The sequence below is a fragment of the Carassius gibelio genome, chromosome B18 (assembly GCF_023724105.1).
Source record: "Carassius gibelio isolate Cgi1373 ecotype wild population from Czech Republic chromosome B18, carGib1.2-hapl.c, whole genome shotgun sequence".
NCBI classification, from domain to species: domain Eukaryota; kingdom Metazoa; phylum Chordata; class Actinopteri; order Cypriniformes; family Cyprinidae; genus Carassius; species Carassius gibelio.
The window spans coordinates 3,037,741-3,290,209 of NC_068413.1; the positions used below are offsets into that span (position 1 = coordinate 3,037,741).

Below are 252,469 nucleotides of genomic sequence, written 5' to 3' on the forward strand. Positions count from 1 at the left end.
AGAGACAAAGACTGCAGATAAAAGATACAATTCTGTGTTTTTGGAGGAGATGATGAGATGGGATTTGCCTCAGGAAATAGCACCATCCCGTGTGTGTGTGTGTGAGTGAGAGAGAGAGAGAGAGAGAGAGAGAGAGAGAGAGAGAGAGAGAGAGAGAGAGAGAGAGAGGCAAAAGACAAGCCCAAACAAATATTTTCCCTCTCACCGTGGTCTCTGCTGCTCTACCTGTTCTTCTCCCCACAACCCACCGCGCTAACAGTGTCTCGACAATAAAAGTGATTTAACCAACAACAAACGACTTTGTTCCATCAGTATGAGAGGAAAAACTGACAGATGAAGCTGCTGTCAGACACTGACACACAGAAAACAAATGCTCAAAGAACCAAAGAAAAAACTGAACAAACACAGTCTTTTTCAGATTATATGATGCCGACTTCCTGCTCACAGCCTGCAATTAGCAAACCAAACACTGTTTAAATGGCTTATATATATTCAATCGTTTTACAGAATTAAATAGTATAAAATAGTTTTAGCATGTGACACTGCAGAACATTTCACCTAGCCATGTATGATTGACCTCTGACCTCTTGCGTCCGCCTATCATCCAGCGCTGTGGTTGAAATCTCAGAGCTGCCATGACAACGGGTAAATTGGCTGACCTTTTGACCCACATCCATCAGCCAACACGTCACTGGAAACCCCACGAATGACCTGAGAAGCAGGACGAGAGCATCATGGATTACACAATACTGCGGTGTTTCAGTCAAGTATTCAATTAGTCTACAGAACTGACAAGTTACTGTCCTCTGGTTTTCTCTCATATTCCCAGAGGAAAATTATGAAACTCTCCTGTTTCATTTAGGTACCAGCTTTTTAGGATGTTCCACCTATAATTAATTATAAAAACTGATGCAAATAAGACAATTGTTGTCATACAATGAGGAAGCTATAAAGTTGATTTATGCCATAACGTTTTCAAAGGTAACTTGACGAGTGAGCCGTGGGTTGGGTTACTGTTCTGGGCACTCGCAGTGCAAAAATGCTTCCTCGTGAGTTTGGTTTTCCATGCATGGATATGTTCTGTGCACCTGCCTTTTTTTGTGTGCGCGATATTTGACACTTTTTAAATGCCATAATATGGCATTATGAAACCCTACGACAACCAGTGTGTAATTGAATATATTTTAACAACTAGCCTAAAAATTTTATTCATATGTTAATTAAAAAACTGCATTACAGGTACATCTAAAAAAATTAGAATATAATAATAATAATAATTCCTTACATTAATATAGCGCTTTTCTAAGCACCCAAAGCGCTTATTGCAATATCATGGAAAATGTCTTTATTTTGGGGAATTTAATTAAAAAAAGCAAACTTTCTTATATTGTAGATTCATTGCACACAAACTGAAATATTTAAAGAGTTTTCTTCTTCTTCTTCTTATTATTATTATTCTAATGGTTACTAGTTACATCTTAGAAAAATAAAATTCAGTTTCTCAAAAAAAATTTATATTCAATTTTGAGCTTGATTAGTTAGATTAATTTTGAGTATAAATACCGAGTACCTCTTGGGCTAGTTTAGAACCACAATTATGGGAAAACTATTGACTTGACAGATGTCCAGAAGACATCTGTAAGAGATGTAAGAGAGAAGAGAGTAAGCCACAGAAGGTCATTGCTGAAAGGGCTGACTGTTCACAGAGTGCTGTATCAAAATATATTCATAGAAAGTTGACTGGGAGGAAAAAGTGTGGTAGGAAAAGGTGCACAAGCAACAGGGATGATCACAGCCTTGGGAAGATTATCAGGAAAAGCCGGTTAAAGAATTTGGAAGAGCTTCACAAGGAGTGGAGTGAAGCTGGAGTCAGTGCATCAAGAGTCACCACAGTCAGACGTTTTCAGGAAAAGAGCTACAGCTTTCACATTCCTAGAACCAAGGCACTTCTGAACCAGAAAAAAACATCAGAAGCATTTCACCTGGAGTAAGAATAAAAAGAACTGTTGCTCAGTGGCCCAAAAACATTCTTTTCAGATGAAAGAAAATTTTACATTTCACTTGGAAATCAAGGTCTGGATCCTGTAGGAAGACTGGCACAGAATCCACGCTGCTTGAAGTCCAGTGTGAAGTTTCTGAAGTCTTTTCCTAAGACAAGAAAAGTGTATTGTTCAAAATTCATGTATAACATGTAAGTCTGCTATTAATCAGTGTTGCCATAAAAGGAATTTCATGCCTCATCACTTTTGATGGTGCCCAGACATGATTGTTTGTCACAAGGTGTGAAGTGGCTTGTCACACATTCATGTAGACAAGAGAACCTAAAAAAAAAGTACTTTTGTGATTCACCTCAAGTCACAATGGATTAGAAATGCCTCTTAAACATTATTGCCTGCAGCACAGCAGTGTAGTGCCTTTGGAGTGCCTCAAGGAGCTAGCACAATGGACATAATGGTGATGCACTGGATACTGTACTATACTGTACTCACTTTGTGTGAAGTGTCAGAGCTGGTAGCAGGACCCAAAACAGTAAAGAAAGCTTTTTTAGTTCAACAAAACAAGATGTTATTGCACGTTACAGCAGATCAAAAATCTGAGTTCGTGGTGTAAAACAAACATGAATTGCACAGTTTAAACAAATGCGACAAACAGATCATGAACAAGAAACAAGAAACGTTATGTCTGTAGTCTGTGTTCCCACCTCCGACAGTGATCACAGCCTCACATCGCCCGTGCATGTTTAAGATGAGGTTTTGGATATTCTGTTGAGGGATGGCTTGCCATTTATCCAGCAATGCTGTTTGCAACTCCACACGGGTTCCTGGAGGGACCTGGCATGCTTACACTCTTGACTGTAGTGGTTCTCAATGGGGTTCAAGTCGAGTGACCGGACTTGCCATTTCATTCTTGAGATGCCCTCCTAGTATTCAGTCACCAGCGTTGCTCGATGTGGGCTGGCGTTGTCATCCAGAAGCATGAAATCTGGCCACACTGCACCAGCATACGGTCGCAAACCTGGTCTCAGGATTTCATCCCTATACCTTTGGTCTGTCAGGCTCCCATTTTCGACGATGACAAGCTCTGTCCTTCCACCCATGGAGATGCCCAAACCATGACTGATGATCCTGCAATACTGTCATGCTGTACAACAATCTGTGGGAAATGTCTCTCCCTAGGACAATGCCAGACCCTCCTACACCTGTCTAGGAAGTTCTTGCAGAACTGGAACTCATCTGTGAAGAGCACTGTACCCCTCTGATTCATGTCCACCTGCGATGTTCTTTGAACCACTGCAGACATGCCAGTTTGTGTGCTCTGGAAAGAGGCACCTTCACAGCTGGTCTCCTGGCTCTCAAGCCAACTTAATGAAGTCAGCTCCTCACAGTCTGAGTGACCACTCACACCTCTGTTACATCCTGAAGATCATTTTGCATGCATGAAATGATTTCTGGAGGCATGCAGGGTCAAGTATCGGTCTTGATTTGGTGCTGTGACCAATTGTCTGCCTTCACCATGCTTTCTACTCACACTACCAGGCCTATATAAACTATAAGCCTATATATATATAATACTATAATAACACTGCTGCTGAAATGTGTGTCTTGGCAAGTCTGAAATCTATTCTGAGACTCTGAAGTGAGATGACTAGGATATATATTTTTATGCCTTAACAGACTTGAATAAAATCCTACAGCTGATCTCTCTTTAATCTCAGAATAAACAAGTGTTGGCTATATTAAAGAAATCTCATTTGCAATTTTACAACTTAGATCCTTTTTTAAATAGCATTTTACTGAAAAGTTATAGTGACGCTTAAACACTCTTAATCATTATGTAAATATTTCATTGATGCAACGCAATGCAGTGAAATCCACTCGAACGTCACAAAGATGTGGAATATGATGCGCGGCTCCACACTGCCCCCTCCCGTCCGAGCACGACACCGCTGTCGAGAGATTACAGCGACATGCTGAATGCATAACTAACGTTCTTTTTTTCCAGCTGATAATGGGCAAAAATAGCTCTAGCGGCACTGGAGAACAGGTAAGAGAGAACTCCTCTAACAATATCACACCGTAAAACAGTGAAAATCACCTGCTGATGATGTTAAAAATAAAACCTGAGTAAATTCTCTCGAGCGCAGCCCAAACCTTTCTTTCCTCCACAATCTCATCTTCTAACTTCTCTGCACTTCTGTTTGACGCCTCCTCTGTTCTTTGTCACCTCGACAGTCTCATTCCCTCCTTCAGCATCTCTCGGTTCTGTCATCTTCCTCTTTGTTTTTTCTTCTTTGGAGAAACGGAACCACATTTTTTCCCCTTGATGAAGATTCTTCACTTGCTGTTTATAAATGTAACATACATGCATTCATGCGTATTAAATAAGACTGGCCGCCACTGCATCTTCTCTCTCAAGGAAAGGTAAAGCAGCAGGTAGTTCAGTAAACAAGAAGAGGAGGAAGAAAATGACCAAGTGGACAGGAAGTAGGAGGAAGCAGCAGGTGTAGAGTGATCCAGTGAGTGGAGGAGACAAACAAACTCACTACACAGGTAAAGATGATGGGGGTGACTCCAGAGACTTACCTTCAAAAAACTGAAACCCTAAATCACCTAGAACTAATGAGACAGGAGAGGGAAAAACAGCAGAGAAAATAATGCAAAATTCAAATAATAAACTGCATTTAAATATGTAATGGTGCATGGATATTAAAAAGAACCTTGTAGTGATCAGTTCTTAAAATAACTATTTTTTAATCATCTAAAATAATCATTTTCCACTGTAAATAATCTTTTGTGATTTGTGGATCCATAAATGTTAAAGATTTTTCATTAAACCTGCCAATAAAGAACCTTCCCATATCACGTCAGTCACGTCACGTCAAATTACGTCTTGACGTGCACTCCCTTATTAATTATATGAATATTAATTAAAATAAATGTTGTTTTATTGGTAACAATTCACAATGCTGTTCAATTTGTTAGCATGTGTTAAAGAAGAGTTTAATTTCAGCATTCATGAATCTTGATTTCTATATATACACTGAAACATTTTTAACATTTCAAGTTATATAAACTGACATTGTTTCCCACTGTATTGGATATCCGATGTAAAATCTGCTTCCTGACCTAGAGCTCAGAGATGCACTGGCTCTTGATGAGTATCAGACTGGTGTTATATAGTGAAATTAGGACGTGCACATAACAAACAAAACACTCCAAACTGAAGAAAATCAAACGCTGACGCCGTATACTTAAGAGGGATTATGGGAAATCTATCAGGCCAGAGTGCCAACAGGATTGGGACTGCACACACACAGAGACACACTGAGACGTGCCGCGTGTCTAATCCCGAACACTAGACGATTCCCCAAGGAGGTGCGACTTCAAAAAGGATCCCGCCCACAGCTACAGAGATAAAGCACCCCACAATTTTCAATTAACCAGTCTTTTTCATGTTCCGTTGCGTTCTCTCGGTTTGTTTGTCTTGTTTGCTTCAAATTCCATTCTTTCCGTCATTCCTCTCGCTATCTACCAGGGCAAAGGTATCCAAACACTGAGAAATGAACGCACATTGCCTTCTTCATGCTGTGAGGTGCATATCAAGCGCCGAGTTACAGCCCCTTACCGTAACGATGACAAATAACAATAACGGCCTGCATCAGAGCCTTTGCATCCTGGCTTCAGGCCCAAAATACTCACGTCGACTTCTAGTTGTGCGTGTCTGTCAATAAAATCTTCAGAAAACCCCCAGAAAATGCTTCTCCCTGGCAAGTTGCACAAGTATTTGCCTCAGGCCATGATTTCCGTGGAGTGGGAAAATATGAAACAAAATTTTACAAAGAAAGAAAAAAGGAGTCAACAACTCATCTACATGTTGGCTGAAGATTGGAGGCGATATCCCACGCGCACATTTGATGACAAGGCCCAATCGAGAGGCAAAAAGAAGTGCTGACGGCTACCGACACACTGAAGTGAGCAATCGCTCGAGGGCCTTCATCACCGCACCGGATGAGTGACATGGTGGAAGCCTGCTGGAAAAACGAGCGCTTCTTATAGAATTCAACAGGAGGGCATGCACTTATACGAGAGCAAGAGCTAGAATATGATCTTTCATATTAGTGAGGCGTTAAAACTTCTAATTGCCCTGTTGAAACTCATTGGGTGTGACATCAAAAAGACATTAAAGAAAAAAAATACTAATTTGCATATTAATTGATATGCAGGAAGTGGAGAACAGCGGCGGTGCGAGATGCAGCGTCCTTCAAACACCCATCTGCACAAACGGGAGTCGGCACAACATGTTTCACAGACAGTGATGTGTTAATTACCTGCATTACCTCTGTGTGAAAGAAAACGGGAACTTCTCAAAGTGATATGCGGGAAGTTGAAATGCATTGGAATACAGTCAAACTCCAAATGACCATCAAGCTCCACTGTGGAGGAGCAGTATTTGTTACATATTGCATGTAATAAAATGAGTTAGTACCATATTAGTGAATTTACTCATTTTTAAATACTTGCTAAGCCATTCAAATCATAATGTTTGATTATTACTGGTGCATAATATAAATCAAACTTTAACTGGAATTTTGTTTAGGTTGAAGTTAACTTATTTTAAATGCATTTTAATAATAAGTATTTCATGTGTTAAATTTTAATGCATATTTTTCTCACAAAATTCAGTTTGAGACTGAACAAGGTACATTGTGCAAAACTATTGCCTTATTCAAAATATATTACTGATAAATTTGACTTCTATGAAAACAAAAAAAGATATAATTGAATTAATAAAAAAATCCCTAAAAGCCAGTTAATACACTTTTGTTTACTAGTAAATATATACATTTTATGATGCTTGCAAAGCCATTAAAACAATAGCTTTGATTATTATTCATATATATTATTTATTATGAAACTTTTCATGAACTTCAGCTTATTATTTTTACACTGTACAAAAACATGGCCTTGATGAAAATGTATCACTATTTAATATTATTATTATGAATAAAAATAAAAAAATAAATAAAGACTGAAAGAATTTTGTCCAAAAGTCAATCAGGAATCTTTTTCTAACTCAGTCTTTTTTTATGCAATTTATGCAAATCTACTTTACGTCCTCGAGTTATTTATTTAGAGACTGGTGGAAACTCAATCTCTTCAATGGTTTTTATCAAAAATGATATTCGACACTTCAGTGCCAAAACAAGTTTAATGTTTCACACACCACGGCAGAAACGAGACTCAGTAAACACCGAGATCAGACGTCACCTATAAAAGCCACCTAATGCATTCTGAGCTGGAATAGAGAGCTTTAAAACTCAAACATGCTCTATCAAAGTGGACTTCAAAAGCCTTGCTGCTCACGTAAAAATATTCCCTCTCACGAGAAAAGCCTTTGTATGATCACAAGGTCCTCTGCAGTCAGCAGACATCCCAAACACTCACGGTCTCCATGGTTTCACTCCGTAACAGCTGTCAATCAAAGTGCACTGGAGAAGGCCTCGAGTTCATACGGGGGAACATGCATAATGCATTACAGCAATAGGGAGAACACCTGAGGAGAAGCAGTAGGACATGATGTGAATAAGGCATGATCCTGATGCACTGCCGTCTGGCTACAGAGGAAAGAACCTCAAGAGGAACGACAAAACTGCTCCACTCCAGGAGACTAAAAGAATATAATGGGTACATCTATAGTATATTCACACAGATGTCTACAGACGTTCATATTTTCAGAACTGTGCAAGTATCGGAGAATCTCTAAGTGGCTTTTAAAAAGTCAAAAGTTCTCAAGGTGTTGAGATCCTAAAGGAAAAGAAAAAAAGATAAACATAAAAACTAATTGAAGTTTTTCTCTTTTTTATAGTGGAAAAGGTTCCTTTAGATTATTAAAATGGTTTCTTTAAGAACTGTTCACTGAAAGGTTCTCTGGTGAACCAAGAATGATCCTTCGATTACACTGCTAAGAGAACCTTCTTTTGGAAACTTTATGGACATCCAGGCATGCTATTAAATGATGCTGTTTTCTGAATAACTTACAAAAAAGGAACTCATAATTTCCTAATAAATTCCCAAATGAGTTCCTCAGTAATCCAATCATAAGTAAACTGGTTTGTGGCAGTTGTAAAATATATTGTAAACAGCATTTGAAGGACCTTCTTATGTGCTCATGTAATTAAAACAGTAACGTCTAAGGTCATAGGTTCAGTTCCAAAGCTGAATGCAATGAAAAAATACTTGGATAAAACCATTCATCCAATGCATTAATGAAAATGTAAATGAAAGGTATTTTTTCTCCAGTTCAACAGAAAATATAATAATAATAATAATAACTAATAAAACAGAGGGAATGCAACATGTTGGGTGGCAAGAAAAAACTTTACTACCTAACCATGTACAAATTAAGTGGCTGTATGCATATAAATGTTGAAAAATACTGATTTCTGCATTGCTGCGAATCTCAACTTCATGCACCTGGAGTAAGAAGAGCACTTCCATGAGCTGGACAAAGTAAGCCAGGCATGAGTAGACGTAAGTCCAGAAAGTAAGAAGGAACTGTCAGCAATGTCAAAGCCCACACATATCACCAGTAATCCTTCATGTCTCATGGCAACCAGGAGGACTGTGTATGGCCAGAGTCCAGACATTCCTCCCTTCACACTAACGCTGGAGAAAAGCATGTTAGAGATGAGCACAGTACTCCCCACACACAAAGTATTTTACAGTTCCAGGTAAAGCAAAAGTTCCAAATCCCTAGAAGCAGCTTCACACACTTCAGACAATATGTGATTGTTAAAGTGAAGCTTGGATCTTATTCAAGTTTAAATTGGTTTACAGAAAACACACAAGACTATGAATCCTTGATTAACTCGATCATGAAATGATAGATTTAGTCTTCAAATGAATTGCCTTATATCTTTACTTAGAAAGCCATAAATCATATAAAATAAAACGGATCAAAACATTACAGGCACTCCAGATGCAAAATTAATTGTGGGAAAGGCAATCCCAAAATGCATTGTGACAAATACAGCAATTATCAACTTATCCAAAATTAGCAGCCAAAAATATCAATGCTTTCCTTGGCTTTTTTTCAATGTGAGCAACAACTTAAAAACAACTTTTAGAGTTTGCTTTAGGTAAAATATCTAAAATGGCTTAAGGTTTAATTTCAGTAAATGACAAAAACATAACTCATTTTTGTGCATGCATGTGTCTCTTCTTCAAAGTCAGTCTATGTTTTTTTTTTTTTCTTCCATCTGAAATATAATGCCACCAGACAAAAACCCCAACCGAAGTATCAATTACTTCCAAAGTGCAACCAAGGGTTAATTCTTGAGGTAAGGGATTAAAAAAAAAACTTAACCCTAATTATGAACAACAGTAATAGTGAAGCTGAAATAGGGGATAAAAAAAAAATTAAGTAAAAACTCCCAAAACTTGAGTTTGACATGTGCGGTGTTTATTTGAACAATTCTGTTACCAAATCTCTATTAAATATACATCTCTCATTCAAGTTTGAAGCATCAGAGGAGACAGCTAAACCCCAGCATTTAACAAGCACGTCTGGACGCCCCGTGTCCCGTCCCGTTAAGGTCCCCAAGCATTTGGCTTTCTCTTGGACAGAATGAAAATATATCGGAAGCGAGACAGATGGAGAAAGCAAGTGAGATAGAGTGACTGTAAAGCGCAGGATATGAGAAACGCTAGACGGTCGCTCCAGCTCATGAAGAAGATTAGATTTAGATGGGGTTAGAAACCATAATAGAAGCCATCCAGCCTAAAGTGTTACCGCCAGGAGACAAGAATCATAAATTACTGTCCAAAGGATTTTTTTTTTTTTTACATTGTTCATATAAAGGTTATTTAAAAAAAAAAAGAAAACACACTTCTATGACTCCTACGCAACAGTTTTGAAGGTCTGCAGTATCAAGTTGGTTTGGTGGATGAGCCGGTTGGCACTGGCAAACACGTTTATTGCCCTGGAACAAAGGCAGAGAGGGGAGGAATACAAATTAGATCAGAAGACAAATGAAAGTACAAATGTTATGCCGTGAAATTTCAGGGTTCTTCAGGCAAAGAGTTGGTTTAGAGGTTAGCACTAAATTTTGTTGCACTTCTGATTTGAACAGTGATAATTATAAGAAATGTTTCTTGAGCAGCAAATCAGCATATTAGATTGATGAGCTGAAAATGGCCAGAAAAGTTCTGTTTGTGGGTGAAATGCTCATTTCCAAAAGATGGAACGACTGAAAGTACATAAATTATGAGTTCATAGACTATTATCATTTTTGCCTCTGCTCTAAAATGATTCTAACTTTTAAAGTCATGTAACGACAATAAGCACCATAGTTCAAAAGTTTGTGGTCAGTAAGATTTAAAGATGCATTAAATTGTGACATTTATTTTATTTTATAAATGCAGTTCTACTGTATCTGTTCATCAAATAATCCTGGAAAAAACTGTGATAATTATAAGAAATGCTTCTTGAGCAGCAAATCAGCATATTAGATTGATTTCTGAAGGATCATGTTACACTGAAGTCTGGAGTAATGATGCTGAAAATTCAGCTTTGAATAAAATCACAGGAATAAATTACATAAAAAAATAAATGCAGCCTTCATGTGCATAAGATACCTCTTTCAAAAAAAAGTAAATGTTACAGAGCCCAAATTTTCTATTCTATTATTTGTTAACAAATGCATATCACTTATAAGTTATATTTTTTACTTTAAAATTTAGCATTTGTCCATGCTTTTATGCAGTATAATGTTAAAATGTTAAATGCAAGAAAATAAACAATTCTTTTAAGGCAGGTTGTCAATAATATATGTTTTTTGTTTTATATTTATTTATTTATTTGTTGAAAACTTTCTACCAAGAACTTTTCATCAGAAATGTATATGAAAAAGGCAAATAATAAAGGTGAAGACAATGAGGTTGTTCTTAAAATGTCCATACTTTCCGTCTTTGAAGTATGTTTTGAGAGTGTCGCTGAAGCTTTTTGAGTGTTTCACAAACTCTTTCTTCTGATGCTCAAGTGCCTGGAAAACACAAAGACATTTTCATTTCTTCCTTCAGCAAGTGAGGGATAGAGATGATGATATACAGTACACTCACTGCATCCATCTCATAATGACAGTGTGTGTGTGTGTGTGTGTGTGTGTTTGGTCACTCACTCTTCTGTTCTGGTACTGGTATTTCTTAAAGACGTTGTTCACCGTGTCCAGTAGTTCTTTTATGGCACTGGCTATATCTCTGTAAATGTCAATTAAACAAATGTTTAAAAATACTGTATGAATGTCTCAGTCCTGTGACTTTATATGCTTTTATCAACCATATTTATGACCTGGAGAATGAAAAAGTAATAGTGGTGAATGCACACTTACTGTGTTTACATATAACAGATACAATTCTTAGTTTTTAGAAGAAAAATTAATACAAAAACCTACTGCAAGGCTTCATTACCTATCTTTCTTTTAGTTTGGGGTGAAATAAGAACCAGACGTTTCTTCAAATATTAAATATAAATACTTCAAAAAGAAACTCTGTCGGGGCAAGCGCACACGAAAAAACTGACGTAATGAAACGCAAGCCATGATGCAAAAGGGGAATTTTTTGTTAGTATGTGTGTGTGATTGTGGGCATAATAACGCTCTCACTTGATTGTCTGCAGGAAACGGACTCGGTCGTTGATTTCGTCAGGGATTTTGCTGAGGATCTGTTTCAGAGCGCGAGCTCTTTCATTCAGGTCCTGGAACTCCCGCTCAGGCCTGTCAATCATGTACTCTGCACACAAAGAACACGCCCACAGGAAACACTCAGTCATTATAGCAACAACAGATGACTTGCCTCTAATAACCTGTCATTAAAATCTGATGCACTTAATGACTTCTTTTAATGGCCAATCTTGATTGACAACCATATGAAAAAACACAATAAAAGTCCAGAAACATCTGTATTATTCTGTAAAACGCAGTCAAGCACCTCAGCGTACATGAGGATAGATTACAAAAGGAAGAGCAAAACAAGGATTTTACTATGGGCTTGGATTCAATTTGGAAGATAATTTATTTATTATTCTTTACATTTCAAATAAACACAAACGAGCATTACCCGGAAAACCCTGTGTGTGTGTCTGCGCATTCATTAGCAGTATAAATCTGAACATGTCAAAAACACTTGCAAAAAGCACAGAATTAAATTATGAGGAAAAAAATACATTCCAGTTATTACTGGGTTTTAATTCATGGGGAAACAGCTCCCCCTAGAGGCTCGAGGCTGCATGGTTAACAACACTTTGCATTGCAAACCATATACAATGTTCCTCTGCTCTTCAAAGTTATGGAAGATCATACACACCCTCAACATCATCGGCAGCCATGCGTAATAAGGACTCAGTGAAGTTGATCTCCACGTTCTTCTTCTCCAGAATTTTCATGATAATATCCTGAGTCAGTCCTGGGTTCTCCTTCTCTGCCTGACATCAACAAACAGAGAGCACATGTCAGTCCAACTCAACCACAAATAAAGCTTACAGCATTTCTGAGATCTAAAAAATGTATCAAATGTATGTGCTGAAAACAATGAATATATAAAAACTTCTCATATCTTCAAGCTTGAGACGTCATTTCATTTTATTAAATATTGACATTTAATCAATATTTTATGTATATTACTACTAACATAAGTAAAAAAAAAAAAAAAAAAAGAAAATGTGTGCTTTCGTGATTCTAACATTATGGTTTATATGACTGTTACACAACAGTATTACAAAGCCCCAAATGGGGCAGCAGAGACAGCAAAAGCAGAAAAACTATGATTTTCTTGCTGAAATCTCATGGTAAGCGAGATATTTCAGGAGAGATGAAGAAAAGTAAAACCCAGAAGACTCAAATCAAAACTGAAAGTGCACTTTTGTAGCATCCTTTTTCTCCCCTGTGATCCACTTGTAAAGTTAGTCAAGGTTTTCACGATCAACCAAAAAATGGTCCTTATAATTAAAATGGTTGTTTTTGTTACAGTGGTCCCCATTTTAACGATATTTATATTTTACAAATGGCGCAGGTCCACTCAGGGCGTGTCCAAATCCACTACTTGTTTAACGGGTCTAAACGGGTTGTCCCTATTCTCTTAATTTTCAATAAACTAATCAGAGGGTCATTTCCCATTCCCTTTAAGAGCCAGCTGCGCTCGCGCCATGGCAAATTTGCTATTTACGAAGCAGAATTTGCAAGCGCAAACATCTTGTGTTGTTTTATCTCTGTTAATTGTCCTTCACTGAATGATGCAGCCGAGATTTTCTCGACGTGCATGTGATATCTAGATCAAAATAACGGTTCATGTTCAACAGAAGAAGAGACTCATTCAGGTTTAAAACAACTTGAGTCAGTAAATGATGACACAATTAAAATTTTTGGCTGAACGATTCCTTTAAATGTTAATAAAATAAAACTCAAGAAAAAATAACTCACTGCTCTTGAATGAAGAACATTAATGCTGCTAAAGTTCAGCAATTCTAAAATAACTTGAAATTTTCAACAACTTTTCACTTCATATCTTTTTGCACCAAATAGTATCGAAAATCGTATCGATATCGATAAAGAGTAAATGATACACATCCCTAAATCATCATTTACTATGTATGATAAGGTACAATATGTTTAAAATGTAATCTTTATATACAAATGCCCTGTTATGATCAAGTGAATCAGGATAGGCCAAGTTACTGAATAAGAAATGTAAAATTAGCCGTCATATGAGAATGCTTTAAAAAATATTTCCTTCACAGTTTAGATTCCAGCTTTAGTTTTTGCCTTTAGAACTCTTCCAAGAGGGCAAAGAAAACAAAAACCACTATCTACATAGCCATTTAAGTCCTGACTAATATTATTTTTGAGGCCCTGGTGATGTGCAGAAAAGCAAAGTCGTTTTAGAGGTGGAGAATGTTCCTACATTATGATTAAAGATTATGAATACATGTTATTTCTTTGGAATAACATGCACTGAAGAATCAAGCACAAGTAAATGGGATCTTTTTCGATTTCTACCTGATGTAGATGAAATTCTGATGGACTGAAGGGGATTTTCTGACACATTAAAATGAAGAAATGATAATGACTGAATCCCGTCATATTTCCTCACCTTTATGAAAGCTGCTCTCAGAGTCTGTGCCGCAGACAGATTTACTCTCTCCAGCTGTGACACACACAAAAGCCATTTTAATTTACCGCAAGATAAAGCAGGCTGTTTGGTTTTAGTGTCGCACACATTATACACAGTCATTATCACCACTTTAAAATTAAAATATAGTCGGTTGTAGGTGTAGATTTTGCCTCTAATTAAACATAAATGAATCCACAGAAGCACGTGTAGGCTGTGTCAACTGTGCACATATGCGAGTATGAAGATTAGTAATATTACAAAAGATCTCTATTTTAATATAAAATGTTTCAGAAAATCGGCATATTAGAATGGTTTCTAAAAGATCATGTGACACTGAAGACTGGAGTAATGATGCTGAAAAATTACCTATACATCATAGGAATACATTTTTATAGAAAATGTATTACAATTGGAAAAAAGTTATTTCACATTGTAATAATATTTCTAAATATTACTGTTTTTACTTTATTTTTAACACAACCATAACTGAACACTCTCCTACCAGAGACTGACCACCGTACCTCATTGAAGACAGGGTACATCACAGCGTAGAGCGTCATGGATACCATTGAGGTCGTGTCTGCTTCATTCTTCATCTCTTCCATTGTCATCTTTGTCAGGGTGCGGGAAGGGATGGGGGGAGCGTCGTCCACTCCTGGGGGCTCGCGATGAGGGGGGCCCAGACGATTGCTGAAAGGGAAACCAATGAGGAAGAGATTATAAAAGGGTAGCGGGATTTCATTTCACAGGTAAGGAAATGACATTTTCAACTTGCGTTCAAAAGGTAGACGTGATAGCCATGGGAAAGCGCCAAGTTTTCGGTGAGATTTAGGCGATTCAGGCCCCTCAAGATTAAAGGAATGAGACACGTGGCCAGCGCTTGCCTTATGGTTAGATTCTGAATTAGTCTTTTTCGATTGTACAGACCAAAAGACAACACTGAGAGACATAACTCAATTCAACTGTAAATAAAGGCCCATTCACACAAAGAACGTTAAAAATCTTCTGTTTATTATAAGTACGGGCTGCACAGTTTTGTACATGGATTCTTAATCTCTCATTCCTCTCACTATCATTACTGTCTCGTATCATTATCATTATAATCTTGACAAAATCTAAGTCTCAAAGTTCCATACTTGGTGGCTATTTTTGTGATAGATGAAATACTGTGACAAGAATTTATAAATTTGTGAAAATTAAATATTTAGTATAACATTTCAAAAGTCACAGGAACCTCAATATTTGTAATACCAACTTCAAATTTGAAATATATTGATTTTAGATTCCAAAATATTGTTGAACCGCATCTTTTGTAACATCAACATTTTTAACAAAGAATTTTATAGAAATTTTAAATTGCTAAATATTTTGGAAAATCTCATATAAAATAAAAAATTGTACAGTCCATTTTTTACAATATAATAAATAAAATTCAACAAAAAAAAGGCTTGTTTCACCAAGAAGCATCCCAATGAATAATAAGGTAAGTTATTTTGCCGCTTTAAAGGCATGATGGATTCTGATTGGCTTTTGTTGTTTTTATCATTCATCAGCTCTGAAAAAAAATAAAAATTAAATTATGATTCCAATATTTCCTCTAATTGTATTCTAGGTTTCCTTGTTTGCATAGGATTAGAATTATTTCAAACCTTCATAGTTACGATACTCTCGATAGTTTCTTATTTCTTCTCAACATCCACAACAACATGCCAAAGTGTTTATTCCTTCACCCAACACGTGTGGAACAATAGCGCTTGTTGTTATCTGCAGAAGGTCACGGTTCCTCTCAAGCTACAAGGAACATTACAAACCATTGAAAGTGAAGCACGCTTATCTCAATGCCGTCGATTCAGACTAATGGACAGGAGGCCGTGAGTCATTCCCACCTGATCGGAAGGCCATTGGCCCCGCGGTGGGAGGCAGCCTTATCTGGGTGACATTCAGAGGGATTGCTGTGACGTCGTCACATAGAGCAGGACTATGGTTGGAAATACCAGCACTCCTCTTATAAAACACGGCTGCCAGGTTACATATGCATTATAATGACTCACATCTTTCCTCCTGACAAAGGCCAACCAACACCTGATTCCTTAGTGTCTCTAGTCAGAGTCTGACCTTGGCACTGAAACGGGTAACGCCCTAATGCAAGTGAATCCTAAACTATGTTTATACCTTATAATGCATAAAAGATTCAGTAAGTTAGAGAGAGTGAATCAACATGTTTAGTGTCAACTGAGGGAAAGTTCTGCCAATTATTAAACCACATCATCGTAAAATAATGCAGCTATGCATTACAATGGTATACTTTGGTTATTGCAGTGTTGTTGTGTTTCGGTTTCAGTAAATCATTATTTTTAATCAAATTACTGTAAACAACACACCAGCTCACCACTAAAATCAGCCTTCATGAATAAATATGAGGTGAACATGATAGTTTTTGAATCTGATCTTGACTGGCTCGATACATATTACAGTTGAGAATCAGCACAGTTATTCAGTAGTCATTCAACATAATTCTCCTGCTCTATTTTTCAGTAAAGACACACAAAAAAACTTTAAAATTTCAAGCATTTCTTCCACTCAAGATTCCAATTAAAGAATATAATTTGTGTTATACATTGAATTTTTTATTTTATTTTCCTTATATATATCTTCTACAAGCAACTCTCCTTCCATTTTCCAAACTCGATTTAACATCATTCTGCCACACAATATAAACATTGAACTTTATCTGCCTCTTACACAACTGGATTAGACCATTTTGAGGGTTATAAAAACATTTGAAAAAAAAATCAGCCCAATTTCATTCACTTGAAAGATCTGAAGATCGACTGAAGAACAAGCTCAGTGACAGCTTTACTAAATAGTTCAATCAAACATAAATACATTAATCAAATAACGTCGTGAACGACTGCCAGACTGATTCAAGCTGTCGAGATGTTTCAGGTTTACACCCAACTGTGACGTCATCATATTTATTAAAACCGCAGTTCAGCCTGATCCTAACGTCTGGGTTGAAATGTATCTATGATATCAACATTTGTAATGATATAACAGCCATCTAATCGGATTCTGGTGGATTACTGGTATAAGATCAAGAGCTAATTCACAGTAAATGTTGTCATTCCAAACCTGATTGTTGACTAATTATATTTTGTCTTAGTCTTCAGCAGGCCTACGTTTGCTGTCTTTAAAACGAATTTACTCTCCGATACAACTTGAGGCCTCGAAAATACTAACCTAAGATGGGCTACCTGGCATTGAATAAAACATCAAATCAAACAAATGTAAACGCTATTACTTTTCTTAGTTTCTGATCTATTGTGAAGATCTGATTAGCTGGATGGCTAAACTCTCTGTTAGCTAGGTGACTGCTAGTCCCAAGCGAATTATTTTTTATAGAAATCCCAGCGAAATGAAGACCGTTAATTACAAGTTATAGTTCAAAAGTGCGTTTTCAGCCTCTCTTACCTGTGTTAAGCTCGTGTATATGTGTTTATTTGACTGCTGATTAGCTAGGTAACTCTTTTGAATATTTTCCTTTCTGTGTGGAATCGCTCGCCAAAGACGGAAGTTTTCTGCATGACCAATCTAAAGAACGAGGGGCGGGGCTACGAGTCGGTTAGACCCAATCAGCGAATAGCGAGGCGATAGAACGAAGCGACGTCTGACGTTTTGTAGTCCTCAAAACGACCTCAAACGGTGCAAGACTGTACGCAGAGGCTATAAAAAAAACTACAACTACCAAAAACCTCACGATGTGCCTAAAAAAGACTGGCGTCTGTTTCGCCATATCGCAGTATTCATATACATTTTTGGTTAATATTGATTTATATATTTAAAACGTTACATTTAATGCAACCATATAAGTTTCATACAAAGAATCACGCGTAATATAACAAACAAAAGACAAAATAATGTCGATTTAAAGCCTGACCAATCAGAAGAAAAAAGGGGCTGGACTGCTTCTCATAATAAAGGTGTGTGAGGGTGCAGAGACGAGCAGGATTTAACATCAGCATCCCAGAGCATCAGCATTTCTCTCTTGACTTCTCACGGTAAGAGAAATCCACGCATCGTCTATTCATGTTATCCAAATGACATCTATACGTAATGAATTCTGCAAGTTTTATAATTCATGTTATATCTGGTATGATGCTACAAGAGAGGTTCTGCATATGTGAATGTCCTTTAAAAACAAGTGATGGTTCTATAAATCTTCCATTTAAACCTCCCTGTTATGTTTCTCTGCTCAGATTCATAAAAACATTTATTTAATTCATTAGAGGCTTTTGCAGTTTTACATGAAATATATTCCGCACAAAAACAATCTCAATTGGTAGAAATAACCAAAAACATCAACATAAAACCATCACAATGCTTGCTGGAGATAATTCAGGATAATTATTATTTTTAATATTATTCATCAATTAGTTTTCCTCGTTGTCTTGATAAGTCTTGTTAGTCATTCTTGGCTCTTTTCTTCATTTTCTATTTTTAAACCCTGGATTCAATAATTAACATGTCTGTACTTAATGTGGATACTGCAGACAGCATTGCATGCCCACATCAGGGGATGCGTAAATCATGTCCTGCAAGAAAATCCTATTTCATGTTTCTGTAAATGAGACATGCGGGGAGAGCAGAATGGAGGACGCACCTCCTTTCCAAACCCCCCTCGCTCCTGCTGGTGTAAAATAGTCGGTTTGTTCTGTGGTACTCATTCACGTGGAGATTAGGTGTGCTGGAGAGCGTGTAATGTAGACTATATGAGACAGAGAGAGACAGAGGAGGAGGCAAAATGAGGTGTTAAAGTGCAATCGGTTTGAGTAGGGAGGCAATGAAAGCAAGCGATCGATTGGAGAAGGATGAAGAAAGAGAAAAGACTTAAAAGCAACGGTGAAAAAACAAACTGCATGACGTTGCGAGGAGTTGTAATGGAATTGCAGCATGTTTCAGGTCTAGAGCACACACATACATGTGAACTCCTTGGTGGTCACATTCAATCAGTGCATATTGATTCCCAGATTGATTGCTGGTTTGCAGGCGTGCATGAGCCATTCATTTGAAAGCATGAATAACAGTGACATTTCAAGTGCTTTCTCAAATGTATCGACACAGTTAGCAACACAAGACATGAAATATTGCACAAAGTTTTCTAAAAAATGATGTGAATAACACAAGCATCAGTTATCATTGCTTATACTCATAGTTAAAAATAAATCAGTAAGCCAACAGATTGTAACTCTACCTGCAACTTTCACTTGACAATACAATATAGCCAAATATAGCTTAAATGAGATGGCTCATTGTCAGGTTTTAGCATTAGCAAGGCCTACATAAACCCAGGGATTTTTTCCCAGGTCTGATGTAGTTGTGTCTTCACACTAAAACTGATCTTTTGGACTCAAGACTGCACAGATTGCATAAAGAGTATTAAAAACATCTGCGTTCTCTCAGAGGCTGTGTCACTAAGCGTGCAGAATATATTGAACTTTACTGTTGCTCTCTGAACATGTTCCTTGAGCATCTGCGATGGCCTTTCTAAACGTATTGATCGCTGTTCAGTTATGTGCATAGCAATTAATTCTCTGCTTCTGAGAAGATCATCAGAATCCATCCATAATAATCAGTCGATTCGTGCAATAATAAAGAGATTCACAGTTTGATGGGAAGCAGGATGGACAAAAATCACACTCCACTGTGTAGATGAATTGCAGAAGAGAAGATCACACTAATTTAATACGTATGCTTTTGAGGGTGTGTGTGTGTGTGTGTGTGTAAACACAAGGTAGTTTTGCTTGAATTGAATATATTTATTAAAATTAATTGCTATAATATCCTTGCATAAATTGTCTAAAAGTGATCAGGTTTTTAAGGTTGGCATGCGATTGTATCATACACTCTCAGAAAAAAAGGTATAAAAGCTGTCATTTGGTCAGTACTAATATGTACTAATATGGACCGTTTAAGTACAAAAGTGTACCTTTTGAAAAGGCACATGCCCCAGTGACCGCTTTTGTGCCTTTATTTCTGAGTGTAGTCTTATGTGCATATACTAACTGCAGTAAAAATTATTTAAATAAGGTTATTTTTAAAATAACCCATTCTTTTTAAAATAAGGTTATAATTAGGCTAAATTGTATATATGTTTTATATGTTTATATTTTTCATTTAATTATTTCTATAAAATTATTTTTAATTATGTTGCATAAACTGAAGTGAACCCATACATTTGAGGTAGTTTATGTTTATTTAAAATATATTTGAAATCTAAATATTTTATATATTTTAATATAATTTTAATAAATAGCTGTTATGAACCTAATATCTGATTTTTTATTTCATTAGATTAAAAAATAAGCTGTAGTGAATCCAGACAATTTTTATTTTATTATTAAGCAGTTAAAATTACAGGACTTTTCAGTTAATTAATATGGAAGCATTGCTGATTGTAGGCTGCTTCTGTTGCTGATAAACCTCACTAAATTTGTGCGAGTTGATGAGGAGATTTGAAGCATTGGCAGTGCCTGAGCGATTGGGTTTGTCAGTGTTTGGCCCTCTCGGGGGGTGATTTTGAAGGACGTCTGTATTTCTGAGTCACGTCTTCTCTCGTCAGCACATGGAGAGAAGGGACTCTGCCTTTGAACCTGGGATAAATGGTTTTTAACTCTGGGTTGCTGGCAGAGAGAGGTAAAGCCAAAAGAAGCAATTCTGTATTCACCTCTTTCCAATCCTCTCTTCATGTGGAACCAAAAATATGCATGTTAATGAACAGGTATTATTAAGTCAAGATGTGGAATATAGCAATTATAACAACTTTTATGGTGCTTTTTTACCACTATGTAGTCATAGTTATAAATTGCAGTATGGTATGCGAACGAATTGCTTGATTTTTGCTGGAAAGCATTAAATCATGACAGAAATGATATTTTTGGGTGAACTGTTTCTTTAAGGAAGTGCAAGCATAGGTCAGATGGAAATGACTTTCAAATGACTTAGACAGATGGGAAGAGAGATGTGTGGCTAGCATAAGAAAGCGAAGATGATCGTTTAGGACAGAGCGACGTGCATCTGTCTGGTGGTCTATGTGGTGGCAGTGAATTCTGGCCTGGCTTTGTTTATTTTCCAGCTGTGCCAGTGCAGACTGAAGGAGATCACATCACACACATACTGCGGTTAAAGCCTCTTACACTGACGCTGTCAGGACGAGCCAGATGCTAACCCTCTAATGAGAGATGCATGCCGTCATGTGTTGACCTGCAGGGTGGTACAGGACTGCTGGAGGATGAGAGCTTGCCTAAACCCATGCAATCTGTGTATGTGTTCGGTTAGGTGAACTTTTTTCGATTGGACTGAGACGGGAACCATAAAGAATTAAGTTCAGATTTCTCTTAACGTTTATGCATCCTTAATGGGCTCATTAACAATCCTGTAAATACTTGAATGTTTGGATAGTTGAAATGCTGTTTCATTGTTCTTTTTAATAATGAAATCAATTATAAACAGTTCTTGCAAAACACAGACTTTTTACAATCTTTTTACTGGTGGCAACTGGCAAGGAAGCAAACAACTAAACAAACAGAAATGCAGCGACATATTTTATTTGCGTGTTATAAAATGCTACTGATGCATCTCTTTAACTCCATGTTGTCATATAAACAGCCAGTCAGTCAGCAAATATACTGATTTGAGTCTCGCAGTTAAGTGTTTGATTCACTTGGAAGAATTGATTATTTCTGTAATCAGACAACAAACACAAAGTCTTTTTTACAGTCTCTTCAAAGGTGGCAATGCAACAAACTACTAAACCAAGAGTCAGGAAACTTTTTGGACCAGAGGCTTTTTTTGTCCCCTATTTTTTTAGGTAATGGATTCTTCCAAAAGAGCCAGAGTAAAAATTACGTATCATTATGAAAAACATTTCCCCCCCTCTCAGTATATATAAATAAATTATCAATTTATTGGTCTGCTTTAATATAGATACTCATCTATATCAGTTATAATGCAGGTTTTTTATTGTTTTGGTGAATGTCTGTTTGTCATGTGTGAAAACCAATCATAAATAGCACACGTAAATTTGTAGCAAGAGCCAACAAAACATTGTATGGGTCAAAATTATCAATTTTTATGTTATACCAGAAATCATTAAGTAAAGATTATGTTCCATTAAGATATTTTATACATTTAATACCGTAAATATATTATTTTTAGATTAGTAAAATGCCTTCATTTGGATCACTTTAAAGGCAATTTTCTCAATATTTAGATTTATTTGGCACCCTCAGATTCCATATTCTCAAGTTGTATCCCAGATATTGTACAGTAAATTAGCCTAAATATTGTCCTGTCCTAATAAACCATATGTGTACATCAGTTATTTATTCAGTTATCAGATGTATAAATCTCAATTTAAAAAAATGTACCCTTATGACTGGTTTTGTGGCCCAGGTCATATTATAAAAAGTCTTTAGTGTCCTTGTGACGTCACTGACACTAGCTGTTTTTATTTGTCATTTAGACGCACTTTTAAAGAAGTTGCATATAAAGATATTTATTTGATATACCCAGTAAGACTATATATCAGTAGCTGTCTTAAGTAAATGTTTTAGAGACATTGAGATTGCATGCATTTTTTGTTCTTGTTTTGCAATAATAATAAAAAAGTTTAGGCATGCTATTTATTTATGAGATAATACTTGTATAGATGCATCTGTTCTCTATCTGAGGATGAAGAACAGTGTTTTGTCTTGTCCAGCAGTGCTCAGCAGGTTCCTGTGGGTGTTGATCGCTTTAATAGAGTGTAATTAAAGCTGACCCGTGTCTTGCTCTTCTCTGGTCTCCAGTGGAGTTCCCAGGCCTCAGCGCTGTCACTTCATGGCTCTTTAACTCCTCAACTAGTGTGTCTTCTCCTCTGCATCTAAATATTTGGTCTCATTCCGATTCCTCAATGTATGCTCGACATTTCACCTGCAGTCAAATCCTTCTCCGCTCCGTCCTCTTTTTCCATGTCCCCTTCTAAACAGCAATGCACCACTGGGTCTGTCCTCTGGAGGCTTTTGGAGCCAGGAGAGGAGAGAGATGGCAGTTTACCCAGCATGCTCTGCTCTATCTGGGCCATCCTGTCAGGAGAAAGGAGGCTGATGGATGTGGATGGAGTGTTTTGGTGCCACCAACCGTGTTTCTTGTTCTGATGATGACAGATCCATCTGTAGGAATGAACGATCATCTTTGGGACATAAGAGCTCCATTCCGAACTTGATGGAAAACAATGTTTGTTTGCTTAGATTTGCCTACCTTGTTAAAAATGACAAATATAATATATTGTTTTGCTTAGAAAAGAAAAATCAACATGGAAATCTCTGTAATACATTAGTTGTTTCGTCTAGAAGGCAATGAGATTACAAGGAGAACAAATGGAGATGTCTGCTTCTCACACTTTTGTCCATACCACCTTTGATTTATCAAATTTTATAAATGTACATATATATATGTATGTATATGTATATGTATACACACACACATACACACACACACAAACACACACACACACACACACACACACATTTTCTCATTCCTATTTATCCAAAGGGTTTCTTAACAAAATTGAGTTGATATTAAGTAATATTATAATTTTTAATTTAATACATCTCTCCCCGAGAAATATTCACACTGTAAATAAATAAACAAAAAAGTCATAATTTTCTGCCAGAACATTATCCATTATTTTATACTGATATTTCCATTAACCCTTAACACAATGCAATGCATTGCACAATTCAAAATACAGGTAAAACATCTGTATGCATACATCAAATGCATATGGACAATACCTTAATATTAATACATTAATGTAGCTTAAGACCTGAACAAACTAAGTATATAGTCAAAATCAATCTCATTTCTCGGTGCTGAACTTTTTGATCACTGTTTTTTTTTTTTTTTCCACTTGGCCTTTTATTTACTTTACCAGCAAGACATACTTGCTCAACATCACTAAAAAACACAATGCATCAGTTAAATTACAATGGCATGGGTATTCATGGTGCTCTTAGCTGGTCAAACAAACTATGTTCTCTCTCTATCCTTCTACTCTCTACTGTTTCAGCTCCGGCTCAAAATGAAAAGCATGAAAAAGTAAGAGCTAGAAAAGGTCGCCTACACTGCCCCATTTTCAGAAGCGTCTTGACTATGCGCTTGTTAGTACAGTTTGAAGGCGGTTTGGTGGATATACGACATATTAAGAACAATCTCTGTGTGTGTGCGAAAGGAATAGAAAGAGTTTTGTGGCACTTGATTTCACTTGAGCAGATTCTAACAAGCTTGACTCGACTTTGCTCTATATGAGTGCCAGATTTTAAGCAGGCTGCCACATACAATAACAGCACAGAGACTCTCAATGCCACCACCAAATGTATGTGAAGATGTAACGATCACAAAGACATCACTATCCGGGACAACCAGAAGCCGTGGCTGACAGGAGAGGTCTACAGACTCCTGAAGGCTGGAGATAAGGTGGGCTTACAGACAGCCAGGGCCAATCTGTCCTGCGGCATCAGAGAGGCTAAGACAGTTCTCCATCGTTTCAGCAACAGCAGAGACACTCGGAGCCTGTGGCAGGGAATACAGACCATTAAGGACTAGTACAAGACCCCACCACAGACCTGTGACAGCACCATCTCCCTGCTGAAAAACTTCTTCGCTCGCTTTTAGGCACAAAACAGCACAACTGCACAGTAGACCCCGCCTCCTCCGGTGACCAGGTGATGAAGCTGTCCCCGGACAGATTGAGGAGATCCCACAGCAGGATTAACGACGAAAAGCTGTCGGTCCTGACAACATTCCTGGGCGTGTATCATTCCAGTCCCGAAGAAGCCGTCTCCATCCTGCTTCAATGACTACCATCCAGTTATGATGCTTTGAACGGCTAGTCATGCACAACATCAAGTGTTGTATTTATTTGCATTTTTACGTTCTACTGTTAGTGTTTAGTGTTAACTCTATGCACCAAGGGTCTGAGAATTATGCAATTTTAATTCTCTTGTATGAATGTGATGTACATGTGGCAGAAGGTAATAAAAACACTAGACAGCCGTCTAACTCATTCCTCACTTTTTATGCTAACATAAATAATGGCATCTCAAATTGTGCCACATATTATTTTTTTATAATTTTCCCCTGACAGACCAGAAAGTACAGTTTAGGATTTTATTTTTAAGCTAATTTCTTTCTGGTTGGGCACATTAGTGTGATCGGTGGTCTCGTTGACTTCTCCCAGGTGGCCATCAGACCTTTGTCCAGAATCCTGCAGGGGTTAGCGAAAGGCCAGGCAGGTCTGGTGCTGTTTTCACGTGTGCCTTCTCTTGTCCCCAGCGTTCACAAGCGGTCATCTGTTTTTCAGCCCAGACCTCGGTCACCAGGGTCAGGTCCGGTTACACAAGCCTGCGCGCATAGGTCTGAAACCAAGAGAATCCGAGCTGATGGAATGAGAACAGATGAATCTTATGTGGGGTTTTTTAATCGGTTGCTTGTTTTGCGTGAATTCCATGTGCTGAAAAGATGTATGTGAAATAGTTTTGAAATCAATGACTGGAGTGCATTAAAATGTTTTTAAGATAAAAATAACATACCAAATCAGCCTAGCACATTTCAACTTACTGTATGTCCCTTTGAATAAAAGAAAATGTAAATGCATTGCATTGGACTAAAATCACTGCCCTGCTATATTTTGTGTAAACTGTCCCTTAAACTGCTGGCTATTATAGCCTAAATATCAAGAAGCATATGGCGCACACATCAAATTCTACAACATACATACTGTACTGTAGTTTTACGCAGTGCATGCTTGTTACCTACACACACACTTGATCCCAATCTGTACACACACACTCTCTCTGTCTCTCTCTCTCTTTTTTTCTCTACATCACACAATGGCACAAGGCCACATTCTCCCCTGCATTCTTAGTTTGTGTGGAAAACACTGTTGCCAGGCAACGACTGAAGCAGGGAGACTGTGACACGCGAGGATGAAGGTGCATATGTGGGTTTGTTCGCTTGCATGAGCAGGTATATGCTGGTGTATTGAACGGTAGCTGCACAGTCAGAGGGAGAAGCAGAGGCATTAACCCCGTGTTAAAGCAAGACTGTTTACCTTTTTTTTCTTCCATTATGCAGAGTGAAACAAGTTATTCACAAATTCCATGCATTTGTAATTTAAAACTGCAGCAGTATCTGTAAGAATTTACTTCCCTCTTGTACTCACATGGCTGAATAACATGATTTGATGTAATACAGCAGATTCATTACTAGTGGATTCAGTAAAAGTCACTTTTTTCACTGTACACTGATAAATTGAAAGCACACATTTTTCTACATAAAACTTTAATTTAACTTCTTAGGTAATATCAATGGCATGACGTTTCAGATGAGTCCAAAATTACAAAAACATATATATATATAAATATATATGTTTGATCAAAATTATTGCTAGGGACAGTTTGGCACTCACTGGATATTGGTAGAGACACGTCCCTGGCATCTCCCCCTGTTGAACACAAAAGACAACATTTGGAAGAATGTTTGTAACCAAACCATTGATGGTAGCCATTGCCTTCCACAATATTTTTTTCTTTCCATAATAGGGTAATCAATGGCTACAGTCAACTGTTGGGTTCTTTAAGCCTCTAATCATTAAGGCTGAAAAAACACAACACGACTTTTAAAATCTGAACAGACTGCAGTAAAGATGAAAACAATATGTGTTCTAAAAGTGGCTCAAACCCGTTTAATATCCTCTGTCTGAACTGAATCAATGTCTGATGCTGAGTTTGTGGCCATCATGCACTATTACATTTATTGTGAAATCTGAAAATCTGCACACTGGCTCTCACTTTAGGCAACTATTGCCAGCTCTTCCAAACTGCAAAAATTGGTGAAAAGGTCATATGGAATATTCCAGCCTTTAGTTTCTGTAATGTTCTGGCTAAACAATCAAGTTTTGGAATGTGAACATTAGCATATTCTAGAACTTAGAATATATTTCCATGATATAGATTCCTCTTATTCGCGTGGGGTTGTATTTACCATGTCCTTCACTCTGACTCACTCTTTCTCTCTTCAGCTTGTCCCTCGTTTACCATGTTGCTGCTCGGACTCTTGCCTCTGATGTTGCTACGGGGGTGCGGTTGCCAGGCAGCAGACGTTCCCGAGGATGTGACGGCAGAGTTCTCGGTCAGACTGTACCACCAGCTCCGGATCACGGGGGGAGAGGAGAACATCATCTTCTCGCCCCTGAGCGTGGCTCTGGCTCTGGGCATGGTGGAGCTGGGCGCCCGCGGCGCTTCTTTAGACGAGATCAGACAGGCTGTGGGCTACAGTCAATTCAGAGAAGGTAGTGTTATCTGCAAAACAACATGAGGGGTTAACTGTTCTCTTTCTTCTTTAACTTTTGAGTCTTTCTTCCAATTAGCCGAAACGGTGATTTCCTATTATTTTTTTCCATGGCATGTAAAAAATAAATTAAAAAAAAACAGTTCCGAGAGAAATCATAACAGGACAACATTTGAGTTAAAGTATGTTGTGGGTATCATTCCAAAGAAATCTAGAGAAAGACAAAGAAAAGAAAATTAATACATGAACATTTTGCATAAAACAAAAATGAAGCCTATTTTGAAACAACTAAGATTTTTTTAATACACATATAAAAATATGTTATTACAATTAAGCTCATTTTCCACACAAATTTTCTACATCAAAGACAATACAATAAATGTTCTAAAGTAAAACATTTTATTTACATTGACCAGGTGTTTATTTTTTTATTTGCATTACATTCATGAGAAATTTGGCTGAAATGAAAATTAGGCTGAAAGTTCACAAACATTTTAAAACCTTGTTTTGAGGTTATAAAGGCATTAATCAAACCAAAATTAATCAAATTAGTCCCAGTTGTAAAAACAGACTATTTGGTATACAAATACTGTAGTTTAAAGTATATATATATATATATATATATATATATATATATATATATATATATATATATATATATTTGCATTACAAAAATTTGAAATTTTGAATTTTGAAAATGAGATTTGACTTGACTTGAAATTTAGTCTGAAAATTTAAAATCATTTTAAAACCTTGTTTTTACATGCATAAATATATATAGAGAGAGAGAGAGAGAGAGAGAGAGAGAGAGAGCGAGAGAGAGAGTGAATTATGACCCAGACTCATTCTTGACAATGAGATTCTGAGTTTTGAATGGCATTATTAGTTCCACGACTGTAATATTGCAGCACATTATACAGAAGTGTTGTCTTCTCGTCTGCACCTCCTCAGATGAGGAGTTCTCTCTGTTGAGTAACCTGACCCAGGCCCTGTCCACGGATGAAGAGCAGTACGTGGTTCGGCTGGCCAACTCCCTCTTTCTGCAGACGGGGGTTCACTTCAACGAGGACTTCCTGCAGCTCATGAAGAAGTTCTTCAAAGCAGAGGTGGAGACGGTGGACTTCAGCCAATCAGCAGCTGTGGCTGAACGCATCAACTCTTGGGTGCTGAACCACACGGAGAGTAAGTCATCTGTCATCACTGAGGAAAGAATATATTCAAAGATATGTATTTGAAACCGTATCCTTGTTATTTACCAAGACCTGACTGAAATGACTTGACAAAAAAAGGTTTTATTCTTGTATTGATGTGCAAAGATGGCCTCAAAGCTAACAGGGAGTAGAAGGAAAGAAAAACGTACAGTTTTAAACTTTGAATATACATTTGGGGTCTGTACGATTTTTTATTGTTTTTGAAAAAGTCTCTTGTGCTCACAAAGGGTGCATTTTTTGTTTAAAAGATACAATAAAATCACAAAAATTGTAAGAATATTTCACATTTAAAATACTGTTTTCTTTGATGAATAGAAAGTTCAAAAGAGCAGTATCTATTTTAAATAGAAATATGTTATAATGTTATATATGTATTTACTGTCACTTAAGGATGCTGGAAATATATATACTGTATATATAAAACGAGTCTCCATGTTTACCTTTAAGATTATATGCCATTTAACCACTGGATATCGTAATAGTTTATAATCCCATTTAGAATGATTTTACTTTCAACTAAAACTCTCTTCAAAATGAATAGATGGTGTTAAGAGGAATTACTCTGACTTTAGTGAAGGAGGACAGTAAAGTAGATAATGGCAGCTCAATCATATTCTGCATGATAATGACATTCCCGAGCCATTTCCAGGCAGATCCATTTTCTCACAGTCAGCTTTGGCGTTTGCAGGAGGACTGTTATAGAGCAGCACAAATCCCAGAGCTTTGGAAGAGAGATGATTTTATGCCACTGAAGAGAATCCTGTTCGGAGACCGAGAGGATTGTGAAGTGCAGCATTTATTTCGATCTGGGTTTTTGTTGTTGTTGCAGGCAAAATCCAGAACCTGGTGTCTGCGGACGACTTCAGCAGCTCCACCATGATCATGCTAGCGAATGCAGTGTACTTCAGAGGCAGCTGGAAGAACCAGTTCAGACCAGAAAACACCAGAACCTTCTCCTTCACCAAGGATGACGGCAGCGAAGTTCAGACCCTGATGATGTACCAGCAGGGAGATTTCTACTACGGTACGAACAGGCTTGAATAGGTTAAGAATAGATTTATTTGTTTTGTTATTCGCCGTACAAGTTTCCTACAGAATGATTGCAGAGGTTTAAGCAGACAAGCTAAGTTTAAAATCAATTACAAAAGTTATTATACAGGCCTGATCAATGCTCCCTCTATCCATAACAAATAATTCTTTAAATATTTTATTCTATTTAACTATACAAACACAACCATCCAAAAATTTTGGCGGGCAGTAAATATTTGTAATTTTAATATTTTTTTTTTTTTTTTTTTGGCAAGGATGCATTAAATTGATCATAAGTAAGAGTAAAGGCAATTTTAATGTTTTAATTAAGTCAAATAAATGCTGTCCTTTTAAACTTTTTATTATCAAAGAATTCTGAAAAAATGAACATATCATGGTTTTCACAAAAATATAAGGCAGCAAAAATGTTTTTACCATTGAAATGTTTCTTGTGCTGCAAATCTGCATATTAGAATAATTTCTGAAAGATCATGTGACACTGAAGACTAGAGTAATGATGCTAAAAATACAGCTTTGATCACAGGAACAAATTACATATTAAAATATATTATAATAGAAAACTTATTTTAATATTTCACAATATTACTGTATTTACTGTGTTTTTGATCAAATAAATGATTTAGTCTTGGTGAGCATAAGATACTTCTTTCACAAACAGTACTGTGTACAGTATATATAGCTTCTGCATGGCTCACTGCTGATTGGTTGAGTCGAGTCTTACAGATCCTGCAGAATAACTGCAGTGCGCTTGTCTCATCCATCTTTCTGACAAAACAGAGAAAGAGAAAGAGAGATGAAGGTAAATGTGGAGCAGGGAGACACTGAAAGAGTAAACAGAGCAACAGCACAAACTGAGAGGGAAAACGCAAGAGTAGCGTCTGTGAAAGTGAGAAGATAGAGATACAGTACAGAGTCGCATTACTCCGAGACACAGAGCGGTCTTTAAAACTTGCATCAGTAGCTCTTCAAAACAGGAAAACATGCATTACATAAATGGTATAGAATCATAACTTTAAAACTTATGGCTAAATGTCATAATATGATAAGATAAGATCTTTCAGAACCACATCCAGGGTTATTAGAGCTAACTAAAACTAAACAAACTAATAAATAAAAACAAAAAGAAACTAATAAAACAAATAAATGTTCAATATAAAATAAGAAAAATCGTTTCCAATGCAATATTTTTCAACTTGATGTGCTAAAGGAACTTAACAACATTTAAATATAAGAAAAATGACAAAAACACAAAACAAAATGACCAAAAATTAAAATGAAAGCAGATATAATATAAAAAGAAAATCTAATTAAAAAATATTATCAGAAAAACAACAACAACAGTAATATAATAAGTCACACTAATTGTGTTGTGCATTTCAGGTTTATTATTTTTAACTTAAACTAAAACCAGAAAAAAAAGAAATAAAATGAATGTTAACTGAAATAAAATATTATAAGATTTAAAACTATTTAATTTCAACTAGTTGACGGCAACATTCCATTTTTGTTTTTTTTTTTGTTTTTTTTTTTACTAAAAGCACTAAGACTAAATAACCTAAAAATAAGAAATAATAAAAAAAAAACTATATAAACAAATTTAAATAAAGTAAAAATGACAAAAACACAAAAACATAGAAGTACTTTAAAATCAAAGTGAAAACAGAAAATGTACAAATAATCGAATTGAAAAAAATAAACAAAAACTCTGAGAATACACAACATTAATGAAACTAAAATAACACTGATCCTCCTTCATCTTACTGAAGCCCTTTCCATCCTCTCAAAACACACAGTATAAAGTAATGGCTAACCTCGTCATGTTCTCCATCCTCAGGAGAGTTCAGTGATGGCACCACAGAAGCAGGTGGAGTGTACCAGGTGCTGGAGATGCTCTATGAAGGTGAAGACATGAGTATGATGATGGTTCTGCCCCGTCAGGAGGTTCCTCTGGCCTCCCTGGAGCCCATCATCAAAGCCCAGCTGCTGGAGGAGTGGGCCAACAACGTCAAGAGGCAGAAGGTGGAGGTCTACCTGCCCAGGTGAGACACACAGTGATGATTTTGATTTTAGATTTGATTCCTGTAAACCTGTATTCTTGTTTCTGGATCACACTGACCTGATCATTTGGATATATTTAGGTTCAAGGTGGAACAAAAGATTGATCTTAGAGACACACTGCAGCAGCTGGGTATCAAGAACATCTTCACTAAAGATGCCGATCTGTCAGCAATGACAGCCGAGATGACAGGTAATCGATAAAACACACGCACTGACTTATGGGAGCGATCCATTATTCCACACACGCACACAGATGCTCAAGGACGGGATGTAACACACTTGTTCTGCCGGAAACCAGCCAGCATTGATCTGGTGATTCACTCACATATTCTCCAGCATATTTACTAGTTACCATATACCATATAATAATAATAATACTAATAATAAAAGATGTTTCTATGTTGTGTGTGGTGAAAATGACAGTTGTTTTGTTTTTATTTTTTAACAATCAAAAAAAATATATATATCTACTGTCAGTTTTGAGAGTCTGTGTAGAAATGTGATAGCATTTCCTATATATTTTTTTTATATTAGTATTTTAAACCAAAAGGTCATATAAAACAAGGATTTACTGTGACTTCAACACCACCTAGATATTTTAAACACACCAAATATAGTAATATTAATTTAAAAAAAAAACATTTAAAAGACTTTAAAACACTGAAATACCTTTCTGACAAGTTTTCAATATTATTTTATTGATTTTTCTTGTTCTATTTATTGTTTTATTTGACACCTTTCAATGTTTAATGTTATTATTTATTATTTTATTATTGATTAATTTTTTTTCTATTCTTGTATTAAATATGCCTATTAGGGCTGCACAACTAGTACAATTTCTAATTACAATTATGGATGCCAGAATTACGTAATCGTTCAAATTGCATATTAATCATTCAAAGTCCACTTATGTTATTCTGCATGCTGAAGATGCGTTGTTGTTTTTTTTCTACATGTTATCTTAAGTGTTTTTCCCATTAATTTAATTTATTTTTAGTATAATATTAAAATACCATTCATATTTTTACTTTTTTATCATTTTAAAAAAACTATTTGATGTATATATTTGATATTTGAGGCTTAATACTATAGAAAAGCATTGTTTATTTTCATTCAAAAATACTGCATGCAACTGCATCAAACTATGATGTATTCATCATTCAGTGTAAATTGTGATAATCGTAATTAATACTCACAGTACAGTTTCAAGGGAATAATCGACTATCATGATTTTGTCATGATCGTGCAGCCCTAATGCCTATAAAACTATACTCTGTGAATGAGCTCAGCTGTATGTTCATTATACCCTGCTCTGCATCCCTGATTACACCAGCTCATGAATAAATGGAAATAACTTGTTAAGCATATTCAGTCTTGTTTTCATTTACATTTTCTGCTTGTCTACAGACGGACAGGATCTGTTTATCGGGAAGGCTGTGCAGAAGGCTTACCTGGAGGTGACGGAGGAAGGGGCCGAGGGGGCAGCAGGATCAGGTGACCTTTATCTCTATTTTACTTTAATAACATTGTGGATTTAATATTCTCACTCTGTCCGCCTCCACACTTCAATCAGCGTTTGCATTTCTAATTAAAATGTAGTCTTTCCAAGCCCTGTTTATCAGTTACACAGTTTTACCATTTGTGGTCCTTTGCTTTTCTCCCTGTCCTTCTTTTTTCTGTTTTTGAAGCGCCTTCACTGCAGTAAATTGCTTTACATACTAAAGCGCCCCCTCCTGCTCAACATGTGTTTTTTTTAATTAAGGTTTATGAAAGGCTGACTTGAGTCATCACATAGTGTTGGTTAAATCCTTTTAATATTAGTTTTCAGCTCTGCATTGACATCAAAACGAATAAAAAGGTGCCAGATTATGAAAAGAAATTAAAATATCGCAAGCCAATTTCCCTAGAGGTGTAAAATTCACGCTGGATACATGCTACGTTTGGATCATTTTCAGATCAAATTAATTACTTAATTAGTGTACCTATTTATATATTCTATATTATAAATAGTATCATTATTAAGCGTCGTTTTGAAGATCATATAAATGAATACAGAATGCTTTTAGTAGCTGAAATTCTCATGTGCTCTGTTGGCTGTGGAGAAATTTCTGATTTTTAATTAAATAATAAACATTTACAATTATCTTAAGCCTAACAAAAACAGCACAATTCATTTTAATTAAAAAATGTAAAACTTTTTTATTATAAAATAGCAAAAAAGGAAAAAGTACATTGACATACATGTCTTTTGGCACTGCATTTCTCACTATTGTTTGCCCTTCTACAGGTATGATTGCATTGACGAGGACGCTGGTGCTGTACCCACAGGTCATGGCTGACCACCCCTTCTTCTTCGTCATCAGAAACAGAAAAACAGGTACACGCCATCTTCACAAACCTATATATACTCTAGTGTTCAAACCAAAGGTTTGGGGTCGGTAAGATAAGTCTCTTATGCTCACCAAACCTGCAATTATTTAATCAAAAGTATTGTAAGAACAGTAATATTGTGACATAATATTTAAAAAAACATAAAATATTTTTTATTTTAATATATATTTTAAAATGTAATTTATTTCTGGAATGCAAAGCTGATGTTGAATACAGTCGTGCTGCTTAATATTTTTTGTTGAAAACTTTCAAAATTACTCCGTTTATTAAACATTATGAATGTTGTTACTGTCACTTTTGATCATTTTAATGCTTCCCTGCTGAATTAAATAAATATAAATAAAAGCAAAGTAATTTATTTGAAAAAATTATTACAAATCTTACTGACCTCACATAATTACAAACATGTTTTACACAAAACATATTTTAGTAATGTCTATTATCTTGATATTTGTTCTGGGAATGTATCAGATTGGATGTTAATATAAATATAAATACATATAAATAAATAAATATATATATATATATATATATATATATATATATATATATATATATATATATATATATATATATATATATATATATATATATATATTTATATTTATATTTATATTTATATTAACATCCAATCTGATACATTCCATAATCTTTTTTATTTTATTTTATTATTATTATTATTATTTTTTTACATCCAATCTGATACATTCAAATTTTTCCAATACAATTTTTTTTTTTCATAGGATCCATCCTCTTCATGGGCAGAGTTATGAATCCTGAAGTCATCGAGCCCTTCGACAGCAACTTTGACATGTAAACGCCCAGCATTCACAATGTGACACTCAACCGAGTTAACGCTTATTTTCAACATCATCACGGAAAGCAAGCTCATTACGTCGCCATGGTTTTCTAAACACACGAGAAAATATTATATAAACGGGATATTTATATGATAAAAGTGATTGTGTTTTGATACTCGTAAGCTTTAACTGCACCAGGAAGTACAGAGCTGTAAATATGAAAAGTCTCTGCAACCCCTTCATTCACGTTCGATCGCGTCTTATTCCACACCAGCATCATTCGTTCCTGTATTCCTTCTCTTGTATATTTGCTATTGTGTTCTGTAGAAAAAACATTGATATTTATTGCAAGAATGTGAGCACTTCTCTATATCACTTAATGTGTTTTGATTTCTTTTCCCTCTGTTTTTTTGGTTTGGAACATGGCTGAAGTACTGCTGACATACTAATATGCCTTATTATATAAATATGAGTTTTTGATTTAATGAAAGGTTGCGAATGTACAGGTAGTGAAGAGCTGTTGCCATGGAGACTCAGGCGAACCGGTGGAGACTGCTTTTGAGAATAAGTGATGAAAAAAAATACCAGCTGTATTCTCTATTTCAGAATTAAAGATGAATGTCTTCAACTTGTCGCCTTGTGCTTAATTTTAGAGTTGATGCAAAATATAGATACAGAGAAAGCCTCTGTGCTGTTTACACACTGTCAGCACACAGTTTTGATGTGCAAAATAACCTCTATTAAAAACTATAACTATCCACCTCAAAGACGGAGAATAATGTATTAGTTTACTGATGCACTTGATTATAACAGTTTTATTATTGTTAAAGGAAAAATGCACATCGAGTCAGGTTGGTAATATTCATAACATGTCAGGTGTGCTGTTTTGCATGGTAAATGTCAGTCAGATTATATTTGTCCTTTGCCTAAGCATGAGAAGATGCTCAAAGCAGTGTTCAAACTGAGCAGAATGCCTATGATAAGACCAGCTGGGTTTCATCTCTACTGAAACTAGTTCAGTGCTTTAAGTGGCCCAAAAGAGGTGCCGGTACTCTATTATAGCCAAATATATATATATATATATATATATATATATATATATATATATATATATATATATATATATATATATATATATATATATAATCTTTTTCTTTTTTTTTTATGACTCCCCTCATCCCCTGAGGTAACAACAACTATATTGAAGGGGTTTTATATACAGCAGTCAACAGGCGACCTTAATAATAAATCCTTTTATTAGTTTGTGGATTTGCTTGAGCTAGAAAGAACTACTGAACATAAATAAAATGTGCAAAAGGATTTTGAAAAAATACCATTAGAGGGAGCTACTGCATTCAAACTGACTCAAATGATTTGCGAACCCGCTACGAACTCTCGAATTGATTCAAATGATCCGCGAAGCCGCTCCGAACTCCCGAACTGATTCAAATGATCTGCGATGCCCAAATTGACTCAATGTTTCGCAAACCCGCTGTCTATAGGCTACTCCGAACTCCCGAACTGATTCAAATGATCTGCGATGCCCAAATTGACTCAAATGATTCGCGATCCCGCTCCGAACTCCCAAACTGAGTCAAATGATTCGTGATCCCCAAACTGACTCAAATGATTCGCGAACCCGCTACGAATTCCCGAACTGATCCAAATGATTCGCGAACCCGCAAATTGACTCAATGATTCGCGAACCCGCTGTCTATGCTACGAACTCCCGAACTGACTCAAATGATTCGCGATCCCGCTCCGAACTCCCAAACTGACTCAAATGATTCGCGATCCCCAAACTGACTCAAATGATTCGCGAACCCGACACGAACTTCCGAACTGACTCAAATGATTCGCGGACCCGCTCCGAACTCCCGATCTGACTCAAATGATTCGCGAACCCGCTCCGAACTCCCGAACTGGTTCAAATGATTCACGCTCCATACTCCGAACTAGGAAGAATTAGGAAGCGTGCATTGTGAAGGGCGTTCTGAAGAGCGGTAGCGCAGGCAAATGTACTGGTACGTTAAAAGCACGTTCTGAAGAGCGGTAGCGCAGGCAAATGTACTGGTACGTTAAAAGCACGTTCTGGGCGCACAGAGAGGTGACAGTACGCTCAAGAGCTATATTTGGAAGTGCTGGTACTGAGTACCTGTGCATACAGGCCCACTTAAAGCACTGATAATAGTTGATGTTTTATCAAAATGAGAGATGCTTGCAGTGAAATGCTTACATCATAACTATAAGTGTGCTGCTGCAGGAGATAAGACTCAAAGCATGATGAAGACCATCTGTTTTTGTGAAGTCAAAGCACAATCTGCTGTGATTGATCTTAACCTGTGGAGACAGATGGGCTACAGTAAACTTAGGCAAATAAATTAATTTAAAAAAAAAGTTGGTTTGGCACTTTCTGCATATATGATTCTTACATAATACGCTCAATGTTGTAAACGAATCGGTTTATTGAACAAATAAATGATTCACACAAAAAGGTAAATTCGCCACCGACTGGCGCATCCATGTTATTTGCAAATAGAGTCGATGTTTTTTTTTGTTTTTTTTTTTTGGTTTGACTGATTGTAATAGCAATTCAAGTTTTGAGTTTTGCTTTTACTGAAAGAGTAATGTACATTCTTATTAATTATTTATTCATCCGTTCATTCATTTCAGATCATTTAAAATGTCCTGGCGTGACATTCCGTTTCAAAAGTAGCCTACAAAATGGTCTATCACATAAAACCTGCATGTAGCCTACAATTACTATAAGCTATACAGCATAAAATGAGTTAAGATGTATATTAACATTTCACAGCTGTATTGCATTTTCCAAAAGTCAGTGAAGTGCAACCTTAGCCACACTGATGCCCTGACTGACCTACGTGCGCAGATCCTCGCGCATGCGCAGAGCTCACACGCACTCACCTGTCGCACTTCAGCACACTGTTCATCCAGCATCAATGGGAAACCGCACTGCATTCCTTGTAAATAACTCACTTCTCTGCGTATCAAATGCCAAAGGGATCTGTCAGAACCAACGGATATGTCCGAAAGGTAGGAACAGTTTTGAAAAATATCTCCTAATATGGAGCACATTTGCTGTTTTATTTCTGAACACTTGTCTGGGACCGATAAGAAACGCGTAGCCGACTCATATGGCTTTTAATTTCAATTTCTCTGCTTTAATACTTTTTAGAAGACTGCTGATATACATTTCTGCATAATTTATGGGAATTGCCACTGGCACATGCCAGGGGCGGAGCGGGGGGCTGGCTAATGGGGCTTAAGCCCCGAATGTTTTGTCAAAAGCCCCGAATCTTTTAGCTTTTTTAAAATAACTTCAACTTTGTTTCATTTCCTCTCAGTCTCTCAGACTGGAGCGGCAAAAAAAAGAAACAAAAGCTCTATTACTGTGCCTTGTGGCGGACGGTAAAGCATCACGCATCACTTCGCTTGTTTGCCAACTGCCGATAAAAACTAACGAAGAAGAATATAAATCATCTTCTTTGTCGTTGTCATTAGGGGCTGGTGGGCTTTTTATTTCACCGCCGTCGTAGCGAGCTCACTGACTAACCGCCTGAAATTAACATTATGGACATAACAAATTTTTTTTAAAAGGAACTCGTAACAGCAAACCTCACCGGCCAGAGAGAGATTCAAAAGCAATATATCCCAATGTATCAAATGCTAAGTTATTTCAGGGCATGTTTTACAACTGTTCTCGGCACATTAGTGGGATAAGAAGATAGATTAATTGAGAAATATAGCTGGAGAACAATTAAATACAAAATAGTTTGTAGTCTCTACTGGGTGAATATTTTTTTTTTCTGAGTAACCATCATTTTCCCAGATAGTGTATAGATTTTTAGGCATTCTGTTATCTCAAACAGCCTGAAAAATAGTGCATTTAGCTGACATAAATGGGGGAAAAAAAATCTCCCCTGCGGAGTACACCCCTGCAGCCCCCTAGGTTTGGGCTAAGCCCCGAATGTTTACATCTTCTGGCTCCGCCCCTGGCACATGCAGATCGACCTTTACGTCTAATTAATTAATGGATTAAAAATCAATTATTATGATATTGCCACAATTATAAACACATTATATAAACGATTGCCGTGTTACAAGTGTTATAGGCTATGTTATTGTAAATACTTTGTAAAATAGTGTGCATTTACAGGCAGCAGTTTCACATGACTACTAGATCATCAATAGCCATTAACAGCGTTAAAATGTGAGCTGAAACTCTAAAATGTTCTGATATATTGTTCTCGGGTGTCGTGGGTGGCTTTAATCTGGATCAGGGTGCATAGTTCACGGTAATCTACACCAGAACCTCAGCCCAGCGGATGTAAGGACGCACAGGCTCTGGTTACACACAGGTTGTGTCTCAAAACCTGCTGAGCGCCCTACATAGGCAGCACACCGGGGCAGCCTATGTGCGTGCAACATATGATTAATATCTTGAATTTCATGTAGCCTAATATGTTACACTTTCCCCTTCTAGATAGTCGGCTCACTAGGCTTTGAGATACAAACAAGCACTTGTCTCTATTTGTGCACATTTTTTGTATTTAAATATTTGTATTTAGACTTTGGTTGCACTCCATTATAAATGAACATTCACTTATAGCTAGAAATATACTGAAACTGTGATTAAAATTTTTATTTTAGACTGTGATCTCCGTTAAAGTGATAGTTCACCCAATAATGAAAATAAGCCCATGATTTACTAGCCGTGTCTGACATTCCTCTTTCAGACGAACACAATCGCAGTTATATTAAAAACTGTCCTGGCTCTTCTGAGCTGTATAATCGCAGTGAATAGTGCCCCTGTTTTTGTAGCTGTTTTTTATTAGCACACCAGAGGCGTTTGGGGTAGTTTTATTATGAATGGATGCCCTTTTTTCAGCTTCAAAAACAGAAGCAACATTCACTGCAATGATACAGCTTGGAAGAGCAGGGACAATTTTTAATACAACTATGATTGTCTTCATCTGAATGAGGAATTTTAGACATGCCTAGGATACCCTGAATGTAAGTAAATCATGGGCTATTTTTCATTTTTGGGTGGAGTTTCCCTTTAAGCATTAGACCTGTGTAATATTTGTTAATGGCTCTCGCTCTAGTTCCTCTGGAGTGAACACCAGCAGTGAAAGTTTTCCCAAGTCTCACTCGCACTACTCTGAGTTAAGCGACACACACACTCCTTTCTCTGTGGAACTGACTCCAGACTCTGGCATCGTTGCCACTCCAGTAAGTCAATTCAAAGTCATTCATGAATTGTCAAGTGTGGTTTGATTGACAGCTCACTTGTCTATATGAACACTGAATGCTGTCATTGTGTTTGTTCCATGCAGTTGCCATCCAGCCGCTTCAGGTTTGCCTCGTGGCACTTGCTAGAGGAGCATGATGTGCGTGGAGACCAGCTCGCCTGCCCCAGGGTCAGAGAGGGTAAGAGGTCATTCAGGGTCACCCTTCTTTTAGATCTTTTTTCAGTGTTACCATAATAGAATCAAAGAACACACATCAACCGTCAAACAGGGCCTGCTGAAGACCAGCTGTCCCTTAACAGTGAAGACATATTTCTCAGAGGAGGCAGGAGGAAGAGGAGGGAGGATGAAGGACAGAAATGGGAAGAGAGACTCCAGGAGAACTGGGAGAACTGTGTGGTGAGACATCTATCTATCTATCTATCTATCTATCTATCTATCTATCTATCTATCTATCTATCTATCTATCTTTAAAGTAATTCATACTTTTTATTCAGCAAGGGTCAAACTGATCAAGTGTGACAGTAAAGGCATTTAAAATCTTGCAAAAGAGTCAAATGCTGTACTTTTTATTCTTTAAAATTCCTGTTTTTATTGTATTATTTAACAAATAAATGAAGACTTGGTGAGCTTGAAATCTCGAAATCAGTCTAGCGTTCAGCTGGTTATCTTCGTATTGCGTTTACGGTTCCCTCTCTGTGACCCCAGGTGCTGAACTTGTCTTATCAGGACTTAGGAGATCCGTACCAGCTGGAGAACTTCATCCGCATCCTGAGGAGACTGATCCGGGTGGAGCGTCTGCAGCTGGTGGATAACGCACTGAGAGATCTCAGCTCTGTCAGACTGCCAAGGTACCAAACTAACCTCTACACTACAACAACTGAACGTTTGAGTGCACGTGAACATCATTCTGAATGCTGCTGACACTTTAAGTGAGTTTAGATGGAGATCTGTGGTCTGTGTGGACCATATAACACACACTCCCTCTTGATCTTTCCATGGAGGCTGGCCTATTATATTGCATTGGTTGTTTTGTAACAGTATGTGTATGGCTGTGTAAAAATACATGTAGTGCAACTTTAGCTGCGTGCTGTAATCTCATATGACATGTTTATTTTACAGTAAGAAGGAAGCTGTTAATAATGTATTAGCATCAACACTCAGCATTAAAAAAAAACTTTTTATTTGGATATGGGTCTTACTTATTAATGGTTCAATTTGCATTGCAATTTTTCTAATAATATGTAAATGTAATTCTGAAAAAAAAAAGTTTATTTAATTGTTTAATTATATAATTGTCCTTCAGATATTCTGTAATGTTGTGCTTTTTTCTTGCGAAAGTTAAAGAAAAACTTTTTTTTTTCTTAGTAAATTGCAGTGGCTATTTGGACACTAGATAACTAGACATTAATCCTGCTTGCTTTACTGTTTTGTCATCTCTAGTGCAATGACAATGATACAATCTGTGTATATGAGATAGAGCATTGTGACATATTACTAGCAAAACTTGATTGAGAATGTGCATTTGCTATAGATGTAAAATCCTGAATCTTCACCGGAACAACTTGACGTCCATTCGTCAGCTGCCAAAGGTTCCTGAGATCCAGCACTTGTGCCTGTCTGAAAACAGTATTTCCTCTCTGGGCGAACTGTCCCTGCTCAGGAGCACACCGCTCCGATCTCTGACCCTCAAACGCAACCCCTGCCAGTTTCTGGAGGACTACCGCTCACGGTGAGAGGAATACACAGCTAAAAGATGTTTCTTCGAGTTATACCCAGAAGTATGTGTCAGCTTGCTTTTGAAAAGTCTACCTTTTATTATATATTTTTTTTAAATAACAAACTTAAGAGTGAACTGAATGTGATGCTTTTAGACACTTGACTGCTTGTTATTAGCAATTAAAATAAAATAACAATTAACATTTATATTAAATGTACAAAATAGAGGAACTAAAGAGTGTTTTGACTCCTTTAAGTACATCATTCTGTGTAATTTGTTTTTTTATGTTTGTAAAGAAATATAGCCATGGAAATCTTCAAGTACACTTAAGTTGCCTTTTATTGAATTCATATTATATTATCTGCTAGTAGATTTTTTTACATATACCTTTAAGATTTGAAGTGCACTACATGTGCACAATCAAAGCAGTTGAGTGCATTTTTTCACCAGAGTATATAGAAGACCACCACTGAGCTTTTAATAACTTGCTGTCAAAAAGCAGACTGACTAAAACTATTGAGCTAATTACAGCTGTTAATTAATCTAAAAAGCCATACAGTGTCTGTCTCCAAAATCACATTATGTCCCAAGTTAATAGCTATGGCAGAAGATAATATCATAATTTACTAAAAAAGAGCTGACCAAAAATGTAATAGATCTTTTCAAGGGTTCAGAGAGAGCCAAGCGAATAATTTCTAAGTCTGTCTAATCTAACCTTGAGATTCGTTTCCTCTGCAGTGTGTTCTCTTGTTTGCCAAAACTCCAAGTTCTGGATGGCATCCCAAAGCTACTGGAAGATTCCGTGCCTCCCTCTTCACCGGCAGCGTCCAGATTTTGTACCATTCTCTGATGTTGAAACAGCTGAACCTGAAGCCAAGATCCAGTGTGCTGTACTGTCAGAGTGAACCGAAAGCTCCATAAATGCACTTGTATAAAAGTTGTGTTAAAAATATATTTATATGACTTATTAAAGCGGTTTTTGTACCTTTCCTTCACATTTCATGTATTCAAAATAAACCTGCATTGACTTCAGACAGCAGCAGCCAAGATTAATTTACCAAGATTAGACTATCTATCAAACATTTGAACAGCTACTCACAGAACGGATCATAGGCATCTGTTCGTGCTGCGTGTAATTCAGACTATTTGGTTGCTCAATGACCAGCCAACCCTTTATTCGGTTCACACTTTGTCCTGAGGACTGTTTTGACAGACAAGTCTGTTCTTGGGTGGTATCAGCTGATGCCCGCCTGACAGTGTGTGAAGAAGAAGAAGCAGCACAGAGATTAAATCAGATACAGTCATGTGACACTGTTAGCAGCAGATAACTGATGATGTCACAGCACCTGTTGGCTAAGCATTTCATGTTCTCGTGCACTGAACAGTAGAAACAATATCTTAGATTGAAATTAAAACTGTAACATTGGTTGGGTTTGGAAAAAACTGGCCTTGTTTTGTATATCATTGTGGGTCATTCTAAAATGCTTAGCGTGAAAAATGCATTAAAACAGTGTTTTTAAAAGGCCAAACTCAGTAAACATTATTAATAAAACATACTATGTACAGATGAGAATGCAAAGGATATATGTGTAATTAAGGAAAACACTTAACATGGCTTAATTATTAATTATGGTTTATTAATAATGCTTAAGTTTGGTATTTTAAAAACACTGTTTTAATGCTATAAGCCACGTTAAGCATTAGACATCTTGAGGCCTACTTGTGCTATCTGGGACGCAATGAGTGCGTCTTAAACCTTGATCGACTGCAGTCACAAGGCAATGCAAGGCAAAAAAAAAAAACTCCTTTAAGAAAAGGACTCTTGGAAGACTCTTTATAATTGACGCACTGACTGTAACCACCGCATATGTTCACGGCTTTATACACATTCAGTAGCCGACCCGCCATCTTCCAGTGAAGTTCAGCTCATCCTTTCAGTGGTGATCACTAATTCATATGCGCTTCAGTGTTTTGTTTTAATTTTGGTGTCAATATCAGCGCCGCTGAAACCCGAGCTGAGGAGAAGGAGAAGAAAGAAACAAGAGAGAAGAGAAAATTATAGTTTATTAAATCTGTGAAGCGGCTTCGTTTGTCAGCAACAGAACCACGCTTCCCTACAGAGTGCATTTTTCACAGCTGCGCGCGCATTGTATATATATATATATATTTTTTTTTTTTTTTTTTTTTTACGTGTGCACTGTGTGTACTTCTCTATAAATAAACACACACAGGCATATACATATAATAAAAAAAAGTATAATTCTATAAAAAATAATTATATAGATTATAAATTATATAAATGTAAACATTTTAATACATCTAAATATTTTCAAAATATATAGTTATATATGCATTTCTATACACACAATAAATATACACAGTACACACATATATTATATAAACTTATTTTGGATACATATATATATGTGTGTGTATGTATATATATAATCAAGAATAGCAGAAGATACAGAGAGGAATTGGTACATAAAATATATAACCTATTATAACATATAACCAGTTTTTGTACTTTTATGATTGATGGGAGGCAGAAAACCATGTTTGGGATGATCTCAGTTGATCTTGTTGGACCATTTCATCTTAAGCTCTCATTCCTCTGACTGAAGAACTGCAGAGCTGCGGCCTGAATCTAAACGGTCCCTGTGTGTCACTTACTTCAGCTTCTCATCAGTCTTCAGTAACTGCAGGATGAAAGCAGTGTTATTTTGCTTTGGGTTCATTTTTAAATTTATGTCAGACTAAGAGATTTTTCCTCTCTGCTCAAGGTCACCACACATCAAAACATCAGTGTGCCCGCCAGCCTTTAGGCAAGATTAAAAGAGGATGAGCATTAAGTCCTTCAAATAACATTTTATTCCGCTCACATTACCATTATCAACAAAACCACACACAAAGTTACATTTGACTTTCTTTTACCTAACTTGAAAAAAAAATCTATACACATACAGATATTTGTTTTAAATATAAAATATTAAAGCTGAACACCTAACAGGAGAGCTTTGTTTATTACCAATATTAATAAATCTAAAAATCCTATGCATCCCGGAAAATAAAATAAATACAAATTCTCAATATTGTAGTGATTTAGCATACATTCAGAACAAATCATTTTGATTAAGCTAATCCAGCATTTTTTTTACTCTTCACATATTAAATATTAAAAATCTACATCTGAATAGTGTCGTCTTAATTCTCATTTCAATGTGGCATTCATTTCTCTGCTGTCTGACGTCATGTTAAAGTCTAACCATGACAATAAGACGTCGAGGACCAGATCCAGTAGCACTAGTACTAGTTTATACTAGAATAGTAGTTGACCGATCAAAAACAAACAAAACAAAAAATATATATAAAAATGTGTTTCCATAACAGAGACATTTGAGAAAGTTTTCAGCAACTGATTCATCCTGGCAATATATATGGGCAAAACAAAAATGTTCTTCTACTCTACAAGGCACTTAGTGAAAAGCAGATGTATATCAGTATTTAACTGAATGATTTTGGTTCACATCTAGGCAGCATATAATTCAACTATGGTAAATAAACATATACAGTAACTTTTAAAAACTTGAGCTTTGGACAGCTACAGTTATCTGCTTGAATTACATGTAAACATTCATGTAGTGACATCTTTTGACCCAAGCTCCCTGCCAAAGCCATCCTGAATTATTCATCAAAAAGATGGATGAATTAACACCATAAGTTTGGGCGGGGCCAGATGAGGATTCAATGCTGATTGGTGACTGCTGCCTGTCCATCAAACTCAGTCTTAACTACCAAAACAAGGCTGTTTCACTTCAAAGATGGAATATATCTTGCATGTGGAGCACAAGTAACCAAAAAATGGCACTTGGCAAAACTTACAGTGCAAGAGTTTCTGGTGGTTCAAATCTGTGCTTTCAGATTCATCATCCAGCCGAAGAAATCCAAGGCAAGATAGAAGAGCATTTAAATGAGACTTATTCACGAGAATCGATAGAAAGATGTACAGTAAATGTGGACAGCAGGGCGTTTGGTCTGTAAGTGGTTGAGCGTTTCAGAGCCACACAGTCCAGGATTGAAACTGGTTTACTATTCATCAGGACCCAACAGAGGCGTTTCTGGCACAATGTTTAAGAATATTGGGTGGGAAACCCAATCCAAACAGCTGGCAGCGATTGGCTGTCCTTCTTTTCAAATCACCTCACATTTCTGCCCTGCGATCGGGCAGTTTATCTCCGTTGCCGCCTTCTTCCTCCTCATCTTCTTCGTAGTTCTCGTCATTGGGATGCAGGGCGGGCTGATTATCCTGCTTCATTGCTACATCCTGATTTCTGGCCTCATCCTGGACAGACACACAAAGAAACGGAAAATATTCACATATTGTAGCTTGTTTCTATCCACTTCGAATTTCTGTTTAACTGAAAAAAATAAAGTGATGGGTTTGGACCAACATATTTTATGACACATTTGAATATTGGGTGACCTTTCTATTTAAAAGTGCACAGATGTGAAGAAACATTCCCTGAATCTAAGAGATGAGGTGAAAATGGAGGATGGACTCATGGTAGTAACTGGACACCGATGAGGACGCTGAAATCGATCTGACTCACCCAACTGTGGCGCTGCCACCAGTCTACAGTTACAGCGGCAGCTTTACAAAAGAAGAAGTGAAAACGTACACATGTGAGCACTACATAACTCTCTGTGTGATACACTGCAGCGACAGACTCCATGAAGCGTTTGAACAGTCTTGGAGCAAACAAGAAACTTTTTTGACAAGAAACTAAATTATTGCCTATTTTTGATACTCTACAATTAGTTGGTAATTTTTGTCATTAACAATTATATAGACTGGTTGAAAGATAGTTATGTATGGGATGTATTTAAATATAAATTTGCCACCGGTTAAAATGTTTTTGAATGAAGTCTCTTATGCTATTCAAGGCTGCATTTATATGCTCAAATACAGCAGAAGCGTTAATGCTGTGAATTTTTATAAATGTTTTCAATTTTAATATATTTGCATACTTTGGAATTTATTCCTGTGATGCGCAGCTGAATTTTCAGCATCATTCCTCCAGTCTTCAGTGTCACATGATCCTTCACAAATCATTCTAATATACTGCTTTGCTGCTCAAGAAATATTTATTATTATTATCAGTGTTGAAAATCTTGTAATGCTGTGTGAAAACATATTTATTCAAGGATTTTAGGATAACCAAATTTTCAACATTTTAAACTGGTTACCATTGTGAATATTTTTATTGTCACTTTAATGCTTTAATTTTTTATAATCTTACTGACCCCACATTTTTTTATATTAGCATACACAGCTTGGAAAATGACACAATCAAACAAACATTTTACATATCAAAAGATCCTCAAACATACATAAACATTACTGGCAAACTTTCAGACCTATACTGTCAAAGTGGGACATCTAGTACTCAGTATAAATAAAATATTTATCCAGTTAAAAATATGTTTCATGTAATCATGCATAATGTATATAATATATAACACAAGCATAGTTGGTTGTTATGGTGTGCTTTTATGATGCAGTTGCCTTGCATTGTTTCAAGGTGTAAATCTGATGACTTTACAGCACACCTGTACTCAACAAGCCTCAAAATATAAATCATTTGTACCTGTTCTCCATTCTCCTCATTATACGGGTCTCCCTCTTCCTCCTGCACCGCCTTACGCTTCTGATTATCTACCAGCTCATCCTGAGCCTAGAGAGAGAGAAATACATTAAAGTTCCAGAACAAATAACAATTCTTATATGTTTTAGGACTGTGTGTGCATTTGCATTTGTTATCCGACCTCATCATCCCCATCCTCCTGGTACTGCTCATCCAGAGCATCTTCCTGTTGGTCTGGGTTTCCAGCCATCTGCACAAAATGCACAAAACTCAGTTGAGACCACCTAAGCTGCGTAATAAATAATGTCAACAACAGTGAAACTCAAACTAAATCAATGTATACTTTTCTTTTATACAAAAGTGTGGAACTACATGCACAGACAAACATTAAAACATGGTCACTTACCACCAGCTGCTCATCGGCGGGCGGCTGGTGCTGATTCTCTACGGCCAGGTGCATGTCAGGGTGGCCAACAGGTGCTGCCTCTTCCTCCTCTTCCTCGTGGGGCTGCTGATGCTCCGCCTCCTCAAACTCATCCTCCCCCTGGTTGTTGGGGTCATCCTCAGGATCCACATCTGCTTCTATAGGATGCTGTAAAATTAACATATTGATCATCAGCACACACATTCACACACACATGGTTATTAGTAATATTTAAAAAACTAAAAATTTTAGCAGTGCCCAAATTAAGGACCTAATCAAACCTAGTCTTATTTTTGAACACCCGTGCATGTATATGTGATACCAATAACATAAGGTAACACACCTCATCTTCCTGATGAACATGCTCTGCTTCATCTTGCCTTGGCTCCTCATGGTGCACATTCTCTTCTACAAATCACAGAGAAAAATTTAAAATACAATGCAGAGATAGTGAAATTGCATCAGACATTGAAGAAGTCCCTTTTCTGAGTAAAGTAGCAGTGCTATGACATCATCAGAGCACATGAATTGTCACCTTTCTCCTCAGCTATCTGTGGATCTTCTTCTCCCTGGACTATATCAGCATCCATGTTTACATACTGTGCCTTTTTCCTGATTAATACAAAAAAATAAAAGAACTTATCAAATGAACCATTGCAGATTCCTGGCTTGGATATCTGTGAAATGAACTGTAAAAAGGCCAGTGAACATGCATTATTGATTAATGCAGAAAAATGCTTACCGGAACAGTTTTTTGCCATTTTTGTTTAAAATTAAATGTAATTGATCACAGATTAAAGAAATTTTTTATTATTAATTTGGATCAAAAAGAAAAGGGGGTTTTCAGGCATCAAATTTTTTTATTTTTTATGTTTTTATGTAATTATATAATTACTTTTGTAAATTTGATTTGATGTGGCTACTGAAATGGAACGTCTTGTCTTCGCCCCATTAATGTATATTATTTAAACAATATATTGCTGTTGCAACCATTTCAGTGATTTGTTGCCTAAAAATCCTTGGTGAAATCACTGCAACAAACAATCTCTCATAGTGTTTTTGCTTCTTTTAAATATTCATTATACTGTTTTTTTTTTAAATAAATTCATAACTGCATAACTGAAGGGAGGGTGTCTGACCGGAGCACTTCTTGGTGGAGTTGTTGCTCTTTGAGATCAGCTTCTCTGTTCTGCTGGTCCTCTCTCTCTCTCTGCAGACGCAGTCTCTCCTCTCTCTCCTTCTGCTGCTCTAGCTGCTGTTTCTGCAGGGTCTCCTGACGCAGGTGCAGCTGTCTGCGTTCCTCCGCCAGCTGTGCAGCCAGACGCTGCTGCTCCTTCTGCTGTTCGTAGGCTGACTTCACCCGCTCCACCTGCGCGTGAGCCTCAGCTGGCGCCACCTGGGGGAAGAACAGAGGAGTGAAGGCCTTATGTAATGATGCTGAAAAATCAGCTTTGCATAACAGGAATAAATTCCATTGTAATAGATTTTCAGATAGAAAACAGATCAAATTACTGTATAAACTTCTTTCAAAACCCCAAGCTTCTGAACAGTAATGTACTAGGCTTGCCATTTAATTGGTAACTTGTCGAATGCACTGGTGCCCATATGTTTGACTATTTTTACTATGAAGAGCTAAAAAGCAAACATGATTGAGGATTGTGGGCCAAAAGTGAATATTGTATTAAATTAAATGTTACATTATAGTGAAATCCACTTACATTCTGTACATTTCAATATAAAAATTATATTACAGCAAAAAGACAAATTAGAACCATAAATAGGAAATGCATCAAGGTTATGTTCTTCCTGAAACTGAAAAAAAAAAAAAAAAAAAAAAAGTTATAAAATAACTAGTTTGAGTACTTGCTTATTTAATGCCATGTCAGCATCTGAGGATATTTCCATGGCAAAATAAAAAAAATGTAAATCTAAATTTCAAACGAACTCAAAGTGGAAATAAAAGGAAATCAAAGCTTAACAGAAATAGTAAAAAACTAATAACAAATAAAAATTTCAAAAATACAATCAAACAAAATTACTAAAACCTAAATTTGAAACTAAAAATATATATAAAAAAACAAACAAATAAAAAGCCAAACAATGGACTGTTTACCAACTCATTATTACAAATTATCAGGTTATATATCCAAAGATTTACAAATGCATTCACACATGTCAGTTAATTGTTTGTTTGGTTTTTTCCTATAGAAATTTAGTCAAATCAAAGGTCATTGTGGGCATCCCTGCTCTAACGTTTGATTTCGGAGTGCTGACCTGACGAGCGTGATGTTGCTCCCTCTCCAGGGCGTTTTCATCTGGTTGGTTGGCCTGTGGCTCCTCCTCCTCCACTTCATTATGTGCCACATCAAACTCCTCCTCCTCCAGTTTCTGTGGCTGCCCAGCCTGCTCCATCTCCTCCTCTGCCAGCTCTCTCCTCCTCTCCTCAGCTCCTCCCATTTCTCCATCCTCCTCCCCGTGGTGTGACTGAGGCTTCTCAACTTCATCATGTCTCTCCGCCTGACGAGATCCACATGAGACAGACCATTCAAACCAGTGACATGAGCGGGAAAAACCTCCGTTTTGAATGCATGATGTGTTAACACCTTTAATACCTCTGGCTGATGGTCCTGGCGCTGATGGAGCTCCTCTGCGTTCCCGTTCTGGATGTGCTTAGCATCTACATGCGGCTCAGGCTTCCCTGCAGCATGTCTCAGACTGGGCATCTTATTGAGCGTTTCCTTCAGCTTTTTAAATTCATCCACCTGAACCTGTAATCCATCCAGACCAACCACATTTAGTACAACATCACACATTAGAATGAAGGCCTCATATACACTGTTGAAATATTTGGAGGTTAACTGAAACAGGCAACAAACACAGCAAGCTGAAATCAAGAACCTGACACAAGGCAGAAGAGTGAAATGAGTGAAACGAGTGAAAGACACCAAGAACAGAAAGAAAACCAAAGCAATCTATAGAAATAATGATCTAAATACTTTAAGAACTTAAAGTGAACTGTACACTAGAAAGCTAGATTCCAGGATTTTGTGATTAAATATGTGATGCATATTTAATCATTTAATAAATATATTACGATTTAAAAATAAAACCTTTAAAAAAAAAGTATATTTTAGCATGTTTTCAACTACTTATAAAACCCTGTGTAACACATCTACTAATTTAATAAATATTTAATGTAATATTTATACTTTTTAAAATGAAAAGGTGTGTTCAAAAACCTATTATTTAGATTTTTTAATTTAGAAAATTACAAAAACTTAATTTGACTTCTTAATTTAGTTTAAAAAAGCATATTTAGAAAGCAGCAATTATTTAATTGCAAAAAAATAATATATATATTATAGAGAGAGAGAGAGAGAGAGAGAGAGAGAGAGATTAAATCAAAGTATTCAATAGCATATTTTTTTTGCACTGGTTTTAAAATTAATATTAATTTAAATTGAATGTAAAAGTCTGAAAAGATTCAGGCTTGCACATATTAAACAAGAAAAAATGCAATGCTGCATCTTGTTCTGGTGCATCAAATAAACAATCATGACATGCAAAAGCTTGAATAGATGCAAAAACAAATTAGAGGGAAGAAGAGCTAAAATCAGTGTTAGTCGCACAATGCTAATGTATGATGTCAAAATGACATTCTTTTAAACCACACTAATGTTTTATCACCCTCAATTCTTACCCAAACACTCGCAATCCTAATCTAACCTTTCTTTCACCCAGTTCACCTTTACTTGGGTACCTGTTTCTCCTTTTCTGGTTAAATGCCAAGTGTTGGCAGCATATGGAAGGGAAATAACACGCTGGATGTGTGGGAACAAGTGCAAAAACACACACACGTTAGACCCACTGCCTCCCAGCATCCTTCCCTATCATCCTGAGAAAGCAGATAGTGACAGTCCTAATTAACAAGCATCTGTACATCTGCTTTCACAAAGCCGCAGAGACGAGAGCGAGTAAACAGGAAGTACAGCATGTTTGCTTATCAGAGTCATGCACATTTTACCATACTAAACCAGGGCAAGAAGTTCTGTAGAACGAGTGAAAGAAAGAGAGTGTGTGCGAGAGATCACAATGGCCTTGTGGAATGCGACCGGACTTGAAATGCAGGCTAAGGCCTGTTTGACACAGCTCAAGCAAGCAGCGCTGCAGTCTAACTGCATCCGCAGGATAAGGTGCTGCTTTCACACTCAAAGCATTTTCTCTGCAGAATTGATATGCGGCACTATGCAGAAAACAAAATGATTTCTGGGTTAACATATTAGCTCTGATTCAAACCCTAGTGAGTTGATTTGCTGCCTACATTGGCAGCATCCTAACCTCATGGGCCACTGATTTTGCTACGAAGACCCAGAAATAAAATTTCTCATGCAAATTGCACAGGAAATGCAACTTAATTGTTGCAGCCTACAGTAAATGTAAATAGAGTTTGCTATATGTTGTTAAGTATGAAAATACATAGCACATACAGTTTTTGCATTATATATATTTATATATGTGTGTGTAATTTAACTATTTTGATAGGGACCAAGATCTTGATTAGTCAAAACAAAACAAGGCTGAAAAATATGCAGTGGAGAAATATTTTAGCTTAAAATATAATTTGCATCTCATTTATTACAATAATATAATCAGTTTCTTGTAAAGAAAACAACTTCTTCTATAAAAAAAAAAAATCTAATGGATAATAAACCGTTATTATAGTCAACTAAAACTATCCAGAAAAAGCATTTTACTTAATACTAACATAAAACAAAAATCTGATAAAAAAAAAAAAGAAAACTGAAATAAAATATAAAATTTTATTCAATTTGATGTACTAAAATAACAAAAACCGAAATAAAAATGTAAAAGAATACAATGATATAACTCAAATGAACAAAATGAATAAAACATTAAAATCACTAAAATCAAATAACATTATAATAAAACTTAATTTAAAATTTCAATTCAATTTTATAAAATTATTATGTGTATGTTTGTACAAAAAAAATAACATTTTACATTTTTTGAGCTTCAATGACAATTAAATTACACTATACAAAGCGTGCAAATAATTGTACTTTTAGTAAACATATTGTGTATAGACTTATGTTATGGAAGTGGCAACTAGTTATGGCAGTAAGGCTAATTATTCAAGTGCAAAACATTGGAAATAATCGCATTGATAAGTAGGTTTACGGCTCATGTTCACCATATTTTCTGCTAAGTTTAGCAAATAATTTTCTCTGTGCAGCAAAAACAGGTTCAGTCCTGAAATGCTACTTTCAGCTATGAATCTGATTAATACGGGTGCAGAGATAAATATACACCATTTGCAAGGTGCTTACATGAGCTGTGTGAAATTGCACTTGTATTTCCCTCAGAATGTGCTCTGCACAGTGTTTGATCGGTCAGCAGCATGCATGCACAGGAAACACATACTCCACCTGATTAAAGCACATTTCCACACACACGCACCCTAACCTGGGCCGCAGCTAGCGCACTCTTGTGGTCCTCCAGGGTCAACACAAGCTGGTCATGGGCAGATTTTAAGATCTTGTGCTGTTGCTACAAGAAGGACCATCACAGGCAACGCTCAGATACAAGCATTCAGGACAACCACACTGAATATTTGTATGAATAGTGTGTACAAATACAACTGAATGATGTGCAAAAATACTGATCAGGGAAACATATATATATAAATTATAATCAGGTGAATTTCATGAAAACGGCTATATTTTTACCTCACAAGCCAAAAGAAAATATTGCACAAAGAATTTTTTTTTTTTTTTGAAAAACCGTCATATTTTTTGCAATGTGAAATTAATTCTAAATCATAACAATTAAGCACAATTCTTCCCTACTTTGTAATATATTAAAATAATCAAATATTATTTAAATTGGTAATTGTAGTTTTTTTTTATTGATAAGCATAGTAAAATGTTTTAAACAAATATAATAATTTTTTTATATTATATTATTTAAATATTTTTTACTACATTTTAATTAAATATACAGGAATAAAGAAATAAACCGAACTATGATTTTTTTATACTGAAGTGCTTTAAACATGCAACAAATTAAAAATTCCTAATGGTCCTTAAAAAAATATTCAGCTTCTCCATACTACTCTTCATACTTCATACATACATATTTTATTTATTTTTAGTTATTTGTTTGTATGCATTTATTTTTGGAGACAAATTTTCACAAGATTCACCCATTCATTTGAATCATACCAATAACCGTAACAAATAATTATGTGCTATTCCTGAAGGATTGTGCTGAAATAAAGCAAAACCCATAGTGCTTTTCGGCATTACCCTGGTGTCCTGAAGCTGCACATAGACTTCCTGATGTGCTTTTCTCAGCTGCTTGTTCTCCTCACGTAGGTTATATATATTGTCTGCAGAAGAAAAGAGAAAAAGAGACACACCACCGTGATTCTTTTAGGATCCGAGGGTGTTGCTGTGTGATTGCTAAGAGTAAGATGGTTGAGAACAGAATACCTTTGAGCTTAGAAATCTCCGACTCTTTATTCTGATGAAGCTGGTCGAGTCTCTGTTTATGTTCATCTATTGCCTTGTTGTGTTCATCTTCTTTTAGCTGATGTTGCTCTTGTAGTTCATAATACTGCTTTTTTAGATCATCATGCTGGTTCTGGATGATAAACACAAACACACACACACACAACAGTGAATCATCTGTGTTTTTTGTGGGACGAAAGGCATGCATATTTCACAATACATCAACAAACCATCATTTTTGTGTAGATGTGTTTTCCCCACTGACCTTCAAAATCTGATGCTGGGAATGCAGAGAATTAAACCTGACGCTGGCATCTTGCTGTAAGAAACAAATACGAAGAAACCTGGTCATTTTGTAAGCCATCGGGGCACATCTAAGAGTCATACCAGAGAGCCACAGGCTGTTATATCCAAGAAACATATGAGCTATTCACATACAAATTACCAGATGAGTATTTGACTGCAGGGCATGAGCATGAGCTCTTGAAAAACTTCTCCTGCATTTCACAACTTCTACTCTATGAAAACCATCCCTTATGCTGTAGCTCACAAAACAACATACCTTTTCTTTGTTGAGAGACTGCTGAGCCTCTAGTTTATACATGAGATGATCTGTGAGGAAAAGGCAAAAACAAGTGTTACAGGTATTAAGTATTGCATGCTACTATTTCATTCTCACTGCAATGACAGTCATGCATTAAACGCTTGGCTTAAAGGCGTCCAAAAACTCTTTGGATCTTATTAACTTGACACTTGGCATAACATAGTGGCTTTGGGCTGCACCAGTTTATCCATCATGCAAGCTACAGGATGTCATTACACTTCAGAATTTCCTCTTCATCTATTAGTCATGGATGCGGTCATGTATTATTAAAAAAAATAACTTGCCGTCTTTGGCTTTTTTATGATCCAGCCGCTCCTTCTGAAGAGACTTCTCCAACCTGGAGCGATGCTCGTACACAACTGAGACGAAGCAAGAGAGAGAATAAGATTTGGTAGTAGTGTGCTGTCATACAGCTATACTCAAACTTCAGTGTAAAAGGCAACTTTTTAACAAACTGTTCTGTGCTTTACTGTGCTCTAATTCATTGTAACCAGAGAAGTTGCATCTCTAAATTCATCCTCTCTAATGGCAACAAAGCACTGCTTATGTAACAATCATTCACCACCTTCAACAATACAATCTTTCACATTTCTTATCACAAGGTGTGGATACTAGCATTCATGTTTAAATGCATCAACCTTTTATTGCACAAAACTGGTGATTTAGATATTTTTTGGTTATCTTTTGCTACAGCTGATGTTTTTATTTTTACTTGCTGGTCTATGCAAAACTGCAAACAAATATGTTTGACTGTCGTGTCATATCATGTGTCTTTTTTATATATATATAGCACTATGAATGTTGTGTTTTTGCCTCTTGAAACCATTGTGTTGTGCACTGTGTGCTATTTATGAACGCAATAATGTGTCCTGTGTGAATACAACACTAAATCAGTTTAATTATGCCACTTAAAACTTTGAAAAACAAACTTTCAACTACTCCTTTCATTATACACGAAAAAAAAACTATTTTGCAAAAACCAACATTAACACCAAAACATAGTAGTGGCTATGTTATAAAAATATATATCCGCTTTAATTTATTTTAAATTTAGCTATGCAAATAATGATTTTACTGCGCAAACTATAAAGTACAGCATCTATTCACATGCAAATAACATGCTAAAAATAACACGATTTAAAAAAAGAATATGAAAAAAGAAAATCTAGATACACCACAACTACCAGCTTTTACAGAATCATCACAATCTAAACGTAAAGTGAGCTGAGCTATTTTTGAAGACTTTCTCTGCACTATGTGATCCACCGACCCGTTGAGTGCCACATTCGACCCTCTTAATTTCTCTCTAATGGCATCAGAATGAAAGGTTCCCAGAGTGCACTGACTTTTTATATGTAACATGAGCTGTGTATGTGCACAGCAGCCTTCCTCTAAAATCTGAAATGCCACAGGAAATGAAGTCTGACTGAGCCTTCCCTCCCCATTTTTGTGTTTGTCCAGAACTGTAGGTTGCTTCTTAAAAGTGATGTCATGGTCTGCACCCTCGGACCCCTTGCGCCTGGTCTTGTATCCTCCCATTACAATTATCATTACATTACTGACACATCAAGTACTGATTCATTATCCTGATTAAAGAGGTTGTGCAGTGATTATGACTTGAAGGCAGTAATCACAGCTGACTCACAAACACAGTCTCAACATTAGACCTCCTAGTGGTACAATAAAAATAAAACTGTTTGTAAAATGGATGTAAAAGACCCACGAGGTTAAAGATCTCACATTCCAAAGCCCATAATAAAAATCTATAATATCTTTACTATATATATTTTTTTAAATATATAAGAATTAAAAATTTATGTTATAAATTATGCATAATTTAAATTTAGCATAATGAATTGTATCATAATTGCACATCTAAATTATAAAAAAGTATTTACAGCAGGAAAATAAAAAATAATAAATTATTTATATAAATTATATAAGTTAAATTGTATTTAATATTTAAAATTTTAACAAATAATATTTATATGTTGTTGACATGACAATTATGAGCTATATAAACAGAATAAATACGAAAATTTATTAAAAATCACTTTTAAATTATAATTATTTATAAAAATAATTATAAAATTAAAAACTAAATGTGTGTGTGTGTGTGTGCTTGTTCTTTGGGTAAAAGAATAAAAAATTTAACAGATTAAAAATATATATAAATATATATTACCTGTTAAAATCTTATTATTGAGCCCTAAGTATTTACGGCAAAGCAATAAAACTATAGGTTACGCTCTCTAGATCTGCTTGTGATCTAAGGCCATTTCTTTATGCCCTTTCAGCAGCAAGCATACTGAGCTTGGACAGGCACACAAACAGAGAAGCCCATCTCTGTGGGACAATAAAATGAAAGCCTGTGATTTTAGGCACAGGTTGAAACAAGCTAGCTGCCAACAAAATGTTCTGCATAAAAATGAGCATCTTCAGCGGCTGCTGCCTGCAGGGAATCACTGCAGTAGCAACACACACACACACACACACACAAAACAAGCAAACATTTCTAACTTTTTTTTTTTCTTGATCAGTTTCAAATACAGCTCACTGTGTGTGAACTGCAACAGGGATGAATTTGCAGCAAAATATGATTTGGATGAACAGGGGTTTGCAAACTGCAGGAATGCATTTCTTTAATATACATCAGTGCCAGGCAAAACATTAAATTTGTGCATGGCCATATGGAATCATTTTATATGGCTTGATCTCACAATCCTTTGGTTATATTTTAAAAGTGTGTAACATCCACCCCCCACCCACTCCATTCTAAAGATAAATGTGCAAAATATACAACACCACCCACCCATTCCATGAACAGGTTTTAAAACGTGAGAGAAGTCAGTCAGTATGCACTCAAAAATGTCATCTATCGTGTCATGTGACATTCCATTCTTTTACGTGATTTACACCCAAAATTTGATGAACTCTCTAGAGCTTTAACCACTAAACCACAACACCACAATCAAAGAACCAACAGCAAGGTCGCTCACAGTAAATAAAGTTCCAGAGCTTGCTGGCCAAAAACTTGCCAAAGTTCCAAAGTTTTTAGAATGTTTACAGCGCCGTGACGTCATGGCGACGACGTGGGTTTTATTTTACCTTGAAGCTGAGCTGAAAGAGACTCCTGGTGCTGCTGGTATTTCACAGCCATCTCTTCTGTCCTCTTCAGCTGTTTGTGCATCTCGTAAGAAAACATCCCGCCGTAAATCATCCCAAACACCACCGTGACCATCAGCAGAGACTGGAAAATCTTCTTCTGCTTCCTGGAGCACACCCCGTTGCCCATGTTCCCTGCTCTCCTGGATTCCAAAGAAACTTTCCCGGGAATGATTTTCTCTTCACTCTTCAGTATAGAAACAACTCCGTCTTCTCCGAGACTCCTCATGAAACATTATATACGTGAACGTTTGCTCGTGCGACTTGTGTATCTGAAATGTTTACAAAAGTCTCACGCTTCGTCAAGTTTTCCAAAGACATTCAGCAGATTAAAAAAGTGACGAATACGGTTGTAGTCAGTCCTCGTGCTTAGACGAAGCTCTGGTGAGTTTTCTACATAAAGAAAAGCAGACTTTTTTACTAATTATCTGAAGTTTAAAGCGGCCTAATCGCACCTTTAGTTACGTGTCACCTAGAGCTGCAGCAGATCATCTAGCGATGAAGCTGAAGGAAATCCCGCCCCTTTCAAACATTCGGTTACTGTGATTGGTCAATATTCATGTCAATCAAAATAGATTCGCTCTGATGGGAGGGGCGTGTGCCTGAGAATGTTTCCAAGAATGTCTAGAAGGCGAGGAAATTCGCAGTGTGGGTCATTTCTTCAAATGCAAATGGAAATACTTTTTTTTCTTTCTTTTTTTTTTGTTACTGTAAAAATATGGCATTATGTTTTGAACACCGTTTATTTTGTTAAAAATAAATTAATACTTTTATTTAGCAAGAAAGCATTCATTTGACAATAAAGACATTTATCACACACTTCTATGTTATTTGATAAATTTATTTATTGTCAAAAAATGAAATTATTTAATTGCATAAATATTCTTAAATAATCCTGAAATTTAAGTAAGGAGCATTCATATTGCTTGAAGATGTTACTACACTTCAAGTGGCAAGTTAATTTTAATGATTTGAAAAGGCACACGTCTTAATAAAAGGTCTAACAGCTGAAAATGCATATCAGAGCAAAAAACAAGTCATGAGATCCAAAAAGCTGCCTGTACAGATCAGAGACAGGATCACATCAAGCCACACATGTGAGAAAGATTTCAGAAAAAATCTGCTGCATCGAAGGTTCACAGAATCATGTAGTCTCCATTATGCTTAATGGAAGAAGTGGAAGAAGAAGTTGCCAAACTGAGCAACAAGGCCCCTGGAGAAGGGCCTTGGTTAGACAGAAGCTGATGATCACTGATGGTCTGTTGAGCTATATGCATATAGGAGAAACGTACAAAAGGACAAACATCACTACAATACTCCACCGATCCAGTCTTTATGGAGGTGTGGCCAAACTCAATCTTCTCCTTGGTAAAGACACATGTGAGTGGGGCGGGGCCGGGGGCCGTGGGAACGAGGAGCAAGGCCGGGGGAGTGATTGGAGACGAGCGACACCTGCTCGACCCACCGGTCTCGAGTCCCACGGAGGAGATGGAAGGATATAAAACTGGAGCGACGACAGTGAATGACGAGAGAGCACCAGGCCTGGGCTTTATTTTATGTTTTGGCTTTTATTTGTGCGCATCAGTCGTCCGTGAGGGGCTGATGCGCTGTTTTGTGTTTATTTTGTAATTAAAGTTTCATTTTGATTGTCCGCTGGTTCCCGCCTCCTTCTTCACGATGATTATGGAGTTTTTATCATTACAACACATAAAAACCAACTTGGAATTTGCAACAGAACACCTAAAGGACCCTCAGAGTGTAAGAAAGAAGATTCTCTGGTCTGATGAACCTCAACTCCTAGCATCATGTTTAAAGGAAACCAGCTCTGCTCATCAACTGCAGAGACAACATGATAATGACCCAACAGGACAATATTTCTGGTGAAACCTGAAAATGTGCATCTGCCCCCATCCAACCTGACAGAGCTTGAGAGGTGAAGAGGTGAGAAGAAGAACAATGGCAGATAATTGCCAAATGCTGATGTGCAAAACTTCACCCAAAAAGACTTGAGGCTGTAAAGGTGCTTCAGCTAATTACTGTGTTTAAGGATATGAATACTTATGTACTTCTTTCAGTGTTTTATTTGTAATAAATTTGCAAAGTTGATCCAAATCTATTTTGTGTTTCGTCATTATGTTATATGGAGTGTAAATTAAAAAGCAGTTTATTATAAGGCTGCAACATAAAACAAAAATACAAAGGGTTATGAATACTTTTACAAGGCATTGTATATAATCGTATACAAAAATGAAATAATATTCAGTCATTTCTTATTACATTCACAGACATACGTACTTATTATAAAGTCAAGTGGATAGTAATGATAATGTTTTTACAACAGGTTTTTGATCATGTAAATGCATAGCATTTGTCTATTCTAACCCTTTAATCATATACAGTCACAGAAGATGCTGAAAGTGTCTCCAGGAATGTTATTCACACTGAATAAAACAACGCTTTGACTGTTTAGACAAACGCAGCAGGAGGTAAATTTGCTGGTGATGTTCTGCATTACACAAAACCCTTTTGTTCACTTCAACTGTTTCTTATTACTCAATTTGAAAACAAAAATTACTAGCTATTTGTTATATTCTCTCACACTCTTTTCCTCTCCACTTTTTCATATGAGGTGTGATAAAAAGTGTCCAAAGCTATTGTTTCTGAGTAAACAAGTCTATTAAAAGGCAGTTGGCTCTGTTTAATTCAAAGGCAACTTAACACCGTCACCTTATTAGGAGTCCAAGCACCGAAGGAGCCGGAACCCTACTGTTTTCATACTGATTTTCTTCTTTTTCTTCCCTAAAAGTGTCTGGCCAGCCAAAACTGTAAGTCGTGGAAACAACAAATTTGGCAGGATGGTCCCAGATCTCCCCTTCTACTCAGGTGCACACACAACCCAATCAGACCATAGGTGGTGCTATAATAACTTACAATAGATTGAATGTTTGAAATTTAATATACAATAAACGTTGAACTTTTCTCTACCGCAACACAAGGCCTTTACTGCAACACATAACTTTGATGCAGTAAAGACATGTTGCGGAAATGACATTTTTGCTAATATCGAGGCTCTATGGCAGCTAGCAAGGTCTACTACATTAGTTTTAACTCTTAGCATCTTAATTGACATAAACTAAATATTAAATTACATGTTTTTAAAATGTAGTTCACAGTACAGAATTACTAAGCTGCATGAATACTGGCACAGAAAATATCTTGTGAGTGAGGTTGTGAGGTGGCCTGTCAGCGATGTGCTCACGTGCTCATTTCTGTTTTTAGAGAAACTAGACTTGTTTGTCTTTGATATAGTGTGATAATAAAAGCCAGTTTTCATTATTGCTGTAAGGTCTCAAAAGTGTGGGACAGGCACATATGGTTAAAAAAAAAAAGCTAAAAATGATCAGTAAATAGGTAAAAAAAAAAATAATAATAATTAAGATGCTGTAAATGAATATGTATATTAAACAATTCCATTTGAAATAATGTTACATTTTAATTAAATAGCTTATTTTATGTACAGTATCTCAACATTGAGATCAGAGTTGTATGTATATATATATATATATTATAATTATTATTTCTTTTTTTTTTTTTTTTTGTCAAGGTGTGTAATGACACTGTGAATATGTTAACAAAGCATAATTTAATTTTAAACTTAAGTACATTTCTTCCAGTGGGTGAAAAATAAGAAGTTAATCCCACACTGAAATTGGTTGAATGTATGTAATGTAAAGTAAAAGTTTTTGAGGTCAGTTGGACTTGAATATTTGACCTGTTTTTTGATGTCAACTTTGATGTCTTCTCAACATCAATTGCTCAATGGGCCGTGCTTGGACCTTGATAATCGCCACTTGCGGCGGTTTGTAGGCTACATTAGGATAAATGAACGCTGTCTCATGAGACGACGAGAAGTCAACATTCGTCTTCAATTTTCTAAACCATGCTCTTCAAAAGTCACAACCTGCCCTAAAGGAAAGGCTGATCTAAAAGTGTTTTTACAAACCTATGACTTCTTTCTTCCTTTGATCACAAAAAGGAGATTTTGGGGAATGTTATGGTCTGACTGTATCAGTGTCTGTTTCTTTTTGTGGAAATGTTCACACATGAAATGCAAGGCGATTAAGACTTGAATCATTCTGCTTAACATCTTTTGTATTACATGCAAAAAAAGAATCAGTTTCAAATGACATAAAATTAAGTAAACAATGGCCTAATATTCTGTTTTATTAGATGGTAATGATTTTCTGAAAATCCTTTTAAATATCTGGTATCATGTTTGAGGAATGTGAATGAGTTTGGAATGCAGACTGCAAAAAATAGTATAATAAAAATAATATTTGTATAAAAAGAATATTTTCTAAACTGTATTTTAACCTTCTTGAACAGTAAGAAAAATAATTCAACATGCATACATTTGTAAAAAAAAATAAAAATAATAAAAATAAAAAAATTATCCATGTGTACGTAACTTTTTAAGGAAGGTGATTCCTGTCATTTATCACATGCTTGTCTTCAGCTGGTAGAACAACTCAAACAAATAGAAAGTATCCACCCATTTCTCAGTATATAGCATTGTTCACTGTGTGATTCCGACAGACACAATGGCACACGGCACAGCGCTGCAGCTCCTGAGCTTGGCTCTCGCTCTGGGACCAGCTCTAGGTTTCTATGGGGGTTCCCTGACATTCACCCCTGGAAACAGATTTCCAGATGGATCAGTGGAGGTAAATCCAGTTTTGAAATGTTACAACTAAATGAATCTCACTTTAATTTGTTTAAATGTATTTTGTATTTTATGTGTGTTACTGTCATTCATTTTATTTTATTATTAATAATAATTATATTATAATGTTTTTATAATATAAATGTTTATTGATAGTTTACATTTGTGTTGATCTTTTATATTTACAGTTTTCACATTTAAAATTTTTATAATAATTTTGTTATGTGCTTTCATCATTTTTTTGTTTTTACACACTTCTGTATCGCTTTAATTTATTTTCAGTTTTAGTATTCTTAATTCTTTAACTTAAACTTATTTATTTCAATTACAGTAAATGCCAAATGAACTAATTTTAATTTCTTTTTTAATTTCTTTTTTAAGTCCAAGATGTAACAAAAATAAACCTTTCATTATAAAAAAAAAAATACTAATGTAAAGATATAATGTCTTATATAAATCATGTGACAACTAGGCCCCGGTCTATTCTATGTGTTTTTGGCAGATGCACTTTTACTACAGAGAGTCCAGTAGGGGTCCCTGTGGTTCTCAGGTTGACTGGATCTGTGAGAGTGGATCATGTGGCATCCTCACTAACACTGGGCCTGTGGTGACAGACAGTGCAGTTGAAAATCTGTGGTGCCAATCAGAGGTTCACATGGCCACCAATGTCACTAATAGTGGTCCATTCATTCTGAGGTAATTCTGATGAATTTTTATATAACAGATCTATGCTCTGCTTTAAGTTATTGATAGTCTTACACTGTAATCACGAAATACACATAATACATACAAAAACATAAATACAAAAATAAAACAAATCCCAAATGATCTGAAAAATGTGTACGTTAAAGGATAAGTTTTGTAGTTAGTGCATAAATTATATGTTCTCATGTACTTAAACACATAAAAATAAATGATGTATTAACAAAATGCACATGCATATTAATAAATATCTCTACCAGTTCCTCTGGTTGCTGCTGGGAGGATAATGTTCATGGTGTCGGTGGATGGACGCTGCGCACTCATGTTGATGCTGGACGTCGATCTGACACTCAGTCTCCGAACAGATCCCCTGTTTCAGCAGTAATTCCAAACATAAGGTGTCTGCTTTTTAAAATGACATCGTGAAAATGTGTGTATATATATATATATATATATATATATATATATATATATATTTTACATTTGCATTTTCATTTACAGACACATTCATTTCCGTAAATAAATAATCTTGCTCCATCGTCTTAATAATACACAGGATTCCTCAGAACTGCTTCCAGAGCATTAAGTTGCTGGCACATGATCCAGATGACGATGTAGTGAGATGCAGGTTTAATGACGCCAACTGCACAGTTTGCCATCAACATCAAAACATTCATCTTCAAGAGGTGATGCTTTCTAATGCCAAACTCTTCAACTTAAAGAAAGGAAAATTAAGTTCCTTGACCCTTTTCACATTTTGACCTTTTAATGTATAATTTTGGAATGTGCATGGTTTATTCTTTTTTGTAGGAATCGTGCACTTTGCACAGAGAAAATGCTCTGGACGTAGGTGTGCATGTGTTTGAGCTCATGCTGGAGGATTATGCCGTTTCAAACATAACTGTGACTGACGCTAGCGGGGTCTCCTCAGTCAATAATGCACTCAGTGATAGTAACCCAACAGCACTCAGTCAAGTGCCTCTGCAGTTTGCAGTTGAAAGTGAGTGAGAATCACATTATCTGCTATGGGCCAAACAAACACTCTCCCTCAAGCAATAAAATAAGTTTGGAAGCTTCTATATAGCTTTTCAGAAAAAAATTGAAGAAATCACAAAAATGGATTCAAATTAAGTAGAAAAGTGGAAAACATTAAGAACAAAATCTTTTTTTTTTTTTACATACAAAGTCTCGCAAATGAATTGAAAGAATATCAGATAAATTAATTTGTCAAAGTACAGTAAAGATTTGTTTTAGAAACAAATTAAAAAAATTTAACAAACATTTACAAAGAAACAGCAAGTTACATTGATTCACATGTAAAAAAAAATTAAGTAGAAAAACTAAAATAAAATGTTCTGGTAAAATGTACTGTAATAATCAGTTTTATTTCCAGTTTTGATAAATAACTTTACAGCGTAAGGAATCCTTATGCAGTAATCCCAACTGACTGCAAGTCATGGAAATATTTTGCTAGTATATAAAAGTCTAAAGTCTGTGCAGAATTTATTTTTGTTTATTTTATTTATACATGTATGTATTTATTTATTGATAGAAGGTATAAAATGTTTAATCTGTTGATGAATGTATTTTTAAACCCAAAGAAAGAAAAATTGGAAGTCAAAAGTACATGTGAAAGAATATAAACTAGATATACAGTATAGAGCTACAGTATTATTTTACCAATATTCGAGACATTGATCACCTCCACAACAACATTCATCTGTGTTCAATTGACCTGAACAACTGGTTTCTGTCATTTGAGAGAGTGCATGTCAGTAGGAGAAGCTAAAACAATGCAAGACATGTCAAAAGAAAAATTGTGGATGAACAGGTTAATGGTGAATTTTATCAGAAAGTAGAAGTGAACACCTATGCTCCACTTACATTAAATGTTCAGTGGACAGTGGTGCCACAGATTTCAAAAAACATTTTTCTTGTGAAGAACAATCAATCTAAAGAGCTTTTGTTCTACTATAAAAAAAAAACGTAAACGCTTTAGTGGATGTTAAATGTCTGCCGCGGATTGCAGTTAAGAACATTTAATTTTATGAGTGTATAGGATGCTTTTATTTCAGGTCTGCTGTGAATTGTGTAGCACTGATACATTTCTGTGTATTTAAACACAATCTACATCATCTTGCAGTTCTTCCACCATCTCAGGGTTGTGTACCAGGTGTGAACAAACCAAGTTTCTTGACACCAACTCCTTTACATGGAGATGTGCATCATGCCGCTGTGGGAGAGGTGCATGAGATCACCCTCAGAGCACAGATCTCGGACAGCAGGTCTGAAGAATGTTTTGTGTTCATCACACAAAGAATCACAATATTCATCTTAGATATTTATTAAGCCAACTTTTCATTACTGCAACCTCCAGATTCGATTGCATTTAGTTTTTGGTGACAGTCATAGATTTGTAATAAATTATTGCATTTCATTTCTAAGAAGCATGATTTTGCTGAGTAGATGAATTGAACTGAATTCCTTTTTTATCAGTAGATCCAGCTGGAAAAATACTTTGACATGCTTGAATGTCAGTGTTTGCCAAATCAGGTTTTTCATGTGTCTGCTGATTGAGTTACAGTAATGTTATCTGATCTTTCTTTTGCTCCTGTCTGTGTAGCATCTATGACTTCCAGGTCAGCGGCCCCTCTAATATGTCTAAGACTCTGACAAGTGAGAATAATGGGGTTTTGGTGGCAACACTGACCTGGACTCCACAGGAGACGGATCTGTACCGTCGTGTACCTGTGTGTTTCGCAGCAGACACACTTCACAGGTAAAATGGGCTCTATATTTAAATTGATTATTCATGGTCTCTGCATAGTTTCTTATCAGTTCTTGTCTGTGTTTTCTTTATCAGTCAGTCAGAAATGAGGTGCATCGTTGTGGCTGTGGCAAAAGCAAGGGTTCTTTCAGGTAAATAAAATAGCAGGAACCTGTATTTAAATTTAAATACAGTATTTAAATACAGAGAAAAATTGTTTGCGAATGAATGTTTTTCGAATTGAATGAATCATTCGCGCATCTGCACCTAATGATTCGTTTCATTCAATGACGTTTTGTCCTTTTGAAGCATATGACTTCTGAATGTTCGAAGGTTTCCCTTATGAAAAAAAAGTTTATTCATGTGTGCTATTAGTTTACTTCCTTTAAACAAAAAATTAGGAAAGAATACTTTCAGTATACTTTTTAAGTACTTCTCAGAAATGTGTTTTAAGTACTGCTCAGTTAAAATAACATTTATGCATACTTGACTTACACTTAAAAAAAAAACTCTAAATATATTTGAGCTATACTCCGGGAATCCATGTTTTTATTGTTATACTGTAGGGCGCGCTATTACACATCCTCTGTACATAATTTTCAAAACACAAGTGAAGAAGAAACCGAAACAACAGATGCTTCCACATGTAATCTAAAATAGGGGTGCATGATATATATCGGTATGTATATATAAGTATGATGTAAAGTTCACTTAAAGCTGCAGTTGGTAACTTTTGATGCTCTAGCGGTTAATAAACAGAACTCCTTGCTGTCTTGCGGAAGAACATCATAGCCGGATCTACTTCTTTCTGTTTATGTCTATGAAGAATCACGAAGGTACTGGGTTACTCCGCCGCGGTACCCCCGAAGCAATCTAAAATAGTCCGAATATAAACACTTATTATAGGTGCACCCTAGTGATTCAGGACAAGCTAAAAACACGGTTTGGAAAATGGAGTCATGGTGCACTCGCTTATTATATACCTTTTTCTACATTTTGAACACAAACAAAGTTAAGGACCGCAGCTCTGATTGGTTGATTTCTTACCGGGAGCGGTCAGTAACCGCAAATGGCAATAGGAGCACTGGGAGGAGCCAGAGGAGCTTGATTTTTTCACAGATTAGTCAGGACATAATGACAGGTTTAACAAATATGTAAAAAATATATTTTTACAAAAGTTACCTACTGCAGCTTTAAAGAAAACTTACAAGTATACTTGCAGTATAAAACTACTAGTTTACTGAGACTATACTTCAAAGTGTACTAAAAATGCTACAAGTATTTAATTAGTAAACTATCAGTATACCTATAAGTTCACCTTTTTTTGCAGTACAAACTAAAAACATAGTAAACTAGTTGTGCACTCAAAGTTTACCACTGTTATTCTTATAAAGTCTATAGAGTCGTATAAAGTCTATACGTTTATATTCTAGAAAGTGGGCCAATTTAGTCCCAAGGAGTATTGAAATAGTACACTTTCAAGTATACTACTAGAACACTGATATTTGTATATTTGCTACATAAAGTGTACTTAAAACTATACGTGTATTTTACTTAAGTATACTTAATAAAATAAACTTGAAGTATGCAAAGAGTTCACAACTAGTGCTAATGTTAAAGCTATAATTTATTTAGGCTGCTTTGTTATAATTTGTGGAGAAAAGGGTGCTTTAATATTCTTTCTAGAGTGCTTTACTTTAATGTGTTTTTTTTTTTTTACATGAATATGCAGCCTAATAAAATTCTAAATTACTGGTCGTCAACATCTCAACAACTCAAAATTGTTTTTAATGAATCGGTTTGACTAAATGATTCACTCATGAAACACAAATATTTTCACTTATCAACACTTACTGACATAACAATGTAACTTACAACAAAAAAAAGCCACTGAATGTTTCAATGAACAAATCTTTTTGGTGAGTCACTGACTGCACATCACTACCACTAAAAACAACTTTAGCTTGTACATTGTGTTGTTGTGGCTGTACCTAACAAACCTTGAGCCAGTTATTCAGGTAGTTAGATAAACTGTCAAGTTAAATGCTAATGTCCACTAGAATGCAGTGAGTCAGTCAGTCATTGTACAAGTCCTGCGTAACTAGAAGCATTTGCATTCACATAATTGTGTTAAATTTAATCCCTGGATGTTTTTGATGATTTAAATGCAAGTCACATAAAAAATACCCCAGTGACTTAATGCTGTATCATATCTTTCAAGGTGAAGCAAAAGTCATCTGTGAAGATAACAGCATCAGCATTGTTGTCAGTAAAGCAACAATGGATGGTATTGACCAGAACTGGCTCCAACTGCGAGACCCCACCTGTTCCCTTACCTCCAATGAGACCCACATCATGGGCACGATGTCTCTCAACACCTGTGGCACTACCATTGATGTATGCCAACTAATATGTAAAATATTTGTGTTGCATTGAAGGCCCTTACATTCTCTTTACTTTTCCCTCTTTTGTCTTTGTTTTCAACACCAACCAGGACACTGGAGATTTCATCGTCTTCAAAAACGAGATCAACTCCTTCGAGAACCAGAATGCTGTTATCACCAGACGCAATCAAGTTAAAATCGGCTTCTCCTGCCAGTATCCTAAAATGGCCAGTGTCTCCAACCGCTACGTCAACCATAAATCTGACTACATCTTCACTGAATCCAGCTTTGGCACGTTTGGTTACGCGTTTGAAGTTTTCACCGACAGTAGCTTCAGCAGTCAGGTGGATCCCAGCCTGTATCCGGTGCAGGTTCAGCTGATGGACCAGATCTACATGGGCATTGAAGCTCGTACTGCTCTACCAGAGGTCACTCTCTTCGTTGAGTCCTGCAGAGCCACTCCTGAAGACAATCCATTCAGTGCTGTCTTTTATGACATCATCAAAGACGGGTAAGACTTTATAATGAACCAGATTTGATCATTTTTAGAAGAAAAAATAGGATGTTGCCCATTTTATGGTCTTCCAGCCATACGCATGAGCAATAACATGAACTAATGATAGAGTAAGTAGGCCTATAATTAGTCCAAGAAGTCTATTCATTGTATTCCAAGCTTATCATTGGTAATGCTTAAAACACTGAAGGAACTTTGCAAAAAATTTTTTTGCTTGATTAAGCTTTTTGGGCTGCTAACGAAAAGGTTTCAGGTTCAAGCCCTTGTACAAAGTAGGTGGTCTCCTTTAAATACACGGTTGGCCTTCAAAGCTTTATTGAACCTCACAATGGCTTTTCTCAGAACCATTTATAATTACCGTGGCTGCATGTGTGGTTTAGTAATGCGGAAAAAACAAGTGTGAAGCTAAAGATTGATGTTTGTATTAGTGCACGTGATGTGTTTTTCAGTGCTAAACACACTTGTTTACAACGTATTAGTGAGAGAAAACAATTTGTAATTTATTTATAAGTTGGAGTTACTCATTGCATTTAATCTGCTAAAAATTTAATCTGCTGAGAGATCTCAAAATAGCATAATTAATACTTGTATTCAGCAAGGACACATTATATTGCTCAAAAATGTCACTTAGAGACATTCAAAATGTAATTCAAATAAATGCAGTTTTTTTAACTTTCCATTCATCAACAAATCCTGAAAAAATATTATTTTTCTACAAAATGAGCAGCACAACAGTTTTCAACATTGATAATAATAATGTTTCTTCAGCATCAAATCAGTATATTAGAATGACTTCTGAAGGATCATGTGACACTGAAGACTGGAGTAATAATGCTGAAAAATTTAGCTTTGCATAACAGGAATAAATTATGTTTTAAAATATTTCCAAATAGATAACAGTTCTTTTAAATTGTAAAAATATTGCACAATATTACTGCTTTTATTGTATTTTTGAGCAAATAATTGCAGCCTTGAAGAGCAAAGACTATTCAGTTCATCAAGAAACAACGAGTGTATTATATTGCATTTTCTTTTTACCTTCAAATCAGTCATGCACAATACCAAATTTCCTGAAATAGGCAATAATAATGTAATTCAGTTCCTTGATTGTGTTTTTTCAGGTGTGTTGTGGATGATACACTCATGGTTTACCCAAGTGCCTCCACAAAGTATGAATTTCAGATCCAAGCCTTCAAGTTCACAGGAGGCTTCGATGAGGTACAACACATCTGCGTAACAACTGTGTTTGTGTTTAGCAGGAACATTTCACTAGAATACTCTAAAATCATGTTGACAGGTGTACATCAGCTGCTCCGTGATCCTGTGTGCAAGAGACAGCTTAAACTCCAGATGTGCCCAAGGTTGCCTGGGCCAAGCTGCACGCAGACGTAGACGAGATGTGAGCCAAGAAACTGCCAGGCACTACATCACCCAGGGTCCCTTGCAAGTGGCGAGACAGGCTCGTAATGCTGGTATATGAATATGGTTTAACAGAATAGTTGATTGAAAGTATGAATCATTCCTTTAAACAATGACTGTGATATGATTTCGGTAACACTTTGATTGTATTAGTTAACATTGGTTACATTAACCATTAACATTAACTAATGTTAACTAACAATAAGTAATATATTTCTTGTGGTATATTTTCATCTCTGATAATGTTTGTTAAAGGAACAGTCCACCCAAAACATAGTGAGGATGAGTACATTTTTAGCTAAATTAAATTTTTGGGTGAACTATTCCTTTAACTAATGTTCATGAATGAAACCTTATTGTAAAGTGTTTGCCATGATTTCTATGTCATGGTCTTTGATGTTGCTCTTTCATTTTGCAGCCTCAAATGATGGTGGATTTCTTCACATGAGCACAAGCACTGGGGTCTTTGCAGGACTCTTTGTTGTCTCCATTGCGGTGTTGGTGGGAATACTGGTATATAATGCCAGAAGAACAAGATCTATTGACCGCATGCGTCTACTGTCCACTTTCTGAGATACTGTAGTGACCAGTTTGAGAACTACATCCTTCCAGATTATAAATTGTAAAAGTCTTTCCAGTTTCCCATACATGAGCAGTAAATGAACAGTTATTGAAGTAAATGGTATAAACGCACAACAATGACTATTGGTGTGGCTGGTATTATCCCAATTCTTTCATCCTCTTTTTTTGCCACTTATTTCCTTCCTTTACTTTCACACATCATTCGTCAATGAAACATAACGTTTATTGGGGTGTAATTATAGAAAACATGAAACTTCACAAATCTTACTGAGAATGAGATGGCATTCCAGGGCTATTGTATTAACAAACATTTATTAATGAATTTTGGTTTTAAAATAAACTGTACATTCAAGCATTTATTGTGTCGGTGTGTGGTTATTTGCAAAAATACCCTCCTTGGTCAATTTGATGTGCAGAAAGTGTTTATTCAAGCATTATTGTACGTACTGCTTCACATTAGTCATTATAAGAAATAAAGTATTGGTTTCAGTAGAGAAGCAGCCCACATATAAAACTAAAATATTTAGAATGAGATTAAAGCATTTTTGTCACTCACACACTTCCCCTCTTGATATAAATCACACGCAAATCGTAAATTAGATGATTTTAATATTATTGCATAACATTAAAATATTAAATTTCATGGGACTTGCTAGCCTATACAAAAGTACATAATCTTCATGAATTCAGCCCTTTTATATTCTCACACTTATGGAAAATTTTTTTTTTTACTGAAATCATATAATAACTCTTCACTAAAATCTTAATGAAAAGAAAGAATATACAAATAAAAATTATTCCATTCTTTCAGATGACAAAAACAATATCATTTAATGTAGGTCAAAGTAATTTAGGAAAAAGTCTACATTTTAATTATATGAATAACGATTATGGATAAAATGCATCTAAAATCAACTTAATCAAGTTAATCTACATGATAATGATCAATGATCGTCACTCACGATCTCTAAAATACTGGAGCATTTCCAATTAGTCATCATGACTGTGTTTTATTTAATGTGGAAGTTTATAAAAGAAAAATCTAAACTAGGCCTAATGTTGTTAGGCCAGAATCTTAGCAGCAACCCTTCTTATAAGCTTAGTGCTGAAATGCTCTTATAATAATAATAATAATAATAATAAGTAATCTCAAAAATGATCTTACTTTCATGTCACCTACATCAGATGAGCTATGGGAAAGCAAAACTTCCTGATGATAAATGAAGTGGGGGGAAAAGCTGCAGGGCAGGAAGTACATGAATATTCTTGTATGTAAGATTTCAGAAAGATTATACATGTCTTTAAAATGCATCCAGTTTCCTTTTTCTTTTTTTTCTACAGATCCACTTTATCTCAGCAGATTAGAGAACACAATTTTAAATGTCATATAAAGTCATATGCATAAAATGATTGACTGCAATATGCAAAAATACACGGGCATTATAATGAGCTGCTAGTGAAAGTAGAAGGGAAACATAATACGTTTTAAAATAAATTAAAGGATTAGTTCAATTTCAAATTTACAGTTCCTGATAAATTACTCACCCCCATGTCATCTAAGGTGTTTACACCATTCATTCTTCAGTCAAAAAGAAATTAAGATTTTTGATGAAAACATTCCAGGATTATTCTCCTTACAGTGGACTTCAGCGGCTACCTAATGGTCAAAATTAGTTTCAGTGCAGCCTCAAAGGGCTCTACACAACACCAGACGAGGAATAAGGGTCTTTATAGTGAAACAATTGGTAATTTTCTAAAAAATAAAATAAAATAAAAAAGTATATGCTTTATAAGCAAAATGCGTGACTTCACGTAATAAGTTATGTTGAAAAGGCCATGCTTGACGTAGGCCTGTTTTTTCAATAAAACTATAATACTTGAAACATGAAACTAGTGAAAAGCTAAATTAAATGAAAAGATTTGATTGCTGTATTGCATTTAGACCTGCTCATGTGACATCGTATTTTATTTTTTTACGTGTTTTACAGCGTTGCTCACTATAACAATCACATACGATTATGTTGAGCTTAGGAATTCAGTGGCCAATCAGAAACGGTCAGATAAGTCATCACAAAATTTAGTTTAGACTGAAACTTGCAAATTAAAGTTGTCATATTTTATTTATTTTATTTAAAACTTTATCAAAAAATTTAGATTTAAATTTTATTTCAGTATATAAACATTTTAGGGCTAACTGTCATTACACTAAATTAAAATAAGACATTTTCAACTTTTCACCGGTACTTTGTTTGTGTGTGTGTGTGTGTGTGTGTGTGTGTGTGTGTGTGTGTGTATACAGTATGTATGTATGTGTGTGTGTATGTATTTCTGTCATGACAACTCTCAGAGGGATTGGCATGGTAATGTACGTGAGAATGTTCATGTATTTTGTCTTGGCAGAATAGATCTGCTACGCTGCTGCGGCTGCTAAACCCAAGCCTTGCTACTGCCAATACATCCATAACAGGTTGCTGTGAGCATGTAAGAAATATTGCTGCTGCAAATATAACACACATAAAATAACCACCCATAAAGCAGGAGACATAAAAGGGACAATACCAGCCAAAACAAGAACAAAACACCCCCCAACAAGCAAATCTATGACAAAGACATATGTACTGCTGCGGCTCCGAAGAGCCATGTGAACCGGATGAATTACTATTTATGTGTGCCTTGACTACCACGCCAACTGGCTTAACACTAGTGGCCTATGGCTATGTGAGCCTTGATAACCATACTGACCGGTTTAATAATAGTGGCTTATGACTACTGTATGTGAACCTTGGCTACCAAGCCGACCAGGGGTGCGTTTCCTGTACAACTCGCAGATTAACCATAGTACGATGCATCATTATGGAACTAGCTAGTCACGACTGTTTCCCGAAACCATGGTACCTGTGTCACAGATCCATCATTCAAACTACTTTGGATTGAGCCGTCGTTCTTCTTCTTCTTCGATCTAATGGCTGACTGGAGCCATGAGCACATACCACCACCTACAGTAATATGGTTTTATTTTCTCTTTTCTTCAACTGGAATTACCCTTTTGAAATGATGTCACGTAGGAGTCAGTGATGCACGGGTCAATGTATAAACAACCCGCACCCGAACAATGTTTTCAACTAACCCGCACACAACTCGGACCGCAAAAAAAGAAAAAGAAAATATTGTACCCAATCCGCTTCCTGACCCACATTTTTTAAAAGTAGTAAATGCGTCGCCCCTTTATATTAATTTAATTATTAAATAGACTATAGCCTATAATAAGCGTTATGACCACACACATAAGGCTTGCCACAAAGAACCGGTTAAAGTAATGATTATGAATGTGTTTAAATTAGCAAGGACTCATTTAATTGTTTAGTAATAAACTGGTGTTTGCTGTGTGACTGCAAAGATGAAGTTGACGATGCGGACTCACCATGAACACCAGAGAAATGCACATTTCATATGGATTACATAATCAGAGAGTATCCTTTTTATTTTGGTTTGAATATGTTCATTTAAAAGTAGACATTTCAAGCTTTCTGTAATATATTGCCTATATTTCTTTTTAAACCCACAGACGAAATAATTAAGACACTACCTGTCCCAAAATATCACCCAAAGTTTCTACAGCTTTTTCTTAGCTATTTCAGAATCTGGAAAAATGACTGGGGCTAACTTGTTACTGCAGTCGAGCGATATGAATGTGTGTGATGTACGGCATGATAAATGCTCATCACTTCTGCTGTCCAAACTATGTCAGACTGTGGGTCATTTGGTTTATTGTAAAACGATTGCACTGATTTGCATGTATCTTGATGATGTGCTTTTTTCTGTGGTACTTACATGCACAATGTCGCTCACGTCGTATTCTCCACCATGTCCCACAGAAAAACTGCTTTGCATAAAATGCAAGAGTAGGCTATGTAGCGGTGCATTCGCTATTAAAAGTGCATCTTCTCTTTTTCGTGGCCACACTGGCCATGGCTGCTTAACCTGACCGAACAGTGCGCATGCTCTCCAATTTGAGATTGTTGAGGCGTTCGTGCACCAGTCAACAGTTTGATTGACGTAAGACTCAGCCTATCGACTAACGCTTTTATTGCTCTCCTCTGAACTATTGGACCTAGTTAACAGTACGCCCATGGACGTGTCCGTGTATTTATTAGGGTCGAATGAAAAGCGGGACAGATGCTCAATTTGAATGAGGTGGGACAAAGGGTAAAATTGCTGTGGACACCTGTTGATTATTTTGGTCAATTTTTCCTATTTAAGTCTCCTTGTCTTAAAGTCCACCAAAGGACTTTCACATTTGGCTCTCAAACTCTGGAATAGACTTCCTGATCATTTTCGGGGTTCACACACACTCTCTCTATTTAAATCTAGATTAAAAACGCATCTCTTTCACCAAGCATTCAAATAATATCTCTTAAATTGTGACTGCAGTTGCATCTGATCAAATGTGCATTCTTATTCTTTAGCGTGGGCTAATTAATTTTACTTTGTTGGAACTTCGCTATGCTAATGATGTCTCTATTTGTTTCTCTGTTTTACATCCCGTGGTAGGATTTACACAAGCTCCAGTCTGGATCCAGAACACCTGAGAAGAGATGATGCTGACCCCTCAGAGGACCCCAGATGATGCTAACCCTGAATCAACAAACAGAACTAACAAATATTGCTACAAGTGTGACTGCATCATATAATAATTACTGTTAATAATGTTTATCGTCTGGCTGACTACGTCTTGCATTAATTTTTCTGAAAAATCCTTTCATATGCGCACAAACTGACAGTCACCACTTATAAGCTACTACTAAAAATTGTAGAAACATAATTTTCTGTGAAGTTGCCTTGAAATGATTTATATTGTAAAAAGCGCTATACAGATAAACTTGAACTGAATTGAATTGAATCGCCATTCAGCCATGTGTTACACAAATTTTCAAAGCATGAAATTGCAGTTCTTTTGGAGGAAGTGGAAAATAAAGTGTTTGCAAACCAAATGTTATCAAACTTTTGTTTATATAGCAGTAGGCCTACTTTTAAATGAAAAAAGTGCACAATACACATTCTTTTGGTTGCATTATCAGTTTAGTGCATAACAATGTGATTAATTGCGATTAATCTCAGACAATGATGTGATTAATTGTGATAAAATGAATCATTGCCCAGCACTTACATATATATAATCTTATTTTATTTCAGTTCATGTTTATTTTATTTCATGTAACAAATTTTTTATGGTTTTAATTTTAGTTAACTATAATAACCCTACTGTGCACTACAATTACAAGTTCAGTAACAATATATCTCACTTGCATCATAAGAAAATCTACAAACAATTTAAAATGTGCAAACGATTCATTTTGGGGTTAACTACACGGTTAAACAAGCATTATATTTAGCCTTCTTTATTCAAAAATATTTGACAGCTAGAATGAGACAACTAACTAAATAGAGCCAAATATTTCAGAGTTTAAATAGTGATATTGTTCAGAAATGTAACTAACAATTTCAGGTCATTTTCCCTTGATTTCCTCTTTGATATTGCTTTTATCTGATTTCTGATACTTACACCGAACCAAACTCTGCCACTGCTTCCAAACCATGTTTTACATATAGATTTTCATATATTTTTAAAAGCACAATGCTCCTTATTTAACTTAACAATTGTTTTTTAATAGAGAAACAAAAATAAGATCTTAAAATAAGATCTGAACATGTTTTATTCACCCTCATGTACAGCTGATGATTGACATTAGTGGCCCAGTCCAGATTCCACAAAGATGAGCTGCAGATTAGAAGGAAGTTCAGCATCACTTACAGTCTGTATGGGAATTCATTTGCTCATCTAGCTCAACTGGTTTATTTTTCTTTCTTTCCAGGTTGTCATATGTAAACCTTACCAGTAAGAACAGAAAAAGAAAAAAAAAAAAACATTTAAAAGACAATGCCACCAACAATTGAGTCAGCTGCGAGATTGTGGTTGAATTCTTTTGCATATGCAATTCAAATGTTTGTGCAAATTATTAAAAAAAAAAAATGTATTATTCATTTTATGATATGCAAGTCCAAGAATATGTTTGTATATTGAATATTAAAATAAATATATTTAATTATATAATTTTATTTTTAATGAAAAAAAGGAACAAAGGGCATTACAACCTCAAGACAATACATTTTTCATACATTCTTTGGAGTATAGCATCAAACTTATCCTCAATGATATGTGTACACAATCCATTTTTCCCACTGCTACATTTTTCCAAATTAAGTCAGTAACAGTAAATGCAAGTTTCTCCATACAGTATATTTAGTTTACAATTCCCAACCACTGATCCATTGTTGGAGGGTCAACCTGGAACCATTTCGACTGCTTGCTAAGAGTATTTTATCACTGTCTAGAACTAGCAGGTGTGTCCCTCTCGGACATATGCAACGCTGTGGGGTGGTCCACGCCCTCTACATTTGTCAGATTTTATGATCTAGATATGCGAGCCACTCCTGGCTCTTCTGTTCTCTCGCCTTAGCTGTGATACGGACACACACTAGGTAGGGATTTGGAATTCTGGCAGCGTGGGCACATCGTTCCCCAAAGTGTTCGACGCAGCTCGAGTTCCTGAAGACGAATGTCCCAAGATAACATATGTAACCCTATTTCCTCGAGGGAATGAGATGCTGCCTCGCATCGCCATACTTCTGGCACCCCTGCTGGTGCTTGCTTCCCTACTCGAAGCTGAAGCCAGCACGTGCTTTTATAGCTTCCTGGTTGCTACAACACCACGCCCATGATGCCACGCCCTTCCATTGTACAGACTGCATATGATATTCAGAGTCGGTCTCGCCAAAGGCATTTCCCCAAAGCGTTCGATGCAGCATCTCGTTCCCTCGAGGAACTAGGGTTACATACGTAACCTTGGGATATTTTATGTATTTTTCTCTGGTACAGTGTCATGAATGAAAAATCCAACTCCTCCCCTAATATTTTTCCAGTTTATGCTTCCACGTCATGCCAGTAACGTTGTATTTTTGAATATGTCCAAAAAAATCTGGAAATGATTAGCCATTTAGGTTCCACACTGCCGCCAACAAAGGCCCAGACTCTGTTAGCCTCTGAGTGTTGCTGTTAATTTAGGAGTTAAAGAAACTTATTAAATTCCTTCCATTTCCAAACTCTTGCCAGGATCTGAAGTTTGTTGTGTTTGCCTGTGTAACACATACAGTATATCTATCCAGACTTCTTCTGTTAATTGAGAGTCTGATTCCCATTTTTGTTTAACATAGTTTATATTTCAGTCTTGTGGTCACAGTACTGTGCAGTGTGTCCAACTTCAAAGATGAAAGATTTAAAAAAATGCCAATCATTCTTTAGCAGTGTTTTCCTTTACTGGTAATCATGCCAGATTATAGACTTTCATTTCCTCCAGCAGATACAATAAAACATAAAGTTGTTCCCAGATGCAGTACACTTCACTTCTGATCAGCATGCATCTAACCTCTCTGCTCTTGGCTGAGCTTCTGCTGGTCACTACAGCAACAGCATCACACTTTTATGGAGGCTCAATGACCTTCAACCCAAGAAGGAATCATGATGGATCATACAAGGTGAGAATTCCTGAATTATAACTGTATCAATAGCAGCCATAGTCATTGTTGGGTGAATTATAATAAAGTGTAAAACAAAATATTAGATTTATTTGCATTTCATTTTAAAGCATTTAGCAAAAATATATGATTTTTATAATTTTCATTTCATTTTTGAAAGTTAGATTAATGTGACAACAATGTTGCTTTTAAAATGTGTTTTGTTGAAAATACATGCTTTAAAAATATTTTGTAACTTATTTCATTAGATTACTTAATTTGAGTATTTTAATCTAAATACTTTGGAATACTTTGGAACACTTAAGGTAAGGGGCATATTAACTTTGATGTCTTGTTTTTTATGTCAACCTCATCTAAATAAAAATGGGTTGCATGAATGCATTTAAAATGGTTATAAATGCATTAATATTGCTATGAGATTAATGTTTTAAATATAAAATTTTGAATATACAAAAAAAAATGATGGGAGGAAAGTATTTTTTAAATATTAATAACTAAAACTGCCAATAGGTAGTGGCAAAGCACTGTCTTAAAGACAGTCATGGAATCATTTGATTCATTCAAAAGGACAGATTAATTCAGGAATCAAGCAAGTGATTTCATTTAAATTTCGTTCAAAATGCGTCTTCATTAAAATAAATAACTGACATTTAAAATCAAAGTAATCACTTTGGTTATCTAAAATTCTATTTGAATGTAACTGTAATTTGATTGTCACCCATTTATAATGTAACTATAACATTGTTCAGATTTTGTATTGTAAATATGTAACGGTGTTACATGTATTTCATTACTCCCACACCCTGTTTAACAACCAAGCTACTATTTTAACCTTTGTAAGCTTATTAAAAGTTGAATTAACCACTTTAAGAAATTACATATATGTACATCTTTGTGTTGCAACAAATTATGTGAATCTGTATTTTTTATTTTTATATTCAATAATTCAATAAACCTGCATTTTGAAGTTTGGCTACACATATGCTTGATAAACATTATTTCTTCAAAGCCATGTGTCAACCTCTATCAAGTAGCTATTTGGTTAAACTTGAATATAACTGATTTTTTTATAAATGCAATCAACAAAACTGAAGAAACTTATCTTTAAGAAACACTAATCACCATACTGGTGACATAAGATGTGTTCAAACAAAACATCTCTTTAAACACTTGTATTAATCCTCAAATGTCACCAGGAATTGACAAAATATAATTATTATTACACATACATTATTCAAGTGCTAAGAATAAGGAATTATTTCCCCCATTACAATGCTTCAGTGGTCCAATTCTGCAGCTTGCTAAATTTAATGTTGTCAATTAATAAAAATATAGCAAACGCATATATAACATCCGTCAGTAAATATTACTTAGGGTAGATAAGTAAAAAAAAAACATTGATAAATAATAAATAAAATAAATAAATGAGAACACAGTTCTATCTTCACTTAAAAGATCACACTATTTATTATGGGTTTATAATTTAGATTTTTTTTAACAGTATAGCAGGTAGTAGTTCTCTTACATGCATCTTTTCTGCACTTTGTTGTTTTCGATGAGAAAATTTGTGAATGTAGATTTAGAATTCTACCAGTGAGCACATCAGGAATCCAGTGTTCTCTGCAGTGATGAATAAAAAATCCCTCTGATTTGACACTGCATCCATAAGCTCAAAAGAAATGTGTGTGATTGATTATAATGCTCAATGCTGAAAAAAAAAGTGCATAAAAAGAAGGCTGATGCAACTTAAGCAAATCTACTGTAAATTGCCATAATAATAAATCCCTCATTAATTTCTGCCCCTAGAGTGTAGTGTTTTATAGTACAAAGCCGCGTTTCCACCGCAGGAACTTTACCCAGGAACTAGGTACTTTGGGCCGGTACTCTTTGTGATTCCACCACAGGAACCAGGAACTTAATAAAGTTCTGGGTAAACAAATGCACATCAGAAAGTACCTGCCCCTACTTTTTTCAGTGTTCTGGAACTTTTGGGGCGGGACTTGGGTGCTAAACATGCTGATTGGTTGAGTTCATGCAGCATTGTGATTTCAGCCACCATTTCTTCTGATCATTTTCAAAATATTACTATTATTGTGTCATGAAATATAATTTTACAAGTATTTCAGGCAATACTTCTAAAATGTTTCACCGATTTCGGAGACGTGAGCTCCATGCGATCAGCGGGAGCTCAGAGCTCATGTATCTGTATAGAGCAGCCTCACCTCGGCTAGACCTTCTGATATGTGCCTCTGGCTCTGATGTCTCTTTAGTGCTTAAACATAAAATGTCGTTCGTTTTGGGTAAATCTAACAGGTAATCTTTGGTCTGTATTCAATTTATCTATATATTAAAATGAAAATAAAAAAGGCAAATTTAAATAATATTTTGCTTTATTGTAATGACTGTATATATACACATTTCCCTGAACTAAGTAAATTTCTGCTGCTATTATCATGTTCATATGAAAACGAAAGGAGGTAGTGGTATTTGATATCCTATTTCGTTTTATTGTATATGTACAATGAAGAAAATTGCAGTAGCCAAGACGGGCAGACTGATGTTGTCAAGTACGCTGCTGTTTGCAGAATTACTGGATTTGCGTCATCGAGGACATCACACTACCGAGTCGAATGCGCAAAGTCCAAACTACTGAGGATGCATGTTCAAAATCAGTGTACTTTGTATTGAGAAACACGGGCAGACCTACGTCACCAGTCTATTTGCCTAATCTCAATCCCTGGCTCCACCTAACCAAGTGTCGAGGTGTCCTTGAGCAAGACACCTAACCCCAGCCGCTCCTGACGAGCTGGATGGTACCTTGAATAGCTGACACCGCAGTCGGTGTATGAATGAGTGAGTGAGTGAGTGAGTGATGGATGAAAGTGCTATATAAATGCAGTCCATTTACCATTTCTGTAAATAGATTGTTGTAAATATTACACACTGCATAGTCAAACTATAATTAAAATATTTCAGGTTGAGCTTCGCTTCAAGACAACCTACCATTCCTGTAATGGATATGATCACTGGCAATGCAGCTCTGGAGACTGTGGAAATGATGTCAGTACTGTGATTGGTAAAGTAGATTCAAGTCCAAATGGCGGCAGCTGGTGTCAGTCTGAGGGAGTGATAACAAAGATGGTTTCCACCAACAGCCCATTCCAGATCCTGTAAGTAAATATATTTACAACAACCGAATCATTCTCTAACAATGCAGATCTGAAAAAAGTGCAAATATTAAATGTTTATATGTTACAATAGCAAAAGCAGTTGCTGCTGGATTTACAACACAGTCACAAATAATGGAGACTGGAGTCTTCTCACTTACATTGACCTTGGTGTGAGATCGGACACTTCAGAGCCCAACCGATCGCCAATATCCACCACCCTACCATTTCTGAGGTAAACCAACTGTTTAACAGAATTAATGAAAGCTTATAGTGTGCATTTATCTAATTTTCATGATTTGCATTCAACACGATAAAGTCACGCAGTTCTACGCTACAGTAATGATGCCATATTGTTTTGTGTTGCAGGGTTCCTCAGAACTGTCCCAGGAGGTACAATCTTTTAGCGTTTGATCCTGATGGTGACCATGTCACATGCCGATTTGGACTCAGACAAAACCAGGAGTGTGGAATCTGCAACCAACCTGCTGGTTTTACACTGAATGAGGTAATAAAAATATTAGGAATACTAAACCATGGACATAAAATTTATTTTAAGATATGAGGAAGGCAGTTTGGTCAGTGTAAGAACCATATGTATACATAAACTTACATATATGCAGTAAACTATCAAATCCTTTGAAAAACCTAATTTGGATAAAACACTGCAAGTATATTAACACCTTTGAGCAGCTATTTCAACCCTTGACCTGTGTTCTTATGTCTGGGTTTAAACATGTACATATTTGCTGGATGACCAAACTACACACAAGTATTTTACTTAAGTATTTCAGTTACAGCTTTCATTTTTCATTCACACTTTTTTTTATTTTCTTCAAAATGTAGCATAACTGTTCTCTGTCATATTTGCACACATCGGTCCGTGGAGTTTATTCTTTTGAGCTGGTGCTAGAGGATTTCCCCATTCGCAAGATTACTCTGTCCTACACCAACCAGCCTTCAAATGAAAAATTTCCAATCAGTTTCATCAGAAACCGACGTGATGCTTATTATCATGGAACCACTATGGCACCTATGACAACTTTACAAACCACAATAACAACTGATCCAACCACAATAACAACTTATCCAACCACAATAACAACTGAGTCAACTACAACAACTGATCCAACCACAACAATAACTGATTTAACCAAAACAACAACTGATCCAACCACAACAACAACTGATCCAACCACAACAATAACTGATTTAACCACAACAACAACTGATCCAACCACAACAACAACTGATCCAACCACAACAATAACTGATTTAACCACAACAACAACTGATCCAACCACAACAACAACTGATTTAACCACAACAACAACTGATTTAACCACAACAATAACTGATTTAACCACAACAACAACTGATCCAACCACAACAACAACTGATTTAACCACAACAACAACTGATTTAACCACAACAACAACTGATCCAACCACAACAACAACTGATTTAACCACAACAACAACTGATCCAACCACAACAACAACTGATCCAACCACAACAACAACTGATCCAACCACAACAATAACTGATTTAACCACAACAACAACTGATCCAACCACAACAATAACTGATTTAACCACAACAACAACTGATCCAACCACAACAATAACTGATTTCACCACAACGACACCTACATCCACAACAACAGATTTAACTACAACAACTGAGTCAACAATTATGTCACCAACAACGACTGATTTAACCACAACAACTGATTCAACCACAATGACCACATCTGAACTTACTACAACAACAATAGCCACTACTACACAAACAACAACCACATTTCCAATGACAACCACTGCAACAAAAACAACTTTGGCATTGAGTAAAATACCTCTTCAGTTTTCGCTTCAAGGTATGTTTGTTGGGAAGTTTAGTGTAAAGTATGCTTCAGAATGATCCTACTCCTATGTTTGATTAAATATATACTGTGCATATGTTTCAGTTGATGGTCCGGCACCATCTTGTACTGAGGGTGAATATCTACCAAGGTTTCTCCACCCAACTCCACATCATGGAGAACAACTGAATGCTCGTGTAAATCAAGGGCTTGAGATCAGAGTGAAAGCATCTGCATCTTTTTCAAGGTATTAAGAAAAACTTTTTATTAAAAAAAAATAGTTTAAAGCTTATACTTGAATTTTGAATATCATATAAGCATACTACTACATATGTCTGCCATGCTTACTACTTATATTATTTCTTACAGATATAAAGCTATGAAAGTAAGAGCAGTAGAATAGTATGTTATTCTAAATTTGGCCATTGAATTGGTGTGCAGTGCTCTGTAGTGCCTTCCAGAGTGCAGGAGTTTAAAGAGGTTTTGATGTCTATGATGGTTTTGCCCAAATTCAGAAGTCCACACCAGTAGTTTGTTGTAGCCTATTCATGGTTGTGCACTACTACTATTACTTACTAAACTTTTTGTTTTGTTATTGTGGTTTCTGTCATCTAGAATCATTGATGTCATCATTAGTGGACCTCTAAACAGCACAAAGTACAAAACCACCACTGGGGAATATGTGATCAACTGGACACCAACTGCAGAAAACTATGGCCAACATTTTCCATTTTGCTTCATCGCAGAAGGACAACATGGGTATATTTTACTAAGTGAATGTATTTTTTTTTACCACTTTATAATCACATTATGATTGCTGATAAAAAAAAACCTTTCTATTTAAGATCTAATATTTACCACTCTGAGATGAGGTGCGTTGTTGCAAAGGTGAATGGTAAAGGTGGGTAAATCCATTAATTTAATTCAATTTTATGATAATGCAGACCCAAATAAATATGGCTAATGAATGATAATGGTATTCATGAGTGAAAAATGACATTAACTTACTTAAATGAAATAAAAATTGACTATGGGTCCATGTCTATTATCTAAATTTTCAGGACCTGAGGCAAATGTAACCTGCTCTCAAAACTCAATGTCAGTGACAATTAAGAGATCCTCCATCAAAAACCTCCATGGTGACCACTTGAGACTGATAAATCCGTCTTGTCGGGTTTACACTAACAGTACCCACCTGTTCACCAACACACTTCTAAATGACTGTGGCACCCAGATTGAGGTGAGCAGTTTTATCATCAACATTTACAATCAGATCTTATGAATTACAGAGCTTAACTATTTAACAACATCTGTTTCTTTGTAGGAGAACAATGATGAACTCATCTTCAAGAATAAAATCATTACAGTTGATGATCCCAGGGACATTATAACCAGAAAGGATAACCTAGAAATTGAAATCCAGTGCAAGTACCAGAAAAGAAGCAATATTACTCTGGAGTTCGATACTCACAGACCACCAATCAGTATCTCAGAAAAAGGTTTTGGCACATTCAACTATCAGTTTGAGTTTTTTGCTTCAGCAAATTTCCAGAACAGCAGGCATCCAGAATCTTACCCACTTGAGTATGATGTGGGCGACAAGATCTTCATGAAGATTGAGCCCGTCACTCCAGTCCTAAACACAGAGATCTTCCTCGAGTCATGTATGGCTATTCCTTACGATAATCCCAATTACCCAGTCTCCTATCCCATCATCAAGAATGGGTGAGATTCCACAAACATTATTGATCATTTGCACTTTTTACTCATGCCAATGCTAAATGATAAACTTGTCTAATCAGTTTGTCGCACAAATTAATAAAGTGCTTTTTAATTTCAGATGCATTGTGGATGAAACAGTTAAATTTTTCTCAAGTCACCAACCATATATCCAGTTTGAAATGGAGGCTTTCAAATTTATTGGGTTCCATGACCAGGTTAGAGTTGCACACACTCACAAACAAAACACAAACTAAAATTTGGGATCAGTAGGGTTTTTGGAAGAAACCTCTTATTAATGCTCATGAAACAGCAAATGGGTTAGCAACATTGTTGTGCTGTCATGCAATTGCATTATGGGCCATTTCAGTTGCTGTGCCCCACTGACTTCCAATAGTAATGTTTTTTTTCCGAAAGCAGGGTTTTCTCTTATATACTCTGATAGACTCCATAAGAGAATACCGAAATAGAAATATTCCTGTTTAACCCTGCCTTCTGTCACTGTCCCTTATCTTATCCCCTTTAGGTGTTCATCAGCTGCTCAATCATCATATGCCAGGCCAACAATCCCAACACCCGCTGCGCTCAGGGCTGCATCAACAGCACAGTCGCTCCACCGGCCCACCACCAACACAAAAGAGAGGCTCCCATCCAGACCGGCAGTCACTTCATCTCCCAGGGTCCCCTGCGGCTGAAGAGGAGCGCATCTCGTAAGCCAAATCCTTCATTCACCTTATCTAACTGATGATTGTGTACACTAAATGTTGTTAACCGTTTCAAACTTTACTCACATTTCAGAGGTCGCCGTAAGCCCTGGACTAAATCTAAACCTTGTTGTCATCGCTGTTTGTCTTGTGGCAACAGTAGCCATGGTGTGTGGAGTGATCGTCAGCAGAGCCAGAGAGAAAAAAATCAGATACAAACCTGTGTCATCACACGACTTTTAGTTATGTCAGATCTGTTTTTTTTATTTTTCAAAGCATAACGCTGTATTTGCCTTTGAAAACAGAATTAGCAGATTCAAACAGCTCTGATGATGGGAGTCTCTGGTCAAAGTGTGTTTTTCTTTCTTTTTGTACCCATTTTTAGTAATGTGAGTTTAAAACAGATTGGGAATATATCAGCAGTCAAACTTTAGTTTGGGGCTCAATTTTCACCATTAACTGACCACTAACTATGAATTTAATAAGCTTCTAATTCAATACGCTTCTAATTTGCTGCTTATTAATAATTAGTAATTAGTTGTTAAGTTTAGGTAGGTAGGGATAGGGGATTTAAAATACTGTCATGCATAATATGTGCTTTAAAAAAACAATATGCTAGTAATATGCATGTTAATAAGCATCTAGTGTATAGTTGTAATTGGTCCCGCTACTAAAGTGTGACCATATCAGATAACATAACATAACATAACAGATATCAGTCATCAATTTACAACCAATTCAATCAGTTAATTTGTGTAATTACTAAAAAAATCTGCACAAAAATCTCTGTGAGATAGTTTTTTTATATATTAAGATGTTTTTGCAATTTTATACGTTGAAACTTTTTTTCTATGTGTTTTGTTGGTATTATTCTTCATGAAAAAATAACTGGAAGCATGCCTCATTTCTTTTAAACGAGTGTTATTTTATACTTTCTGCATTAAACATTTTGATTCATCATGGCTACAATTGTTGTTTTGTTCAAATTATGTTATTCTGATTCAGTTTTTAAAGTTATTTCAGAGCAATTGCTAGGTTGTTTCAACCCAACTTTGGGTAAAATATGGATTAAGCCATTTTATTTATTTATTTTACAATAACACAAAACAATGGCACTGGATGAAGCCATTTTTAGGTTAAAAAAAAAAGTATTTTAAAAATTTAACCCGACAGTTAGGTTAGTTCATTTTTTTACAGTATGCATGCTGTAAACTGTGAGATATTATTTGGCTATATTACTCAGCTACTGTGTAATAATATAGGCAAGCACCAAGACAAGATCTAGTCTCACATAACCATACTTGTAATAAAATTCAGTTCATTCAAATAATAGTGCAAATGTCTCCATGAAAGGTTTAAGAGATGACACCAAACAAATGTAAGCAAGCCACTGTTTTCACATTGAAACATGTTTACAAAATGAAGCATTTGTGATTAACAGAAATTGAAAGAGAAGCTAAAAGAGTTGTTAGGTAGCACACCCTTGTGCTAAAAATCAACAGCATTCAGTTGAGCCAAAGAAATGTGACATGCAGCTGGTATCAGACAACACACCTGTTGAATGACAGTGGTTACCAGTACATTTCTGCAGCCTGCGTGAAAAACAAAGTTGCTTTGTTTTCACTTTAAGACAACAAATCAAGCAACTGAGCCCAACTTTTATGCATTGGTATTTGTCACATTCTGTTCTGTTCCAGTTTCCTGTGATTGTTGACCTAGTGTTTGCCTGTTAGTCAATTAAGTTCACCTGTTCTTGTTCATTGTTATTTTACGGGGTTATGTTTTACTATTGTTTCTGTTGTTCTGGCTGTTTCTATTTCTAGAGATAAGATAATTTCTGTTTTGTTCTGCACATCATGCATTTACTACCTGTCTGTCCTGCATTTACTATGTGCCTATTCTGACCAACTTTTCAATAAGGTTTGACTTTATTTACAATACACAATAATACAAAATTATTTTATGTAAATTTGACTTGTAACTATAGCATGTATTTGCTAATATACATTTAATTTATTTATTTAAAGGTCATAAGGAAAAATATTTTAAATTATACAGGCAAAAATTGATAAAAAATAATTTTATTATAATTGAACTATTTAAAAAAAAATTATTTCTTACAAGTTAAATTATGTCACATACAGTATATTGTTGGTTCAAATTGATTTCTGCATGGTTTTAAACAATATTTTGAGTTGCGAATTTAAATAAGTGAAAATGAATATATATTATTATGAATAGCATTATGAATGAACAGGAATTAACAATTAGCACAATAATATTTTAAGTATAAATTGTGATGTGAGGGAAAAAGGTGATTAGTGTCAAAATAACATCAAACATAGATTATAACCTAACTCAAACAAATAAAGCAAAATTAAACTGCTCTGCTCACGTTCATCTAAGGCTACATACGATTACAATAATTGCTTCAGGCAAATGTGGGAGGGTTGGATTTTATTAAATATTGCATCTGTGTGCAGTTATTCAGAATTAATCACACCCCATCAGAAATCTAGTTTAACTAGGTGCTATTCACTGGTAATCAGCCCTCAGCAAGCCTTTTTTTATTATGAAATTATAATCATTCATTTTTTTTCAAATTTTCCACACAAACACACTTCCAGTCTATGTATGTAAAAAAAGATATTAAATATCTATATATGTTATAGTTTTTGTTTTAGAATATTATAACTTGTGTTCTAACTATACTGTAAAAAGTGCTACACCCACACAGTAGGTTTTATATATTTTAAATAGTTGTAATCTAGTTTATTTTATTTGTTTTATACTAAAAAGTATAAATATACTTCCTCTTTACTTAAAATATATCACTTTTTACATAACAATATATTTTAAGTAAAACAATAGCAATTTATTTGGGTAGCTTTTTGTATGAGTTTATTGTGTACAAGAAATGTTATAAAAATGAGTTGACATACACAATTTATTTGAGCAGCTGTCGATGTGGCATGTGTGTTCATCAAACTTAAATATTTGAAATAAAAAACACATAAAAATTAAGTTGGATTTATCCCTTTTTCACTGGCGGGGACTTTCCAAGGCAGATGCTTCCTCGGCACTTCAACTGTCTGAAAGCTGCAGCGGATCTAAATTTCACAGACTGATTAACACGGTAAGATGTGCAATTTTTGGCAGATTATTGGTGATGTAAAGTCACGCAAAATCGTTCACTCAACTAGGAAGCTAAAGTAAGGTTTGCAAATTGTACTGTATAGCTAGCTATCCTGCACACATGGCAAGCTAAGTTGGCTACACAGTGCTAAGCAGTGAAGTCTTGTATGCAACGATCAGAAGACAACAGCAGTTAAGACCGTGTTGTTAATATGAAATTAAACAAGTGCTTTAGTAATGCCTATTATGTTTTAAGACTACTTTGGCTTTAATTTTACCAATAATATCATTTTTAATCGTTAGTTAGCGTTAACTGACAATATAATTCACGACTGAAAACATTTTGTAACATGATTTTGATGTACAATTTTCATGGTAGATGAATTTAAAATGGGTTTCAAAAGATGCATTTTGAGATTTTATGTTTTCAAGTGATATATAATGTTTTTTAAAGTGTGATGGAGAAAAAGGCAACAAAGAAGACTTTTTATATATGTATATATATATATATATATATATATATATATATATATATATATATATATTTCAAAGTGCTGTGTACTGTAAATAAAGGTGACTTGACTTATTTAATTTCATCTTAATAACAAAAGTTTCCGGTGGGGCATGCAGCTATCGTGGGGTCCTTGTGTTATCAGCAGCAGAGTTGTAAGTGCATTTGATAGCACTGGCTCAAAACCATAAAACTATTTTTAACCTGTTACTTAAATATTTTACATTTACCACTGGTTTTTAAACTTATTCTAACATGCATATTTTTTCTGTCTTTAGGTAACCAAGCGTTTTTGTTACCTGGGGTCTTCAGATACAGGTAAGAAAAACTTCAGAATAGATACAGTTAAAGCTATAATTATTCCCAGGTAAGTAAAACATAGGTAAAATTGCAAACAATAGTGTTGGCTCCATACAATTACATTTCTGAATTAGGTTTTATGTACCAACCACCAATAGAAGGCAGATATGATCACCTTTCTGCCTCCTACTACTGCACTAATAGAAGCTTGATTCATATTAATAAATACAGCCTACATGGTCAGTTAAATCTCAATTTTGTGAGATGCTGGTGATAGTGTGAGATCTTGTACAGTACAGTGGTAGTGGTGTATGTATAGTACAACCTTTTACATCAATTGCATGGTTGAAATACAGAGGTTCTCTAATTTGTGATACTGTCATCAGGCAGTGAATTTTGATCAGATTTTACTTGTTGACAGGATCCGTCTGGCTATGTGGAGAAAAGGAGAGAAGTGGTACTGAGATGCCTGATTGAGTACATATGGGAGGGAAAGGAAGACCTCATCAGTGTCCACCATGTATGTACTGGGCTTAAAGCTACTTATCTAATTTCTGTCTGTATGTTATTACTATTGTGATGATATGGGGTAATTACTTTGTTCTTGAAATATATTTAATACAGTAATGTGATGACCAATAAGGTACAGGCAAGGAAAATTGCATTGTTTTATTGTAATGTATCCTTTGAACCAGAAAAGACAACACTCATGCTACAGTAGATCGTGATAGTATAGTACCAACACTCTATGACATTGTCATGGTTGACTTCACTCTGGTCACATGCTCTAGTCAAAGTATCCATCTAGTATCCATCACCTTAAGCAACTAAAAAGTACAACTTTGACTTTGTGTCGTATCTGTCTTCTACCAGTCTGCTATATTCATCTCAATACCTGTTTGTCTGACCAAACTCTTGATTCTTTTTTGTCTCCCCAATAGAGTCATGATGAAACACAGGTGTACGCTGAGCTTGGCAGTTCCCCACTGAAAATATACATGCGCCATCAGCCAAACACGATTGGGATTATCACAGTAGAAGGACAGCCCATGGTCAGAGGTGTGCCAAACCTGTAGAAAACCTCCTGTTTGGACTTGTCTATGCCCACAACCTCTAATATCACTCAAATCTGGTGTATACTTCTGAGATATATCACAGGCTCTTTGTGGGATTGGACCCTATGCATACTTTTGTATGTTTTGTAGGCACTGTTAAAAGTGACACTAGTTGACATTGAATAAATGTTATTGTCTTTAATCTGTCTTCCCATCTTTTTCTTCTTCAATTGAATTTGTAATTGTTATTGACAAAGTCTGTTTATGTAAAGTGATTTACTGTACTGCTTAGAATATAGACATTTAGATGTATTTTCTGAGGTAATAGCCAGGACTTAATTAAAATGTTTATTCTCATTTGATTAGGTTAAATTTACTATGAGCATAAAGTTCATAAAACCTAACTAAAATGAGTACAGCTTACTTGTAGCAGCACATAAATACGTTACATCTACCAAGAAAATTAGGTTTATCTAACTGACTAATATAGCACTTATTAGTTAACTCAACTTGATTTTGTTGTGTTTGAATTAAGTAATTTTACTGAGTTTATTATACTTGAAAAAGGCTGCAAGTTGACTCAACTTAAAACATCCAATGCAGTCACTTGCCTCACTTTTTATAAGTTTGATCTAGGTATTACTTTTTACAGTGAAATTCCACTTTATAAGAGTGAAAGTAACAATGAAAATGTTTAAAACTGTCACATAAAAATATCTTTATGATTTATAATGCTGCTGTTATGTTGTCATGGCTTGGTGCAAGCTGTAGCAATAGACTTATTATTGTTATGTCAATCAAAATACATTGAAAAGGCTTCATTGTTAATCATAAAGAAACGCCTTTGTTGATGTGTTGGCAGTAAGCTAGTGCATTATCATAAACTAACAATAAACATTGTTTTTACAACATTTAAAAATACAATTTCTGATATGAACGATGAATAAAGATTATGATTATGTCAATCCAGTAAATAAAAATAATAATTGTTTATCGTTAGATAATGAAAGATAATGCATCAACTAATGTTAACAAACTGCACTGGCATGTTTTAGAGATTGAATGCAAATCAATTAAATTATATATAAATTAATAAATAAAACTAATTGGACATGTACAGTGTATATTTGCTGTGACTCTATGATGCTAACATTGTGCCTGAACAGGTTATTTACTGAAGTGAAACTAAAGTAAAAATAACTAAACACAATACACCTGTGGCTTGAAAGATTGGGTAGGACAAAGGACTATTCTTGTTATGATATATAAGATTTCTCCATGTCTTGGGAATTAGTCATTAATCATATGGCATTCATCAGATCTCATTAATATACGGATCAGACGGTAACCTGAATTCTCAAAACTACAATTCTGCATTCTACATGAACACAGAGTTTGCAAGATCTTTGTAATTAAATGTAATTAAATATAGATTGGAAGGATTTGGGACGTCCTGTGTAGCCAGATCAGCCTAAATCTGGTCCACTTTGCAACCAATTTTGACCCACATAAAACTGCGTGCATAGATAAAATGTAATAAAATAAATTTTACATTTCAAGAAATGTGTGTACACTTTTTGAGCATTTGATTTCATCCAAAAAGTACAAAATACCAATTATTTTACTCCAATACATAAAACACTGAAAATAGAGCTGGATAGATAAGAATTAAAATACATTATAAAATGTTATAAAACAAATGTTAATGGAAAATACATTTTGTTGGAAATTGTGTATGTTAGAGTGCACTTGACAGTCTTAAAATTTATTTATTTTTTCCAAATAACAACATAAAGGTTTTGTTGTTGTTGTTGCTGTTTGTTTGTTTTTTGTTTTTGTTTTTTCATGTTCCCTTGAACCTATAGTACTTTGAATAAATTCTTAGTAATCGATAGTGAAAGACTCTTTGACCAGCCTGGAATGCTCAGATTACATCTTTTTTTCCTTCTTTTTCAGATGACAGATTACAGGTTATTTCAAATAATATTTTTGAATATAAAATCTACACTTGATTTGGTCCTATACACATGAATGTAAAATAAAATATAATAAAATAACTCAAATGCTGCACTGCACTGTATTCATAAATTAATGTCAACAATAGGGAGAAGCAATCATGGAAATAAATCAGACAGAGAACGTAACATGCCATATTTAAAATAGGATAAGAATAGATTAAAATAAAGTAACTGTTATTATTTTTGAAGAGTATTTCTCTCTGACCTTTGAGATTAATTGGCTAATCAGATATATCTGGGATAACAATTACTCTTAAAAATGAATGAAAACAATTTCAACAGTTTAATTAGTAAATTATATTATATTATGAATTATATATTATGAGGATTTTTAAGATTATAATGCTGTTTGTTGTCACTGAATTTCATTTTTAATGATTGATCTATAACACCAAAATGTAAAAAGAGAAAGGAAAATACATTCTACCCACAAATATTCTGACTCTCCCAGTGTTTGATGAACAGGTTGAGTTTCAATTCAAGCTATTCTTTAAATGCATCAGGAAACACTCGTCTATGTCTGAAATCCATTTCAGATCGTTGTATGTTTGAGATTTGATCTTTCACTGCGCTGTGGTTAAGTCGGTTGGCATTTGAGAACGCAAACATCTATTGTTTAAATAGATTTATATCTTATGTCAGGTCATTGTTATGTAGGAGTGCTATCATTAAGAGGGAAAAAAAAGATAATAGAGCTAAAAAATATTCAAAAGGATACTCAGATGTGTACTTGAAAATGGAGTGTTATCCATTTTTTGGCAATGAGATTTTATTTTTTAACTCAATGGAAATTATACAGTATTTAACATTGAAGCTGTGCAATAAAAAAAGTATTTTCACATAGCATCTTGCCCTTAGTGGACACACAATGTAATAATTTGCATGTGATTGAAGAGGTGTGTGCTGTAAGTAAGTTCCGATCAATGGCTAGTTTCAGAATTGATCATGTGACTTCTCAGAAGAAGCAATTAACTACCCTCAAATTGTTTTGTGTGTGTGTGTGTGTGTGTGTGTGTTTCACTGCATCGCACGAGAATGCTTTTGAACCCATCCCTGAATTCCTGCTCACCTGAGATGTATAAAAGCTGCTGCTCAGGTGCGTCTCACAGGTGAAGTGAGCTCAGGGGCTCAGGTACCATGATGTCCTCAGCTGTGGTGTTGAATCTTCTGCTTCTGGTGTCCATTGCTTCAGCAGGACACCACTATGGAGGCTCAGTCACCTTCAGCCCTAAAGGAGCCAATGCAGATGGGAGCATGAGGGTGAGAGTTTATTTTTTATTTGTATTTAAAAAGTGCGGAATTATGCAACACTGCCCTTTCTTTACATTAATACAGAAAAAATGTAAAATGATGAACTTAATTGAAATAATTTTTTTCATTATTTATGCATACAGAATAAAATAACAAAAGAATACATTTGAAATAATATTAGATGTTGGTTGATTCATTCAAGTCAATAAGCTAAAATAATATTTATGAAAATTATTATTCTACACTTGATTTGGTCCTCTGCACATAAATGTAAAAAATAAAATATAACTCTAATGCAATGTAATAATATATCAATGACAGAAATGGGGAGAAGCAACCATGGAAATAAATCAGATGGAGAAAGTAACGTCAATTTTAAAGAATAAATTAAAATAAAGTAACAATTTTTATTGATGAAGAGTATTTCTCTCTGAACTTTGACATTAATTGGCTAAACAGAGATATCTGGGTCTATTACTCTTAAAATTTGAACAGTTTAATTAGTAAATCATATTATGATTTGTTACGATATAATGCGGTGTTTGTTGTCGCTGATTTGCATTTTTAATGATCTATAACATCAAAATGTGAAAATTGAAATAAAAATGTATTCTACCCACAAGTATTCTGACTCTACCGGTGTTCTGTCAACAGGTTGAGTTTCGATTCAAGCGAACCTATGACTGGTGTTCGTCTAGTTGGTGGTCCTGCGCCTCTGGAGATTGTGGCTATGAATCCAGCAGTGTAGAAGGTCAAATCGACAGAAGCTCTAACGGCAGAAGTGGTTACACCAACAGCTGGTGCCAATCAGAAAATGTTGTCACAAGAAACATCCATGGAAACACACCCTTTGATCTGCAGTGAGTAACTGAATTTGTTTCAAATGAATATTGAAATGTACATTCAACATTATCTAAAATACACCGTTGTACCACAGGGACTCCTCGTGCTGCTGGGTGCCTACAGTCAATGGTGTTGGTTCGTGGTTCTTCAAAGCACATGTAGATCTAGGCATAAGAGCTGATACCAATCAACCCAACCGCTCACCTGTCACCACTACTTTACAGCTTCTACGGTTAGTCTTAAATTTACTGAACACAATTGAGAATGCATGTTAAAACTTAAATTTGAAAATGTGATAAAAATATGATTTATATATTTATATATTTGTTTATTTACATTTGTATCCTTTAGTGTACCCCAAAACTGTCCTCGTAAATATCATCTGATAGCCTATGACCCAGATGGTGACCAGGTCAGATGTAGATATGGAGCTCAGCAGTATTCTGAATGTGCCACATGTGACCAACCTAGTGGTTTCCAACTAGATCAAGTAAGAAATGCAAAATATTACCAGAATAATGTAATTTATACAGCTATGAACCAGTGGGAAGGCCAGAGATCTGTGGGTGAATCTTTGTGAAATATGGTTGCAGCCTATTAGTGTGTTTCTGAATGACAATCCAAATCAGAATGAAAAACTTTAAACTTGAAACATTATACATTTATAGCCTACTAAATAAAACAAAATTGAATTAAATAAAAACTAGAATAGGCTAAACCCTATTAGACCAAGGTATTATACCTACAGAGAAGAATGTAAGAATATATTATTTATTATGAATGAAATGCTGAATTTTTTAAAAGCTGTTCATTTAGAACGGTCAGAATGAATCAGTTTATCAGAATGATTCCGTCTTTCACACTATTTAGTTTGAAAAGATTCACTGGAATGAATCAAACTTTCTAAAGCTACAAACGAAATAAGGAGAAGCGTTTAAAACGAACTAATTCACTAGAATGCATCGGACAAGACAAAAAGGAGAGAGAGCAAGAGCGGTTATTTACCTCCACGTGCTCAGCAGTAAAGTAAAACAAATACGGCATTAAAACAGCAAACGTTGTGTTCGTGGTGTTGCATTCGTGAAATAAAATGATTACTCATTACAAAATATGTTTACACAACAGATGTGATTATTTTAGTAATTTCATTTTATCTCCACACAGTAAGAAACCTGTATTCTGGCAGCTTCTATCAATCACCTAATAAAAGCTACCAGAACCGTTTTTGAAAAAAATAAGGAAAAACATATTAATTTGAACATCTCAATTCTTCATTAGCGTGCCTGCACACTGGACTACAGCTATGCCTCCACAACAGGCGTCTACGGATTTGAGCTGATTGTGGAGGATTTCCCCAGGAAGCACACCACTCTGGCTTACACTGATGGCTCCAGCTCTTACAGATGCTCTCTGAGTGGTGGAAGACACCGAAGGTCAATTACTTCGACACCGTACCCCTGGTATTACCAAAGTTACACAACTGTCCCATGGTGGCAACAAACTACTCCCTCACAATGGTGGTTGTGGTGGCAAAACCAACAGTCGACCACCGCTCCACCTACAACTACTCCATGGTGGTGGTGGCAACAGCAATACACAACGGCTGCTCCACCTACATCGGCCCAATGGTGGTGGTGGCTGCAGACCACAACCACAACTACAACAACAGGACCACCTCAAGAATACACAACTTCCATGACTTCACATCAGCGGTCGTACGAACCTTTCAGCAAGCTCCCTCTGCAATTCAGTCTTCTCGGTAAGGCTTTCTCAACAATCACCTGAACATATTAGTAGTATCAGTGTGGCTAATGTGTGTCTTTCTCATTTGTATCACTGCAGTTGATTCAGCTGCTCCTTCCTGCACTGAGGGACATTACATACCTCACTTTGTGTCACCAACGCCACGCAATGGAGATGAAATCCAAGCTACGCCACTCCGTGAAGTGGAAATCCGGGTTAAGGCTGCAGCAGCTTATGCAACGTAATACACATGTGAATGCAATCAATGCATCAAGTTATTTCAATTTTTAGATGGGTGTATAACATGGGTTTATTTTTCATTCTCAGGGTTACTGATGTCATTATCAGCGGTCCTTTGAACATAACTAAGCACGCTTTGAGCACTGGAGAGTATGCAATCAGATGGACACCAATGAGGAACGACCTCGGCGATCATTTTCCCGTGTGTTTCATTGCTGAGAGCATGAGCGGGTGGGTAAACTATTCATATTTAAAATCTAGCAGAACTGAATTTCATACATTCCATAAATATTACTATTTATTATTGATTTACAGAAGCAGCGTTTATCAGTCTGAAATGAGATGTGTCATCATCACCGTTGGACGCCAGACTGGTTAGTAATTCACTTTTACTTGGACAACTATGTTCTGCCTGCACAATTTTGTTATCAGTTCTAATGACTGAACACATTTACAGTGAAAGCAAATGTGATTTGCACTGCAAACAACATGGTCGTTGAAATTGAGCAGCTGCACTCCGTCGGGCTCCACAAGGACTATCTGCGACTCAATGATCCCGCCTGCACTTTGGACTCAAATGGCACTCATGTGTTGGCAAACTTCTCCCTCAATGCTTGTGGTACCATGATTGAGGTAAAACTCTTCTCATAGGCTCAAAAGAAAGGAAGAAATTATCAAAAATTAAATGTTCCTCATGTACTTTCGAACCAATTTAGTTTCCCATCATCCCTTAAACACACAAGTCAGAATTCTTTTTGAACATTGAAAGCTGAGAAATCTCCATCATTTGTGGTGTTTTTTGGTGCTTTTGGTAATAAGTTCCATCCACTTTTGCTGTATGGAAAACAGAAGCTTGGACATTCATGTTTGATGTTTCATTGGTGTGTTTAAAAGTTTTTAATTCTCCATTCGCTTCTACAGGAGGATGAAGAGTTCATCATTTTCAAGAATGAAATTTTCTCAACTGATGACCCGAACAGCATCATTACCAGAAAGCACGAGGTGGAGATTGAGTTCTCCTGTCGTTACGAGAAGAAAAACAACATCTCACTGCAGTTCACCGCACGCAGACACATAACCACCATCACAGAGAAAGGCTTTGGTACCCTCACCTACAGCTTCGGACTCTTCAAAACAGAAAACTACTACACAGAAATCGACGTGACTGCATATCCGGCAGAGTATGAGCTTGGGGAGATGATTTACATGCAGATTGAATCCCAGTCTGCAATCAACAACACCGAGCTTTTTGTCGAATCCTGTGTCGCGACACCATACAATGACCCCAACTACCAAACACCCTACACAATTATCCAAAACGGGTAAGAACAATCAACCATGAGCTGCAGATGCATTAGCATTATCAGATTAATTCTATATCGATTATGTTCTTCAGGTGTATATTGGATGAAACGGTTGAGTTCTACACAAGCCACGAGCCAACGGTTCGCTTCGGCCTGCAAGCCTTCCAGTTCATCGGAATGCACGAGCAGGTAAAAACCTGCTGATTGATTGACTGGATTATGATGAAAGTCGTTTAGCAGCCAACATACTGTACAAAAACATAACGCTGCTACTGACCAATCGGAATTGAGTATTCCAGACAGCCATGACTTCATCTCTCTTTTCCTCCCTAGGTGTTCCTCAGCTGTTCGGTGATTCTGTGCGAGGCCAACAATCCCAACACCCGCTGCTCTCAGGGTTGCGTCAGCAGCACAGTCGCTCCACCGGCCCACCACCATCACAGAAGAGAGGCTCCCATCCAGACCGGCAGTCACTTAGTCTCCCAGGGTCCCCTGCGGCTGAAGAGGAGCGTAGAGGAGCATGAAGGTAAAACTTCAGAAACAAGAAACCATATTCGATTAGAATGATTATTTATGGCATACTATTTTAAAGGGGCATTCAATGAAATATATATATATATATATATATATATATATATAAAATATTACTATTTATGATGTATTGACTGAGATATTTTTTTCCACAGTGTCCTCCACAGTCTTGAACCTGAATCTGGTTTTCATTGTGGGATGTCTCCTTGCAGCTGTTGGCATGGTGTGTGGTGTTCTCATCTACAGAACCAGGAGATCAGACGTCAAATATCAGGCTCTTAAATCAGATGACATTTAATGGATCTTCTCAAAGAATACAAAAAATGTGTCCTCTTTTCTCACTGATAGAAGATTCTGGCTTCAAAAGACTTGGTTGGTCTTTTTTTCTTTTCTTTTCTTTCTTTTTTTATTGTTTTATAATCCATAAATGGTTGTTAGAGTTATTTTTCCTAAATGTCACTGTTTCTGTCTATTAGTGTGTATCTCTGTTATTGCACTTTTTTAATTGCTGATGACAATAAAATATATAAAGAAAAGACAATGCGTATCAGATTGATTTAAAAATAATTTAGATAATGCATATTCACAAAGATAATTAAATGAATAGCTTCTACAGTATATTGTTGTTTTCATCTGTTTTTATTTTCACCAAAGGCATAAGAAATAAGAGCATAAGAAATGCGTTCATGCCAAATTGGCTCAATAAATAAAATAACCATGAAAATATTTAACATATAGCATGATTTGGCTGTATTTTAAAGTGTTATGCTGACTGAAATGACAGTGTTGTGTTGTACTGATATTTCTGGAGTCAGGATATAATAAAATAAAATAAATATAAAATATATTTAAAATAAATGTAATGAAAATATTTATGAGACTGATCCATTGAAACCCACCTGTTCAACGGTAAACACCTTTCACACCAAACAAATCAAAATCAATGAAATGTACTCACCATGAAAATATAGAAAAATATCCAGAAGAAAACTAAATAATATAGTATGAAATATATGTATGTACATATTTGTAACCATAATAATTTTTCACAAAACCTTTTTTTAATTCAGTTGGGCTTTAAAAAAAAAACATCTCAACATGTGACTCAGATGAAATCATATAAACTGTCCAGTTCAGTTCCAGTTTACACACACATACAAAGCAAGCTGTAATTAGTTCTGGGGCAGATCTTCATCAGGTTGCGGAGTTACACTGAGGCTACACATCAATTGTCAAAGCAGCTTCTAATGTGATGGCGTGACTCTGAAACTCAAGCTTGTCAGCACAACACTGCATTGTAAGGAACTGATCAATTAACAATTGTTCCAGTATATGTTTACGTACCATGTCTCCTTGACGAAACGATCGCACCTGATCATACGAGTCCTCAAAATGAAAGCAAAAATAACCAACGCCAAATATTTTTGTCTGTTTTTGTTTTACTTTTAAATGCATGGGTGGAAAGCACAGTCCACTGACAGGCGTTCAACTCATTAGCATTCAGGCGCAAAACACTATCAACACAAAGAATCTGTGCACTCTATTGAACAATAGTCACAGATAGTATGACAAAAATAAGATACTATCAGCACAAGAACTGTTCAGTAAACTTACACTCGGCTGATAGCAAGTTCTGATGCAGACGGGTGATCATTGGAATTTTTAATTGGAGCTATTGTATCACTTTCTGTTCTGTTATTGCTCATGAAAGAGAATTGGAGAACATTTATAAAGCTGTCAGTTAATGTCAGACACTGATATCATTTGTCACAATGTCATTCAGCTTGTGAAACTTACTTGTAATGTATAGAAATATAAACTAAATGTTCTGAGATTGTGTAAAGCAGAAAGTCGTTTTATCTTATTTTGGATTCATTTCAAACCCAATACATATCTCAATGTACAATGTAAAAGAATATCAAAATAAAATACAGAGCTTTTTGAAACATAATATAACTACGGGATTTCTACAGGTTTAATTGAAGTAAATTAAAAACTTCTAAAAGAGTTTTTTAGAAATTTTTTTTTTTTAATTAGATAATGAATTGAAGGGAACACAATACGTCATTATGGACAACATGAATTTTTCACATTTCAAGATTGAAAATACAACTTACAACCAATCTTAATTACTATTTGTTTCATTTTATACAAAAAAAAATAGGTTAACTAGAAAATGGAAATAACTTTTACTGTGCCTGATTTGATCACACTGCACAAACATGATATTATTCCTCAATATATTTGTCTTGTTTTCCAGTGCAAATGTCTAAAAATTCTTAAATCAATGTAGACGCAAAAATTACGCATAAAAGAAGTCTTGTTTTCTGAGAAATGTATCAAAATGAAGTGAGTTTATGATAACAAAATGACAAATATCTGCCAAAATAATTCATTTAAAAACTTAATTCAAAGGGGAAACAAGTTTTCCTACCCCATCTTGTTTTAAGCATAAACTTTGTTCATAAACAAAAAAAAAATCTGTTTTTCACAAAAAAGAAAATAAAAAACTTTTATCTTCATTTTGCATCTGAATTAAATCTATTTTGATTTATGGAAGTTTAGACATTTGTACTGGAAAATATTGACAAAGATATAAACTTTTACAGTGCATGCAACATTTCATTTGTGGAAGTGTAAATTAAGACTTTAAGGCTCTCAGAAACCCTGCAAGTATAAGGTTATTCAGGCTAAAATGACTATTAATTGTAGTAAAATCATGTTTGACTTGTTCTAAAAAAAAAAAAAGTGATCTCAATCTAATCCATGTGCCATCGATCATAAAAGAATTTTTCCACCCATCCAGTCTGAAATTCTCGGTTTTCAGGCTTTTCTGGATGTTTTCGATGATCTTTCATTTCATCACACAGTTCCATCACTGTCATGCTGCATCCTTCATGCAAAGGAAAAAAAAATGAAAGTGTTAGCTTCATCTTGTCACATGATTTCAAGCCTAATGCAGTTCTATGCTTCCAACTCTTATTTGTAAATGCATCAGCAAGTCTTTCAAAGTCTGCAGTCCAGAAATAATTTCTGTTCAAGTCTTGAACTCTTGGTAAACCTGGTGGTATTTCAGAAAGCAAACAGGCATTGTCTAAGTGCACTTATATCTTATTTCAGATAATATAGTTTCTCACGCAAGAAACTGGAAAAGAGCAAAGAAAGCAGGAAATGTTCTCATATACAGCAGCCTATAATCTGCTAATCCAGAGATATTCATTATTTGCATCAAGATTTTCCAACCCACAGTGAACTTTGCTGTCAGACACAGGACATTTGGCACTGGACTGCAAATCTCTGAACCTGTAAACCTCTACTGGAGACAATAACATGATCTGCAAGTGTGTGAGAAGCTTTGCTTTGACGAGTGTGAGTTTCACATTTAAACCATGATTTCTCAGAATAGGGTTTAAGTTTTAACATCCAATTCAAAAGACAGGTGTATACTATCATTCAAACATTTAAGGATGAATAAAAAAAACTTTTTTTTAAGTATGTCTTTTATAATGTTATTTATATTTCAAATAAATGCTTTTCTTTTAAAATGTTATATTCCCCTGAATCCTAAAAAGTATATGGTTTCCCTGAAAATATTAAGCAACACAGCTGTTTTGAATATTGATCATAATAAATATTTCTTAGGCAGCTAATCAGCATTTAAGAATGATTTCTAAAGGCTCATGTGTTTTAAACGTATAAATTGTGTATTATTTAATCAGATCATTGTGCTAAAATTGCTGGTTTAATCCCTAAAAGAAGCAAACATGATATCTCTATTATACCCAAACTTTTTGCTAACAACCTGAAGTCTGATCCACACCACAGTTTATTACCGTAAAGAACTGCCCACTTACACAAGAAAAGAATGCATGACAAACAACTGAAATGAACTACTTGTTCTTTTTGTTTTCACATGCCACTTAAGGACAAGTAAACTGCTGTACTACAATAATAGACTGGTATGAGGAAACCACATCAAAAATGCAACGTGGAATATGTGATTTGAACATCAGTCTTGATTTCATAGAAAAAACTGAAAGATTCAAACATGAACATATCATCATCAATACAAAGACTGCTAAAAACTTTACTATAGAAAAAAACATTTTCCTCTTAGCTCTGTAAAATCATTTTTGATTAAAATATTGATTAATGTTTCAACTTCAAATTTTCACCTTCAGTGGACCTGTTCAGTTTTCAGTCAAATAAAGCCCTTGTATAAGAAGAGGCTACAATTCACTGTAGTTCACCGTCACTAGCACCCATTTTTCAACAGGTCAAAACTGAATAAGACAGCTGAATAAACACTGTCCTATCAAAACAACTAAGGGTTAGCATGGACTGTGTAAGATATACTGCAGTACTGCAGTGAATTCTGAAGTATCAAGTTTGATAAAAAGTTAAAAAAGTATTAAAAAGGTGCAAGTTTTCTATTTTGTATTTGTCCACTAGGTGGCAGGCCAGCATTTTAATGCTTTTAAGACTAACGTGCAGCAACAACAAAATCTAAAATAAAACGTTGTCAGAAAAGGCCCTGAGCAGCAATCAGTACTTTCTGTTCATATTTTATCATTTGAAGTAACTCTCTACAGGTTTGTAGACAGAGTTACCACATCTGACCAGTGCATATCAATCTATGACCTTTCTTGACACACACACAGTTTCCAAATTAATTTGTTTAGAGAGAGAGAGAGAGAGAGAGAGAGAGAGAGAGCATATAATCTAAAAAGTGCATGGTTTTTCCAGGTCTGACAATCAAATTATTACAGCCTTCCAGGATATCCTGATTTTTCCATATGCATATGACCCTAAATTTAAACTTCTATCCAACCTACAATTAGAATGATAAGGTAACAAAGTCATCTTTAAGAGTTATGACATTTAATGAATCTGAAAGCATGTAAATATTCTGTCCACCTGTTTCAAAAACAATTGATATAAATTCATATTATCTTTCTGTGTAGTTACAAACTAACCTTATTTGGTATTTCCGCATTGTAAGAGAAATATTGTTCATCCATACTGGAAACAATAAATTGGCAATATCAAACCAGCAAAAGAAATAAAGAGCAAAAGTAAAATTTCACGTGATTATCAATTATCATTCTTATTACATGTGAGTACCCCTCATTAATACAAAGTAAACAAAACCCATGTAATAAATACTTGAATACCTAAACATAAACTGATGCATCCATGCGATCTATCCCCAAACTTCCCCAAAAGCACTAGAAGCTTCAACTTATATCACTACTTTGATGTTCACTAGCTAAATATGAATTAGTTGTTTTAATGCTCAATGCTCACTAACAAGAAAACTGCAAAAATTGCTATTTTGCTTTCTATTTGATTACTGAACACAAAGACAAATAAAGAAATGATTGTATATAGGTTATATCCCATATGTTTACGAGCACTGCTGCAGTTTCAGTTCTCTCTCAGCCTTTCCTAATGAATGTTTGATACCTGCCTTGGCCTTTAAATGGCATCGATTTTCTTACCTGACGCTCCATTCCAGGGCGCCACTCAACAAGTGTTTGTTCCAATCATTATGGACTCCTGAGTCGCACGGCACGGCGGGAGACTAATTAATCAATCAAACTTGAGTAAAAGCTGGTTACACTGTAGAAGGAGATGCTTATGATGAAATTAACAGACTGTGAGTGGAAAAGTTTTAGACAAAGTTTTTCATGCCCTTAACAGACATATAATTTAATTTACATGAGGAATGAGGTTTATGAACAGAAAACACACAATATTAGCATTAGGCAGTAAAGGATGCTTTGTGCACAGCGCAGTACAAATCTTCCTTTGGTTTAAAGAGGACTAACAGCTAATCACATTAAAGTCAAAAATACAACGTATGGCCTGTGGCGCAGAAACACTGTAAGACTACACAAGTAAATTGTTAACACCTTTTTAATTAGTTCAGCAAGAATTATCTGCCAACTTAATCCTGAAGACTAAAAAAAATAAACTAAGTGGATCAGAATTTAAAAATAACAATGACTATATAAGCTTCACTCAAGATCTGATTGTGTAAGATAAATCAGCACTAATATGGTTTTCTAAAGTGCCTCCGAGACACCAGAGAGATCAGACTATATGGCTAAATAAGGTTAAAGAAAAGATAGAAGGCAGTGTGGAATGAGACACCACCCATTGAGTGCTTGCTGAAGAGAACAGCCTTGAAACCCAAACAAAACACAAGCATCATTTACTTCATTTATTATAATAAATATATTGTATATACACTCATTTAACATAAGTACAATTCATATATACAAATAAACTATAATAGACCGTTTTTCAGAACACACCTAAGAGCACAAGCAGTCAAAGATGGGCTATCTTCAGAAACATAAACCGACAGCTTGCAGAAGGACTAACAAGAATATCTTGGCGTGAATCCTCAGGAGGTCTGCAGAAACATGATGAGCAACCTTAAATATATGTCACCTTCCTATATAAACTGTGAAAGAAATACCTGTGTAATGTGCACAGCCCTCCGATGCTCTAACAGAGGGTCACAAAAGTTGTAGTATTCGTTTACCGAGTGGTGAAACTGCCAGATAGTGAGAGGGACAGTTATTTTAGGATACTAATTTGCTAAAATAAAAGCTTTTATGAGACAATCCTACTTCTGGTTGTGATCTGTCCAGTTTTTACATTCATGAGTTGAGGAACCGTTCATGATAGACCACCACTAGAGTTTTTATTCCTTTTGGGTATTCCCTTTAAAGTAAACACTGATGCATTTTACTAATACCCATTGAGGTGATCTGCTTATCTCCACACCAAGAGCTTCATAAATCAACCCCACAATTTCACAGACCAACCGTAGCAACGTGTTGCTTCCTCCATAAGAAAATCTAAAGCCCTGAGCCACTGTCATCCAGATAGATTCTTTTCATCCATTATAGATTAATCACCAGATACCCCAGAATTCCAGCTATGAGCAAAACCGCGGTGAAAATGATCACTGCAAATACTTTCATCAGCCCAGTTTCTCCTTCCACTGTTTCTTTGGGTTCCTCCTCACAGATGGAGATGACACCAACCGATGAATTACCAATGCTGACGGTGGATTTCAACTCGGCTCCTGCCTCTTGCTTCGCCTCGACTGCCCACGGGGCCACCTGGACCTTCATCTCCATCTCCTCCATCATCTGGTCCACCTGAGCGATCTCGGTCTCCAGCTCTTTGAGGTCCACTGTGTCGATGTTCGCGTCTGCTTCGTACTTCATGTTTTGGACGCTCATGGCTCGAGCCGCCACGGTGGTGGTGCTGCCCGTCATTCCCGTCTGGATGAGGTGTCTCGTTGGCACTTTAAGAGGAAAATCCTGTCCGATCTCCAAGGACCGTTTCATGTCCACCTCCAGGAGCTCCACGCTGCTGGTGAAGAGCACCCAGAGGCGTTCGTATTCAGCTCGATCATCTTTGCTGATGTTTTTATCTTTCAGAAGAGCCGTGAGTTTAGTCCTGTTGGCCACGGCAAGCTCCTGGGCTTTGTTTCGGGTCTTTTTGAGTTCCTCTCTGAGGTTTTGGGAATCAGATGTGCTCCCCAAAGCGATGACCAGATGCCTGTAGCAAGCTGTGACTTTGTTGAGTGCGTCCAACATGGTCTTGCATTCGTCCTTGCCCATGTTTGCGCGGTGATACGGATAGGTTTTTCACCGAAAATCCACAAAACTAGTGAAAAACGCGCTGGATGATAGTTTCTTTTAGTTTCCACGGGAGCAGAGCAGTCATACGAGTGCACTCATCATCATCATCATCGCTCTCGTCATTGCAAATTCCTCACCATCCATGTTCCCTGTTGATGCAGACAGACAGCAGCAGTCGGGCTTATCACTAAATGGATCCCTAAACGGCTTTAGTTGCGCTGCCGGAGATTAGAAGGCTTCAGCAGGCTATGTCCGCATGAATTTAAAACGTTGCCTCTCTTCTTTTTGCACAACGTGCAATGCCATTTGAAACATAACAGGTGGTCATTTTAAAACTCCAAACAGAACGTCTACCTCCATGACGTCACAAAGGCATTCCGAGAGAGAGCAATGTAAACGGATTCTCCGAAGGCTGAATGTAAACAAACGCCCGAACGTTCTAATCGCGCCGGAGCTGTTCTCGTGTAATGTTCGTCGCTGTCGGTGATGATGCTGATAGTGATGGTGATGGAGATGCCGAGATTTTCCGAAGGCAGCAGCGATCCGTTATTCGCCCGTCATCCGTGATACGAGCTTAAATAGGAGTAAATGCTTGCCAGTGAAATTATCAGTCTAGCACTCACATCCTGGAAGATCAGCCAAACCTGTCGTGATTGGTTGGCAGATACCATTTGATACCCTTTTTTATAGGTCTCTTAAAAGTAGGTTGTTTTTAATAGCTATACCAATAACTTTGTTATAAAATGTATAATATTAGGCTATTTTTTAAATGTTTTTCATATAATATAGAATTATAATAAATCGTTTAAGCTTCTATTTTGTGCTATGCTTGATGCCTCTCCACAGTAGGCTAAATGTTTTGTAATAGTGAACAGGTGGCAGTGCTACCTTTAAAAAAAGAACATGCAGTCCAATATTTAATCAGAGCTGATATTCCAAAATCATTACACTGATGGCATGGCTGAAAAGATCTGCATCAAATATAGTTGTTCCTTTACTAATCTGAATACCTCTCAACTAGTTGTGGAGCACCTTATAACATTAACCCTGCTTGGAAGTGTTGATGCTGAGTGGCTTATAAGGTTTATTTTGTTAACAAGCAAAGCTTACAAGAGCTTAAAATTGGGCTGAACTTGTTCTTGTTATTTTAGATGCTTTAAACATAATTAGCGCTTTGAGCTGTGTGCATCACATCAAATAGACCCTAAAAAAATCATTATTCAATGTTTTAGAAGAGATGCAAAATATTTTTTTACAAAGTTCCCCTGTGAAAGAGCTGTCCCATGAGGACTACACAGATGGAATAGAATACCAGTACAACAACCAAAGCATTTAAACAAGTCTAAATTCATCTTTTACTGTATTTTAAAATTAAAGTATTTGCAGGCCTAATTCTAGTCCTTTCTAGATTCTTTCTTTATCTCAAGGTTTTAGAAGCACTGATTTTGTTTTAAACTTAGTTTCCCAAAAAAATTATTTTTGTCATCATTTACTCTCCCTCCAAATCTGTATGAGTTTCTTGCTTTTGTTGAACACCGAATGAAGGTATTTTAATTAATCATGTAAAAAAAAAATTCAATACTATGAAAGTAATTTATTTTTTTTTATTTTATTTTTTTTACATTTGCAATGTTAATTTAGATCTCTCACACAAAAATATGATGTAGGTTTCATTACCATTTCTTTCTGACCCTATAAATGTATTAATGTTATAACTTAACTGTGTGAGTCAGTTATTCCCATAAAATTATTTGTCATATTCATTTATAGGGTTCTTTAAAATGGGAAAACTTAATTAGACCAATTCTAAGTTTACTACAACTAGGAATATGATTTTAGATGATCATATGTGTTTTATGTGCTGTGTCTACCATTAGTATTGCAGTTAAAGAACTAGGCTTTGTTTTCTATATGGGTCACTTTCACTTAATCACCGTTGGCAACCACTCAGCCATGTGCTACTTTCAAAAGCATCTCATTTCAAAACATCTTATGTCAGATTGGGTCTCGCATTAACTGACAGAGACTTTTTTTACATAATGAAAGCAGAGCCATGAGAACTTGTCCATTGACAAATCTATCTATCTATCTATCTATCTATCTGTCTATCTATCTATCTATCTATCTATCTATCTATCTATCTATCTATCTATCTATCCATCCATCCATCCATCCATCCATCCATCCATCCATCCATCCATCCATCCATCCATCCATCTATCTATCTATCTATCTATCTATCTATCTATCTATCTATCTATCCATCTATCTATCTATCTATCTATCGCACATTATTGTTCATTTATCCCCATATTCAAAAATATTATAAGTATTCACAGACAGAAATAATTGGGGTGAGTATTTCCTCTAAACTGAATGAGAGAGCATGTGGAGTTGAGAATGCCAAATATATTTGAATGAAGGATTAGTCATGCATTAATAAGAGGGAAATATTGATTTTTGTTCTCGGTTTACCTTTTCCTCAGAGCATATGCAGATACAGACCCACACAGGCTGTGTAATGGGTAAGAATCTGTGCTGCTAGCACAAACGTCGTGAGCAGGGTCCCAGCCTGGGGCAGCCCTCAGCTGTGGCTTTGCTTCTGTTATGTCACTGTTGTCCCTGTGAGAAAGACGCATTACTCCAGGTCTGCTGTCTCTGCAATTATAATCTGAATAAAAAACACTGCCAAATAACAATTAATTTACAGACGACCTCTGCCTCGTTTTAATTGATAATCATAGTGTCTTTAACATGTTTGTAAAATGAATATAATATGAATATAATTCCCTTGCAATTGAATTGCATATTGTTTTACTGTAAGTTAAGAGGCATGACGATACTTCACCTGCTGGGAGACCCGAAGGAAAAACCTCCATGTTACCCTGGAGTGTAAATGCAGAACAGGCCATGCCATTACAACTGCTGCCCCATAAGGTGAAAACAGCACGTCCCTGCAGGCCACTGGCTGAGTTGACCTCCCATCACATCTGCAGCTGTGCCGGTATAATATGCCCAGCCCATGAGACTTCATATAGACTACATATACAGGCCTAATGCATCATGGTATTCATTGAAATGCCATGCAACTACCATCATTCAGTATTTTACCTGATGTAGAACAATATAGAGGAACCACACATATGAATTCAGTAGTTTGGTAACCTCGTAGTGCAATTAAAATGTAATCTTATCTGGTAATCTGCTTAGTATTTATTTCAATTTAGATGTAATTTGTTAGAGAATATATATATGCATGCACCATCCTGCAGTGCAATTCATATTTCATTTGGGAACAAGTCTGTTTCATTTAATGGTACCTCATTTGTTACCATCTGTTCAAAACCTAATCATGACATCTGGTGCTGGCAGCTTATTGTTGTTTTCATGAGTACCTTTACAAATTCCATATTCATTTCTGCTTTGAGCTGAATTGATCTGCCACTGAGAAAATCTTGTAGAGCACTGACACATGACCAGCCATGCTCAGGGAAACTGTTGCTTGATGTTTAATAGCTCTTCTCCAGTGGATGGAGAGGTGACCTGAAATACACCCACGGCAGGAAGCTCTTAGCCTTGGAGAGGGCAAATAAGCCCACAAGCTTCCAGCTGCTTTCCTCTCACAAGCAGCGGTTCGTATTGGCAGGTTCTATACTCTCCCTGGATATATTGAACTTAAAATGTACTCTTTAATGGGATAGTCCAGCCAAAAAAATGGTTTATGTTATTCCCGTGTTATTCCAAACTTGTGTTACAGTTTTTCTCAGTCGCTTTGGTACATTTCTCTAATCATTCTTGAGATTTGCAAAACAGTAAGTGCATTTCTCAAAACAACTCGTACAAATATCAAAACACAATGGATGACCTGCAAAAGCCAGTCTCTTGCTCAAAATCCTTAGTTCATCTCTCAAAAATAAATATCTGTGTCAATGAACATGTCAGTGCCATCAGAATGACAAGTCCTTGTGTCATAGTTTACGGATAAGACAGTCAAATTGCTTAGTCATGTTGTCAATTTAACAGTGGAGGGATGTTCTGATGTAAACTACTGTATTGAACAGTATGCCATATGCTTATGTATGCCATATATCCATTTCAAACGTACACATTTACACATTACTGTTTGTGGGATGTTGATTGAAAGAGACTGGATAGAATTCCCAGTTACACTTTTACTAGTGGTCTGACCAAAAAAATAAAAAAATAAAAAATACTTTTACAATGCCATTGTGATGTAGAAAAGGAAATATGGGAACAAAGATGAAAATAATTCCATTTTCAGAATTTGTAACTCTTGTGTTGTCCTTTGTCTATACAGTATAAGCTTTCCTACTGAAGATTCATGAGATGAACCTTTGAGCTATTTCAGAGAAATGGTTTATCATTGGTTTATCATCTACATTCTCTTCATTAGTAAAGATTCACTTGCACAATTCATGCCAAATTGACAAAACATCTAATAATAGTGTGTAAAAATACAAATAAAAAGTGTGCTTGGCAGTTTATGACAACTAGATTAACCATTTTGCATTTAATGACTTATACTATGAACTAAAGACTAGATGTTTTGAGTGGTAAGACTATTGCACAGAAAACTGTATAATACATTTTGAGCAACATGACATGAGCAACTGATAATGTAGGAAACCGCAGATAAATGTGCGTAATCAATTGCATGAATGTACAATAGCAATCGCAACTTGTTCAAAAGAATGAGAAACTGGTTTTATGATGTGTATTAATGACTAGATGATGTGGAGGTTGTACAAGTAGTTTTGAAAATTGCATTTCTGTTTTGAAAAATGCACCAAAGTGACTGAGAAAAACTGTAATAACTTATGTTATTCCCGTTTAATTCCAACTTGTTTTGATGGACTTAACTGTATGCATTTCTTTGTTCTGTGGAATTAAAAAGTAGATATTTAGAAAAATGTTGCTAACAAAACTGAAAAATGTTTTTTAGTTTTCTTTGACTTCCACCGCATGAAGAAAAAATAAAAGTAGGACGGAAAACACAATGAAAGTCAACAGAAATAGATTTTTTTTTTCATGTTCCGCAGAGGAAAAAAACACATTAAAACACGAGGGCGAGTAAATGATGATGGAATATCTTTTGTGTGTGTGTGTGTGTGTGTGTGTGGACTATCTCTTGAAGTTTTTTTGACCTGATCAGCAACCCTGTAAAAAACTTCCAGTAAATTAACTATGGAAAGGATGGCACATTTCTCTATGCAAGCGAAATAAGTGTGTTTACTGGCCCCTTGGGGCACTTAAACATTTGCAAAAGATTACATATTAATGAGAAACTCAGAGCAGAGGAAGGCATACGGCATACGAGTGTTTACTCAAGCAGCTTCACAGTAGATTAAATATTAAAATGGTACAGAAAACATGCTAATGCACTATGAAGATGGTCTTGGACTGAAGGGTCACCAGCCCAAACCACAGGATGATCTGCACATGCTGTAATCCAGATTACCAGGTTACTGAAGGTCCCTGGATTAACACTATAATGCTCACTAATACCTCTTTTAATGGAAGTAGCCTTTTCCTCACTCATCTTCTGACCATGTGAAATGGCTTCTTCAGATCAAAGTTTTGATCAAAGTGCTTAATCTGAGGAAGGAGGATATCAGCAACCAGCAAATACATTTACATGACAGTACATTCTGTACTTTTAGAAATACAAAGATTTGTATTTAGAATTGCAAGAAAATGCTATTTCCAGTCTTCTAGTATCTTATAGTTTGGTTATGGTTTTAAATGTGTTATATTTTATGTGTTAAAAACAAGTGTTATATGTACATATAGATAGATAAAGTTGTTTCTTAAAATGTGACATTTAGGGATGTATTGTTTTTGGACTGAAATGAGGGCAAATTAACTGTTTTATGTTTTATATATATATGGCATCAAGGTCAATATATATATGTGTGTGTGTGTGTGTGTGTGTGTTGACCAAGAAAAAAAAAAGTCTATATATAAATATTTCAAACTGTTTTGTTTTTTGTTTGTTTGTTTGTTTGTTTGTTTTTTTTATATTTTAAAATATATTTAAAGATGTATTTTAATACATTATATATTGCTGGGCACAAAAATTGCATCCAAGTATTATAAAAAAACAACAACATTTTTTATCATCATAAGCATCTTAAGTAAAAATAAAAATGGAAATAGATACATACATTTTTATCAGTTTGGTGTGAACTCCATGCACTCCACTGAGGGGATATTAAAAATAATGGCTGATATGAAGTCTAATTCTTTTGGTACATGGAGATAACAGTTTGATTGCATTGTAGGAAATGGAAATGAAAAGTCAATCTCCAGTGCAGTAGTTCTTCCGTTCTTTCATGCATACAAAAAAGTCACATACGATGCACAGAACTTTATGTTAAACATATCCATAAAGTGCTTAAATATTCTGTTCCGTGTTTCTTCCTTTAGATATCCACATAGGCTGCATGGAATATTTAGAGTTCCTTTTGGAGTTTTTGGGTGTGCATTAAAAAGAGATGAGTGTTTTATAGGCTGCATATGAAGAAAAAATAAAACAGCGCACTAGCCAGACAAAAAGAACGGTAAAAGGAGTGCTCTTCTTCTTCATTGAATTATTGATGGCACACTCCAGAGGTTCACAGACTTGTGTAGTTCCTGGCAGAGTCCTACACGCAATATCTGACCTTGTGTAACCGGAGCTTCACATCACAATAGTGCCATGTCTGGATGTCTTAATGACAAGCCTCATCATCTCGTTTGCTGTCGTTTGCTATCGTTTCTTGTCTGTTTGCACATACCCTTTATTATACATACCCCATTATATTCATACTCTAACTTATGCCTTAACATAAATCTGCCGAGCCTTTCACAGATGACCTTGATGCCACCTGCAGTTGGATTATGAACCATGACTTCTCTCCACTTAAAGGGATCATCGGGACGGGAGACGAAGCATCTGTCAGTGCCAGTTTTAGCACTAATCTGATCTCATCTTCACCCGCAGATAGCTGAGAACTCGAGGTGAGAGTGAAAAGCCTCCTCTTGCCACATTCAATACTGTCCGATGTTCCTCTTCCAACAAATGGATATGGTTTTATGCTGTGTCATTCCAGTGACATGACAAAAGATTTCAAGAACAAACTGTACTTACACTCATAAAAGATGGGGCATATTAGTACCTGAATGTTTTTTTTTTTTCATGATTCTGAAAAAAGGTCAGAATTGCGACAGAAATCAGACTTTCTTTCTCACATCTACAAGTTTACGTCTTGCAATTTTAACTTTTCCTCTCTGTTTTCTGAGTTTACATCCTAATTGTTTCTCCATTTCAGAATAAAAAAGAAAAATAATGTATTAACTGTGAGATAAATACATTGTTCTATTTTTTTATTATTTTATACAAAATAAGCTACAAAATCATTCAAAAATTACAGCCAATCAGAACAGCGTGTGGGCGGAGTCTCTTTGCAAGCACACTGCACTCGCAACACAATGGCAGAAGCTTAACCGTTGTAAATGTTTACGCTTCCAGAAAAAGTGTGTATCTTATATTCTTCAAGTCAGCAAGAGCAATGATATCTTCCATTTCCACATCAGAAAGTATTCATTCAGTCATGACCGATAGATTTTCCACAGTGTTTCCTCATGTTTTAATGTTGTTGTTTGAAGACTTTGCATTATGGGGAATATAGGCCTCTGCCATGTGGTCCATAAAATGAAGCAATATAAATGATACAAAATACATACAAATTTATAAAGCATGTAATGTTTGATATGATAAGTATAAACTGTGTTTGTTCAATAGTCAGTTAACTTAATTTCGGTTTGAAGCACATTACCTTTGTCATTCTCAATCTAGTAGTTTGAGAGTCCATAACAAAAACTGAAATATGAATTCAGAGGGAAACATGATGTAAGTGTCATATTACTCAAGAACTGTCACTCAAATTATTCACAGCAAAAATGACAAGCATCTCATTACATGAGAGAAAAAAACTGCTGGCCCTGAATCTTGTGCTCTTTTGTTTCTTCATGCACTTTCAGTTCTGTGCACAGAGAACTAGCTTTGTCCACAGAGGCCGTTTTTGAGAGGTTTATAAAGGCTTTTAAAAAGTTATTAGCTCTGACTCGTTCTTCTAAACACCCAGGTTTTTCATGCAGAGATGCTTGTGGCATTAGTGGGATGTTTAATAGTTCAGGTTTAGTCAAAGATGTTTTGTGCAGACCTGCTGTATCCCAGTCTTTATGAGCCCAAGCACTCGCTGCTCACTGCTGCTTCAGTTTGGCCAGCTGACAAAATCATCACTTCAATGCACTCTGCATATTACAAACAGCATGAAGCAAAAGAACTGGATGAAGACAATTATGACTTGCCGTTAATTTCACACTTCACAAGATTTTAACATAGTAAATTAAATCTTTTAAAACTGAATTTACCTTTGATTGGATCCAAATACACACACAAACACATAAATTCTGTAATTTCTTTAAATTCTAATAAGAATGTTTTATTTGAGAGTTTTATAGCTTCAGTATGAATTAAAGCCACAACCATGCATAAATATAGCCTATCAAAACATAGAAGTATTGTTTATTCACTAATAAAATGTTCTTTACATTAGACTTACAATATTGTGTAATATAATATAATATCATATCATATAATAAAAATTATTTTGATTTTATTCTGAATTATTATTTGGACTGGACTTGTTTTTAGGTTGAATAATGTTCTGGTCAGGTTTCATAAGATTATTGATCGAGAACCATGATAAACTTACAATTACATAAATCCCAGAGTGATATTGCTAATATATGGGGTGTGTTTTAGTAGGTGCATGTCTGTGAGCTAGATGAGCTGTGCTCTGATTTGAAATGCACTGAGGATGATGTTGTGTTAAGCCCAGCTGTTGCTCATACAGACCCTGTCAGACACAGCCTGAGTGTTCCTGAGAAGAGGTGCAGTCTGGGAAACGGAGAGTGCTCCTGTCCTGCTGGCACGCTTCAGCCTTTAATCTGCTTTAGCTTCTGCAGCGCGGGGCTTTGTCTTTTATTTATTTATATAACTGTTGGGCCACACAGTTTAGGGGAGGAAGAGGAAATGGTTTACCAGGAAGCGGTTTAAGGGAAGTATTCTTAGAAGGACACTAGTGATAAGCTTGATGAAGCATTAAAAGCACCAAGAGGCTATGAAGGACATGAAGAGGAAAGATCACGAAGCATCATAATCATAATCATGCCCATCACTATAACATGATATCTCAATGAGGTTATGATTCACTACAATTTAAGATTATCTTTGATACTCGAATGAATCTGAGAAGTCATTGTTTAAATTCAACATGGGTTGCGCTTGGCTACATTTCTGTCAATGCAAGATCAATCAAATCAGCTCACCCACAGTTATTTTGAGTAACCTGTTACCAAGTGTTATTAGTACAGAGGAATCAGAGGTGAAATGTGAATGCTATGTCAAAAGTTTATTTAATTTACGGTGAAGTAAATATCCAAAAACATGCTTTAAAAAGTAAAAAAAAAGGAACCAAAGAAAACAAAAACTTACATTTGTGATAATATTTGCATATTATCAATAATTCTGGCTGTAAATTGCTCACATTTCTGCATAAATATATATTTGCATTTCAAATGCACTTTTTTAAATAATATTTTACAATTGAGCTTTGATCACTGTGAAGCATTTTGATAACTGTAAAACTGTAAATCACCCAATTTGCACGATTGTCTCTTTAAACTTATTTATTTGACATTTCAGTGACATGTCAGTTAAGTTCAACAGTGTTGCATTTGAAATGGATATATAAAGTGTAATTTGGCTTTGTTACTGCTATATTTGTGGATTTTAAAAAAAAAGGTCAGATTTATATACTGGTCAAACAATATTATATTGCTAAATTAGGTCAAACAATATTATATTGCTGCTCATTTGGACCAATTTGGTCCCATGAAAAACAATCTGAAATAATAATTAGCCTTTTACTATTTGTTAACCAGTGGCATACTATGGTATAAAATGTATTAGATTAGATTCAACTTTATTGTCATTGCAAGGTACAGGGCCACGAAATGCAGTTAGCGTCTAACCAGAAGTGCAATAAGTACAGAATATAGGTCTTCAATATGTTACAAATGTACAATAAATCTAAAAATAAGGAAGTATTATGGACATAATTACTGATACTGATAGGTGTACTATGAATATACTATACAGATGGATTATGTAAAAGTGTATGTACACTATAGGCAGAAACTATGAACATATGAACATCATTTGCACTAGTGCAATGGACAGTAAAGTTCATAGAAAATATTTCATCGTGCAAATTGATTACTCAGTATTCTGGATGAATAGACAGTAGTGCAAGTAATAACAAGTTTTAAATTTTTTGCTTGATTGTAAATAGATCAGATGTATTACAGAATTTAATATAGTTTCAAATAACACAGAAATTAACTTATATGAAGTGTTGAATCCACTTTACAACATAACACTGTATTGATTTGGCACATTTGTCCCCTTTGAGGCCCCTCTGTTTATTTCCCTGGAGGTCCTTATTGAATTATGAGGCTCCCTACGCGCTGCAGCGCTCTGGATCCGCCGGTAGGGGTCAGCAGCGAGGCAGAGTGTGTTCGGGCCTGTCACTCATCAGACAGCAGAAGCAGCAGAAATGCTCGCACTGGACCCCGGAAGTGTGTGGCCCTCATCATTATTATTTCTTAGCTATAAAACCCTTTAAACAGCTCGAGAAATGAAACGATCTCTTTATATCTGCCCGTCACTAATCTGAGAATCACTACTGGTGGCTCAAATCTGTTTTCGGAGGCGGTAAGCGGAAGAAAAAGCTCAGTATTTCGATAAAGAGAGTGAATCGTGATGATGTTTGTATGGCTGCGATTTATCAGCCGATTTAAGTGCAATTTTACTGCTTTATAATGAAATTCTCAGAATAATTAAAGAGCTTATTGGTAATACTTTAGTTATAATTAAGCGAGGTTTAAAATATTATAACCAAACGACGAATTAGATAAAGGGTGTGACGGGAGATTCATCGTAAAGAGAAATAAACAAAGATATAGGTGTGTTGTTATGATGGTTGCTATTATTACCTTTATATTCCCTTTAATTATTTGCCATTATTTTATTATTATTAATAGAAGTTACGTAATCAATTTACTTTTTTCAAGTAACTAGTAAAGTAACGCATTACGTTTTAATTTACAAGAAAATATCTGAGTTACACATTTCCTCGTAACAGGCCTGTCACTTTCAGTTGCTATTGTAACGTTCACACATGTTTTGGGCTTTCAAACACAAATCTTTTAAGATCAAGGCAGATTTTTTATTTAGTTAGTTAGTTAGTTAGATCTGACTGAGGGAAGCTTGGGTTTTTTAAGCACTTTTAAATCAACCACAGAGTTATCTGATCTGTCAAACGAGGTGACAAGTGAAACTGAGGTTTATTTATCAGATGATAGGCTCTTAAATAAGCACTTTTCAAAGTAGCTTTACTTATGAAGGACTTAAAAGGAGAGTTTATCTGAAAATGAATATTACAGTTTTTCTCAGTCACTTTGGTGCATTTTTCAAAACAGAAATGAAATTTTCAAAACTACTTGTACAACCTCCACATCATCTAGTCATTAATACACATCATAAAACCAGTTTCTCATTCTTTTGAACAAGTTGCGATTGCTATTGTACATTCATGCAATTGATTACGCACATTTATCTGCGGTTTCCTACATTATCAGTTGCTAATGTCATGTTGCTCAAAATGTATTATACAGTTTTCTGTGCAATAGTCTTACCCCCCAAAACATCTAGTCTTTAGTTCATAGTATAAGTCATTAAATGCAAAATGGTTAATCTAGTTGTCATAAACTGCCAAGCACACTTTTTATTTGTATTTTTACACACTATTATTAGATGTTTTGTCAATTTGGCATGAATTGTGCAAGTGAATCTTTACTAATGAAGAGAATGTAGATGATAAACCAATGATAAACCATTTCTCTGAAATAGCTCAAAGGTTCATCTCATGAATCTTCAGTAGGAAAGCTTATACTGTATAGACAAAGGACAACCCAAGAGTTACAAATTCTGAAAATGGAATTATTTTCATCTTTGTTCCCATATTTCCTTTTCTATATCACAATGGCATTGTAAAAGTATTTTTTATTTTTTTATTTTTTTGGTCAGACCACTAGTAAAAGTGTAACTGGGAATTCTATCCAGTCTCTTTCAGTCAATATCCCACATACAGTAATGTGTAAATGTGTAGTTTTGAAATGGATATATGGCATACATAAGCATATGGCATACTGTTCAATACAGTAGTTTACATCAGAACATCCCTCCACTGTTAAATTGACAACATGACTAAGCAATTTGACTGTCTTATCCGTAAACTATGACACAAGGACTTGACATTCTGATGGCACTGACATGTTCATTGACACAGATATTTATTTTTGAGAGATGAACTAAGGATTTTGAGCAAGAGACTGGCTTTTGCAGGTAATCCATGGTGTTTTGATATTTGTACGAGTTGTTTTGAGAAATGCACTTACTGTTTTGCAAATCTCAAGAATGATTAGAGAAATGTACCAAAGCGACTGAGAAAAACTGTATGTCATGATTTGCTCACCCTTGTATATTCCTTGGAACAGAAAAGCTGAGATGAATGTCAATAACAAGTTTGTTCTTATACAAACCTTCATTTCCTATTTACTTAATCATTGGTGTTTTCTATATTCATTTTAACACAGAAGGATTCAGAATAAGCTCAACATATATTTTATGACCCTTGCTGAAATGCAGTATTTTTAAAGTTGCATGTGTGAGACATTGTGTAAACTAGTGTTAAAAGTCACCAATTTTTTTTTAATTATGTTTGACTTCACCAAGACAATATTCAATATGGCCATAGAAAGTTATTTGCAAGAAATGATCAGAATTAGTTTGGGACATTATTAGAAATGATTAAAAATAGACTGTTTTTCTATTAAACCATGACATATAGTCTCATATAGGCTCACCTGTGTGTTATTTTAGGTTGCAGATTTTACTTTTGTAAAATACAGGGGTTGTTCACAAATGTATATATATTTAAATGATTATTAGAGATGAATGGTAGTTATGCGTAAGGCTGAAAATAAGGCACTGTCTGCATCGTCCCGCTTTCTGACACACTTTCATTTCTTGCCGTAGGAAGTGTCACTTATCCCATGATTCTCTGTATATGTGTGTCCTCTACAGGCTCCAGACTGTGTCTGCCTTTGAGTTCAAACCCAACAGGGTTCGAGAGGATGTCACTGTGAGAGACGCTCTGTGTGGTGAGTCACTTGCATTGCTTGAACAAACCCCTCACACTAAGTAACACACTTCAGTTTGTCCGAAAAGCAAATATGTGCAGGTGAGCGTCTACTGTAGAGAAGTCTGTTTTCGGCTTTGGAATGAGTTTACATGCTCATTTTTGGCTCTGACCATTTACTTCTTACTTTGAGGCTGTTTGGCCTTTTGGTTTTGTAAGCGATTTGCATCTCCAAAGTATTTACGTAAATTCGATGCTGAATATCAGCCCAGGCCGAAGATAGAAACTTCTTCCTTGTTGTTTGTGAAGTTTCAGTGCTACCAAGATAATAAATGGTTACCACCACGGCATTATAAGAGAGCTTTGTTTTGTAGCTTTTACACATACAAATTTTAATTACAAAAATATTAGGCTTCTTAGATTTTTTTCTAATGGTTGGGTATGGGAATTGAAAATATTTAGTGGGATATTGCATGCTTGATTCAGATTTTTTAACCCATTTTTAATTTGTCACAAAAATTTACATTCAATCGTTTGGAAAAGTAATAACTCATGTTTCCTGAGGTATTTGAGGTCAAAGTAAACTCTCAAAATGAGCTGTAGTAAATGTGATACTCACCGTAGTAAGTAGTGACATTTATGTTAATGCATTTAGCAGATGCTTTTATCAAAAGTGACTTAAATGGCATTGAAGGATATCAATTATATCAGTTCATCCATTCTCTGGGAATCAAACCAATTGCCTTGGTGTTGTTACATTGTAAAAAAAATAAATAAATACATATATTATTTCTGTTCTTCCACTTACAAATGATTTAATATGCTACTTGGCTATTTTTTATAATTGTGAGATTTAATACCTATGTCAAAATAGTTTCTACTACCTTCATTTCACTGTAGTGCCGTCTTTGCACATGTTGTATTGGTTTCCAATGCATCTTCTCTATCTATACAGTAACATTATTAATAAGCATGTGAATCAGTGTAGTGTAATGTCTGTCTCTCTCTCTGCAGGTGAGAATGCAGTCTTCAGGACACCGGTTGAGGGATGTGGAGCAGCACCAGCCGCTGCTCAGCGCAGGAGAGGAAGAGGTGGTGGCCAGCCGCGTCTGGTTCATCCAGGACAGCTGCGGGATGGTGTGTGCCTTCATAACCTGGTTTCTGGTTATGTACGCAGAATTCGTGGTGAACTTTGTCATGCTGCTCCCTTCCAAAAGCTTCTGGTACACTCTCATCAACGGTGTGGTGTTTAACTTTCTGGCTGTGCTGGCGCTGACGTCACACCTGCGAACCATGCTGACGGATCCGGTAGGAAAGGACTGCTGTTTTGATTAAACGCTGTAATGAACATTTTATGATGGGTGTTATTGATGTGAGGTGTGCTGTGTTTATCAGGGAGCTGTTCCCAAAGGTAACGCCACTAAAGAATACATGGAGAGTCTGCAGCTGAAGCCAGGAGAAGTCATCTACAAGTGTCCCAAATGCTGCAGCATTAAACCAGAGAGGGCACACCATTGCAGGTATGAGCAACATTTGATAAATGACTCATTTCTTGTATCTGTACGTGGTCACATTCTAGACTTTTGTAGCATTTACACTGACACTTCAAATGTCAGGCCAGGTTTCTAGCACCAAAAACAATCCATTTATGTCAGTTTTCCACCCTCTTTTTGACGCTTTTTAAAAGATTATGTTATGACTGGATGATATTTTTGTATTTGGAAAGGATCAAATCCTTCCTTTCAAGTTGCATTGCTAGGTAAACATAATTTTTCATATTTTAATGTGTTCATGGTTGTGACATCATATAACTTACACTGGAGAAGCCATTTTTGCAGTTTAGTTTTAATATTTACACTACCATTCCAAAATTCTTTTATGCTCATCAAGCATTTATTGATTAAAAATACATTATAATTATGAAATATTATTGCAGTTTAAAGTAACTTTTTTTCTATTGAAATGTATTTTTAAATAGAATTTATTCCTGTGATACAAAGCTGAATTTTCAGCAACATTACTCCAGTTTTAAATGTCACATGATCCTCCAGAAATCAGTCTAATACCCTGTTTGCTACTAAAAAACATTTCCTATTATTATCAGTGTTGAAAACAGTTGGGGAAGCTGATCTTTTTTTATTGTTTATTTTTTATTGTTTGATGAATAGAAAGTTCAAAAGAACAGCATTTAATTCAAATAGAAGTCTTTTTGAAACATTGTAAATATCTGTACTGTCACTTCTGATTAATTGAATGCTTCATTGATGAACAAAAAGATTCAGTTTAAAAAGATGCAGTAGTGTATTGTTGACTTTTTTTTCATCTTTCATATCCCCTTTAAATCAAGTCCCTTGTATTTAAAGGCCTAGTATCAGTGACTTCGTCTTGTTTTCTAACTGCTACGGTCTCTTCTCCTGTTTTGTTTGTTGTAGTATCTGTAAGAGATGCATCAGGAAGATGGATCACCACTGTCCTTGGGTCAACAACTGTGTGGGCGAGAACAATCAGCGATTCTTTGTCCTCTTCACCGTGAGTGTGAGACTGCTGTCTCTTCTTTTACAATATTTTCACGTTGGAATTTGCTGACCATCCTTTGCCTTCATTTTAGAGCAAATATAATTATGAAATTGGTGATTTCGGCTCTAACATCTGTTTGCATGAGCTGCGACCTCATAATCAGTTCTGAGTCTCCACAGCAGTTATTTGTTTATATTGTAATCTTTAGTTGTTACTACTTTCACAATTGTAGAAAAAGAAATTCTGTGGATAAGCTAATGTACTGTATTTCTTGGCAGAAACAAATGTTTATTGTATATGTTACTAATAAAAAAAAATATTGAATTAGTTTTTTATTATTGTAAGGTTTCCATTTATACTCTGTATTGCTTTATTGTCCTTAATCAGTGACCTTTGCTCTGATAAACATCTCAGGCATCAGTGTACAACAATATTTAGAGGTCTTTATCAGAAGGTGTCAGCATGACAAAAGCATTTTTCATTGAAAGTGTTGAATCTTTAATAGTATTTGACTTTTTTTTGTCTCTCTCTCAGATGTACATAGCCTCCATTTCTTTGCATGCGCTGTGTCTCAGCGGTTTCCACTTCTTCACCTGTGTCAGAGTCCAGTGGAGCGGTGGGTAATAGACATTTGAGATTGTCAATCTATTACTGGAGGACAGATGATGTCATGTCATAAGAAGTCAAGACTTTGACATTTAGTGTGCTGTGTCATTGTAGGCTTCTTTTGCTCTGATAAACCACTTTAAGCTTAAGAAAACACTTTGTCCTAATTTTGGCTCAATCAAAGCACTTGGGAATTTGATGTCAGCATTGGTTTTGACAGCATCATCTTCTCTGTTCTGTAGAGTGTAGTGATTTCTCTCCACCTGTGGCGGTCTTGCTGCTGATTTTCCTGTGTCTGGAAGCACTGCTGTTTCTCACCTTCACTGCTGTCATGTTCGGCACTCAGATTCACTCCATCTGTAATGATGAGACCGTAAGTTGACTTCCTCTGAGCTGCTTACTTCTGACGGAACTGAACTTTTCAGCCATGCTTGTTTTATTATGTATTACAGTGTACCGTATTTTCCGGACTATAAGTCACACTTGTTTTCATACTTTGGCTGGTCCTGTGACTTATAGTTAGGTGCGACTTATTTATCAAAATTAATTTGACATGAACCGAGAGACATGAACCAAGAGAAAACATTACCGTCTCCAGCCGCGAGAGGGCGCTCTGTGCTGCTCAGTTCTCCTGTAGTCTACACTGAGGCGCCCTCTAGCGGCTGTAGACGGTAATGTTTTCTCTTGGTTCTAAATAAATGTGACTTATAGTCCAGTGCGACTTGTGTTTTTTCCCTCATCATGATGTATTTTTGAACTAATGCGACTTATACTCAGGTGCGACATATAGTCCGAAAAATACGGTATTATAATTATTGAAAAAAGACCCTGCAGAATTATTTATATTAATATATTAAATAGGTATATTTGAGTTATTTTGTATTAATCATAAAAATATAAATTACTAATATTTTATTATGTATAGTAAGGCAGTACAAAGAAGATATTTTCATTGAATGCAACAGTATTTCTCAGATATACAGTTCAAATTCACTGCATTTGAGTTGTAATGTATTTATATTAATATATTATATATGTAATGAAATAATTTTAATATGTTAATCATACAAATACTTTTCTTTATTTTATTTTAAAGCCATAAAAAATATATTTTCAATTTATACTACATTATTTCTCAGATCTACAGTTCAAATTCACTGCATTTGAGTTAATTATTTATTGTCTCTCTCTCTCTATATATATGTGTGTGTTTTATTCAATTAATCAGAAATAAAAATTACAAATATTTGTTGTATAATAAAGCAGTTAATTTGTTTTTTATTTTTATTTTGTGCTTCATTATTTCTACATTTATTACAGTTCAAATGTATTTATACTAATGTAAATACTAACATGAATCATTATATGGCAGTAAAAATAAGATTGTTTTAATTTTATGCTATATTATTTAGTTCAAATTCACTGCATCTGTACTAGCCTTAAAGGGGTCATATGATGCTTTTTTAAAGATCATTACTTTGTGTATTTGGTGTAACAGAATATGTTGACATGCTTTAATGCTTAAATACTGGACTTTATTGTAGGTCCTCTATGCCCCGCCTCTCTCAAAGGCATCATTTTCTACAAAGTCCCTCCTTCTAATATATGCATCTAATATATAAGGATGGCATCTTATATATTAAATATGAATATTTTAGTTGTTTTGTATTTTGTATTGTATCTAAGCCCAATTCTCTCAAATGCGTCATTTTCTACAAAGTCCCTCCTTCCACAAGCGCAGTCTGCTCTGATTGGCCAACCGACCCAGTGCACTGTGATTTGCCCAACACCGCAAGCACTCATTGGAAATCAAAAAACCCTTTCCATAATCGCACGCAAAATAAATGACAGTTAATAATATCCTTAGTTTTACCATCAGTTCAAGCCTGAATGGAGAACAGAGTCGCGTTACAGACAGTGATGAAGCTCGTATGTGTTTGCAGTACACAAGCCACTGACAGTTAACACAGGTGACTCTCTCTCTCTCTCTCTCTCTCTCTCTCTCTCTCACTCACACACACACAATGAGCAAAACTCCGCATTTGAACAGTCAATAGCAAATACTTAATTTAATAACTTTTTAGATTCAGAAGTGGCAGATTGTCGTAGCAAAGTCAGAATTACCTCTTCTTCTAAGTTCACGACACAGTTGTACATAAAATGTGCTGCTGTTCTGTTGTAAGTAATCTTAAAGATCCCTTAATGCATCTACTTTCGGAAGAACAAATAAGGTGCTTTTGCTTTCTCCTAGATACACACAGCATCTCCCCGACATGACTGCTTCAACACTAACTGTGTTACTGAAACCATGCCTTCTTTCTTTGCGTAAACATTTGGACGGCATTACGCAAATATTTCCACATAGTGATGTAGACATGTGGGGGTGTGTTTGAACGAGAAGTTTTAGGGGGCGTGGCAGAGTCTTAACTTTTATAAAGAATATCTCTTTGGATTTGAGACGTTACTCTTTGCAACTTTACAGATCTTCTTCATACACCAAGAGCTCGTAACACTCCAAAGAGAAAGGAAAAATCAAAATCTCATCATATGACCCCTATATAACTCCAGATTTCTCTCTTGACCCACACAGGAAATCGAGCGACTGAAGAACGAGAAGCCCACGTGGGAGCGGCGGGTGCGATGGGAGGGGATGAAGGCTGTTTTCGGCGGGCCGCCCTCTCTGCTCTGGTTCAACCCTTTTGCTGGACTCCGCCTTCGGGTTCTGATGGATCGCGCCCGGAAGAGCGGGGCCGAGTTCTCTGTCTGAGTGAAGAGTGCTGTCTGCCTTCATGCCTATTACCCCCCTCACATAGGACATAGGACTCCTTCCTTTAATGCTGAAGCAGGTTTGGAGGTAGTACGGTGAAAACCTGTTAAATAACTGATGTCGCTCCTGGAACAATGAGGCTACGTCTCGATACAGCCTGTCTGTGTACACACATTAATACCTCGGACGACGGATCATACTTGTTATCCTCATATTGTCTTCATGAACTTTACACTCATGGGTTTTTGATTTGCTTTTTTTTTGTTGGTAATTTACAAAACGTTTGAAGGGTGTTGATATCCGTTATCCAGCCAATAAGTAATTGCATCTAGAGCTACCGTGTGACAAAAATAATGGTTGCAATGGTTGTTTAAAGAAATGGATCATAAATCAAACGGAATGAGTTTTGCCAAAATAATGTAAAATCCTTGTGTGAATCTCACAAAAACTGTCAGGAAATGTCCAGGTGGTCATAAAGCATCTCAAAATCAAAAAGAAAAAATGAGAAATTATATTCTATATGTTCTGTTTTTCTTCACCTTGAAAGCAAATATTTGATTTGCAATTTATAGTAATATAATCTATTATTTAATATGTTAAGTATTTTTACTTTTTTTTTTTTTTTTTGTACCGAGTATAATTTATGCTAATTTTAATTTTACATTTCTTTATTATACCAATGACTTTTAGATTTGTTTCACACCACGGTTATGAGAATTTGTTTAGTTAATAGCAAATTAATAGCAAATAGCACAAAAATCTTAATTGGAGATTCTTTTTTTTTTTTTTTTTTTAATTAGTTTTAATTCGTTTTCTTTGTGGAATATAATTAATTATTATAAATTAATTTTTCTTTTTTGGAGGAACTGGGCATTTTCTTGTGAGATTCGCTTTCTTAGGTGTTTTAAAAGCTCGCAGCTGGTTTAGTCACCTTGCCTTTAGCACACACCCTAAAGGATAAAGTCATTTTCAAATAGTCTCATCTTCATGTATTGTAGAGATATTAGCCTCATTCTGAAGTCTTGAAATTAATGCCGATGCCAAACAGACTTTGAATGGACGGCGTCACTATATATAATTCTCACATTGACTTTAAGCTGCTCTGTGAGATAAATAAAGACAAATCACATTATGTCGTACATAAAGTATGTCCTCTGTGAGACCCACAGCTGAGCCGGGAACTATAATTAAAGTGTAGATTACAGTTTTTACAGAGCTGACTCATGTGGTGAGACTTCACAGTTGACGAGGCTGACTATCACTTTGTGTTTTATACTGCGTTTCTCATGCATCGTTTTTCATTGTCTCCTTCACTTCTGTCAGTAGATTGCTTTTACCTTTAGCTTAGAGAATCGTTTCATGATGACCACTAATGTTTTCCTTGTGGAAAAATATTTTCGTCATAAAAAGCTGGATCTTGTTTGGCAGGGTGGAGCCGATGTGTGTGTTGCTTTGATTTTCAAAGGAATCTCACAAAATCTGTCAAAAACAACAACAAAGTAACATATTTGACCCCCAAATGAAGTTAGAAAAAGCACAAAATTATATTATTCATAAAGACAAAAAGGCCCTTTCCCACATATTCTTATTAATATATTTGCACATAATTTATATATATATATATATATATATATATATATATATATATATATATCACTTTTAAAAAACAAAATATATATAAAATATTGCAAAATAATAAATCATATTATTTAAAAGTAAAACATTTTACGTCTTAGTATTTCATTTACTCACATTATTATTATTTTTTTAAATCACCAGTTATCAAATATAAAAATAATCTTCAATCATTCCTGATGTTCCTAAATATAGACTTCATTTTCTTCATGTAATATATAATTAACTCTGCAGATTTTGGTGTCCTGGATGTTTTTGACCGGCTTTGTGAGATTCAGTTAGATTAGAAGATTAGAAGATTAGTTCATTTTACTTTAAAAATATAGATTACAAATAAAATAAAACAATGGCAGTACGTGAGAAATATATCACCGCACCAAAATCCCAGTTTGGATTGGTCTAGATCGCTTTTAAGAGCTTTAGAAAACCACTTCTTTCACCAAGCAGAACAGATGCAGATGTTTGTTAATGCTCTCGGATATTATGTTTACAATATTTACAGTGTAATTCCAGCATTTTATTTGTTACAGTAATGAGTTTGTGTGCCAATTTTGTTATTCAGCATTAATGACTATCATACAGCAATCAAACCTTGTTTTAGACATTCTCTTCTCATTATTATGATTGGCTTTTCATGCAGCGTAACTCCGATTGAACTAGAGTTGTGTAATTTATTTTAGAAATGTTTTGAGCCTACGAGTTATTCATTTTTCTGTAAAGGGAATATGTACTATATGCAATCCCCGAAGATCATGTTTTGAATTTGATATAAGACTTGACTTTTATCAGCACATCACTAAGAATGTATCTCATGTTTTTTATACTGTGTGTTAATTGGGTAGAAGAGGGAGTTTTCTTTGCATTAGAATAACTAAGAGTTTAGCATTCTGTGCTATTATTACTACTGCAACAGTATTTTCCCGACCTCAGCTCTGTTTCTAAAACATGCTTACGTCATTTTAGATGATACTTGCCTGTAAAGAGGGATGTTTGCTCTTAAATGAACTTCATTAACCTCAGAAGAATAGCATTAGGGAATATTCAACTTTTACATATGTTATTTCTTGGTGGTTCAACCAAGCGTATTCCCATCATCAAAATCTGGAAACTTTATGTCTCCAGCTTTCACCTTTTCCCCACATTAGAGCTTTTTAGTGCTGCAGGTTTCACTGAGCGGGACACGGGTCATTCAACGAAATGACTCGAAGCGTCTCAACTTGGAAATGTTGGAAACAGGGTTCACAGCCACAAAGCAAAGATTCTGAAATTACGTCTATTATAAATGGTGTAAACAAATATTGTTCCGATACCTTCAAGTGTCATGAAGTGATGATGTTCTTTCTTATGTAAAGTTCTTTTACATAATAAAGTCATTAGATTTAAAAGCTATTGACGCTTAAACCTGATATTTTTAGGTGTTTTCTGTTCATATATTATAGATGGGATGCAAAGCTGATTTTACAGCATCATTATTCCAGTGTTCAGTGATGATCCTTCAGAAATCATACTAATATGCTGATTCACCACACAAGAAACATTTCATATTATCGATGTTAAAGAGTTCAAAAGAACAGCATTTATTTGACATATTATTTTATTGCCAAGAATAACAAACATCTGGAGAAATAAATCAAATCAGTTTTCCTTTGTTACTAAACATTTCATTTTAACATTTCTTTAACTACTTTGTATAAGATTGGTCTGGTTTTATCTGGTTTTGTATTCGGTTTAGTATGATTCTACCCAGCAGCTCTGTATCATAAAAATCAATCCTTGAAGTTGCACTTTTTTTGTATTACCTTGATGTAGAAATAGTCGCATACAACATATAACTGTAAAAACTCTGAAAACTGCTTTGAATTTAAAGTTGGGAAAATCTGTCAAACTTGTGTAAAAGAACATCCAGTCAAAAGAATGTAATGAACTGTCCATGGGCACTGGAGATATTATATCCTCTCATGTGAGTGTGTCTTCACTTCTGATGTACTCGCCGATATCAGCCTGATGGAAAACCACGATGGACATGGGGTCGACCTTACGACACTCCTGTGTGGTCTTCGCTGCCACTCCAAAGCCCTGAAAAGAGATCAAGATCACCATACAAGATCAATGATTACTTTTATGGAACAGTTCACATAAACTCACATTTGCCACACACACCCCCCTGCAGTGAATGTGTGCCGTCAGAATGAGAGTCCAAACAGCTGATTAAAAAAAAAAATCACAATTTTATTCCAAACATGCAGCTTTTCGCTTCAACGGATGATAATTGATGGACTGGAGTGCTGTGGATTATTGTGATGTTCTTATCAGCTGTTTGGCCTACGGCACCCATTCACTGCAGAGGATCGATTGGTGAGCAAGTGATGGAATGCTACATTTCTCCATATCTGTTCCAATGAACAAAAACTACATCTTGCATGGCCTGAGGGTGAGTAAATGTCCAGCAAATTTTAATTTTTGGGTAAACTTCTCCTTTAACATGACAACTGTTGCTCCATCTTGAGTATTTTCAAACAAAGATGCCTCACCAGCGGTACATCAGCCATGGAATACACCACCACTCCTTGGTACTGCGCTGTATTTTCTGTGATTCTCCCCAGGCCGGACTTCATGACATGGTTTCCATACAGGAATGACTGCTCTGATCCCGGCTTCACCCACACCTTAAACTACAATGGTATACATGAGGGGCATTACATCATGAGATTTGATATACTGCACATAGCCATTCATAAGTTTCAATGACCTTGATTATGTCCAAGGTAACTTGATTTAATTAGTTTTGTCATTTGCCTTAAAAAAAAAAAAAAAAAAAAATTCACTGATCTAAAAGCTTCTTCTTAAAATATTTCAGACAAACATATATGTGTTCTAGACAACTAGGCCAATCAATATCAAGATAAAATAAAGTTTATTTTGGGAAGAAAAAAAATGCGTAGTATATTTTTTATTTAATGCCATGTCAGCATCTTAGGCTATTTTTATGGCAAATAAAAAAAACAAGTTTAACAAATACAATAAAAACCTGCAAACAAACAAGTTGTGTTACACAAGATCTTTACATTGACATATGATAATTATAAACCCTTTTCTTGCAAAATTATATATTATAAAATTATATACACACATATATATTAGTGCTGTCAAGTGATTAATCGTGATTAATCACATACAAAATAAGTTTTTGTTTACATAATATTTGTGTACTGTGTATATTTATAATATATATATATATATATATATATATATATACACACACACACACATACATACATATACACATACATACATATATATATATATATATATATATATATATACAAATGTATGTATATATTTAAGAAAAATATATGTTTATATATTAAATATATTTATATGTAAACGTTTTCAAAATATTTACTGAATGTGTGTATTTATTTATACATAATGAATAAAAAGTACACACTCATTAATTATGTAAACAAAAGGTTTTGTTTTTAGATTTTTTAAATCACACAGTAAACAACAGCAAAAAATTATCTATAAATAAATAGACATAATCAAGTCACATTTATTTATATTGTGCTTTATACAATACAGATAGTTTCAAAGTAGCTTCACTCTAATAAAGAAGAAAATATCAGTGTTAATATTGGAAAATACAAAATCTGAATTAATATGTACCTTAGCATATGGAGCAAGGAAATCAAGAGCTGTGATTTGCAGACGGAACTTCTGCGTTTTCGTGAACTTTCCGAAACACGTGCCAACCGACACCAGTTTATCTCTGGAGATATTTGTAGCCAACTTCAGAATTTTTTCACTACAATGGAAAAGATCACACAATTTGATTATTATTTATAGCAAACTCATATTTACATTAGCATTACATTACACCAAACTGGCAACAAATTAATAGAAAACTTCCAAAGGAAGTGTTTATGGAGAGCATATTTAATACCGCAATTGTTAGGAACATTAAATAACAAAAACAGCAGACAACCTTACCTCATATAATACACTCGATCATTATGAAGTCTGAAACAATAACTCCCATCTGGCCGATCAATAAGAAGTTTGATATTCTCCCCAATGCTAGAAACACAAAAAATAGGGCATAATTAATTAAATTGGTATTAAAACATACTTTAAGTCAAATTTAAAATAATCCAGGACTATATTATGCAGGTTACATACACAATACTTTATATTTTAATACTTAATTTTACAATAATATGTCAAATAATTACATAGGAGCTATAAATAATATTACAAAACCTATGTAAACATTGCCAAATATAATCATAATTAAAGCTGCAAGCAGCGATGAACGGGCCCTCGCACCCGGGCGCACCGCCATCGTGTGGCTTTAGTAAAAAGGTGAACGTTGAGAAATATGCATTTAATGTCCTGAATATAAGTGGAATATATCAAAGTATATCCCATATATGTGCCAATCTTACCGTTGCCAGCAGGTGGCGCTATCATTATAATGGAATAATGGCCTTCAGATGTGTTCAGGCCAGGACTCTTATCAAACATGTGAGGTTTGGGGAGGATTGGACATTTTATGCCTGAGTTACAATAACTTCTCTTGCTGTGGCAAGATATCAAATTTTGTCATGGTGCCATGGAAACGCCCTTTAACAAAAACTCAAGATCTCCAAAAGTTAACATTGCACAGGCCTTTAGATTACACTGACCACAAAATATATGTTAATCTCAAAAAAATTATAGGAGTAGTTTGTCGCAGCGTAAAACATGTCACTTCCTGTTGCCAATAGGTGGCGCTATGACTATAACTGAATGTGGGCATGTAGATCTGTTAAGGGCAGAAGTTTTATCTAACATGTGAAGTTTGGGGCAGATTGGACATTGTATGTATGAGTTACAGCAACTTCCTTTTTCATGGCGAAACATCGAAATTTCTCAGGCCGCCATGGACACGCCCTTTAACGAAATTTAAAGATCTTAGCAATTTAACATTTCAAAGGGCTTAAGATTACACTGACCAGGTTTGGTGTTGATCTGACTAAATCTCTAGGAGGAGTTCGTTAAAGTACAACCCCTGAAAATGGCAAAAACAACGCCAATTTTGCAGAGAAAATTCTAAATAACCGACTTCCTGTTGGGATTCGGATTTCGTACCAAGAGACTTTTTTGTAGGTATTGGTGTGTTACATATGTATACCGATTTTTGTACATGTACGTGAAACATAGCTCGAGACGCACTCTGTTGAAAGTGTATAGGTGGCGCTATCGAGCCATTTTGCCACACCTGATGGAATTTTGGCCTTCAGATGTGTTCAGGCCAGGACTCTTATCACACATGTGCAGTTTGGGGAAGATCGGACATTTTATGCCTGAGTTATAACATATTTTATTCCCATGGCGAGACATCGAACTTCGTGACGGCGCCATGGACACGCCTTTTAACGAAAACTCAAGATCTTCACAACTTAACATCGCACAGGCCTTTAGATTAGACTGACCACAAAAAATACATTGATATCATAAAATTTCTAGGAGTAGTTCATCGCAGTGTAAAATATGTCACTTCCTGTTGCCAATAGGTGGCGCTATGACTATAACTGAATATGGGCATGTCAATCTGTTCAGGTCAGGAGTCTCATCAAACATGTGAAGTTTGGGGCAGATTGGTCATTGTATGTCTGAGTTATAGCAACTTCCTGTTTCATGGCGAGTCATCGAAATTCGCCAGGCCGCCACGGACACGCCCATTAACGAAAACTCAAAAGCTTCGCAATTTAACATCGCAAAGGCCTTCAGATTAGGCATACCAAATTTGGTGTTGATCTGAATGAATCTCTAGGAGGAGTTCGTTAAAATACAACGCATGGAAATGACAAAAATGACACAAAATTTGCTCATAATATTAGTAATAACCGACTTCCTGTTGGGTTTCGGATTTTGCTCCAAGAGACTTTTTTGTAGGTATTGGAGAGTTACATGAGTATACCGATTTTCATACATGTACATGAAACGTAGCTCGAGGCGCACACCGTTGAACGTGTATAGGTGGCGCTGTTGAGCCATTTTGCCACACCCACTTCTGAAACCCATATCAGACGTAAATTTTCGCCAGTTCTGAGGTGTGTGCAAAGTTTCATGACTTTTCGAGCATGTTTAGGCCCTCAAAAATGCAATTCATTTTGGAGAAGAAGAATAATAATAATAATAATAATAATAATAATAATAATTAAAGCTGCAAGCAGCGATGAACGGGCCCTCGCACACGGGCTCAACGGCAGCGAGTGGCTTTAGTAAATAGGTGAACGGTGAGAAACATGCATTTAAACTCATAGACTGACCACAAAAAAATACATGAATCTAAAAAAAATTCTAGGAGTAGTTTGTCGCAGCATAAAACATGTAACTTCCTGTTGCCAGCAGGTGGCGCTATGAGTATAACTGAATATGGGCATGTAGATCTGTTAAGGGCAGAAGTCTTATCTAACATGTGAAGTTTGGGGCCGATTGGACATTGTATGTCTGAGTTAAAGCAACTTCCTTTTTCATGGCGAAACATCAAAATTTCTCAGGCCGCCATGGACACGCCCTTTAACAAAACCTCAAAATCTTCACAATTTAACATCGCAAAGGCCTTTAGATTTAACTGACCAAGTTTGGTGTTGATCTGAATATATCTCTAGGAGTAGTTTGTTCAAGTACAACCCCTGAAAATGGCAAAAAAACGCCAATTTTGCCAAGAAAATTCTAAATAACCGACTTCCTGATGGGATTCGGATTTCGTACCAGGAGACTTTTTTGTAGGTATTGGTGTGTTACATGTGTGTACCGATTTTTGTACATGTACGTGAAAAATAGCTCGAGGCGCACTCCATTGAATGTGTATATGCACTCCGTTGAAAGTTTATAGGTGGCGCTATCGAGCCATTTTGCCACACCCAATGGAATATTGGCCTTCAGATGTGTTCAGGCCAGGACTCTTATCACACATGTGAAGTTTGGGGAAGATCGGACACTTTATGCCTGAGTTATAACATCTTTTATTCCCATGACGAGACATCGAACTTCGTCACGGCGCCATGGACATGCCTTTTAACAAAAACTCAAGATCTTCACAACTAAACATCACACAGGTCTTTAGATTAGACTGACCACAAAAAATACATTGATGTAATAAAATTTCTAGGAGTAGTTCGTCGCAGTGTAAAATATGTCACTTCCTGTTGCCAATAGGTGGCGCTATGACTATAAATGAATATGGGCATGTAGATCTGTTCAGTTCAAGATTCTCATCCAACATGTGAAGTTTGGGGAAGACTGAACATTTTATACTTGAGTTACAACAACTTCTCTTGCTGTGGCAAGACATCAAATTTTGTCATGGCGCCATGGAAACGCCCTTTAACAAAAACTCAAGATCTCCAAAAGTTAACATTGCACAGGCATTTAGATTAGACTGACCACAAAATATATGTTAATCTCAAAAAAATAATAGGAGTGGTTTGTCGCAGCATAAAACATGTCACTTCCTGTTGCCAATAGGTGGCGCTATGACTATAACTGAATGTGGGCATGTAAAACTGTTAAGGGCAGAAGTTTTATCTAACATGTGAAGTTTGGGGCAGATTGGACATTGTATGTCTGAGTTACAGCAACTTCCTTTTTCATGGCGAAACATCGAAATTTGTCAGGCCACCATGGACACGCCCTTTAACGAAATCTAAAGATCTTCGCAATTTAACATCGCAAAGGGCTTAAGATTACACTGACCAGGTTTGGTGTTGATCTGAATAAATCTCTAGGAGGAGTTCGTTAAAGTACAACCCCTGAAAATGGCAAAAACAACGCCAGTTTTGCAGAGAAAATTCTAAATAACCGACTTCCTGTTGAGATTCGGATTTCGTACCAGGAGACTTTTTTGTAGGTATTGGTGTGTTACATGTGTATACCGATTTTTGTACATGTACGTGAAACATAGCTCGAGGCGCACTCTGTTGAAAGTGTATAGGTGGCGCTATCGAGCCATTTTGCCACACCTGATGGAATTTTGGCCTTCAGATGTGTTCAGGCCAGGACTCTTATCACACATGTGAAGTTTGGGGAAGATCGGACATTTTATGCCTGAGTTATAACATTTTTTATTCCCATGGCGAGACATCGAACTTCGTGACAGCGCCATGGACACGCCTTTTAACGAAAACTCAAGATCTTCACAACTTAACATCGCACAGGCCTTTAGATTAGACTGACCACAAAAAATACATTGATGTCATAAAATTTCTAGGAGTAGTTCATCGCAGTGTAAAATATGTCACTTCCTGTTGCCAATAGGTGGCGCTATGACTATAACTGAATATGGGCATGTCAATCTGTTCAGGTCAGGAGTCTCATCAAACATGTGAAGTTTGGGGCAGATTGGTCATTGTATGTCTGAGTTATAGCAACTTCCTGTTTCATGGCAAATCATCGAAATTCGCCAGGCCACCACGGACACGCCCATTAACGAAAACTCAAAAGCTTCGCAATTTAACATCGCAAAGGCCTTCAGATTAGGCATACCAAATTTGGTGTTGATCTGAATGAATCTCTAGGAGGAGTTCGTTAAAATACAACGCATGGAAATGACAAAAATGACACAAAATTTGCTCATAATATTAGTAATAACCAACTTCCTGTTGGGTTTCGGATTTTGCTCCAAGAGACTTTTTTGTAGGTATTGGAGAGTTACATGTGTATACCGATTTTCATACATGTACATGAAACGTAGCTCGAGGCGCACACCGTTGAACGTGTATAGGTGGCGCTGTTGAGCCATTTTGCCACACCCACTTCTGAAACCCATATCAGACGTAAATTTTCGCCAGTTCTGAGGTGTGTGCAAAGTTTCATGACTTTTCGAGCATGTTTAGGCCCTCAAAAATGCGATTCATTTTGGAGAAGAAGAAGAATAATAATAATAATAATAATAATAATAATAATAATAATAATAATAATTAAAGCTGCAAGCAGCGATGAACGGGCCCTCGCACCCGGGCTCACTGCCATCGTGTGGCTTTAGTAAAAAGGTGAACGTTGAGAAATATGCATTTAAACTCATAAATATAAGTGCAATATATCAAAGTTTATTCCATATGTGTGCCAATCTTCCTGTTGCCAGCAGGTGGCGCTATCGTTATAATGGAATATTGGCCTTCAGATGTGTTCAAGCCAGGACTCTTATCACACATGTGAAGTTTGGGCAAGATCGGACATTTTATGCCTGAGTTATAACATCTTTTATTCCCATGGCGAGACATCGAACTTCGTCATGGCGACATGGACATGCCTTTTAACAAAAACTCAAGATCTTCACAACTAAACATCACACAGGTCTTTAGATTAGACTGACCACAAAAAAGACATTGATGTCATAAAATTTCTAGGAGTAGTTTGTCACAGTGTAAAATATGTCACTTCCAGTTGCCAATAGGTGGTGCTATGACTATAACTGAATATTGGCATGTAGATCTGTTCAGGTGAAGAGTCTTATCAAAAATGTGAAGTTTGGGGCGGATTGGACATTGTATGTGTGAGTTATAGCACCATCATTTTTCATGGCGAATCATCGAAATTTGTCAGGCCGCCATGGACACGCCCTTTAACGAAACCTCAATTCCTTCGCAATTTAACATGGCAAAGGGCTTTAGATTACACTGACCAAGTTTGGTGTTGATCTGAATAAATCTCTAGGAGGAGTTCGTTAAAATACAACCCCTGAAAATGACAAAAACAACACCAATTTTGCAGGGAAAATTAAAAATAACCGACTTCCTGTTGGGATTCGGGTTTCGTACCAAGAGACTTTTTTGTAGCTATTGGTGTGTTACATATGTTTACCGATTTTCGTACATGTATATGACATGTAGCTCGAGGCGCACTCCATTCAAAATTTATAGGTGGCGCTATCGAGCCATTTTGCCACACCCAATGGAATATTAGCCTACAGATGTGTTCAGGTCAGTACTCTTATCAAACATTTGAAGTTTGGGCAAGATCTGATATTTTATGACTGAGTTACAACAACTTCTACTCCCATGGCGAGACATCGAACTTTGACATGGCGCCATGGACACGCCCTTTAACGAAAACTCAAGATCTTCTCAATTTAACATCGTACAGGCCTTTAGATTAGACTGACGACAAAAAAGACATTGATGTCAAAAATTTCTAGGAGTAGTTTGTCGCAGCGTAAAATATGTCACTTCCTGTTGCCAATAGGTGGCGCTATGACTATAACTGAATATGGTCATGTCAAACTGTTCAGGACAGGAGTCTCATCAAACATGTGAAGTTTGGGGCAGATTGGTCATTGTATGTCTGAGTTATAGCAACTTCCTGTTTCATGGCGAATCATCGAAATTCGCCAGGCCGCCACACACAGGCCCTTCAACGAAAACTCAAAAGCTTCGCAATTTAACATCGCAAAGGCCTTTAGATTAGGCATACCAAATTTGGTGTTGATCTGAATTAATCTCTAGGAGGAGTTCGTTAAAATACAACGCATGGAAATGACAAAAATGACACAAAATTTGCTCATAATATTAGAAATAACCGACTTCCTGTTGGGTTTCGGATTTTGCTCCAAGAGACTTTTTTGTAGGTATTGGAGAGTTACATGTGTATACCGATTTTCATACATGTACATGAAACGTAGCTCGAGGCGCACACCATTGAACGTGTATAGGTGGCGCTGTTGAGCCATTTTGCCACACCCACTTCTGAAACCCATATCAGACGTAAATTTTCGCCAGTTCTGAGGTGTGTGCAAAGTTTCATGACTTTTCGAGTATGTTTAGGCCCTCAAAAATGCGATTCATCTTATATATATATATATGTTAATATATGATAAGTCCAATTTATTATCGCAAAGGGCTTTAGATTACACTGACCAAGTTTGGTGTTGATCTGAATAAATCTCTAGGAGGAGTTCGTTAAAGTACAACCCCTGAAAATGGCAAAAACAACACCAATTTTGAAGGGAAAATTCAAAATAACCGACTTCCTGTTGGGATCCGGATTTCGTACCAATAGACTTTTTTGTAGGTATTGGTGTGTTACATGTGTGTACCAATTTTTGTACATGTACGTGAAACATAGCTCGAGGCGCACTCCGTTGAAAGTGTATAGGTGGTGCTATAGAGCCATTCTGCCACACCCGGTGGAATATTGGCCTGCAGATCTGTTCAGGCCAGGCCTCTTATCACACATGTGAAGTTTGGGGAAGATCGGACATTTTATGCCTGAGTTATAACATCTTTTATTCCCATGGCGAGACATCGAACTTCGTCGCGGCGCCATGAACAAGCCTTTTAACAAAAACTCAAGATCTTCACAACTGAACATCACACAGGTCTTTAGATTAGACTGACCACAAAAAAGACATTGATGTCATAAAATTTCTAGGAGTAGTTTGTCACAGTGTAAAATATGTCACTTCCAGTTGCCAATAGGTGGCGCTATGACTATAACTGAATATTGGCATGTAGATCTGTTCAGGTGTAGAGTCTTATCAAAAATGTGAAGTTTGGGGCGGATTGGACATTGTATGTGTGAGTTATAGCACCATCATTTTTCATGGCGAATCATCGAAATTTGTCAGGCCGCCATGGACACGCCCTTTAACGAAACCTCAATTCCTTCGCAATTTAACATGGCAAAGGGCTTTAGATTACACTGACCAAGTTTGGTGTTGATCTGAATAAATCTCTAGGAGGAGTTCGTTAAAATACAACCCCTGAAAATGACAAAAACAACACCAATTTTGCAGGGAAAATTAAAAATAACCGACTTCCTGTTGGGATTCGGGTTTCGTACCAAGAGACTTTTTTGTAGCTATTGGTGTGTTACATATGTTTACCGATTTTCGTACATGTATATGACATGTAGCTCGAGGCGCACTCCATTCAAAATTTATAGGTGGCGCTATCGAGCCATTTTGCCACACCCAATGGAATATTAGCCTACAGATGTGTTCAGGTCAGTACTCTTATCAAACATTTGAAGTTTGGGCAAGATCTGATATTTTATGACTGAGTTACAACAACTTCTACTCCCATGGCGAGACATCGAACTTTGACATGGCGCCATGGACACGCCCTTTAACGAAAACTCAAGATCTTCTCAATTTAACATCGTACAGGCCTTTAGATTAGACTGACGACAAAAAAGACATTGATGTCAAAAATTTCTAGGAGTAGTTTGTCGCAGCGTAAAATATGTCACTTCCTGTTGCCAATAGGTGGCGCTATGACTATAACTGAATATGGTCATGTCAAACTGTTCAGGACAGGAGTCTCATCAAACATGTGAAGTTTGGGGCAGATTGGTCATTGTATGTCTGAGTTATAGCAACTTCCTGTTTCATGGCGAATCATCGAAATTTGCCAGGCCGCCACACACAGGCCCTTCAACGAAAACTCAAAAGCTTCGCAATTTAACATCGCAAAGGCCTTTAGATTAGGCATACCAAATTTGGTGTTGATCTGAATTAATCTCTAGGAGGAGTTCGTTAAAATACAACGCATGGAAATGACAAAAATGACACAAAATTTGCTCATAATATTAGAAATAACCGACTTCCTGTTGGGTTTCGGATTTTGCTCCAAGAGACTTTTTTGTAGGTATTGGAGAGTTACATGTGTATACCGATTTTCATACATGTACATGAAACGTAGCTCGAGGCGCACACCGTTGAACGTGTATAGGTGGCGCTGTTGAGCCATTTTGCCACACCCACTTCTGAAACCCATATCAGACGTAAATTTTCGCCAGTTCTGAGGTGTGTGCAAAGTTTCATGACTTTTCGAGTATGTTTAGGCCCTCAAAAATGCGATTCATCTTAGAGAAGAAGAATAATAATAATAATAATAATTAAAGCTGCAAGCAGCGATGAACGGGCCCTCGCACCCGGGCTCACCGGCAGCGAGTGGCTTTAGTTAATAGGTGAACGGTGAAAAATATGCGTTTAAACTCATAAATATAAGTAGAATATATCAATGTTAATTCCATAACATTCCATATATGTGTCAATAAAGTGCAACCCCTGAAAATGGCCAAAACAACACTAATTTTGCAGAGAAAATTCGAAATAACCGACTTCCTTTTGGGATTCGGATTTCGTACCAAGAGACTTTTTCGTAGATATTGGTGTGTTACATATGTGTACCGATTTTTGTACATGTACGTGAAACATAGCTCGAGGCGCACTCCGTTTAAAGTGTATACGCACTCCGTTGAAAGTGTATAGGTGGCGCTATCGAGCCATTTTGCCACACTCTATGGAATATTGGCCTTCAGATCTGTTCAGGCCAGGACCCTTATCACACAAGTGAAGTTTGGGCAAGATCGGACATTTTATGCCTGAGTTATAACATCTTGTATTCCCATGGCGAGACATCGAACTTCGTCATGGCGCCATGGACACACCTTTTAACAAAAACTCAAGATCTTCACAACTAAACATCACACAGGTTTTTAGATTAGACTGACCACAAAAAAGACATTGATGTCATAAAATTTCTAGGAGTAGTTTGTCGCAGTGTAAAATATGTAACTTCCTGTTGCCAATAGGTGGCGCTATGACTATAACTGAATATTGGCATGTAGATCTGTGCAGGTCAAGAGTCTTATCCAACATGTGAAGTTTGGGGCAGATTGGACATTGTATGTCTGAGTTACAGCAACTTCCTTTTTCATGGCGAAACATCGAAATTTGTCAGGCCGCCATGGACCCGCCCTTTAACGAAACCTCAAGTCCTTCGCAATTTATTATCGCAAAGGGCTTTAGATTACACTGACCAAGTTTGGTGTTGATCTGAATAAATCTCTAGGAGGAGTTCGTTAAAGTACAACCCCTGAAAATGGCAAAAACAACACCAATTTTGAAGGGAAAATTCAAAATAACCGACTTCCTGTTGGGATCCGGATTTCGTACCAAGAGACTTTTTTGTAGGTATTGGAGTGTTACATGTGTGTACCAATTTTTGTACATGTACGTGAAACATAGCTCGAGGCGCACTCCGTTGAAAGTGTATAGGTGGCGCTATAGAGCCATTCTGCCACACCCAGTGGAATATTGGCCTGCAGATCTGTTCAGGCCAGGACTCTTATCACACATGTGATGTTTGGGGAAGATCGGACATTTTATGCCTGAGTTATAACATCTTTTATTCCCATGGCGAGACATCGAACTTCGTCGCGGCGCCATGAACAAGCCTTTTCACGAAAACTCAAGATCTTCACAACTGAACATCGCACAGGCCTTTAGATTAGACTGACCACAAAAAAGACATTGATGTAATAAAATTCCTAGAAGTAGTTCGTCGCAGCGTAAAATATGTCACTTCCTGTTGCCAATAGGTGGCGCTATGACTATAACTGAATATGGGCATGTCAATCTGTTCAGGTTCGGAGTCTCATCAAACATGTGAAGTTTGGGGCAGATTGGACATTGTATGTGTGAGTTATAGCAACTTCATTTTTCATGGCGAATCATCGAAATTCGCCAGGCCGCCACGGACACGCCCTTCAACGAAAACTCAAGATCTTCGCAATTTAACATCGCAAAGGCCTTTAGATTAGGCATACCAAATTTGGTGTTGATTTGAAGAACTCTCTAGGAGGAGTTCGTTAAAGTACAACACATGGAAATGACCAAAATTACACAAAATATGCTCATAATATTAAAAATAACCGACTTCCTGTTGGGTTTAGAATTTCGCTCCAAGAGTCTTTTTTGTAGGTATTGGTGTGTTACATATGTGTGCCAATTTTCGTGCATGTACGTGAAACATAGCTGGAAGGCTGTTGATTTTCTTGGTATAGGTGGCGCTGTCGAGCCATTTTGCCACACCCTCTTCTGAATCCTATATCAGACGAAAATTTTCACCAGGTTTGACGCGTGTGCAAAGTTTCATGACTTTTTGAGCATGTTAAAGCCCTCAAAAATGCGATTCATTCGGGAGAAGAAGAAGAAGAAGAAGAAGAATAATAATAATAAAAAACAAAGCAGATACAAGAGGGTCCTCGCACCTCGGTGCTCGGGCCCTAATAATAATAAACGGAGCAATTCCAAGAGGGTCCTCACACCATCGGTGCTCGGGCCCTAATAAACGGAGCAATTCCAAGAGGGTCCTCACACCATCGGTGCTCGGGCCCTAATAAACGGAGCAATTCCAAGAGGGTCCTCACACCATCGGTGCTCGGGCCCTAATAAATAAAAAACATAATAAATATCATACAATACATATACTAAACAAAATCCCTACAAATATATTTCCTAATATTATACAATATACAAAAACAATATAAAATGTATTTATAATACAAAATAAACAGTAACTGTTACATCTTAAGTGAATAGTTTAGCTTTTGGTTTTTTACACATGACACGACGCAATCAAGCTAAACTTTTGTTTGTTAATACATTCCTTCTCTAATTGAGTTTTTACCGAAACATGTCACTTACTATTTAGAGAGTTTCTCAAACATCGTTTTCGTCTCTTCGTCTGTTAACGGACGCATGATGGAAATAATAATAATACTATTCTTGCTAAAGAAGCTCGAAGCACACAACAGTTCTCGTAGTGCGCCAGCAGCCACGTGGGTTGTGTTCGGTCCGTCGCACACTAGTGACGTCTACAGTTTAAATAAAGTTTTTGTAGGATTTTAAATCAACGCTTCGATTCGATCATGGCTGCCGTTGACGTGGAAGATGAGAGTATCCTCGCCTCGATCTTTAAAGACAGCTTTCCTGAGAACTGGAGAGAGAAGCCGGACTTCGCAGCGTATTTGTCGCAGCTGAGCTCGTGCGGTGTGGATGAGTTGAACCGGGAGCCCGAGCGTCTGGCGGAGGAGCGGGCGCAGATCCTGGAGCAGACGCGAGAACTGGCCTTCACCAACTACAAGACGTTCATCAGGACCGCGGACTGCACGCAGCACATTTACACAGACTTCAGCACGGTGGAGAACTGTCTCTCCAAACTAGTGCAGAAGCTCCCCAGCTTCACTGAGAGATGCAGGTCTGTGCTTCACTTGCACTGTGAGGAAATAATGGAGGAAATAAAGAAAGACGATTGCCAGATTAGTGTTACAGGTTATGTGTTTATTTATGGCAAGCCGTATTTACATTTAATCCATAAGCCATACTAGTATCTGTTTTTATGCTACTAGTACTTATCCACTAGATACTAGTGCTAGTTCTTAGATACAACTATCTTTTATTAAGTAATTGAGTACTAGTACTTATTCATTAGATTAGATACTAGTTATTTTTTAACGGATGCTAGCACTTATTCCAATAGTAACCTGTGTTTAAATATAATTTTCTTTTGAGAAAAATTAGAACTAGTACTACATACTTAATACAGGGAATAATGGAGGAAATAAAGTTAGATGATTGACAGATTCGTTTTACGAGTTATGTGTTAATTTATGGCAAGCCGCATTTACATTTAATCCATAAACCATACTAGTATCTGTTTTCATTTTACTAGTACTTATTTTTAGGTGCTATTATCGTTTCATTTCGTACTAGTACTTATTCACTAGATACTAGTGCTAGTTCTTAGGTACCACTACCTTTTATTAAGTACTAGTACTTATTCATTAGATTAGATACTAGTTCTTATTTATGAAATGCTATTATTTATTCCAATAGTTACTAGTATTTAAATAAAATACATTTGCTTTTAAGAACTAGTATTACTTAATCCAGGAAATAATGGAGGAAATTAAGACAGATGATTGACAGATTAGTTTTACAGGTCATGTGTTTGATTTGATGGTGTATTTATGTTTGATTTAATTTAATTGTATTAATTTTATTGCTGTCAAATGATTAATCGCATCCAAAATAAAGGTTTTTGTTTATGTTATGTGTATGTGTTAACTGTGCATATAAAAAATATATATGTAATATAAATTATATAATTATAAAAATACATGCAAATCTTTTTTAAATATATAATGTATATGTGTGTCTATATATCCATAATAAATATGCACAGTACACATTATGTAAACAAAAAATTATTTTGGATTAATCGTTTGAAAGCACAAATTTATTTATTTTAATTTTTTGATTGTGTGAATGGACAACATTAAGTTTTGCATGGTTAATTTTTGCATGGTTACCACAACAATAGTAAAAAAAAAAAGTTTTTATTTACTTTTTATATAATAAATATATTTATTAAGTAGAACTTTATAAAAGTAAAAAAATATATATTAAATTTAAAAATAGTCAGAAAATGTATCCATATTTGATCTTTTTTTCATATGAATGCTTTTCAAGTGTTTGAATGCTTCTCCAGTGCTAAACGAAACCGCATTTATCTGATCAATATTACAGAAAAATTATGTAATATTAAATACCATTTAAAGTAACCATTTTCTGTTGAAGTATACTTTAAAATGTAATTTTATGCAAAACTAAATTTTGATCCTTCAGAAATCTTTCTAATATTCTGATTTGCTGCTCAGGAAACATTTCACATAATGATCAATGTTGAAAACGGTTGTGCTGCTCAATATTTCTGTGAAAACTTAAATGCGTGATACTTTTTTTTCAGGATTCTTTCTTAAATAGAAAGTTCAAAACAAGCACAGCGCTAATTTAAAGCAGTAATCTTTAGTTACAATATATTAATATAAATGTCACATTTTATCAATTTAATGCATCCTTGCTTGATAAGTCTTCATTTATTAAAAAAATAACAAAAATGTCATTATACATTCGTGTTAAGCATTATATAATGTTTATGAATTACTTATTTATGAAAGTTATTGGGACTGAATTACATAAAAAAACACATCAGAGTGTTGAAGTATACTTGAAGTAACTGGTTTCTGTTTTGTCATTTCATTGCAGAGGTTTTATAAAGGAGGCAGAGGAGATCAGCGTCAGCAGGCGTATGAACAGCCTGACACTGAATCGACACACTGAGATCTTGGAGATTCTGGAGATCCCTCAGCTGATGGACACATGTGTGCGTAACGGATACTACGAGGAGGCGCTAGAGCTCGCCGCTTATGTGAAGAGACTGGAGAAAAAACATGCATCACTTCCTGTCATTCAGGTACATATGATACCCTGTTCTGCACCAGTAATCCAAGATTATTTATTGTTTTTTACTATTACCTTAGTTTCAGGAAAATCATTCACACAAATAGTTAAGTCATATTGGTGTCACATTTTAATTCTAGGCTTAATAATGTAAAATGATGGTATCTGAAATGTTAACAAACATTATAAACGTATATTTTAGGTTCTTTCACAACAAATATTTTCAATTTAAAGAGAACGTTTACCCCAAAATAAAATGTTTCGTAATTTACTCACCCTCGTTTGTTTTTTTTTGTTTTTTTTTTAACACAAAATAAGATATTTTGAAGAATGTTGGTAACCAAACAATTGATGGTAGCCATCTACTTCCAAAGTTGACAAAAAAGCATTAATTGACTTATGTTCAACAGTAGAAAGAAATGCATACAGATTTGGAACAACTTGAGGGTGAATAAATAATTCTAAAACATAAGTAATTAAATACATAAATAAATGTACCAGTGGGAAAATAAATAAAGGAATAAATGGCTAGATAAAACAAGTAATTAAATTTATTTTAAAATAAATGTAGTCATTAATTAAATGTTCATGTAATGGAACAAATCGAAGCTTGTTTCTGATGATAATGTAACAACTTGAATTCCAGAAAATATGGGATATTTGTTGTAAGAGCTAAGAATATAAAATGGGAAATAAAAATGACTGAAAAAGAGCAAATATTTCTACTAAATTATATTGCTGTTTGTGTTCTTTTAGGGAATTGTGCACGAGGTTCGACTCTCTGCTCAGCTCATGCTGAACCAACTACTTCAACAACTGCGTAGTAACACACAGCTGCCGGTTTGCCTGCGTGTGATCGGATACTTGCGCAGAATGGATGTTTTCACCGAAGCCGAGCTGCGTGTCAAGTTCCTGCAAGCCCGCGGAAGTTGGCTGCGATCCATTCTCGCCGCCATCCCGGATGAAGACCCGTACTTCCACATTACCAAAACCATCGAAACCTGCCGTGTGCATCTCTTCGACATCATCACCCAGTATCGTGCTATATTTTCCGACGAGGATCCGTTGCTGCCACCCGGCGGTCAGGCGTTGAATGAGAGCGCCATCTTTCACGGATGGGTGGTGCTGCAGGTGTCGCAGTTCTTGGAGACCCTCGATCGGGACCTTCAGCGTGGGGTGGGAAGCCGTTTGGACTCTCTGCTCGGCCAGTGCATGTACTTTGGGCTTTCCTTTAGCAGAGTCGGGGCGGATTTCCGTGGCCAACTGGCTCCCATATTTCAGCAAGTTGCCATGGAGACGTTCCGGAAGGCTATTCAGGAAGCGCTGGACAAGTTCCAAGAGGAAATGAACTTGTACACACTAATTTCTCTGCCGTCCATACTTGGAAACACCATTCCGCCGGCGGTCCCGAGCACCCAGCCGGGCACACTGCAGCCCCCCATGGCCCTGCTGGATTTCCCGCCTCTAGCCTGCTTCCTCAATAACGTCCTGACAGGCTTCAATGACTTACGACTGTGCTGCCCGATTGGACTGGCACAGGAAGTTAGCAGATGTGTTGAGGAAGCCCTTATTAAGGTAATTATTTACATGAATAATATGTTAGAAATATATACTACAGGTAAGTTTGTTTGTTTTTTAGAGAAGATTTTTATGGTCATCGAGGCTGCATCTATTTTATCAAAAATGCAGTAAAAACATATTTTAAATAGCTGTTTTCTGTTTGTATATTTTTTGAAAAATTCAATTTATTTATTTGATTCAAAGCTGAATTTTTACCATCATTACTTCAGTCTTCTTCAGTGTCACATGATCATTCATGATGGTTATTTTTTTATTTTATTATAAATGTTGAAGTTTTTGTTCTTGTTTCTTTGATGAATAGAACGTTTGAAAGAGTGGCATTTGTTTGAAATTTACTTCTGTTACTTTTGACCCATTTAATGAATCCTTGATAAATAAAGGCCTATTCACACAAAGTACGCTAACTATAAAATTAACTATAAAATTAACAATAACTATATTACCGTCGTTATGTTTATTATAAACATGTTCTGTAATTTTGTAATCTGTCACTTTAAATGCTCAAGTTCTGTAAAGCAGGATAGATTCTGATTGGCTGTCAGTGTTTATTTTATTATTTTTTTATCTTGGAAAAAAATACTGAAAGGAATTGCGACTTATTGTTCCAATATTGCATTCAAGTATCGTTCTTCTTTGTGGTTATTGTTATATCTGTGATGTGGACTTCCACGTTCTCGCAGAATTAGAAAGGTTTTTTTTTTTTACTTTTATAGTTGCCATACTTGGTGTGATTTCTAATCATTTCTTTAAAACAAAAAAAGATTAACTGACTTAAAATAGACATTGAAATGATGTAGACTGACATATTTACTTCGTTTCCTTGAACAATTATTCTCCTGTTTTGACACAACAATAGGTGACCAAGCTGATCCTGGTTTTCCATCGAGCCGAGGAATCTGCCTTCAGTAGTCGTGAACGAGAGTTATTCGTTCAGTTCTGCAGTGCATTTGCTGAAGACATGGTGCCTTTCTTGAACCGATGTTTACAAGTTCTCTTTCCTCCAGCCCAGCTTGCTCTCATACTGGGTAAATATCCTCAGGAAAAAAAAAGGGCATTTTTGTCACACGTTGCAAACACCATTTGATGTTGACTGAAGTTTATCTTGTATTTGTATTGCAGGCGTTCCACCAACCCAGGTTTATAAGTATGGCAGTCTTGGCTGCATCAATGTGAACGCGGTTCTGGAGCCGCTGGAGTTTGTTCTGCCCCAGAAGGAGCCCCTGACCTCTGTCCTGGATCTCTGCACTGATCTGAGCAGCCTGACCACAGCTGAATCTGATCCCTCGACTGCACTCAAACCCTTAACACCTCAAGAAGAAAAACCTGTTTTATCTGAACAACAAGAGCCTGTGTCAGCATCTGATGCTCGTCTTTCTCAAGAAGAGAACATTTCTGCTGAAACAGTGAGTACCGAGCAGAACAACCCGATCCTGGAGCCTGAAATGACCTTTGACGTACAGGACCTGACAGGACCAGATGATTTGTCCACAACAGATATTAATGTTGAGGAGATGTTGTCGTCAAAATAAAATAAAAAACACTAAATGCAGTGTTTTTTTTTTTTGTTTTTTTTTAGGGGTCCTAAAAAATAACCATCTGGACCTACTTCTACTAATGCTTGGTTTGCATTTTTATTTGAGGCTTTATTTGGTGACGGTAATATATGATGTAGTTAATATGATTTAATATATTTAAATATTGTGAAAAACTATATATGTTCGTTGAATCACATGTTTTCTATGACTTACAGAGTTCCTAAAAGTTATTTGGACACTTAAGTCAAACTTAAACTATCTGAATGTCATTGCATTAGATAATAAATGCCACTTCTGTTGATTTTATTAAAAAAGAAAGATGCACTTTTAAGATAATGGCTACAGGATAAACTGTATGAAGAAAAATTATTTTTGAGGATCATTTTTATTTTTGGGTGAACTATCCTTTGTGACATCTGTTTGTTCTTGTAAGTGTAACTGACTATGTATTGTACTTTACTTCTGTTGTGTGTTTTATGTTTGTTCATATTTTCCAGGGTGTTTTTATTTTTTTGGGTGGGGGGGGGGGGTATTAAAAAATGGATAAAAATATTAGGCTGCTTGTCTCTGATATTTTGATACTCAAGTTTATATCGAGTCAAATGTGTTCTATTTTTTCCCCCATAAAACCTTTAGCAGTCTGCATGGAATTGCCGATAATCTTTGCAAATTTGTCTTTTTTTATATATATATATATATATATATATATATAAAGATTTTCACATAACAATTTCAACTGCTACAAGGGTAGATTATGGAAAAAAAATTGTAATATAGAGTTAAACTTAACCATAAGCATTTTAATTCCATCAAGAATTTAATGTTTCAGGCTTCCAGTCCAGATTCTGCAGGTATCACTATCACAAGCCTTTTTAGAAAATCTCTGCTGGGGGAAACGCTGATCGTCCACCAAGTGTGGGTTGTTGGCATGTTTTCCTCCTTGTGGCAAAGAGTACTGCAGAGGATGAGAGAAGAGACAAACCATAAGCACATGATCAATTTCATTGGTTTATATACCCTCCAAATACATAAATGGAGCGAAATTTCTAATGCATTTAGCTCATAAATAACTTTAAATATATGGTAACAGCATCCCAAGCATTACTCATTCTCTTCCCCTTTGGATTCAACACTTTGGGATTCTTGGAAAAATGCATCTGTATGGTGCTGTCCTCATTAAAGCTGACTGCGACCTTCAAGGTGTTGTTCCCACAAAGTGAACAGAAAGATTTGTTCATGATTGTTGTCCTACAAATATGGAAATGACAGTGTCCATGTAACACACATAACTTATTATTATAAATGTGTAATTATTCCTGCTCCAAAACATCATTCACAACCATCACTCACTTGAAGCAAGTGTGACAGCGCAGGATGTAACTCCTGGTGTATTTATTAAGCATGCCATTAACAGACAGCACATGCAGTCCAATCTGAATCAGAACATTCTGTCAGGAAAACAGAGACATTAGCTGTTTGTTACGACATAATGGACATAACTGACCATATTTGCTTAATGTGCAAAATTAAAGGAATCTTTTTGCTTTATGTTACTGGCTCACAAATGGATCCTGTGCAGTGAATGGGTGCCATCAGAATGAGTCCAAACAGCTGATACAAACATCACGATAATCCACAAGCAATCCATATGCCTCCAGTACATCAGTTAACATCATGTGAAGTGAAAAACTGTGTTTGTAAGAAACAAATCCATGAGTTCATAATCCATAACACTTCCTTGAGTGAAAAAGTCCTGTTGTCCTCTCACAAAAAAAAAAGAAAAACTTCGGACATATTTGTTTTGAACCGTTTTTTCCTTGCAAACACTGCTTGAGCATTGCATATATCTCTTCTGATTCAATATTATAGAGGACTCGTATTCTAGATGGAAGCACTGATTTGAAGTAAAAAACATCTTAATGATAGGTTTGTTTCTCATAAAGACTCAGCTTTTTGCTTCAAAAGACATTAACTGATGGATTGGAGTGGTGTGGGTTATTATCAGCTGTTTGGACTCTCATACTGACGGCACCCATTCACTGCAGAGGATCCAGTGCTGAGCATGCAATTCTCCAAATCCAATCTGATAAAGCAACTGCTTCATCTACAACTTGGATGACCTGAGGGCGAGTACATTTTCAGCAAATTTTCATGTTTGGGAGAACTATTCCTTAATTCCATGCACATTGTTTTAATGAACAATAATTGATCATTTTCATAATCTAACATCTTTCTTAGCTTTTCTCTGCTAATGTAAACAAGGTTCACAATTGAGACAATGTAATATTATCAAATCTGTGAAAAACATGTTTTAATAGATTGTTTTCAATATGTCTAATCAATGACCACAAGTACCTGCATGACGAAGTCAGTGGTCACGCAGCCCACTCTGACATCTGCTGTCGGTCCCAGTTACCAGCATCCATCTGGACTTGCTTTATGTTGCTGGGAGTAATCCAACATCGTCCATTATCTCCATCCTCTTCCTCATTGCTGCTTTCTTCTTCTTGGTCATCATGGTCTTCACATTCAGCCAGCTGACTGTCAGCGGACAGGTCAAGACTAGTTTGTCTGTGACTGTAATGGCATCTGCAGTCTATGCAGAAGGAAAGTATGATTTTTCTCAAGTGACTAAAGCAGTGTTTTTTTATGTTGTTGGATTCCACACAAGCAGTTCAAGAAGCTCATTCTCAATGCTGGGCAGAGGACTCCTTCAAAACTGAAAGCTGCTGAATTGTGAAGGAGAGAAAAGAAGAAGAAATTAATAAGTGCCCTTATTAATGTTGTCTATGTATATTTGCTTTTATTCTACAAAACACCTGCAACAAACTGGAAAAAGCCATGGGTATATTTATTTACAATAAGATTACTCAAATACAATACTTGCAAGTGATGGCTTACTTTTGATGGAAAATGAAAACCTGCAATGCCAACAGGAGGCTCTGGATGTCTCTGTGCACTGCATATGTGGACCTGAAATGCAAACAGATTAATAACAATGTTGAAAAACAGATATGAATGAAAGTGGATTATGATCTGAATTAATCAAATCATCAGTACCTTTTTTCTCAGGTTCTTTCTTCAAATGCTCAGTTCCTACATTCTCTGTTTCCAGTTGATAAGTCAGACCTCGATGTCTGTGGCTGAAAGACGGTGATAGTCTCCTGTCATTTTAGCAAATTCTGTAACTGTGATTCAAAGTAAATGAAAGAAATATTCGAAAATAATCAGCCATAACACACTTTCAGCATTCAAATAAAGACATTTAACATAAGACACATTACTAGTAGTTAAAAGTTATTATTACCAAATCTTACATGCTCTGGAAAAGGTTCTTTGAAACTGAGCTTGTATGGCAAAAAAAGACAAACTCCATTTTGTTGCTTTATTCCGAATTTCATCAACAATATATATATATATATATATATATATATATATATATATATATATATATATATATATATATATATATATATATATATATATATATATATATATATATATATATATATATATATAGTAATCTCGCGGCGAGATCTCGCGAGATGACACTCTCGTCCCGTCCCGTTAGTATCACGTCATTTGTTGACGTTCTGGCAGGTACAGATGGCGGCCCGCTGGAGCAGTGAGAATGTGGTGGTGGAGTTTCGAGATGCACAGGTACACAGTCACTACACCTGCATGCATGCTTTACATGCGTTAGAGAAGTAGTTTTCACGAGCACTAGAGCAATAAACGTGCACAGCTGTCATGTCAGTACTGAGCGACGTCTATTAAACTTTGAATTGAATGACATTCTTTGTTTATTAAGGTGTTACCTTACAAACCTACCATGGCGAACATGGTATTTTCAGTTATTTTTAGTATTTCAATGAACATGTTGTTAAAAATAAATCAAATACCTGGGATATTTTTAATAATTGCGGTTTAATGGAGATATATCATCATACATTAGCTTCAGAAATTATATGGACACGAAAGTTAACTTGAAATGTCTGTATACCATTGAATTGGATATAAACTATGAAATCAAGTGTAATTTATTTTTTACAATATATAACAGATTTTATAGTATATCTCTGTTTTATGTTTACACTAGACAATAACAATGCAATGGAATACAATACATTTGTATATTTTTTTGTGTCTTTTTGTGTTGTGTAATGAAAGACTTTATTGGTTTCAGGCTACTGCAATGTCAGTGGACTGTCTCGGCCAGCACGCGGTTCTCTCTGGGTTTGTACAGCCTCGGCTAATGTCACATCCTCATGTGGAATGATAAACACACCCTTACACTCCATCTGTATCTTAGCTCTATATGTTGCATCTACATCCTGTTTCTTATCTGTTTTTCATTTTGCAAATGCTTTTTGCATGCATCATTACACCACAGTCTTTTTACTCTTTGAACAGGAGACGATTCTTATATGTTGTAAATTTGGAGACGCCGTCCGAGGCTCCACGCAAAATCAGCCGCCAGAGCAAATGGGATGTCGGGACAGTCCTGTGGAATCCGCACAAAACCGAGGCCAATTTATTTGCAGCATCTGTATGTTAAGAATATATATATTGTCCTCTGCTGATTCATGACACTGTCATATTTATTGTTTCATATGCATACATAATATTAGTTGATAGTGCTGTCAAACAATTAATCGCATCTAAAATAAATGTTTTTGTTTACATAATATATCTGTGTGTGCTGTGTATATTTATTATGTATATTAAATACACACACATGCATATATATATTTAAGATAAAATATGTAGTTTATATCATATATCTATATATGATATAATTTAAATTAATATTAATGTATAAATATTTTCAAAATATATGCTATATGTTTGTATATTTATATATGCATTATAAATATACACAGTACACACACATAAATTATGTAAACAAATTGTTTTATTTTGGATTCGATTAATCACGATTAATCGTTTGACAGCACTATTAGTTGACTATACTTCTTAAGAAGAATGAATAATGAAAAATGCTTCTAAATCTGTTTAGTATTAGTTCATATTTGTGTTCCAGGACCATAAAGGTACATTTTATTTTCTAAATAAGCTTTCCATCCATGTATGGTTTGTAAGGATAGGACAATATTTGGTCGAGATACAACTATTTGCAAATCTGGAATCGCCTTTAAAGTGAATGAAGTTTTTAGCTATACATATTATTAATAAAAAATTAAGCTTTGATGTATTCGTGGTAGGAGATTTACTAAATATCTTCATTGAATGTGATATTTACTTAATATACTTTTATATATGAAAAATGTACACTGTTTTGTTGGCTACTGCTACAAATATACCTGTGCGACTTATGAATGGTTTTGTGCTCCAGGGTCACATTTTATGTATTTTCTGTATTGGAAAAATACATTTTGTCATCTCCACAGAGTAACCAGCGTGTCGACCTGTACGTTTGGCGTGATGGATACGGTGAACCACATACGTCTTTACAAGGCCACACACGTGTAATAAGGTAACACAGATGGTGTCAAGCCGAGATCTGATCATTTTGTCTTATCCAAACAATGACAAGAAAATGGAAAATTCGTAAAAAAAATTTGGTGGCTTTATATATTCACCAAATGTAAAATATACTATCGCTCAGCTCTAAGCTGCTAAATTGGGGACAATTAGACATTAAAGTATTATACTGTAAACATTGAAATTATGAGATTCAGAAAAATCTGCTTTGAACAGTGTATTGTGAAAAGCATTATATAAATGAGAATGTAGATATTCTATTCTAATATGACAAATAATCATAATAAATAGCTTCCCCTTGTTTTACTATTTCAGTGATTTGGACTGGTCATGGTTTGAACCAGAATTTCTCGTCACGAGTTCTGTGGACACATACATCTACATATGGGACACAAGGTGAGTGTGGACAAAGAGTGCATGATAAGGCTCTTTTCCATCATATTTTACGCTTTTCTTTTTTCATAATTTCCAGGGACACTCGAAAGCCAACCGTGGCTCTGTCTGCTGTGGGTGAGTGGAAAGACTCGTCAATCAGTTTATTTATGCAACATGCATTCTTTTATTTATTGTAAACATCGTCTGTGTAATAGCTGGAGCCTCTCAGGTGAAGTGGAACAGAAAGAATCCTTATTGTTTGGCGTCAAGTCATGATGGTGATGTCAGAATCTGGGACAAGAGGGTGATTGTTACTTACTACATCATGATTCTCAAATCATCATTAGTATCAGTTATGAATGAATCAACCTTTGTTTGTCTGTTAATCTGTCTGATACTCTTCTGTGCTTCAGAAACCCAACGCTGCTGTGGAGTATGTAGCCGCACACCTGTCAAAGATTCATGGTCTGGACTGGCACCCTGATAACGAGTACATCCTGGCTACTTCCAGTCAGGACAACTCTGTTCGGGTGATTAGAATCCCAATCGTTGATCTTATGGTTCACATTCTGCTGCAGTTTAACTTAGGCTTGATTCTGTGTCTATGATTTACTCCAAAAGTTCTGGGACTACAGACAGCCGCGGAAGTACCTTGATATCTTGTCATGCCAGGTGCCTGTGTGGAAGGCCAGATACACGGTACAGTTTGAACTAATATTTAAATGTTCAGTTTAGATATAATCTTTTTTTTTTCCAGGTGTAATATGTTGCTGTATTGTTTAGTGGTGATGTGACAGTTACACTACCATTCAAAAGTTTGGAATAATAAGTATTTGTGTATGTTTTTGAAATATATCACTCATGGTCATCAAGGCTACATTTGTTTTATTCAAATACAGTAAAAAAAAAACCACTGTGGAATATTATTGCAATTTTTTAAATAACTGTTTTCTGTTTGAATATCATTCAAATACGCTGATCTGCTGGTCAGGAAACATTTTGCATTGCAAATTTTTTTGCTGGTTATTATACACAGATTAACATTCATAATTATAAAAATTATTATTAAGCATCAATAATAACTGAGCATCAAATCTGCATATTAGAATGATTTCGGAAGAATTGTGTGTCACTGAAGACTGCAGTAATGATGCCAAAAAATTCAGCGTTTAATCACAGGAATAAATAATATTTTAAAACATATTCAGATAATTAACAGTTATTTTAAATTGTAATAATATTTAAAAAAATTTACAGTTTCTTTGGCCAAATGAATCCAGCTTTGGGGAGCATGAGTGGCGTCTTGCTAAAACATAAAACATTTTTTATTTTTATCCAGAAGTGTACTTTCCCCCCTTACACTGTCATCATAGTAAACATGAATTAGCATATGATAAAGTACTCACTATACCCTCTTCCTCTCGTTCTGTTTAGCCCTTCTCTAATGGCCTGGTTACAGTGATGGTTCCTCAGCTACGGCGAGAGAACAGCATCCTGCTGTGGAGCACGCTGGAACTGAACAGTCCTGTTCATGCGTTTGTGGGCCACGACGATGTTGTGCTTGAGTTTCAGTGGAGGCCGCAGAAAGAAGGTGAGAGGAGCAGTGATAATTCTGTGAATGAGTGCTTCATTTCGAACAGACAAGTATCATTGTCTTCCACTGTCCATTCTGTATTTTAGGTTCTAAAGACTGCCAGCTGGTCACATGGTCCAGAGATCAAACCCTGAGGATATGGAAAGTAGATCCTCAACTTCAGAAGGTGATGCTAAGGAACCCAATCCTTTCAGTACAGCTGTTGACTTTATGTTTGAAACTGATGGGCTCGTGTGATCTGTAGCTGTGCTGTGCCAATGACATCGAGTTGATGGAGGAGAAAACGCTGCGGCCCCCAGACTCTGAACCTCCACTCAGCCCTGGATTCAAAGCTCAAAACGCACAAGGTGAGAAACGATAAGAAGAAATAGAATCAAATAGACAGAAATCTGGATTTGATGATGACTTGAAATGAGTCAAGAGTTATGTACTGTATAACATATAAAAGTGTGCCTTTATACATGTTAGAATAAATTTACTTTTGTCTATACTATTTTAATATATAATATAGACATAGACGTATTATACGCAACCATTCGAAAGTTTGAGGTTAGTAAGATTTTTTTTTTCTAAATGATTTCCTAAAGAATTATGCGACACTGAAGACTGGAGCAGCGACTTCTTAAAATTCAGTGTTGCATTACACAAAGAAATTATAATTTAAAATACATTCAAATAGAAAACAGTTTTTTTAAATCGCAATAATATTTCATAATTTTTTACACAAGTTTTACTGCATTTTTGATCCTGGTGAGCATAAAGCGACTTCTTCCAAAAACATTAAAAAATCATACCGCCCCCAAACTTGAATGGTTAGTGTATAGAATGCAATATATGAGATGTACATAAAATAAATTGTAATTTTGAAAATGTTATTTTCGATTCAAATTATGGATTGAATATTTTTTTATAATTATAATTGATTTTCCATTTATGATGATGATGATGTTCCAGTCAGATCCTAGTTTTATTGAATAGAAATGACTGTCTGTCTGTTCCCAGATCAGTTTGATGGCCCTCAGTCTGGCGGTAAGAATGACGTGCCAGGTTTACCTCAGACTCTGCAGCAAGAGTTTTCTCTAGTCAACTTACAGATTCGCAACGTCAATGTGGAGGTCAGTCACTGTGATTTCTGTAAATTTTCAACTCAAAATTCGATTAATTGTCTGTTATGTGGAGTGACATGTGGCAGAATTCTAATAAATGGCATGCAATTCTAACAGTTAATCATAAATAGAAGACAGTGACATTGTTGTTCTTGTAGATGGATGCTGTGAACCGCAGTTGCTTTGTGTCGGCCGACTGCGGAGCCAGTCGCGTTCGTCTCGTGGTGAAGTTCCCTGCCCACTATCCTAACAATGCAGCTCCATCTTTCCAGTTCGTCTCTCCAACAAACATCTCGTCTTCCATGAAGACCAAGATACAGAAGGTTGAGTCTCCGAAACCCATCAAGCTATCCTTGACATTTAGTCAAAGCTTTAAACAGCAGCATCATCTCTTTTGTAGATCCTGACAGATACGTCGCTTCAGAAGGTAAAGAGGAACCAGAACTGCTTAGAGCCGTGTGTTCGACAGCTGGTGTCTTGCTTAGAGTCAGATGGAGTCATGGTGAGTGAGATTGACTTCTGTACTCCTCGTTTTATTCAAACATGTTTCCAAACTGTTTCCATGCTCACCGTGATGAGGTTTTAAATCACGATCTACTACTGGATGTCCAGGAGGACGGTACGAACCCTTACGTGTTCACCAACCCCGTGACTCCTGCACTTCCTGCTTTCCCTCGAGTAAGCAACACTTACGGCTCGTACCAGGACTCCAACATCCCCTTCCCACGCACCTCAGGGGCGCGCTTCTGTGGGACAGGTAGCCTGGGATAAGACCATTATGCATTAAATATTTATTTTGTTCATATATGAAATTAAATGTGTAAAAGATTAAATGCATACACTACTGATGAAAAGTTTGGAATAATACACTTTTTTTTTTTCTTTTTTATAACATTAGCATATTTTTAGTCTCACATGGTCACCAAGGCTGCATTTGATAAAAAAAAACAGTAATATATTTTTGCAGATTAAAAGAACTGTTTCTGTTTGAATATATTTCAAAATGTAATTTATTATTGTGATGCAAAGCTGAATTTTTAGCATTACTCTGGTTTTCAGTGTCCCATGATCCTTCAGAAATCATTTTATTATGCTGATTTGCTGCTCAAGAAACATTTCTTATCATGATCATTGTTGACCAACGATCATTCTGCTTCATATTTTTGTGGAAGCCAGTCAGTTTGGGGTATTTTTTTTTCTTTAAAGAAATACTTTTATTAAGCAATGATGCTTCCAATTGATTAGTAAAGATTTTTATAATGTTACAATGATGTTATAATGCTATTTATAATGTTACAATAATGTTTCTATTTTAGATAAAGGCTGTTGTTTAAAAAAAAAAAAGTATCACAGTTTTCACAAAAGAAACACTATTAATTATTGAGCACCAATAATAGTAATTGAGCAACAAATCAGCATATTAGAATGATTTCTTGAGGATCATGTGACACTAAATACTGGACTAATGAAGCTGAACTTTTTTTTTTTTTACAATTAAAATATATGTAAATCAAAGACATCAATTTCAGCTTAATTTCCCTATTAGGTTCCTTGGTTTATTTCACTCGGCCCATAACTATGCATCGTACGGTCCCTCCTACTGAACCTACTCCCAGGTGAATATTCAATCCAGTTTGTTTGTTGTACCTGAAACATGTCATGTTATATTATATTATTATTTGAATACAGTGGAAACCAGTTTAGCACGTGTCATGAGATGAAGTCTGTGTGTATGTGCAGGTCTCTGTCAGCTCTCTCTGCGTATCACAGCGGAGTGATGACGCCCATGAAGATGCGAACGGAGTCTCAGACCACCCTGAGGTTGTACAGCGGGAGCCCAACACGCACAGAAAAAGACCAAGTGTCCGTATCGTCCTTTTACTACAAAGAACGGGTAAGACTCGCCACACAGGACTGAAATTGATCCTTGGAGGAAGCTTGTATAAGGAAATTTGTATTCGGCATCCGTATTTTATTTTATTTTATTTTATTTTATTCTATTTTTATTTTTTTTATTTTTTTTATTTGTTGTTTTGTTTTTGGGAGGGCTCTTAAAAACTGAAATGGCTCTGTATGTTTGGCTGTCTGCAGAAAGTTGCACACATTGTTTCTAAAATGTGTTAAACTTTCAAGAACTGACTATACTGTATTGTTCCTCCTTGGTTAAATAACATGTTTTTTCTACTTTTTGTTCATTTCTGAGTTGTTATTCTTGCTTTTCACATCCCACCCATCCACCCGCTTACTCCACCTGTTCAGAAGCACCATTTTCACGGTTCATTTTCACGGTTGTCTTTCTCCTGTTGAGTTTTGGTGGCATGTGTCCCTCACTCATATATATATATATATGTATATATATATATATTTTTTTTTACCCTTTAATTTCATGGGTGTGCTACTGAATATTTATGGTCAGTAGATATTCTTGATTTGCTTACCTTTGGCAAATCATTTTAGACCCTAATGATATTTCAAATTAAGCTCTAATGTCTATATGTTGATCTTAACAGCTTAACAGTTTTTTTGTGCATTTAACAAATATGAAATATATAAATAATTATAGTAATTCTAATGAAAACATTACATGCATAATAATAATAATAATTGAATATATATAATGATTTATGATTATATTCTCAAAAGGGGTTTTCTCACACTGACAACCATTGGATTTATTTAGTTTGATCAGAAAGTGACTGATCCTGTTGTTTGTCAGAAATCCCGGCGCTGGAAAGGCAAGCGAGAGGGAGGAGACTACAGCAGCAGACCCATCAAACTGGCTGGCAAAGTCATCATCCAGGAAATCTCGTGTCTGCTTCCTGTGCACAAAGCCCTCGGCGAGACATACGTGTATGTAGTGTTTTCTCAGATAGAAATGCATTCCAGGTCATATTCAGATATCTGTCTTGTTAGTAACAGTGATAACTTACAGCACCAAATGCCAATACTGTGACATTCTTTTGTTCAAATGTCTTTTTGTTTTTCTTCACCTAAGGCTAAATGTTAATGACATACAGGACACGTGTCAGAAGAATGGGGCGGCGGCCTTAGCAGTGGGCCGCAGGGATTTAGCAAAGGTGTGTGATATCAGTAAGATTTTACAGAATAAACACAAAATATATGCTGGTACATGAAAGTAGTTTGATAAAATCACCTTTAGAAAGCTAATCGTTCTGGTCCTTGATTCTGATTGGTTGAGCCGTGTTCAAAGCTGTTGTAAATTACACTTCAAACAAACACCTTTGTTTACTTTCGTGTGTTGCTCGGCAACCACTTTGTTGGAACCACAACTGTTTCTGCGGAATTACATTGTTTGGTGGAAGAATACTGTTTTTATTTATATCATCAGACTTTATTTGCGAAACCTTACTACGTATATGGAATTACTGTTTTATAAAAGCAATACGCCCAGTAAAGCTGTTGTTTACAGTGAATTTATAACAGCTAAGTGGCGCAGAATGCCTAAAACCCCATTTAGCTGTTATAAAATCTCTGTAAACCATGGTTTTTTGCTTTAACATATATTGTACTAGCATTCAAGAGTTGATAGGATTTTTTTATGTTTTTGTGAATGAAGTGTCTCATGCTCACATAGACTGCATTTATTTGATCACAAATATAGTAAAATCAGTAATATTTTGAGATATTATTAATTAAAGGCTACGTCTACATTAATTCAGATACATTTAAAAACGGCATTTTCGTTTTAAAATGAAAGTTTTCAAGCATTTTCCAAAAGTGTTTAATGCACACTGAAACATCAGAAAACATTAAATTAACTTTCTGTGCATGCATAAAGCCTCAAAAAAGATAAATCCAGATGATACACACATGTATAATATGTGTAACGTGACTAAACTTGCATCATCGTTTTCAAAAGCCTCTGTTTTCACAGTCCACACTACAACGCGAAACATTTGACAATGTGATTTATTCCAGTGCATATCAATTAATTACATTTGAAAATAGATTCATTATAAATGGTAATAATATTTCACAGTATACATTTTTTTACTATGTTTTTAATCAAACATATGCAGCCTTTGAGCATAAGAGGCATCATTCAAAAACATCAATAAATCTAAATTATTCCAAGGTTTTGACCTGCAGTGTATGTGTGGGCATTATTTCTCCATGCTATGTCCCTAGGTATGGGCGCTCGCCTCGGCAGCCACAAATCTTGACCTCCGTCCCGACCCTGACCCTGATGCTGGAGCTCCCTGGGCCAAACACCCATTTGGGCGGCACCTGCTGGACACATTGTGAGTTGCAGCTTTAAATTGGTGAACCCATCAGAAGTGCAATATATACAGTACAGCTAGAATTTATGAAGGTGTCCTCATTTTCACATGATCTTTGACTTTGTCTCTTTCCTCCACAGGCTTGAACACTACAGTCAGATGAGTGATGTTCAGAGCCTGGCCATGTTGTGTAGTGTGTTCAGGGGTCACGGCAGTCCTCAGGAATATTTCACTCTATACGGGCATCAGCAACCTCGCACGACACACCACTGCCGCTACGTATGTTTGTAAACCTTACTCACCAATGTTTGGATTCTGTGGGAATGAACTGAATTTCAATTGAATTAGGAGCAGTTGTTTATTTCTTTATGATGAAGGAATATTAGAAATATTCATGTTTTTTATTCAAGAGGCTGCTTTCAGCTTAATACAGTATCTATGTCTTGTGTCTGTGTTGTTGTATTGATGCTCTTTAGCCCAGTTTCACTTCCAGTTCTGTCAGATCCGGGTCGTGCTCCAGTACTTCAGACTCTGCAAGCACTGCGTGGACCGTGGGTGAGAGATCATGAGCTTATTCATAGATTACATTTCAGTGTTTATGAGAGAATCATCATGAGTTGTTCTGTCACACCAGTTTCTTTTTTATGACACAGCTGTGTGTATGTTTGACTTTTTTTTAGAGTTGCCTGCTGTGATATAACTAAATTCTGGTCAGCGTTCGTCAATATGCAAAACATCAAAAGTTTGGAATAATTACGATTTTTAATGTTTCTAAAAAGAAGACTCTTATATGCTCAACAAGGCTGCATTTATTTACTAAAAACAATACATATTTATTAGGTGTGTAATTAATACAATGAATCCATTCATTATAATAAAAAATAATAATGATTGTTTTATTATTTATAAATGATTATAATTTTTTTTATTGTTATGTGGTATTTAATACAATTAATACATTTCAGATGTTGGTGATAATGATATTATTATTATTATTATTATTATTAATATGCATGTAATAAATATTTAATTATTTTTAGAATTACTAATAATATAATAGTATTTATTAGAAATAACAATTATTTTTATAATAATAATAGTAACATTGTAAACATTTAATATAATATTAATATTTATTAATAATATTTGAACAACAATAATAATAATAATCTGACAGATTGATTAATTTACTAATATTATATTTTATTATTATTCTGTGTAAACTATCAATACTATATATTTACTGATTTCCTATCAATAACATTAATACTGTTTGCATAATTAATGAATATATTAATGCCCAATCTGTTTCACATTCATATTACTCACCCAAAATGCAATTCCTAAGCTATTTTCAAAGGTAAAACCCCACAAATTCCGGATCCTATTTGCATACTGTATGTGTCTTCAGCTAATTAAAAAAAATAACTTGTACCAAAATTGTTCTGCATCATGACAAAGGTTTTAGTTATGAGTCTGTTAGTAATAGAACTGTTAGAACTGTCATTGTTGTAAATACGTATATGGATCTTTCCTCTTTCAGTTGGACGTGAATCTGAACAAGCTCACCCCAGGGGAGAATCGTCTCCAGATGACTATCGATATGCAAACCAGATAAACACCGACCCCCGAGAACGAGAAAAAGAACAACACGACATGAACAAAAGGTGAAAGTCCCGTTCAACCAGGGACCCTTCCACTCCACATCACTTTAACACTGCATCCCGAAACTAAAGAGCTCCTTCTGATCCACAGAATACTGGACCCCTTCAACTGCTGGCAGTTTGACGACTTCAAGAAGTGTTACGGTGAGATCCTGCACCGCTGGGGAATGAAGGACAAGAGGGCAGAGGTGCTCAAATTTGTCTCCTGCTCTCCAGAGCCACACAAAGGCATCGGTGAGTTAAAGAACAGGGTTCCAAACAACATCAGACAGCCACAGAAAATGGGTTTATCTCATTATCTCATACCTATAATGAGTGTAGAAGTAGATATGTGCATCTTGTGTTGCTGTTAAAGCCCTTAGAATTTATTTACAGAGAATATCAAATGTAAAGATGTTTAAATACTAAACAGTTCTATAAAAGCAACAAAAAGTGACAAAAAAATCCTTCCTAAACAGTAACAATAAATGTATTATTAGTATCGTTGTTGTTGTTGTTATTTGGACTGTAATTAATACAGTTAATATACAAATTATTAGACAGTTATTGTTATTTATAAACAATAATTATACTTAGAAAATAAGAATAATTATTGATGAATTATAATAAGAATTATTATAATACTAATTTATTAATATATTAATAATGATTTATAGTTTAATAATTATAACAGTAATAATAATAATTGGTGTTTCATTTAATAGTTATTTTAATTATGTTGGCTTGCTCAAAAATATGAAGCACAACTGTAATATAAATAATAATAATAATAATAATTTGTATGTAATTTATACAATTAATAATAGCAATTTATCAGATTATTATTGTTTTTGTAATTTATAAATAATAGTAATAAAATCATAATACCTTTATTATTATTACAATGTTATTATACCAATTGTTTACTAATTGCTTATTTTATTTATTACTTTATTATAGTATTCATATTATTAATGGCATTAATAACAGGATTATTAATGTTAGAATATAATTGTGATCGTATGTTAACTATGCTATAGATATTAACGATGCACAAAAATCTTAAGCTTCACAACAGTTTTCAACAATAATAATAGATAAATGTTATTATAATTCCTAATCTAAACTGTATGTTTTACATGTGTTCTGCAGCAAACTCCAGGTGTTTGATCAAATCAAAACAATGTCTCTGATAAACAATAAGAACTCCTTTAAGGAGCTGAGAATTTGTCTCACATTTCTGGAATGTGGATCAATGTTTAACCCTTGAATTAATGTTTAACACTCACATGTATGAGCCTGCATCGTGTGTTTGCTCTCGTACGCAGAGTTTGGCGTTTACTGCTGCCACTGTCGCAGTCAGGCCCGCGGCACCCAGTGTGCCGTCTGCAAGCGCTTCACCTTCCAGTGTGCCATCTGTCACGTGGCCGTACGTGGCTCTTCTAACTTCTGCCTGAGCTGTGGCCACGGAGGACACACCAGTCACATGATGGACTGGTTTCGCTCGCAAGAGGTCTGTCCCACCGGCTGCGGGTGCCACTGCCTCCTGCAAAGCACTTTCTGAACATTACAAACAATAAAAACATCAAGATAAACCTCAAAACTCTTAGTACTGTAGCAATTTCTCAGTAGAGAAACACTGAGGAACTTCAGCATCATTCAGGATGGATTCAAGTGCAATGTTCTAATGAGGAACTGCTAATATCATTCTTATAATAGGTCAAAACCAGCATAGTTATGTACTGAAATTGTTGTAAAGTGCTGTTTTTTGCACTTTTATACCTGTTGACTTGAGGAGAGCTTGTAAAGGTGCCAAGGAAATCGATCTGTGAAGGGGAAAAGGGAAACGTTGCTGTTTTTATGGTTGTGAAACAAACAAATTAGTTTTTTTCAGTTTCACAGTTTCCCTTCAGAAGAGAATCATGTTTTGAAGGTTTAACAGTGTACAGTATGTGTACCATCAACATATGAATACATTTGACAGAATAATGTTTTTGCTTAATATACACCATTGCTGGAACTCTCTTTTATGAAATGTGAACTAACTCTATCATCACTACCTCATAAATAAATCACATATTACATTTTTAACTTAACGAATAAAACGAGTAAGATTATAACAAACTTGTGTACGATGAATTTCTGTACTGATTTTTGAAAGGCTTCTTATCATTTTTTCATTATATTAACCCACGGCTATCAAGAGTCAAATGACTTATTAAAAAATATTTATCCAAAAGGAGTTTTCTTCTTTGGGTTTGAGGGATTTTTTTTTTTTTATCCTCATGATTTAAAAGTTAAGGATCTGTGATGAAGTGCATTTATTAACGTTTTTTGCTAATGCAAAAATGCTCTTTGCATATATACTTGATTCATGGATTTATTATTATGCTGTCTTGTGTTTCTTACTCGTGCTGGCTCTTATTGATGTCAGCTTGTTTAGTGTGTGTGAAGTGGATAGATATGGACTCTGTCATTGATTTACAGTTAGTGAAGCAGCTGACCTGCCTGCGACCCTTTTCATGCAGCGTCATTCTGCGAAACAGCAATAATAAACACCAGGAAGGACCAAGCATTAAGATAATGCTGTTATCCAGACACATGCATGTTGGATGGGACTTCATACCATTATTTGGAAACTGTTTATCTAGCTCTATCATCCACTTATAATGTTTATTTTTAAATGAATAAACCAAGAACACATGCAAATATGTTTGGCAAATAAAATCAGAGCTTGAATATAATTTTTTTCTGTACAGAGAGAGGGAAAGACGAAAACAGTGCAAATATTACACATGTACTGTACATGCATTCATACAATATATTGTAAATGCAAAACAATAAAGAGTACATCACAAACTACATGCATAAATAGCATTTAAGTTTGCCAAGATGAGTCATAAATAATGTAGTGTTATATGCTGAGGTAATAAAAGAAGCCAGATATAGATGAGCTGCTGCTGAAATTATTGATAATAACAGGAAACTGCATGTGCTGTGGGAAAATCCTCGAAATTATGCTGAGGAGAGACATTCAAACTTTTATTTTCTCCCATAATCCAGAGGAAGTGTTATGAAAAGACTCATATTTGAACTGTTATTGATTTCTTGTTCATGCAGGTTCAAATATTCATGTTTGTCATCTGACACCAGCATTTTCAGAAATGAAATAGAAAAAGATAATAAATCTGAATAAATAGATTAGAACAAAATAGACGAGTTTATATCTGTACCAAATTTATACATTCTCTGACTCTCTCTCTCTCTCTCTCTCTCTCTCTTTTATATATATGTATTAATATTATTTATTTCACCTTGAATTATTATATTATATTATTATGGAACAACCATATTGTTCAATATAGACATTATTTGCATTAAATTATTATTTTATAATTATTATTATTATATTATATTAACAGCAAATAAAGACATTTTAAACAAATAAACAAACTTAAAGATTATAATGCAGATCAAAATATGCCTTATATATAGCAGCACAAACAGCAGACAGAATGTTGTGGTTCACATGATTTCAGTAGTAAAATCTTTTTATGGAGTCTAGTCAGTGAAGTGAGCTCGAGCTGATCTTCTCTCGTCTCGTTTTCTGAGAATATCTCGAAATTACTGATCGCACTATGACGAAGGCCTGGCTAATGAATATTAATTTAGTCTTGCAGACGTTGCTTGGTAACCTTCCTGGAGTGTCCACTTATTTAACTTAATTAATATTCATAATCCATGCCTTCCCCACAGTAAGATTCGTTTATTGGACAGGTGTTCGAGGCTTATTTACAAACGACAGCAGTCCAGCCAATCAATGTAGCGTACTGACGCCGCGTCATTAATATTCATGAGAAGAGCCTTCGCCGCAGTAGGTTCTTCCGGTCAGCGCGGAGTGAGTCTTCGGCGGCGGAGTGAGTGGAGCTCGGTTCAGCTGTTTGTGGTTGAAGATGGCGTCGTGTGGACGTGTTCAGCTGCTGCTGCTCTTCATGTCTCTCTGCCTTCTCAGCGTACGGTCTCTTAAACCTCTTCCAGGTTTCGGGAATGTCCATCCTCCGGCTGCCGCCATGCACCAGCAGTTCAGAGCCGCGATACCGAATCCAGGGAATAACGCCGTCGCCGCCGCCGCGTCCTCCGGTGCTCAGTCTAAAAGATCCACCGGCTGGAAGCTGGCAGAAGAGGAGGCCTGCCGGGACGACGTGACCAGGCTCTGTCCGAAACACACCTGGACAAATAACCTGTCCGTACTGGAATGCCTGCAGGACAAGAAGGAGGTGAGCAGCACCCTAATGATGATTGAGGAGTGTATAATATAATTCAATAATAATAATAATAATAATAATAACAACAACAACAGCAACAGTAAAAATAATATACAACAATTTTAATAATTAACCTTATTAATAATTTGAAATGCATAAATGTACTATTTTATTTAATTATAGGCTTTATAATTATATTAATCTATGTATTTAATATGTATAATTATAATGATAATATTTTAACTTAAAACAATTGATTTATTTAATTAACTTATTATGTAATTAATTTATTATTAATAATTATTTTTTATTATTGTTGTTGTTGTTGTTTTATTATTATTATTACTACTAGTACTATTATTATGATTAACTCCAGGTGAGTACTTTTACTTTCTTTCATTTGGCTTTGTGAATTTCAGACTGATAAGTGAAGTGGAGAAGAGACAAGCTTTCCAGATCTAAACTATATTGAAACATGTCAGTTTAATTATTATCTATGTATCTATTAATTTTTAGCTGAATTTAAAGACTCCATGAAATGTCTTCTTGAATACAGTTGTGCCGTGGAGGTCCATAATAGCCTACATGATGAAAGCTATCTTAGCCTTCTTGTTGATCTCCGTTTGGGTTTGGCAGGTCTGCTGCCAGATTGTTTTCAGCCAATGAGTTGAGCTGTAAATACCACGTGACTAATTACAGGAAAATGACATCCTGAAGAAGATAATTGGCTCTCACAAGCTTGACTCTTGGAGTCTTTAATTGCAGGTGCATAACAACATCTGAATTTCTATGCAAATGTATAATAGAAGCATGCAAACATTCTTATTTTTCTCTGGCTTTTATACAGCCGTACAAGCACAGACCTTTAATATGGATTGGACTAATTTAAGAACAAGCTTAAATCTTCTAACTAGATTTGTCTTTTGTAGTTTTCCCTGCCGTGCTGGTTGACACAGTGACCTAGTTGTGCAGAAGAGGAAATTATTATAGGAGTAACTTTTGTTCAGACACAGCAGATGCCCTGCGAGAAGTTTGATTTTTAGAATAAAAAATTGATCAGCATGATCAAATTCTTTCAAATAAACCAATTAAAGTAAAAAAAAAAATCATTGAATTTAATATATTTTTTTAAGGTAAGTGGTTGCACTTTATTTTAACTACATTTAAATGACTAAATTCAGTTGACTAACTTTGAAAGGACTCTGTGCCTTGCACCGAAATTGAGTGCTTTTCTGAATTTTTTTTGTGTAATAAACAGACTGAACCAATCATTTTCCAACAAAAAATTGGCTACTACACATGCAAAAAACTATGCTTTATGACACTTGTTATTAGCATGTTTTGATGCAGTGTATTTAAATATATTCAAATTGATTTGAACTCGAGAGCTATTTTCTCAGTGGGTAATTTCTTTACACTTTATACAGTCTTTGCACAAACTGTGTTTTGCTGCTCGCCTGTAATACAAGTCAGACTTACTACTCCTAAAGCTCTTTACTGATATTATTTGGTGTTGGAGGTTGAAGTCCCTGGTTACTAAAAATGCAGCGCATGCATCTTTCTCATGTGTGTTCAACAGAAACAGGAAAGTCTGGCTTTATCTGTGCAGTAGATCTAAAATGTGTATGCATATTAAACATGAGCCATATTTCTTAAACATTTGTTTTCTGCTGTTTTGAGCTGCTCCTCCCTGACTTCTTGGCTCTGATGGCGAACCACTTTTCATCTGGCAAATACAAGGGCCAAGGTTCATTTGCAGCTAGACACAAATTCATTTAGGCTGAAAAACATCTTAGAGCAGCAGTTTTCTCTACTAGACTTTTACAACCTCTTGAGCTTCTGTCTCTTATATCAGAGTCTCATGCTAAAATCCAGCTCTCATTACAGTCACCGCTTTAAACCTGTCTCTCTCTCTCTCTCTCTCTCTCTCTCTCTCAGGCCTCTCATTAGTGTTGAAGCGAGGTCTTGCTCTCTGGTCCGTGATAACTAATTTCAACACCTGAGGGACATTTCAGAAGGCGGTCTGTCTGAAACACGTCTATTATGTGTGTCCCATTTAGGGTGTCAAATCTTTGTTTCGTTAGCCTTGAAATGCAATTGGATGTACGCTTCGAGTTCATTTCTTTTTAATCATCCTTTCCTTCCTCTGAAAATTAAAATGAGGGTGGCTGAATGTCTTGCTCTGATGTATTCGTGGTACTATGCTGGTATTAATTGGTCTAAATGCTGTCTAAAGTGAGCTGTATGCACACTCGGTGTGTAGCTTGTAGAGAATCGCTGACATTTTTCCATCCATGCATCCACAAATGACAGTGATGCATTTACAAAAGAAAGTACAGTTGTACATTGTGTCTTTGGACATTGTGTCTATATGTATATATAGAATTTTATCGTGGTAATATATATGTATAGTTATTTAACTCATAATTTTTTGGTGGTGATTGCAATGCAGTACACACACACTGCTTTTTTTATTTATTTATTTTTCAGAATTGCAATACCTTTTGGACAAGTATCATGGTAGTGTATATATATGCATAGTGCTAATTTTATTTTTAATTAATTTTGTGTTTATTAATTATCGCAGAATGTTTTTTGGACAAGTACTGTAGTATTATAGTATTTATTTAACTTTTGTTTTGGGGACAGGGAGGTTGCAATACATTTTTGGACTAGTATTATAAAATTTATATATGGATAGTATTTATTCATTTTATTGACTTGGGAGGTTTGCAATACAGTTTTGACAAATTGCATGGTAATATATGTATATATAGTATTTATTTATTTTTGGGGAGGATTGCAGTTATTTTTGGACAAGTGTTATGGTATTATGTGTCTAGTATTTATTTAATTTAGTTTTTGTGGGGTGGGGGGGCGTTGCAATACATTTTTGGACAAGTATAGCTGTATTATATATGAAAAGTATTTATGTATTTCTTATTACAGTTTTAGGTGGATTGCAATACACTTTTGGACAAGAAGTGCATACACTATACTATTTAATTATTTGGAATTGCAATGGTTTTTTCAACAAGTGACTTAATATAGAAGTATAATATGCATAGTAATCCACTACAAGCTTTCAAGCCAATAGCAACCCACTGGATTTGGCAATGGCAGCAGATAGAAGATGATAATTATGCTAGCATGAATGAAACATCAAGACAAGCTGTATACTCGTCTCGCAGTCTCTCCTTCTGCACTGCATGCCAAATTTCATTTGCCCGCGAAGGGTTGCTTCAGCAGTCCCGACTGTGGCTCTAATTATTGGGATAATTGCTTTGCAGAGGCTCGGTAACAGCTGTGGCAGTCTGAAGCGGTAAATGATATCCATAAATCTCTTCTCCTTCTCCATCTCCCTGAGGTCAGACCCCTCCGGGTCAGTCTTTTTTTGCGAACGAACTCTTGCAAACGCTCGAAGGAGGGAGGTAAGGTAATCGTGACACAGCTGCACCACGTCTGTCTTACTTTAATTTGCATTTTTAGCAGGTTCCTCTACTGGTGGGACGCCGCGGTGGGTTTGTTGTAAACCAAGCAGCTAGCGTGACTGATATGAGACACTCCCGCGGGAATCAGGGGCTGAGATCCTGAGAAAGTAAACCAAAGAGCTTAACTCTCAGTTAAACATTTGTTTGATATAACAGAATTGAGTGAAAAAGGCAGATAAGCTATTGTCTTGGCATTTTTCAGACTCAAAGTAAGATACCATGTTTTTTGTTTGTGTATGTTTTTGTTGGCTGTAAAGCTGTTCGTGTGGAAATATCAGTCTGAGACTCTAATGAATCTAAAATGAAGTGGAATGAACTCATTTGGTGCACTGCTGATGGGGAAACCGCATGTTTTATGGCTTTGACAGCTCTTTAAGACGCCATAGCGTGATGTTGATGTTGGCAGATGGGTTACTTGTTAAGATAAAAAGTAATGTGTTAACTGAAAAGAAAGGAGTATATAAGTTATAACTCTAAAAATCACCAAGGAAAAAAAAGGATACCTGTTTTGTGACCAATATGACATTATTTTCACGTCAATTGGAAATGTTTTCTTATTTCTCATTAATGCGTTTGTGCAAGCTTATTGTATTTAATTATCCTCAATTGTGATTCTTAATAGATTTTCATTTCTCTAATTTAGTATTTTTATCCAAATCAGCCTAAATAAAGGCAATTTAACAAATACTACCCTAATGTATTTTACAAATATTTTACCTTTTTTTAAAATTATAATTTACATTACATAAATCACATTATTTCAGTTAGATTTGGTTGGAAAATGTGATATTATATTATGACAATAATGACTCTTAAATCAAGTTTTTTATTGCAGTGAGATATATATATATATATATATATATATATTTTTATTTCATATAGAAATTTTATAGAGATTTTCTTGCATTATTATTGCATTATCACAAAAAGATTTGGGTGGTCAAATCTGATTCATTGTAATACAAAATAATTGCAATAATGGTTCTAAAAATAGGTTTGTTTTCTTTTTCTTTCTTTAGATTTTTGTGATGATGTTTTTTTTTTTTTTTTGCATTATTGCAATAAGATTTGGTTGGGAAAATGCAAGTACTTGTAATGCAATAATTGTAATGCTAAAAATTGGGCTTAATTTTCTGGTTCCTTTTCCTTAAAATCTGGTTGCTTTTTTCTTTCTGTGGATTTTCGGGATGAAATATGACTCAGACATGTTCTTGACAGGTTTCATAAGATTCACTTTGTAATTGTTGAGGGTCAGTGTTGAATAATTGCTTTCATTTTGACTAATGGTGCAGAAATCCTGTAATGGCTTGAACAAAGGCTGGTAACTGACAGCTATTGTCAGAGGAAAAGCTATCAGATATCATCGTTTTGATTCTGACTGTCAGTATCGAATGTGTTGCAATCATAAAACTGAGCTTGCAGGACTGCAATCATCTGGCTGTTCTTCAGCCAGTCTTTTTTCAGTTGTCAGCATCAATCAAAGGCGTGACATGTTTTTGACCTCTCAACTGATGTTTGGTCAACTTTTGTAGCTCTGATGACAGTTTGATGAAAAACTATTTAGCATTGCAAGCCAATCTCTGTCTTCCTTGGTAAGGAAAAAGAGGTTGCTGCTATTCTCTGTATAATAGCTTTGATCCAGTAATTTAACAGACTCAAAGCATTATTAAAATAGAAGTCATGGGCCTTTTCTTTTAAGTGCTAGAAAGAATTTTATTCTGATGTATAGATTATTATACAGTGTGACTTCAATACTTTGAACTTTGTTGTAACCTAAAAATAAACATCCTACAAGCTGTTCCCATCGTGTTAGCTTTGTCACATAAAAGATTTAGCAAGACAATGAGGAACGTCTGTTCTTGTTTACCTCTGTAGTGTAAGAACAGGTGGAAAGCGTGTAGCACTCGAAATGATTTTTAGAATTTTTTCATGTCTTCGTGTACATGCAATATCACTGACAGGCAATCCATTTGTGTGTGTGTATATAACATATATTTATATTTGCAAAGACACAACTCAGTTTTTATAAAAAAAATTTTGTCATGTTTTTATTGTGTGTGTGTTTAGTTTTTTTTTCATCCAAAATAAAAGCTTTTGTTTACATAATAGATGTGTATGTACTGTTTATTTATTATGTCTGCTCTATATAAATACACACACATGCATGTATATAATTCAGAAAAATATTTTGTTTATATATTAAATATATTTATATACAATGTAAATTAAATGAATATAAATATATGCATATAGATACTTGTAAATATTTTAAATAATAATTACTGTGTGTGTGTATTTATATATAAACATGATAAATATACACAGTACTACACACACATTATGTAAACAAAAACTTTTATTTGGATGTGATTTAATCATTATCAATATTGATCATTAATATATTACACAGCAAAATGTTGACACAAATTAACAGCATAATTATGCGTAAAAATGCATGATAATGTAATACACACACACAACATATTTCGAGTTATAATGTAATGTACATACATTAATGTACACTATAAATAGATAATTATTAATTAATTATTACACATAATTACCATAATTGCATATTCAGTCATATTTATTTTCATTTGAGTCAGTGAAACAAACTAGGTTTTGAAAAAAAAACCTGACAAAATACTTGTGAAAGCTAGCCACAACATTTTTGCATAAGAATTTATATTGTACTATACTTGATAAAACAGTCTGTCTGATTTACTAGCATGCACATGATTTTATTTCGGGTCTTTATATGCAGTCTCATTGTTGTCTGTTGCTATTTACAGTGGCAAGTTGAACTTTTTTTTTTTTGTCTGTGCAATGATGACATTTAAATATTTTGTTGCATAAACATTCAGCTTGTCTTGATGAATGGACTGCATACCTAAGCCTTCATTTGTATATTTTAATGTAATGTTTTCTTTGTTTCCTGTAAGTTAATAAAGAGAATGAGGGACCTGCTCTTTCTCACTCAGAATACAGATAAGCTCCCTGTAGAATCCCTCACTCTGTTTCCCTGCGTTATCTCCACTTTCACTGTCACACACGAGGACGGATGCTTTATTCACTGAACAGTAACCAGAGCCCGTTACAGAGGCAAACAGGCACTGGGTCGTCCTCTCTCAGTTTTTCACATCTTTCAGAGTCGTGCTGTGATTATTGCACTTGGCAGGCCGTTAAGTGGTTGTGCTACAGTATATACTGTTAAACAAACGCATTACCACTGTTCACTGTGTCTGCTTCTCCTCTGACACTGACTGCACTGCACACAGTCTGTTTAGATCTGCAGGAATGCTTTCAAATAGTGCAAGAGGAATATAACAGGTTCAGTACATGTTAAGCTCAAGGACATAATTTACAGCATAATGTTTTTCACCAAAAATATTATCTTTAAAAAACCCAAAATCAATTTTACAATAGTAATATTTATACAGTTTTATATTATTAAGACTGTTATGTTTTTTTATTAATAGTTTTAATTAGCTTTTATTTGTATGTTTTCAGTTTTTATTTTGCTTTATTTAATTGTAATGCAAATTTGTACATTTATTTATTTATATATATATTTGTACATTTATTTATTTATATATATATTATTCCTTTATTCCTATTTAGGGTTAATTTATTTTTATTTTAGTTTTATTTGTATTATTTGCATGCAATAATTCTAGTGCTTGAACTTAAATGTGTTTTAATTAGTTGCCAAAGCAAGGTGTGGTTTTTCATCTTATGTTTGAAATGTATTTCATTCCAGCTTTATTTAAATTAACAGATGTTTTTAATATAGTTGTACAGTAGGTTTAGTTAATAATAACTCTGATTGACAGTGACAATGTAAGTAAAGGGAAGTTAGTGTTTAAATATAGCATTAAAACAGCCATATAATCTAAACATATTCATGTTTTAGTGTGAAATTACTTATTAAGCTAAATTATAGATATTTATATAATATATATATTTATTATATATATATATTTGGCAACGGGACGGCAAAAACAAAACAATAAAAGGTCTATGAAAAATAAACTTCCACTTTTAATGCTTTACTGAAACTTCAAACAAGGGATGAGTGAAATTAATTTATGGTAATCAGCATTATAATTGCAAAGAGTTTTCATAATCATTTGAATTTAATAATCCAGTGCAAACAATCACTGCTCTGCACTCCTAAGTGAAATGTCTTTAAAAAGGAGAAACATCACTTCTGATCACACAATCACTGTTGATAAATGAATATTTCATGTGAAGTGAGTGCAGGAGGTGGTTTTCCGAGAGGTGAAAAGGTGCTGGAGGTAGTAATGCAGATATGATTGTAATGCACTTGGGTTTCTCTGAAGGCAGAGATTTCAAGGCTGGTGTCATGAAGTCACTCATCTGTGCATGAATGAGCTGAGCGCGTGCTTAATGCGTCTGCTGCGAGCAAATCCCTGACAGAGTGAAGCTTCACCTTTTTATCGGGTCTCAACCTGACTGAAGCTGGGTCTTGTTGACGATGATTCACCCGTGGCTTGTTTTCATCTTAATTCTTCTGACAAATCCAGAGCCGGTGCTGTCAGTGTCACACAGAGCAGAGATTTCTGTTAATTTACCAGAACATGCAACAAGAAGTGAATTAAGTGCTGTATACCTTGTCAGAATACAAATATCTGTATATTTTTTGCGAGGGGATGAGTATACAATCAGATTCAATCAGAGCAAGAAAATGTTTGTTTATAATGTGCATGGTAGTCATTTAAAACTTAGATTGAGATTTATTTATTTAAAAAATCATTATATATCCAAATGTTAGAATATAAAAAATAGACTCAGATCTGAAACCATGCTTTGCAGCTGCACTACCTGCTGTGATGCTTGTAGGAAAAGAAGACATGCACTTATAAGACACTTCAAAATATATACTAACATTTTTATTTAAAGAAATTAATATTTTTATTCAGGATGGATGCATTAGAAATTAGATTTTTTTTTTTTTTTTTTTTTTACATTTTTAATAAATGCTGTACTTTTGAACTTGTGTTATGCTGAAATTTAGCTTTGGTCACAGGAATAAATTACATTTATAATAGCAACTGTTTTAATAATATTCCTACTTTATTTTTGATTAAGTAAATGTAGCCTTGGTGAATGTAAGAGACTTTTTTCAAAAATATTAACTGGCTTAAACTAGTTAAACATTGTTTACTTAAAAAGGAAGTTTGGGAAAATACTTTGTCCCCATTTCATCCAGAATTAATAAAGAGTTGGACTTTGGTTATTGTTTTTCATTTTATTTATTTTGAAAGTCATAAGAAAGCTCTTATTAGGGTGTGAGCTGTGTAAAACCTTAAAGTAAGAAGTATGTCCAAAAACAGGAGCTCCTAAAAAGTTTGCATCCACAGATGTTTACGAGTCGAAAATTGATGTGCGTTATGGCCAAAAATGGTCCATTGGTTTATTACATTTCCTCCGACTTCTTAATGAAACGGACTGAGAAGGTAAATGATATTCTTCGCATAGAGACCATTGACATTTCAACAGTTCCACCTCTGATCGCTGTGTGATCCAAAACACATGCCTTGATATTTTTATTTCTTTAATTAATCACAGGATACATGAAACAAATGATCTGAAAAAGAAAAAGTCACTAAAGATTGATGTGGCTAATAAAAACTGTAGTGATTTTACTGTAGGTCCAACAAGCAAATCCCAGCGGACTTCTGTGAACTCTTGTGAGCGATGATACAAACTCTGAATCAATATCAATTCCTTATTGAGCTGTTTTTTTTTAACCAAAGCATCCAAATTCAACCTTTAGCACATTAATACAGGAAAGCAAGCAATGTGTAATCTCACAGAATCAATAGATGATCCATGTACCCCCCGGCCGGCCTGGAATCACAGAGCCCTGACATACGAATAGAAATATCCTGTTCTGGCTGGTGACAAGGAACCAGATGATTGATCTGGGTGTGGTTCCTGAGCTCAAATATCGGCCTGTTCCTATTTAGGGCCTGTGCTTCTGCTGTGATATCATCTTCAGATCCCCTTCGAGAACACTGACCATGAATCTGTTTGGTTGTTTTATGTGGGGTACTAGTGTTGTCAGCTGTTGGTTTAGAGCTATGAATATTTTCTACATGTTTATTTATTTTTAATGCATGAATTCCATGAAAAGACCCCTAAAATCAAGAGGAAAAACATAAAAAAAAATGCATTTAATGAAATACTGCCATGCTAATAATTGAAAGTTATCTATCAATTTATATATATTTATATATTTTTTATATAAAAGTATATAAACATTTTTGTTATTGTGATGTTAATATACATATTTGTTTTAGAATTTTTATGACATCTAGAAAGAAAACAATCTATTCAATATTTATAATTTTGGGATTACAAAATATGAGTTAATATTGCACAGTACATTGGATTGTGTCATTTCCTATTTTTGTTTTGTTTCATGTTTTGTTTTTGTGTTTTTTTTTTGTGTGTGTTTTAGTTTAGTTTCCTTTTTTGTGTTGTTTTGTGTTTTTTGTGTTGGTTTTTGTTTTGTGTTTTGTTGTGTTATTTGTTTTGTGTTGGTTTTTGTTTTGTGTTTTGTTGTGTTGTTATTTGGTTTGTGTTTTGTGTTTTTTTTGAGTTGTTATTTGTTTTGTGTTGGTTTTTGTTTTGTGTTTTGTTGTGTTGTTATTTGGTTTGTGGTGTTTTTGTTTTGTGTTTTGTTGTGTTGTTATTTGTTTTGTTTGTTTTGTGTGTTGTTTTGTTGTGTTGTTTATAGGGGTGCTCCGATCACGATCGGCCGATCATTAATGCGCATCTCGTCAGTAAAGCCGGTTTTCTAATCAGCGGTTAATTCCATCAGGTGCGTGATTTCACATAGAGCAGCTGTTACTACACAGAGCCGTTGTTAACTGAGAAGATGGGCCAATAAACGCTGAAAATTAACGTGATTTGCGCATCTTCTCTATTAACAACGGCTCTGTGTAGTAACAGCTGCTCTATGTGAAATCACGCACCTGATGGAATTAACCGCTGATTAGAAAACCGGCTTTACTGAGGAGATACGCATAACGATCGGCCGATCGTGATCGGAGCACCTCTAGTTGTTTATGTAAATGTGTTTTATTTTATAATATATCTTTATTTGTGCCTTTAAAATTGGCATGAAATATGACTTGTACATGTTTTTGACTGCGTTTGCAAGATTCACTGTAATGTTGTCTCTTATGATGCTTTTTAAATGTCAGCTTATGAATCCCGTTTACAGGAGCACATGCTCCGTCATCAGTCTATGCACCAGGCATCTTTACTTAAATATTTTTGCTTTGTACGATTTAAATTTTAAGATTTATGTAAAAGCACATGTTTTAATCTCCACTAACATTAAACATGTTGTTTTGTGTCCACACTAGCAAAATGTCTTTGCTTTGATGTTCATCTTAGCAAGGGCAGCTGAAGGATGATACATTATTGTCAAGCCATTGTTAGGGCGTTGTATGTGAATGCGCATTGATTTTTGCCTGTTTGACTATGTTGTTGTCGTCCCCTGAGAATTGCTAATTGCATTTTCATGCTCTATGAGTCACTCAGCAGTTGTTTACTGTGCTAGGTTAGAGACTGTGCTTATTGACAGTTAGCAGTCAGGGGTCTAACCCAGCCAGAATGAGAAGAAACAGACAGGCTGCTGAAAGGATGAGGAAAACTAAAGATTTGATAGGTCACAAGGACTTCTGTTTATCTGCTTGAATTATTAAGAGACTATTCTTTTCTCATAGCTGACACTGTATCATGTGTTTCAGTATGATAGGAACTGTAATTCATATGTAATTGTTTAACTTTTATTTAGAATGCTGTTTTCTGTCATTTTCGAGTGTGGTTTTGTTTATTTTATTTGTAAAACAAATATGTTTGTATTGGAAGAGATGTAGTACTCTGGCATATAACCAAAACTGTTGTTTGTTTAATCTGTTTTTGTTATTTTTATCATACTAATATATATTTATTTATTTATTTATTTATTTATTTATTTATTTATTTTTTCATAAACTTAGGATTTAAAAAATATATATAGTTGGTTAATATTTGCCAGTGTATTGGATTGTCATTTCTGTCATCAGCTTTTACAAAAATTTTTTACGATATTTATAAATAAAATCACATGTTTTATTTTATTAATTTTGTATTTTAAAACTGTATCAGGCTGACACTGAACAATTTAATTGAATTAAGTTATTTCATTATTTATTTATTTTTTTTGTATAATGATATTGGTAATTGTATTATTATATTGATATATTTGTGGTTGTTGTTTTTACCTCCCTTGCCAGTAATAAAGCTTTATTGGCATGATTAACAATTACAATTCTCAGAGTATAAACGTCATTCAGAATTAATAAGGAGTAGGAAATGAAGTGAAAATTAAAAGATTCTAAATTCCCTCTCTCTTTCTTTTACAGGACACAGAGATTGCTGCAGACTGCAACCATGTAAGTACTCAAAATCAATCACCACCATCGACGTGACTCATCTTCACAGCTCCACACATCTTTAGGGTGATGTTCTCTGTTTTCAAGACCCTCCGCGTGTACTCTTTCAGAACGATTCTTTGTAGGTTTACGAGAGAATGCGTCAGTAGGATTTAGAGACCAGTAACATCAGCAAGTAATTTCAGAAGAATAATGGCCTAATCACCATCTAATGATGGCTGCAGCCCGCAGTTAATTTGGTGGGGTCCCGAGAGAGGTATCTGTTTCTGATCTTCTTTGATGTTCTCATTAAGGCCGCAGCGCGAGACCTGGTCCACAAAGGAAAATTTAGGCGTATGATTCAGGCCTGAGTTACCCGTCTCATTACGCAATGCTCATAGTTGAGCAATAATTAAGATAAAGAAATTATTCTTGCGGTTTTGAAACTTACATTTATCAGCACTTTTAGTTAGTGCCACTGTTAATGTGCGATCACATTACAAAGAGCTTGCGAGCTGTGTGAGACAGGAACTACAAGGCCATTTACTTCAACTGACATCTGTTTGTTTCGAAGAGAAAGTTTCATTTTTGAAATCAGTTACTTTCTGTTGAGCAGTTACTTCTTGCTCAAACCATAAAACAAAGAAAGCATTACATCCTTTTAACTGCATTTCCAGACTTGACCTTGGCAAACGTCATGATTGCACAAAACTAGAGGTTCTTCTGAAAGCACTGACTTGAAGGAATAGTTCACTTGAACATTACGATTGTCATTATTAACCTGAACAGCGGAACATGACAGAGAGAAATTGCGAATTGAAATCTTCAAGCTGCAAAAAATGAAAAATCATCATAAAAGTCACACATACGAATAGTCTGCTCTATTTCAGGTCTTCTGTAGTCATACAATAGCTTTGTGTGAAAAACAGATTGAAATGTACATCTTTATTTGCTGATAATCATTCTTTACAGTGAGCTGAAACGGTCTGATTCATAAAGTCACTTTATGTATATTTCAAATGTTTTATATTTTTAATAATATTGCCAGCTGTTGTGGAACTACAAGCTGAATCTGACCACAGATCCGAAGTTTGAGTCCGTGGCGCTGGAAGTGTGTACGAGCACCATGCTAGAGGTCAGTTTCTGCTTTTTGGAAATTATTGTGGTTAAATCTTTTTTTTTTTTTAGCACAATTGTGTTATTATAATATATAAATTAGTTCAATATTTTTATTTAACAATAATCACACTAAGTTATTTCCCACATAATTGAGTCCTCAAAGGTTTTATTTATTTTTTAAATCCCCCTAATCATTTTAGAATTATTATTCAAAATTAAGGAATTCTGTGAACACTTTGTAACAAGATTCCATTTGTTACCATTAGTTAACAAATAAACTAACAATGAAAGTACTTCTAAAGCATGTATTAATCTTTAGTTAATTAAAATAACTAATAATACAGTAATAAATTAATGGTATTTAATGGACCTGAGCTAACATGGACTAACAATAAACACTTGTATTTTTATTAACTAAGGTTAACAAAGATGAATAAATATTGTAACAAATGTAACCAAAAAAAAAAACCTGTAAGATATATTGCTGAAATATGCCTTTTCTGCCCATTATCCTGCCACCCTAATTTCACTGCAGACGATCCGACATCTACATTTGTAATGCAATGTGATTTCACGTTTGACTGCACTTTGAGCTGCCATAATGTAATTAAAATGAATCTCAGTAGACAAAAGTTTCCCACTAACCTCTTCACGAGTGTGTGTGTATGTTTTGATGCACATTTGTGGTTGAATACACAATTTAATTACCATTAGTGAAATTGACTTGATATTAAATAACGAATGATATTTTTTTCATGTCTGCTGCATTGATCCTTGACTGCTTCTTCTCACGAATAATGAAAAGAGCCTTAAATCTGTTTCTCAGCTGAAAGAGTGTGCAGATGAGGAGCGGGGGAAAGGCTATCTGATGTCCTGCCTGGTGGACCACCGCGCCAACATCACAGAACGCCAGTGCCATCAGTACATCACTAAGATGACCAGCATCATCTTCAGCGACTTTCGGCTCATATGTGGCTTTATGGACAAATGCAGAGAAGACATCAACACCCTGCAGTGTGGAAGCATCGCAGTTGGAGAAAAAGTAAGCTTGTGTCCAATAATAGCTGTGAATGCTTTGACTCCTTGCCCACTTAAAACCGCAAAGCTCTAGAATATCCCTTTGGGAAGCCATAGGCTGTTGGCTTGGTACCAGATGGCTCTGTGATGTAGTGACTCTGCCGTTCCCGAAATGTCCACATTCCTCCGGGCGTGCTGGAACACGGGCACCCGTTCACCGCACTTGCCTCGTTCCCCCGGGGGCACTCTGCTGAAAATTAAAAAAGTTAACTTTAGACTCGTCTGCTCGTTGACTTAAAATAGCCTAAATAAGCTCAGACTGGCAAACATACAAGATGGCAAGTGAGGAATGAAGATTATATTTAGCCGCTTAGTCGTTTTACGCATATTTTAGATGTCTTTTAGATTGCGGGTTATGCAGTAATTAAGTACTATTATATGAGTAACTGACAGCTCCCATTCTGTAGTGCCTTTTGCCTTTAAATATCACTCGTTATTTGTCATTAAGTCGCATGCCTTAAATTCTGACACTAAATTACTTTGAGTGGGCATTTGAATGTCATTATCAACACTATTTTATGGTGTAATTTGTTTACAGTCGCCTTGGGTGATGTTTTCTCCCGGACCTCAGGAAGTGTTCGTGGTTAAACACATGGCTATCACTTAAGTGTACAAACCAATGATCTCTGAAATTGCTAACATTCTTCAGCAGACTTTTATTAAAATTTTTATTTTCTTTAACTTTTAATTTTAAGTAAAAAAAACTGTTATTTATTTGTTATGTTATTTTGTTGTGATATACTTATAATTTGGTGTTTATTTTTATTTTTGTTATTTATTTATTTATTTATTTTCCTCATTCTCTCAGTGTTGTGATATTGTTTTTAACTAAAACTATCAGTTTGAAATAAATAAAGTAAATAAATAAAAAATAATCGAATGAAAAAATTAATATTAGAAATTTTAGAAATGTTTCCTTGGAAACTAGCTTAAATCATTTTACATTGAAGTACTAATATAACTAAAACGGAAATAAAAATAAATCAAAGCTAAATGGAAATGTAACAAAAACTAACTAATAAAAATAACAAAAGCATATAATACATTACTAAACATACATTATAATAAAATAACGATACAAATATAAAACCATATTATGATTTAATAATATTTTAAATATTTGATTAAAAATGTGATAAAATTAATAATAGTAATAAAAATCCAAAAAGCTCATATTTAAAAAAAATAAAATAAAAATAACAAAAACTTTTACATATTTATTAAGATCTTATTGTCATTTCTTCTTTTGTCTTGCATTCAAAAGCATCATTGTTAATCTATCTGGTTTTCACATTCTTTGTAAAATATCTCACTAGTTTACATTTTCACTTTGTGTTTCATTTTTCCTCCCTCCCTTTTATCCCTTCAGTCTAACATATCTGTTGTCCCAAAATAAACCCTAAGCCAAGCTGTCCCGAGTCCTAAAGCCAAATATTTTATTTTTGTTCGGTTAGGACCTGCATTCCCAGGGTGAGGTGATTGCGTGTCTTGAGAGGGCTCTGGTCCGGGAAGCAGAGCAGCAGGATAAACCTCGTCAAATCAAGGATGCCTGCAAAAAGTCCATCATGAGAGTGGCTGAACTATCAGCAGACGACTTCCACCTCGACCGCTACCTCTACTTCTCCTGTCGAGACGACCGGGAGCGCTTTTGTGAGCATGTATGTGTCAGCTTCTCTAATAGTGTCCTCTCATCCATCAGCATAACTGCAGCCTAATTTGCATACTTCTACTATTTGCTACAAGTATATACTTTACTGGAAGGGGGCGGGCTGGTATGATTGACAGCTGCCTCTCATGTGCTGTGAGTCTGAATGACAGGATTAGACCACACAGCTGTTTTGTGTATTTTGAACATGAAGCATCCAGTATCTCCCGAGTCTGACCTGAATTGATCTGTCAATGCTTAACATTTTATTTATGTTTTCTTTTTTTGGTCACAGACCCAGGTGGGAGAGGGCAGAGTGTACAAATGCCTGTTCAACCATAAATTTGAGGAAGCAATGTCAGAAAAGGTGCAGTACAATCTCTAATTACCGATATATTGAGTTTAATACTACAGATTGTGGGAAATAAACTCAAACTGAATGTAAAAGTAAGCAGTTTTTTTATTTCTCAAACAAAGAATACAATATAATGTGCATAAAATGTCAGTTTCTGAGCCGAAGTCGTAGTCTAGAAGAAGCCGCAGGAATGTTGGTGGTCAGGTTTGTGTATGTGTTTGTCCTGTCTGAGTGTCTGTGGAGTTAATAAGCATCTCTGTCCACAGTGCAGAAACGCCCTGACCACTCGGCAAAAGCTCATTGCTCAAGATTATAAAGTCAGTTACTCCCTCGCGAAGGCCTGTAAGGCCGACTTACGCAAATACCGCTGTAACCCAGACAGCAGCATGCCTCGCGCCCGAGAGGCCAGACTCTCCTACCTCCTCCTCTGCCTGGAGTCTGCTGTTCACAGAGGTCTGCTCGTCTCATTACATATCATACTACAGTTGTACTCTGACATTGGCCAATATTATCTATTATTTTTCAGTGTTATTTGAAATTGGATATTTCATTATGCATCTTCATTTCATTATTACTCATTATCATTCATTTAATTATTATACAATTATTATAAATTTTAACATTTAAATTAGTTTGATATTGGATATTCAATTGTGCATGTTATTTTTTATTCATCTACTTAGATTTTTACTTTTTATTATTATTGTTATTATCATTATTATTATCTTTATCATTAATTATTTTTTACATTTATAATGTTACCATATCGGTTATCTGCTAATGTTAAATGTTTTATTTTTTGGATATCAATTATATTAATTTTCTACGTTAATTATTATTATTATTATTATTATTATTATTATTATTATTATCCCTGTTATCATATTATGATTATTACTTACATTTAAATTTAGAATAGTACTAAATCAGTTATCTGCTAATATTAAATAATAATATAATTTATAATTTACTTAGCTTTTTTTATTATTATTATTATTATTATTTCAGTATAGTTTGATTTAGGATACTTAATTGCTCATGTTAATTTTTATTTTACTTTATTATTATTATTTATTATTCATGTTATTATCATAAGATCATGATCCATATATACATTTAGAATACTACAATATCGGTCATGTGCCAATATTAAAGATTATGGGTTTTTTTTGTGTATGATAAATTATATTTCATTGTGCATTTTATCATGTGATTACAGTTCATATTTTTTACATTTAAATTAGAACCATGTCGGTTATAGGCAAATATATATATATATATATATATATATATATATATATATATAAAAAATTATAATTATAATAATTATTTATATATATATTTATTGTTTGGTATTTGGTTTTTAATTGTGAATATTTTTTATTTTACTTTATTATTCATTAGTAGTAGTAATAGTGGTACCATATAGTTATTACTCCTATCTACATTTAGATTAGTACCATATTAGAAGTACTAACTGCACTTGTAGTTTAAAAAAATATATTTTAGTTGTTATTTTACTTAATTTTTTCACATTTAGATAAAATGTTATGGAATTTTTATATCAGCCATAAAATAAACATTTATCAGCATAGACCAAATGCTAAACTGAAATCAGTTATTATAAATTTTAATTCAAAAGTAATAAATATATTAAATATTTAGTGAGTATCACACAAACACGTTTGAATTTTTTTCAAACAGGAAATGCAGTATACTGTATATTCTGTGCAGTAAATAACGTGCTGGTATTCTGTTCCAACCATAGTCTTTGCTCTCCTTCATGCACGTTCAGGGCTGTTTATTGATTTGCTGCAACCTTATAAGTTTGTTCATTGTTACGTTCCTTCCCGTGGGTTTCACTGCTGTCATCTCAGGCCGTACGGTGACCGGAGATTGTCAGGGTGAGATGCTGGACTACAGACGCATGCTAATGGAGGATTTCTCTCTGAGTCCTGAGATCGTGTTGCATTGTCGAGGAGAGATCGAGGCGCACTGCTCAGGACTGCACCGCAAGGGACGAACCCTGCACTGCCTCATGAGAGTCACCCGCGGGGACAAGGGCACGGTGGACAACCTCTGTCAGACAGCAGTAAGAAACCTTTATGAACTGCATTTATTTGATCAACATTGTGAAATAATATAACAGTGTATAATTTGAATGCATTCTGAAATGTAATTTATTTCTGTGATGCGCAGCTGAATTTCCAGCATCATTACTCCACTCTTCAATGTCACATGATCCTTCAGAAATCATTCTAATATACTGATTTGCTGCTCTAGAACTTGGATTTATTTTATATGTTTTTTGTTTGTTTTAGCTCCAGACTCTTATCCAGTCAGCAGACCCTGGTGCTGATTACCGGATTGATCGTGCTTTAAATGAAGCCTGTGAGTCTGTGATCCAGACGGCCTGCAAACACATCCGCAGCGGAGACCCTATGTGAGTCACGGTGCATTGAGCGTGGTGTATTGTTCTCTGTCATCAGTGGAAACTACTTTAAAGCACCAATACTCTCACAGGCACCATATAAACCTGCAGTGGATTTAGAGGAGAGAGTCAAATCCAGTGAAGTGTGTGTGGAGTGTATGGGCCCTATCTTGCACCCAGCGCAATTGACTTTGTACACCGACGCATGTGTAATTCCTATTTTGCACCCGCGCAAAGCGCGCTTTTCCCTCCACAGAAGCACGTCGCTAAACTAGTGAATGAACTTGCGCTCCCTGGGCGGTTCAGCGCAAAAAAGGAGGCGTGTTCCGGCGCAAACAATCCCTGGTGCTATTTTGCTGTTCCCTTAAACAATTGCACCACTGACCAGAAAAAACCTAGTCTAAAGTCAGTGGCGCGTTGCGCGTTGTTCATTATGCTATTTTAAGGGCGCATGCTTGACCATAATGTATAGGCCTATAGCGTGCACAACGCGCATACACTTTGCTCATGTAATCTACACAGATGCAACAGTTATTTTTGCAAATCATAAATTGTTACACTAAAAAAATATTAACACATGAGATGACGGAAATCATTGTGGTGTGACACGAAGATTTGAAAAAATACGCCTGTTTAACCGACGCTATTTTGAGTGGGTTTCTCCAATCCCCATACAACACAACTTCTCTGTCTTTCACTGCTCTTACAAGAACATCAGTCTCCTCGGCTGTGAACCGCTCCTGGCGTGCGCCTGGTAAATACGCCATAATAATAGCAATCCATAGTGGAACTTGCGCACCTGCTTTTAAAGGGAATGTTGGATGACGCTCTGATTGGTTTATTTCACGTTACGCCCAAACCACACCTATGAATAATGAAGCTACTTCAGACCAACCCATTTTAGATTTGCGCCGGGCGCAAGAGCCATTTATCCCGCCGGGAAAATAGCAACAGCGCCGAGACCCGCCCACAAACTTACTTGCGCTTTGCGCTTTGACACTTGCGTTTCAGATCGTTAAAATAGGGCCCTATGTGTGTAACTCTTTTTAAAAGGAAGAAAGATGAAGAATGCAGCTAAGTCAAGTTTACACAGTGTCTGCATCGGAAAAGGCTATGTAATATTAAAAAAATATTTATTTATTTATTTATTTATTATTTTATTTGTTATTTATTTTTATTATATTTATTTAGTTGTTTATGTTTGATAAGGTTTATTTATTAAGTTGTTTTTGTTTGTTTTTTAACTTTCTAATTGGTTATTTTTAAATTGTTTATTTTTCATTGATTTTTTTTTTATATTTGTCGAATAAAATGTAAAAAATGAGACCTGCATTGGAAGAGACTCAAATAAGGGATTTGTTTGTTTATTGATTTATTTATTTTGAAAAGGTTATATTTATTAAATTATGATATTTTTTTATGATTTATTTTAAGTGTAAGTTTTAATTCATTTTAAAATAGTTTTTAACAACAAGTTAACATGTTTCATGTAGTGGAAATATTGTAGTATGTGTCAGCTTATTGTATAATCATATAATGCCATCCGTGTTGAATACAAATGTACTATTAACATTTTTTTCTTTTATTTCTGCAGTAATGCCAAGCAGTGTTTTATTATATTACATTGGAAATAGAGTTGTTGTTGTTGCGTTCATTTTATTTGGTGGATTAAATATTTAAAAAAAACATGTGTTTGTGTGTTTGTAGGATTCTGTCTTGTTTAATGGAGCATCTTTACACAGAGAAGATGGTTCAAGATTGTGAACACCGTCTTCTGGAGCTGCAGTACTTCATTTCAAGAGACTGGAAGTAATCAACCTAACCTTTCCATTTCCCTTTTCCTTACCTGACCTTACCTGATGACTCAGACAAAATAAGACCCTTGAAACCCCCTCTTACGCTTTCAGTTTGATGTTTTCAAGTATGTTTGTGTGATAATAACATTCAAATCCATTCAGTCGGGGGTCGTCATTGTACATGTTTAATAGCTCAGCACTCGTCTGCAGTTTGATTTGCGTGCCTGATGCGACCTTCACTGTGTGTGTCTCTCATCTGTTCAGTTTGAAAAGGATGCCCACACAGTGCCATTATAATAAAACCATTAGATGGTCATAACTTCATTCACAGCCCATTAGATTCAAGTGGTTTTTAATTAGAACAGTTTGAAGCAGCAATTTGGTTTGATGGTCCATTGTGACAGGCTGGCTGTGTGATGCTTTGTTTGTTACAACCCTACAGAGACTGTTGTTCTCTTCTCTATTGTGACCAAATCTTGGCAAAATGTGGATTAAAAAAAACAAAAAAAAAACAAATTGTAAACCTATTTTAGATGCTGATTCATGCAACTAGCACTAAATGTATCTAAGAGACACTACAGTTAAAATTTTACAAATATTTTATTTGATCAAAAATACAATAAAAATAGTATTATTGTAAAATACAAGTTTTTTGGTAAATTTTTACTTAAAGCCTTTATGTATAATGCATTATAAAAGTAATTTTAATGCAATAATTATGCCTTCAAATGCTTACAATTATGCCTTCTGTGCTTTTAAAATTCAGTTATAATTATTTTCGACAAAATAACACACATTATGAATAATTATAATGCATTATACCCTTTAATAACCCTTTATAATGCATTATAAACAAATGCTTTAAATGAATTTTCATAATCTTTTCTCCAGTCTTCAGTGTCACATGATCCTTCAGAAATCTTTCTTACATGCTGATTTACTGCTCAAGAATTATTTCTGATCATTATCAGTGTTGGAAACAGTTGTGCTGCTTCATATTTTTGTGGAAACACAAACCTTGTGTTAGTCAAAAATGTATTCTTTGATCAATAGTAAGTTAAAAAAGAACAGCAGAAATATTTATTATTATTATTCATGTTGAAAACAGTCATTCTGCTTAATGTTTTTTGTGGAACGCAAACCTTTTATTGTCTTTGAAGGTTGAGGTTAAAGTCCGGTTAGACATGTGACTCATTTTTGTCTCCTGTGTAATTTTTCCTCCAGGCTTGATCCTATCTTATACCGTAAATGTCAGAACGACGCGTCCAGACTGTGTTACACCCCGGGCTGGAACGAGAGCAGTGAGCTGATGCCTCCTGGCGCTGTGTTCTCCTGCCTCTACCGCCACGCTTACCGGACAGAAGAGCAGGGCAGACGGGTGAAAAGCACAAACAATGTCCATTTTAGTCAGTTTTTATTATCAGAATGAAGTCTGGTCCACCTTTCAGTTTATTCTGACTAGGAACTACCTACTACATACAGAAAACAAATAGAAAAGTCAACTGTCTTTAGACATTTTATATGAGAGAACATACGTGTCAAATAGAGAGCATGTGGTTTTGGATTCATCCATTGAATTTGGTAAATAGATAACATCAAAATAAATAATTGGACTGATATTCTGTGGAAATGTTCAATAGTAATGTGTCTTCGTGTGCAGCTCACCAGGGACTGTAAGGTGGAAGTCCAGAGAGTTCTTCACCAGAGAGCTCTGGATGTGAAGCTGGACCCTGAGCTCCAGAAACGCTGCTTGACTGACCTGGGCAAATGGTGCAGTGAGAAGACCGACACCGGACAGGTACACAATTATTTCTGGGGTGAAACTCCTCAGTACATGATTACCGTATTTTTCGGACTATAAGTGGCACCTGAGTATAAGTCACATCAGTCCAAAAATACGTCATGATGAGGAAAAAAACATATATAAGTTGCACTGGATTATAAATCGCATTTATTTAGAACCAAGAGAAAACATTATCGTCTACAGCCTCGAGAGGGCGCTCTATGTTTTCAGTGTAGGCTACAGGAGAACTGAACAGCATAGAGCGCCCTCTCGCGGCTGGAGACGGTAATGTTTTCTCTTGGTTCATTTCTCCTGGTTCATGTCAAATTCATTTTGATAAATAAGTCGCACCTGACTATAAATCGCAGGACCAGCCAAACTATGAAAAAAAGTGACTTATAGTCCGGAAAATATGGTAGGTTGAGTCAGAGTTGGTTTTGTCTGCCTCAGGAGCTGGAGTGTCTTCAGGACCATCTTGAGGACCTGGTGTCAAACTGCAGAGATGTGGTGGGCAACCTGACAGAACTGGAATCTGAGGTACGTTTCCTATTCCACACCGCAGCATCTGCATAAACCTCAGAGTGGAGAAGGCCTAAAAGAAAATGCTTGTAAGATAGGATCTTCTGTTTTGTTGTACTGTTTACTGTTTGTGTATATTAACATTGAACAGTTTTGGGTTAATAAGACTTTTAAATTGTAATGATATTTCACAATATTACTGTATTCATGATTAAATAAATGGTGAGCTTAAGAGACTTCTTTCATTACATTATAAGATCTTAGATTTAAATATCTAGAATTTCAGAATTGAGGGATTTTTGGGAGCGATGATCTTGATTTATGGTCACACTGTTGTGTTCACAGGACATTCAGATTGAAGCCCTGCTGATCCGAGCTTGTGAAGCGGTCATCCAGAGCCACTGCCACGTTAGTACTGACAACACAATCATCGAAATTATTCCTTTTCCTTTTTTTAACCCTGAATTCCTCATGTTGGTCTGTTTTCTCCCAGGACGTAGCTGATAATCAGATAGACATGGGGAATCTTCTGGAATGCCTGGTGCAGAACAAACATCAGAGGGAAATGAATGATAAATGTGCTGTGGGCGTCACTCATTTCCAGCTGGTAAGCCAGTCACACAACCAATTTCCCTATGTTCACTTTGAATGATGACGAGCAAATGTTTTCCCAAATGTCACACTGTCCCAGCACTGAATGAATGGTTTGGGGCTGGTTTGAGGTGTTGACCATGCTAACTAATCAGCCAATATTTGCAATGTTGAGATTGACATCACATTTTTTGAGTGAATTTTGCATATATAGATATTATGAAAATGAGATGCTTTCATTGTTATTATAGTTAACTTATACTAAAACTGAAACAAAAATAAAACTTACAACTTATCTAATATATCTGTCTATCTATCTGTCTGTCAATTAGTGCTGTCAAACTATTAATTGCATCCTAAATAATATTTTTAGATGTGTGTTTATAGCTAGTTTATATATTATGTATATATAAATACACACACATGCGTGTATATATTTAAGAACAATTGTAAGTTTATACATTTAAAATATTTATATATAATATCAATTACATGAACATAAATATATACATGGAAATATTTTCAAAATATATACTGTGTGTGTGTGTGTATACATAATAAATATACATGGTGTACACACATATTGTTATGTAAACAAAAACGTTTATTTTGGATGCGGTTAATCATTTGACAGCACTACATCTATAAAAACTACTAAAACATGATTAAATTACTAAAGATTGAACTAAAATCAAAATGAAAACAGATTTATAAAAAAAGATTGTATGTCAATAATACTAAAATAACACTACTATTACTGTCAAAAAATTGCATGATATATTAAATAAATTGCATTTATTTATGTAATGAATGAACAGTTCATATAGGCTATGAGGTATGAGATGTATTTTTATGTCAAGTGTATGTTTACAGGTTCAGATGAAGGACTTCCGCTTCTCCTACAAGTTCAAAATGGCCTGTAAAGAGGACGTACTCAAACTCTGTCCCAACATTAAGAAGAAGTGAGTTCACAAATCCCGCAGCTGTCTCTTCTTCAGGCTTTCAAATGTTCTGCATAAACTCTGTTTGGATTTTGTCATTCAGTTCTGATGGTGATTTATTGTTATATAACATCTTTTCATGGATGCTTAAATCATCACGACCTGTCTGTGTGTCTCCTCTTATTTTATATCTCTCGCTCACACAGTCATCCTCTTGAACTGCACATTTTTTATATCCTCCGCCTCAGTGTCTCTTTCACCCTCTTCATGTGTCATTTCGTTATTCTTCCACCTCAGGGCGGATGTGGTCATCTGTTTGAGCACCACGGTGAGGAACGACACTCTACAGGATGTGAAAGATCAGCGTGTGTCTCTCAAATGTCGGAAACAGCTGAGGGTGGAAGAGCTGGAGATGGTGAATTCACTTTACCCAAGTTAAATCACACACTCCACATTGTTCAGACCCTTTTACAACAAAAGTGGACTGTAATTTATTCGATCAAGGTCCTAAAAGTACCACTGAAGTTTCATGCAACTTTTTCATATATTACTCATGCGCTATATTCCAAGTCTTCTCTCTGTCCCCTTCATTTGCAGTCGGAGGACATTCGACTGGAGCCTGAGCTGCACGATGCTTGTAAGAAGGATATCAACAAGCTTTGCTCCCCTGTAGCCTATGGAAATGCTCAGGTAACGGTGTACTTTGATCTTGTACTTTTCTAGACAGCTTTATGCACCCACCTGCAGCTGCTGCGTGCAGACACATGATGAAACTTGTCCAGTTAGAGAAAGAAGATTCATTTAACAAGATTCCCACAGTCACGGAGCACCTGGAAGTATAGGAAAAGTTTAAAATTTAAATTTACAGGTCATAAAAATGCCTTTCAGTGACTAGCTTTCTATCTTTCTGACTAGGAGTGGCAATTTATATATAAAAAAAAAAACCTTACATTTTCAATAACCTGATGTTCTGCTTAAAGGGGGGGTGAAATGCTCGTTTTCACTCAATCTCCTGTTAATCTTGAGTACCTATAGAGTAGTACTGCATCCTTCATAACTCCAAAAAGTCTTTAGTTTTATTATATTCATAAGAGAAAGATAGTCTGTACCGATTTTTCCCGGAAAAACACGAGCGCCTAGAGGCGTGACGTGTGGGCGGAGCTAAAGAATCACGAGCACCAGTAGGCTTTTGCGTCGAGAGCGTTTGGAAGCTGTGACATTACCCAGAGCCGTTGAAAAACATATCTAACGGCTCTGACATTGCCTTGAGGAAAAAAACATCATCCAAAATAAACCATGGCTAACAGTCAGATTCAGCCGTTTATTTATGATCCAGAATCAGATCCCGAGGCTGAAACTGAACGAAAGCAGCAGCAGCAACGACTCGCTCCGAGCAGGGCTCGAACCCGGGTCTCCGATGCGAGGGGACACACTAACAAGGAGGCAGAGATATTTGAAACAGTTTTAATCACCGCCTGCGGTTCCAACACACGATCGTGACCCTTTTTCGTTGGGACTGCATTATCCTTAAGAAATAAACGATGTGCAAATCCGTCGTCAAACTGGGCCTTGTTTGTAAAACAAGCATCTTCGAAATGCAGGGAACAAACACAAACACTTGCACAACTCCGTTGATGCTCTGTAAAAATAAACTCCATCCACTGGTCCCTTAATGCTGTTTCTCTTTTGGTAATCTGTGCAGGGTTGTCTTGCCCTGGCAACCAAAAACACACTTCTTTTGAGACATTTCGCGACGCTCTCGCTCTGATCAGTGAAATGTCTGTGCTGCTCAGCCTCGCTATACGGGAGCGCGCGCTCTTCCGGCAGAAGTGCCTCAGGACCCATATAAGGAAATTCCGCTCCATCTAACGTCACACAGAGCCATACTCGAAAAAAACTTTCAGAAACTTGTGACAAACCGGAAGGAGTATTTTTGGAACAGAAATACTCCTTCAAACATACAACTTAATTTTTGAAACTTTGTCCATGTTTAGCATGGGAATCCAACTCTTTAACAGTGTAAAAAAACTCAGTATGCATGAAATAGCATTTCACCCCCCCCTTTAATGCTCTATGACTTTTATAGTCCTGTCTAATTATGGAAAGTAAAAAAAAAAAAATGTTATTCACATATAGCAATAGTGTAAAATATTTTTGAACAATACTAGAAAAAGATATTCATTTTAGAATTTTTTTTTTTTTTTTTTTTTAGATTTTATTAATTTTAAACTCCTTTCCAGGTCTAGAAATCGTATTTTTTTAATTCCTAAATTGTAACATCTGTGACATCATAAATGTCTTTAAAATCCACAAATAAAAATGACTGAATTAGAATAATGAAATGTCAGTTTACATTTTTATCTGCTTTTGCTAATTTGAAAGTTTTTATCTTACTTGAATTCATTTCATGCCATCTTAAGTTCCACTTAAATGTATACACAGTTGCTTTTTTAAATGTAACTTAATTTTAAATTTTTAACAAATGGAAAACTCCTCCATTTTATGTGAACATGAAAGACTGAAAAACATCATGTTAATCCATTAATGTGGAAACCCTGGGGAAAATCCAACATTACAGCCAGATGGTTTAAACCACATAGCAAAATACAAAATATATATACAGAGTGGGATTGTTATACATGTTATGCAAAGCTGGGTATTTGCACACATGTTAAACAAAGTAGAATTTTCCTTGCTTTTTAATTTTCAGTGTGTAACACTCTTAACTTTCTCACCCCGTCCATTAAAAACCTAGCTATAAAAATGATTCAGCCATAAATCATGTTGACACTAACATGAGCACATTAACATATGACCACACGTTTAAATAATTACACTTATTCAATAGTCAGCAAGCTGGTGGGATCATGTTTAGTCAGGTAACAGCTTAGATTAGCTTGGGTTATTAAAAATAATAATAATAATGTGATCTAATCATGCACTCTGACTGACATGAAAATTCCATAATAAGTAAATAATTTTTTTGCTTTCAGCACAATTCCAGCTTTAACTACCACCAATGAAATGCATAGCTAATGAGTAGAGCTGTCCGTTTGTAGTGTTCGTTTAGTGTGATTGTTGTTTTAAAAAAACATTCAATCATGGCTTAAGTGAAACAAATCAAAAGCAGCAGCAGTGAAGAATAGAGCTCTATTAACTAACCGTTGGCCGTCCTCTTCTTCTCAGATCATTGAGTGCCTCAAAGAGAACAAGAAGCAGCTGACCCAGGTGTGTCATCAAAAGATCTTTAAGCTTCAGGAAACTGAAATGATGGATCCAGAGCTGGACTATCAGCTCATGAGAGTGTGCAAGCAGATGATCAAGGTGAGTTGTTCCAGCAGGTAACTAACTTGGGTCAAGTCCTGCAGTTCCCTGCGGTCGTATCCTGACATTTTGTCCATTTCCTAAAGCTTTCCTGTCAAAGAGAAAGAGCTGATGGTTATAAACGTACTCTGGATTGTCAAAGATCAATAGTAATGGCTCAACCCCCATGTTTTAATTAACTTAAACTCAATAAGATCAACATGGGGCCAGAGAGAAGCGGCTGATAAATCGGACCTGATTTGGAAAAGAGTATTAAACATTTAAACCACACAACCTTGTCTTTGAGCGAAATACTCTTCCTTCCCAAAGTTTGGGGTGAGGAAGATTTATATCTTGAAAGAAATGAATGCTTAAAATTATTGATTGATCAAATTGATGCAAAGTGAGAGAAATTACTTTTATAATGTTACAGAAATTTCCTATTTGAAATAAATACTGTTCTTTTGTACTTTTGATTCACTTAAAGAATCCCGGAAAAAAAATATATATATATATATCAAGGTTTCCACAAAAATATTAAACCGCAAAAACAATTATATTACTATTATCACCATCAAATCAGAATATATGAATGATTTCTGAAGGATCATGTGACACTGAAGACTGGAGGAATGATGCTGAAAATTCAGCTTTGCATCTCAGGAATGAATTGCAATTTTAGATTTATTAAAGTAGAAGACTGTAAATTTAATTTGTAGCACTGTTTATGAATGAATATTGTTTTTGTATTGGTTTGCAAAAAACATCAACATTTTACCGACCTTAACTTTTGAGCCATAGTGCAGTTTAAGAAAAGCAGTTTTATGCCACTTTGCATCACTGAAGAGCAGTGGAGGGATGTAGCAGTAAAAGACGAGGGATTGTAATCACAAAAAATTGCCAGTTAATTTGCCAAAATGACTGAGCCGTTAGCTATCTACAGACATTATAGAGGGATTGAATTCTGCCTTACGTGCAAGTCAATTTAGCTAAAATCGCATGCTAAGTGACTTCATACTTGCTTTTCAAGGGGCTGTAATATGTTTCCATATATTTCCCATAGATAGTCCAGTGCGTAGTTAAGTCTGTTTCTCCTTTTCTTTGTCCTTCACAACCTATTTGTCCTTGGTTTAGCGTTTTTGCACCGAGTCGGATGCTAAGAGCATGCTGCAGTGTCTGAAGCTGAACAAGAACAGCGAGCTAATGGATCCCAAGTGTAAGCAGATGATCACCAAGAGACAAATCACTCAGAACACAGGTGAAGACCAAACACATCTGCACTTCTTTAACTGTTAACTGCAGGTTTTTTGAAGCCGTCATCTAAATCTCCCATTTTTGGTTCCTTGAGTTGTGTTTTGAGGCTAGTTTCTGTCTTTACCTCCTGGCCTTGAATCTAATATTTAATGGCCTCTTAAAGAATCTTTTAATTATTTCAACTTTTGCAATGCTAGTGTTTTAATTTCTTTTCTGTGTTTGTGTTTTCAGACTACAGATTGAACCCAGTGTTGAGGAAGGCTTGTAAAGCAGACATACCCAAGTTCTGTCAAAGCATACTCAGTAAAGCCAGTGATGCCAATGAACTGGAGGGTCAAGTCATATCCTGCCTCAAACTCAAGTATGCAGACCAGGTATGTGTGTCACTGAATATTAGCAAGGAGTATGTAAGGGATAAAGTACAGTCAGCCCAGTATTATAGTCTTGTATCATACTGAAGGGTTTCTGCTGTTATAATGACCATCTAACTGTACAATATCCTGCTTATTGCGCAACTACTTACTTATATCTTCACTGTTACTGTTAATTATTTTTAACTAAAACTATAAAAAATTGCTTTTGGTAATTTAAATAAATTAAATATAATAATTAGATGAAAATTTTTTATAAAAAAACTTAATTATAATAATAATAATAATGATAACAGAAATTAGAAATGTTACCTAAAGTTTGTGCAAATATTTACTACAATTAAGACTATAAACACATAAAAAAATATATTTTTATAAATATATTTATATCGTACAAAAATAATGATGCTTTCATCTAAATAAAGCTAAAATAAATTTAATTTAATTAAATGTAAGTATTAGATTAAAAATATTAACTTAAAAATTGTAATGTAAAAAAACAATTGAAAATTATAATTGTTGACTAAATGTTTTACTATAATTACAATAAAATAAAATAAATGAAAGCTATATAGACGTATTAAAAAAAAATGACAAAAGCACATAAAATGACTAAAATAAAAAAATATGAATAAATACTGATACAGACATAATACTATAGTAATAATGACTTTTATGGATACTAAATATTGATTAGTAAGTTGAAATGTTATTTCTGTAGAAAGCACATGCTGGTCTTTGTGTGTAAGTCAGATATGGAAGCTCTTTTATAAGCATGTGAGTGGGAGTGTTGTGATGTGGAAATGCAGACTGTTTAACAGTTTTAAACGGGTTGTTCCCAGCGGTTGTCAGGAGACTGTGAGGATCAGATCAGAGTGATTCTTCAGGAGTCAGCGCTCGACTACCGGCTCGATCCACAGCTCCAGGTTCACTGCAGGAATGAGGTGCGTGGACACACCAAACCCTAATGAGTTGTCGCTATTGGCTAGTCAATTTTTTAGTATACTCACCAGACAGACACGCACATAATGTTTGTAAAATGGCACAGTTTTTTAAATATCTGAAAGTACACTCTTGACATCAGTCAGTCAAGCATTATATTATTTAATAATAGAACTTTAGCAATTAGAAACAAACTTAATAACCATGTTTGAATGCATATTAGTCATTTTAAATGAACACTGGACTGGGGGTGGTGCTTTTTTAGTTATTCAGTGTTTCTGTAAAAAATAATATATTGGGAATTTTTTTTTTGACAAAAATACTCATAAGATAATAATAATACAAATTCTACTAATAACAACTATAAAACGCACTAAGGATTAATGAGCTGCTGGATTCATGAATATTAATCAGGTTTTGTGCATTCGCTCGAACTGATTTGCTGAAATCAAAACAGGGACTGAGATTGCAGCCAATGAGATTGCCTTTTGCATATTAGCTCCGCCCACTACCGGAGAACCCGGCAGTTCTTAAAAGCTGAAGAATTCCAAGGGAACGCAGTTATTTTGACACACTAGACTTCACACTAGAGTTTACGGTACATCAAATACAGGAGCGTTGCACATCCATTTCAGATGAACTGGAAAACAAAACAAATCGCTGATGGAGAGTGAAACTCTGAAGCGCTCATAGTGTCATAGTGTTCAGAGAGTGAAAGCAGATAGGTGCTAAACTAATACTTAGCCTCAAACTCACACACTGGGGAGTAAAATCTGAGAATATTAGACCATCATTTAGTCGCCCAGAGTGAAGATTTAGTCGCATATGCGAGTAATTTACTCGCAATGCTGCCTGCTGTTTTAATGATGCCTAAAATGCTGTCTAGGTAGGGAGCTTGCAGGTGTTTGGTACAGAGCCTATGCCCTTCAATACGTAGCATCCTTATGAAATCTTAACATGTCAGGACACTCTTTTGAGCTGCACAGAGACAGTGAGGGGGCGTCTAAAATCACTGTAAAAGATGTCACGTTTACATTTACTTTTAGTCAACATACCTATCATTACTTTTTTTAATTTAATTCTGTCTTTGTGGGACAGGAAACTGTAGAATGACATTAACTTATTAGGATTGTATGTGGAAATGAAAGTCTAAATGATTTACCATGTGATGACATTATGCACTAACGGCTGCACCAAGGCCGTCTTAATTTGTCATTAATGAAAGATTTTTCCTAGTGTTATTGTATTAGGTCTGTTTGATCTGCTGTGCTGCAGAGAGTGTTGCAGATGAATGTGGATTGTTTGTAATGCTATGGGACAGGAACAGAGACCCTCCTCCTGCAGGCTGTCTGAGAAAAGCCCTTTATTGATGATCTCCATGAGCCATAGGCTCTCGGGGAGCAATCAAGCAGAAATGGTGTGAAATGGGTCTCTTGATGGGTCAGTAAAGAAAATTGACTATGATCTCTGGGTGATATTCTGCTGACTGAAGGCCACATGAACAAAGACAAGGCAGACTCTTAAAAAAGAAAATGGAGATTTGATATCTTTAGTCTGTGTGTGTGTGTTAGATCACGCGGCTGTGTGCAGAGGAAGCTGCTGCGCAGGAACAGACGGGTCAAGTGGAGGAGTGTCTGAAGAACAACCTACTGAAAATTAAACAGGAGGAGTGCAAGACGGTACAAAACACATCCTTAAACATGCTTCATCTGCTACACACTGCTTTCCTCTGCATCTGTTGCTATAGAAACACCATCAGTTCCCCATTAGACACATGGGTGGTTGCATAGGGATTAATTTTATTTATTTTCATATATATATATATATATATATATATATATATATATATATATATATATATATATATATATATAATCTATTTCTAATATACATTTATCTAGTATATGTATGTGTGTGTGTGTGTGTGTGTGTGTGTGTGTATATATATATATATATATATATATATATATATATATATATATATATATATATATATATATATATATAGCATTTTTACATGGGTCAAATAGATATGTTGTAATATGTACACAGTTACATATTTATTTCTTAAAGAAATTAAGAAATTATTTATTATTATTATTTTATTACAATTTTTCATTATTTACATTCAGCTAGGACACACTAAATCTATCAAAAGAGATATTTATTCAAGTTTTGCACAAAAAAATAAACAATAGAAATTAATCAGCACAGCTGTTGATTATAATAATAAGAAATGCTTCTTGAGCAGCGAATCTGGATGTTAGAATGATTTCTGAAATGAGAATGATTTTCTTCGGTGAGGATTTGAAAATCAAGAATAGACTTAGCAGCTTTTGAACTGTAGTTTAATCATTTATACATCCAGTTACACAGAACAATCATTATTTAGTTTTTAACAACAGTTTCCTTCATCCTCTGGTTAAGAGTCTTTTTGCTGCTGTCTCTTTAAGAAACACCTTCACATGTGAAGTGAGCAGCAGTCATGGCACTCACACACATCTATATTAATCTGACATGTACAGGTTGAGTGTCATTTCATCTTCTCCATGTGTAGGAGGTGTTGAACATGCTCAAAGAAAGCAAAGCAGACATATTTGTGGATCCAGTCTTGCACACGGCCTGTGCTCTGGATTTGAAACACCACTGTGCAGCCATCAATCCTGGAAGAGGCAGACGTGAGTGGGGCTTTTGGTGTATTGCATATTACACAATACATTGACATGATCAAAAATTAATCTTAGAATCTTAAGTTGCATATTAATATTATTATATGTGTTGTAAATACCATTTTGTGTTGTTTAATTCATGATGCCCGGTTAGGATAACTGGTCTATTTGAGAGACTGATGGAAAGTTGTTGGACTGACAGACGGTGTGATTACGATGTGTGTGGTTTTTTAACTATCCTGACTCCCTGTGTTTGAAATCCTTTCCCAGAAATGTCCTGTTTGATGGAAGCTCTGCAGGACAAGCAGGTGCGTCTGCAGCCTGAATGTAAGAGAAGATTACAGGACCGCATCGACATGTGGAGCTATGCAGCGCAGGTCAGTGCACACAGACACATCATCCAGATGGACAACTATTAAGAATTTTTATGAAATATATTTACTTACACAACAGCCCAATTTTGCATTAAAATTATTATTATTGTTGTTCATCGTCTGGCTAACTACGTCTTGTATTATTTTTTCTGACAGTCACCACTTATAAGCTTCTACTAAATATTGTAATGAAGTTGCTTTGTAACGATTTGTATTGTAAAATGCGCTATACAAATAAACTGTAACAAAGAAATTGTTATATTGAGATGAATTTCTTTGTTTAGTTATCTATTAATAAAAATGACAATAAATAAGAAATTATAGTTTTATATATATATATATATATATATATATATATATATATATATATATATATATATATATATATATATATATATATAGTGGTAACAGCATTCCGACATTATTATTATTATTATACATATCTCTATAATAAATGTATTAACATAAATTATAATAATAATTGCTATTATTAATGCAATAACAGTGAGAATTAATTATTTTATTAAAATAAATAAATCTTTATTATTAATAGTATTTAATAACAATATTCAATATTTTGTAACAATATACACTATTTTACACTACACTTTTTCTTTCTTTTTTTTCTTTTTATTAATACTTTTATTCAGCAAGGATGTGCTAAATTGATATAAAGTAACAGTCTTCTATTGTTACAAAAGATTTCTATTTTAAATAAATACTGTTCTTTTTAACTTTTTATTCATCCAAAAATCCTGACAAAAGTATCACAGGTTCCAAAAAAAATATTAAACAGAACAACTGTTTAAATTATTGATTATGAATTGGCATATTATAATTATTTCTGAAGGATCATGTGACACTAAAGACTGGAGAAATGATGCTGAAAATCAGCTTTGATTACAGGAATAAATTATATTTTAAAGTATATTAACCGTTATTTTAAACTGAAGTAATATTTTACAGTATTACTTTTTTAACTGTATTTTTGATCAAATAAATGCAACCTTTATGAACAGAAAAAACTTATTTTAAAAAAACTATAAAAATTCTACCGATCCCAAACTTTTTAAAGGCAGTGTATGTTATTATAATGATCAACATAAAGATTTAAAATAGTATAATCATAATTATTGTCATTTATAATACGTAATTTAATAACAAGAAATTATTATATTAAAATAAATTATTATTGTTATTATTCTTACTATTATTAAAGCTGTTCTTCCAAATATATGTATGAATGTATGTACACATACACATTTTAAGTAGATTCTTTTTATTATAAAAAATGTTATACTGGGTATTTAGTATTATTATTCAGTATTTATGAACAACATTTCATTTTGAGAATGTACCCTAAAGAATGTTTTGTCAGGTTTAGCAAAATTGTAGCGTGTGATTTCCCAGGTGGCACCAGCTGAAGGTTTCTCAGACCTCGCTGCTCAAGTCATGACGTCACCTTCGAAGAACTACATCCTGCTCATGATTGCGCTGGCCGTGTCCATCCTGTTCCTCGTGGGGCTGCTGTGTGGCCGCATCACCAAACGTGTGACCAGAGAGCTGAAAGACAGGTAGAGCGAGGGTGCCGCCCATCCACCAGTTCACGCATCATTTCCTGTCCTCGCTGTTCTCTGGGATCCGTCAGTGGCCACTGAAGCCCACCTCAATCCAAACATACAACCTTTGAAACGCTTCTCAGACAGGATCAAGATCGTTTTGGGACATTATGCCTTGAGAACGTGTTTTTTATTTTTGTTTCGAGAGTGACAGCCTTACTTCTTGACTGTAATATGATCATGTGTCAATGCAGAATTTTTATCGTTGTATCTTATTCCATTTTTTGAGAATGATGGGGCTTTATCAGCAGCTTACATGAAAATTCTAAAGCCATCTTATATTTGTTTTCTAAACCACAAGGTGGAATTCACTTCAGGTGGGATTAGTTTTGGGTGTCTCCTGAATGTTTTGGCACTGGGGAGGGAAGATGTTTTCTCTAGTCTAATATGATGAACTCGAATGATCTTGACATGAAACGCTGAACTTTATTAGTCCAGACAAAGACGTTTAAGATATGTTAGACATCAATGCTAAACTTGCAAAGTATGATATATTACTAGATTGTTATGTCATCAAGGGCAGAGACAAACAGAATAATATTAAACATGTCTTTGAGTGAATCTCATTGAAACAAGTCCATGCACTATATAAATATATATATATATATATATATATATATATATATATATGATTATGACAACTCCCCATGACAACTTTCACTTTAGTTATTTTTTCAATTCTCATTATTTGCTATCATTTTTTTAATTGCCATAATACAATTTATTTAATTCAACAAAGGCAGTACAACAAAATAAAATAATGCTATGTCATAATTTTCTTTAAGCACAATTTGTTTTCTTTTTGGTCTGAAATATGACAAACATGGTCTTGGACTGGTTTTGTGAGATTCCCCTACTGATATGAGAATTAGAAACATCTGGTTTGCACATTAATAATGCGTTAGACATTAAATGATTCATATACGAAGAGTGTGAAATTCGAACAGACCTGTAGCTCTGTCAGAAAGTTTCATGTTAAAGATGGTTTGATTGTCCAGAGCCAAGTTTGCTGCGGACCAACATTGTGACAGACAGGACTGTATACCCTGTGAGATGAGGTACTTTGAATGTTCACAGGACGACTGCACTTTTTTGGTGTTTTGTTATGTTTGGCTTAAGCCTTATTTATTGTTTACAACAAATGTGCTGATCTTGGTTTTAAATGTGCGTGCCTCTGTGCGTGCAAGCGTGTGTGTGTATAGAAACTTATTTCACAGCTATGAAATTGCCTTTTCTCTTTCTCTGTCATACCAGTGAAAGGAAACATTCATTAGTCCCCATGGATGGCGGCTCTGTATTTTTTCAAAGCTGAACCCACAGACATCTCTATTATGAAAAGGAATTACATACTTGTCTTTTTAATGCGTTATTAAGCTACCCTGACAATAACTGTGATGATTATATGCATAACGTTTGCTAAATACAAAAGGTTTTTCTAAAAGTTGATGCATGCTTTTTGTCCTCAGATCTCATTCTGTATAACCTCATATCTGCTTTGCTTTGGGAAAAACTAATTGGGCAATTCTCATGAAATCCTGTTCAGGTAAAATTTTACGCCAAAATCAAAAGACAAAATTGTTTTTAATTACACTATTTTTACAGATAAACCAGTTGTAATGAAATATATACACATGAAATATGATCAAAATTTCACCTCAAATTAAAATTAAAAAATAATAATACAAAACACACTTTGCACTATTATTTAGGTGATATTTATTTTCTTGACAAAAGCTGTACCACTACAGAGAAGTTGTCTATGGATTCAGTTGTCTAAATCCATGCACATTGGTGTGTGCGGTCTCTCAAGGACTGTGCAAAGCTCCATGGAACTAATTTATCCAATGTCCTTGTATTAAAGGGATCCTTCACCCAGAAATGAAAAATCTGTCATCATTATTCACTTTCATTTTGTTCCAAACCAAATCTTATGCATTTAGTTTTTCTGCTCAACACAGTATTTTGAAGACATTTCATTTCGAGATAACTTATTGTATTTTTGTCCATACAATGGAAGTCAATGGGTAACAAAACAGTTTAGTTACAAACATTCTCGTGTTTCACTGAGAGGTTTGACACAACATTGAGTGCGAGTAAATTCATTTTCATTTCTGAGTGCACTGTCCCTTTAATAGATTCACAAATTTGGGAACAGATTTGTACATATTTTGCTTTGGAGCTGGATAGGCCACAGGTGCACTGCTTACCTCTAGCATTGATGACCTCAATGTTATTCTGTAAATAATAATCTAATGTGCAAATCACAGACTGTCCCAGATTTCTGCTTGATTGAAATTTGGACTGTAAAATTCTACTGATCCTATGATCATGTTTGACTATATATTGTAGATAAGTAAATGTTAAAAGTTACATTATTCCAAATATATTTCTGCCAGTTCATATTTTTTGAGACTGGTCATGATGGTCTGTTTTGGTTTGACTGAATCATTCTTTTTAGTTTGTTTAGTATTTTACATATAACTGGTTTATAGTGGGTTTTTATCAAATGTATAAATCACAAAGCTGATAGTTATGAGTGAGCCTGTGTTCTGTTTGGTCTGGACTCTACTAGTTTGGAAAATAAGTGATCCTTAAACAGTTTTGGAGGAGGTGTATGGAATATCAAGTCTTTCCAACGCTTACAACTAGTATACTTGCTTTCTCCTTTAAGAAAAAGTTTTTTCATCTTTTTTTTTAATTGCGCACAATTCATGTTGCCAGAGATTTTGGATTCAGGCAAAAAAGATCTTTTTTGTTTATTTGTGTCTTTGTGTTGAGGAGCATCTTTTGAAGCCACTAGCAAAAGCAAACTCTGGACACTGACATTGCAGATCATAGTTCAGAGCCAGAGATGATCCTTTCTCTGCTCCGTTGGACTGGAAGCGGCTCTAACGTCTGTCATGTTTCACATGAACAGCAAATGGACTAAACATCGTAAAAGGTTATGACTGTGATATTTGCTCAGTTTCTTCATTTTACCATGTAACATTGTGACAAATCAGACTTCTTGTTGGTTTCCCTAATTCTGTACAGATGAATTATCAGTTTAATAAAATGCTTTAGGTTTTCTTAGCATTCTGTTGCGTCTTCAGTTGTTTTTTTCATACAGTATGTGACTCACAAAAACATGATTTTTAATGCAGTTAATCATATTTAGCTACACAAAAAATTACAAAATTATAAAAGCACTTTCTGATTGGCCTTTGCATTTTTATGTCAGGTGAAGTCTACTTGGAGAAATTTAGCCTTATTTCAACTTTATTTTTATTTTTTTTTAAAGCTCTTCTTTACAAAAATCATTCATTTTGAATTTAGCTGAACACACATGATGATTACTAATACAGCTATACAAGTTCTCAGGATTGCTGTCATTTGGGCTTGCTGCCATCGATTATTATGGTAATGAAATACTCTATGCATAATATAATGATGAGGCACTTGTCTTAGTCAAAGCCAGTCTTCCTCTGCATTAAGAGGCTTATGTAACCCAGGAGGACCTGGATAATGAGAGTCCCAGAACTCAAAATGGCATAACATGAATATCAGAATGTCTTAGTATGTGGTTTGTCTCCTTTGGCTTTGACAAAACCTGATGATGATGTTCTCCAGCATGATTCGAGATGATCCACGGAGCATCAGGGGAGAAAGAACATGATTATCTGTACAAAGAGTCACATGATCAGTTCTTATTTGATTAGCCGCCTGGAATAGAGCGTAAATTTGTATTTTGGCTTACTTTACGTCATAGTGTTTCTTAGCCTTAAATGATTCAAAATTATAAAACGGTTTTTGAATTCCAGTCTTTTGGAGCCAAAAAATCTCATTGGCGTTAGACTTTTTCAGTCTTTCAAACAATCAAACACTTTTTCGACGTAAACTTGTGAACTCGATCATCAACCAAGTGTAGCTTTTACTGCCACCTAGTGGTGTTTGGACTGAAATACTTTATTAAATGTGGCCAAGGTTTGTGATGGACCAACGGGCAAAGATTAATGGCATCATTTCAGAATGGCTTAGATATAAATAACTACTGGACAGCCATAAACGTCAACTAATTTATTAGCCACTAGTCATCCGTCATCCATCCATCAATCCAGAATTACCAAGAGGTCAATACCGTCTGTCCTGCAGGCTGGTCATTTTTTCTTATTTCTTGGCAGAACGGACATCAAGGACGGATTTAGCCAATATGATGAAACTTGGATTTTTGCAAACTTTTTTTATTATAGTTGATAAAGTGTATCAGGTAGTTAGAAGAATATATATATATATATATATATATATATATATATATATATATATATATATATATATATATATATTGCAATATCTGAGATGATTAAATTCATATATCCAGGCAATATTCTTACAAAAAATAAGACAAGGCTTTAATAGATAGGTAGGGACATTTTTTATACTGAATTATCTAATATAATTTTTTTATTTTTTTTTTTTTCACAAAACTTTCCAATATACAACAAACAATCTATTCTGGATTTTTTTTTTTTTTTTTTTTTTTTAAAGGTATTACCAAAGTCCTTATTACTCAGTCACATTATTAACAACATTAAATTTTTCCTTTCTTCCTTTCTTTCTTTTTAGTTTGTTCCAAAAGGTTTCATTTCATTCAAAGGTTTCATCGTAAAACAAATAATAGCATAGCAATTGCATGAATTGTTCTTTACTTTGTAAAATGTCTTTCTCAAAAAAAAGCACATCAATTACAAAGATTGCTATCATATACTCTATAGTTTTCTGTTGAAATAGTTTTCTAAATCCTTCCAAAATAATGAGTAAAACATCTACACAAAAATGTAAAGCTGTTTATTTAGTCTTCACCTTTTTATAAGAATGACGCTCTCTCAAAAGCCCCGCCTTCAGAAGAAATGTCAGCCAATCCGATGTCTGCACACACCTGACGATGTGCAATGATTGATTAAATCCTTTTGTGCTGTGTAAAATCTCTTGGTCGTTTGTTTTCTCAGTAAACTATTTCAGTGATAGCAGTCAGGTAAAGTGGGCATTTTATGTGTGGTGCTTCAAAAAAGCATCTTTAAGACATAACCTTTGGTTCTCCATGAAGTCCTCAAGTCACATTTACTTCCAAACACTTAAATCTGGTTTAGGATATAAGCATGGTAGGTGTGTTTCTCTCCATGTTTTATGGTTTCAATATCAATCAGTCAAAATAAAATAAAGTCTCTGTGAAGGTAGTTTGGAGTTTGCAAATTTACTCATTAATCTAGATCAATATGCTGTTAAATTATTTTAACTGACAACTATACCCAACTGGTTACATGGATGACTTTTCATGGCACTTTTTTGAGTTTGACATTATCTTCTCATTCTTTGTGCATTTTTGGTGCCCAGTGGATGAAAGAAAGGGTTTGGAACAAAAAGAGGGTGAGTAAACTCATTTATGATAAAATGATATATGATACAATGTTCATTTTTAGATTACATACATATACATACACTTTGTTTAGTATAGTTGATATAGTGTATCAGGTAGTTAGAAGAATATATATTGAATATAGGCCTACTTTTTCAAAATAGTAAACATTTATATTGTTTCCTTAATATTGAGTAGTTATAGGCTACTATAACGTTTTAACTAGTGACAAATTTTATGAGCAAGAAATAATTACTTTAATTTAGCTACAAAATGTTAATGATTCAACAAAAGAGTGAAGAAAATGCATGTTTTCCCAAATGAAACACGAACCGTATTGTGCCTGGCCGAGTTGTTTCAGTCATGTAATTGTTCTTTGCTCCAGCAGATGGCGCTCTGTGTACACACTTCACTCACTTATCTTTCTCTACATTTTCATACCTAACAGGAGCTCGTGTAATTTGTCTCTCTGTCAGTGAGTTTAACATATAGTTTATCTTAGATACATATAAACCCAAAGTTCTGCAATAAAACGTTTTCGGATGCATTCGCTGTTAATTCCAGTCGACCTTTAAATCTTCCCTGTCTGGAACAGTCCTTGTCTTATTTGCTTTCTTAAATCTCGGTTTCTTGGATTAAAGATGTAATCTGAGTTTGCCATATTTATTGATGATTTGGCTGCATCTAACTAAATCTATTATCCAAAAACCAAAAACGCATGTTTCTCTGGCGATAAGCAATTTAGACTTGTCTGGCCTTCTAATTATTTTTTTACACCGTTTTTATTCCCCTGTATCGTAGTGCTGCTTTAATCTTAAATCATGGGACATTTATTTGCTTTCTTTAAATAATAATTTGAGCATGCATGCCTTTGCACATGCATTCGAGGATGGGACGCATTTTACAATTGTTCAGATATTCTATTTATCAACAAAAAGTATACATAATATGCTTGATATTCACTGTTTGTTAGCACTATTAATATTTTGTTTAATTATAATATGTATAACATGGACAATATTATATAAAGTGGTAGCAAAAATAATGCCTTGGGATGGTAACAGATTTGTGTTTTTGTGTGTGTGAGGGGTAGATAAACACATTGTCCTGGGGTCGTGCACTTGACCTTTTGTCTGAACTGTGAACAGCTGCTGCATCACGAGCTCTTCTGACACTGTCTCCAGATATATGAACACTGCTGAGAATCCAGTGACCAGCGGCATTAACATGGTTAAACTTCAGAGATTGTACACTTCATTAAAAAAGTTATTGAGATTAATTCGAATGACACACATTCACTGTATTTACGTGAGGCATTAGATGATTTTATAAGGCTCGGTATTAGAGATTTTAAATCTTGAATTGAGTCCAATTGAGATTCTTTCTTTCTTTCGTTATCACCAATTTAATTCTGCGTATATTTCAAACGAATTATTATCGCGAGAATGCAATGGACGCGAATGACGATGCATTTATAAAACCATCTTGAGTCAAATCTCTTAAACTTTTTGATTCGTCTAAATAAACCTTTTAATAAATAACAACGATTAACATTTGGATTACACTACAGAAGGTGGTTTTATTGGTGAGAAGAACCGGAAGAAGGTGAACTTTTAAAATATTTTCCAAAGGGCACAAATAAATATGACCTCATACAAAATATAAGCTTCAGAATAGGTTAAAAAGCGGATAGGGTAAATATAATTATCGTTTTATATTTATTTATTTTGAATTATAATTATCTAATGTTTTTGTAAAACAGAATTAAGTTGAAGGTGTTTTAAGAACGAATGAGCATCTTATTGACATTAAAGGTTCGTTTTATTCTCATTTCACCAGCTGTTAATATAGTTGTAGCAGTATTAATAGTAATATAATAAGAATAATTAAAGCAGAAGAGCATCACGTGTTAAATATAGTCTGCTTTAAAAGATTTGCTTAAAGTTTGAATGTTAAAATGTTATCAAAGGCCCGATATCAAATTATAAAAAGCAGTTATATGATGCATTTTAATTCAGAAGAAACTGTATTACATTTCAGCACGTGGCACGAGAGGTTAAAATGCATGAAAATTAAAAAAAGATGAAATTTTGCAGGAATGGGAAGAGGATTCACAAAGCCTGGTAACATTCAGACGGTAGTTTTCTGCGTCTTCTGTTCATTATAATTACGTTTTTTTTTCAGAAAAGCTGATGCTGTTATTTATAATGTATTTCGATCATGTACTGAAACATATTAAAAACACACGTGAACGCGCTGTATCAAGATTGCTGTCTTTTTTCTATGAAGACAGTAACGCGCAAAATCCGACAATTAGCCAAAATGCGTAAAAATATGACATGATAGTCTTAAATTAATCAGGGTATAAAATATTAAATAAAATGCAAAGCTGTATAGATGTATACTAATATAATATTCATATATGAATGTTATTAAACTAGCACAGTTATTCAATGACCTTTCTGATCCTGTCCGATCAATAGGCCGGTGATTTCCAGTCAAGTTCATGTCCACAGCACGTGGATCTCACAGAGATTTTGAAAAATAAAAGAAAGAGAGCTAAAGAACTTAGGCTACTGTGATTATAATAGGCTATGAAATTTGTTTTCAAAGGTCATTATAGATAGCCTGCCTCATTTATTTTTTCAGGCTGTTATCAATTCCACATGCTCTATCAAAGCCAGACATAAGGCCTGGTCTTAATACAAATACAAATACATAGAAATGATGTAACAGAAAACAGTGCAATGTAAAACGACATTAAAAAGCAATCACAATGAAAAGAAATGTAGCTTTCTACGGGAACATATACTATATTCATAGAGTATAAATTTATTTATAATATGGACTTACCTAAAATAAATAAATAAATAATAATAATAATAACGCCAAAGCAGAGCAGAGGGCTTGTGGTTGTCCTGTGTGATGATTTTGGAGAGGTTTGAGGAGCAGACGCTGTGAGACGGGGTGTCGGGCTGCTGTTTGAGGTTAAGGTCACGGGGTCAGCAGACAGACAGCAGTCAGGGGCTTTCACCGCAGCACATTGGATGTCATGGAGGGCAGAAATTGGGTGGGTTAAATAAGGATTTACAATTCTATGAATAGCATCAAGATGCTTCAATCTCCACAATTTGACATTCTGAGCAGAGCTGTGAAGAGAGTAAATGTGATTTTTTTTCCATTAGCTACTGCAAGATTAAGACGAATTTTCTGTAAAATTGTGTCCCTGTTCACCACAAATGTCTTTCTGAATTTCTTTCATTCGTTCGGAATTTCTTTCTCTGAATTCTGAATTAAATAGTACATTTGCATATTAAATACGAGTTAAATATAAATTCATATCCTTAAACAGCATTTGTGGTATTCAATAAAAAAATAACCGAATCACCCTGAAGTTTGTATAAAAACCATTCTAAATTTCTGATTATTTTCTATTTGTATTAATTGTGTCGAACTAATTGTGAGTGTTTGAAGTGTTTATATTTTCAGACCTTACTGAAGTACTTTCTATTTCAATAGCTACACTGAAAAAAAATATATATATTCACTCACAATAAATTTGCAAGTAAATTGTACAAACAATTACAAAGAATGGCAAAAAAAAACATTAAATTAAATATTAAACTTTTAATTAGAAAACCAAAGCAGTACATTTCTTGCAAAATGTATAACAATTAATACATATTAAAATACATTTAAGAAATACATATAACAACCTGCCAAAATAAAAGCTAACAATAATTTTGAATCCAAATGACAGGGAATATTTAACATTATAATATAGATCAATCTAATGTCATTCAGTATAGTGGTATTTGACTGAATGTAAAGGTCTTATTCTGGATTTAAAAAGTGTGAATAAATCTATAACTAACTAAGGTTACAAAGTTAATACATGTCTAGACTGGACAGCATTTCAGAACAGCTGATTGAATCATTTATACATGCATGTGTCATTTTTAGATGTAATTTTGTCAGTCCATCTTTTTCGATTTTAGAGGCTATGTGTTGACCCCCAGTCGTTCTCTCCAAAAACTCAAATAGAGGACCATGGTTGCCATATCAACCGGCCACCTGACGTGTTACTGTGGCAACAGCAGTATTAGACAGAAACCGCTTATTAGATGTCCCATCTAAGGGTGAGAGGGAGGGGTGAAGGTGGAGGGACATCTAGATTAAAAAAGAATGAAACAAGGAATAATACTGGCCACTAATACTCCTAGTAAAAAAGGAGAGACTGATAAAAGCTAGTTTAAAATTGTGCAGCGGATATTAATTCCTTATAAGACTATTAACCCTTTCACTGCAGCACTGCTCTGAAATAGAGCATCTTAAAACAGTGAGAGGGTGACATTTGTGTCCAAAAAAAGAGGCAGTAGTAAAATGTGTTGGAACAAATGCGCATTGTTTGTGTCACACCCACAGTTTGAATTATTTTTAATAATTCTGACAATTATAATATTGCTGAACAGTTAAGTGTAAGTAACCGTATTGCAACTCCAGTGTTGGCATTATCTTCAGAGGTGATCATCATCATCTCTCAATGTCAGAATACACATTAGAATTCAAGAATATTTCATTTTATTTATAATTTAAAATAAATTGACTGTAAGGTCACAGTCTGTAAAAACATTAACAGTGTTGCACTTTGAATATACTGTTATAATTTGTATTGTCAATGCATTTTATAGAAAATCAATATCTTTTTTTTGTGTATGATACAAAGCTAAATATGTAATAATCAATAATAAGTATTTAGAAAGAAGCAAAGATATTCAATTAATTAGTAAACATAATTTCTGTGATTTACATTACTGCTTTTTTAGAAGATTTCTGTAATGATAAAGGCTGTATATGCGCTAGAAATGGAAATCAAATGTAAACTGAATAATGCAATTAAAATGTCCTTATATTAAACACAAAAAATAAGTTAGCCTTTTGAAAGTAGCATATAGATATTCTGTTATTTAATAAATATGTGATTACAAATTTATTAGAAGATTTATTATTTTACGATGGCAAAGGCTAAATATGCATTAGACAAGGAAATCAAATGTTAATAGAATAATGCACATAAATAATGCTGCTAAAAAGGCAAGTAAAGAATTAACATAAGTGTACCCTGAGTGTGTGTGTTTGTGTGTGTGTTTAGTGTGTTGGGGTAATTAACCCACATTAGATTAATCTATGAGGGTGGCATTTGTATCACAATGAAAAGAGTGACCCCCAGCACTGCCGTGGGGCACACAGACATATAGAGGTCTGGCAGCGGGCCAGACGCACACGCGTGCATAAACAAACATTCATGCATACGCACACATTCACACAAGCAGCCATGATCCAAGGCTTTATGCATTCAGATCCATCAATTACAGAAGTAAATATAGAGTGATTTCACTTCAAAACATGCAATTCTATTCACCTAAAATGGGAAAATGTTTAGTATTAAGTGTCATTTCTTAAAGACAATGCATCAGTTGTAGTGCATGATTTTGTACTGATTCCCAAGGCAATATTACAGAATCTAGCAAATCTGGGGTAAACATTCCCACTTGGAATATCCTAATCATTTCCTTCCAAAAGATTCAAATCCACAGTAGGATTTACCAGCTATTGAAACTTTCCACCGGATCAATAGCGACTGGATTTAGGGCTCTTGTGTTCTGTTATCCTCACAACCTCTGAAGATCCTGAACACCGGTATCACATCAGGAACATAAATAGGATTTCCCAGCAGACATGTATTATTCCAATTCCTCTTTTCCAGCTGAGAAATACTGTTTATGCAAAGTGGCTCGCACCGTGGCCCACATTCGTGAAAAATGCCTTGCAGAAATGAGAGCTGCTTCTGGGGTGTTGAATTGTTTTACAAATAAATATATATTCGGCATGAGTCATGAAATGACAAATTTTCTTCAACAAGACCTGCCTTGCCGCCACCCACATTTATGTAAAGCACCTTTGGCTTAAGCATATAAATTTACACATTTTACAGACTAGGCCGTATGAATAATTTAACTGAATTTTTGATTTACCTGTTCCATATAAAAGATTTAAGCAAATCCTTGATTTACAAAGATGGTTATACGATAGAGCTCAACATGTTCTAATCTTTTAAGATACTGTAATAAACAATAAGAAAATATATTTTAAAGATGCTTCTTTTTTGCACGTAGATGCAAAGAAATTTAGTTCACTTTTTTTTGTTGCTTTACTGATCTGCAAAATGTACACACTAGCTATAAGTGTGATAAAATGATCAATACGATCACAAGGTAAAAATATAAAACACTGTTAGAATAAAAGCAAATTAATTGAATATGGTAACGTTTTTTAATTTTTCTTGCTTTTACAGACCTGATGTTAATAAATGTCGTTACTAATTTTTGCATATTTTGATAACCTAAAGAGTCTCGTTTGCTTAAAGCAGTTTTACACATTTGTTATCTGTGCTTTATTATAAATCGATTAGATTATACTGTGCTTGCTTTGGCATTAACATTAAAAGCATTGTTCAAGAAAGAGAAATAGAAATGTTGTTATATGTATATTATTGCTGCCATTAGGTGGCGCTGCAGAAGCACCTGCCTGTGCCTTCACCTCATTCTGCTCATATGGTCATCGAGCACATTTGTACAGTTTGCCAGTCCTTGAAACATTCAAGCTGTTTTGAGACTACATGAAAAGTAGATTTAAGATTAAAAAAAAAAAAAACTTTTAATCATCACTAGAAACTAGAAGTCTCTTTTTTTACCCCTAAGTCTTTGGTTCTCAGACGGCATTTCATCTTTTTGCTTACGTACAAAACAAATGTGCTTATTTAAATAAGATGCAGTATGTTTGTTTTACTGGATGTGTGTTCATTCTTAGCTTGCATATTGCTGTAATTAAGAAAAAGAAGCATTATAATACCCAACATCTCTCTGAAGCAGCAGTGAGTGGTGTGTTCCTGCAGATGGATGAATGCATGAATCAGAAGTTGTATTCAGCTGTTGGTCCATCTGTGGCTGATGAATTCTGTTCTTTTGTTCATAAAGACTGTTCAAGGAGACGTCATTATATGAGTTTGAATATGACCACGATAGCAGAATCTCAGCTGATGCACGTGTATAAATGATAAACTCTCCTATTTTATATTATGCACGGAAAATAACGGTTACTGCACTAAGATTGTGTGATGCAGTGTTTGAAAATTCATAACATTTTAAAATGCACAAGTACACTGTGCCTGTATTATACACATATTATCCCGCATGCAAATATAAAATTCACGTATCATACTTTGGATTTATTTGATTATAATAAAATTAGAATATGGCAATGTGTGTGACCGAAGGTACATGACAAGAATATTGGTTCATTTTGAACAAAAATGCTTTAAAAAAAATAAACAATAAATAATTTCCTTATATTTTTTATTACTATTTATATATGTTATATAAATAAGTGTTCGCTTGGGTTCTCCAATGCACAAGTTTAAGGAAAATATGCAATTTCAAATTTAAGTTAGAAAAGACCAGAAAATATATTTCGTGCATATTAAGTAGCAAAGAACTTAGATCAATTCTTTATGTAATGCAGGGTCGGTTTTATGACAAAACGGAAACGTTGACCATAACAGCTCGGCAGCCATTCAAGCACGCGCGTGCACGGACACACACACTCACACACAGACATTCACAAAGAACACAAAAGAATTATCATGACAAAAGACACAAGTAAAGTGAAAAACACTTCAACACTCGCTCCTTTCATGTAGAAGTTTTAATGGCAACAATTTTCTTCCTGCTCACAGATGAAACATATGCCATGTGCTACTGGTAAAATATTGATGCGATTATTATTGAGATGTTGTGTATACATGCCATGCTCATTTTACTCGACCTTAAAGATGTTTTTCATACAGGCTTTTTATATAATAATTTTAAATGTGTTTACATGAAATTGTATTTCGTTGGACATATTGTTTCCTTTTGAATATTTTATGAATTTATTGTTGATTTATTGCTATTATTATTATCATTATTATTATTATTTACAAAATTATAATAATAACACGTATTATTATATTTGCATTTTTATTTACACAATATAATCTCCGAAATCCACTATTTAAAATAGGTTCAGAATATATATAGGCTATACATATTTTTTAATTTACGCAACGCTTTGATGGAGAGACGCTGGGAGTCCACAAAATACACTCATAAAAAAGAGATTTTTACATTTATTTGTTTTTAACATAAATATTACATTTTGTAGCCTAAATGGTTATATTTATGTATTCCTTTCCGAACAACGACCCCTGCTAGAATAAACCGCTCTATTGTGATGCTCAAGTTTATACATTTTATATTTGCATTTATTGTTTTAAAATATCGTATTCAGCTGCATTTCTATCCAATATACAATCAATAAATCGGTATTATATTTTAAACATAAATGCACTTCTTAAACTTTACACGAGCTCTATTGATTGACAGATGTTTTATATACATAGCCTATAATAATAATATGATTTTTAGAGCATGCATAATTATATGATTATAATAAAACATTGCGGTCACTTCTCCACTGCACAGGCTACTCATCATGTAAGTATTAAAGATTTCTGTGAATGTTTGTTTTCCCCCCAATCAACTGGCTTCTCATTTCACGGCAACTTTGCTGTATTATCTTCCTCTTTATTGTTTGTTGTTTATGTGCAAATGTAAAATTGACCTATAGTCTAATTCCATCACTGCCCCCCTCTCTCCTCCTTACATCTCCCTCCTCTCTCTCTCTCTCTCCCATCCTGGAATCTTATTGATCCAGGAGGAGCTAATTATCTCTTCCCCTCGTGACTGTGTAATCAGCACATGCGCAGTGTGTTAATTCCAGCCATTTTTTGCACGAAAGTAATTAGCAGGAATAAAGACCGGACTGTTTTTTTTTTCACTCTCTCCTCCTTCCTCGAACCGAAGCCAGGGCGCGTCTGTCGTCTGCAGTACAACCAAAAACAAACCCTTTTAAATGCTTTAAGAAACAGTCAAATACCTCGTTTAACTTCAGCAGCAGGATGATGTGTGAACGCATGCATCTGTGCGAATGGGATCTATAAACGTGTTTACAGGAATACAAAGCGACGCGTCCAAATGTAAGTTTGTATCCGATGACTGTTCTTCACCGATACTGTTGATTCTCTGCTCGTTTTACGCATTAGTTTACGCAGCAAGTATAAACAGCAATGAACTACATAATGCACGATTGTTTTGCACGACTGCTTGTTTTTGCTGTTTTTCTTTACTAGTTACTGTCATGACATGTTTATGACACATCCGCGAATGGAAAGCGCGTCCTGTTCACTTTCTTTGATGTCACCGTCTCTCGCGAGCTGAGTTTGAAGTTAGAAGATCTCTTCTGGTGTTCTCCTACCTGTTTTCTCCAAGAGTTGTCGCCCTCTTGTTCGGTGCTTAAGAAAAAGACCGAAAAGCGTAAAGTAACGTCCTTTGTGTGTGTGTGGTTTTGCTTTGACGAGTGCTCTTGTTGCTGTTCTGCATGTCAACACTGGTGCATCAGACTCGTTTTCAGAGAATGCATCAGTATTGGTTCGCGCGACGAGTCCAGATCTTCCGGGCAACGATGCGATACGAAGTAGCTATCCGAAGCCTCTGTGCGTGCTTCGCGTCGCGACGCACTTGCGCGCATGTAATAGCGTGTATTATTTATAAAGATACGCGGACTCAAAGGTGTAACTTTTTGGTTTTGCGTCTGAAATGAAGCGAAGAGCGTATAAAAAAAGAATTAAGGTGGCCTTGATGTCGTGTGCATGTTGGTCAAGCCTGCTTGGACATTCTTTCAACTGTGTGTGTGTGTGTGTGGGTGCGTTGTCCTCAGAAGTTAGGTAAATATAATAAAACCTAAAAGTGATTTGCAAAGGAAGAGTATAGTTTATTACATTACATTCTAAAATGTAAAAATAAAGTTTATTGTGTCGGTGTGTTTACAAACACAGAGAAGATAATTTTTTTTCTAGAAATTATCAATGATGAAATTATTCATAAAGTTAACGTTTTTTATTAGTTGTGTATGTGGTAATTTTAATTATTATATTTATTAAATCTGTAAAAATTTATAGTATGCTCTCTTTTAGATAAGGATGTTGTTGTTTGAGTATGTGTGTGTGTGTGTGGATTCGCTTGTGTGTGATCAACGGACCGTGTGTTTGGGTATTGTTTTCTGTCCTTTTGTGAATCTGTCACACTGTGACAAATAGTTTCTTTTTTGTTCATTATATAATATTTTTTGGCTTAATAGTTGAATAGATGGTTTTTGAGCAGCTGGGCTAATAAAAGCAAGCACTGATTTCAGGCTTGATTTAGAAACAAACATTTTTTTGAGAGTACCTTAATTAGACATTTAGCTCCTTAATGTTTAAATATTCACTTTTAGAAAATAAATAAATACAACTTCACATTTCTAGGTATAAAATCAGTGCTCGACCTGAAATGGAGTGCTTACCCTGAAGTAAAGAGTTCTACAGCGAGAAAATAAACACCGAGCTTGAGGAGCAGATACAGATAGAGTGAACACAGACTCTTTCTTCTGAGAACGCACACAGACACAAGGAGATGGTGTGGGGAAAAAGAGGATTGGCTCACAGGTCAGAGTTCACAGTGTTAGGGAACCGGGTGAAAGGAAGAAGATGGGATGAAAGGGCACAGCGAGAGAAGAGAAAAGTGGACTCTGCAGGGTAGCGGTGTCAAACAGATAGTGCTGAGCCAATGAGAGGGTCTGAAGGAAATTGTTCACGATAGGGTTTTGTTGAAGCATTTCTTTTAATGCATTAAGCGAATTTAGTGGATGCACTGTATAATATCAGAATATACATGATAAATTTGATGCTGGACACAAAACCAGTCATAAGTCGCATGGGTATATTTGTAGCAATAGCCAACAATACACTGCAATGGGACAAAATGATCACTTTTTCTTTTATGGCAAAAATTTATAAGGATTTTAAGTAAAGATCATGTTCCATTAAGATATTTTGTACATTTGTAAATGTAAACTTAATTTTTGATTAGTAATATACACTGCTATGGGCTCAAATTTTTTTTGCATCCTCAGATTCATTATTTCAAATAGTGGTATATCGGTCAAATATTGTCCTATCCTAACAAACCATACGTCAAGGGAAAGTGTATTTATTCAAATATTAGATAGCATTTTTTTTAAATTGACCCTTTTGACTGATTTTGTGGTCCAGGGTCACAAAATGTTTATTTTTGTGAGTTGTATACAACTAGAAAAAATATAACAATTATATTTTGAGGCGTGTATGTAGGTTGTTTTGTTTAAACGATGTGTAGTCTTTAACCTTGCAGGACAGTGTAGAGATTGCGTAGACATTGTTGAGTTTGTAAATAAGGTGTTACAATATCTGAATAATAAATTGTGTGCGTTCGTTTGTGAGTCTGTGTGCACACACTGCCTTCAGGGTTTGACTTTTTCTGTTTATCATAATAATAGCTGGGGTTGTGGAGAAGTGAGGCACATCGGCAGATCAGTCACTAAGGCCTCTCAAACACATACACATACACACACACACACACACACTCACGCTCACTTGCACACATGGAGGCACACACACACAAACACAGCTAGAGAACAATGCAAGGGGGCCCAGCCTGTCAGTTCAAATTCTGCTCTCAATCCACGCCTTAAACAGACTCGGTGTGTGTGTGTGTGTGTGTGTGTGGAGGGGAGAACGAGGGTGATCAGTGATTCTGCCTCACCTCCGCGTTACTGTCAACTCTCACCAGAATTCACTGCAAATATTAAACTATATTACACTGTCTGCTTTAGTCCAGGCAGAAGGAGGTGGGTGCTGTTTGCCGTGGCTGCTGAATATATAGATTGAAGGTATAATTTATAAAAGGTGCATAAACCGCAGTTATGAAAAGGTCAATGGGATTGTTGAACACCTTTTCTCGGAAATGGACTGGAAATGGAGACAGACAGCGCCTGTAGTGAGCGACAGAGATTTTGGGGAGTGTTTTCAAATAGTGCAGAAATGGATTTCTGTGGGGGTTCTGTACATGATTAATATTTTCTTACATTTATGGAACAAAAAGGTTGGTTTTATTGAAGGAGAGAGGGAAAACAGTTCTGTATGACTATTTGGTCTCTTACACACATCCTTAAATACCATTGTGACATTGTTTTTGCAGCTTGTATTTTCAATAGTTATATCAGTATTTGGGTAGTTGACATGTTAAACTACATCTGAAATTACACAATATGTACATAATTAAAACAATTATATAGTATGTAGAAATATATATTTGTATAATATATATTATATTATAATTTATAAACTTTGTATGTAATGTATAATTTTTCATGGTTAAAATTTCAACAAAGCCCTTTTTACTTAATGCATGAGCTGTTGGATTGTTAACCAGTAGTTACATGGTTATCTTAAATTATTTTTTATAATTCGGTAGAGTTTTTGCAAACAAATTAATTTCTGATGGATAATATAATGTTATTTGCCAACCATCTATTTTCAAGTCAGTAATTATCCTCCAACAGAATGTAATCTCTTGTCAGTTTTTGAGGGTGCATAAATCATTGGTTAATACCACGGTTTAAAAATAAACATATACTTATTTTGTTTCTTTTAGCAAGTCAGTTCCATTTTTGTTTTGCATGTTATTCAGCTCAACAGGATTATGGATTTTGGAATATGATCTAACTGTTAAAAGGAGTTAATTTTGCACAAATGTTCTTTTTCTTTTCCTTTCACAGTGCATATACTCTGGTAATGAATGCAGGATATTTACCTGATTAATCCTTGCAGGTAAATGCTTTAGTGCACACACAGTGCCACTTTCCATGAGATGTGTGTACCAAGTTCTGCATTTTGAATGTAGAAGAGCAGCATACAAAGCGTTTCCCATGTGTCGGACTCGTCAGAGGCATAAGATCAAGTCAAATAAATAAGAACACTTTCAGTATTGCATTGATTTCATAATCCTGCCGGATCTTGCTGCAATTTAGATCAATACGTTTACATCACGCTCAGACTTTCACACTAGAAACTGATATGTGTGTGACTTACAGTAAGGATGCTGACAGAAGGCATCAGTGTGCATGTGTGAAATATTGGCCTACATTCCTGACTGCTAGAAACTGATATACTCAAATGCAACTGTTAATACTGCATGCCTAATTTTTTTTAGGAGACAACTGTCACAACACTGTCACAATCCCGCTGTAACATCAGCATTACCTTTTGACTTATGACCCTACATTTTTGTCAGTCGCTTCCTTTTTGTATGACATATAGGAAGAACATCTGCATTTTACTTCCTGTTAGCATATTTTGTTCCTTGCTGGCTGACTAATCTAGAAGCATTTTAAGGCCTCTTTTTTAAAAATTATATAAGTAATACATTTCCCCCACCACTCTCGCACTCTCTTTCGTCCACTCTTTCTTTTTTTCCCCTCTCTATCTTTCTCTATTTCTTTTGAAGTTTCGCTCCTGAATGGGGTAGTGTCTCTAATGGAAATGGGGCATTAAATCAAAGATCAAAGACAAGCACACAGCAGAGAGGACAGCTGTCTAAATACAGTGGGAGAAAATGTGTATGTGTTTGTGTGACTGCGAGAGAGAAGGGAGAGGGTGTGGGGTTAGCAGGTTCAAGTTTGGTTTGATTTGATACTGTCATGATAGAGTTCAACCGTCGTAACAGTTTTCATTCTTGTCTTCAGACATTCACGCATGTGCTTAAAAGGATAAAAATAAAGCATATGTTTCAAAAGCTGGCAAGAAAATGAGAGCACACTTCAGTGTTGCAAGTATTTTTTTTTTTCAGGTACTCTGTAGTTTAAATATGTGCTGTGTCATGTTGTAGGCAAAGCATGTTTCATAATTATTAGTTGTGTTGTATGGTTGTATCTGTACAATAGTATGTTTGCTGTGGTGCTGAGGCAACATTAGATTAGCATTAAAACAGGAAGCAGAGTCCCTGAATCAGCAAACTGCGCTGTGAATGTGAATGTGAAATCACTCTCTCTGACAAAACGGCAGTGCTTCCCAGACAATATGTTTTTTGTCTTTTTGTCTGTCAGATTAAGCACTTCCTGTCAGTGGTCAGAAAATGTTGATAGTCAGTCCCAAGAGGTCAGACTAAATATTAAATGAGCTATTTAATGTATGTGCAGTTTGCAACCCTTCTTGCAAATTTCTATCAGTAAACATGAAGTAAACATCAAATTAAAATGAATAAAACAATAGATTTAAATTAGTAAACAGGTTGTTATAGCTTTCATTAGTGAACAGTTAGTTTGGTTATTGACAAACGTATTTCTCACACAAATTATTTTGTAAACACTTTATATTAAGGTGTCTTTGTTACAGTGTAATTATGCATTTAAGTACGGAGTAATATAAATTAACTGCATGTACTTACTATATGGTTAGGATTTGGGATTGGAATACTTGCATGTAATTATGCATAATTAATTGTTATTATAAATATATTTTTGTGTGTACATTAGGGTAAGTGCTGGTACTATTAGTGTCAAGGTTCATATAAGGGTTGGTGCTGTTTTGTGTAATCCTCAGCCAACATCTTGGTCTTAATCTACACACATGCTTCTAGAGAGTAATTGGTTTAAGATGTGTCTTGATTCCAGCTGTGTGCCCCCTATCAGGTATCCCAGAGAGATGGGTAATTAACCTAGCAGCTAATGAGATACATCACTAATTACACCACACACTCTTGCACACACAGAGCAAATAAGACTGGATATTCATCGATCTGTACAGGAAGTCTAGTTTGTGTCAGCATGGCGGCCTGTTTATGAATATGTATCTCCAGCACTCTGTGTTCCTTAAATGAATGGACTTCCATGTTCATTTTTGAAACATTGCTTTTGGCCTTTTAAGCCTGTTGTTTTAGGTCCTGTTTGAGCTTAAATCAGTGAACACATCCTTTTAGTCTGGTGTGCTAGCATTCTGCTCTTGCTTCCAGTAAGATGCTTAGCATTCACGCTATTGATTTTCCCATTAGCACTTTAGCCCCCTCCAGTAGAGAGGATCAGAGAGAGCTCAATATAACAGCTTGAATCTGAGTTCAAGAATCCACACTCTTCAACCTAGAAACAGAGCAATTAGCCCCCCAACTGCAACTCATAAACCCTATACCCTCCTCAGACACCTTCTGTGCACATGCTTGTTGTTTTTACACTATTTAGGTGACTTAACTGTAGATAAAACCAGTAATAACTATAAGCACATTTTAATAATTTAGCTGTAGCCCATGGTGTAACCACAAGGCAGGCTTAAGTAGAAACATCATATGTTTGCATTTGTAAAATGTACCAGCAGCACAGACTTACACAATTAAAATGCCTGTCCAAATGTGAACCTGTTTCTACTTAGCATTAATGCAAATTACACTTATTTAAGGTACCTAATATAAGGTGAACCATGTTGTGGAAGGCTGCATTAATATAATTCAATTTAATTCACTTCAGCTGCTTTACTGATCAAGGCCTTTGGGGGCCGTGTCTCTGGAGAAACCTGGGACTATAGTCAATAGGGAACTTATTCCGGAGGCCCTGTCACGGGGCAATCCCCCGTAGACACGGTCCTATGTTCTGCTCAGTTGCCTAAAGGGAAATATAATGCAGATGGAGGGGGATGGGGGGAGCTGAGACAGACAGAGACATTTAATTGAGCAGATCTTGGTGATTCCAGGAATTGTCTCTCATGTAATATTCAGCTCTCTCTAATACAGCTTGGCAAAGAGCTATTGATCACAGTCTAGACCTCTCTCTGCTTTCCTTCACTGTTCCAGAGTTGCCTGTCTCTGAGTGGTGACTCTAAAGTTTGTTATGCTGCTCAAATGTAAAATACTTTTTATGTTGTTGTAATTATGTATAGTTCAAAGTGATTTTGAAAATCGTAATCAATGTTGTGATTTGGATTAAAATTTTTTACACATTTTCTCTGTCTTTCGTTCTCTCTCTAGGCCGGGGTGGGAAGAATGTGCTCAGTAGTTCAGAGGATGGAGTGTTGTGACTCTGTCTCCAGCAATGGAGCCTCTGGCCCCCACACACAACAGCCTCCTGGGCTCTGCAGACCACTGGCCCCCAGTCCACTCCTACTGGCCAGAGATCAAGCCATTCATCGAAGCGCAGCAACTCTGTCCATGCAGGGTGGACTAGTGGGGCAGGCTGAGGAGGAGAGAATTGCAGGGAGGCATGAAGAAAAGTTTAGGGAAAAACAGGTTAACGAATGTTCAACCAGAGAGATGTTAAAAGATACAGCGGAGAGGGAGAAGGCAGTTGAAGAGGAAGAATGTGATGTGGAGAGGCCTATTGGAGAGATCCTGTACCAGCCTGATGGGTCTGCCTATGTGATGGAGAGTAAACTTACAAGTGGTGTGCCCTCCTCCTCGTTAGGGGCCCCTACCTCCATTGTTAGAACCTGTTACATTTCTTCATCTCAAAGCCCCACTCCACAAATTTTTCGTGTCTTCCAATTGCATAACCCTGACGACAGTGATAGTCTAGCTCTGGTGACCTGCCAATCCAAAGATAATGCTCCTGACATGGCAGGATCATCAGAGACAGGAGTGACATGTTCCAGTCTAACCAAACCCATCCTGATGTGCTTTCTGTGTCGGCTGTCCTTTGGCTGTACACGCTCATTTAGGGCTCATGCTTGTCGGCAACACAATGTCACCATTGACGATGAAGAACAACATCTGCTGTCTTTAAAACACACCTCTGCCATTTTACAGCCTGCCGGCCCAGGCAATCTGCCGCTCCTCTGTTTCCTAGAACCAAAAAGGAATTGTGAGTCTGTGGTACCATTGAACTTGGCATCTCTGACCTCTGGTAACATCACAGAGGACACAGTAAGACGGAAACATTATGAAGACCCTCTGACCTCTAAGCCAGGACTCCCTCTCCTGCCCTCTCCACCCAGAACCTCCCCTGCTACCTCAGTACCAAGCCCTGCCAAAGACCCTTCAACCCTGGGAAGAGAGGGCACACAAAGAGGCAAGGAGGATGAGATAAGAAAGAATGGAGGAAGTAGTGAGGGAGGAGAGAGGAGATTGTGTCTAGAGGTAGGCAGCACAGTAGATAACAGTGCTCACAGTATTAGCAGCAGTAGCGGACAAGAGCACATTACTGAAGCTGCTCTGTCAAACCAAAGCATTTCAAAACCTCCAAACTCTGTAACAATAGCAACCAGCTTTATGAACAACACCAAAACCCTTACAGACTCTGAGTCAGAGTGTGGAACAAGCTTTAACTGCCACGACCCTGCACCTGCTTCCCTTGTTGTGGTAAACCCGTCCACGGTCACTACTACAGAACAACTTGCCAACCAAGAGAGTGCCACAGCAACCGAACCAAATGACCAGTTAGAGAATGGTAGTGCCATAGCAATGGAACCAACCACCAGGTTGTCTGAAGAGGACAGACATGCTGTGACTCATTCTGACCTGCTCAATAACCATAGCCATTCCAGTTCCCCTGCACTCAGTCCAACCTTACCACAGACTAGTCAGCCTATTCTTGAAGAAGGACACTCAGACACAGCCTCTAGAGGAAGGTTGGTGGTGTCTGGTGATGGAGGCTTCATTGCAGCCGGAGACGATGTCCAAGGATCATCTTTCACTTTTGGTGTTCAGGCCTCTCTGGTACACACCAGAAACTCCTGCAAGACATTGAAGTGTCCGAAATGCAACTGGCACTACAAGTACCAGCAAACTCTTGAGGCCCACATGAAGGAGAAACACCAAGAGTCAGAGTTCGAACAGTGCCCATATTGCAGCAGTGGGCAGAGTCACCCACGCCTAGCAAGAGGCGAGACGTATTCTTGCGGATACAAGCCCTTCCGCTGCCAGGTTTGCCAATACTCCACCACCACTAAGGGCAACTTAAGTATCCACATGCAATCGGACAAACACCTCAACAACATGCAGAGCCTGCAGACGCAGTCACATGTGCACACCCCGGCATCCCAGCCCAATCCTTTAACCCATTCGCATCCTACTCTCACTCACCCTACTCTCACTCACCCCACCCAAGCCAGCTCCCCTTCTCCATCTAAGCTCCGGGGACATGCATCGTGGCGATGTGAAGTCTGTGACTATGAAACCAATGTGGCACGGAACCTCCGAATCCACATGACCAGTGAAAAGCACACGCACAACGTGCTTCTACTGCAGCAGAACCTAGCACACATGCAACGTCAAAGTAAGCACAATGCCAACGAGCTTTACCGCCACTGCCAACCTCAGAGTAAACTGCCCGATGCCATCACTCCTCTGCCCTGCAATGAAACCTCTTCAAGGAAACTCTTTGATTGCATTTTATGTGGCCGCTTTTCTTGTGACACTCTCGAGGAACTAAGTCAACACCTGAGCATGCAGAGGTCATTACCAAATTCCTACTGGAAGAGCACAACAGGAGACACCCATCATTGTCGCCTTTGCCATTACGCTACGCCTCTGCGAGCTAACTTCCAACTGCACTGCCAGACAGACAAACACGTACAGCGCTACCAGCTAGCCGCACACCTTCGAGAGGCCAGTAGTCAACATGGAAACACAGAGGAGGAGGAAGAAGAGTGGCGTCTTAGGTGTGTTGCTGCAGGAAGTCAGGTGCAACTCAGATGCAACGCTTGTGACTACGAGGCTAGCAGCTTGGAGAAATTGAAGCTACACACCATGAACTCCAGACATGAGACCAGCCTAAAACTATATAAGGTAAATCTCACAATTCAGAACCTGAAATTCTGTGTACTAAAGGTTTTGGGCCTGATATTTCTGTCAGTAAAATCCACAATAGCCCAAGATGCCCTGAGTGACGCCATTCTTCCCAAGGTTTCTTTGGTAATTGAGATGGATTGTATGTTATTTTTTCCCTCCTGCTAATGTGGTCCATTAACTCAGCACATCTCTAATCAGTTTAGAGTTTTGTAAAACAAGTGGACTGGTGTTTGTCACTGTGGATGTGCTTTCATGTCATAGTGTGTGCATATGATGTTTCACTGGATTCATTTGCTTTAAATCTGTCCGCTCAGTTTTCACTAGACCTCAGAGGGAGGGGTTTACTGTTTATTTGAGCAAAGCTTGTTAAGTAACATCTACATAGGTGTTTTTACAGGGTTCTATTGATCCTGTATTGATCTATATTGTGCTGCCCACATTAGAGGAAGCCACATATTGATCATTTATGACTACATGGTCAATATATGGTTTCCGCTAAAGTACTTGAGTATGTTATTTACTGGTGTTGAAATGTGAGCTGGATGAAGTAGAAGAGTCTTTTATTCATTGATTTAACTTCTTTTCTTATTTCCTTCTTTCACTGTCACCCATGCATACATGTTTAATGTTTATCTTCTCTTTCTCTCAGTATTTGCAGAAGCTGGATGGAGTGGAGTCTGAAGATGTCTGGCTGCACTGTGTGCTGTGTGATTTCTCCACTCAGAACAGCCTTTCTTTAGTGCAGCACTCCCATTCATTGAGCCACCAAAGAGGGGAGGGGCTGCTCAGACTGCAGCGAATCCAGAAGGGTCTGCAGGATGAGGAGGAGCTTGGTGCCATCTTTACAATCCGAAAAAGCCCTGCTCAAGAAAATGGTATGAAACATGCACGGACGCTTTGTAAATCATAGAAAACCAAGTTAATTTCCAGGCTTTTGCAAAACACTAAAAAAAGTCACATATCAAGGGAGGAAAATTAGTAGAAACCAACACACTCATAAACAGAGCCCCAGCTTTTGATGCTAGATTAACATTAGGGATGAAGTCAGGGAGAATTCCTTAAAATCCAAATCAAAAGACTAACTGTCCCTTGTGTTTTGTGCTCATGACGCTCAAGGCTCTAAAACACACAACAGAACAACAGAGGGGGAGGGGCTGACAGACATGCCAAAAAACAGAAAGAATAGAGAAAAGAAGATGGCAGATATTTACACTGGGGTAATTGAGAAAACCGGGTGGTGGAAGCAATTAGCATTTAGTTCTAACAAAGAATAAGCTCAGCTAATGAGTTGAACAATAGCCTGACATTGGCACCCAGCCTTTTTGTATGTGTATATGTACTGTGTATTTGTGTGCAAGAGAGAGAGAAAAAGAAAGAGAGTGAGTAGTGTGCTCTTTGTACAGAATGGTAGGAATTGATTTTGTTAATTGACTTGCCAATAATCACATTTGTAACATCTTCACTGGCAAAAAAGAAGCTAAACTAGAGGGTTAGCCAGTTAATGCAGCCAATAAAAGCTCAACCCACTAACGAGGCATGAGTTAATTAACATTCTCCAATTAGCATTTTAAAGGAAAGGCACAGGAAATGCCTAATATAGATTCCTAAAGACTGACAAGTGTTTATTATACAATGTTTTTGTGTTATTCACATTTTATGTGCTATTGAAAATGTATGTACGGTATACTGTGCATGTCCAGAAAGGTAATAAAAACATCATCAAAGTAGTCCATGTGACATCAGAGGATCTGTTAGAATTCGTTGAAGCATTGAAAATACATTTTGGTCCAAAAATAACAAAAATGACGACTTTATTCAGCATTGTCTTCTCTTCTGGGTCTGTTGTGAGCGCATTAACGGCGCTGTTGAAGTGTTTTTTGGTGCACCCAATAACAAAGATAACACGTCAGCAGGATTGTACGTCAACAGTCACAGCAGTCGCACTCACAACAGACCAGGAATAGAAGACAACGCTGAATTAAGTCGTAATTTTTGTTAATTTTGTACCAAAATGTATTTTCGATGCTTCAGGAAATTCTAACTGACCCTCTGATGTCACATGGACTACTTTGATGATGTTTTTATTACCTTTCTGGACATGGACAGTGTACCGTACATACATTTTCAATGGAGGGATAGAAAGCTCTCGGACTAAATCAAAAATATCTTAAACTGTGTTCCGAAGATGAATGAAGGTCTTACGCATTTGGAACGACATGAGGGTGAGTCATTAATGACATAATTTTCATTTTTAGATGAACTAACCCTTTAATATTATATTTTAATCGTTAGCAGCACTGATCTGTGTTCTCAATTTTGTCATATTTGTTTAGGAATTGTTAAAATCTTTAACGTGAAAAAAAAATCCTAAAGATGGAAAAAAGAAAGAAAGGTTAAAATACAGTATTCTAGAGGTAGTGTTATATGCAGGGTACAAGAACAGGTTAGCGGCCAGTGTGTCGTGTACGATCAATGCTAAATTCAGTGAGTGAGAGTTGAGTAGCTGTTTCAGTGTGAATTTGAACCTGTAAGAACATCGGATCAGCGCTGCTTCCGACCTGCTGGAGCACCGCAGCTGAATGGCTGGTTATTGATCTCTTTAGGAACACCAGGGCATTGCCTAATTTATAATCAATACTGGATCAATGCTGCTGAGCATTTGTATATTGATCCACGGGACGAGTAGGAAGTGCTGATGAAGTGTGTGTTGAGTGTGCGCCTGGAGTGTGTTAGCATGTGTGGGTGCATCTGATCACTTCATTACTGGCCGAAATGACCTCACCATGCTGAGCCATGGCCATCTGTTTTGTCCAAGACGTACATGCAGAAAGAAGCAAACACAGATGCATCATGACCATTCAGAGTGAATTAACACCCCCTCCACACACACACACAGACACCCACCCCTTGAGTTTGAAGTGGATTTCGAATACAAAATTAAAATATTTATGCCTTTGATCATTTAAGTTGCATGATTGCATGTAAAATATGTTTGTCTTAAACAAAATGTGGTTACATTTTGATTATATTTGTATAAAAAAATTAACCAAAAAATTGATTTAGTACTATTTTGCATAAAATGTACAAATTGCCATTTTGGCACCATGACGTAACATGACATGCAACATATTATATGAATTTTCACTATTTAATGATTTTTTTTTTTACATTTCCATCCCTAAGCTTTTTTGTTTTGATTTTCCCTGTGAGAGATGCTTAACAATAGATTAATATTTTTGGTCAGGTTCAGCGTGGTGTGTGACTTTGAGAGAATGACTGAGCGAGAGGGCTCAATAGGGGCGGTCGTAACTAGAGCGGATTTGACAGTTTCAGGTTATGTGTTCTGTGTTTATGGGTGTGTTGGTTTGATAGGAAATCAATAGCGTGTCTGTCAGGATAATTGGTGTTCAGATGGCCTTTCTCGCTCGCTCTCTCACCCTCTGTCATAATCACCTTCTCAAAGAACCACCAGAAGATACCTCGGCCTTCCTTTGATTGGTCTGTTATGACAACCCTTATGCATTTTTTTTGTTTCCACTTGCCCCCCTCCCCTAATACCACAACCGCCCCCCTTCCCAAAACCCACCCAAATCAACTCTGTTCTTCTTTTCCCTTCCCCCACATAGCAGAACAATTACTCTGCTAAGAAAGCAGAAAGGCAGAAAGCAAGAGAGAAGAGGATGAGGAGAGGGAGGGAGGGAGGGCGTTGAATGGGGTATCTGGTTTAGTGTGTCCCGAGGCTGTGTGTTTTGTACGGAGCTCAGCCGAAGCTTTTAGACGCTGTAAAAGAACAACAGAGCATCATTGCGCTTTTTGAATTTCCAACTCTGTGGATTCTTTTTGTTTGTGGAGTTCAGAGCTCATCTGCAGGATTAAAAAAATAACAAGCCAAAACTGAAGGCTGTTGTTAAAATACTGCCAGTAAATGTCATCCCACGTGTTCTGCATATGCAGTCAGTTCAATTTTCAGCAAAAAAAGCCTGGTTTTGCAAAAAAGCTACAACTAGTTTCAAACTGAGCGCAATGCAGGGACCTATTGTAAAAAGATAATTTTTAAAGCCTGTCATGGCGGCATTGTTCACCAATTTGTGCTTTGAAATGGACTCTTTGTGTGTGACCCTCCTGACCTCTACTGCATTATCTTCCTCCTGTGACTTTTCAAATCCCCACAGGTCAAATGAAGCTCTGCTGACGCCGTTGACTTTAACTCTGCCTCCTGATTTTCTTTTCTCGTATCTCTCTTTGTATGTTTTACTGTAGATGATCAATATTTGTAACTTTTGTGTTAATCTAAAGGAGATTGTGTACATTATTACTGTATTGTGTGGGTCTGTCTTTGTGTTTAATATGTTCGAGCAGGTTGTTTGGGTCTCTCCGAGCTAGTGGAGACTGACCCCTATAGGTTTGAATGTGATTCTGCAATCAATCTTGTTTTACAATTGAACATACATGCGATATATTTCATGCAATGATGAGTTGGCTGAATAGAGAATTTGTCAAATGTGAAGCACTCTCTGAATTTTTCTCTCTTTATTGGCTTTTTAAGGAGATAAGAATGGGATGGACTGTCCCACTGAGGCTACGGCTAACCAGGAAGACAGAAATAAACATGGAGACCAGACAGATAAAAAATCAGGTACTTAAAATATCCCTTGCAAAACAATAAAAACTAAAAAGCTTGCAATAGTGATTTTGCATCTGGTATTTCTTAAATGTATTATATTTCTTGTTAAAATCTAAAACAGTAAATTATTACTATTATCATACATCCACTATTATTTGCATTTTGCATTGTTTTTCCCTGCTGTCCATGATCCCAATTGGGAACCACTGTTATACAATAAGCTTATTGTTGTAAATAATGTGCGCGCTCTGTTTGCTGCTGCTACTCACAGAAGGATTTATTCAAATGGAAACGGAGCAAAATGAGTCGTCTTCCAGTCCTAAGCGTCCCTCATCTGGATCTGATGAGTCAGTTGAGCCTTCTCCCTGCAAACGGCCACGAATGCAGGAAGAGGTGTGCAATATACTCTGCTCTATTATTTTTTTTTAACTAAAATGTACCATGATGCTGCCATGTTATTTGCCATGTTATTTACCTTCAAAAGTTCTTTAAAACCACTGATGCTACATACCATTTTATTATTTATAGGATTAACAACACTGGCCCACAATTACTTTTCTGTACAACTAGCAGAATAGTAAAAATGAGTAGCTGTGCATACTTTCTGATACAATCACTATACATTGTGCAGAGAAAAAAACAAAGCCTAATATGATATAAAAGAACTGGATACTTCAAATACAGTATGTAGTAATTGAATATCTGTAAATATTTATGTTTGTTTTCTCTCACTCAGATGTGGCATTGTCCATTTTGTCGGTTCCATCATACTGATATTGAGCGTCTAAGGAGTCATGTGATGAACCAGCATGCAGTTCAGCCTGCTGTCCGCTGCCCACTGTGCCAAGACACACTGCACAGTATTGCCCTCTTGCGTACCCACCTCACACATCTGCACAGTGTCACTGCAGACTGCACTCAGAAGCTCATCAACACGGTGAGGAGAAAAAAAAAATGCAGTATGCAGTATGTACTATGTAGAATTAGAATTTTTTGCTTATGTATAGTTTGTAAATTTGTAAAAAAAAAAATAAAAAAAAATGTAAGCAACCTAGGATTTTGGGACAAAACAAAATTCCATTCCAGCCACAATCCTATCTGGAAAAAAAAATCCCTAGTAAAAACATATAAACTGCCTTGAAACTAAATAACTGAAGACATTAATAATTGGTTTAAATTAATAAAATTAATAAAAATCGTATTTGTACATTTATTCAGTTTTAAGGCCTTACATGTTTACAGCGGCAAAATAATCAGCTACTTGGCTATTTTTTATTTATTCAGAATTTTTATTACATATTGGCTAGTGCTGGTTAAATTATGCAATGTTGTGTAGGCCACATCCAATTTGCTATAGCCTACTTATATGCTATTTTGGCCGTCAGCCATGCTGATTTCTAGATATTAAAAAACCTCAGTCTAACGCTATTTCTATATATGGTGTAAAAATTGTGTTTATACAAGAAAATGTTCAGCACTTCGTGTATGTGTGTATGCGAAGGGCTGTTCAGACCCTCAGTGACTCCAGCACAAGCGAGCGGAGACAAGTAACAACATTGAGTGGGGGAAGGGAGAGGTAGCTGCCTCAAATCCAATGAATATTAAAATTAGTTTTTTTATCTGCAGAATATAAATTGATACTAATGCACCCATAGCTTGTTTGAAGCCCAAGCAGACATGCCTCACTGTTTCTGAAAGGTTGGACATTTTTTTGCCAATTCCGTCAGCTTGTGCTGAGTGCTTTTTCTTGCGTAAAAGGCTTTTCTGTCTTTCTTTCCATTCATGTATTCCACCCTTTCCTATCTTTCTTGGTCTTCCTTGCCCTCTGTTCTGCCATCTCTCTTGATTTCTCTCTTCGGCACTTTGAATTCCTCTCCCCCCTTCCCCAGCCGAACTGAAATACAGTAATGAAAATAATTGTGCTTCATTAGTTCTAAGCCAGTGCTAGGTGATTTTCGTTATGAACCATGCCTGGTAATTATGTTCTAAATTAAATGTGACCTTGAAGAGGACTTGTGTGCTTTCCTTGTGTCCCTTTAATACAGCACTTTCCTGAAATGGTGTGCTTTGTGATGGAAATAACAGCCATTTTGTTTGGTTGCTCTCCCTCCCTCTCCCCCCTAAAGTTGCATTGATTTACACATTTTAAAGTTGAGTGGGTACAGAAGGAGAGGGAGATAAATAGTGTTTTATTTATTTATTTATTTATTTTTTATATACACATCCAATGTTAGCTAATTGTGTTGTCACAGACCAATGAGGGCTTCTATTCATACTTAACCTTTGAACTCCTTTAAGTGTTGGTTCATGACTGCGATTCCATTTTGCCATCTGAAGTTAAGGGTCTATTCTCTAGCACCATGCATAGTTAATGCACACATGTAGCAGGGACACAGCATAATGACCAATCATTTTCAGAGATAACAATCAAATGACTTAATAATGAGATTTTGTGGATTAATTAATCCACAAAATGGATTTATCAAACCTATTATGATTTCTTTTTTTCCCCTTGTGATCAGGTGATTGCTTCAGACGTGCTGCCAGAAAAGATGTTTTTATCAGTGCACAACTCGGATACACAGCCGATAAATTCTAATGAAACAAAGAGACTGGATGGTTAGTATAAATCTCACTATTTGTTAAATCTTTTATTTTTAATCTAGGTTGGTTATTTGGTTGACCGTTCATATCTGACTCAATTCATCCAAAAGTAATTTATCAATATTTGTGCTTGGTTTAATTACCAAATTAATGAAAGATTTTCTTCAAATGAATTTTGCCTTATGAAAATATCACAACTTCCTTTTTTATTTTTTAGAAATTCCAATCGATGCTGAACCTGAGCGAGGTACAACACCTCACTTGGAGACAGCAAAAATCTATAAACAACCATCAGAAGATGCGGAATCCACAAAGGAGAACAATGCCGCTTTACCTTGTTGGCAGAAAGGCTGTAACAAAGCCTTTACATCCTCAAGTGCACTCCAGACACACTTCAACCAGCTCCATAGCCAGAAATCTCAAACAGCAATATCTGATCGCCATATTTACAAGTACCGGTGCAATCAATGCAGCCTAGCATTCAAAACCCCTGAAAAGCTGCAGCTGCATTCTCAGTACCATGCTATCAGAGCTGCGACTATGTGCTGCCTCTGTCAACGCAGTTTTCGTACAATGCAGGCCCTTCGGAAACACCTTGAGACAAGCCACCTGGAGTTAAGTGAAACCCAGATACAGCAGCTTTATGGTAGTTTAATGATGAATAGTGAGACCCTGATCTCCGGAGACCTAACTTTTGGTGAAGAGGAGGGATTGCCAGAAGAGACTGGAATGAAAGATGATGAAGAATGTGATTTGGAAGAAAAACTAATTCCTACAGACAGTGATTCAAGTTTGGTTAAAGATAATGTTGAATGTGACTCTAAGCAGCCCGTTTGTCCTATTAGAAAAGGTCCAAATATCACAATGGAGAAATTTCTGGATCCATCAAGGCCTTTCAAATGTACGGTTTGCAAGGAATCTTTCACCCAGAAGAATATTCTCTTGGTTCACTACAACTCAGTGTCACACTTACACAAACTTAAACGATCTCTGCAGGACACAACAACTGGCACGCAAGAGCCTGTCATCAATGCAGACCACAAACCATTTAAATGTGGTATTTGCAATGTAGCATATAGTCAGAGTTCAACCTTAGAGATTCATATGCGCTCTGTCTTGCACCAGACCAAAGCTCGTGCATCCAAGGTTGATTCATCCACTTCTAGTACTGAATATCTTGGCCCTCCCCCAGGCAAGGCATTGTCCAACATGTCTGGAACCATGAAGCCTGCTACTTCCTTGAACAATGCTGGTCTAAGCCACCAACAAAACACTGAACTCAATGCAAACCCAGAAACCAGTCATCCTTCGACATCTGACATGATGAATACGTTGGTAAACATGATTGATTCAGCTACTAAGCAACAACAGATGTCATTACAACAACAACAGCAGCAGTTAGCCCAGGCTCAAGCCCATCTCCAACAAGAGCTCCAAAAGAAGGCTGCTATTCTTCAGTCCCATTTATTTAATCCTGCACTTTTACACCATTTTCCTATGGCAACAGAGGCCCTTCTTCCAGTGCAGCAGCAACAGCAATTGCTTCTTCCTTTTCTTATTCCGGGAGGAGAATTCCACATGAATCCAGAGGTCAACCTTAAAGGCTCTGGGCTAAGCTTAAGCACATTAAAACCTACTGTAAATGAGGATACTGCTGAGTCTGCCAAAAAAAATTCTAAACAGAAACTAAATGAAGATTTTTCAATTCAGCCTGAAATGGATGAACAGAAACTGAACAATGATCGACCATGTGAGAAGGACACAAATGGACAGAACAGTAATGAAGAATCAAAGGAAATTGATAATGTAGGCACCAATGAAAAAACACATGATCATAAACCTCAAGAAAATGAAGACATAAACAAAGAGATGTCAACCAGTGAGAAGATTTCTGATGAGTTTCTTCCACCCAGAATAGCCCATGATGCACCCGGGAATGCTTCAAAGGCTTTGCTTGTAAACATTGGTTTTGAGTTAGTCATGCAATACAATGAAAATAAGGAGAGATATCAGAAAAATCTTACTGAACCTATAGCATATGGTGGGGATGTGTCTGACACTAAAGAGGTGGGTCTTTCGGAAGATATGGAGAAGCTAGAGTGTGGGTCTTGTGGGAAGCTTTTTTCAAATGCACTGATACTAAAGAGCCATAAAGAGCAGATTCATCATTCCATATTCCCGATCAAGTCATTGGAGAAATTTGCCAATGACTACAGGGAGCAATACGACAAACTCTTCCCACTGAGACCTGCAACTCCAGAGGCTTCTCCTGTCTCATCGCCGTCTCCTTCCCCTCCTGCGATTCCTAGTTCTTCAGTGCAGCAGCCACAACAACCAGTGCAACCAATTATTCCTGCCTCTACAATCAGTACTACTCCTTCCACTGTCTCCATCCCTCAAGTTAAAGCTCCATTAGCTCAAATTCCCTTACCCATGGAACTGCCACTCTTTCCCCCACTCCTAATGCCTCCCATACCTTTGCAAGCTATAACTCCTCAGGTCTCTGTACATCTGCCCCCAGTGGAGGCTGGATTGACTCCTGATTTGACGCAGCTTTATCAACAGCAGTTGACTCCAGCCATGTTACAGCAACAAAGTAAACGGCCTCGAACCAGAATCACAGATGACCAGCTTAGAATCCTCCGTCAGTACTTTGATATCAACAATTCTCCAAATGAGGACCAAATTCATGAGATGGCCAACAAATCTGGTTTGCCACATAAAGTTATAAAGCACTGGTTTCGGAACACTCTATTCAAAGAGCGCCAACGCAACAAGGATTCTCCGTATAACTTTAGTAACCCTCCCATCACGACACTGGATGATGTAAAAGTGGATTCTAGACCACCATCTCCTGAACCAATAAGACAAGAGATTTATGGGAGTAAGAGGTCCTCAAGAACCAGGTTTACTGACTACCAGCTAAGAGTATTGCAGGATTTTTTTGATGCCAATGCATACCCCAAAGATGATGAGTTTGAGCAACTGTCTAACCTCCTTAATCTTTCTACCCGTGTGATTGTAGTATGGTTTCAGAATGCCAGACAAAAAGCTCGGAAAAATTATGAGAACCAAGGAGAGGGAGGGAAGGATAGTGAACGCCGAGACCTATCTAATGACCGCTACTTCTGTACTTCCAAAAACAATTTCCAATGTAAGAAATGCAACATAGTCTTTCAACGCATTTTTGATCTTATCATTCACCAAAAAAAGCAGTGTTACAAAGATGAGGAGGAGGAAATGCGGAATGATCTGAATGAAACGACAATGGATTTTAAGACTGAGTGTCATAGTCCAATATCTGGACCCTCTTGCTTTACACAAGCAGCTTCTTGCTCAAGCCCCTCCAGTTCTTCTGTGTCTAGTACTAATGTGAAATCCACTGATTCTGAGCATATGCACACAACAAGTCTCACTGGAGAGCTTAAACAAACAAATGAATCATCCTCTGACTCCAAACTGACTGTTAGTATCAACTCTGAGTTTGATGAATTAAAGGAAAGAGCGCAGCAACCAAAGCCTCTATGTGAAGAGAACCAAAATGTAAGCACAGAGGTTCCCTCTCACCCATCTCCTAAACGACAACAGATTTCCTGCAAATCTGAAACAAACTCAGCTCCATCACAGAGCTCCCAAACTATTTTTAGTCCTTTAGAAATTCCTTCAACTGAGCAACAACAGCTACAGAAACCGGCCCAGGATATGAGCCCTTACCACTGCATCCAGTGTAAATTGAGCTTCCCCTCATTTGAACATTGGCAAGAGCACCAGCAAATCCACTTTCTTACCCAAAGTTACTTTCCCACCTCACCGTTCATAGATCGTCCTGTAGACATGCCTCTAATGCTGTTTGATCCTGCTAATCCTCTACTTGCAAGGCATCTGCTTTCAGGAACAATTTCCCAGATGGTTACAAATCCACCTGCAGTGACCACAAATCCTGATTCAACCATAAACTCTCTGAAGAGGAAACTTGAAGAGAAAGCAGGATCCAGTTCAATGGAAAATGATTGGGAAAACAATGGGGAGGAACCCCAGCGAGACAAACGTATGAGGACCACTATAACACCAGAGCAGCTGGAAGTTTTATACCAGAAATATCTTTTGGACTCCAATCCAACACGCAAGATGCTTGATCATATCTCCAGCGAGGTTGGTCTCAAGAAAAGAGTGGTTCAAGTCTGGTTCCAGAACACCCGAGCTCGAGAGAGGAAAGGCCAGTTTCGGGCACTGGGTCCATCTCAAATCCATCGTCGCTGCCCATTCTGTCGAGCTCTCTTTAAAGCACAGACTGCTCTTGCTGCCCACATACGTTCACGACACTGGCATGAAGCAAAGAATGCAGGCTATAGTATGGCAATGCCTAATATTACTCAAGATCAGGAAGGTTCTCAAATCAAATCTGATCTCTTTGATTTCACCAATTATTCTCCGTTTTTGAACTCCACTGATGATGTTGACTCTTCAGTATACAAACACATTGACCTGCCTTCACATCAGCAGCGTCTGAGCCCAAAACCTATTAAAGGTGAAGGTATGGAAGATTTTGAGATGCCTTCTGTGTCAGTTTATCAGAATCTTGAACAAAGCAAGCTGAATAACTGTGACACTAACACAAACGAGGCCCATGGCCACACAACTAATGGAGGAAATGACTCTCTAGAGGCTAAACTTGGCAGTATTGACCACATGTCTCCCGGTACTGAAAGAGAGGCTTCTTCTGAAAGTGATGAAAAGATGTCTTCTGGATTGGTTAGCCCTGCAATGAGCTTTAATGCTAAAGATTTTGATAATGAGTTAGTCTTAGATTACAGTGAAAATTCCAGCCTGGCTGATCCAGCTTCACCATGCCCTGGTAGCTCTTACAGTCAGAGCTTTGATAACGACAGACACAGTCAAAAACGCTACCGCACTCAAATGACCAACCTTCAGGTAAAAGTGCTCAAAGCGTGCTTTAGTGACTATAAAACCCCAACAATGCTTGAATGTGAAGCCTTGGGCAATGACATTGGACTTGCCAAGAGGGTTGTTCAGGTGTGGTTTCAGAATGCTCGTGCCAAGGAGAAAAAGGCCAAGCTTAGCCTTGCAAAGCAATTTGGCACAGAGAGTACTTCTATTGATAGACCTAAGACAGAGTGCACTCTTTGCTCTGTTAAATACAGCGGCTGCTTGTCTATTCGTGACCATGTCTTCTCCCAGCAACATCTTGCCAAAGTTAAGGAAGCCCTGGGTGGCCAGATGGAGAGGGACAAGGAATATTTGAGTTCAGTATCTACTCATCAGATAATAATGCAACAAGAAGTGGATCATCTAAAAAAGACAAGTGATGTTCTGGGAATTGTCCAACCACAAGCTATACTGAGCTCAGTGGGCTGTAAGCAAACTTCTCTTCACTATCTGAGCCAGTCTCCAATGTACTCAGGTCTGCAGGCGCAGACCGATGCAAGCATACCAGGTGGTAGCAGCACAATGACTGAGGATTTTTCTTCCATAAAAGCAGGTATGTGGCTAACCTACACTTTGTTTTTAAATGAATTTACTTACAAAAATGTTGGTCTCTTGTAATCCATACTTCTTTATGCATTCATTTTTATTTAAGGTACCAGTGACCCTCCTGTAAATGAGCTGACCTGCAAGCCAACCATGATGCCCTCTTCTGCCATATCAGCTGTGGATGACAAATATGTAGTTAGCACAACCAACACTATCTCGACCCCAAAGACCACAGAACAAGAACTCCAGTTACCCAAAGAAAATGACACAGAGAGTAACAGGATTCCCACAAACAAGCTTGGCAGTACTCCATTGGGAAATGGTACTCCTGCAAATTCTTGCAGAAGTAAAGAGAAGTCCGACACTTCCAGACCAACAGTATGTACTCCAAGTAAAGGAAGAGAGTATGCCATGGACCAAAGTCAGCTACAAGCTCTCCATGCAGCAATGAAAACTGACCAAGTTTCTCTACTCCCTAGTCATCTCCTGCCCTGTCTGATGCCTGGTTTTCCTCCACTTTTTTCTCCCCATATTCCCACACCTATGCCTGGAGGCCTCCTGCAGCCCATGTTTGGCATGGATAGCATGTTCCCATATGGTCCAGTCTTGCCACAGGCTCTAATGGGGCTGTCCCCGGGCTCCATTCTCCAGCAATATCAACAAAATCTGCAGGGTGCACTGATGCAACAAAGACTGCAGCTGCAACAGAAACAATTAATGCAGCCAACAGAGAAGCCAAAATCTAGCCCAATCTCTGCTCGCCTCAATGCAGAGGACACCATTTCATCCAAACATGACAAGAAGCAAGGCACACCCATTGGCACAGATTCCCCCTCCATAAACTCTGTCAATGCTAAGCAGCCAGAAGTGGACAGTAACCTACTTCTAAGCCACTGTATTGTCTCCAAAACAGAGTGTAGAGCGGAAGGCAAGGATAGTCACCTTTATGACTGTCTTGCCTGTGAGGTATCTCTTACTGGGAATGCAGAGCTCATCAAACATCTGGAGTACCCTCAGCATAGACAAAGAGTGGCAGAGAAACTGAATGCCAAAGAGCATGCTTCTCCTCTTTTACCTCACATCAGTCCCTCATCTACCTCTCAGTCAAACCCATCCAGTAAACAGAGATCTTCTACAACTGTCCAGTCTTCTTTAGGGACTCCTATAGAAACCTCCATCCCTAACCCAACCAACTCTGACCAACCCGACAGACATCTCCAAAGCTTGCCACTGACTTCAGCTTTACCTGAGCTTTCCCAAAGCTCACCGGTTTCTCCCTCACATCATGTTCTTTCACCTTCAAATGTTACCTCAAGCCTGACAAGCCATGCAAAGACTTGTCACATAAAACCAATGGATTCTGTGGATGGGCGTTGCGACAGCAATGAGTCAGAGGAGGGGCAAGACTTGACATAATATATTGGAGCAAGAGATGCTGATGCTTTCCTTAACCATTGTTTTTATAGCTTAAACAGCCTCAGAAAAGACTCCTTGGGAAAAAAAAAACTGGAGGAAAGTTGAACAAAACGTCTCCATTGTAGATTACGCTTGGGGAAAGCTATGACCCAGAGCTAGTTTGGCAGACTGTTTTAAGAGGACTGAATCCTGTAGGATTCAACTCGCATTAACAGTGCTTGTAACCAAAAACAAGTGTCAGTAGAATGTTTTTTTCCATTTCAATATGCTGGTTTTTAACTAAAACTTGAGTATATGTAAACTGTTTGAAAACTAAAGGGTGCACAGCTAAAGACTGGTGAAAAGAACCTAAGATGGTTTCATGATAACCTAACTAACCAAAAGTCTGTTTATAACACGTATGTTTTAACAGACACTCATAAAACACCCACTATTTTTTGCCCTGTCAAGTGTTAAGATATTATATTATTGGCTTAATGAAGTGATGTAATGTATTTTGATGTTGTCTTCTCTCAGGTCAACAGCTCTCAATTTTGTTCTGTTACAAGACATACCAATAGAAAATATATGAAGCCCAAAAGAAATGTGTAATGAACGAAAATGTCCAATTCTAATTTGTTTTCAAAGTCCTGAAATTGCAGCTAAGCTAGTAGATGTTTTTTTTTCTTGGACATGTACTTGTCCAGACACAAAGCCTATTGCAGACCGTTGTAAATTGTGGGAAAATATTATTTTGTTTTTTGTTTTTTCGAAAAAAATGACAAAAAAACATTGTGTTAATGATAGATACATGTATGAACATTTTGGTGTTGCGTAGATTGTTGAATTCAAATGACTTAATTGTATGGTAGGTTTAAAACAAATTACTTGTATATTTAACTTTTGTATTGTCCCAGTCAAAGACACTTGAGGCTATTTAGCCCATGCTCATGTTAAAACATAGCATTTACCCTCTAATGCTGTTGAAAATTGTCACTGTACAACCAACTTCCTCTCCTGCACTGAGCCAAGTTGAAAGACCCTATCTGTGTATAAATTAGATTGATGCACATCTAGAAGATATTTTCTATTTTTGTTGTCTTCTAAACAGAACATTTCGATTGTGCACTTATTTTTTATTTTTTGCCTTCAATACTGTAATTTCACTTTTAAGCCAGTAGTTTTTTTTTTTTTCATTTCTTCATTACATGGTTATTTTATTTCTGCACTTGCCGAGACTAACAATAATTACAGTGATTATATTATGAAACAATAATAACTTACAGTATTGCTTTAATGAAAAATCCAAAGATAAAGTAGTCTTACCATTGGTGCATACAAAGGATGGGGGAAAAAACTTTATACTTTAGAAAATATTACTGTTTTTAAGGAATGGAAATCTTTTTAGATGATGGAGCCACCTACGAGAAAACTGTTTTAGCTAACTTATTAGAACATTTCTGACCTCATATATGAAACAACCAGAAAACCAAAAATAAAAACAAAACAAACAAAAAAACAGAAAGCTTACTCTGAAGATATGGGACAGCACTGTTGTGCAGCCAATGTAGTTTGTATTATAGAGGTGGAGTTTACAGTTTGCTTCTCTGTGTCTGGCCTTTCTTTTTGTCTGGTTATCTCTTTTGATTTGGGTTCATATCGTTTGTTCTACTAAATGTACTGGGTCTAATTGTTGAGGAAATAGAGCGTGCTGCTAATGTAGGTTTGTACTAAGATGCATGCTTGATTTTACTTTTCGCTGAAGCTTTAATGACGACCATCGGTAGCCACAAACCCCATTCCTGTTCCACTGCAGTTGTGTCCAAACATGACTGTGAAGACTGTGACTCTCCATGAACTACATTATGTTCTCCTCTTAGCCAACCAATGTTGAAAACCAATGATGTTATATTTATACAAAGTTTGCATTCCAAATATCACATATGTCATTTCAATTGATTTTGTGTTTTTTTTGTTCTCTCCATTGTATTTTACTTCTAAGGGGACTGTAACGTATGCTCTCACTCCTGAGTCTGGACCTGCTGTGAGAGACTGTTTACTCTGCGTGTTCCTGGAAATGTTATTAATGTAGCGATCGCCAAATAATGTATGTTCATGATGCACTTGTGTTTATTCATGTGACTCACTGGGCTAATGTCTCCTGTCCTCTTATATACAAGCATTCAAAGTGAATAAAATCCGTTTCCTTTTAAGAATTTGACATGTCTTTATGGTCCTTGGAGCACCCAGGGAAGCTCTGTCTTTATAAAAGTCCTTATGACTCCCGTGTCTGACAGATTGAAGGTTGCAAGTAACACATTTTCACCAAAAATGCACACCAAATTTGTAGTGATCGAAGTTCTGTGATTTGATCTTGTGCGTTTCTGCTGTCCTTAATCTGATTGCATGCACCCTACTCTGCTGAGGCAGTGTAAAGGAGACGGGCAATCAGCCAAAGCACTAGAAATCAATGGAGGTTAAACGAGACAAAATCAATTCAGCTAAAGTTCAAACTGAGATTCAAGTTCATGTATATTAGCAAGAGACTGCATTGATAACAGTTTTGACTTGTGCTCTATGTTATGCACAGGGTTATTTAGAAGAAATATATATATATATATATATATATATATATATATATATATATATATATAATATGTATATATATCTAATGTTCTCTGTATGTAATGTTAATCAACTGTTTTTGAGGAGTGTTAATGTAGGGTCAACCGATCAGTATCACAATAAACACCAACAGGGTGGTTTATTTGCAAGAAGCAGTTTATTTTCTATAATTACCAGATGACTGATATCCCACTTATCAATTGCATACAAATAAATTCACATAAAATATTAATTTCAATTGTTCTATTAGCTTGCTTACAGAGATGTTCTGACTGAATTGTCGATTATAGTGTTTCCTTTAGAAATTTGGCTCACCAGTCGCCACTGACCAATCATGATCAAGTATTAGGCTGCATTCAGGATAGGTAAGTAAAACAACAATTAACGTTATACATTTTCTTATAAGCCATACAATAATATTGTGTCTGATATACCCTATTATGTTTTATATTTTAGTATGTCATGTTATTAAAATCAACTAGCATTGAACTTTTTAAAGTTACATTTTCTAAATATAGAACGTTCGCAATACACTCAACGATACTTTTTACCGACTATTCGTTGATTATAACTAGGCTAGTTCTAGTTTGCCGCATTATGTCGTTCTCAGGAGCCGAGCGCTTGTGTGATTGTGTATCGTACTGGGAGATGAGGACTAAATTACATCACGTCACTGAATGATTTCTGCACATCTCATTAAGAGAGATACAGGAGGTGATGGGCAGCACTAAACCGTATTATCTAAAGAACCGCGAGAGCTTTTGATTGCGTTTCGAGACAGGTTCCTTTTAGACAGTTATTATGGCCACTATTTCAGGGCTTCGACATTTATTTTAATTAGGCTTTGCTGCATACCTAAAGCGGGAAAAGGGAACTCGAGTGACATGTTTTCCAGAGGCATTCCATACCTCCCACCCAAGGAGCTTCACAGCCGTGTTCATATAGCACTTACCCGTCCTGCGCATCATAATCCTGTCTGAGCTAAGGTAAATCACGGCATAAACGAATCAATACGCACTAATTGTTTTTTATTGTACAATTAGTCTGCGGCTTTGCGGAAAACAGAAACCATTTCCCACTAATGACTCATGCATCTGTGTATCCCTTCATCAGGGTGGCGCGGTGCAGATGATTCTATAGAATGACGCCAGATTCAGTGGGGGCTGCACGTCATTGGCTACCAACGAAGGTTAATTGACTTTGCGTTTAACATGCTAAATTATTCCAGTTTGCCTGCATGGCATTAGGGGCTGAAAGACTCCCTCCTCCTCAGCCGAGGTCAGCCCGGACCAGTCATTAATTAAACTTGTGACATTTAGCCAGATGAGTTTCCTCTGAGTGAGGATGATATTATTAATATTAACGGCCCTGTGTGAATAGAAGCTGTAGCCGACCGTGTTTTTTATGGCATCAGAGAGATTGAATCTTTCTCGAGCAGCAGATTTTAGAATGAAAAAGCAGAATGGGATATGGAGATCCTACCTCGTGCATAGCTGGCGTCAAAGCTTAATGTGATGCGTCAGGCGTTTGGTGCGTGAACGCTTGTTCCTCGGAAGATTACTTTAAAGGGGTCATATGATGCGATTTCAGTTTTTCCTTTCTCTTTGGAGTGTTACAAGCTCTTGGTGTGTAAAGAAGATCTGTAAAGTCTCAAATCCAAAGAGATATTCTTTATAAAAGTTAAGTCAACCACGCCCACCTAAAACATTTCATTCTAAAACACATCTATGTCAATATGGGAAGATTTGCATAAGGCCGCCCAAATGTTTATGCAAAGAAAGAAGGAGTAACTTGCTTCTGACTACAAAGGCTGTTTCTAAAAAGTGGGACAATTCCAACTTTGCAAGGACAAAGTCAGGCTTTTCTGACTCACAGCCTGTAAGTACACTTACATATTTAAAGAATTTGCCACTGATTATCCGGATGCAAGTTTTGAGCAGTGTAGTGTAGAGCTTGTTGTTTGTCGTTTCTCAGATCACAAATGCAGACAAGGTTCTATGTTTATGCAGCGCAATACGCAATGCATGTTAAAAGTCAGTATAAGTCATTATAATCAGTAATAATGTTTGGTTCAGAAAGGTTTCAGGAAGATCGGGCATAGAGGAGAAACAATAATGTTCATTATGTGGAAAATAATATGTTTTTTAAACTTAAGCTTAACTTAAGCTGTATTAACACATTGCTTTCCACCAAATGCACAAAATATATATATTTTTTTTTATTTTTTTTTTTTTTTGCAATGCCATATGACCCCTTTAGGTTTTCTAATTTTTCTCTTTTCTTCAAGGCACTTTGAGAGAATGCTATGCAAAACTACTTGCATAGTGTGTTTTTAAACGGCATAGTGCATCAGACCATGTGTTTGCCTGCTTAATGGATAATCATTTCTGTAATTGCCAAGACCTAATAGATTGAAGATGCAATAGCATCATTGGTTTTGCATGTCCACATATTAACATGGAGATCATTTGTAAAAATTGCATTAGAGCCCACCCTTGGTTCGAAACAAAGTGGATTGTGGTACCTTCAGAGAGACCCTTCCCCCATCTCACTGGTTTTAATACTGGGCAGCGCAGGGCCGTTATGAGCATTTCAGCTCCTCTTGTGTTCTGATAGATGGGCTCTGCTGATACATGATCTATGATGTATGCGGAGAAAGGCCAGCTCATCTTTATTCATGAGCCTGGAGCTGTGATTTCCTCTTAAAGAGACAGAGCACCACATTCACTGCACCTTTCTCTGGTTGTTGCTAATGTGTTAGAATGTTGTCCTCATTTTAAAATATCACCAAGCCTCTCTAAGAGCAAAGACGATAATGAATTTTCATCTTAATGATTCTTATTAAATAGATATTGTTTGCTTCAGATTTCATGAATGTTTTTCACAGAAGATTAGCCTGTAGCGGCATTATCATTATTTTTTCAGTTGAGTCATTAAGAGATTCACGGACTGTGTGTCATGTTGTCCCTCTCCAGTGAAGCAGGTCGGGCCAGCTATAATGATCTCCCAGAATCTGAGAAAGTACCGGCTAGTGCTCGCTTCAAACTCATTAAAACCATGGTGTTCCTTAAGCCATTCGCTCCCTTAGCATGGAGAGATTGGAGCAGCAAATTCTGCCATCTTCTATCTGTATTTCATTTAAGAACCCCATTAGATGCAAAACCGCAGGACGTCACCTGTTATCTTTCTATTTCTGGAAATAGGCTATATTGTTTCTGTTTTCTCTCGCGCGCCATTAAAGTATGCTTCCCGCAGTAGACATTTAGAGGGGAACCTGCTAGCTATCTGTCTCTGAAATGACTTTTTAATGGCCGACTAGATTTGCTCATCTATCACAGGTCTGCGGCGCTCTTGATTCTCCGATAAACTCAAATAGATTCGGTTACTAATGTTCACACAGCCACCATCCCACTGTTCCATATGCAGTTCTTTACTCTGTGTGGCAGAGAAATTCATCTGAGTGGGTTTTTCTCTTACGGAATCATTCGCTCACAAAGTCAGATTGCAAAGTAACAATAAATAGCTGTGAAACCAGGGCAAGCTCATAAGGGAGATGTTGCTCTAACAGTTTTATCCAAAAAAATGTGCTTTGGTGACATTCTGTCAAACCCTCAGCATTATGTAAATACTGTCAAATATGTGAATGACTCAAAACACAAAAACATATATTTTATATTTGTATTGTTTTTTATATATATATTGTAGAGATATATTTGTACCCCTTTTTATATGGGTTCTATATGACATTAAATTGAGGAAATAATGAATGACTTTAATGTTGCACATTTAACCTTGGGTATGGCATGTAGGTGATAAAGGATAAAAGTCACTAAAATGTTGTTTGGAGATTATATTATTCTTCTTCTTTTGAAAGAACCTCAAAAGAAAGATTTTTTTTAGAAAGGCAATTAATTAAATTAGTACATTACAGACATATACATTATTGCAATTAATCAAAGAATCCTGTTTTTAACATTGATAATAATAACAGGAAATGTTTCTTAAGCACCAAATCAACATATCAGAATTTCTGAAGGATCACGTGACACCGAAGACTGGAGTAATGGCTCAGGAAGCTTTATGATCACGTGAATAAATTATATTATAAAATATATAAAATAAAAAAATATATATTTTACATTTTAATAATTGTTTCACAGTACTGCTGTTTTATTTTTGACAAATTAAATGGTAAGCATAAGTGACTTTTATGCTTAAAAATCTTTCCAACCCTTAAATTTTTAATCAGTAGTGCAGGTTAACATTTACAAATTGGTTGCTTTTTTCAGATTATCACTACTCAAAATATAAATGATTGTATAATGCATACAAAATATATATATTAGAATGTTGTACTGCAGTATTACCTAACTGCAAAGAAAATCATAAGTCATAAAACTATTTGACAAATGCTAAGATGTAATGCAAGCATGCTCTTTGTAATATTATAAAACTCAGAATGCCACATCCAAACATTTGCTGACTAAGATACCTTGCCCCCACCCCGTTGTGGTTTGCGCTGTCAGTTAGGCACGGTCGCTGTATGATATTTTGGGTGAGCATCTGTTTCTACAGGGCAGGAACTGAGCCATCATGTTAGTGGAAAGGGGGTATGGGGGGTGGCTTTTTAAGAATCAAGCCTGTGAAATGAGATGCTAATCAGAGGCAGCAGGAGCATGAATGAGCTACGCGTGGCTGCCGTGAATATCTCGCACTGATATGATAAATTATGCTAAATCTTTGACCCTTTGACCTTGGGCAGTCTGGCGTATAAAGGTTGCTTATATGCTTTTGAGAACCTACACCCTGTGTAGGGTGAGTGGTTTAAGACGGGTAGCGCTGTTGTTAGTGTAGGGTTTAGAAAGTGGCACAGGTGGGCATGCTACAGGAAAAGGTGGGCAGAATGGAAAGATGTAGAGCAACAGTGAGGAGGGGTCTATTCAAGCGAAGTCATTAGCATAAGAAAAGTATGCAGTGTAGTGGCTGCGCTGAGCTGTACGCACTTGATAACGGCATGAAGCGTGCCAGACAAACACACACTTAATCGTACATGACATCTCACCAGGTGGTGGCCAGCACCACATGTATTTCCCTCTTTCTATTTTTACCCCCTTTCTTTTGGTTTCTTAAAAGAGAATAAATCCTTGAAGCACTGTTTGTCCCTCAGCAATGCTTTGTGACTCGGTTCATACAAAAGCTTCAGATAAGGGCTTATGCTAGCTTCTGGTTTCTGTCTTATTGTTTACCACATCACCAGCTAGCCTGTGCCATTTGCCACAGCAGAACTAATATGAGAATATTTTAAAACAATTTTACATTAGAACCCCCTGCATACACACTCTGTCACTTCGTCATTATATATGATGGATAGCCCAATTTAAAAAGCTGCTGAGGGAGTCTAATTTAGGCATGAGATTTTTAACGAGATTAAACATTTCACATTCATAGCGGGTAATCGATGCAGACATTTCTATCCTACGTAGACCTTGCTGCTCCAGTGTTTACATACAGATTTAAATATATCCGTCACAGAGTAATTACATTAAAGTCACATCGGAGAATGGCCTTTCTCGGGTCTGGAGGTCGGACGCTGTTTTGCACTTTATTTACTAAATATTTAGACATTATGATGAACGTAGGAGGTTAGTGGGAGCAATATTTAAAGTGTAATTATTCATTTCCTTTCACTTTCCTTCACCTCTCTTTACCTTCCCATTTCTGTTCTCCAACTGTGTTTGTCATTATATTTCTGTAATGGAAAATTTCTAATTTTTCTAATCTCTCCCCAACGCAGCGTGCCGTCTTCTCTTTTCTTTTATGGAAAATATTGCAGTGGTCCTCCGGTGGCCTGTTGGCTGGGGCATGATTTATTTGAGTTATGTGTGGATGTCCAGTGCAGAATAGCCCATTGTGCAAAACACAAAGAGGAAGGCCAGTCTCTGCAGCCAGGCAGATGGCACATCCTGGAATCAGAGACAATAGTTCTATTAAAGAATGCAAAGAGCTGCATACTAATCATGCATACATTAAACTGGTGGCCGGTGTTGGACTTCACAACCTCTGAAACATATGGATTGTTTTATGCATCAATATCTTAAAATCTCAGTTGTATTCTCCCAGAAAATGTCAATGTCACAGGGCAATGGCGTAGAATATCTTAGTACATTATATGATTAAAACTATGTTCTATACATCATAGATCATTCACTTTTGCAATGCAAATGCAATATATATTTTTAATATTCATAGAAAATATCGGTATTAAGTCAAAAAAAAGAATGAATCATCAAAATACAACCACAAGCAGCCTTTTAATGTAACAGTGTAATGTGTTAAAAAAAATAATTCTGATAATTTAACATAAAATGAAGTAGCTCTTTTAGAAACAGTCTGCTTATTGAAACGACTCCCTCATTTCTCGTTGTGCTGTCCTCTGCCCCTCTCCCCTCTCTCTGCAGGTGCAGGAGCAATTTAATGAGATGCAAATGAGATATGCATACAGCCAATCTCATGTGCCATGATTAAGTGCAGGATATTAAGCATTCTCTCTCTCACTTTCGCTCGCTCTTTCTCTCTCTCTTTTCATCTAGTAAATCCCATCTTCGTCTCTGTCACTCCATTGCAGGATTGCTGCAACACAAATATCTACAAAAGAAAAAAAAATTGTTTGTCTCGCGTCTTGGTACATGTTGCATTGAGGGAAAAGAGCCTTTCAGATTTCTTTGCAGCTTCTTGCATTTTGGTGCTGCTGCGGGAGTGTACCCCCCCCCCCCCCCTCACTGTTGCCTTATTCCCTCTTCCTTTGACGCCCCTTTTGTGTTAGTGTATGAGTGTGTGCATATGTGTGTGTGTGTGTGTACTGTTTTTTTTTTGGCATAATCCATTTACATAATAAAGATGAGGTAAAATTAAGATCCCCACAGGAGTAAAGAAGAGAATCCCAGCGATACAAACCTCATTAATTCAGCGCCATTAGCATTTCCGTACATAATTGTCCGCAATCGGTACAAAGAAAGACGTAAAAGCAAAAAAACAACAGGAACCGCAAATTAAACAGCCCATTTCGCGAGGTTATTAACGTCTAATTTGAACTTGTTTATCGAAGGCTAGATGAAGACAATGCCCATTTCGGAACCAATCCTGCTTCGCTTAACGAGACTGATGCCAACGAAGGATTCAAAGCACAAAGGTGTGTAAATCCCTTCCTTCGGAAAGCTTGAGAAGGAAGAGGAGGAGAGAAAATCTGCATTATTTATACTCCTCTACAATGTCAAACGCATCCAGTGAGGGACTGAATTCTCTCACTCACTCTCTGAGCGGCATCCTCTTCTCTCTGATTCAACAGGAAGTTTCGGACTAGTATTCAAGTACAAAGTCACTCATTACTGTGCATATTGTGGTTTAAGATCCTCTCCTTGCTTTTGGAAAACTCTGTTAGGTCCATAAAACTGCAAAAGTAGTGCATCCTCCTGGTAAAGTTCACCATGTTAACACCCGGCAGCATATATCCTTTTGGTGTTCCCGACGTACTACAAAAAGTAGAAAAGTAGTTCATTAGTGCAAACCATTCTTTTTTGTTTTTGAAATAGATAAAAGCTATATTCCATAATGACTTAGCGTTTTGATCAATCTGTTGAGTCACTGAAGGGTTAGTCAAGGCCTGTGGTTTCTTTAGCTCCTCCCTGTTTGCTTAGATCCACAGTTGTTTCCTCTTCTGTCTTGTCCAACAAACTAGTTTTTGAACAGCAGACTGTTTATGATTCTTCCTTTTCTTTCCATTTTTCCTTATTACAAGCCCTGTTGAATATAAAGTGCCATCGGCACAGAGTCGGTGGAGTTACTGCTGGCATGCGTATCGCTGGCATCGGCTGACATTCCTTCAGTCTGGGTTGCCCATCACTTTTGTTCTCACAAGTGTTCCTGCCACATTCCTCCTCACCAAATCTGTCACACTAATTAACCCAACAAACTCTGTGAGTGTTAATTAAGCTGTCGGATCACTGTGTTTTTCAATCTTGTTTTGTATTTCGTCCCTAGGGCTCTTTGTCTTTGCCAAGTGGCACGCGTCGGGGGCTGGTTACCGCAGGAACATGCTGGCACTCTGCCATTCCCAAGCCACCGCCAACTTCCCAGCGGCATACGGCGACGCAGAGATCCTGGCACTCTGCCGGAGGTTGGTGCTTGCCAACGAGAATAACAAGACAAGTCGCATATCTCCATTATAAATGACAAAGCAGATGCCATCGTACCCGCGTCGAGTGGCATCGACACCAGGGCATGTGCTGCTTACTCTCTAGGGGATGTGCCTACTTGGAGCCTGGCACGGTCACGAAGGAGACGGTGAAACGCAGGATGGCGAAGCCTGCAGGAACCAAAATGAAAAGGTCTTGGTGAAGAGATCTGCGCTTTTCTGAAACAACAAGAGGATAAAAGGTTCGTTAAGAGGCACCGCATTAGTTTATCCCAATGCATTGTACGCTCAGATTTGCATACTCGTAGAGTTGCCATGCTGACGAGCTGGCGGACGGATCTTCAAAGAACTCCAACTTTTGATGCTCGGGAACATTTCCTTTGGAGAATTGACAGGAAGGTGATGCCTCTCTTTTCTCTCGCTATCTGTCTCTCCTCCTCTCTCCTCTGTAATGCCACCCTGCCTACACACCCTTTTTGGCACCACCGCTGAGTGGATGGCACTGTGCCAACCTCGTACAACCATGGTGTTCATTCGCCACTCTGCGTCGTGCCCTTCCCCCCCACACACCCTCCCTCTTCAACTCTTCAACCTTTTTCTCTTTCCATCCCTCATTCAGTCGCTCTACTTTGGATCCATGTGCTCTCTTTGATGGCTGAGTGGTAGAAATGATTTCTGATATGTCGAGCACTGTGTTT

General features: G+C 36.0%; 14 protein-coding genes, 1 long non-coding RNA gene and 1 pseudogene across 19 annotated transcripts; 11 read left to right on the forward strand and 5 right to left on the reverse strand.

Moving 5' to 3' along the window:
• Positions 1–9,445: 9,445 nt before the first annotated feature.
• LOC127977827 (programmed cell death protein 10-A) lies at positions 9,446–17,797 on the reverse strand. 2 transcript variants are annotated; one of them, XM_052582981.1, is made up of 9 exons: positions 17,637–17,797; positions 14,687–14,855; positions 14,145–14,198; positions 12,363–12,480; positions 11,663–11,789; positions 11,180–11,258; positions 10,962–11,044; positions 9,890–9,982; positions 9,446–9,780 (listed from the first exon to the last, which is right to left on the reverse strand). In XM_052582981.1, the coding sequence occupies exons 2-8, from the start codon at positions 14,774–14,776 to the stop codon at positions 9,901–9,903; spliced, it is 633 nt and encodes a 210-aa protein (XP_052438941.1). In that variant the 5' UTR covers positions 14,777–14,855; positions 17,637–17,797; the 3' UTR covers positions 9,446–9,780; positions 9,890–9,900. The 2 variants fall into 2 exon arrangements, with proteins under 2 accessions (XP_052438941.1, XP_052438940.1); XM_052582980.1 differs by having other exon boundaries at positions 9,446–9,982.
• A 263-nt stretch (positions 17,798–18,060) lies between these two features.
• LOC127977066 (neuroserpin) lies at positions 18,061–35,692 on the forward strand. Its single transcript, XM_052581754.1, has 9 exons — positions 18,061–18,223; positions 27,286–27,555; positions 28,506–28,736; positions 29,595–29,789; positions 31,650–31,854; positions 31,954–32,063; positions 33,281–33,367; positions 34,161–34,250; positions 35,008–35,692. The coding sequence occupies exons 2-9, from the start codon at positions 27,303–27,305 to the stop codon at positions 35,079–35,081; spliced, it is 1,245 nt and encodes a 414-aa protein (XP_052437714.1). The 5' UTR covers positions 18,061–18,223; positions 27,286–27,302; the 3' UTR covers positions 35,082–35,692.
• Positions 35,693–37,959: 2,267 nt separating this feature from the next.
• Positions 37,960–43,038, forward strand: LOC127977835 (uncharacterized). Its single transcript, XM_052582990.1, has 7 exons — positions 37,960–38,118; positions 40,191–40,317; positions 40,422–40,515; positions 40,606–40,733; positions 41,043–41,185; positions 41,869–42,066; positions 42,793–43,038. The coding sequence occupies exons 1-7, from the start codon at positions 38,108–38,110 to the stop codon at positions 42,902–42,904; spliced, it is 813 nt and encodes a 270-aa protein (XP_052438950.1). The 5' UTR covers positions 37,960–38,107; the 3' UTR covers positions 42,905–43,038.
• A 1,869-nt stretch (positions 43,039–44,907) lies between these two features.
• On the reverse strand, positions 44,908–58,918 carry LOC127977805 (Golgi integral membrane protein 4-like). Of its 3 annotated transcripts, none has more exons than XM_052582943.1 (16): positions 58,366–58,918; positions 55,542–55,616; positions 55,216–55,265; positions 54,919–54,972; positions 54,636–54,786; positions 54,450–54,532; positions 53,608–53,691; positions 50,736–50,891; positions 50,398–50,640; positions 49,263–49,519; positions 48,659–48,735; positions 48,467–48,531; positions 48,106–48,291; positions 47,881–47,949; positions 47,703–47,789; positions 44,908–46,396 (listed from the first exon to the last, which is right to left on the reverse strand). In XM_052582943.1, the coding sequence occupies exons 1-16, from the start codon at positions 58,649–58,651 to the stop codon at positions 46,256–46,258; spliced, it is 2,064 nt and encodes a 687-aa protein (XP_052438903.1). In that variant the 5' UTR covers positions 58,652–58,918; the 3' UTR covers positions 44,908–46,255. The 3 variants fall into 3 exon arrangements, with proteins under 3 accessions (XP_052438903.1, XP_052438902.1, XP_052438904.1); XM_052582942.1 differs by having other exon boundaries at positions 53,602–53,691; XM_052582944.1 differs by lacking the exon at positions 53,608–53,691.
• Positions 58,919–63,003: 4,085 nt separating this feature from the next.
• On the forward strand, positions 63,004–71,868 carry LOC127977731 (pancreatic secretory granule membrane major glycoprotein GP2-like). The gene is made up of 13 exons (XM_052582775.1): positions 63,004–63,146; positions 63,648–63,841; positions 64,108–64,245; positions 64,404–64,533; positions 64,658–64,847; positions 65,991–66,132; positions 66,471–66,626; positions 66,711–66,766; positions 68,836–69,011; positions 69,109–69,509; positions 70,634–70,730; positions 70,810–70,984; positions 71,350–71,868. The coding sequence occupies exons 1-13, from the start codon at positions 63,024–63,026 to the stop codon at positions 71,502–71,504; spliced, it is 2,133 nt and encodes a 710-aa protein (XP_052438735.1). The 5' UTR covers positions 63,004–63,023; the 3' UTR covers positions 71,505–71,868.
• A 7,118-nt stretch (positions 71,869–78,986) lies between these two features.
• LOC127977074 (CUB and zona pellucida-like domain-containing protein 1) lies at positions 78,987–86,822 on the forward strand. Its single transcript, XM_052581763.1, has 9 exons — positions 78,987–79,106; positions 82,083–82,276; positions 82,368–82,508; positions 82,643–82,695; positions 85,196–85,374; positions 85,459–85,859; positions 85,975–86,071; positions 86,380–86,563; positions 86,652–86,822. The coding sequence occupies exons 1-9, from the start codon at positions 78,987–78,989 to the stop codon at positions 86,798–86,800; spliced, it is 1,518 nt and encodes a 505-aa protein (XP_052437723.1). The 3' UTR covers positions 86,801–86,822.
• A 3,486-nt stretch (positions 86,823–90,308) lies between these two features.
• On the forward strand, positions 90,309–91,729 carry LOC127977837 (uncharacterized). The gene is made up of 4 exons (XR_008158371.1): positions 90,309–90,358; positions 90,482–90,521; positions 90,925–91,023; positions 91,445–91,729. It is a non-coding gene; the product is annotated as an uncharacterized LOC127977837 (long non-coding RNA).
• A 2,941-nt stretch (positions 91,730–94,670) lies between these two features.
• LOC127977707 (uncharacterized) lies at positions 94,671–99,862 on the forward strand. The gene is made up of 13 exons (XM_052582721.1): positions 94,671–94,836; positions 95,482–95,687; positions 95,765–95,902; positions 96,022–96,160; positions 96,949–97,429; positions 97,513–97,654; positions 97,741–97,884; positions 97,969–98,027; positions 98,111–98,286; positions 98,575–98,975; positions 99,050–99,146; positions 99,291–99,483; positions 99,644–99,862. The coding sequence occupies exons 1-13, from the start codon at positions 94,714–94,716 to the stop codon at positions 99,784–99,786; spliced, it is 2,442 nt and encodes an 813-aa protein (XP_052438681.1). The 5' UTR covers positions 94,671–94,713; the 3' UTR covers positions 99,787–99,862.
• A 5,837-nt stretch (positions 99,863–105,699) lies between these two features.
• Positions 105,700–107,808, reverse strand: LOC127977059 (regulator of G-protein signaling 9-binding protein). Its single transcript, XM_052581740.1, has one exon. It carries the CDS (start codon positions 107,132–107,134, stop codon positions 106,406–106,408), a length of 729 nt encoding a protein of 242 aa, XP_052437700.1. The 5' UTR covers positions 107,135–107,808; the 3' UTR covers positions 105,700–106,405.
• Positions 107,809–117,819: 10,011 nt separating this feature from the next.
• zdhhc7 (zinc finger DHHC-type palmitoyltransferase 7) lies at positions 117,820–129,400 on the forward strand. Of its 2 annotated transcripts, XM_052582109.1 has the most exons (9): positions 117,820–117,998; positions 120,432–120,508; positions 121,501–121,623; positions 121,704–121,794; positions 121,882–122,006; positions 122,919–123,015; positions 123,538–123,619; positions 123,852–123,982; positions 126,200–127,458. In XM_052582109.1, the coding sequence occupies exons 3-9, from the start codon at positions 121,535–121,537 to the stop codon at positions 126,374–126,376; spliced, it is 792 nt and encodes a 263-aa protein (XP_052438069.1). In that variant the 5' UTR covers positions 117,820–117,998; positions 120,432–120,508; positions 121,501–121,534; the 3' UTR covers positions 126,377–127,458. The 2 variants fall into 2 exon arrangements, with proteins under 2 accessions (XP_052438069.1, XP_052438068.1); XM_052582108.1 differs by having other exon boundaries at positions 117,822–117,998; positions 121,501–121,794; positions 126,200–129,400.
• A 187-nt stretch (positions 129,401–129,587) lies between these two features.
• On the reverse strand, positions 129,588–143,710 carry LOC127977288 (60S ribosome subunit biogenesis protein NIP7 homolog). The gene is made up of 5 exons (XM_052582110.1): positions 143,490–143,710; positions 132,002–132,088; positions 131,678–131,816; positions 130,543–130,683; positions 129,588–130,087 (listed from the first exon to the last, which is right to left on the reverse strand). The coding sequence occupies exons 1-5, from the start codon at positions 143,543–143,545 to the stop codon at positions 129,968–129,970; spliced, it is 543 nt and encodes a 180-aa protein (XP_052438070.1). The 5' UTR covers positions 143,546–143,710; the 3' UTR covers positions 129,588–129,967.
• A 3-nt stretch (positions 143,711–143,713) lies between these two features.
• On the forward strand, positions 143,714–149,213 carry cog8 (component of oligomeric golgi complex 8). Its single transcript, XM_052582107.1, has 5 exons — positions 143,714–144,042; positions 145,893–146,100; positions 146,844–147,662; positions 148,525–148,693; positions 148,788–149,213. Exons 1-5 carry the CDS (start codon positions 143,714–143,716, stop codon positions 149,195–149,197), a joined length of 1,935 nt encoding a protein of 644 aa, XP_052438067.1. The 3' UTR covers positions 149,198–149,213.
• Positions 149,214–150,012: 799 nt separating this feature from the next.
• On the reverse strand, positions 150,013–152,608 carry LOC127977075 (RNA-binding protein NOB1-like; annotated as a pseudogene).
• Positions 152,609–152,744: 136 nt separating this feature from the next.
• On the forward strand, positions 152,745–165,791 carry LOC127977915 (GATOR complex protein WDR59). Its single transcript, XM_052583142.1, has 26 exons — positions 152,745–152,863; positions 153,390–153,439; positions 153,617–153,752; positions 154,615–154,700; positions 155,024–155,104; positions 155,181–155,218; positions 155,299–155,387; positions 155,497–155,613; positions 155,705–155,782; positions 156,518–156,674; positions 156,764–156,843; positions 156,922–157,024; positions 157,680–157,792; positions 157,942–158,106; positions 158,184–158,285; positions 158,396–158,540; positions 159,330–159,399; positions 159,524–159,677; positions 160,500–160,633; positions 160,779–160,860; positions 161,933–162,045; positions 162,165–162,303; positions 162,501–162,579; positions 163,568–163,691; positions 163,780–163,922; positions 164,996–165,791. Exons 1-26 carry the CDS (start codon positions 152,810–152,812, stop codon positions 165,229–165,231), a joined length of 2,868 nt encoding a protein of 955 aa, XP_052439102.1. The 5' UTR covers positions 152,745–152,809; the 3' UTR covers positions 165,232–165,791.
• Positions 165,792–167,533: 1,742 nt separating this feature from the next.
• Positions 167,534–205,740, forward strand: LOC127977702 (Golgi apparatus protein 1). The gene is made up of 26 exons (XM_052582712.1): positions 167,534–167,944; positions 179,868–179,897; positions 180,925–181,011; positions 181,822–182,037; positions 183,527–183,730; positions 184,013–184,084; positions 184,339–184,525; positions 185,950–186,164; positions 186,394–186,515; positions 188,211–188,312; positions 189,524–189,677; positions 189,960–190,097; positions 190,533–190,619; positions 190,947–191,009; positions 191,095–191,208; positions 192,066–192,154; positions 192,431–192,548; positions 192,731–192,823; positions 195,320–195,457; positions 196,571–196,694; positions 196,922–197,064; positions 197,904–198,005; positions 199,575–199,682; positions 200,561–200,681; positions 200,943–201,049; positions 202,457–205,740. The coding sequence occupies exons 1-26, from the start codon at positions 167,621–167,623 to the stop codon at positions 202,622–202,624; spliced, it is 3,426 nt and encodes a 1,141-aa protein (XP_052438672.1). The 5' UTR covers positions 167,534–167,620; the 3' UTR covers positions 202,625–205,740.
• Positions 205,741–216,541: 10,801 nt separating this feature from the next.
• Positions 216,542–243,171, forward strand: LOC127977856 (zinc finger homeobox protein 3). The gene is made up of 9 exons (XM_052583030.1): positions 216,542–217,193; positions 224,083–226,836; positions 227,489–227,714; positions 231,386–231,475; positions 231,735–231,856; positions 232,200–232,400; positions 233,986–234,082; positions 234,285–239,567; positions 239,667–243,171. Exons 2-9 carry the CDS (start codon positions 224,098–224,100, stop codon positions 240,974–240,976), a joined length of 10,068 nt encoding a protein of 3,355 aa, XP_052438990.1. The 5' UTR covers positions 216,542–217,193; positions 224,083–224,097; the 3' UTR covers positions 240,977–243,171.
• Positions 243,172–252,469: the final 9,298 nt, after the last annotated feature.

Bases quoted from the DNA above. Each gene is read 5' to 3' on its own strand.
- LOC127977827 (XM_052582981.1), bottom strand. From the start codon at position 14,776: ATGACAATGGAAGAGATGAAGAATGAAGCAGACACGACCTCAATGGTA. The intron at 11,790-12,362 runs GTGTGTATGATC...CTTTGTGTGCAG, and splicing joins GGCTGCCGATGATGTTGAGG to AGTACATGATTGACAGGCCT. The intron at 9,983-10,961 runs GTATGGACATTT...CCTTTGTTCCAG, and splicing joins ACATACTTCAAAGACGGAAA to GGCAATAAACGTGTTTGCCA.
- LOC127977066 (XM_052581754.1), top strand. From the start codon at position 27,303: ATGTTGCTGCTCGGACTCTTGCCTCTGATGTTGCTACGGGGGTGCGGT. The intron at 29,790-31,649 runs GTACGAACAGGC...CTCCATCCTCAG, and splicing joins GCAGGGAGATTTCTACTACG to GAGAGTTCAGTGATGGCACC. The intron at 31,855-31,953 runs GTGAGACACACA...GGATATATTTAG, and splicing joins GTGGAGGTCTACCTGCCCAG to GTTCAAGGTGGAACAAAAGA.
- LOC127977835 (XM_052582990.1), top strand. The intron at 40,318-40,421 runs GTAAGTCAATTC...TGTTCCATGCAG, and splicing joins CTGGCATCGTTGCCACTCCA to TTGCCATCCAGCCGCTTCAG. The intron at 41,186-41,868 runs GTACCAAACTAA...CATTTGCTATAG, and splicing joins AGCTCTGTCAGACTGCCAAG to ATGTAAAATCCTGAATCTTC.
- LOC127977805 (XM_052582942.1), bottom strand. From the start codon at position 58,651: ATGAGGAGTCTCGGAGAAGACGGAGTTGTTTCTATACTGAAGAGTGAA. The intron at 50,641-50,735 runs GTATTAAAGGTG...GGATCTCGTCAG, and splicing joins GCCAGGACCATCAGCCAGAG to GCGGAGAGACATGATGAAGT. The intron at 48,532-48,658 runs GTGACAATTCAT...TGTGATTTGTAG, and splicing joins ACAGATAGCTGAGGAGAAAG to AAGAGAATGTGCACCATGAG.
- LOC127977731 (XM_052582775.1), top strand. From the start codon at position 63,024: ATGGCACACGGCACAGCGCTGCAGCTCCTGAGCTTGGCTCTCGCTCTG. The intron at 64,246-64,403 runs GTGTCTGCTTTT...AATAATACACAG, and splicing joins GCAGTAATTCCAAACATAAG to GATTCCTCAGAACTGCTTCC. The intron at 66,767-68,835 runs GTAAATAAAATA...ATATCTTTCAAG, and splicing joins AAAAGCAAGGGTTCTTTCAG to GTGAAGCAAAAGTCATCTGT.
- LOC127977074 (XM_052581763.1), top strand. From the start codon at position 78,987: ATGCATCTAACCTCTCTGCTCTTGGCTGAGCTTCTGCTGGTCACTACA. The intron at 85,375-85,458 runs GTGAGCAGTTTT...GTTTCTTTGTAG, and splicing joins ACTGTGGCACCCAGATTGAG to GAGAACAATGATGAACTCAT. The intron at 86,072-86,379 runs GTTAGAGTTGCA...TATCCCCTTTAG, and splicing joins TTATTGGGTTCCATGACCAG to GTGTTCATCAGCTGCTCAAT.
- LOC127977707 (XM_052582721.1), top strand. From the start codon at position 94,714: ATGATGTCCTCAGCTGTGGTGTTGAATCTTCTGCTTCTGGTGTCCATT. The intron at 96,161-96,948 runs GTAAGAAATGCA...ATTCTTCATTAG, and splicing joins GTGGTTTCCAACTAGATCAA to CGTGCCTGCACACTGGACTA. The intron at 98,976-99,049 runs GTAAGAACAATC...TATGTTCTTCAG, and splicing joins TACACAATTATCCAAAACGG to GTGTATATTGGATGAAACGG.
- LOC127977059 (XM_052581740.1), bottom strand. From the start codon at position 107,134: ATGGGCAAGGACGAATGCAAGACCATGTTGGACGCACTCAACAAAGTC.
- zdhhc7 (XM_052582108.1), top strand. From the start codon at position 121,507: ATGCAGTCTTCAGGACACCGGTTGAGGGATGTGGAGCAGCACCAGCCG. The intron at 121,795-121,881 runs GTAGGAAAGGAC...TGTGTTTATCAG, and splicing joins GAACCATGCTGACGGATCCG to GGAGCTGTTCCCAAAGGTAA. The intron at 123,016-123,537 runs GTGAGTGTGAGA...TCTCTCTCTCAG, and splicing joins GATTCTTTGTCCTCTTCACC to ATGTACATAGCCTCCATTTC.
- LOC127977288 (XM_052582110.1), bottom strand. From the start codon at position 143,545: ATGCGTCCGTTAACAGACGAAGAGACGAAAACGATGTTTGAGAAACTC. The intron at 130,684-131,677 runs GTACATATTAAT...ATACCATTGTAG, and splicing joins TCCTTGCTCCATATGCTAAG to TTTAAGGTGTGGGTGAAGCC. The intron at 130,088-130,542 runs GTGAGGCATCTT...ATCTCTTTTCAG, and splicing joins CCATGGCTGATGTACCGCTG to GGCTTTGGAGTGGCAGCGAA.
- cog8 (XM_052582107.1), top strand. From the start codon at position 143,714: ATGGCTGCCGTTGACGTGGAAGATGAGAGTATCCTCGCCTCGATCTTT. The intron at 146,101-146,843 runs GTACATATGATA...GTGTTCTTTTAG, and splicing joins CATCACTTCCTGTCATTCAG to GGAATTGTGCACGAGGTTCG. The intron at 147,663-148,524 runs GTAATTATTTAC...ACACAACAATAG, and splicing joins TTGAGGAAGCCCTTATTAAG to GTGACCAAGCTGATCCTGGT.
- LOC127977915 (XM_052583142.1), top strand. From the start codon at position 152,810: ATGGCGGCCCGCTGGAGCAGTGAGAATGTGGTGGTGGAGTTTCGAGAT. The intron at 153,753-154,614 runs GTATGTTAAGAA...TCATCTCCACAG, and splicing joins CCAATTTATTTGCAGCATCT to AGTAACCAGCGTGTCGACCT. The intron at 159,678-160,499 runs GTAAGACTCGCC...GTTGTTTGTCAG, and splicing joins CCTTTTACTACAAAGAACGG to AAATCCCGGCGCTGGAAAGG.
- LOC127977702 (XM_052582712.1), top strand. From the start codon at position 167,621: ATGGCGTCGTGTGGACGTGTTCAGCTGCTGCTGCTCTTCATGTCTCTC. The intron at 181,012-181,821 runs GTCAGTTTCTGC...TCTGTTTCTCAG, and splicing joins GTACGAGCACCATGCTAGAG to CTGAAAGAGTGTGCAGATGA. The intron at 192,155-192,430 runs GTGAGTTCACAA...CTTCCACCTCAG, and splicing joins TGTCCCAACATTAAGAAGAA to GGCGGATGTGGTCATCTGTT.
- LOC127977856 (XM_052583030.1), top strand. From the start codon at position 224,098: ATGTGCTCAGTAGTTCAGAGGATGGAGTGTTGTGACTCTGTCTCCAGC. The intron at 226,837-227,488 runs GTAAATCTCACA...TCTTTCTCTCAG, and splicing joins CCAGCCTAAAACTATATAAG to TATTTGCAGAAGCTGGATGG. The intron at 234,083-234,284 runs GTTAGTATAAAT...TTTATTTTTTAG, and splicing joins TGAAACAAAGAGACTGGATG to AAATTCCAATCGATGCTGAA.